The 288,358-nt window shown below is 38.4% G+C and overlaps 7 protein-coding genes across 10 annotated transcripts; 4 read left to right on the forward strand and 3 right to left on the reverse strand.

Annotated features, from left to right (window-relative positions):
* Positions 1–2,401: 2,401 nt before the first annotated feature.
* Positions 2,402–12,696, reverse strand: QDPR (quinoid dihydropteridine reductase). Its single transcript, XM_005148471.4, has 7 exons — positions 12,509–12,696; positions 12,310–12,402; positions 10,849–10,945; positions 9,102–9,242; positions 6,504–6,612; positions 5,101–5,184; positions 2,402–3,243 (listed from the first exon to the last, which is right to left on the reverse strand). The coding sequence occupies exons 1-7, from the start codon at positions 12,593–12,595 to the stop codon at positions 3,135–3,137; spliced, it is 720 nt and encodes a 239-aa protein (XP_005148528.1). The 5' UTR covers positions 12,596–12,696; the 3' UTR covers positions 2,402–3,134.
* Positions 12,697–13,087: 391 nt separating this feature from the next.
* Positions 13,088–17,294, forward strand: CLRN2 (clarin 2). The gene is made up of 3 exons (XM_005148470.3): positions 13,088–14,073; positions 15,729–15,908; positions 16,276–17,294. The coding sequence occupies exons 1-3, from the start codon at positions 13,821–13,823 to the stop codon at positions 16,539–16,541; spliced, it is 699 nt and encodes a 232-aa protein (XP_005148527.2). The 5' UTR covers positions 13,088–13,820; the 3' UTR covers positions 16,542–17,294.
* A 643-nt stretch (positions 17,295–17,937) lies between these two features.
* On the forward strand, positions 17,938–33,836 carry LAP3 (leucine aminopeptidase 3). The gene is made up of 13 exons (XM_034065049.1): positions 17,938–18,068; positions 18,633–18,748; positions 19,084–19,138; positions 20,076–20,181; positions 21,249–21,408; positions 25,428–25,589; positions 26,611–26,769; positions 27,517–27,641; positions 29,013–29,101; positions 30,426–30,528; positions 32,094–32,173; positions 33,012–33,124; positions 33,226–33,836. Exons 1-13 carry the CDS (start codon positions 17,976–17,978, stop codon positions 33,422–33,424), a joined length of 1,560 nt encoding a protein of 519 aa, XP_033920940.1. The 5' UTR covers positions 17,938–17,975; the 3' UTR covers positions 33,425–33,836.
* A 486-nt stretch (positions 33,837–34,322) lies between these two features.
* On the forward strand, positions 34,323–36,443 carry MED28 (mediator complex subunit 28). Its single transcript, XM_005148469.3, has 4 exons — positions 34,323–34,521; positions 34,603–34,669; positions 35,530–35,642; positions 36,101–36,443. Exons 1-4 carry the CDS (start codon positions 34,360–34,362, stop codon positions 36,296–36,298), a joined length of 540 nt encoding a protein of 179 aa, XP_005148526.1. The 5' UTR covers positions 34,323–34,359; the 3' UTR covers positions 36,299–36,443.
* A 1,774-nt stretch (positions 36,444–38,217) lies between these two features.
* Positions 38,218–81,654, reverse strand: FAM184B (family with sequence similarity 184 member B). The gene is made up of 12 exons (XM_013128919.3): positions 81,093–81,654; positions 64,371–65,132; positions 57,058–57,168; positions 49,287–49,499; positions 47,920–48,073; positions 46,605–46,717; positions 46,016–46,200; positions 43,015–43,161; positions 41,486–41,603; positions 41,201–41,305; positions 40,309–40,511; positions 38,218–38,892 (listed from the first exon to the last, which is right to left on the reverse strand). The coding sequence occupies exons 1-12, from the start codon at positions 81,225–81,227 to the stop codon at positions 38,802–38,804; spliced, it is 2,337 nt and encodes a 778-aa protein (XP_012984373.2). The 5' UTR covers positions 81,228–81,654; the 3' UTR covers positions 38,218–38,801.
* A 5,834-nt stretch (positions 81,655–87,488) lies between these two features.
* NCAPG (non-SMC condensin I complex subunit G) lies at positions 87,489–115,121 on the forward strand. The gene is made up of 21 exons (XM_005148468.3): positions 87,489–87,833; positions 88,402–88,611; positions 89,428–89,656; positions 91,056–91,201; positions 92,099–92,183; positions 94,512–94,704; positions 96,588–96,737; positions 99,015–99,155; positions 100,087–100,210; positions 101,552–101,638; positions 101,780–101,959; positions 102,410–102,520; positions 104,788–104,907; positions 106,432–106,668; positions 106,981–107,162; positions 109,579–109,753; positions 110,145–110,306; positions 111,131–111,302; positions 113,318–113,410; positions 113,858–113,936; positions 114,769–115,121. Exons 1-21 carry the CDS (start codon positions 87,726–87,728, stop codon positions 114,893–114,895), a joined length of 3,111 nt encoding a protein of 1,036 aa, XP_005148525.2. The 5' UTR covers positions 87,489–87,725; the 3' UTR covers positions 114,896–115,121.
* Positions 115,122–118,580: 3,459 nt separating this feature from the next.
* Positions 118,581–201,542, reverse strand: LCORL (ligand dependent nuclear receptor corepressor like). 4 transcript variants are annotated; one of them, XM_034064604.1, is made up of 7 exons: positions 201,393–201,540; positions 173,740–173,805; positions 166,420–166,499; positions 166,020–166,149; positions 158,481–158,735; positions 148,152–148,242; positions 118,581–120,037 (listed from the first exon to the last, which is right to left on the reverse strand). In XM_034064604.1, exons 1-7 carry the CDS (start codon positions 201,538–201,540, stop codon positions 119,854–119,856), a joined length of 954 nt encoding a protein of 317 aa, XP_033920495.1. In that variant the 3' UTR covers positions 118,581–119,853. The 4 variants fall into 4 exon arrangements, with proteins under 4 accessions (XP_033920495.1, XP_033920496.1, XP_033920494.1 ...); XM_034064603.1 differs by lacking the exon at positions 118,581–120,037 and adding an exon at positions 142,559–146,738 and having other exon boundaries at positions 201,393–201,542; XM_034064605.1 differs by lacking the exon at positions 148,152–148,242 and having other exon boundaries at positions 119,893–120,037.
* Between the last annotated feature and the right edge of the window lie 86,816 nt (positions 201,543–288,358).

The raw sequence follows: 288,358 nt of genomic DNA on the forward strand, positions 1-288,358 counted from the left end.
AATTGGCAGAAAACTAATTTTTCCATAAAATGCAACTTCAAAAAACCTAATTAAACCTATTGGTAAAACACATGAATTTCACTTCACAGTGAAATCTGAGAACATTTCAGACTCAGTCCTGCAATGTGTCAAAGGTTCTGCAAAGCAACAAGGTGGTACATCAGGCTTCACAGGATGGTGGCCTTGGGCCACCCAGCAGCTCAGGTTCATACCCTCTTACACCCTGAATGTCAAAATCAGCTTCTTGCCCAGTATTCATAGGTCTGTGGGCTTGTAATGGTACCAGTATCTACTGCACAAGTCTCTTTTATACTTACTTGAGCTTTATTAAAGCATACTTTTTTCTACATCTGTAGGAAAAAAATCATCCTTACAAAGTGGGCCTGTCCCAGCTGGCTTGTCTCGCCTCTTCTCATACCTGATGCCATGTATAACAGCCACCCCTGTTTGGGGTTAAGTATCCATGTGCTTATAGATGTGCCATTTGATTGCCTTATCTTCACAAAGGCACCTTGGCTCGGGTGTGGAATGTCCCTTCTCTAGGACAATGGGTAAACCTATGAAAGTCAAAACACCAACCACAGATGGTTTGGCTTGAGAACTGATTTGCATGACACAACTTGTTTATTTTTCCCCAAACCTCACTGATCTTTTTCTTTAGTTAAGAGCAGTATGCACCTTCAAAAGAAAGCTGTATAGAAAAGTGCCTCACTAAATTGGCTCTCTGCACGTGGATTTTCCAATATGGTACCAGTTGTACAGTCTTAAATAAAAACCTGATAAATTCAGTCACTCAACATGTGTAAAAATGAACAAATGTTGCATTCCTTACATTGAAGAATAAACTTATTGCTTCCACAGTATTACACTGATGTTGATGATGCCATATAAACAGCATATAAACTGTCCGTGCCCATGGCAAGGGGTTGGACTAGATGATCTTCAAATGTCCTTTTCCAACCAAATCATTCTGCGTATACCTTCACGACAGACCTGCAGTCTCCAGGTGTGTGTCTGTGTATAGTATGGACACCTCCCCTGTTTTCAAGGCCCTATCTCTGGTTGACAGAACCAGAGCTCTCAGGGAGAAAACCTAAAGCATCTAGGTCAGAACCACACATTTGCCTCAGGTTTTTCTATCAGGAACAAAAGGTGTTTCTAGTGAAAAAGAAGGAATCCATCTAGCTTCTGAAATGTATGGATCACATCTCATCTTTTCCTCACCCTCTCTCCTCTACCAAATTCTAAATCCAGTTTCCCCTTTTCCTCCTGTTATTAATAGCAACGTTAAGGCTTAGGTATGTCCACATAACCTATAAAAGATGCAAATCCCCTGTAGCCATTAGCAAATAAAATTCTCTGCTCATCTTAGTCCTATCTGCTGTGTTACTACCTACTGCCACAGCAAGCTCTGCAGAAGTACCCTTGAGCCATACAGCCTGCCAGGTCCTTGGCCCTGTGCTCATACCCAGCTGTATAAAACACATCTGGAATCCCAGCTGTGCTCCCTTCACTATTAAAAGAGTTTGATCTGCAGTTCAGGCAGCTTCTGAGACACATTTCAGTTCATGTTTGCAAGACAACATGACACAGTGACTTGAATGCAACTTGGAAATTCAGCTAGCTTGGAAAAGTGAAGCCTTTGAGTCAGGTAAGCTTGTAGGACAGTTCTTCCCTTTTCCAGGATAACCAAGTAACACCTTAGTGCTTCATTCCTTATCAGTGCCTTACAGCTTTTGTCTGTACTCTCAGCCTGCAGAAACCGCTGGTCAAATAGCACAGCTGCCAGTCTTCTGTTAGACTCCAAAGCAGCTTCATGAATTGACAGCTCTCAACTGGGTTCGACAGGACATAAAACTTACCCTTACCTTTGCAACCAGCAAAACAAAGTAAAGGGACAGCCATTCCACAAGAGGCAATCATGTAACCGTATGACCATGGTAAAACTGACAAGGACATATATCAGCTCTTCCTAGTGGAAAGAAGGGAAAGATTTCCTGCATCATGATGATAAATCCTTAAACCTGAAGTTAATATAAAAAAAAATAAAAGTGCATAGAGACTGTACATACAACTCTGCACATCCAGCTGTTTTCAAGATGTTCCAAAAAATCTGACAGTCCTGGTTTCATGAGAGTCTATGCTCAGACAATATTTTCACTGTGCAACCAAACTGTATTTCCACACAATGTAGCTGGATTAAAGGTAACATTTGCTCCTGCTGAAGGCCTGCCTCTGTGCATGGCTTGTAGCTCTTGTGCACTTCTACCACAGGAATGCGTTTTATGCAGCATGCTCAGAAGGAAGTGAAAAGTCCCCTGCCATAGCCAAACTGCAAGTCCAATTAAACTGGTTAAAATGTTACCCAGATATTTAGGTTACAGTGATGGATACAGTCCAGCACATAAAACAATATATATTTATTTAGCACAAAAAAAATCAATATTCAAATAGAAGTGTATATATGTTTTTCTAGTACTTTTTTACGGCACTTTGCTTCTTGGAAGAGTAAACCATCATAACTAACACAAAGACACACTAATCATTTGACAGAATGACTGACAGCAGCTTATGAGCTGTAAGGCAAATGAGAAACCTCCTTCTCAAGTGACTATTCTCTGCAGAGTTCCATTAACTTAAGTGAAACACTGACAAGAAAAATGTTACCAGACTAGGACATTATACCCGACTGCAATGTTTCCTGCTGTTGCAGCCAACACAATATGCAGGGGCAGGGATCTATCTCCTGACAAAGACACAGACTACTGGAAGTTTCACAGGAAGTTGCCAGAAACACTCACTGACTGAGAAAAAAACAATCCAACCATTATGTGTGTGATTACATGACATAATCAATCACAGTTCCCATTTCAGAGAAAACAGGTAAGTCAAAATACAATGCTCAGAATTAGGACACAAACAGACTTTCAAGCCTGCAACTTGCATTTAGAGACAAATACACGATACTTGTTGGTAAACAAATGCTGATAGCTCACACTGGCAGCACAGAAATATTACTTGAAATCTGGTTCCATTAATTACATAACTACTGGATATAGAAGACCCCCCAAATTAGTGGCACACAGACTTCCACAGCTTCTCTGCCGAAGTTCCACTGCCTTAAGAGGCTTACATCAAAGATGTGCTGCTGCAACTAGTTCAGTCTTCCCTCCTGTAGTCACCACCTGGATTAGGCTTCCTGAGTTTGGTCGATTCTTTCCTGTTATCCAGTCATAAAAGGTTCTGTTTCAAAATAAATGGATAAAACAGGGTTAGGAAGAGGAAAAAAAAAATAAAATCTGGTACACTGATGGAAGCATAAAGGTTTTACTTCTCCTCCTATTGCCCCCTCTGGTGATTTCCATGTACATTGTGAACTAGCAGTGCCATAACTGGATTCAGGCTGTCAGAACTGGCCACAGGCCCAGCAAAATCGATTAGGGCTTTACACAGCTCACACAGGATTTTCACAACATCTCAAAGGAAAAGGCCAGGAGCTTAAATGTCCAAGTAGCAAGCCACAGAGGCGAGTTATTTCCAAGTTCAAAACCAACTACTTAAAAGGGAAAGGAAACGCAACTTAAGTTGCCTTTATAGCATTTATGGCTATAACAGAGTTGCTAAACCTACTAGTCTCCCACAGGCCACTGTAACATTTAGATATTTAACTGGTCTCAAAAGAAGCACACAAAGCCTTAAGACGTCCAAAGTATTGCAAAGTAAGATGGACTTACTCAGGTAACACACCAGAACACTTCTTACCAAGATGTAACACAAACTTCTGCTCAAAATATAATACAGAAAGCACAGTGTATTTTTCAAGTCCATCAACCCTTCCAATGCTGCAGACACAGCAACAGCCATGCTGGAATGTCCTGCCATCTGACACAGTAGCACAACATTCAAGTGCCTGGTAGAGAAAGTTTTTCTGCCTCCTTCCCAAGATGCAGATGTTACCAACACTTAACATCACATGTTTTTCTTTTACAGCCAGCGAGATTTTCCATTTTAAAAGTTCAGGAATTAGAACTTAAGAAACAAACCAAAACAATCAACTCAGTTCTTCCATATGGAAAAAGACTTAACAATTAAAAAAAAAATTAAAAAATAGTAAAACCACCACATCTGGTTAAGCACAATAAACTAAAGATCTTTCTTTAAATGTTTTTAGGCCAACTCGATGGCGCCTTTTAAAGAGCCACATCAAACAGCTGCAGAGGGTGCACACAAAGCCACTTTCCACTCTTAACTTTAAAAAGTCACCAAAAAAAGGAAATCTAATGTCAGAACTAAACTACTCTCTGAACAATTAGCAATAGCTAAATGCAATTTCAGTGTCAGCTCTAAAAGACTTCAAAAAGTGTAAGAGTAAAGCCCTTTACAATGTACGAATGTAGATTTATGCTTGGTTTCCCTCGCCGTGTCCTTATTTTCTTCCTTTTGACGCTCACCCTCAGAAGGATCTCTGCTACTCCCAATCACAGCGCAGAACCCAGCACTTGTGCTGCACCCTCTCTAACCAAGAGGAGAGACACACAGTGAGCAGGGTAATCCCAGCCTGCTCTTACGCAAACTACAGTTGGAATCTCGGGATTTTGCAACAACATTCAGGACAAGTTTTTGTGGATGACGGGGAAAAAAGAAACAAACATATTGACTAAATTTTTCTAAACAAGACCAGGAATTTTGTCAGCTGAGAAGTGAACACACCACAGACTGGGCACAGTGTTTAACAGAAAAACAAGAATCCAAAAGTTTCCATGCCTATTTGTAGTCTACCTTTAAGCCAGACTATTGTCTCTTGTATCTGCTGTCTGTAATTTAATTTGTCTACAGGCTTTATGAGGTTCTGTGGCTTACAACTGCTTAAGGCAATCTTCCTTGTTGGAATAACTAGTGTAGAGATGCTGCAGCTGACATAGTTGGGCTGATTTTCTCCAGCTAAGAAGCCTATGCAATAAACCCAATGGGATTGAGAAACACACACAATGAGATGATGGAACTAAAAAGCCACCCAAAACCAAGAGAGAAAACACACAATAAAGATACAGCAGCAAAAGGGACAGTGAGGAATTGCTTAGTTACCAAACTGATACTCACTCAGCAATGAATTCTAAAGGTGTCCAGGAGCTGAAATCTGCGTCAGGCATTGATTTCCTGTTTGCTGGTGTATCTAAGGTAACTCTGTGATTAAAAAAGATAAGCCTTTTAATTATACACCATGTTTCTGATGAGTGCCACCTGCTTCTACTCAGCACTGTAGCATATGCTTGCCTTTTAGACCACGTGGTATGGATTTCCTCTGCATCCTGCACGTGCTGAGAACATATAGCCATCAGTTTCAACATATACCAAAGGCTCCAACCTACAAGCCCTCGCCTTCCTGGATTGCTGATGAAATCCAGCCCACTAGAGCAATCACTCAGTCCAGAGCTCCCTTCTAGTCTCTCTCCTGCAGACAGGAAGAGACAGCAACATGCTTGCTCAGGTGTACTACACAGCACAGGCACAGTACAGCCATGCTTTCACAGAGCCTCATGCTAGCTGCAAATGCCGAGGTTAAGTGCACAAGCATAGGAAGCTTTGACTTCGATGATATATATTTATGCTATATACAGTGATAAAGGAGTGAACTTTTCACAACTCCTTCCTTGAGATACTGTTGATAATCCAAGCTATCATTACTCTCTCAAAATTTCACTCAAAACCAGTTTTGCATGAGAAGTATCCAAATGCAGAACACCCAAGAGTCCAGTGACATTGGTATCTGTCTGTCCATATGGCTCTGTAGAAGGTGATGTTTGTGTATGAGGAAAAAGTGAGGAGAATTCAGATAATGTTCTAAATACCTATATAGAACTCTTAGTAGTTTTTGGTCCTGAATTAGATATGGACCTGGCAAGAAAAATACTCCTCCATTTTGGCAACAGAATTGCTGAGTTTAGACAGAGTGAAGACCTTCTAGGCAACTTTTCTAGCTTTCCTCATCAAAATGAAAGCTGTAACAGGAAAATACAAGCTAAACTTTTTCTTTTCACATATCCCCAAAATGATCTAATTTTGCTGATCAAGCTTAGTTATGCAGCACCTCATGAAGAAGCACCTTTAACCAAGTCAAAACTTGTCAAGTAATCCTTTTGCTTTACCATTTACCCTTTACTACTATCACATGGTTCAATCTACAACTGTGCTGAATAGTTCATTTCATTTTCAGAGTTCTGCCTATACTGGAAAAAAAGAATCAAAAAAACTCACGTTAATGCATGGCTATGGTTGAACTGGTTAAAGGCAAATCAAATTTCAGTCCTAACATCCACTACCATTTTGCAAAGGAAAGAAAAAAGAAAACCAAAACATCTTCTGTGTGACCTGCATGAAGCTGTGAATAGGTGTGAGAGGCTGTTTGTGCCCTGTGAACAGGACATCACAAGTACATCCATGTGATTCCAGGTTACAGCAGTAATCAAATAAAATGACGGAGAAGCAACTGTGCAATCACTTACGGTAAAATGGCAACAGCAGCAGACCCAGACGGCAGGCCACTATTGGGACCTGCTAAACTCTGACACAGCTGATGCACTGCTCCTTTGGCCATGCCATAGGCGATCATCCCTGACAATTAAAAACAGGCAAATTAAAGCACAATCAAAACAACTTTCATTGCCATTAGTAGTTTAATAAAAAAAAATAGCTTGTTTGATGAAGTTTAAGCCCACTTAGCACAGCCAGAACAGAATCAGATTTTTAAAACATATTAAAAGGGAAAAAAAATACATAAAAGGAAAAAAACCAAGAAGCTCATACTAGGCATCCTGGAAGCATCACAGAAATTAGCAGCTTACAGAGTTAAGTTAATGTATCCAAACAGATCCTGAAAGATGTGACCTACAGGGCTAACTAACCTCACAAACCTAATAAAGCAACTGTGAAAATGCTTGTAGACTTTACTAAAGGCAATCATCCATTCATTTTCATCTTATGTGGATTTTGACCCAAACAGATACAGCTCACTTCTCTCCAAAATTGTAATACACTTGGTCAGCATCCCAAATCTGACAAGCATTTTGAAAAAAGCTACAATGCCTCCCTACTCACCATAGGTAGGTGCGTAATCTGAGTGAACGAATTTCTTCCTGAACACTGCTGCTTTCTAGGCAGACAGTACTTAGCAGTGTAAAAGCATCAGGAACGAGAGCATAAGGCACACTGGTTGGGTAAAGATCTGGACAGTTAGAGTGCTACAGGTTTGAGATGTCTCACAGTATGTTCTGCCAAGCAGTCTAGACACAGATTAAGTATGTAAGAAAAATGCATTTCGTCTATATAACTGGATGCCTTTCTGCCCATTTATATAACTACACAACCCCTTTCCAGTGTTCCTGAGGAAGTATTTAGTATCAAATTTACAAAGGTAACTTTACATTGTAGAAGTTTCTCCACTATATCCAATTGGACATAAAGTAGCATGTCATTTTTATCAGGAGAATCATGGGCAGCAGAAGCAAGCTTGTATTATTCTCATGATAAAGATACTTGCAACTGTACGGTATTCCCCTCTTGTCCTGTCTAAACCAAACATTCTACGTCTTCTTTAACCTGTTCAGGCTTCTACATTCCTTAGCCACCACTGTCAGACTGCTTCTGTCACTGTGATTTTCAGTATTCTTCAGTTCACATTATGCAAGTCAACATTTTCACACAGCAAAAGAAAAACCATGCTAATAGCAAACAAGAAAAAGATTACTCCTTCCATAAGGGCTGTAGTGACAAGCCTAGTAAGTCCTATTTGCAAAAGTTGAGCAACATCTCTTTCCCAATTCTTTCTGATGTTAATGACTTGCATGTGTTTGCCGAAAGCACTGCTGTATTTTTCAGGAAAAAATACAGACTAACTGAAACCAGCTAGTTCAGAACATGAAAGCAAATCACTGTTTCCTGTGCTGTGGTCCCCACCTCCCCCAAAACCACCAAATAACAAACAGGAAAATGTGCTGGAGTTCAGAATTTTTCATTTGTATATGGTCAGCAGCAGTACACTGTAAATTATGCATCTGCTTATTCTCATAAAATAAGCCTTTTATCTTCTGACCATGCCAGAAGCAGCTCTAAGCATACAAAATCAACCACTAACTTGAAAATATAACATTTTCCCCAGTTTCAGACACAGCCTTCAGGGATGTTCATAAAGTTGATGTTTTAAAATGTTAGTATCTATGTCTCATGAAAATATAGTTAAAGTCACGCTAACAAAATATTGGGAAATACGAGTATTTGTCTCAAAACCTTTCCACTCCTTGTATGTGGGCTTGTGTCAGCGCTGCTTTGTTTTAATGTTAAATTGCTCCCAGATTTCTTCCTCTATGCAGACCAACCGGGTGAGGAGCGAGATGAAAAACCCAGTAAAATTTGTATTAAATAGCTAGCAGATGTCAAAGCTGAAGGTCAACAAGCTTATCTATGTCTAAAGCAAAGGCAGATGGGAATCAGAACATGAACAGGACAGAGTCAACAGAATTAGCTGAGTCATTGCCAACGGAAAATCAGGCAACTAAGGACTCTACCTTTCTGAACACAAACAGAACATTTTACTTTATTTGAGACACTAGAACAGGTTGCCCAGAAAGCTCTGGATGTCCTATCCCTGGCAGTGTTCAAGGCCAGGTTGGATGGAGCTTCGAGCAAACTAGTATAGTGGAAGGTGTCCCTGCCCATGGCAGGGGGATTGGAACTATATGAGATTTAAGGTCCCTTCCAACACCAACCATTCTGTGATTCTATGGTTATCCTTACAGCTTGCTGTGTGCTTCTATTCTTCTGAAAATTATTTTCCAAAATTTTTTATTGTATCCTGTATGAGCCAAGTACATTTCACCATGGTCAAGGACGTTACTTAAATACAGATTCTGTTTGCAGTCTAGTGTCAAGAGATTCTGTACTGTTACCTGTAAAAGTACACTTCAGTATTTTAGCAGCAATTTTCCACTTGTACTATATGTCAAGAAACTGGAGAGTGAAATTGCTGTTTCATAAACAAGAATGCTAACACTAACAGACAACTGTAACTGCTGATGTCCCAGCAGTTACCATGCATTGCATTTTACCTGGGGTTCCAGACAAAGCAGCTTGAGCTCCTGTCAAAGTCAAGAGGCCACCTTCTTTCAGATGTTTTGTGGCTAGGTGGCTGGAAATAGTCGATGTCCAAACACTCTGCTTCCACATCAGATCACAGTTTTTGTATAAAGCTGATTAGGAAGAGAATTAGTAAAATCAACTGAAAGTTAGAAGACTTCTAACTCTAATTTCCTTACTGTCGGAATACAACAGGAAACATGCTTTTTACTATTTTCTACTTCCACGTTGGCTAAAATACCAATTTATGTCTTTTGTATCTCCCTTCTCTTTAGGCTCCAAGTCCCAACTCTACAATATATATTCTAGGCAGTTACCTGCTTTCTCACCAACACAAATAAAAAGCAAACTCACACAGAACAGTTCCATTAGCTCCCCATTAATGGTTCAGATTTCCAAGTTCTTGAAACTCTTATAAGGTTGCTTCAATCTGTGTCAAGGATCTTGAAACTCTCACATTAGCCTCACCTCACCTTATAGCAGCAAGATCTGACTCTTTTCATAACTTCCTCACTGGCTGCAAAAGAACCATGCTCCATCAGTATGCAGACACAAGACTCCAAGAGACAAAGGAGTCCAACAAGAAAGTATTTCTCATTGTCAGATTACTTCATAAACCAAGAAACAACCTGTCTACCTGACATTAGGACACTGGCATGGAATACCGAAGACACACGCATCTGCACTGTACCAAATGAGTGTTCCAGTGCACCTATGTACTGGAGTAAGTGTGCTGCAACCCCCGGTAAGGCAGCCTACAAGTGAGGTATAACAGTAACTTCAAATGAAAGCAAAATATGAACTCTCAGCAATGTTTTTCTTTACTATCAGTATCTACATGGGAAAAAAGAAAAACAATAATGCCAAAGATTCTGGTATTTCAGAATGACCATTTCCGTAACACAATATGGAACAAGTCTAAATAACTGTGGTATAAGCCAACCACCTATCCCAAGATAACCAACTACTCTATCACACCATCACTATAAATCATGGTTAAGATAAAGTAGCTTATTTAAGCTAACAATCTAACATAATTCAGCTGTAGCATAAGCACATATGCCTTTCCATCTTGCCACACTTCAAAGAGAAATCTTTGCCTTTAATGTCCAAACTGGAATGAGGGAAGAACAGAATACATTTTATCAGATTTCCTCCAGACAGAAAACAAGACTATTTTTTAGCTTGTATTTCTACACTAGGAGGTAAAGTATAAAATTTCATTCTGAATATTCCATGTCTATAGGCTTTTTTCTGTAGCATGATCTCAGGCCATTAGGCAGCCCCTTCCAACACTGTATTGCACATTAACAGCCCAGAGAACTACAGGAGGCAACTGCGCTTATATGCGTATAGCAATGAACTGAGAAACAACAGTGATGTTTCTGCCAAGCCATTTTTTATGTAACTTGCCTGATACAGGTAAACTCAGCAGAAGTTAGCTCATAGCAAATAACATTGAACTCCTTCATAAAGTGCATTGAGATTTTTCAGTGCAAACTGGCACGTCAGGAAGTATTATTGAGAATACCAAGTGCCATGCAAATTTTGCCACAGAAGTTCAGCATTATGACTGAGCCATTCTGTACTTCTATGCTCATGTCCTCTTCCGGACTCGGGAACAAAGACCATCTGAAATATCCCTATTATCATGATTTTGAAGGATTCCTCTCAGATTTCATTCATGTGTTTACTGACACACATGTACCAAAGGCTTACACTTAGCTTTGGCGCTGCCTCCAGCCCATCCTCCTGCTACACACAAGATTGCATCCACCTTTTCTTCACCAAGCAGTTTTCCAACCTCTGTCGTCACCTACAGTACACAGAACAAAGACACATTGGAAATGCTGGATGACTAAGGCACAGAAGTATATATCAAGACTGACCCACTTTTTAGCCAAGTAACACAACACACAGCAATTGAAATAACTGCATAAAATTAACATTTATGATCTATATGAATTCAAAGTAATTGTGTTGAAAGACAACTACAGACGAAAGTCAGCCCAAAGAAGGTCAGATTGCACAGTACATGATGATACTGGAAATAACTGATTTTAGCTGGACTGAAAGATCTGACCCTGACCTGTATCATTAACAGTTTTTATTTGTGACTTACTTTTTGACAGGTTCTTCTCTGGGTATGGTGCTGCCTAACATGGAAAATGAAACTCCAGGTCTGACCAGTACTACAGGTGTCACTTTTGATGACAGAAGCAATAAAAAGGCTAATCTTCAGTTGTTCATTTCTTCCACTATCTAGACTACAACCATCAATTCAAGTCTGGCCCCTAAATTTGTATTTGTAGACTTTTAAATATGCAGTATACTTTTTCACTTTCAAACAGAAGACTTTACAGTGGGCAATAAATGTGTTGTCTACCAATCTTCTCTGCCAAAGTGAAAAGCACACAACCTATCTCTCAACAAAGACAAGTATCTGCTGGTTTTCACAACAGTTGAGCATTGAAAAATACATTACAAACTCTTCATTACTCTTCAGGAGCCTTAAGAAATAGTAGATAGAAAGAAAACACTGGCTAACAATTCAATTTATCAAGAAGAAAAATAGAGTCAAAAGTTACAAATTAAAAACTAAATCCCATCTCTTGAGAATGAAGCAGAACAGTTTTTAGGCTAGCTTGGATTCTCCTATATTCACCTTTGCGGAAACCAGAGTATTCTCTACCTATCCCATCGGGGTTTTGAGTTTGCATGCTTTGAGTATATCTCTTACCTACAAACTATGTATTTAAGATTTAGGACATGCGAGAGAAGTGTTGTTGCATTTTAAGGTGTCCAAATTCATCTTTATTATACCCACCTGATTCAGCCTGTGACTTTTCAAGTCACCAAGAAAAAAGTAATGCAAAACTGCATTACGTGCTGAGCCTCCAAAATCCCACATCAAGCTCTTTCTGCATATTCATGCACACAATTAAATTACAAATAATGAAGAAGGAAGCAGTGACAAGGAGATGTGACGATCTTCGGGTTGAGGGTGCCGCCACCGGTATGCTCCTTAGCCCACAGCGGCTGCTTCTTGCCCGAATCCGGACCCATCCCTACAGCCGCCTCCCTCCCTGCTGCAGCACTGGCAAGAGCGCACGGATGAGAGCACGAAGGAGCGGCTGGGGGACCCCCTCCACCGCCTCAGGCCGCCCCGCGCTTACCCACCTGCTCAGCATGCTCGGGGAAGGAGTCGCTCACCCTCACCACCACGCTGGCGCTGGCGTCCTCGTTCTCCGCCAGGTCGATGCTGGCCACCCACTGCAGTGAGAGCAGCGCGTTAGAGCCCGGCCGCCGAACCGCCTCACGCTGCCCCTCCGTAGGGAGAGCTTCCCACCTCACCATCTCCCGTCCTGCCGGCGCTTACCCAGTCCCTGGACTTGAGGTACCGCACGCACTGGGACCCCAGCGCGCCTCTGCCGCCGTACACCAGCACCCTGCCCGCCACAGCCATGCTCGCTGCTACCCCAGCCCGCCCCACTCCAGCTCCAACACTACTCGGCTGCACAGCACTCCCCCTGGGTAGCCGGCCGGTCCCGCCTGCGCATGCGGGCTGCCTCCGCGGGGGGCGGGTGCAAGACGGCAATGCCCAACTCTGGTAGCAGTGGCGGGGCCTGTCGGGGAGGAGTGTCTTTCTTCTGCTGCGGTTCCGGGGCAGTGCCGGAGCCGGGGGCAGGAAAACTCGCGTTGCCTTGGCCGAGCCCCAGCCTGCTCTGGCACTCGGGGCTCGCGTGGGGCAGTGGAGAGAGTTTTACTTTAGGAAATCCCGGTGTTGAGGGGTAGGCATCTACCCGTAGGCATCCACTCTCACTGGTCCCCAGCCAAGGCGGCTGTCCCTCCTGGCCTGAGTTCCAGCGACAGGCTGTGTTACCGCCAGGATTAATTGATAATTAATTAATTAATTAGCGGTTACAGAGGTCCCTGTAGGGCTGGAGTAGCTGTAATCGTAGAAGTGCAGGCAATTACAGGCGGGTTTGTTCAGCACCCGTGGGTCCCGCCTGTAGCTTGGATTACCCCGTTTATCTCAGTCCCTCGGGCGGCAGGAACCGCATGTGTTCGGGGGGTCTGTATGTGCAGCACGACGCGAAGCACAGATGATGTGTCTCCCTCCGCCGGCAGGCCGAGAGAGGGGAGGGTTCCGCGCCGAGCCGAGCCGCACCGCCGCGGCGGCACTGACATGTACAGCCGGGCGGGAGCGAGCAAGGGGCTGCCTGCAGCTGAGGAGAGCGGGGAACCCGGCTACCAAATCGCCTGGTTTAATCCTTGGCCCCCTGCACACAGCTATTTACCCACGTTTAACAATCTAAAAAACCGGATTCTGCTCCTCATTTTCTTCCCATGAGGTTACAGTAAAGAACTTGATGTCATCTGAGCAGGACAATTAAACCGCTGATGAAACTTTAGCCAGGCAATAGATATAGGATTACTTTCCGCAGAAGCAAGCATCACCACTCTACAGTATGATGAAGCTGTTCCTTGCAACCATTTCAGGATGTTATCGCAGTGAAATATGTTGTTCATTTGATTTTTAACTGTACTGGTTAATTTCTGGAGCTTAAGCTACAATGAGATGTATTCTGAAGCACCTGCTCTTCATTTGTGAATTTTGGAGCATGATAAAGAACGGAGACGTGCCTGCTGCAGAGAGGCCTTGGTGATGATTCCTTGAAAACACTAGGATGCCTGGCTGCTTTAAAAAGACTTTATTTGCCTTGGCTTCTCTAGTAAGTTTTGTGTCTTTTATCCTGATTGTTGTTGCAATGGGGACCCCAAAGTGGATGACTGGGAAGATCCTTTGCAAAACAGCAGCTGATTTGGTCAATGCCACAGATCCAGAGCTGGTCAAGTTCATTGGAGAAATTTACTATGGACTCTTCCAGGGCGGCAAAATTCGGCAGTGTGGGTTGGGTGGGCGGCGCTCCCAGTTCACAAGTAAGTACAGGTTTAGCTTAATCTTTGGTTTGATGTTAAGTTCAACTTTAAAAACATTTTTTGTTTAAAGACCTCATAGAATGCAAATTACTATTATTAAATTTGTATTTGTGGCTGACTTGAGGTTTTTATGGTTTGGGATCTGAGTGCAAATGTAAAATACCTATCATTTTGGGCTTTTTTCTACCAGTTGTGTTCTGTTATATCCTGAAATCAAGACATGGAGGTGGGGAAGGGAAATCCCTAAAGCTAGATTGAGGGTTTCCTGTTGGTCTTGGGAGTGAAAGTCATTTGGACATGACCCTGTAAATCATACCTTCCCCTTGAATAACTCTTTCCTATGCCAAGTGTTGCTCTGCTATCTCTCTATGCCTCTGTCCTCTGTTGAACTCCTTCCCCTTTTTATTCATTTAAGAAGTAGAGATTTATTTAACTGGCCAGATTTCAGCATTTCTCTAGCTCTCCTAGTGCAGCTGCCTGCCACAGCAGACACTCCTAACGTTATTAATGTGTTGAGGACATTTTTACCTTTTTTCCTCATAACCTTGGAGATAAAAAATGCTGAACTCTTGAATACATTTGTAAGAATTTCTACATTTTTTTAACTCAAAAGATTTCCTTGAGGTCTCAAAAGCACTCAGTGATCTGTACTTTGAGTGATTACCAGTTTTTGCACATCATGTGCTGTAGTGAAAATGTTATTTTGCATTAACGATTTTCAGTGTGCGGATCCACTGTGACTTAAACTGATACAAGTTGAAGCTGCTGCAGCCTCATCCTCTCTGTAGCCCACAGGAATGCTGTCCTCCCCAGTCCTTTGCAATGGCTCTGGAAGTTGTTGCAGTGAAGTTGGTCAGGAAGTTAAGCTGGCCAAAATATGAATTTACCAAAAAAGCCATCAGTTTCCCATATGATCATGGCTGACTACACAAATGCACAGCACCTGTCTAAAAACTCAAAGGCAGGCAAGACTGTGGGACTTGAGAGGAATGAAGAGAATCAGAGCAACCTTAACTTGCAACAGCATGACCAGTTGTTAAGCTGAGATGAATGTGAACTAGTCACTTTTACAATAACCAAGTGTTGCTCAAGCTCTGACTGCAGCTGCAACTTCATGACATGGGGAGAGCAGTCACACTCAATTACTCTGTCTAGTGACTTTGAATGGCAGGCAGACCAGCCATCAGGTCAAACCTCTTCCAGCTCTGCTATGCTCCTCTTTGAGGCATTCAGAAATACCATATCACCTTATCCTGTCAGAGAGAATGAGGAAAAAGTAACCAGTCTCCTTTAATCTCTGTACAGCTTTCTGGACTCTTTAATAAACTTTCTAATTCATTAATTACTAATTAATTCTATAGCAGAGATAAAGACATTAACACAAGTAGATAAATTAAGCAGGACTTAAGCCTGAGTCCTTATTCACAGCACCTTTGTAAAGGATATTCCTGTAGTTGAATATCCCTAGTTTGTGCAATGTAGTGACAAATAAAGCATCATGAACTAAGGTGTGTGTAATTACCTGAATTGATCACCTCTGTAAAAGATAGTCTTGTTTCAATATAATTTAAGTCTGCAGCACCAGCACAGTGTGATGTTTACTGTTGTCAAGAAAAAACACACACTGACTAGATGACATTTTCTTTCCTTGACAGTTTTCCCACACATGGTGAAAAAGCTGAATACAGGCCTGCACGTGATTATTATAATGTTCCTCTGTGTGGCCATTTCCTTTTCTCTGGTCAGTTTTGGATTCTGCATTCTTAACGCAATAAAAGTTCCTTACCGAGCTATTAAAGGTCCAGCAGGAGTTTGCCTTTGGAACTTCATTGCAGGTAACAGCATTTACCAGTAGCTTTTATCAGTCACATTTATACACAATGTTAAATGTCCCTTCTCTTGCCTTACTGAATATTTCCTTGACTTAAATACTTGTGAATAAAATTAAGGTGGCAGTGAATTTGCATCTATCAGCTTTTTACCGGAGCTGTGAATGAAAGTCTTTAGGCTCTGTCTGTACCATTGAAGGAAGGATTTTATTACCAACACTGGTACAAGGTTTGGCCATACAATAAAAACTAAGCATTTTGAAGGTGTTTAAGCCATGCCTAAACCCATCCCTAATCTGTATCACACCCACTGTTGTATTCAATAAGTTTTCTGAAGCCCAACCATAATCCGCCTTGTTTCATTTCATTGCAGGTGGATTTCTAGTACTTGCAGTCACCAGCTTTATGGCTGCTGTGAAACTTCATCACCTCACAGAAAGAATCGCCAGTTTTCGGGAAAATGTCTTTCAATTTGTCGTCTTAGAAGAAAGGTTTGAAGACTCTTTTTGGCTTTGTGTGGCAAGTGCCACAGCACATGGTGTGAATTTGTTGCTAATAGCCATTAGTGGGATTCAGTTCCCTAAAATTAAGACTAAAACAGAAGAAGCAAATGTTACACCAGAAGATATCATGTACTAATAAATCTACACAAAACTACTTTGGTCAAGTGAACTGTCACAACACAAAACAGCTTCTTGGCTCTTCAGCTTTTGATCTGGATGATTTTTATATAAACATGCGTAAATATGATATTGTGTTGTACCAGCAATTAACATGTGTGGGAAGGTGGGAATAACAAATGCAGTTATCATTATTCTCCAAACTGACCGAGACATGTAGTAAATACACACTGCTTACAGGTTTCTGAAAATTTGCATTTTGAGACATTTTAGAAAACTCAAGTGAAATACAATTCAATTGAAACCAAGTGTCTTCTTTGTTTAGAAAGAAAATATGTGTATCACAAATCTTTGATACTCAGTTTATTTCAAAACAGGAAGAATGGACATCTACCAGTTAATTTCACAGAACTACCTGAAAAACATTGTGAGGGCTGTGTGAGGTGAGTTTGGTGATGTTAAAGCACATTGAAAAAGAACACTTCATCGTCTCTAAACCTAAAATGAAGGAGAAGCCCAGGCTAAGTATGTGTGAAATGTTTCAACTTAAATTATCAAACCCCACAAAGTAAAGACGTGAGAAAAGTAAGGTTCATGGGATGCTCGTGGACTATGAAACAGAAATAGAATGTATTAGCAGCAAGATGAAAGTTTCATTGCAGCTTCTGGGAGTAAACAGAATCAAAGTAACTGCTTTTAGATAACCAGGAAAATTATAATCTGACAGATCAATTGTCTTTGGAACCCTTTCAGTTCTTATGTCTATGTGAAATCAAGTAAAAGTGATGTATGGTGAAACAATATTAAAATTAATTAAAATGGCTAAATGGGGAGAAGAGTTACTTATAGAGTACCATAATTTTGACAGGCATTCAACCAGTCTTGACTCACAAGTAATGAGTATTTCAGAGAAAATAATATGCCATTAAGCATGTCAATTTTAGAATAAGGCAGAAGAAGTGATTCCTAATTTATACCACTCCCCTAACTTCACTGTTTTTCTGACTCTGCTGGTGCTTTCAGTCAGTCTTTACCCTGCGCTATGACACCGGGAAGATGGTGTGATACCAGATGGGCAGCAAACCAACCCAGTCTGTGAAGGTGCGTTAGTTGGTACCAGCACAGTACACGTACATTTTAATCTTCAGTACGCATACCGGGACAGTTAGTGTCTGTGACAAGCGCACATGAGACGATGTACACACACTCCCCTGGAGCACACCGCAAGAGGGCAAACATCCCCTGTGGGACCGATCTCCATCCCTCTGCTGCACACACGTAAACCCCGAAACACCACTCGTGTCCCCCCAGACACCGACCCTGGACGGGTCCCCGCGCCCCGGCTCCGTCCCGCCCTCCCCTCACTGGCCCCGCCCCGCGCGGTGCCGGCTGATGAAGCGATGTGCGCGCCGGGCCGGGCGGTGTGCGGCAGTTCCGCACGTCGCCGCCTGCCATGCTGCTGCCGGCAGTGCGGAGCGCGGCCCGCCGCCTCGGCAGGGATCTGCCGCTGCCCTGCAGGGGCTGCAGCCGCGGTGCGGCCGGGAAGGTGAGGGGGCACCGGGACCCCCCGTGCTCGGGGTGACCCAAGGTGGGAGCGGGCAGCCGTGGCGCGGGTGACCCTTCCTTCCTTCCTCCCTGCTGCTCTGTTCCGCAGCTGTAGCTGAGCCTGCCGGGCTCCCACCGCTTCCCGGCTCCAGCCCCGGGCTTTAGCTCGGAAACCTGCGGTGCTGGGGTGGACGCCTTGCCCTGGGGGGCTGGCCCGCAGGAGCGGACCTGCTGTGCGCTCCGGTTGGGTGAACCTGGCTGGACAGCTATGACTGGGGGAGCTGCACTTTTGTACTTGAAATCACTGTTTGAAGCAGGTTCTGTTCTCTACGTGGTAGGCAAAATGATTGTATCTTTAGTTATACTGTGTCTGTTTTCTTTTTCACACTTGGAAGTAGTGGTCGTGGTGTCCTGGTTTACCAGAGTTGCTCTTTGCATCATGTTAGGCAGATACAAAAACCGAGCTGAGTATATGCAGTACCTATGATGCAAACAGTGTGCTTGCTGCCATTTAGATGGGTCGCAAAATTTCATGTTGTTTACATCCCTGTGTATCCTTTCTTAGGGTCTTGTTCTGGGAATCTACTCAAGTGAAAAGGATGGAGGTGCTGCCCAGTTCACTAGTGCAGGAGATGCTTTTGATAGACTTGTGTCTGGAAGGCTGAGAGAACTTGTGTCTACGTAAGTGTGTGATCAGCTGCTGAAATGGATTAACATACCTACAAACACCAATAGGAGCAGTCTTTTTTATAGTTATTAAGTGTTTTACCCATAGCACTTCCCAGGCTGGTATTTGCTTCTACCAGGCCAAGCAATTTGGAAGGGAACTCCTGTGGAAAAGATGAGCACTAAGGAAATGTGCAAAGTGTTCACAGGAACTGCCTTTTTCTGTGGATCAGCACCAAGCCAAGTGTCCCAGAACAGTGTTGAGGAGCACTGCGGGCTGTGGGGTGAATGTAGTATTGTAGTAACTGTATAAAGGACTTCTTTATTGAAAGAATCTTTTTGTGTCCTAGATGTGGACCACCTTTGAAGAAAGGAAAAACACGCATATACCATGGTTTGCATCAGGTACAAACTTTGGGTTTTTGTGTGTATATTGAGTAATGTGTGAGGTTTGCCCTTGCATCTTACTTTAAGCCATTCCCTGCTGTGCTTGTATAAATGCTCTGCTGTTCTTCTTCCTCACAGAATAGGAGCTTTCAACATTTTCATGGCCTTTTGTGCATTCCTGTGCCCCCTGCACTGTGCTGCAGGTTGAGAAGATGTAAACAAGTCTGCTCCAAAGGTGGTGTGCTCTGAATATTTGCTTACTGAATGAGCTGAATAAAGCACAACAGTTCTGGAACAGACTTCTGCTGTGTCTCCTGTGTGCAGGAGAAGCAAGTGTGCATACTGGAATGCACAAAGACCTTCCAGACATGACAGTTCTAACACAAGGTAGTCCCGTCAAACTGTCTGCTGTTTATAAGGCAAGCATTTAGTCTGCTGTGTTGCATTGCTTTCCTGAGTTCTGGAGCTATGTACCTCTGTGCAGCTTTGGTTTGTAACCTGGCAAATCATGCCAGCTCAGCTCCTGAGTTGAGGTGATAGGCTTAGCCTTGGAGGTGATTTTATTTCCCTGAGCAGAGTGGTAGTATATCAAAAAAGGTTACACTTCTCTAGCTCAGTTCTGGGCTGTGTTGCTTCTGGAAAGCTGGATCTGCTTTCAAATGACTCTTGGACTTGCCCTTAGAAGTATCAGGCTTGCTGTGTTGAACATAAAGCCCTATCTGCTGCAATACACAGAATTGTTAACTGAACAGAAAAACTGGTTGCATGCCTATCGCAAATGATGATAAGTGCAACACAGTGGCACAATGCTGGCACCCTTAATGAGGAAATGTATGTAACAAAGTACTGAAGATGTTTAGTGCTTGGTTTGATCTGGCAAGGAAGGTCTTTTTAACAACTGCTGTGGCTGTACCAATGAGGGAAGTTAATCCATTTGTGTGTTGGCTTCATATAGGACTTTCCAAGTGTGGTTGTAGTTGGCTTGGGCAAGAAGAATGCTGGAATAAATGACCAAGAAAACTGGAATGAAGGCAAAGAAAACATTCGTGCAGCTGTTGCAGGTTAGCTCTTACATTTTCTTAAGCATTGTGTCTGTAAAACTATTGCAGTGGTGCAGCAAGTTCCATTTTTGAAGAATGAGTCTAGGTATGACTTGGTTTTGAAATGCAAAACCTGTTCTGTGGTTTGTTAAATACATTTACTTGTCACTGATACTCATGTAAATTTTTCCTTAGTGAGAAAGGAGTTACAGGGGATGTGAATCCATCTGCAGTCAGGTAACTGCAGTTACTGAAATCAAATAACTTTCCTGAACAGTGTGAAAAGGCACTTGTTTAATCAGTACTGTTGTGAAGCCCAAGAGCACCACCAATTCACTTTATGCTCACACTGTTCTTCAGTATGCGTATATAATTACTTTTGTTACACAATTTGTAACAGATATTTGTACTATAAACTGGTGTCTTTCAGAGCATCAGTAGGATGATTCAGTATGTTACCTATTATAGGCAGAGGAGGCCTCTATCTTAATCAAGGATGGCTGCTGTATCTAAGTGTGTATAAACCAAGAATAAAAAGAGTTCTTGTCACAGAGTTTATAATCTGTGGCAGGAGGTCAGTCACGTGAGTGACAGCTGTATACCCACAGTGCTAGCCCATTTCATCTTAACAACTACCAAAACATTGTGAAGTTATTTGGGTACAAAATAGAATTTATGGAACATAATATTTTTTTGTTTGCTTACAAAAGTGTATGTAAAGTATTTTGGAAGAAAAGAGCAAAAAGACTAAATTAGAACAAATTTCTGATACCTGCAGATAATCATAATCCACAGGACTAGAAGAAGATAGAGTTTTCTTTGCTATCAAGTGAGCTTAAAGGAATGGGAACAACTGTGGGGTCTCATTTTTCTTGTGAATTATCTTAATCATTACAAACTGTCAAGTGATATTTTAGTTGAATTTTTAATCATTCTACTGCATGATCTTTGTCATTGATTTACCCATCAACTTGGATATCTTGGGTTAAAATTATTTTTCCCTTGAAATGTCATATTGATTACCACAGAGACCTGTTTTGCTGTTCTGTGCAATACTCAGCCCACTAATTCCATACTGTATTTTTCAGTTGGCTGTAGACAGATCCAAGATCTGGAGATCACTTGTGTTGAAGTAGACCCCTGTGGAGATGCTCAAGCGGCTGCAGAAGGTGCTGTCCTTGGATTGCATGAATATAATGAGCTGAAGCAAAAAAAGAAGCCTGTAGTTACTCCTCAGCTTCATGGAAGGTGATGACAAAAGGAAAGCTGTTTTTATTTATTTATAAAACTGTGTGCATGTTTATGCATGAGAAAAACACAAACCTGGAAGAATAGGGCTAGCAGCAAGAACCCTCTTCACTCTTCCCATTCATTTGAAGTTCCTAAAGTGTTTTACATGTCAGTTATATTTATAGTGCTTGCTCCATATGTTTTATTAGTATTCCATGTTCTGAGGATAAGGATAAATAAATGCTGCTTCATAGAAAAGAAGGTCCAGGGTAAAAGTAAAAGATCACTTGAAGCACAGTTGGGATATTGAAGGACTTCTGCTGGTATTGTGTGCCAAATAGCAGAGGTACTTCAAACTCCGCAAATGAAGAAATCCTTGTGAGAATCAGGAAATGCTGACTGACACCAGACTGTGCCAAGATGGATGTGTCTTATGTAGTTCATCTGTTGTATTTTGATTCACAGAGTATAATGCAAGAAGAGATTGTGTGCTTCTGGCTTTTGAACTGACATCACTGTTATCTGAGAGCAGAAAATAATGTCAGAGCTTTTGGTTCCAAAACAATTATCAGGGTGGACTTTGGACCTTCCCTATAGGATAATCTTTCATGTAGAGGAGGAGTATTTCTCATATGTACTTCATACAGTAACAAGTCACAGAATCATAGAACAGTTAGGGTTGGAAAAGACATTAAGATCATCTAGTTCCAACCCCCCTGCCATGGGCAGGGACACCTCACACTAAACCATGTCATCCAAGGCTTCATCCAATCTGGCCTTGAACACTGCTAGGAATGGAGCATTCACAACTTCCCTAGGCAACCTATTCTAGTTCCTCACCACCCTTACAGTAAAGAATTTCTTCCTTATATCCAATCTAAACTTCCCCTGTTTAAGTTTTAACCCGTTACCCCTTTTCCTGTCACTACAGTCCCTAATGAAGAGTCCCTCCCTAGAATCCTTGTAGGCCCCCTTCAGATACTGGGAGGCTGCTATGAGGTCTCCACGCAGCCTTCTCCAGGCTGAACAGCTCCAACTTTCTCAGGCTGTCTTCATATGGGAGGTGCTCCAGTCCCCTGATCATCCTCGTTGCCCTCCTCTGGACTTGTTCTAACAGTTCCATGTCCTTTTTATGTTGACACCAGAACTGCACACAATACTCCAAGTGAGGTCTCACGAGAGCAGAGAAGAGGGGCAGGATCACGTCCTTCGACCTGCTGGTCACACTCCTTTTGATGCAGCCCAGGATACGGTTGGCTCTCTGGGCTGCAAGTGCACCCTGGAGCTGGCTCATGTTCATTTTCTCATTGACTAACACCCTCAAGTCCTTCTCTGCAGGGCTGCTCCAAATCTCTTTGCTGCCCAACCAAGTCCTTTCTCATGAAGAAGTTGGTGAAATAAAATACACTCTCAATTTAAGCATGTCTTGGTAAGCTACCTGCAACCCTTCCTGTTTGTAACACAGCAGATAGTTTGGGAGACAGTCTATAGCAAATATTTCCTGAAAGCATAGGTGGGCCTATGACGACTTATGACCCTGGAAATAATTTTTGTATCTGATAATTTAGGTTGGAAAGGACCTGTGGAGGTCATCTAGTCCAGCTGCAGCTTGGATTAGGGATAACCTGGAGGCTACATACAACTTTAAAGCTTGATCAGGCCTTTGTTTAGTCGAGTTTTGAGTGTCTCCTGAGATGGAAATTCCAGAGCCTCACTGGCCCATCTGTTCTAGTGTTTAACCATATTCATGGTGAATTTTGGTTTTTTGTATCCCCTGCTGCAGTTTCCCGTGTTGAATCTTGAGACTATTGTCTGTTACCCCCTTATTGTCCAGTTCTGAGATGTGTCTGTCTTCATCTTCTCTATAAACCCTATTTAAGGGTAAAGACTGCAATTACATCTTTCCTAAATTTTTCTTCTCTAGGTGATACAACACCAATTCTGTTAGCTTCTCATGTGCCACGTGCTCCAGCTCCCTACCCTTCTTAGTCTTTGGCCTTTTTCCAGTTTATCAGTATTGGTTTTGTGTTCAGGAACTCAAAAGTCGACATAGCTCGGTGCAGCCTCACAAATGCCAAGGAGGTAGATAATTATTGCCCTTAATGTGCTGGCTAAACTCTAATCCAGCACAGTACATGGTTGGCCTTTGTCACCAGAGTAATGCACTGCTTACTCCTGTTCAATTTGTCCACCAGGATCCCCAGGTTCTTTTCTGCAGCGTTGCTTTCTGCTTTAGTCATAGTCAGTGTCTAGCCTGACTTGCACAGAGTTGTTCTGTCCCAGATGCAGGACTTTACACCAGTCTTTGTTAAACTTCACGGTGTTCCCCCGATGCATTCCTCCAGCTTGGCAAGGCCCCTGTGAATGCTGGCCCTACCCTCTCTATTGCAGCTGCTCCCTGCAGTGCCATGCTGTCCATGAATTTCCAAGGGTAGTTTTCATTGTCCGAGTTGTTGATGAAGGTATCAGTATCAGCTCCTGGGGACCACTACATGACTGACTGCCAGCTAGACCATTCAACTGTTGTCTCTTCTGAGCCCAACAGTTCTTCCAGTGTCTCACTCATTTTATCGTCTATCCCTCCAGTTCATGTTTTTCTCAATTTGTCTTCAAGGATTCTGTGTGAAAACCTTGTTAAAGCCAAGATAAAAGACATCTACTGTGGTTCTTTGTGCCAACCCTCTCACCATAGGTCAGGCAGGTTGGTCAGGCATGATTTACCCAAAACAAATTTATGACTGTTCCCAGTGACCATCTTGTCCTTCATGTACCTGTAAATGGCCTCCAAGGTTACTTTCTCCATATACATTTAGGGGATTAGTCTAGGATTACTGCCTTGTAGTTTCCTATGTCCTTCTTGCCATTCTTAAAGATTGGGATTTGTCCTTCTCGAATCATTGGGGACCACATTTGGTCACCGTGACATTTCAAACTGAAAGACCAGCCTTGCAATGATGCCAGCATGCTTCCTCAGCACTCTTGGGTACATGTTGCCTGATACCAAGGACTTCTGCATGTCCAGCTTCCTTAAGCTGTCCTAAGTATATCTTCCTCTGCCATGGGTAGTACCTTTCTTCTCCAGGCTCTGCTACAAAGCATGAAGAGCTGGGGAATCTGGAAGCAGACCTTAATAATTAAGGCAGGCATTGAAAACTTCAGTTGTCTCAGTTTTCATGAGATTGCCTGCCCCATTTAGCAAGGGAACAGCATTATTCTTGATCTCCTTTTGCTGATGATTTACCTCTTGAGGTCCTCTTATTGCCTTTCCCACTTTGAAAGATTTGGTCTCTTGATTCCATCCCTCCATATCCAGGCAATGTTTCTGTATTCATTCTGGATTTCTTCTTCACTGTGTTGTTCTTTTGAGAGGTGGAATCCAGTTTAATGTTTTGTGTTGTGATATCTTTTAAAACAAGTAAGTCAGTTCCATCTCAGTAAAATGAGAAGTTTTGTACTGGCAGTGTTGTAAAGTAACCAGAGGGACATCTCCATTTCCTGTACAGGCAGCTCTTTGAATATTTGTTCTGCCATTTGTTAGGGAGATACCTTGAGTGCACTGTGAAAGGAGATCCAAATTCCACTCATATCACATAATCATATCTCAGTAAAGTGTAAAACAGACTTGGAGGCTTTATGTGGTAAATAAAAATGTTCAGGGCAGTTGCAATTAGTGTGATTACAAATTTTGGAATGGGTATTAAACCTTGTGCTTAAGGATTTAAGCCAGTCTCTGACTAGTAAGGATTTGAAGAAGACATGTTAGAAGATATGTTAGACAGATAATTTTACATCTGCCTGCTGTAGGATTCTTCTGGCTTTCTGTGAAGCATTTGACACAAACTAGCATCAGAGATGAGTTCTACACTAGACATCCATTGGAATTCATACTAAATTCCTTGTACTAAGATTACTGTGACATTCTTAATTGCTCCAATTTAATGTTGCCATATTTTCATACAGGAGAGAACAGATGGATACTGACAACATTTTACTTTTGCAAATGTTTCCGATCCTGATTGTTGTATGTTTTTGTTTAGTGCTGAAAGTGAAGCCTGGCAAAAAGGTGTTCTCTATGCTGAGGGTCAGAACCTCGCTCGGTACCTTATGGAGGCTCCAGCTAATTACATCACTCCAATCAAATTTGCTGAACATATTGAACAGAAGCTCAAAAGTTTCAGCAATGTGAAGGTCCATATAAGGTAAATTCCAAAAAATTATTCTTTTGTAGGGTAAGATACTTTCCAGGTTATTCAGGTCTGTAGTGGGCTCTCATTTCCTCTTTGCACATCAAATGACAAAAGCAGAAGCGTGTAGCGAAGAGGTATGAGGGGCACCCCGACTGTAAGTTACTCTCAATTTTAGAAGGTGAGCTTCTAGTCTGCAGAGGAGGCAGGATACTGTGACACAGTGAAATAATTCATTGTCAATTGATCATGCAGCCAGTTACTGCTTAGTTAACACAAGTGCTGCAAAAGGGAGCTTAATGAAGACTTAGTGACTAGAGGGCAAATACTAGGTACCTTTATTCTAGTACCTTTTTGTTTTGTCCCAGATAGATTTTATACAGCCCTCTCTGGGTTATTTTTTTTTATATTTGGATGTGTTAATGAAACATTCTGTATTTTTTGTTGTTACTGTTGTTTGAGGGGGTTTTAGCTTTTAAAAATGTTGAGATGGAGCTGTGGAAGCCCTTGCAATTGAATTTGCACAGCTAACACTTCCTACTTCTGAATTACTAGTTACTGCTCTTCAGTGGAAATAGGCTAACTGGTTGTGCAAGTGTTGGAGGCTGTTCTGTTGAAAAGCAAAAGACTGAGGGAAGTCAGCTTTGCTATCAAGACAGTTAGCTATGGACAGAAAGCTAAACTGTAGCCTGCTGCAGTACTGTTCCTTCATATTCCCTCAGAGACCACAGCCTCACAGGCAAGTGGTAGTTTGATGCTTTCTGACACAGAAAGTGCAGAGGAGCTGTTGTTTGTTTTGTTGGTTGGTTGGGTTTTTAGACAAGGCAAAACAAAGTTGTCAAACAGAAACTCTGAGGAAGTATTTTTCTGTTTCACAAAACAATAATGGTTGATTTACACAACAGTTTCCCAAGCAACTAAACTGAAATTAATAGAAACAAACCGTCAAGGACTGTGATCTTTTAAAAACAAACAAACAGAATCACCTGGGTTAAGCTGTCCAATTACAAAAAAATAATACGTATTTCTGTTCCAGACCAGAGTCTTGGATAGTGACACAGCAGATGGGAGCATTCCTGAGTGTTGCTAAGGGCTCTGCTGAGCCTCCCATCTTTCTGGAGATTCACTATTCAGGTGGTGCTAATGCAAGTGACCCCCCGCTGGTGTTTGTAGGAAAAGGAGTTACATTTGACAGGTACGTGTGCTAATATTCTAGTGACTAAAGGGGGGGGAAATGCCTTCCTGCTGTTCATGTTGTATGGGTAGATGCTCAGCACATCTTCCAATGCCATTCCAGTGAACTTGCCTTATATAGTAGATTGTGCAGCTTTGCCTGGAATAAGACAAGCTTGAGTGGTTGGACAAAGTAGGAATTGATATATCCTCATGTTGTAAGGGGAAAATGGAAATTTGGGGGAAAGAAGACAAAGAATGTCCTACTTTTTCTTTTTTTTTTGGCCTGAGCAGACCTCTGGATGAAGAATGTGTATGTTTAGAGTTGCAGTCTGTCACGGGACACCTAGCTCATGCTTAGGGAAAGAGAAAATAGCTCATGCATTGCAGCAGTTCCTTATAACTGCTTTTAATGTCACGTACTTACTGAAGAATTTGTCAGTCTGTCCCCCTTCCATATGTTGATTTTACCAGGTGTACTATTTTGTTCTGGTTTTGTGCTCTTTGGTTATTCTGAAGACAACTGAGTCAGTCCACTGCAGATTTTTATGGTGTCCTAACTATAAGAAAACAAGTCAGGGACATATGTCATCAGAAAGGAGCCCTGGGACTGCCTTGCTTTCAGTATGCTTGCTAGGGGGTGGCAGGTTGAGAACAGAAGTCTAGCATTTACTGATGCTTGCCACTGAAACATACTGATGGGCAGAATATTCTCAACGTATGCAACATGAAACTCCTCCATGCTGATGGTACTGTCTGTGTGTTGCAGTGGTGGCATTTCCCTGAAGCCGTCATCGGGTATGGATGCAATGAGAGCAGATATGGGAGGGGCAGCGACTGTCTGCTCAGCCATTGTGACAGCAGCAGCTTTAAATCTCCCTCTTAACATAATTGGTAAGTGTGTGTGTGTGTGTGAGAAGCCAGAAATCTGAATTTTACAAGATTTTGTTTAGACACTAATGTTCTAGTTCAGCACTTGTCATGATCTGACAGAAAGGTCCTGGCCTCTTGCAGACTGACTGCTCTCATTCCCAGTTCATCCTCTCTTCTCTTTTTGCTTGCTTTGCACACAATCACTGGCTTTGCTTGAATAAAATACTGCAACATCAAATTAAAATTGCGAAAGCATGATTTTTACATCTTAGGAGACATGATTGTCAATAAACTTACTTGCAATGAATTTTTCATAAGTCCTGATCCTTCATTCCAAGAGGGAGTGTGGAGATCTGTAAAAGCAATTAGAAGTGAAAAGGTGTTCTCTGAGCTACCTCCATCAGCAGCTCAACAGCAACAGGGATCAGGTTTTGTTTCATTGGGTGAATAGCTCAGCAGAAATCTAAACCAACCAACCCAAACCAGTACTTTTAAGGACGAGCAGTGCTTACTTTTTCTGCAGAAATGTTGCACAGCTAAAATTAAATGAGCTGATTCAGGAACCGTGGTAAAACAAGCTGGGGACGACACATAATCCATTCTTGGATAAGTTTTATGTTTGACAACCTTGATTTACAGGGCACTAGTAATTTAGTCACTTTTATTCTTCAGCCAGTAGAGGGCAGCAAAACCCACCCTCACGCCATTCCTCACCTAAAGAATGCCCTGGGGAGGGAGAGCAGGTGGAGCAAAAGTCTACACAATTCCACTGAAAAGTGATTGCCTGCAGTTCGCTTATATCTTGTGCCAGGAACAGGTTTTTCGTGAGAATGGTGGAGTGCCTTTCATCCCATTACCCCATTCGTAACTGGGGCTTTGAGGCTGACCCTCTCTTTTGCTCATTTCTGTTTGCTTTTCTTATGGCTATAGTCCTATGGTGAGACCTTGGACCCCCCTTGACGTTATACAGTGTGTAATTACAATGAGCAGAGCTTGAACGGCTGAGTATTAGTTTGAGAAGTTTTTCATTTGAGGAAGAAATCTCTTTACATGTGACTAATGATACATATATGGAAAATGTAAGATAATATTTGTTGCTCCTCTGATCTCACTAGTCCAGGTATAAAGTAGAAGTAAATCCTAGTGGCAAAACAGTGTAGGTGGGAGAACATGGTGGTGCAGCATGTAGAGGAATTCCCTGATTGAAAACTGGACCATGTGTCTTTTAGTAACCTGGAAAATTTGGATTTTTGACCAGGAATTTAAGATGAGAATAGTACTGTTTCCTTAAGGAGGTGTTGGGAGGGGGGGGGGAGGGGGGGGGTCTTAAGTGTTTTTCTACATCTTTTCTGAGAAAGAAATTAGTAATTCACTTTTCTTTTTCTCTCTGAGGTTTGGCACCCCTCTGTGAAAATATGCCCAGTGGCAAGGCAAACAAGCCTGGGGATGTAGTTAGAGCGAAGAATGGGAAAACCATACAGGTATGTATGTGAAACTTGGGATTTAAATACTTCTAGAGAATTGGTTTAACCAATCAAGTTATAACTGCAGTCAGAGGACATATTTGAAAAGACCCTTTAGGAAGATAAGCAGCACAAATATACTGTTCTTAAAAATGTAAGCAGCATGTTATCAATTAGAAATTGTTGTCTTAGGATTCTTTCGAATCTAAATATAGATTGAAGAGATGAGACAAATTTTGTAAGTTGCTAGGAAAAGCTGAAAAGTGCAGTCATTTGCTGCACGTGCTAGAAAATCTTGTTTTAGCACAAGAGGTTGTTACAGTGCTCATAAATACAGGTTTTCTGTCCATGTGAAGAACATTAATTGCTTCCAGTGATGCTTCAGGACACTTCTATCTGCAGTAAGACATTAGAGTATTAGTTCCCTGGTCACGTAACCAAGGCCTTACAGTGCCAAGCGCCTTGGGACAATCAGAACTCTGAGTCATATGGACTGTTGGTTGCCAAATCAGTACCCAAAAATACATATTTTATATTTAATCCAAGACATTCCGTACTCATTTAATAGATTAAATGGTACTGCAAGTCACTGTGCGATGGATAACTGGTTTTATGCAGAAGTAGGTGGCTTAATCAGTATTTCTGTCTGTCTGAATTTCTGTGAATCTGCATCTTTGACTTGTTGAACCTTCCAGTTTCCTGAGGTTCTTTTTCCAGAACTGAGTTCAGTCACCCCCTGATCTGAAGGAAAAGACTGAGTACATAGTCCCCACCAAGAAGAAATTTGCAGAAAAGTGCTAGTACCTCAGAGCATACCATGCAATTAATCTTGCAGAATTCAGCATCAGCCTTCCCTGAAAGGGGAAAGGAGCAAGGGGGCTATTGATTTTTATTTTTAAGAGGCGAAAGTTTCAAGCTCCAAAGCAGGAAAGCAGGATAACAAGGATCTGTTTCCAGGCATTCACGTGTGCTGCTCTGTGGTAGACGGTCCTCCTCAGCTGTGATTTCCATGGGCCAGATCTGTGTGTGTGCTCTGAAACAGCTCCTGGGCTACACTGGGGCACATCTCTAGGCTCTTCAGGGGCACAGAGACCTGTGCAAAGGAGGCTGTAGTGCTGAAAGATCACCTGGCCTCAGCTACAGATACACTTTTAAACATAACTTTGTATTGATACTGTCTTTTTCCTTTTTATTCTCTTTTTTTGAGTAGATTTTGGCTGACCTGCCATTTGTGACAGTGCCTTTATAACATGACAGCTATTTAAGATGCCATGTAAGAAATAAGTCAATAAAAGGGATGTTTTCAATAGTTAATCTGTTTTTACTAATTTTGCACCTGAAGGTAGATAACACAGATGCAGAAGGAAGACTGCTGCTAGCTGATGCTCTCTGTTATGCCCACAGTTTTAATGCAAGGGCTATTGTGAATGCTGCAACACTAACAGGTAAGCAATCTCTCTCCCCTGTTCATTTTGAAAATCAGTTCTTTGTTACTCTTATTAATTGGGCTGTGGATTAGTTATAGTGTGTAGATAAAGTAAACCTGAATTCAAAAGCAACTGAGATGATTTTACATGTTTTGGGACAAGTAGCACAGCTTATGCTCTAACAAGTTGTACAGTGTCTCTAGGACTGGGGAGGGTATTGGCATGTAGCGACACAGATGGACTTGGGCTGGCCCAGCTGAGCTGGAATTAAGCAGAAAAATCTATGCAAACTTGGATGTTTCTGCACAATGTTTCCCAGTGCTTCCATTTCTGAGTTAAGCCTTCCCAGCTCCTGGGACCATGTGATGCAGAGATACTGGTGTGGTATCCATATGGCACTGGCCATACTGGAGCCAAAAAAGCTTCTTTGTGAAGGGCTTCCTGAGTGCTTGAGCTCTGACCTAGCCTGCACCAGCTCTTCCATCATGTGAGCTAGCTCAGGTCTCCATGTCATTATCATGCTCCCAAGAATTCATTTTACTGAAGCATCTCTTATTTTATGTGTCATTTGCATACTTTCAGGCATAATAACATGTTCTTTAATTCTTTCATCTCTACAGCTGTATATGAATGAGGTTATAATTCGAATTTGAAACCAGCATTGTGTATGCATCTCATGAACTACTCATGAGCAACTGTAGCTGAAATGAGAGCAAACATAGAAGAGTAGTTCAGACAGGAGTCTACTGTGTTGCTTAATGAATATACTAAGCAAAATCATTATCTTTCTATATATTCTCTCCTAGTGCTTTAAATGATGTTCCATCCATTTTATCAGTTCAAATTCTGTGGAAAATTTGACTACACAGAAGTGAAGATGATTTTAAGATCATCTGCTTATATAAAAGTATTATCATATAAAAGGCATGACAGAAGTTTACTCCCACTATATATATATGTGTTTGGAATCCTTGGGCACCAAGCACAGGGGAGAAGAGCTCCTGTAGAAATTTCTCTGATATACCATCTTGTTAAACTACATTTTTTCTTCTTTTTTATTTTAATCTCACTGAGGATTGAGTGTTGGCATTACAGAAACAGTTCTGTGGCATCAAATAAATATGTATGTAATCCCTGTGGTTTAGGCATGGGTTAGTATCTATGCAAGTGAAATTCACAAAAGAGAAAGTATCAGCTTGAAAAATTTAGAGGTCTCTTAATTGCAAAATGTTCACTCCCTTGTATTTTCACAATAAACAATAAAATTGGGATTTTTTTGGGGGGACACTTCTGTTTCTGAGTGCCTTTTTATTGGAATATTGCTAAGAAACATCTAGCTGAAAATAGAAAATTGTAGTTTAATGAGATACAAAAGATAAGTTTTTATGAATTCTTGTTAATACATTTGTATAATCTAATAGGACAACACTTAAACTTTTAGAAATGCAGGTGTACTAAAATCTTTAGTTCTTGCAGAGTTCAGAATTAAAACTGCGAAGTTCTGTGAGGAGTCAGGATGCAGAGGAATAGCTCAGGTCCACTTTCTGCCTTTGTTGTATAACCACAAAAGTGTGTTTCTGTAGGTGCCATGGATGTTGCACTGGGGTCTGCTGCAACTGGAGTGTTCACAAACTCATCTTGGCTTTGGAATCACCTTTATGAGGTAGGCCGGCTGCACTGTTAAATCATAGTAGTAATTCAGTAATAGCTGTTACTGAGAAGTTAGTGCATTACTGAAAGTCTTATTTTATGCATATCTAAAAGGTATATTGTTACATTTTGAAATCTGGTAGGAATGGTGTTAGTACTGTACCAAAATTGAAAATAATTAATTTTTACTCTGAATTACTAGATGTTTTTTGAGGTTTCATATCATACAACAAACAGCATGCACATCATCTGGAAGATCTGCATGTTCTGACAACTTACTGCATATGCAAAAGCTCTGGCTTAACGAAAGGAATTGATGGAAGTGGTAAATGCTCCATCCCTGGCAGTTGAACAGGGCCTTGGGTGACATGGTCTAGTGTGAGGTGTCCCTGCCCATGGCAGGGGGGTTGGAACTAGATGATCTTAAGGTCCTCTCCAACCCTAACTATTCTATGATTTGTTCATGTTAAAAAGAGAACTGATCTTGCTTAACGATACTGAGACCAAAATTCAGAGGGGCCTCATGAGTGACAGAAATGTGATGGCTAAAGGAAGCCTCTGAAGGGCAGATTTGGCAGGGGAGGAATGGAAAAAAACCCAACCGCAAACCCCAGTCTTTAGATTTTGCCTTTTGACTAACACTAAAGTACCTAAAAAGTAGGATGCACCACTTTTGAAATACAGTTTCATTTTGCAGTATTTTCCCAAAAATCTAATACTATATTCAGCTAAAGATTTTTTAGACTAATCAAAACTAAACAAAAATAAGCACACGTGATACTGGGGCTAATCAGTGCGGTTCAAAAAAATGAAAGAAAAATTTGCCTGAGCTCTCAGTGTTTCTGTTTCAGGCCAGCGTCGTGACGGGAGACAGAGTTTGGAGAATGCCTCTTTTTCAGCACTACACAAAACAAGTAACAGACTCTCCTCTTGCAGATCTGAGTAACATTGGCAAGTACAGCAGGTGAGTTGTATCAGTATCCTTCATGTGCCCCTTCAGTGAAGGCCTTTCATGTTTGTGCTGTTGGTGTTGCTTTAGAAACACGGTTTCGTTGCTTCCCACAGAGCTGGAGGAGCGTGTACAGCTGCTGCATTCCTGAAGGAATTCGTGACTGCCTCCCACTGGGCTCATCTAGACATAGCTGGTGTGATGTCAAATAAAGATGAGGTGCCCTACCTTCGAAAAGGCATGGCAGGACGGCCTACCAGAACACTGGTGGAATTTGCAGCTCGACTGTGCCAAGAGAGTCACAATTCCACATAAAATACTTATTCTAAATCATCCACTCTGCCTTAAGAAAAATATCTGGAAAAGTCTTAGAATACTTTCATTATGGCAACAAACTACAAATGCATTTTATAAACCATTACTTGAGTAAGAGTATCTCACCTTTGAGATTTTGTCATCTCCTATTCTGCAGCTTAAAATATAGTTTGAACTATTGAGATATTTAATATCAAAACACAATGATGGAAAGCATCTGCCCTCCTATTTTATATGAGACATGCATAATTACTGCAAACAATAAATCTTTTACTTGGGTGTGTGTTTTGATTGAGAGGATTAATGATGGTGATCATAGCTGTGCCTTGGTCTGGGGTGAAACACAGGTACTGTGGATGGTAACTCTGCAAAGTGGTTTATAAAAATGTTGTAGCATTTTAACCTACTAAAACTGCTGTCGGTGTGTGTTGGGGTAGAAATGATGGGCTGTTGAAATTAGTGTGGCTAGCTTGGCTTCAGGGTTAAAGTATGTAATGAGTCTTAAGCAAGTGCCAACACAAGTGTATATTGTAACTGTTCTACAAAAGCTAATGCGTGCAGGTTAGTGTTTGGTGTTCATCTTGTATGATTTCTGTCATTCTGCTGCTTCACTTCTAATGGTGTGAGCCTGGGAGGCTGCAAGCAGGGATAGCATTCCCGGAATCAGTTCAAACATCGAGCACTTAGCAATAACCATGTGAGGTGATGTGTTATGGAGAATTTGGTGGTATTTGTTGTGAAACGCCGGTATGCAGTAGGTGCTGAAGGGATGCTGACCGGGCTGGGGTCTGGGAGGCGCGGCCGGCAGAGCTGGGGAAGCCGTGTCCAGCTGCGCTTTCCCCGCTCCGCGCTGAGGTACTGGCTCTCGACGCTGAGGCGGGGCGGGATCTGTCCGTGGCTGCCGCCCGTTTGCGCAGGCGCGGAGGCGCCGAGCCATGGCGGGCTCGCTGAGCGGCATGTTCAGTAACCAGCCTCAGGGGCCGCCGCCGCCGCCGGGACCTCCCGGTGGGCCCGGCCCGGCCGGCCTCATCCCGCCGCCGACGGGGCCGCGCAATCCCAACAATACGCTGGTGGACGAGTTGGAAGCATCCTTCGAGGTGTGTGGGCCGCGCCGGGCTGGGGTTGGTCGCGGGTGGGCGCTGCTCTCCTACTTACTTCCGCGTTTCCGCCCTCCGCAGGCCTGTTTCGCCTCACTGGTGAGCCAGGACTATGTGAACGGCACGGACCAGGAGGAAATCCGCACCGGTGAGGCCCTGGGGCTGTGCGTGTCCAGCGGCCGGGCCGGGCTTAGCCCTCGGAGGCTTTCGGGCGGTGCCGAGGTGCTGCGCTTGGCTGCTCGGAAGCCTTGGATACGCCACAGTTTGGTTAAGCGGGGCTGAAATATCGAGGGGCACGGCAGCTTTTCAGGTGCATTTGTCCTTTGCCGGGAGTGTGTGTGTGCCTTGTCGTTTGAGGCCGAAAGAGGTTTAAAAACTCAGTTGTTAATTTTTTTGAACGGTGACTGACATAATTTTGGGTTGCTCGCACCTTGAATCAGGTGTTCAGTTCTGGGCCCCTCACGGCAAGACAGACATTGAGGTGCTGGAGCAGGGCCAGGGAAGGATAACAAAGCCGGTGAAGGGCCTGGAGCACAAGTGTGATGAGAAGCGGCTGAAGGACCGGGGGCTTTTCTGGAGACAAGGAGCTTTAGGGGCGACCTTTCTCTTTCTACACAACTACCTGAAAGGAGTGAAGTGGATGTTGGTCTCTTCTCTTAAGTAACAAGTCATAGAACAAGAAGAAATGGCCTCAAGCTGGGCCATATTTGAGATCCTTCTGTTGAGCCTGAAATGGTTTCTTTATTCAACCAAGTTTCACAAATTATTTTATCACTCTTTGTTATTGTCAGAAGTGTACTAAAACATGGAAAAAGTTGCTGTCTTTTTTGAGAAAAGTTCTGAATGCTTGCAGAGCAGTGTTTTATACAGACTTTAATGCACATCCTGGGTTTAGAAATATGTCATTTTAGTAAGTCTTCAGATTTTCTTTCTAGAAAATACTATGAAAAGTGATTTTAATAGTTCTTTTTCTTTTTGGAATCTGCTCTTTCTGTTCCTTTATTTTAGGTGTTGATCAGTGCATCCAGAAATTTCTGGATGTTGCAAGACAAACTGAATGCTTTTTCCTACAAAAAAGACTGCAGCTATCAGTCCAGAAACCGGAGCAAGTCATTAAAGAGGTATGTTTAAATGGATTACCTGTGTTGTGCTAGATCAGGTAAGCTGTCCACCAGTACAGGGAATCACCTTGTTCACTTGAATTTTGGGTTTGTCAGTGTGATGCTGTATCTTAAGTTGGTAGAACTAGACCATTAACATGGCTCTCACCATGAACCTGGAGAAGCTAGATGCCTGCTGCAGTGTGGGGTGTTGCAACACGGATGACAGTTTCATGGGAAGAAACAAACCAGTTAGTTAAATTTTGCTGGGAGTAAAGATCTCTGAAACATGTGACCAAGAGGAGCAGAACTAATGCATGAACAGCACTTTCCCTCTGTTTCATTAGACACTTCTCATTGTTAGAATCCCTGTAAGGTCAGCTTGAAAACTCAAGCTAAAAAAATTACATGTTCTTTATGTGAGCTGGTTTTTCTTCTGAAGACCATCTATTTACTAAGATGCATTTTTTCATTCCTAGGATGTTTCAGAATTAAGAAATGAATTGCAGAGGAAAGAAGCGTTAATTCAGAAGCATTTGGGTAAACTGCGACACTGGCAGCAGGTCCTGGAAGATATTAGTGTACAGCACAAAAAACCTGCAGAAATACCTCAAGGTCCATTAGCTTACCTAGAACAAGCATCTGCCAACATTCCTGCTCCAATGAAGCAAACATGATCTTACATATCTGTGTATTTTCAACAGTGCAAAGCAGAGTTGGTATTCTTACTTTGTATGCTTTTTGTGTAATGGAATTTGTACTAAAAATATAAAAAGTTAAGACAGTTAAGTGAAATAAATTACCTTTTTTTAATTTCCAAAAGCATATGCATTGGTTTTCTGTTTCAAAGGAAAATAGGCAGAGTTGCTATTCAGGATGCTTTCTGGTGGAAGTGTGTTTTTCAGAATGCATCCTGTTCCTTCTGGGGGGGTGGCCCCTAACTGCATCTTTGCTGGTGTGCTGAAAAGACTTGCCCAGATTACTGTTTGCTTCAGCTGGAAGATTTTAATATTTTGTGATGCAGTGATTATCTGTAAGTACCACTGTAGAAGCACCCTTAGGATTGTCTGTATCTAGGTCAGATCATTAGTACCTTTTGAAGTGGATTGTTCATCTCTGCTGGACTTTCGCTAAAGTCATGAAGGGGCCTTGGGATATACAAGTTTGGTTCTTACAGTATGAAATGGAACTGCAAAATGCACCCTGGGGGAGTATGTAATGCAGGCCCAATGTTACTGGTGTTCTGTCTTGTCAGGCTGGTGTAGAGATGGTCCAAAATACCTACCCCCAAAATAAAGGTCACTCATTGTGGTTGTTGGGTCATCAGGGCAGTCCAGTCTACAGAATTCGCTGTTACTATGATGTACTATTTAATAATCTAAATGTAGCCCAAACCACATTTTTGGAGATAGAAATAGCAAAAGAGTTCTGACTCTATTACTAGGCAACGAGCTTCTTTCCTCCACATAGCCAGAAAAGCCATTTCTAAGGTCACTTATTTTGCTGGGGATGGGTAACTACTGTAATGCTGGAAATTCGAGTTAGTAATTGTGCACTGAGCTTTCCAGTGTGCTTTAAAAGTATTTGGGGCAGAGTGAATGAAAATTCTAACCAAAAAACTTAGCTCTGTGTATTTCTGATCCTCAGAAACACTCAGGTACTCCTGGGTGTTACTGTATACCTGTCTATCCCCTTCTTGATGACATGTATAAAAAGTGTCTTTTTTGGAAAATCTGAATCCAAAGTCTCCTTCCAAACTAAGCAGTTCATCTTGGAAAAAATCCTAGACATTGGGGTGAAAGTATTGGTCTGTAGAAGCATTCTTCCCTTGTGGCACCTTTTTGCCACCACTGAGGTGCAGTGGCTGTTTTGTAGTAAGTGCTTACATCTGGCTGTTTGCTATAATAAGGTTAGGCTGGAGGTGTCCCTCTTTGCACATGTGAAATTTCTTACACATAGAATGATTTGGGTTGAAAAGGACCTTAAGATCATCTAGTTCCAACCCCCTGCCATGGGAGGGACACCTCACACTAGACTGTGTCACCCAAGGCTTTGTCCAGCCTGGCCTTGAACACTGCCAGGGATGGAGCATTTACGACTTCTTTGGGCAGCCTGTTCCAGTGCCTCACCACCCTCACAGTAAAGAACTTCTTCCTTATATCCAATCTAAACTTCCCCTGTTTTAGTTTAAACCCATTTCCTGCTGTCTTATCACTACATAGCTGGGCCCTGCCAGCTGAAATGAAATGGGGATTCAAATTATACAGTTAAGGATGAACAGTCCTATTGCAAACATTAGGCTGCTGGGAGCACGGTTCTCTGACAGAGGGTTTATATCTTAATTTCTTCTTCCCTCCCAGTAATGAGTTAGCTGGATGACCTGATGAATGTACTCATTCACTTGCTCTGCATTTACATGGACATAAGAACAGCATTGAGCTAAAATATACAAGTACACAGTGCCCATAAATCTGGAACTCTTGAGTGTTTCAATCGCACATTTCAGCATAACATAGCACTCTTGCAAAGCAGAAATTGATGATTTACAAGCAAGTTTTAATGTTTATACTTACATATTATCCTAATTTGTCAGGCTGATACAAGTATTGAAGTGCAACAGGAACATTACTTCGCAATACTGATTATACAAAAGAGCATATTAAAGTAAAATAATATATTATAGCCTGCTATAAACATGCTATTCTCAGAGGCATACCACATGCTGTACAGCTTAAAGTAAGTGTAACAAAAACCTATTAAGAACTTGGAAAATGACATTATTATATAAAATTATTTTAAACAGGTGATGAAGCAAATGTATAAATCTACAGAAATCACTTAGAGAAGTAAGATCTTTTTTCAGCTGGAGTGATACTGACAGAATGTATCAGAGACAAAAACTGCATATTGAATCTAATAGTGGAGTGGTAGTCTCCTGATTAAAAAGTCTCCATGTAACAGTATCCACAATTTTCCTATTGCTTTTTTTTCACAATGGTTGTTACAAAACCACACTTTTCTAAAATCCATGCCTGTAACTCCGTAGCAGTTAGCTGTACGAGTGCAATTGTTCCTAATTATTTGGAAATTACTTTTCTGTTTTTCCTAAACCATGTATTGGATCATCATTCCTTAAAAGAAAATAGGAGCAGCTTTTCTAGTAATTCTGAGAAGTATACTTTAAAAGGAAAAATATTTAGTAAACCATTCTTGATGCTGAGGGTCTTGGTTTTGGTCATCTTTGGTTTGTGGTAGTTCACTGCCATGTGCCCTGTGCAAACAAATAAGTATTAGCATCACTTACTTACAGTCTTACCAATATCTAATATTTTTTTCTTGGAAAAACTCAGGATGCTATGAATGGATCTGTGCTCACATAAACTGGATGAGGCTACAATTTCTAGTGGGATCTCTGCTAGCTGAGTAACTGGGCTAACATCACTGGTAGTAACACAAAGGAAAGCGTGCAGCAGAGCTGAACAGCTATGGAGAAATGTTTGAACATAATTCTTGATAGCTCAAAAAAATAAAAAAAGGATACTTTAAAAATAGGAAGTCTTGAAATTCAGAAGCTGGCAGCTGCAATTCATTCTTGGAAATACGAAATACAACTTCTGCATTAAAAATATTAGGCAGTTTTATTTGTAACTGAAAGATTGAATATTAGTTGGCCTTGATAATCCTATTCCATAGTCCCTCAGTTTTCAGCATTCAGGATTCTTTTTTAACATTTATATTAATTTTGCTTAGCTTGTAGTAACAAATATGACTTCACTTATGATGGATTCATTAAGAATAAGGAAATAACCTCCCTGTATATTTCCCTTTAAAATACAAATCTGATTTGCCTTGGCAGTCATCTGGCATGACACAGAATGCTTTTATCATTAAGATGCAGGAATTGCCAGACTGGATCCAAGCCCATGTCCTGGGTTATTATCTTTGGCAGCAGTCAGTACCATCTGCCTTCAAGGAAAGGACTCTAGCACACAATTTACAGGATATCTCTGCTGAGAGGTGGGAAAGCTGGCTTGTCCTGAAGTGTAGCTGTGGGGTTTCCTGTAGTGTTAACCACATATATTTTTAACTATTTATTGAAGAGATACTTCAGTTATGTTTATAAAACACTGAACATTGTTTAAATAATATCTCATAAATTTGAAAAATTCAAGCTTTTCAGAGAAAACCCATCAAAATAAGAACCTTTTATTTAGTATCTGCTAATACATTTTTAAATCTCTAAACCCTTTGCCAAATTATTAGCCTAGATTCATTCAAATATCTCCTAAAGTAAAAATATGCCATCTACATCTGTCAAGTGCAAAGCAAGGAAACAAAAGTAAGAAGGAAAACACATCCTTAACAGAACCACTGATAATGTGCCTAAAATTTTAAACAGCCATGTTCACTATTAGCTACGTTCTTGGTTAAATACATGCAGCTCCTCTCTTTTTCTGTACTAGAAGCCGCAGCAAGCATAAGCTTTGCTGGGCAGTGATTATAACCTATGTCTGCATTGATGTTCTGGGTCTGTCTGCAGAGAATTGAACGCATGGAGTTCACTGCATGATGGGAACTGTAAATCGCTGTTATTTCCAAAGGTCTAATGTGTTTGAATTGCCTCTAAGATTCTGAATACATGATATTCATTTGTCATCTTACAAGTCACTGCAAAATGGACAAATACCTTGTGGCAGCACTGCTCTCTGAGGACTGTGCTGATGGGAAGCCCACCCTGAGGCAGCCAGGACTCCGGTCTAAGCTTGTAGATTTTGTTATTTGAGGAGCACTTCTTTTTGATCTCAAGTCACAGCTCAAAAAGCTCTTTGCGTAGGAAGCTAAATTCGGCACACTGACAACACGACTGGGCGCCTCGATTGTTTTCTTCTTCTGTTTTGTATTGTGACAGAAAGCTTCATTACACACACATATCTTTTTACACTTTATACTATAAAACCTCCCCAATACCTCATTCCCAGATTCCTTGAGAGGAGCACCCAAATATGAATATCCCCGTCTTTTTCTGAAGGCATTTAAAATAAATTCTCAGGGCATGCTGTGAGGGTCCACAGATTAAGTAGTCTAATGAAAACTTGGGTACTTGATGATTTAGATAGCTTTGCAGAGCTCAGTTACGTGCTTTCCACCAACTTGACCTACCTTCTTTTCATGACTACTTATAGACAGTATCATACAGAAGGACTGGAATGACAAAGGGCAAATCCTGGGCAGCCAAAACACAATTATTAATTTTCCTTGATGCATGCAATATCCAAAATAGTAACTCCCAAAGCTGCAAGCAGTTCCCAAAGCTCCAAGCAATGGCTGTGCTTATCCCAGCAGAAGGCTGATGGCCTTGGAGTTCTAGTGTTTTATATTTGCTTAAACACTTTGTGCATATATACTCCTAGTGAATTTATGTTATACTCAGAACCTGACTGTAGGCTGGCTTACTGGAATTATACTGAATAACAGTACTATAAAAAATTAATAGGACCTTTATTATCCTGATTACCTGTAGGATTTGTGTAACAATAAAACATCATGATTTGCAATTTTAATTGCATTGCACATCTTACCTTCATGGAGGGAGTTGAGCATCCTGTATTAGGGTTGAAAGAAAATGATCGATTCCTGTAAGATTCATTGTTGGCTAAATGTGAATGCTGACATTTTCTTCCTTCCTGAGAGGAGAGAAAGTTATATGTATGGAAACCTCCATTTGTTGGAAGTTGATATGGAAACATGTATTTGTCACAGTATTACAGAACAGAAAGTATGAGTCTGAAGCAATGTGTGAAACACTGAACAGAGCCTTCGAACAGATTGCAAAATATGTATGTACATATAAAAGGAATTCTTACTGCCAACTGCTTGATAACCTCTTCCTTCTCACTTAGTTTGTCTTGCAGACAGCTTATAAGGTGTACATCTTCTGATCTGAACTCCCACTTTCTTGACTTTTCTTCTAATTCTTTAAGTCTGTACCAAAGAAAATGCAGGCCAGAAAAAACTTCCTCAGACCAGGCTCAAGAGACACCTGGGCTCTACTCTGATCTAAATTTCAAGCCTAAAACAGAGGGACATAATTAGGCCTTTCTGATAAAACAGCATTGTAAAAAATGGGTACCTGTACATGGATTATATTTAAGTATAGAATGTTGTGGACCTCCAAAATAAACTGCCACCAGAATTAACCCACAACACCTGTGAGGGTTTGAAGTCCAGCCCCTGGTTTAAGATACTAACAAGCTTGCACTTCCCATTGCTGGTCTAGTTTCTTAAAGAAACAAATCTGTGCAGCAGTATCTATGCATGTCTGTATTCATCTGTCCTCTTTTCTGACCCAGTAACTTTAGAATCCACAGGCTAATTCCAACCATGTTTGATAAAGGCTTCATAAATACTCAATTCCTATAACTTCACTAAAAGAGAGGTTTAGGTATATATGCTGCATTAATGAACTCTCTTAAGCCAAAACCTGTAGTGAGTTCAGCTCTATAAATGCCTTCATCAGAGGAAAAGAATCAAGCTAGATCTTACACCTTCTTAGACATAGTGTAGAAACACATTTGATAGACCCATGGCAAAATAAGTAACTATTTCTTCAGCCAAGTTCATGAAATCCACCTGCTGTACCACAGTGTATTACAGAATACAGACAACCATTTAGTGGTTGGCTTTTTTTTGAAGATGAACATTTTTGAGATGTCTGATACTCCTAGTGTCTTAACACTCTTTAGTTAGTGTATCTCAGAGTTCAGATAAAAAGATAAATTACATCTAAATGTTTTGCAACCTGCTTAAATACATAGGTCTCTCTTCTGGACTTATGCCATACAGTTGTGATAAAAGGACAAAGATAGATATATAATTAATATATGTATTATGATAACAGGGATTATTTCTGAGTGGCCTCTCTTGTACAGTCTGAAGCACCACGGGACTATTTAACTTCACAGGGGGTTGCAAAATGCATTTATTTGCATGAGCTTTTGGGGGCTGTCCTGAGAAATTTGCAGGGGAATAAGAATAACCAAGAGCTTAACTACAAGGATGCTGCTCTGATGACCAAAATTAAGTACAAAGTTATGGACCAAAGCCTCTGGTATCATCTATGACAAGGATGATTTTATACTTGCAAGATGCTAAGTGGAGACTTTAATTTAGCACTGTAAAACTTTATGTATATTGCTTTACATTAAACAATATCCAGAGTTTATCACAATATATTTGGGTCTTTTTGTGCTTGCAAAGGAAATACCTATACACTTCTATTTCAGTGCTTATAATATTCTACCTATGAGTAATAACAAAAAAATACATTCTGAGTATAATAATTTCAAACAGAACTCTTTATCAGTATGAGCCAGAGTTTATTTAAATGACTTACTCAGTTTCTAAGGAGAAAATCTTTGCTTGGAGATGTGCCTGAGCGCTGCTGAAATCAGATAGTATGTTTTCAATTTCCTTCCGGTGATCTTGTTTCAGTATGTCCAGTTCTTTTTTATGCTTGATATTGAGGTCTTCTATGAGTAGCCTTTTATTGGTATTAAAATATGTCTGAATTCTCACATTTCAATACTAATTTATTATCACTGATCAAAGCATGCAGTTTTGAGGTCTTTTATTGACTACAGGGTAGTTAGCTGGGTGCAGCTCTGGGCTTCAGTTTACTGATTTGACCTTGACACTTCCGTTGCAATCTGAAGCAGAACCACACTAGCACTGAGGAAGAGGAAAGTTATTTGGAGAAGTATTTGACCTTCAACCTTCAGGAAATTGAGGGTCTATTCTATACAATGATGCTATTGATATTCTCTCTATGGTTTATTTGTACACCAGTCTTAATGGTCAAACATGACAGTGAAGTACCATAGGAACTCACTTGTATTAAAAAAATTATTTTGAAACCTGTGTGATTTTAACCTGAATCTCGGATGCTGTGTTTCATCACATTGTGGCACCAGAAACATATAATACTGCCTTACCACCATCATAAAAATATATATATTTAAAGTGAAGGTAAGAAATGTTCTAATGATATATTTTGAAAGATACTGCTTATTTAACTAACACCCTCAGCTGAAAATTAAAAAATGCCTCGCATTTTTTTAAACCTGGCTATAACATTGCTTTCTCCTACTGACCCTAAAATCAGTATCAAAGGGTTATTTTTAACTTGATGTCTTTTGTTTGCTAATGGTCTGTTAAACCTTGGAGAAACTTTTTCATTGTCTCAATGAAAAGCCCATGTTCTGTTACTTACTGATTAAAACAGAGATGTCAAACTCAGCAGGTTAACTACTATATTTTTCAGAAAAGATATTCAGTTTACCATTTTATTTTTTCATGTATTTCTAAGCCCCTTTCATGCTTCAGGAAAGGCCAAAAGGCCCATGAAAGGTTTCTGCTTTTGAAATTAGGGCACAGCCATCAAAGTGATTGATTTAGCACTTGGCACAAAATAAGAAGCGGAAGAGTAAGAATAAATGGGAGCAGAATCCTTGAAATACATCTTCAGGAGCAGAATAAAAGCTCTGCTTCAGAATAGCCATTTTGGGACTTGTCCTTTTTTCCCATAAAAAAAAAAAAAAACACTTTGTCTGCTCACATACTAATACTTGTAAAAGGTTTCTGTACTGGAGGTGAAAGTCACACAATTCAAGAGAATAGAAATGGGAAGGACTACTTCATCAGATTACTGGTTTCACTTACTCAGGAACTGTAGGAATAGTAATTTTAAATAACTGGTTCTAAAAATTTGGCACATGCAAATAACAAGCCACTCTCAGTTTTCAGATCAGAAACAATTAGCATGAGACAAGGTCACTATTGGTTAAAGTAACAGTAAAAAGGCTGTAATATACATGCACTCACCAATTTAACTATTCCCCTACAAAAATTATTGGTCCTGCAAAAGCAAAACAAGAGCTGCAAGTTAAGACTACAGGTCTTCCATGGGTTAATTTTAGCCTGCATCAGATGCCTAGGCCCATTCCAGCTCTTGGGTTCTGCCTCCTGTTATTTGAAGGATTTCAACTTATATAATTTCCATTAATGCTTTCTTCTCAAATGCTTACTGTAGTAGAGCTACACCATTTATCCCCTGTTAAGATTATCCTCCAGCCCAGCAGCTTTAGCATTTGAGGGCTTTTAGACCTCATCGCTGACATGTGAATAATTCTTCTCTTCATGAACAGAAGCTCTAAATTCCTTTAAGGTAGCTGGAGGGCACTGATGAAACTCTGGTTTGCAATCCTTTCTGTTGATCTTGCTTCAAAAGCTTGAAATGAAAGTCACTTTCAAGTAACTCTCAAAAGAGTGCAAAGGAAAAAAAAAATCTTTCTCATGTCTTTCTCATTCTTTAAATATCTGCTGACTGGTAGACAGCAATGGAATTACTCTGACCACTCTGACAGTCTGCCAAGAGACACTCAATCCCTTGAGTGCTTTTCTTTCGACTATATAGGACATCGTTTTAAAGATTCCTTTAAGGGTATACTCTTCAGAAATACTTCTACATATACAGCTTGAGTAGTTAGTGGCATACATTCTACACCACTGCAGAAATGAATGAAAAGGTAGCCATTTACCAGATCCTTTAATCTCTGTGCAAAGAGAGCGTGTTAAGTATGATAATAAAGAAATTCCAAAGGATCCAGCAGCCATACAAATGCACTGGACAGTGAACCCAGTCTTGTCCCCCATGTAAAAGGTAAGTCCTGCACTTTTTAAGTAGGGAAGACTGCTATTACTGCACTATGCAACACATGCTCTGAGCCTGTGGCTACATTAGGAGGAGGCATTCCACTTTCTACAAGACAGCAAAGACTACAGGTCAGCTTCCCCTCCCTGTGCCCTGACACCATATAACAGCTTCAGGCTTTCACAAGTCCAGGGGTACTGTCAGAGTCCGTTACCTCTGCTCCCTTACTCCCCCAAAGCTAAGTCTTACAGACTAGAGATGGCATTCTCAAGTGTTCCTTCTAGAGTTAACTACCCATTGGTTTCAGCTACAGAGAGTACATATAAAAAGTTGATCTTGATTTTCAGAGACTGACATTTTTTTTTAGTAGCTCTTGGGTGAATTTGGGATTTGTTTACATCTTCCAGTGCCTTTCAATGACTGATGTTACACAGATTTTCCCAGGTCACACTTGCGGGCTACACTGGATATATTTCTCTGTGATACATAGTGAACAGTTAGTTCCAATGCTTTTGTTATGGCTGGAGAGAAGTGTGAAATTAATTACTGCTTTTACAAAATTCCTAACCTTTTTAGTTAGCACTTTAGAAAGGATTCTGACACTCATCACATTTAGAACACCTCTGACACTGGCATCATTATTTAATCTCTAGATAGCATCGTGAAGTGTGAGTTTAAGGCAAACCTTCTGTGCTGTTTCTCACTATCCTGGAGCTGTGCAGCTTCTTTCTTCTGGGACTTCAACTCAGCACTGAGTAGCTCCATTGTGTCCTTCAGAAGTAAATTCTCTTTCTTGAGTTCAGAAATTTCACTCTGATATTTTTCCAGTTCTTCATGGAGAGATCTGACCTGGCTCTGGCTACTTCCTTCCTAAGAAAAAGGCCAAATTTTGTTATTCACAGCCTCTTATTATTTAATGTGACAATCTCATTGGAATTGTGTGCACTGAATTTTTGTGAACCGAGTTTTCAATTCTATGTACAAGACAAAATATGCGATCAAAACTTCTTAAACATATCTTACTAAATATAAAATTTTACTGTAACATAATATGTAACATTTACTTGTGTTGTAGATTCTGATATTTAAATTGGAAAAAAAGCCTGGCCATAGGGAAAAGCTGGTAAACAATTCTGAAGTGGGACATAAGGGAAGGAAAATAATTCAATTTCTGTAAAAGACTCTGTACAATTTGTTATCTCTGAAGAGAGAAATTTGATACTACTGCTTTCACAAAACACAACATGGCAATGAAGTAGGAACTGAATTCTTGCCTGTTGCTTCTTCAATGTCCTCACACTCCTCAGTTCCATTTGGAGTTCTTCTATTTGTTTCCTGAGGTTAGTGCACAATGTCTGCTGCTCAGAGAGTTCCATCCTTAGAGATCCTAGTAACAATCAGACAACAATCATTCAGGCAGTCAGAGGCCAGCTGGATGGGGAAGGTAGATACAGACAATGTAGATGGAAACATTAATACATTACATTTTGCTTTATTCCTCAACTCCTTCACCATTAAGTATGATGGCCCTCCTATTACTAGAGAGGTCACTCAGATAAGCTATAGTAAGATGATACGGAGCTACCACAGCAATGATTCAACATCAGAATCAGGTGATTCTGTGATAGTTGTTTTACAGACTACATCATTATAACTGGCTTCTTCTGACCCAGAATTTTACTGGAGCACCCTTGAGCTTCTCTGTTAAGTCCACTGGTGCTTTAGAGAAGGCCATAAGGCAGCTGAGGAGAGCTCTGGTTGTGTTAAAGAAGTATAATACTTATGTAAGCAGATCTGTCATATACTACAACCTTTGTGTATATCCACTACAAGTTTTGGAATGGATCAAATACAAGTTCTCTCTCTCTATTGTCTCCTTACAATTTTCCTTGAAGAACAGAATTTATCTATTGAACATATAAACTTCAGAGAGCAATACATCTTTCTAGCAAATATGAATTACTGGCAACAAAGCTCCAAATAATAAGATAAACAGTTTTTAAAAATTAAATTAAAGAAATTTAAAATTTAATTTAAAATAAATTTTAAAAATTAAAGTACTTTCAAATTATTCTGTCTTTAATTTAAACCCCCTTTTATACATAAGCTTTAATAAACTGAGCTAAAACCTGGAGATATTATAGGTACTTCTAGTGCAGTGTTCTGATTAGTTCTGAACAGTTTAGGGAACTTTCTATGCTGACTGAACAATATGTACAAAGCAACTAATGTCCATTGCTGAATTCAACAGAACAGATTTGTACCATGTATAATAAATCCTCACATCATAGAAAAAAGAGTAAAATCATACCCTCTAACTGCAGTATTCCAATTTAATATACTTGATAGTGCATACTTGAAATGTAGTACACCAGACTACTCTCCCAGCAACATCCTGCTGCTGAAAGTTGAGAGCCAGGTTAACAAAGACTATTAAGTTTGTATTGCTGAAATTGCAGGGTATGAAAAAGGAGAATCACAAACACCTGAGTTTCCAGAAGATGGGAAATAAAATGAATGGGAGAAAAGTCAGTGCCTCTCAGCATATAATCAAACAGTAAGAGCTGCGCATGACATGAGACATTATACCTAGCAACACAGTTTGCTGCTTCTGTATCTGCTCGAGTTCATCATGTAATTCTTTCTTTGCCTTCTCTTCCAAGGTTTGTATTTCCAGCCTATGAGACTGATGTTGGCTCTTGAAAGTCTCATTAAATTCCTTTTTCAAACGTTCTTCCGCCTCCTGTAAGCAAAAGCATCCCCAAAAACAAAATATTTGGAGCCTATTTATCATCTTGTTTTACTTGTATTGCCAGGATGAATCTGATCTTTCATTGTAAAACTTTTATTTTTATCACCACTTTATATGATCATTCTTCAACACAAGCATAAAAATGTGCTGAAGTTTAAAAATCACACTTAATAGTTACAAGAGAAATTATCCACATACTATCTATCTATTAGTTGTTTATCCTTGCACTATTTGACATTAGAAAGTTGTTTGATTATCCAACATATAAAGCCTTCTAGATTTGACCTGTATGTCATACTTATCACAGAGTGTCAGGCTAAGGCTTCTATCCTTCCTTGTATCATTCTTGCCTAGAACTTACTCTGCTGTTAGAAATGCTGCTGATACACTGTAAATGATGGAACAGTTGCTTGGTAGTGGCTCTGAAAGCAAACTCCTATCCTCAGTTTCATTTTTAACAACTCACTGCCTTCAGCTTGGTTTTGTTAAGTTGGGATTTCATCCTGAATATATAAAGAAGATATAAATTCTACTTAAGGTGGTTTTACTACATGCTTTATACAGAGGTTTTTCCTAAGGTGTGCAGTATCAGCAGGGACATCTTAACTCTATGTTACAATCACACTAACATTTTTAAAGTTGCCTTTTTTTCCCCTCAAACTGCAACATTGTTTAGAATCTTAATATATTGCATTAACATTTTGTCACTGAAATAAATCCAACAGAACCTTTAAAAGTGTTGGTTATCCACTTACAGAATTATTTCTTGAAGGCAGGTAAGTCAAGACACATCATTATACGTATCTATTATACTTTTAAAGGATTTATGTATAAATTATAATGGATGAAAAACAATAAAACTGAGTCCTGTTAATAATACAGCTAGAAGTTCCCTCGTATTTCTGAAGCAAGAGCACAGCTACAGGAGTTTGTATTAACTGCAGCCTAACTAGAGAGATTAGGCTATATTATTTTATGAAATTCTTTCATTCACACTGTGATCTAAGTTCAAATGTTAAAATTAAAAAAACAAACCACCTGAAGAGAATAAGGTTTCAAAATCACAGAATTATTCACTGTGTGCAACAACTGCAACACGTTAGTAAGATAGCTGGAGATAACTTGAGTTTTCACAATTGGCTGTAAATAATATGCTTTAGCCCAGAAACAAGATTTTGTTTACACTAGTATGTCACAAACTGACCTTGAGTTCCTGATTTTTGCTTTTCTCCAACATGTTTAAGACTTTCTGATGTGATGCCTCCAATTGCAGTTTAACATTCTGGTTTTCTTTAATGACGTTTTGAAGGTCCTGCAAAAGCTTCTCTTTTTCCTTGTTGGACTGTAGACTATGCTTTTTCAGTGACTCCTTGAAATTACTTGCTTGCTGATCTAATATCTGCTTCAGCTGAGCCACCTTCCAGGAAAAGACAGGATCAATGGATGCATTCACAATGGAGAGAAATGATGTAAATTTGAGTGCATTTTATGTACCCTGTGTTTATAAAATGTGTTGCTATGTGCTCATATGTGTTGCTCTATGAAAAAACAGCAAGATGCTTGTTTCACGCAAAGAGAACTGTCAGTGAAGACTGACATCCCTCTTGCGTGTACTGCCTCTTGCTCATCAAATATTTTTCCTAAATTATTTCTTTTCAGATCATCTCCGTCTCATCTGTATAATCCATAGTTCAACTTGCACAGTACTTATGGCATAAAACAGGAAGCAGGCCTACGGCTGTGCTTATTGTCACACTGGAGATGCAACACTGCAGAATCCATTTATACAAAGCAGTAGATTAGAACCAATGGAAACGAGCTCTGCACATTGTGCTTCAGACTTGGTTTATTTTCTCCCCTCTTAGCTTAATTACTAAATACAGTAGACATGTCTATAACGGCTGACACAAAAATAAAAAACAATACCTGTTTATAAAAATACCTTTGTTTTGGTGGGGAAGGAAGGAGAAGTCTGTTCTCTTTTCTGTTTGGTAGACTTTCTCAACTTCCAGCAAAAAAAAATGCATTTGCCCTTCTTCTTAAATTTGCCATTCCAAAGACCATAGCTGCAAAACTGAACAACTGCCTTCTGCACAAAAGGAGCATTCATACCGTAAGGCCAATGAGTGTTTTAGCTGCAGTATTGGACTTCCAAGTCACATTTTTTGTTCTGCCATGCCTCCTGCAAAATTTTTATGTCTCTTGCCTCTTGCCTTTTCTTTTGGGGAACATGTGAAAGAGGATGGTCTGTTTCCCACTTTTTATACACTTATACATTTCAGCCTTAGAGGAACTATGAAAGGAAGAAGTTTGTATCCTTAATTTCATGTGACTTTAAGTGATTCAAATGATGTTACACATATCTGCAAATTGAATACGATACAGATTACAGCCCGTGACTACATCCTATTCTTACCTCTACACTAATACACGTTCTTTTTCTGTTCAGTGTTGCCTTAATACTTTTTCCATGCATGCTGTACAAACACTGTTAGCTGAGGAAGCACTGTAGCTTTAGCTATCTAAATACTTGCTTGTAACTTCAGCTGCACACATTGCTTTTTGATGCAGTACCACAAAAGCTGAAGATTTACTAAGTAGGTTGTCTATAATCTTTCACATTTTGTTTTCATAGCACCATATTTTGTGTGATGTAAAAGGAAAGGAGGCATGATGTGCAAAGCCCTTACTTCTCATTAATTTCATTGCCACAGCTAGCATTGCACTGTCAAAGGGAGATACTAATGAGCTATACCAGATCTCTCCAAATCCTAGGAATCCTTTTGGATAGCGGCTAAATGTAGTCCAGCTAGCTCTTCCTCACACTGGTTAAGCATGCCGACTCCTCTCCTCCAAAGGATGCATCTTTTCCTTCTCCTGAGGCCCTTCTCAATTTCCATATGGATCACAGCCTTTATTCAAGTACTCTCTAAGCCTCTACTATTCTCATAGGTTCCTAGCACAGAACTGTGCTCCGTAGGCTCCAAATGCTGCAATCCACAGAGCTTGTGTCAGTTCCCAGAGTTCCAACTACTTTCAGACAAAGGACATTGTTTACTTCTGCTTTATAACCATAACCTTCAACTACATTGTACCTCGACTTGTCTTCACTTCTAGTCCCAATTGCTGCTTTTGCCATTTCTTGGCATCTGCTCCCTTCTCTCTAGAATTCATACAAGCCTTTATGCCCCAGTAATAAATCTTGATATTAAAGAAGAAAAATTAATATGAACCTTTTCTTGGGGACACATCTAAGAAGTAATTATTTCTACTTGATCAATTTATCTTATTTTAATTGTTTTTTTTCCACAGAGAAACTAAATAAGGGCCTGAAAACATTGTAAAAATTTGTTCTATATCTTAGTTGTCCATAATTTTGGGTAAAAAGTCTGTGTTTACAGAATATCGGATGAAGATGGTTTGTTTCTGTGTAAGCACTGTTCATGTGAAACACAAATGTTCATGAACTTCATGCGCTGGGGAGATTACTCAAAACCTGTTACTTGAACACACACAGGTATAATGAGAACTACATAACTCCTTTCTAAATCTGTTTTCTGTACTTCTGTAAGCAGCTAGCAATAAAGCTACAAGAGAGCTACTTTTCCATTATTAAGTAGGTTTATGGCTACAGAATTGCTGTTCCTATACATGAGTCAGTATACTGTGTTCTTTCCTTTTAAATAGTTTGTCCTTCAAATCCACAAGTTGGGTTCCTTTTCTCCAGTCACTTGCTGGTGGTCATCATTGATCTTGTACTTCAGTTTCCCTCTGATCCCCTTCCACCAGTTTGCTCACACAGGGCCGTACTACTATTATAACTAACAAGAATTTCCTTTACCAAATAGGCTAGTGTGCTGTGCTTGAGCTTCAAAGTTTCTCAGTTTTATCACTGATGGTTCACATCTGAGATCTACAGCAGTATTTGTAATTTAGACATGACAGAAATCTGCAAACAGAGATGAAACTTGATAAAAAACTCTTCATTAAAGCTACCACCTTGTGCAATTGACTTCCTCCTGTTCAGTAGCCAAACTGAGCAATTGATCAAACTTCTAGTCAAATAATCCAAAGGAAACAGTTTTGAATATACACATCAAAATAAAATAAAAAAAGTAAATATTTCCTCCAGACTGAATTCAACGTTTTAAAAACTTAAATTACTTTATCATTTGCAAGGAGACAAATGGCTTTATTCACAGCACACAGGGGAAGAAGAGATGGCAGCAGTGGTTCTGCTTTGAGTGTGACAGCGAGAAAGGAAGCATGGAGGCCCAGACAACCCAAGAGAACAAGAGTATGTGTGTGTGCATAGGAAGGTAACCAGGACATTTATTCAAGTGATGAAAGCCTAGGTTGTCCAATGATAACTTAATATATAAGTGAAGAAGTGGCAACATATGACACACTGTAGTTCACCCTGTTTTATCCTATAGCCCAGTGATAAGGGGACTCTAAATGGTGAGAAATCTGACAAAAGGAAAAAACAAACAAGCCAAGCCCAGGTCTCCCACACATCCCGGGAACATTAGGTTGGTAGATAAGAAGAAAACAAACATTCCTTCACCTAGTGTTTTGTGAACCAAGTTTTTTACTGGGCCAGAAAATGAAAGATTAGTTTTACCACATCTTAAGCAATTCCAAACCAACATGGTACATTCGAATTTCACTGATGTTATCCAATCAATTTGAGCTAGCAAATTTGAAAAAGGACCTAGCTTTAGCTGCCCCAAACTATATTAACTAATCCTCCAGTCATTTCTTGGCTTCTTCCATTGTGTCATCCAATTAAATGCAAAGAAAACTGTCTGACAAAACTAGTGAAGAATAATTGCTAAATATTATTCTTGATGAAAAAAATATTTGTCTTTAATTTCTCTATGTGATAGGATCTATCTGCAGCCTGGATACACTCCAAAACCAGGCAGATGCCAGAGCCACTTGCCAATGATATCTTTGTTTCCAGAGCTGCTGCAATTTATATTCTTTCCTGAAAAATAGTTGTAAATCATACGATCTAACCAAGGGGGCATTTTGCCTTCTGGATACAGGTAAAAACATTTACTTTGTCTTAACACCTATCAAACTCAGACCAACATTTTGATATATAAAGAAAGTTTTCAAGTACTGCAGTTCCTTATAAAACTAGCTTTTGATGTGGAACACTTAATGCTGTACAGTCCCATGTATCAGCTGATGTAATATACATTAGCATTACTATACCCAAGCATGCATTTTTTTTCTGGGCTTCTTGCAAGTAAGCCAATGAATAAAAAAGATGTGCCAGAAGAGCTGGCTGTTTATTTTCTAACAGAAAAAAAAAATGGAAACAGGGAAAATATCACTTGGATTATTTCTTTTGTGAGTTAAATATTCATCTAGGCAGGAAAGATGAAAAGAGGTCTGTATAAACTTCAGCTGCGGTCATAACATTGTTAATTTTCAAGACTCTCTTCATAGACAATTATTGTTTCAAAACACTACTAACATGAAACGTAAGATCATACTAAATAGAAATAGGCTAAGCAGTAAATTGGTAGCAACAGAGAACATAATTTATTAAGAAATGAGATGGAAAGTATTTCTAAATACATTTTTTTCAGTGATTGAGGGGAAAAAAACCCTACACAAATATATCAAGCATAGAAACACTCTCATGGACTTTGCCACTTCTAACTTATTAGAGTTTAAGAAACAAACATTTCCATCCCATCAGGTTTCTTCCCTTCTTTCAACTAAAAGGGCTTTCAAATCCACAGTGCAAATCCTTTTCTGGAATGCTTTACAGTGCCCAGGCATTTTATTTTGTTTCATTACTTCAGATTAGATAGCTCTATCCTGAATTTATTTAAACTGGTAAAGCAACAATTAAGCCAATGAATATTATAAATGAATACTATACTAACTCACAGCAGTCCAGAAGCTATTTGCCTCCTTTTACTATCAACAAACCAGCAACACTGTGTACTGTTATAATGTCCTCCTGCTGCAAAGAAAAACCTTTTGAAAAAACTGTAGCTCTAATACTATTACTCATTCACTTTTATCCACCAGAGCTGCATAAAAACGTCTTAAAGATGCAGCTAATGCTTATTCACAGTATAAACTTAAGGCAACAGTATTTTCCTAGTTTCTGCTGAGTTCTTTTAAAATTTCAGGGTTATGTTTGTACTTGCCCTTTCTTACAACAGCTGGTTTGCCTCCCACTGTCTTTCAAGTAAAGAAAAAATGAACAACTATTGCTAAAAGATGACAGATAAGTTTTAAACTATTTCAAAAGTCTTCCAAGATTCATTCTTTTCCAACCATACTTACGGTCCTTCTATTGGGAAGGATATCTCAATTCTCAAAGTAGTAACTTCTCAGACATTACTAGCCCATGGGTGAAAATACTAGGCAAGTATAAGGCTGTGCATGCCATCCCAGTTGGTTCCCCCATTTTGACTTCTGCTTTGATTATTTTAATTCACTGTGCTTGCAAGCACAGTTTTTCAGTGCCTTGCTAGAGGATGAATTTACGTAAAACACTTAAACTGCCTTTTGATGTGTTAAAGAAGAGGCACCACAATTGAGAATTTGTTGTGTCCAAATAAGGCACTCAGATGCTGCAAGTTTTTACTCTTACTAGGATGCTATTGCACCAAAAGGGTAATGTGGTATGAGAAGTAACAACAAAATAATCAAATTATATTTTACTGTTGTCTTTAGGCTTATTTCACAGTTACTCCAGTTAAGTTCAAAGTTAACTGTCTCCCTAAACTTATGGCAAATCCTGACCAGAGGGACAGTAGGCACACCTCTACTGCTGCTATTTGGTGGTACCTCCAGTATTCACCAAGGTTCTGGACATTGCTGTGCTAGCCTTGTTCAAAGATGTATCACGAGAAGATGATGCCTGTGATTCCAATTTATGTGCTTTCTAATTCCAGAATAGCCCTTTTAGCACATTGAAGAGATCCTGTACTGTAAAAGCAAGGAACTGAATGACTCTAGTGAATTAGAAGTCGACCCACACAGTACCTCATATACTCTTCCTTCCAAAGGACCAAATAGGTATGAATCTGATTTCTTTATTCAGAAAAATCTCATTAATACAGAAATATTGCCACTTTGATGTGCATCTCCAGACAGATGAAATTATCATGATTCTGTCTACTCTGCATAATGCTCTAACTACGTCAGCCCAACCAAATATGTGCCTTATGCAGCCAAGGAAGCTATTTTTAGACCTGAAATTGTATCCAGGTTAGAACTGGATTAGTAACAGCACATTGCCTAACCTTTGAGGCAGAAGCTCTGGGCTGAGCCATCGCAAAGGTTCCCAGCTGGAAGCATGCCCTCAGTGAAACATAATGTTGTACAGTAAATGGTGGTTCCTTGGCTGTGAATATTTATAAACTTAAAGAAGTAAAATATTATAAGTAGAAATTACCCCCCTTCCCTGGCAATACTGCCAAGTCATTGGTTCAGAAAGTAGCTTCTAGAGTACCAAGAAAAATGAAAATTTTCTCTTCAGAGGAAGCATTTCCTCCTTTTTGGGAGCAGTTAGACCTTAAGATACACCAAAACATTTCTTAGTATATCTGTTAAACTTACTATGCCGTTGTGAACATAACATGGCATGATATATACTTTTTGTATTATTTATTTGTATTTATAGGGACAGTAATTTCCCACTACTCCTTAAATTTTCCATGACTATGTGAGAGGACTAAGAGTTAGGAAACACAGGTTTCTTTCGTATTTTTCTATCCTGAATGTATGACTTCAAGAAAAATAACGGGATGACTCACTGCCTTACTTTTTCCCTCTGCAAAATGTGAAGAATAATTGCTTCATGTCATCAGTGTTTTGATTTCTTTGATACCTTTGAGTGGAATACACCACCTGCATGCATAGGAATTATCCTGTACTTCACATTTTAAATCAGATGTCATTTGCCAAAAAGAACTGAACAACAGAGAGGGGGAACACCTGAGAGGGATAAAATGTGTATTCCCAGTTGTCAGAAAGTTTAACGGTGCACAGTTTACCTGAGGAAATTACTGCCTTGTAGAGGGTCTGCTTTTGTTTTGGCAGAAAATTATTTATCCAACCTGTTATGGCTTTTCAAATAATGTAATTTTCTGGTACAAATATTTTGGTAGATGTTATAATCTGGAAAATTTGCAACATTTGGCCTGCAAGTGACTATATATTGTGGCTGTAGCAGGTGGATTATCTAATACTAAAACATCTCAGGTATTTATTTCCAGGTTAATCCATGTCCGCAGATTTGCATTATGACTGAAGGTGTAACCAGAGTCAGGAACACTACATAAGATATGACATTCTCAAAGCTACTTGGGAGTCACAGTGTTTTTTCCATTTCATTCTTGATCTTGAGAACACAGAGGGAGGCATACCTAACTCCTAATATATATAATATATATCATACATAATATCTAATATCTAATGTATAATATGCTTACTGCACGTTCCAGCCTGCTTCAGTTACCACCCTTACCATCAAGCAGGCAGAACAGAAACAATGATCTATTCAGCCCTGTTTCTGTTCAATTCTCTTGCTTGAGGGAGCAAGCAAGCAGGACCTTTCACATACGTACGCACACAAAAACCCCCAAACCAAGAGAGAGTCAACAAGGGCCTATAAGAAAGATTCTAATCTCACGTAGCCCTGTACAGAGATGAACAGTCAGAGTCACCATCCAAACCTGGTACAGCCAAACTCCTCACCAAAAACCTTAATACATCTCCAAAGAGTGACATATGAAATTTATCAAAATAAGTAGGCTTGTTGAAATCTTCATAGGTGTTCAGGAGTAGTAATTCCTGTTATTTCTATCCAGAGTCTCTGCATATTTTCTTGAATGACAGTCACAACTAATATGATTGAAATCTAACAAAAAATATCTCAGATGAGAGGACAAATGAAGAGTCTTTTTATTACTGGGTTACATTTATGTCCAGTTTACCTCAAGTGAAGAGTTTTGAAGTTTCCCATCTAGGGCTTCTTTTTCTTTCTCTAGTTGGTTTAGTTCACACTCAGATTTTCTTTTAAGTTCCTCTAGCTGTGCCTGCAGCTCCTAAAGTAAAAAAAAAAAAAAATGAAAAAGGAAAAAGCATGCAATAGCTGGGACAGAACATGATAAAGCAGTTTACACAGTAATACGTGTTAACTGTTCGTGTAATTATACATGCTAATTTTTTAACATCCCTCATGTATTATTCAGTCAAAGAAGTATTAATAGTTTAGTCTGATTTCTGGTTCTTTCTAGTACTAGTGTTAGCCAATACAGCTCATATAATCCTAATCTTCTACTGGAAGCTTCCCTGAGGCAGAAAATTGTCCAGCATGAACAGCCAGACTGTTCTGCCTTGAGTGATGTTAGTGTTCAGAAAGAATTTAGTACTCAAGAACCACACACAAGACCTGAAAATATAAATATACATTGACATGAAATATATGAATAGATGACTAATGGGCAACTAGTGGAAAAGCATTATCTTACAGTGGAGCATTAATGGGTATCTTAGTGGAGCATTTCCTTACAGTATTAATGGGTAACTTAGTGGAGCATTATCTTACAGCAGCTGTAAAGAAAATCCCAGTGAGGAAGTAAAAATAAAATTAAATAAAAAAATAGAAGACAACATAATCACCTCATTTCTAGAAAGAGTTTTTGGAATATCAGTGATACATATGCAAAACAGTGACAAAGAAAGACCCTGTAGAAAGTGTCTGTAGAAAATGTGAGTAATTGTTTATTGCAGAAAGACTGAATGTGCAACTTGAAGAAATGTCCTGAAGTGATATATACTACAAGCATGTAAGTGTGCTTGCTCTCCCTATTTGTGCCAATTTGCTGACTCAAACCATATTTTACCATAGATTCAGACACCACAAATGGAGGGAACATGGAAAAAAATAGCAATTAAACACCTCCCTTATCCTCTACAGTCCCTTCTCACAGCCTTACTCCTGCCCCACCTCCATTTTTACAGAAAAATTACTTAAGAATACAAGATAACAGAAAACGTACCTAAAACCTAAGAAAGTGAGAATTGTTGACAGGATGGCATTATATTAGGAAACAGAAGCACAGGCAATACTGACGTATTCCTTGCAACTCATAATTAAATAAAGGAGAACATACTAGCATTTCACAGTTAAAACCCAGAGAACAGGTAGCAAAAAGATTAACAGAGACACATTACTATTACAAAGAAAAAATACAGTTTTGCCTGTATGAAAAGAAGACGATGTAATATTATCCTCAAATAGTAAGTTCTCTGATTAAAATCTGGAGATCCGGTGTTTGCAGCATTCTCACTGCAACTTTGTCAATTGACTGACTTCTCTGTATCTAAGCTTTTCTATTTGGAAAATAGATATAATAATTCTCAGACAGTTGTTACAAGCCTTAATTCCATCAGAGCATATAAACAGCATTATTAATGATAAATACTGTAATTCTAACTTTTACTAACTCAAGTAAAACTTAGAATTTGTATGTGTTTCTTAATTTTTAATATGAATCTCTAAGAAGAGATGGTTATAAGCAATAAGTGCCTACTAATATGCCTTTTTTTACTAAAGCATTTGATATTTAAATTTGATTTGACTCACATGGAAACCTACAGCTGGCATAATTTTAAATATACCTGTATAAAATGATTCACATAAGTGAATGCTCTATATAAGAGTCAAAGTCCTTTTCATAAACCTTACACTTGACAGTGTAAATGTGTACCCCGAAGCACTGTATTTTCACATACTGATGAAACATGAGCACTTTCACTAGCAGATAATTTACTTACACAGGTTTTAGAAATGAGATTACATAAATGTATACACTCCAGAAGGTTCATAGGCAGAAATTAATTCTCCAGAATGTTCATAGGCAGAAATTAATTCTTCTGACAAGCACTTAATTCCTAGTCTCGAAAATCTAGAAGGTACTACAATGCTCAACATTTAGTGATATGAGCTGCATGCTTTTTGTGGCTTCCCAACTTGTCAGCAAGCGATTGGATTACTTTCAAATAAATGTGAATCTCGGAAAGCAGCATTAAAAGTGGGAAAAATCGGTACAAGTACATTCTTGGCACCAACAAGGGTCTAAAGAACACTTGACTAGTAGTCTGATTGTCCAATTCTACAAATATGTCCAATTCTACAATATCTTCTTTCTAGAAGATATCTGACAAACACACAAGTAAATGATGAGACAGAAATTTAATTCCTCCATAGTTTATGCCCACATTTGGTAAACCACTTGGGCACGCACCGAGTTGTAAGCTTCAATAAGCATTCAAGCATGTGCTGAAAACTAACAACATATTTTAAGGTTTTCCTCCATTTGAATAGATTTCAGCTCACATTTAGGTTCCTACTGTACAGTATCATTACAGAAGGTAAATTTCCTGAAGCCAAAGAATTCAGCCACAGACAGCAGTTTTCATGAAAGTTAAACCCTTTGAAGAATCTCTTAAGCCAGTCACTGCTAATGCATACTGACAACAAAACTTACAGCTCAGCCACTTATAATTCATTGAGAAAAGGAATTGCTCAGGTAACGTGTCTGAGTCCACAAGAACATGAACCTTCCTTCTGATTCAAGTTAAATGAGGACATACAGATGTGGGTATTTGTAACTCCTTATCATTTCACTGGTAACACCTGTACTGTGAATCATTTACCAACACTTGGCAGAATTAGATCCTCTGCCACAGTGCAAAGTTTTGATTAATCAATGTAGCTGAGTATTTCACAGCAGCAATCCATGGAAATTCAAGTCAGAAATTGGAATACACCTACAGTAAGGTTTTCTTTAGGAAGGACCTTATATTAGTCACTCTAAAGGTCACATGCAAAGCATGCAAGGGTATATGTTGCTAAGAAGGCAGTTCATCACACCAAGGATAAATTCACCTTCCTGCCTGTGGAGTTTTTAATGGAAATACACCAGTTTGACTTTCTTTTTCCTCCTTCTCCCTCCCCCCACCCCAGTAAGACTGTAGCAAGAAAATCCTTTCATTTTATGTTAATTCAAAGTGCCTCCAGTGAGGATAATTCAAATGATGTCACTGTGACCAATAAGATTAAAAGCAGATGAATTAGAGCATCTATAAATAGAAGAACATCCCTACTTTCTGCATTTTTTTCTTTCAGCTTCCATGAAGTTTTAGACTGGCTTTATTTCCTTTGCATGCTTCATTACAAGATCCTCTAGCCCTTTTGACAGAAATTCCTTCAGACAAATCTTTTCCTTATGGGACTGAAGCTTGCCTTTACAAGGCAACTTCTCTGTGCCTTTTATTTATGTCCTCTTTTTAAATGGCTACAGTTTCCATAGTCTATAAAACACACTAACTGTATAACATGACAAAACCAGGATAAAATTCTGTGGTCACACTAGTCTATTTTGTAGTGAATATGCTATTTAGGTATAGTCCACTGAAAAATGCTGGCTTTATTTTAGTTAGCAATGTAGAACTGTAGTGATTCAGGCCTGTATGCCTCTTCTGCAGACTAGGAATGGGGTTTATTTTTGCTGCTCTGGTTTGAGTTGGGTGTGTAACTCACTTCCAACCATGCAGGCTTCCTCAAGGACAGCCTCAGTTCGGTGAAAAAGTACAAAGGGCAATTTGCTTTTTCTTATGTCTCTGATGTCAGGTCCAATTTTCCAGAATGTTAACAGTATTATAGGAGAACTAAAAAATGCAGAAAAGATTTGCGGTTGGGCAATTGTTTAAGGGGAGGCATTATACAGAGGGAACTCTCAGGACACATACATTCCTCATTGTATTGAGTTTATTCCTGCATTATTTCTGCACAGCTTGTCAGAATAACTGTTTTCTATAGTTAAAGAAACCAAATCAGCATTCCAACTTGACCTCAACAGGGAAATACTGTTGGTTACAGAAGCTGTTGAACACTCTGCCCTAGTCTAGCTCAAGGATGTCACTAGTTTCTTCACTATCACTGCAGCAACTTATTTAGTTCAGGTTATAAACACAAGCCAGTGTTCCACTGGTTGAGATCAGAGATCTGGGAATGTTACAGGACTGAATGCTGTAGAATAACCTAAAAGTCATTACAGAAAGACGACACTGATTTCAGTGCTTTTGGCATGCCATGCCTTTGAATAGTTGAGAGCAAACCACCTGTTTAAGCTCTTGCACATCTTCAGAGCAGCTCCCGTTCTGGCCTCTGTACAAGTCATTTGCTATTATTTGATGTTTCAGTTCATCTACTTTATTAACAGCTTTGCTTTGGGATTTCAACATTGTTTCCATATCTCCTGTGGTATAAAAATTTACATTTCAAATAGCACAAATAGCTTGCAGACTTTCCAATGTGAGTGACTACTGACAAATACTTCAGAATGACATTAACAACAATCTTACCCGCTTTTTGCAGGATTTCCTTCTCTTGAAGTGGATCTCTTTCTCTGACTACACTTACATCTTCCTCCAGTTGTTCCACTCTACCTTCTGATTCCAGAATTTCTTGTTGTGTTCCCTTAAGCTACACTTCCAAATCCTAAAATATCCATGGCGTTACTTCTATTTTTATTAAATATGTTTCTTTTTTTGTCTTCTGAACTAAATGGTCATTTTCTCTCTCAATGTAGTTCCACAATATAAATAATTCACCTACAGAGCTGGTTCAAATGCATTTTTTGTCTTCCATACCCTTAAACTGTCTCTGCTGCCAGAATGTTTGTAATGTGAAGCCATTCTCTCAGAGGTAGTAGGCATCATTGTAAAGTGAACACTCGTCAAGAATTACGTCAGACATCTTCCAAGTGATTATCCTAAACTTGGAACAGTATATACTTCTATTAATTTCATGACAACTCATGCCAAAAGTTAATGAATATTAGTTGTTAGAGTTTTTTTTCCAGTTGCTGAAGCATAACAAAGATGCCTAAAAGCAGAAATATCAGATCCTACAGACTTGGCTGGGAATTGTTTGTCCATAAATACAGGCAAAAAATTGAACCATATTCAATGTTTTATTTCTGCAAGTTCTAGTCTCAGTTTCTACATGCCCAATATAATAATGCAATACCCACTCAGACAAAATTGCCATTTGTTCCTATATGAACATTGAGTAAAACCTTATGCATTAAAACAAACTTGTGTTTAGCACTCTTTATAGTTGAAAATTTAAACTAATTTCTTTTACCTGTGGCATATGCCAAAATTCTTCCAAAACTAGACAGAACAGATCAGACTTAATGACTTGTCATCCTTTGTATTCTCTCTTCCACAGCAATAATAATAACAAAATGCACTAATGTGATGCCTTTCATCTAAAGGCCTCAAACCTCTTGGCATACACTGAGAAGAAAACAGAAAATTCAATTTGCTTAAACATGAATCCTTTTGTCTTTTAAGCTTATAATAGCTTTCCTTGCTAGTCTTTACCAATGATCAGAGGTATTAGTGATTAAGGAAATTTTCCTGTTTTCCAGTCTGCCGTTTGTTCACAGTAGTGTGAAAAATCTATTAATCTGTTTAATGGTGGCATCAGAAACAGCCAATTCAGAAAGGAGAAACTTCACTTTATACATTCAAGGCAATATGCTCTGGTAGTATGTAAATCAGACTCATTCAGAAAACTTAGGGGATCTGAAATGTGCAAGTTGAGCATATGTCCCTCAGAAAGTATTTCAGTTTTATTCAGCTGACACTGAAGATAGAAATTAAATAGCTAATGACACCACCTTCTTATTTTCAGTTCCTATCATGTTTTACATTATTTATTCCTGAAAGACTGCATTTTTTATATGGTAAATAGGAAGAATAAATCATGTGCATAAATTTCCATGTCTCCATTTCTGCTGAATGTTACTTCAAGTACCCCCAAGAAATGAGGATTTTACTTTTCCTCTTTCCATCTGTCTCTTCTAACTTCTACAGAGCCCAGACACTTTTCCTGGTTGAAACAGATATGACTTCCCTGACTCAATTTAGAGCAAACTGGTTTATCTGCATCTCTGCCATTCATTATAACCTTTGCACTTTCCTGCAGAAATTAAAGGTTGTTCTGCTGCAGATCTACACATTAAGAGAATAGAGTCTAAATAATATTGAGGAAGGTGTATTCAATTCACCCTCTGATCTTGTGAAACAAAAAGCTAGTGACTGAACTGAAGGCTGAACTTCCTCAAAGAATATCGCCAAAGAAGAGGCACAAAACTCTGCACCATCAGCAAAATTATACCAACAGACAAGATGTGTGGGCAGATGGTGAAATGAATCAGAGTTGTCTTGGAAGAACCAGCTGACTGGGGTGACCACACTTCATACAAGGTTCCGGAGTTCTCTGACTCTGAAGGAAATAAATCTTTCCAATCAAGAAAGAGTTATTCTGAAATACTCCAAGTCTAGACCTTCAAGGTATTTTCTCATCTAATATGCAAGATTGCTGTCACAGGGCTAGGGACAGGTCTGCTAAGTGGGTTTATATGATGGGGAGGACCAATAGTATTAGAAGGAAGTGGAACTGTTGAGCACAGAGCATGGCTGGGTGCTTCAGCTTCAGTGCAGTTCATCAGTGTCTCTCCCACACCCTGATCTTATGTACCAAGTGCAGCTGGTTGGCAGATTGCCCATGAAGTGCCAGCAGTGCAATTAAGCAGGAAGGAGCTGCAGAGCTGTGCTGCAAATGTCTGAGATATACATCAGTGAGGGTAGACTGGTGAAGTGCAAGATTAGAACTAATGGTGAAAGTCCCATGGCTCTGTGCATAGAACTCCGCAGGTTAAAGGACACTTCACTAAACATCACCTGGAACAAGCCACTATTGCAAGAGTCATAAAATACAACACACTTGATTCCTAACCTGCCAGCTCAGGTTTCTTATCCAGCCTTGTTCATATCCACGTACTAAGCTGTTGGCAGCCACAAGGGAAAAGAATGTAGTCTGTAAATACTCACTGCTAGCATGAGTGCTTGCTTGGTGCTCTCTTCACATTTCTGAGCAGGAAAGGTAAAGCTCTGTTCAGCCAACACATGAATTTGTATTTTAACTTACTCCTCCTTCAAGGAACACAAAGTCTAGTGTTCAAAGAGTTCTAATAAGTTACTAATAATTCCAACTATTTTTTTAAATCTCTCAGCACTATCTTCCTCCCAAGCCTCTAAAATTGCTTTAGTGCTACAATGCATTTGACTCAACATGTTTAAAAGACCTCCTCCTCCCCCAGATTTTTAAAAACTGATAATTTGCACTTTTATAGAAAGAGATAAAGATCATAGTCTTATATCCTACCTGTATTCTCTCCTTCAGCTTCTGGGAATGCCTCTTCCTCTCATTTATCTTCTGGTTTTTCTCCTCTAGATCTGCCGCCAGCTTCTTTACCTGCTGTAGTAAAAAACCTTTCTCAGCCTCTGAGCTCTTCCTTTGCTCCATTTCTCTTTGTTGGCAATTCTTTGTTTCTATCATAGATTGTTGCATGGCCTTTTTCAAAGTCTCTTTTTCTTTCCCACGAGAGGCTTGCAGATTGCTTGTTTTCTGAGTATATTCTTCACCTTCTCTCTGGTTCTCACTCTTCAGATTTTTTGTCTCATTTATTAAAGGTTGTCCTTCCACACTGTATTTTTCATCTAAAATCACTTTTTCATCTATATTTTCTCTTCTGGATGCTTTGCATTCATTTACCAGCCTGTCAGATTCCTGATATAAATGAAGAAGTTTGTTTTCAAAGTCTGCATTTGTACCTACTGTGTCCACAGAAAGGACTGTCTGCGCTTGTTTAATTTCTGTTCTTGGCTCCCTCTCTTCCACCTGCATCTTGCACAGCATTAACTCTGCCAAGGCTTCTTCCTTTAGTCTCTTGTGCTGTTCTACTTCAGTTTCAAGGGCCTGAATATGTTTTCTTAGCAACTGCTCTTCTTCAACTTTGCTTTTACACTGGAGAATTGTTTCCCTTGTCTCAGCAAGAATGTGCTGAATTTCTTCTTCATGAGCCTCTCTCAGAGCCTGTATAGTAGCTTCATGTTCATCATTCTTAGCGTTCAGGGCATATATCACCTATTGAGAATGAGAAAAATAATAGGAAATTAAAGTATCTGGTAAATGGAAGCCATTAATTCAGTCACTATATTTATCGAGTTGTCAAATTCCAAGTTGTTAAACTGCTCCAGTTTAGTGTTTTACTGTTGTTTCTTTGTGTTGTTTGTTTCTTTTCACTAGGAACAGACTGGACAATTATAAACTGCAAAATCTTCTGAGAAATGTTCAGACAACGTGTTGGGATATTTTCCCCTCACTTTCAGTAACGGCTATATATCTCAGAAATCAAGTTTTAGAGGACTTAAGTGAGCTTCTGATGACAATAAGCATTGTTTCAAACAATTGATTTAAACCCTTTGATGCTTAATATTCGTCTTGAAAATGCAAAATAATTCTCACTACTATAACACAAATTATTAGCCCAAGCAGGCTTCATCTGTTACCCATGACACACACCAAAGTCTCCTCACAGAAGATGTTGTACAAACATGCTATTGCTTTGGAAAGAAAAAGCTATTAAAAGCCCAAAGCCTGAAGAGTTCAGGGATAAACCTGGTACATGTGCATGTTAAGCTTAAAAGACAATTTCATATTATTAATATGAAACAAAACATAGTCTGTTTATTTTAAAACATAGTATGTTTATTTATAAACATATTAATATGATGCCGCAGCCAGGTGGAGGGGAGAAAACACCGATACGATGTAGGTTCACAAAATGCTCCGTTTATTGATTACAAGGCTGCTCTTAATATACTGTCTTACACGCGATCACACATTACTTGATTGGCTGCTTCACTTTGCCCACGAGGGATACACGCTCCCCTTTACCCCTCCTGATTGGTTTCACACCTTCGCTTCAGCTTAGCGTTACATCATGCTTCTGCAATTACTGGCATCCTGTTATTGCATTCCTGTTTTGCTGATCTTGACACTTCTTCTTCTTTTAACCTGGGGTCATAGGTTCACTTTCTCACAGCTTGCTGTAGGCCTGTTCAAGCGCCCATGCTCGACCCCCAGCAATATGAAGCAAAACATAGTAACTCCTTTGAAAAAAACACAGCTTGTCTTTCCAGGCCCCATTAGTACACAGGAGCTAATCCAGTTCCTACTGAACATAGTTAGACTCATAGAATCATAGAATATTTATGGTTGGAAAGGACCTTAAGGTCATCTACTTCCAACCCCCCTGCCATGGGCAGGGACACCTCACACTAAACCATGTCACCCAAGGCTCTGTCCAATCTGGCCTTGAACACTGTCAGGGATGGAGCATTCACAACTTCCCTGGTCAACCCATTCCAGTGCCTCACCATCCTCACAGTAAAGAACTTCTTCTTTATATCTAACCTAAACTTCCCCTGTTTAAGTTTGAACCCTTTACCCCTTTTCTTACGACTACAGTCCCTAATGAAGAGTCCCTCCCCAGCATCCTTATAGGCCCAAACAAAATAGTTATCTAACTCAATAAGAAAAACACATTATGTATTAACATGTGTGGAGGCTGGCTGGTTGTTTGGGGTTGTTTTAGAGAGAACTTTTTGCTTAGAAAACTAGGTTTGGAATTTGTATACAAGTTATGGCAGATATTTTGTCTGGCCTGAGCCCACAGAGGTTAATCAAAAGATTATGATGATGGTGTTTGAGAAAATAATAATCTTAAGTACATAAATAAATCCAGAAAGAAGACACAACTAATTCCTTGATTATACTAGAATTCTGGCACTGTCATCTTTAATCCTTCCTCAAGGACAGCCTCCACTGAGAGACCAATAGCCATCTTGATGATAGGAAGTGACACAAGTCTGCAGTCTGTGTTGGATAAACCCTGAGGATATCTCTAGAGTTATTAAATTTGCTCAGTTACGTCTAACCATTTTTTTTTGTACTACCTGTATATGAATTTCAGTTGCATTTCAGTCATCCATAAATGACAGAAAACACAGAATACATCTTGTGCATAGTCAACTTCCTCCCTGGCAGTAATGAATTAAGTACAGACGCTTTAAAAAGTCTCAAATGCGAAACATGCTCTGCATACAGTTCTGGGTAAGTATGTTACAAAAGAGAATAAAAGCACCATATTCCAGAAGAAAAGCAGACAAGAAGTCATTGACTTAATTTAGATACATATGTTTTTGGGCTTTACATTCCATGCTGTTAATTCTTCTCTGAGGGAGAAGGTGGGCTGATGCCAACCCTATAAAGTTTAACCATGCCAAGTAAAAGGTCCTGCACCTGGGTTGGAGCAATCCCAGGCACAGCTACAGGTTGGGCAAAAAGGAAATTCATGGTAGTCCTGCGGAGAAGGACTTGGGGGTGTTGGTCGATGAGAAAATGAACATGAGCCAGCTTCAGTAAGTGCTCGCAGCTCACAAAGCCAACCGTATTCTGGGCTGCATCAAAAGGAACGTGACCAGCAGGTCGAAGGAGGTGATCCTGCCCCTCTTCTCTGCTCTGTTCTTGTGAGACCTCACTTGGAGTATTGTGTGCAGTTCTGGTGTCCTCAGCATAAAAAGGACATGGAACTGTTAGAACAAGTCCAGAGGAGGGCCACAAGGATGATCAGGGAACTGGAGCAACTCCCATACGAAGATAGGCTGAGAAAGCTGGGGCTGTTCAGCCTGGAGAAAAGGCTGCATGGAGACCTCATAGCAGCCTTCCAGTATTTGAAGGGGGCCTACAGTGATGCTGGGGAACGACTCTTCATTAGAGGCTGTAGTGATAGGACAACGGGTAAAGGGTTAAAACTTAAACAGGGGAAGTTTAGATTGGATATAAGGAAGTACTCTACTGTGGGGTTGGTGAGGCACTGGAATGGGCTGCCCAGGGAAGTTGTGAATGCTCCATTCCTGGCAGTGTTCAAGGCCAGGTTGGACAGAGCCTTGGGTGACATGGTTTAGTGTGAGATGTCCCTGCCCATGACAGGGGGGTTGGAACTAGAGGATCTTAAGGTCCTTTCCAACCCTAATTATTCTATGGTTCTATGATTTTTAACTACTTTTCCTCTAAAATTGAAATAGTTGCATTTGAAAAATCATGGCAGTCAGGTGAAGTTCCTGATGATTGGAAAAAGGGAAATATAACCCCCATTTTCAAGAAGGGAAAAATGGATGACCCGGGGAATTACAGACCAGTCAGTCTCACCTCTGTGCCTGGCAAAATCTGGGAGCAGATTCTCTTGGAAGGCATGCTAGAGCACATGAAAAACAACAAGGTGCTTGGTGACAGTCAGCATGGCTATACTAGGGAAAAATCCTGCCTGACTAATTTGGTGGCCTTCTGTGACGGGCCTACAAAAGTGATGGACAAGGGTGGAGCAGTTGACGCCATCTACCTGGACTTGTGCAAAGCGTTTGACACTGTCCCACATGACATCCTTGTCTCTAAACTGGAGAGGCATCAATTTGATAGGTGGACCACTCAGTGGATAAAGAACTGGCTGGATGGTCGCACTCAAAGAGTTGTGGTCAACGGTTCAATGTCCAGCTGGAGACCAGTAACTAGTGGTGTCCCTCAGGGATCGGTGTTGCGACCGGTCTTGTTTAATATCTTTGTCGCTGACATGGACAATGGAATTGTGTGTGCCCTCAGCAAGTTTGCTGATGACACCAAGCTATGTGGTTCTGTTGATACGCTAGAGGGAAGGAATGCCATTCAGAGGGACCTTGGCACACTTGTGAGGTGGGCTGATGCCAACCTCATGAAGTTTAACCATGACAAGTGCAAGGTCCTACACCTGGGTCAGAGCAATCCCAGGCACAGCTACAGGTTGGGCAAAAAGGAAATTCATGGTAGTCCTGCGGAGAAGGACTTGGGGGTGTTAGTCAATGAGAAAAAGAACATGAGCCAGCAGTGTGCACTCACAGCCCAGAAAGCCAACCGTATCCTGGGCTGCATCAAAAGGAACGTGACCAGTAGGTTGAAGGAGGTGATCCTGCCCCTCTTCTCTGCTCTCGTGAGACCTCACTTGGAGTATTGTGTGCAGTTCTGGTATCCTCGACATAAAAAGGACATGGAACTGTTAGAACAAGTCCAGAGGAGGGCCACAAGGATGATCAGGGAACTGGAGCACCTTCCATATGAAGATAGGCTGAGAAAGTTGGGGCTGTTCAGCCTGGAGAAGGGAAGGCTGCGTGGAGACCTCATAGCAGCCTTCCAGTATCTGAAGGGGACCTACAGGAATGCTGGGGAGGGACTCTTCATTAGGGACTGTAGTGATAGGACAAGAGGTAACGGGTTGAAACTTAAACAGCAGAGGTTTAGACTGGATATAAGGAAGACATTCTTTACTGTGAGTGTGGTGAGGTACTGGAATGGGTTGCCCAAGGAGGTAGTGAATGCTCCATCCCTGGCAGTGTTCAAGACCAGGTTGGATGAAGCCTTGTGTGATATGGTTTAGTGTGAGGTGTCCTTGCCCATGGCAGGGGGGCTGGAACTAGATGATCTTGAGGTCCTTTCCAATCCTAACTATTCTATGATTCTATGATTCTACACTGAGCAGATTTCTTCTCTCCACTAAAATAATTCTATGATCCTTACTTAACTATTTGGGACACAGACACAAAAACTACAAGATTAACTTTGCCCACAGATTTAATATGATGAATAATTAGTGTGGGCATCTTCAGTGAATTAGGTCAGACACTGATGATCACATTTCTGTGTTTCATTCTACCGGCAAAACAGAGATGAATATCTGCCCCTTGTGACTCAAACTTCCACTCTTGATTATCAATTTATCTAATAAATCAGCACTGCCTGTCTCATATTATGTTGTGTTCAGGCTCACAGTGGCATTAGGATACCTCTGAAGTCTGACTTTGTCATAGAGATTCCTCAAATTCCACTAAGCATTAGACCATCATCAACTTCAGTGAGTTATCTAAAACAGTGGAAGAAACTGGTCTCCCTGCTCTATTATTCCTACAGTTCTGTTTAATAGTGGCTGGAACCCCAATGAAGAATTTTAACTTGAAAATGCGTGCTTTTAAATTTAATCTTCAAGCTTGAGTGCTGAAAGTAATTCCTCAGTATTTTAGCCTTTTTAAGAGATTTGGTTTTTGGAGGGCTGCTGCTCTGTACTTTATGAAATTTAAGTCCCTCATATACGCTTTTCACTCCCTACAAAATATAGCTACTCTATTCCTATTTCAGATACATCATTTAAGAAACTGGAATTATGTGAGATGAACCTGTAACTGAAAGGACAAATATTGGAAAATTATTTCAGTATCTGTAACTTGTGAGTGTAAACACTGCTGGTCAATGTAGTGTAAAGCTCTTAACAGTCATGTTGATAAACAGCTTTTAAAAAGCAGGTCTAAAATTGATCAGTTTGACAATAAAGACAGAATTGGTTTCAAATAAAAAGAGCACTACATTACTCTGTGTTACTATCATAACAACTATGGCTACCACATAACTAGATATAAACACTTTAAAATATTATGCTTATTCATAGAGGAATCACTGTAAACCGACAAACACACATATGTAGACAATCAGAAAGGCCAAATTGTTTGATATCAGAGTCCTTTCTGTTCACCTTTTGCAGTGTGTGTCTTGGTAAAATTCTTGTATAACTCCTTAAGATCTCAAATATCCCCATAAATCTCAGGCTTTTATAGTCTTGGATGAATTCAACTCCATCTTCTGCAGCTGTTCCAGATAGATAGCGTGCAGGAAATAGATTTGTATCTATGCCCTCTGTCTGTCCATTTTTAGGTCACTGTAGTCCAGATGAATTTTTAGTACAGAAGCAAAGTCAACAGTGTCAATAGAAGGAATAAAAAGACCTTATTTACATTTAATTTGCTACTAATTTAGCTGTCTGGCTTTTGTTACATACCTAAAACATATAGAAGAACTTGATAGATTTATATCCCAGAAATTTGATCTGTATTATGCTACAAAATAAAATATGAACTAATGCATCTCATTAGCCTGAATAGTCTAATTACAGTGGGGATAGAATTCATTTGCCAAACTAACATTCATAGAATCATAAAATCATAGAATATTTATGGTTGGAAAGGACCTTAAGATCATCTAGTTCCAACCCCCCTGCTATGGGCAGGGACACCTCACACCAAACCATGTCACCCAAGGCTCTGTCCAATCTGGCCTTGAACACTGTCAGGGATGGAGCATTCACAGCTTCCCTGGTCAACTCATTCCAGTGCCTCACCACCCTTACAGTGAAGAGCTTCCTCCTTATATCCAATCTAAACGTCCCCTGTTTAAGTTTTAACCCGTTACCCCTTGTCCTACCACTACAGTCCCTAATGAAGAGTCCTTCCCCAGCATCCTTATAGGCCCCCTTCAGATACTGGAAGACTGCTATGAGGTCTAATGACTCAACGATTCAATTTTGTGAAAATGTTTCATTACATCCCAGATTTTTAAAGGAAGATCTTTAAGGAGTCTAAAATTGCAGACATTTTCACTGCTTTCAAAGGGCTGGGTTTTGGGGGCTTTTTTTGTGTTTTGTTTTGTTTTGGTTTGTCATTTTTGTTTGTTTGGGGTTTTTTTTGCTTGTGGGTTGGGTTTTTTTATGATTCTAGATATTAATCTGAAGGTTTCCCCTTCCAAAATATCTTTAAAAATCTTGTTACAGATTATGATAAGTTGTCCACTTGTTCAATAAATGAAGTAAACAAACAAATTCATCAAGGAAGTTTTTAGTTAATTACTGATTTTTAAAAGTATTTCCTTACTTTAAATACAGTAGAATTTGGAAATCTTGCCAATATTGAATTGTTGATTTAATTACAGCCTTGGGTGAAATACATTTTCCCAGTCGAATATATCTTTTCTTGGAGACAAATATTATAAATTACTTAAAAACACAGTGTTTATTGCAGGTTGTGCCTTTGATGCAGATAAGCAGAGATAAAATAAACCCTGTGTCTTCCTAATCCAGACTAAAGCATTATAGAGACTGGATCAAATTTTGCAGTCCTGTAGCTCACAGGTGGGATTCACATAGAGGAATTTTTAAAATGTAAAAATATTCCTTTACATGTTCTACATTCTTTGCTAATTAAGAAGCTTTCAGAACCCTCAGGCATCCATGAATTAATAATACCAGTTTCTTCTACTGCAGGCACCAAGATATAAGTTCTTTGCTGCTGTAAGCAAATTCAACACTGGGAATACATGCAAAACTTTCTCAGAGCCTTTGCTGCTCCTGTGTTAAGAAAAGGGCTGTTGCTTTTTAATTCCCAGTTTATTATGTGTATACGTTGGGAAAACAAAAGCACAGTATTCTAGGGGCTGTGGAGATTTCAGCTGCCTTGTGGTTTTGTTATCCTAATAAGATACAGTTCATACTCCCATTTTGTTATGACTAAAGATATTCTCGACTCAGAGAGTCAGTTTTCAGAACAGAGATCATGATGAAGCTTCTAGAGCACTGTACCAGCAGCTATCCTACTTCCTATAGCCATTACAATTTTGAAAAATAAAGTATCAAAAGTCATAATCAACTGCAGGAGTTGCAGAAGAGCTTCACAAACAGTGGTAAAAAGACACATAAAGTTCAATCTAGATAAATGTAATATAATGTACTTAAAAGGAGAAAATTAAATCTTCCATACACACTGACAGAGTATGAAATTGCTCAGGAAAAATCTTGGAGCATGTCTCTGAGCAACCTGATCTACTTGAAGATGTCCCTGCCCATTGCAGTGGGGTTGGGCTAGATGACTTAAAGGTTCCTTCCAGCCCAAACAATCTGATGATTCTATGATGAGAACCTAGTCCAGCTATCAATGCTTAAGACAATTTTTAATTATGCTTTGATTTTAAAATTTTAAGCTTTCAAATGTAAAGCTTTTAGCCCCGCAAGTCTGATGGCACTGACGATGTTTATATGATGAACAATGACTGCTCTGGATGGCCAAGAGGTACTTGTTACTATTCCAACTTGACTATACTGCCTCACCACACCCTGCCTGTATTCACTCCTCTGGGGGCACAAGCCTGCAGGAAGCTGTTCTGTTCTAGAGTTTGCATTCCTCACCTTGAAAATCAGGGGACAGACTGTACCCACTGCACCCAGAATGCAGTGGTGGTGATGCACTGTAGTTGCATTGCAATGCCCTGTAGTTTTAAGACAATTTATTATGTTTATGAAATACTAAGGCATATAGCATCTTAGTAAAAATCATTTAAAGATTGTAAAAACATTTAAAAGTACCACCTATAGTTCTTAACAGCCCCATTACCAAATTCTTGTACTTCTCTCCTCCTGAATGTAAAAAGCAAAATATTCAACTGTAATCTCATATTTACATCTAAAGGTAGCTCTCATATAACTGGCTAAATGTTACTGCAGAGTCACAACCAAATGCTGTAGCTTCCAAAGACAGCTAAAACAGAAGACTTCTCTGATAGGGACCTGTTTTAAGTTAAAACTGTATTTAAGTGCCTAAAGGCTAAGTCAAAGTTCTGAATGACAACTACATAATAAAGGTACAATCTTATTTCAGATGAATTTTATTGAGGTCCTTAACTTCAGAAAAAAATCCCCATTTGGAAACAGTCAGTTTGTAGTTTGCTTCTGAATTAAAGGCAGTATTTCCTCAGCAATAGGGTTATGTGTGCTCTGCTGCCCCTGAGCCCTTTGGAAGACATATTAATATACATGAAATAAAATGCCAAGTTTGAACCAGCACTGTGGAGCTTGAGCTCCTGTGTCCTACTGGGAGGCAGGATAAATTAACCCAGTCTTGGTACTGGACTAACTATATCACACTCTTCCTGATGGCTGTAAGCACAGGCAATAAAACTCACATGCCTATATGTTCCTACTAAAGTCACAAGCAGTCTTCAGCTGCACACAGAGGCAGGTAGTTATGTACAGGCAGGAGAAACAGGTGAATTGTTGCAGTGAGACTGTTGATGTGCTTAAGATCTGACTGCAGAGGTGGCAACAGAGGTAGGTTTACCTCAGTGTAACAGCTGTTTTAGTAAAACAGATACTCTTTCACTTAATGAAGATGTCACTTTGGGGAAAAAACATGATTCTTTATGGAAAGAAATATTTTATATACCATACACAATGCTGAAGGGCTGAAAAGCCTAAATACACAGCTTTAGAATATTTGAGACTGTCTTAAGCTGAGTTGGCATAGACCTCTAACTGCAGTGTAATTTTCTTAGTTGTAAAATACTGGCATCTACATCCTAGTTCAAGAAAATGTTAGGAGAGAGTTACAGTTACAGTGTTACTGAAAAGGGTACTTGTACATATGTCAAAGTTTAAACCCAGCCAGCAAGTATCACATAGCCACTTCCTCACTCCCTGCACACCACTCCCCAGTGGGATAAAGAAGAGAAAAAAATTGTAAAAACCCATGGGTTGAGATAAGAACAGCTTAATAATTTAACTAAATTAAGATATAATAAGAATACAGTAATACATCACCCATGCAGAAAATATCATAGAACCATACAATAGTTAGGGTTGGAAAGGACCTTAAGACCATCTAGTTCCAGCCCCCCTGCCATGGGCAAGGACACCTCACACTAAACCATATCACACAAGGCTTCATCCAACCTGGTCTTGAACACTGCCAGGGATGGAGCATTCACTACCTCCTTGGGCAACCCATTCCAGTACCTCACCACACTCACAGTAAAGAATGTCTTCCTTATATCCAGTCTAAACCTCTGCTGTTTAAGTTTCAACCCGTTACCTCTTGTCCTATCACTACAGTCCCTAATGAAGAGTCCCTCCCCAGCATTCCTGTAGGTCCCCTTCAGATACTGGAAGGCTGCTATGAGGTCTCCACGCAGCCTTCTCTTCTCCAGGCTGAACAGCCCCAACTTTCTCAGCCTTTCTTCGTATGGGAGGTGCTCCAGTCCCCTGATCATCCTCGTGGCCCTCCTCTGGACTTGTTCTAACAGTTCCATGTCCTTTTTATGTTGAGGACACCAGAACTGCACACAATACTCCAAATGAGGTCTTGTGAGAGCAGAGTAGAGGGGCAGGATCACTTCCTTCGACCTGCTGGTCACGCTTCTTTTGATGCAGCCCAGGATACGGTTGGCTTTCTGGGCTGCAAGCGCACACTGCTGGCTCATGTTCATTTTCTCATCGACCAACACCCCCAAGTCCTTCCCCATAGGGCTGCACTGAATTTCCTTTTTGCCCAACCTGCAGCTGTGCCTGGGATTGCTCTGACCCAGGTGTAGGATCTTGCACTTGGCATGGTTAAACTTTATGAGGGTGGCATCAGCCCACCTCATAGTCTTGCACTTTTGTGAAATTAGTGAAACACTGGATATTGTATTACCTATTGCCTGTAATGTGCATATTAACAAAATGCACAACATTTTGTATATAAACATTTACTAGAGTTCCTTGAAAAAGTGACTTGAATTTAGTATGCAGTTTCTGTTATAAAGTAGCTTTGAGTTGTTCATTACTAGGGCTGCCAGATTTTCTTCAAACTTTGTATAGTCAGTGATAAATCTATATGATAAGAAGGTAATTCCAATACATAGATGTCATTCTTGTACCTTGAATTAATTTAAATGACAATTTCTAGCTATCCAAACAATAAGATTTTAGGTTCCTTCCTAATAGAAGTAGTGTCTTTAATGCTGTTTTTGACTAGCTGATCAACACATATGAGATTGCACATTATTTTATGACCCAGGAGTTCCCTTTTAATGCTGTAAAGAAAAGGTAGTGATGAAAACTCCAGAAATCACAGTTTGTGCATTTTTGTCAGCTGGTAGGCAAAAACAATGCTAGCTTTGAAATCCTGATAGAAAATTGTACATAAAAATTATGAAAACAAATACATCACAAAGTAAAATACATGGGGATATTGACAGCTGACTTTGTTGGTCTTGTTAGTACATAATTTAAGCAACTTTATAAAAACCTTCCCTCTGCTTAGATGGAAACCAAATTTTGTATTTCTTGCCAAAGGAGAAGTACTGCTGCTCCAAAAGCATGATCCTAGTTTTTTATGCTGTTCCATTTTGCTTCATTTCTGTAGGATATTAAATAACTCTCCAGAGAACTGAGATCAAAAAACCTCAAGCACATGGGAGATCTCTGGTAGCATAATAACTAACTGCAAATCAGCTGAGCCACTGTAAGCATTGGTTACTGAGTACTGTTAACACACCACAGAAAATAAGGTCAATAAACTTAGCTTAAGCTATGTGAAAAAGGCAACATATTTCAACTAGGAGCATGAGTAGAAAACAAGAGTGCTCTGTCACAGTTGCTCAGCTGTTAGGTGCTTCCAGAATAAGCCATTAGTATTTGATCATATTTCATTCCTAAACCTGTCAGACACCTTTTTCTTAATGGCAAATTAAACAGGAAAGGTTAACAGATCTAGTTAATATACAGCCATGCTACAAGACACTGGAGTGGTGTAAACAGCCTATAGCCACATACACATACCAGGCTGTTTGTTGATTCTTCTGTAAATTTTCACCCACAGAGTGAAGTTAATGGAACTAAATATGAGCACACACTTGTTCACAAGTCTGACATCCTTCCTTAAATAACTAATGACAGTGAGGTTTGCTTATCTGGCTGATTTTCCACAGAAGCTTATTAAATAATGCTCATATTTGCTACCTTGCTGACTGAGCTGAGGGGCAATAAACCTTCTGGTGACTGTGGTGATAAGCAGACGGAGTGTGTGACATTTTCAACTCCACATAGAGTCCACATAGAGTCATTAAGGAACATCTGCCCAAACTTGTTCTCCTACAGTATTTTTTCCCCTGAAGGAAACAGAAAGTTCGTAATTACGTTTTACCAGCAATTAACTTTTCCTTACATTAGCACTCTTTTCCTCTGTCTCACAGTATCCAGCATACATACACAAAACTCTTGCAAGACTGCTTGACTTTTTAACAATCTCCTTGACCAGAAATACTGCAAATTAAAATGTGCTTCTTATAACAAAAGTCCAAGATTCCCGATATAGAGTCAGATGAACCCCTAGGAAAATGAGTTTGAGGGTAGCTATCTCCTCTTGTTAAAAATATCCTGTTTCGTGGATTAGGTAGCATTCTGATCACCAGGCAATGCCGCCATCCTAGTTATTGACATTAGGTTTGGTTTGAGCCTCACTGGCAGAGGTTTGAATAGAAACCTGAATAGCATGAATATCTGCAGCATACTTAGTTCTTGTCAGCCCTGCCTGAACTGCCCTTTCAATGAAAGCTGATCCGTTCTACTCAACACTCTTCTTCAAGAGTTCATTAGCATTTCATCCTATCTCAAACAAAAAGGACAATCCTGAGAATCCATAAGCACATGGAATTCCTGCAACAGCCAACAGATGATAGAAATCCATACCTTGAGGCAGCAGGAAATGACACTTCTTATAAAAAGTCACCATTCATTTTAATTGCAATTAAAATTAAATTCACATTTAATTGCTAAACAGATCAGAAATACACAGAACTGGCAGGCACGAAACAGCATGCCAAGGGTCCCATGTCTGATGGAGAAGTCTAAACTTAATTACATTTACAAAGTCATGCATTCTACTATAATTGTAGGAATACACTAACTTCAAGCCTCTATGAATTTGAATGCATTAGTGCACTACTGTTGCAGCAAGGTACCTATTTATTAACTGTATTTTATGTGTGAGTGACAACTACAGATGGACATTCCCATTCACAAGCAGAATATTTCTGGTTTAATTTCTGTAAGTTCATAAATCAAACCATAGCTCATCTGGAAACAGCTGTAGTGTTATCAAATTTTAAGGTCAAAATTCAGAAGGCCTAGACAGCTCTCATTCAAACTCACCAGAGCTTCTAAATCCTTTTACCTGCCTCCACAGAAACAAAAAAAAATATCAGTTTGCACTTTTTAATATACCTTTTTTAATATATATAATACATATATATTTAAAAAAAAACCTGATTGTCCCACATATTCATTTAGCACTATAAGTTGTGGCTTTCAAAGCAAAAGCTAAACTTTACAAGTAATAATAAAACCCTACCACATTTTCATTAGCAGATTTCAAATGTGGGTAGACAAATACCTAATGGCAAACAAGTATCAGTGGCCACTTCTGCCTTGAAATGCAGAAGCTGCCTTACTTCTGGGGAGCCTGACTGAGCTTACAAATATGCTCATTGGTTTTTCTCACTGTGATAGCTTAACAGGGAAAACCAATGTATGTTCTACATATCAACAGTGGGAAAAGTCAATCTTTGTGAGAAGGGCCAGGCATCTAAAAATACTGATAAATTGCCTACAAAAAAAAAGCAGGTTGCTGGCCAAAGCAAACAAAACATTTCTAAAGGGTTGTAGTTTTGCTGCTACAGCCAAAAGGGTGCAGAATAGAAACATGCATGACTGAAGGTAGGAAAACTTACTACATTCTACTTCTCCAAAAGCAAAAATAGCAGGACAGTAGAATGGGAGCAGTTTTCCGTATTTCTGTGTCTTGATCAGCTATGACGATTCCCGTACCAACCTGTCTTACAATGTAATCAACATTTCATGCAATGATGGAAACTCCATCACCTCACCCAGTTTGGTTCTGCTGTTGATGCCTTTTGCACACCCCACCTTCGTTTTTGAAAGTAGGAGAGGCCACTGCTGACTAACTAAAGAAACAGAATGTAAGTGAAGCTCTGTATCCTACACCTCATTTAAACATTGTGTATTCGTTTCTCCAGGTACAAAGTAGAGTGGATGAGCAATTAGAGAATTATCACACCATCAATGAATTCTGCCATCACTGGGCAGGAAGTTGCAGCTGTATAATGACAGCATACTGCATACTATGCTGGAACAGAATTCAGGCAATTTAAAGTCAGGAGGGATTTTATTATAATTATCCTGACTGTAACACAGCCAAGAAAACTGTGGTTTGAATAGGAGATCTCAAAGTTTCTCATCCAAAAATGATCAGAGCAAATTTATGCCATGTTTAGCAAATTTGGTCTCAGATTTCACTTCTCAGATGTTTGCTGTTAGTAAGCACTCAGAAACAGGAAGGGAAAGCATATGATTAAAAATCCAATTCTGCCATAAGTTCTCTATAAATGTAGTGTTACTGCAGAGAAAATTGGTTCTTAAAAGCCACATTCCAAAACAAAATTATTCGCTTTTCAGAAGCACTTTTTTGAGCTTCAGGTATAAATCATCTTTATTTCAGAGGACTGAAAAGTGTTTAGAAGGGAAATTCTATTAAATGTAATCACCTTACCCACATTTTAACAGTAGAAATTTAGCAAAAGCATCTGAAAAAAACCCACTGCAATAATTTGGCCATGATCCCCCTCCCCCTTTCGCTGCTAAAATAGCAGAATTTACTTCCCTTACCAAAGGCAAGCTTTATAGAGTTTTCAGAAAGAACTGAGATATATTTTCCTCAAAATTTAGTTGAGATTAAAGAGACTTTAAAAAGAATCACTTTATAGCAAAAGACACTGAAGTCCGTACAGAACATTCGTTTAGTTTGAGAGCTGAAAATCTTGAACAAGTGTTTCTTTGCTCAGATCCCATCAATGTGCTCCAAGTCTGCTGTTGAGAAATAGATCACCCAGAAAGAGGGAGCTGGTAACTCAATTCTTGTTATTTACTATGAAGTATAAGGTATCAATTAATAAAGTGCCATAAAAGTGTAATATAAATTTTTACAGACTTCATTGCTCAAACATATCCTTATTCAAAATCATTAAAAATTTGATGTTTATGCAGATAATTTTCTTTCAATTACTATAGAATGATAGCACACTGTCAAGAGTCATTTGTGTATTTGTGGACAGAAAGAAAGCATCAGATTATGTACAAATACTGTTATACAAATATACAATCAAAGCACTGGTAAAATGATTGGTATAGTACAGTAAGCACAATACAGAATCCTAGAATGGTCTAGATTGGAAAAGACCTTAAAGATCATCTAGTTCCAACGCCCTCCCCCTGCCATGGGCAGGGACATCTCACTAAATCAGGTTGCTAGCAAGTAATGTGTAAATATAGGTAGCACTTGTGTATGTATTCATACACATGATATATGTTATCACATACAGTTATCATTAGATGAGAATAACGGTTCTGGAACTAGTTCTAGTACTAGTTCCAGTCTAAGTTGAATGTCTTAATGACTTCCTATTGACATGTATTTTTAGTGAGTGTTTTTTTATTGTCAGCATGTTTTAATTGCTAAAATGTCTTTATCAATTGCTATGAGACTACAAAATATGCAAAAACTGGATTAGTGAACAAGGATTGGAAATAGGTTTTTCTCACTTAAAGACACAGCATAAAGATTGATTAAAAGATAACTGCCACCTCGTACAGATATTCTCTTACTTCTTAACATTGTGTGGAAAATGTTCTAAACATTTAGTAGTGTAATTCAGTATTGACTAAAAGTTTAAGTACAATAGACTGTGTAATTAATCCTGTCTCTTCTCCAACTCATCTTTTAGGAATGTCATGTAAAATATCCCTACTTATGCCCATCAGGAACAATTAGTTGCAAAACAACAAGTATATTGTACTGTGGTAGCACAGTTCAGCTGAAGCTTTGCAACAATATTACTCGAGAACCTATAAAACTCAAATGAATACCCGTCTTCATAATTCAGGGGGGAAAAAAGAGGATACCGTCAACCCCTCCAAGCATCACACAGGCAAATCCTATGCCCTCTTAGAGCTCGAGGCCCTCTCGCTCTCGTTGCATGCTAATTAGAGCAGTTGAGTGCGATTCTCCAACCGTCAGCCACAAAGGCAACCCGCTGAGGCTAGTCGGTGGCACCGGCGGTGGGGGGAAGAGTGTTTGACAGGAAGTTTGTGTACACCGATGTTTTCGGCAACAGCCTAGTAAAAATAGACAGGTTTCTCTTCCCTCCTCTCAGACGGGGGCCATCAGAAAAGGCAGCTCCGAGTCAGCTCTGCTGTCCCCAGCCAGGTTAGCCTCATCTCTCCGGGAAGCCTACAACAGCGAGGCTTACCTTGGTGAGCTGAGCGATCTTCTTGCACATTTTCATGTGCATTTCCTGACTGCATTCCTCCGCCGAGCTGCTGCAAGCGGCTTTAGATACATTGCAAGTCCCGGGCTGATGAGTCTTGTTTATGCCAGAGGCCATCAGGCTTGAACTTAATCAAGTCTGCCCGTGTACGCTTCAGTGGTGCGATCCCGTTCCTCCTGCTGCCTGGCCCGGCGCGCTGCTAACCCCCCAGTGCTGGAGGAACTTCAGCTCCATACAGGGCGAGCTCCAGCCGCTGCCGCTCTCCCTTCTGTGCAGATGTCCCAGTCCTTCAGCAAAACACCCAGGCGAGGAGGTAGAGAACAGCATGTGCAAACATCCTCATTGGGATTATTTCCCCCCTCCTCTTCTCTTCAAATGGTTGAGCTTCTGCCAGGAGCAGATGCCAGCGGCTGGATGCTACAAATTCCCCACAGAAGTCACAGAGCCAGCCCTACAGGCAGCAACACAGACGTTGCTGGGGATTTATTATAGAGATCATCTGAAAATGAAATTATGTTGCCTTCTTAGGTTGCCAGAGGATTTCAGAGGTCATCAGAGAAGACGGTGTTGGCATCTTTCAAAAGCTCTGTTACTTCAGCAATCCTCTCCGAGTCCGGACTGACCAATAAAGTAATGAAAATCTTGTTCAATTTTTGCTTCCGTGCTGAAAGCGGAAGATTCCACTTTGCTAGTGGTGGGTTTGAACAAACATTTTTTCAGGCTTATCAGAACTGGGAAGGAGGATTATCCGGTATCAGCTAAGGAAGGGCAGGACAAAAGGAAAAAGGAAAAATCCTTAGTGAAAACGGGAAATCCGGATGAAGGTAAAAAGAGATAAAGCACTCTTAAGGATAAAGCACTCTTAACAATAAAGCACTCAAAGAGGGAAAAGTTCAAGGCAGAAGTATGCCTGCAGGCAGTGGAGAGAAGGAGAAGATAAGGTCTCCGGACAGAGAAACCAAACTCTTTAATTGCTGAAAGAAAAAGAGGGACTTCAAATATCCAGAGGCAGAAAGAGTATGAGAAACTCTTCAAGAGTGAAGGAAAAATTAAGGCTGACTGAGAAACACAGTGTAGAAGAAGGGAAAAGCAAGGAAGGAAAAATGGTCACAGTTGCTTAGAGATGCTATGCAGGGAAGAGATGTTTAGCCCAGGTAGAACATTAATAAGAAAAGGTAAGGAACAGAGCCTTGCACACGAGGAATGACTGAGTATAGTTTCTTCCTTCATTGTCACTAGTGACAGGACGCTGCTGCCTGTGACTGAAACATTTTCTGTGACTAAGACTTAAGGACATTAACATTGTTAATTGTCTGGTATCTGATAAGACACGTACTCACACTCAAGTTTAACTCAGTCTATATAGTTATACTGTCTTCTCTACATGGTCATCAATTAAAAAAAGTGTAGGAACCTAATTATATGTTGATATATGTCATATATTGATATATAATTATATGTTTCATAAAACTGACAAGCTTATTAGGACAATAAAGAGAACAGAGAAGGCTGAAGCAATTTCCTAGCATCTTGTTTTCTCAGAAAAAAACCCAAACCTGAGTGAAAATAGAAAGTAAATTAAGAAAAAAAATAAAGATGTTCTAGAAGTAATTGCAATTACTGCTTTACTAGATGGATAGTAACATATAAGTATTTTCTCCTTTACAGCAGAGGACACACTGGTCCTGAATGCATGGCTAGACACAGACGACACACATAAGCAATGACAGAGCAGAGAAGAACAGATGTCAAGTAAACTGGGAGATGAAAACAGCATTGAAATATTTTCAAACAGACTGTTCATGTAATTGGGGGAAGAGGGTTAGAAGGAAAAACTCGAGGCTTTGGTACAAGGTGGTGTTTTTAGTAGAACATAATTTGACACTGATAAAATATTCTGGGTCAGACAAGACTTGTCTGTCAGTCAACACTTCAAACACTGGAAAAAGCTTCAGTTGGATCTCCTACAACCAGAAAGGCAAGTTCATAGGTGATTAAGTTCATTAGTTCCACTACTCAAGAAAACCACTTAGTTTCAGTAACAGAAGTTCAGAGATGACAGCAGAGCTTTTCAATAAGAATTTGACTTTTTCTTTTTTTTTCTTCTTCTAATTGAACTAGGGGTCAACTGTAGGTAGGATTACAAGGCCAGGATGTCCACTTAACTTTCCACTGAAAACTACTGAATTGAGTGGGATTTTTTTTTTTTATACATGAGGCAAAGTTAAAACTGATCCCCCAGGTTACACTCTACTGCTGTTTTGCAGCCCAATTTGCATTTGAAAATAGAAGAACAGTACAGGTAGACATTAACAGCCATATTATATTTCAAATGTCAAAGCCGTATCAGTCAAATGGCTTTAAAACTTCTCAAGTTAGTGACTCAACAAAGGAGGATGCATCCCTAAGTGAGATTCTAACTTAATTCATAAACCACTATTCACATTATTGATCTACACTTAAATTCAGTCTGGTGCTGTCAAGGTCCAACTGGATAAAACCCAGTGTTGCAAATATTCTGTTTGTGATGCTCAGAGTGAAATTAAGATGCAAAAGACATCAGTACTGCAATCAGTCAATTTATTATAAAAAGATAATTATTATTAAAAAAATGATAGGACAGATTGGAAAAAAGGACAGAAATTAAGCAAGAATTTGGAGTGCAGAGAGAGATAGTCACTACTGTGGATCCAGTGACATCCCAAGGGTCCGTAGTTGTCATCTTTGGTGGTTGTCTCCCAGAGTCTGTAGTCATCATTGAAGGTAGGTGGCCACAACGGCTATTACCTTTTTCCCTTTTATAATATATTAGGGGGAAGAACCTCTGTTCTTCATGTCACATACTGCACATGCCTGGTGGATCACATGCATCCACTTTTGCTGGTCTTGCATCCATGTCTTCAACCACGCATGTCTGTCAGCAGTCCTTGAGATAATGGACAGCAATTCCTCACACCAAACCTTGAGATAATGGACAGTGGAGTTCCATCTCAGCTCCTCACAGCCATCTCCGAGATAGTAGACCTCAGCTTCTTATATCAATCTTTGAGACAATGGCCAGTGGAGTCTAATTTCAGTTCAGTCTCTCCCAGGTCCCACAGTAGGTTTTTGACCCCAACCAGCATACAGAATTGAAGGACTGGAACCAACCAGATGCATCAGTTACAAAAGCCCTTGAAAAATTAAATAGTATAAAAACAACTTCCCTTATTTACCTGGGGGTTTTATCCAGTGACCTTCATCTAAAATTACCACAAAGTAACTGTCATGCAGCAAATTTGGCTTACCTTGTGGCACTGCGTGTTTATTCACACACAGGACTGACAAAGGAAAGAGAAAGCATCTGGAATAGTGGGTGAGAAGTAGAGACAACCAGAAGTAGACCATAGCAGATAAGGTCAGTATTTCAAAGGACAACAAAACAAGTCAAAACAAGCTTAAATTATTGGAGGATACTTTGCTCTGGAGCCTTAAGCACCATCCAAGGTTTTGAGTTTCATCATTCCTTTTTCAGATAGGACCTCAAAACCCACTATCCACAACCTCCAAGCCTGTACTGCAGGTGAGGCTCTTGCCCTCCCAGTTGATCACTGTATCCATCCCTCAGGAAGCAGGTAGCCCTTACTGAGTCAAGTTAGCTCAGAAAAGGACTGAAGACCCAAGGCTGAGATGAAATAGGCCTCCTGGGCAAGAAGCATGGCTGGAAGCCCCAGCTGAATCTGGTCAGAGGCCATTAAGGCTTATTAGTGCAGTCAAGGTCGTGAAACATAATGTGTAAAACCTAGGGCTTCTATCAGTTTAACAAGTATCTGGTATCACGGGTACACTCCACATGGTGCAAAGCCTCAATGGCCAACATTTGTGATCCTACTTCAGCATGTGATATACCTACACATGAAATATCTATTGTGATATTGCGAATCTGGTCCCCTGTACATTATTTACCCTTAAAGACAGTATACCTAACTGGGTTAAGATTTCAGTATGTCATAACAGGAGCCCAACTTCTGTTTCTACCATGAAGTACAAAGCCTAACAGAAATATTTAAAAAAGACCTCAAGAAACAAATCTCACATCCTGGTTAAAATCCATCATAAGGGACTGCAAGGTATTCATCAAGGAAAACCTGCATCAGTGGATCTGGGATCCGGGTAGGCACAGCTGGTCTGCTAAACATATGTGAATCAAACCTAATTAAATTTGCATTATTGTTTTCACTTAAACAAAAGTCCTGGTGTTTTAAAATCACAATGATCACTAAGTTTTACTTACTCTACTCTCCCTGTTTCCATCCTCCTCTCCACAGACAGACTCCTATGGTGAAAAAAGATTCATGGAGTTAATTGCCCAGTAAAAATATCTTATTTCCCGAGAAAATATAACCTTACAAAAACCTCAACTCATTAAGGATTTGCTGTTGATTATGCTTTTGTAGAGTGACTATTTCTTCAACATGAAATAAAATCTTTTAGAAAAATGTTAACATATAATGTTCTATGTTACTGTTGCATTTGTGAATGTAGAATCCACCTCCCACTCTCTAAAAGCACATGGGGATTGGACCGGACCCGTATGTTTTAAAGGTTAATGCAAAAGACTCAAATTTAAAAAGCAGGTATGTTTTAAACATACACAAATGCATGGTAGCACATTATGTCATGAAAAAATAACTCTGCCACATGTATAATTGTAAAAATTCTATCTATAAAATAGAATGATTTTTTTTTTCTCCTGCTGCTGCCCTCCATTCTTCACACAGCTTGTATACCTCATAATCCTTGACACAACCACAAAGGGAAAATCATTCTACTATTTCGTTCATAAAATCTGCTTCTTAAAGAAAACCCTGGGAAAATCCAGATCTGGAACAAGACTGACCCCTAGCGCTTTTCTCTTTTACTTGTTAGATTTTTTTTTTTTTTTTTTTTTTTTTTTCTTAGCCAAAAACGACACTTCTTCAGGACGGGTCCCGCCTATCTGACGTACTGTCGTTTGATAGTGTGTTATCTGTCCTTATAAATAACTGTAATCACTTGAGGTAATGTAATTGTTTGTAGCGGCTTGGCTTCGCGAGCGAAGGGCTATAACCACGCTTATTTCAAGCACGATGACCAAGGGCGAGTGGGGTATGCAAATCTGGTTTGAAAAGGATGCTTTAGGCAATCAGGAAGTGTCCGACCAGGACTGTCATCTTCTGAGTATCTCGAGCTACCCATGCGCTGGTTTGTCCACATGCAAGGTTGGATCTACAACCCTGTAGTTAATATATGCTCAGGATATTTCCCCTCAGCTAATCATCTTCTTCCTTGCTTCTCATTAAATATCAGTCCCTGACTCACACTAGCTTTTGTTACCTGTAACAATCTCTGGAGTTTAAGTTTACTTATCTTTTCTGCTTTTAATGAGATATAGAGTTTACTACTATTCTCAAGTTTAAGGATTTCTGAGAAAACATTAGGTTCACAACAAATGCTTGAAAAATTGGGGAAAATTTCCACTAGTAAAATATTCAGTCTGGAAGGAGCACAAACACACATTCCCAAAAGTCGGTTATCTATAATAGCTATCTTTTCCCTTATAGCTGATACAAACCACAAGGTTTCAACAAGAAGTACTCTGCAAGTTGGATTCAGCTTAGGTAGCTTGGTTCCCACTCAGGGAACTAAGTAACCAGTTACTTAACTGGTTATGTAGTGAACTTAACCCCCGTTGTTTCTTAAATCTTTAAAGCAGCCAAAAGTGAACTTGAAAATAGGCAAACACATCTCACTCTAGAAAGCATAACTGAGCATTTTTTTTGTCTCGCTGGATGACCGTTCTCCAAAAAGCCCTTTATTACTTTTAGACACAGGCTGAACTTCCTTCGTACACTACCCCAATTACTTGAGTGTAAAGTTCCCGTTTACAAAATATAACTACACTTATTTTTCCAGAAGATCCCTTCCGGAGAGGACCTGGGGAGAGTGGCTAATGGCAGCACGATAGTTTATGAGCCTTGTTCAGCTATTTTGCACTGACATACGTTCTGGAAATCCTATTACCAGATGCTTCTCCACAACCGCAGCGTCGTTGACACCGAACCTGCTTTAAAACAGCCGCCGGTCGGGCTGGGAGCGCGCTCGGAGAGGCGGAGGCAAAATCACCTCAGCGCAGCACCGCCCCACCCTCTCCCCCCTCACTCCCCGCCCTCCCCACGGGAACATGGCGGCGCAACATTTCCCGCGCGCTCCCCGACTAACGGCCGCTGGTCGTCACCCAGGCCCTGCCCCGCCTCCAGCGCTCAGGCACGAGCACGCGCTTCTCCCCTCGTCCCCGCCCGTAGGATCCTCTCGCGAGAGCTGGAGCGGTACTCGCGCCCAGTTTGAAGGTGGTGGTGCGGGCGCCTCGGCCGTTGCTGGTGCGCGCGGGACGGGCTCCGGTGGCGGCCCTGCGGCTGGAGAGTGAAGAGAGGGGCGGCCTCGCCTGGCCTGCCAGTTGGGCGGGAGCCTTGGTTAGCCGTTAGGAACGGCCTCTGCCGTGCGAGAGCAACAGCTTTCCGCCTCCCCGGGCAGCTCCGCGCTGAGGGATCCCGGATTAGTGGAGTCGTTCCGTGACCGTCCCCCTTCTCTACAGCCATGAGAGCAAAAAAGAAGCTGCAGATCAAAGAAGCCTTTCAGCTAGCCCAGAAGCCTCACCAGAACCGCGCGAAGCTTGTGCTGGCTTTGAAGAGTACCTATGACCAGGTACGCCTGATCTCGGGGCCGGGTCCCGTTGCTCTGAGGGCAGAGCGAGGGCGCTCGGCAGCGACCCTGCCTTTGCCTCAGAGGGCAGGGGGCCTCTTCGGCCCTGGTACCCCTAAAACAAGTGTTAGACTCCTCTGACTTAAAAGGAAAAAACAAAAACAACTCCCGAACAGCAGAACCTTAACGAGCCACGCTCTAAACTGTTGTACACAGTTACCTCCTGCGAGCATGTGTAAGAACAGCTCACGGCAGGTATTGATGTTGCTGGAAGGTGGTTGAATACCTGAGAAGTAGGGGTGGCACAGGTTAATAATGGATGAGGGTGTTGATTGCCGTTCTGAAACCTGTCAGCAGGTAAATGTACACTCTAGAGTGAAGCCCAGCGGACAGGACATAGGCTCGCTGTAGCTAAGTATTCAGTGAAGAGTACACAACAGTGGGTGTGCTCTAATGGCTTTAAGCATTTAAATGGAAGCTGTCATTTTTTCTGAGGTACTGTTTTTGAAAGATGAACTGAGTAGTTATCTTTTGCTGTGGCTTAGTTTTTTATTTTCTATTTTTTTTTCAGTTGGGTGATAAGGAAGACTTTCATGAAAAATTCATTCACTTGCTGAAGTATGCTATGATAATCTACAGACGGGAACCTGCAGTGGAACAAGTGATCGATTTTGTGGCTAGATTTGTTACTTCATTTTGTCAAATGGAGATAGAGGATGGTAGTGAGGCCGGAGAAGAGGATAATTTGCTTCTGAATTATGCGTTTAACTTTCTGCTTGAGGTACAGTAACCCATTATTAAATATTTAACACAAATAGAAAGCTCATTCGGCAAGGAAAACTTGTTGGTGCTGTATCTGCACACTGCAACTTAAAAGTGAAAGCAAGGCAAAGCTAGTGCTTTACAAGTAATAACACACCTCCAAGCACACACACATCCTGCAACAACTGGATTTGAAAAGTTAGGCCTGTGAGAAAATCTGAACTGTTCTTTTATTTGTCGGTTGTGTCATAATAGGCTCTACTATAGGTGCACTTACAAGTGTGAATTGTGGAACTGTTTTGGAAATGAATTAATACTGTTTCTTTAAGTAAAAGTATTGTATGACTTTTCATACAAGTATGGTTGGCATATGTATTATTTGTTTCTGCTTACTGCAAGTTTATATAGAAAGATCAACAGTTCAAATAACATGAAAACACAAGTATAATTAAATATTCTTAAATTATTTATCAGGCCAAAATCACTAGCCATTGTTGCTATTGTTTTTTTTTTGTCCTAAGATTTTATGGAGACTGGTAAGTTAGCTAATGTAGTCTGTACTGGGTGACATACATGTTTCTTTGTGAAGATGTTGCTAATTATGTAAAGTGTCCCTGATCTAGGTGATGGGCCATAGTTGTTTTCCAGTTCTGACTTTTTAATCTTATTAAAAATTAACTTAAATGGGAAAAGCTTTAGAAATAGAGTTGCATGTTTTATGTGCTGTATACAATGTCAGCTACTTACATGTGCATGTCAGTAGCCTTAAGTTAAAAATGAGAAAATTGTGATTACAAGAGTACTCTTCTTCTTTTTTTTTTTCCCTTTCCCTAAGTCTCACGATGCAAACAGTCATGCAGTTCGGTTTCGAACATGTCAGCTTGTTAATAAGATTTTGGGAAACATGCCAGAGAATGCCCAAATTGATGATGAGTTATTTGATAAAATTAATGAAGCTATGCTGGTTAGACTTAAAGATAAATTTTCAAATGTGAGAATTCAAGCTGTTTTGGCTCTGTCAAGACTTCAAGATCCTAAGGATGAAAACTGTCCTGTTGTTAATAGTAAGTAGTATTGTTTATTTTCCTCTTTTTAAACAGTCTTGTGGATTTTTTCATTAGTTTGAAACATTTTAAAATATTTCTTTAAGCATTGAGTAAACAAATCTTAGAGGTTGTTCTTCTAATAATTCATAAACTGTGGAGTTCTCTGCTAGAGGAGATTGTAGATACAAGAGTTATGTTTGTTCAAGGGGAAAGACAGAACTGCTTGAAGGGCAGATCCATTGGGGATTAAATGACAGACAAATGATATTGTGTTCAGTCTATTCTGTGAACTGAATATAGCTGAAGGATGAGAGTAATGACGTGTTCTGAATTGGGGTGAAGATATGACATGCTTGCCTAGTTCTTACCCTCTAAGCACTCTCTTGTAGTGTTAATTGCTTGAATTTGCACAGAAACACTTAGAGGGGTAGAGATGACAATGGAAAAAACAGTTTTGTCTTGCATTATGCCTTTCTGCCCCAGGAGAGGCAAGCTGGTTACTGACATTGCTGAACTATGATTTTTGCATGTCCCCCCCTCCCACACAGTCTCATTCATGGATCACTTTAAGAGATCAGCAACTCTGGAACCAAGGGTTCCTGGTGCTGGTTTTATGCCTTTTTAGGTTTCTTTGTATATGGTGTGATTCTTAACTTAGCCTCTACTTCCATTGTCTCAATTAGATGTAGGTTTGTACCAGCACAGTTGTTAATGTAAATTGTGCCTGATTGAACTTTACATACTGTCTTTTGCAGAGTTAATTGTTTATTGTTGTTAAGGTACCTTCTTTGAAATTATATTTTCTAAGAGTTTGCTTGTAAGTTACTTGTATAGGAGCATGTAAATTTCATAGTTAATCATAATCTCACAAAGCAAGGTGAATTCAAGTATTCTCTGATTAATTTTTTGGTTTTGCTTTTAATTTTGAAGAAGGGTAAAGAATATAGCAAAGAGCATTACGTGAGATTTGCTGTTTGAATTTTGGTAGGCTTAATGGAGATTGCAGGTTTCCATTTATAGGAAAATTTGAGAATCGGTCTCAAAGGTAACAAGGATGTATAGTCAGTGAATAAAGGTGTTAAAAGCAGTCAATATTTGGAAGGTTTGTGGTGTTTTTTTTTTCCCCACTTAATGACAAAATTGTAATTCATAAGCAGGATCTAGAGCAGCAGATTTTGGAGTTATTAACTGTAGATCCTACTTATGATTGCAAATATTATTTTTGTAGTTGAGTTTCTTTTGATATCATTGCACAGGCATGTAATTGCCATAAATCTTAGGACTGTGACCCTAAAATGTTCCCTGAATTTGTATGAGCTGTGCAGGGGAGGGGTTTAATAATGGCTGTGGGTTTTTTAGGGTTTTTCTGTAATGTTTCAAACTAATAAGAATGTTATTATGACTCTTTTACTTTCAGTTTATAGCACATTGCTTGAAAATGATTCAAATTCAGAAGTGAGGCGTGCAGTGCTCTCCTGTATTGCTCCTTCAGCAAGGACTTTGCCAAAAATTGTAAGCCGCACAATGGATGTAAAGGAACCTGTCAGGAAGCTGGCATATGAGGTAAATTGAATCACTTGACATTCATTTCAAAGACTGACCTAGGAAAAGGTCTTTAAATTTTTTATTATCTTTCACTGGTTAAACACTAAGAGCTGCTAAATTATTTTTGCTTACCAGAATTTTGAGGGGAGTGATTTCTTGTGGGTTTTTTTTTCTTTTTTGTCCCCACAAGTTCTCAAGTTAAAACCTCTGAACCCAACTACAGAACTTGCTTGATAGAAATTACTGTTACGAAATTACTTGACTCTTCAGGATCAGACAACAGATCATCTTATATATAATTTATACCTTTGCTGTTTTCTAGCTATACATTTTGTGATGTTTGTGAAACAAATTATCTTCTGTTATTTCATAATCAGTAATTAAGTAAAGTTGGGATCACAGCAAAACTAGTGTAAAAAATTGCATATTTTTGGTATTCCAATTTTGAGAAGCATCAATCTTTACATCTAGAGGTAAGGTCAAGAAGGTATGCTGCCACATATATTTCTAGTGCAGACATCTTAGGCAAGCTCTTCTAACAAATTATTCTACCTTTTCACACAGAACCATTTTCTGCTCTTTATTTTAAGTTCTATTTTTCAACTGAATCTCTGTGTTACTGGGTTTTAAATACATACTTCAGGCATTTCATTGCTCTTGGAGGTTTAAAGGGAGATAATAGTTTTCACATTCAGTTAGTGCTGTCCAGCTTCTGAGCTGATTGTTAAATTTATTCTTGATTTTATTGTTTTCTTCCATGCACAAGAATCCACCCATTAATGTATTGTAGTGCTGATGCTATCAGTGTTACAGGCTTTTATTGACTTTCCGTGCATGGATAAAATCTAGTTAACGAATTCAGTTGTTATAATTTGTAAAATGCATTTTAATTATTTTTTTTTAATTACTATTAAGGTTTTGGCAGAAAAAGTTCATATGAGAGCTTTGTCAATAGCACAGAGAGTAAAATTGTTGCAACAAGGACTTAATGACAGATCTGGTAAGAGATTGTGTTTTTCAACATTTTAATACAGATATTTGAGAGGATACTTTCTGATGTTTTGGGGATAATTTGTGTGGAAGCTGTGGTAGCACTAATGAAGAGCTCAGAGGGAGTCATGAGGTACAAGGAAATGTTTAAGCACAAGATATTCTGCTTGCTACTTTGGTTTTCTAGTTCCCTTGTAGTGTATAAACCACAAAAGGATTTCACTTTCAAAAAACTTAAAAGCCACTGAGCTTTAAAGTAGGACCAAATGCTATTAAAATTAAAAAGCAACAATGTAATTAAACACAGTAGTAGAAACATGTTATTTCAGTGTATTTTGAAACATTTAATTACAGATATTTTTGTAACTAATACATACATTAAAGTATTGAAATGTGAGCATTAATATCAGTTTGATAATTGTTTGAAAATGTTTCCTGTGTGCTTTCAGAGAGTAATCTTCTAAGCTGGTTATTTTTTCATTTGACTAGCTTGAATGTTTTCTTACTGGCTTTTTGACTGACCTTCATTCATTTCATCATGCAGCAGCTTTATTCTTTTTGATGTCTTCTGTGCTGTATCACTTTATATAAAAAGCCATTCAGAATGTACCTATAATTGTGTGTGTTGTTGCCGAAAGATCGAAAGGTCACATGCATCCAAGTGAGACAGTTTTAGTCTCTCTCATAGAGCATGGCTTTTATTTGCAACTATAGCAATTACATACATGAATTTCCCAATAAAAGCTGCCTATTTTACTAAGTGCTACTGTGTTATCCACATACATTGTTTGGAAAGTCTGTTCTAAGGCCTGTTGAATTTTACTCTGAGAATGATGCTTATGGGATGCTTATGAACTGTGAGAAATAGGACCTATGTGGATATACACTTTGAGAACAAAAGTACTGTTTTCACTGGTAACTGCGGCTCTTAAAGGTGTGTCACGTATGCATATATTTTGACTGGTCTACCTTTCTTTTTGGCTGCTGAGGACTTGCTCTTTTTCTTGACATGTAGAATCACAAGGGAAAGTATCTGCCAGAGTATATAGTCTCACTGATTTTGATATCACATGCTCTTTGTTGGGCAAAAAGTTTGTTCCAGATGGGCTGCATTTGTATATAAGTCCACTAGTATTCCCTCATTTTGATCTGTTTTGCAAATTCTGTAGTCTTGAGCATGTTTATCAGAATTGCTTATCTGAGTAACTCCCAAGCTAACAAGGGAGGAATCTGCTCATTCAAGATTGCTAGGTTGAAATTTTTGTTTCTTCATATTGGCTTCAGAACAAGGGTTTATAATTAAACAAGACCTAGAAGACATAATCCAGATTCTGCTTTCTTCTGCTTTTCAGGGTGCATTCAGCTGTCAGTTTTCCACTGTTGCTTTCTTTCATTCTGCTACATTCTAGTAGTTTATGCTTCTCCATTTCTTGGAGAAGTTTCTCATTCTTAGGACCTTAGTTTAACTCTTTTAAGGCCTTTCCACAGATCTTTTTGAATTCCTGACTACATTTAAGTGCTGGTATTATCACCATAAGTTACATGTAAGAGGAAAGATGAAGGTTGTCAGTGTGGGTGTGTAGACTCAGTTTCCCTTGCATTGGATATTGTTTTCTAAAAAGTCCTAAAAACATACATGTATCACTCTGTAGTTACTACGTTTTTACTTCCTCCAGACTATCAGCCTTTCTACTTCCGTGGTTAAATCTGTGTGTATGTATTTATGATGTATGTAGTTTAGATGTTCCCATAAATATTTTCCTTGATTAACTAGTACTCTGCTGATCCAAAAACTATTTGCTCATTGCGGCAATGAGGAAGAGTGGCTCTTTATGTAAATTTCAGAATCCAGTGGAATAACTAAATTAACACAAGAATTCTGTGTAACAGTTCAGGCTGAAGGTCTGTACAGTAGTATCCTGCCTCTGAAAATGGCCAGTTCTAAATGCCTGAAATGTATACAATCATGCTTCCCCAGATATTTCCTTCATCTGCAAGAGTTCATGGTCTGTAGATATTTTGGGTTGAGGTGCCATCTTCTTTCTTTGTCAAGGGGTCTTTTTTGTTTGGGTTGGGCTTTTTTTTTTTTTTTTTTTTTAACTTTTGGGGGTAGGGAACTATGTTGCCTCAAAAATGTAGTAGTGCCCTATAGGTGGCTTTTGTTTAATTGTTTTTGGGGGTGTTGTTTTGTTTTTTTCTTCTTTCTTAAGTTGATGTTAAGTTCAATAGTATAATAAATTCTTTCTATTAAGCCTTCCACAGAAAAAGTGTTTATGAAAGTATGTTGGAAATTTCGTATTGTTTTGTCCTTTAACATTTTAAATTCCTGTATTATTAGATGCTGTTAAGGAGGTAGTAAAGAAGAAGCTGCTTCAAGCCTGGTTGCAAATGAGTGAGGGGGATGTTTTGGAATTCCTTCATCGATTGGATGTGGAAAGCTGCCCAGAAGTGGCCACCCCCATACTAAATGCTTTGTTTTCATTATCTCCACTTACTAACTTTGTTCATAACTGTAAAAACCTTGACAGCAGGTATGCAGATCAGTTTTCATTTCTAGAAGCTGAATGTTTTGTACAAGTATATTAAAGATTATATCTAAATGGAGAGCAGGGTAACTATTACCTTGATAAAAGACTAGTGTAAGCCATGATGTCCCCTCGATGTTTGTGTTCTTTTTTTTTTGTTTTGTTTGTTTGTTTGTTTTTTTTTTTTATAATCTGTGTTAAGCAGCTGAAAATGACTGTGCCAGATAAGCAAGGGGAAAAGTTGGTATCTTAGAGGCTTTTTGGCCACTGTTAATGTTTTATAGAATTTGACCAAGTGAATCTCTAAGATATGAAAAAGATGATGTGAATATGAAGGTTTGTAAAACTGAAGGGGATAAGAAAAGAAAGGATAAGAAAAGAAGGAATTAGAGGTTGTAGGAAATTGCTCAAGAAGGCAAAAAGGTGTGAGAAGAAATTACTGGAGTTAATTGAAGCAACCAGAGTGGAATGATTATTATTAGTGGTAGGTGTCTAATCTCAGGTGATAAACTTAAAGGACAAATGTCACTGATTGGAAGAATGATAACAAAATCTCATTCTGTATTTTGGGGGAAAAATGTGTAATGTTATCATATGAAGTGTTTTGCATTCTAGTGGGAGCTTATGCCAAATGTTTTGAAATCAGTTGATGCTACACACATTATACTCCAAAGTTATTGCTGTGGACCTGACTGGCTTCAAAAAGCATCAGTAATGTCTTAGAGCCTCTGGCAATGTGCCGAAATCTTAAGAGGTCGAGAGGAAAAATTTATCTACTTATGGACTTGTCAGTCTGACTTTGATCCTGCACAAAATGGGGGCTTCATTCTGAAAGACTAGGCTGAGATTAGTAGTAGATCTGTTAGACTAATGACACTGAGAAATGAGTGAAATAATTCAGCTTGTAATGAGGTTATTTGATTTATGGAGAATATTAGACTTGTTCTTGTATGATGTTTCTGACTAGAGCTTGATTGATGTGCTATCAGTATGAGAAATCAGATTTCAAATGCCTAAGTATTTATGTTTGTTAAACTTACTTTTAAGACATGTCAGATTAATGGGAACACATCAAATGGTCAATTTTCATCTATGTGTTATTGATTTATTTATTTTTATTTTTTTTCCTTCTGATGGACCTGAAAGAAAACCAAAATGGTTGACAGTTTGCAAGTAAAATGGGATTCAAGGGAGTGAAAGTACCACTGACAGTCTGTCTTTTTTGGTTAGAGGTGGAATTAATAAACAACTTACCATTGTGGTCCTGAAACAAAGATTGTATGCTTGCTTGGCATGGAAAAGACTGATTATAAAAAGGAGTGGGGGTCATGTGGCTGGTAAACAGAGGATGAGCACACAGAAATACTGAGAAGCAATTCTATTACTTTTTGCTTTTGACATGCTATGTTTGCTACTGGAATGATAATATTATAATATTATTATTGCTACTTGAGATATGGGAAGATCTTGTATTAATAATGGAACAAAAATCCATAAGCAGAAGCTGAAAAATAATTTAATGTAGTTATTGCGTTTCTGGAGATTAAGAGTTCAGTTTTCCAGACTTGTACAGTGATAAGTGTTGCAGAGTTAAGGTACTCGAGTGGTTGCAGTAAGGGTCTGAAGAACTGAGCAGAATCTTTCTACAAAGTGGCATGAACAGCCTTGATTTACAATATTGAGAAGTGCAATGTAGTGAGAGGCTTGGGGACCTCCATGTCCTTGCTCAAGACAGAGAAAGCTATTTTTGTCAGTCTCTAAGTATTTCTATGGGGAATACCTTTGATAGGATTTCATTTTAATTTTGGGAAATAATCTATTTCTCTGCATGTGTTGTCTTTGATCCTTTTATTTATCTCTCTGCATTTTATTTTTTTACATTCGTTTAGAAAACTGATTCCACTGGAAGACTTAACAGCTGAGAATGTAGTATATTGGAGATGTCTTTGTGAATATTTAAAATCAAAAGGTGAAGAAGGTGAAGTTTTACTAGAACAGATGTTGCCAGAACCAGCTATATATGCAGATTATTTATTAAGGTACACTGCATTTACAAATAAATCTCTTGCCACTAAAATAATTATTTTTTTAAAGTAGAGAATTTTATGCAACTATTCACATTTTCCAAAGCCAAAGTTGGGCTTGAACAGTGATTTCTTTTTTGGTGGGTTGTTTTTTTTGTTGGGTTTTATGGTTTTTTTTTGTTTTGTTTTTTTTTTAGACTTTAAAAAGAGATTTTTTGAAAGGATTTACTTCTATTAAAGAAAAACAGTAAAGTGCAAATTTATAACATGAAAACAGTTTTTGGAATGTCTTTTTTCATGATGGACTGATAGATCAATAGTATCTAATCCTTTGCCATTTAAGATAACACAATATTTGCTCTCTAACAGGCAGCTATCCTTTGTCTGTTATATAATTTGATGTGTGTTTGCAAAGAGCTTGCAGGAAGAGGTTTTTAGAGCTTGCAGAAACTGATACTTTTTCATTGTTGCAGTTTGTGAAGGTAAAGTAAAACTTAGCTGCTGTCCTGAAGAGAAGTGCTTCTGAAACCGGAAGTTCCTTCACTTCTGTCTCCTGCTTGTGCTTCCCAAATCCTTATGTTTAAAGGCTGTTAAATGAGCTAATTACAGACCAATTACAGAACAATCTGGGGGGGATGTCTTGTTAAGTCAAACTTTTCATAAAAGTGAAAGTAATTTATTTTTCTTTTTTGTCTCTGTGGGATTTTTTAGTCTTAACCTTTAATCTGAACAGAATTTATATTTGTGAGCATGGAGACTGCTGAGAAATCTTAACTGAGGTATTGTACTTGCAAAATGTAGAGTGATGCTTCCTGAAACATTTGTAAATCAGACCTGCTAAAAAACGCATTGTTTTGATACATATTTAAATTTAAAATATGCATATTCTTTTCTTACTTCAGTGGCTGTAATATATATACCCGTAGTATTTCTAGTAATCGTTGCTACTTTTCAACATAGAAGTATGTTTCATAAAAGTTTAATAGCTGAAGCATCTGTGCTTCCCTGATTTTGAAATGTTGGATTCATTCCGGCATGTGCAAATTTATTCATTCATAATTAATTTAAAATTACCTAAAACTTTTGTTCTCAAAAACAAAACAAAAGGTTTTATTTTTTTCTATCCAGTCTTATTCAAAATACTTTCAGTTATCTTCCCCTTCATCAATAGGCTGAGCTAAGATGAATTAGGTTTGCTATTACTTGTTTGTAGTGTCAACTATTAAACTCTTCATGGTGCCAGCAGCTGTTTTGGGTAAGATTTGCAATTGTACCATTGAAGTCTTTATTTGTACTGTGAGACTATTGCTTAGGAGGAGCAAGAAGCTGCAGGCCATCGATACAAAAGAAAAGGTGCAGGATTAAGAGCTTCATGTAGATATTTCACTGTTATCTGGTGCAGTTAACACTCTGTTAAAGAAGCAGAAACAGCTGCCTACTTTGTAATTTCAGCTGTCCTGAAATAGCAGCTACATGCAAAGTTTTGTCCTCATTTTGAAGAAATTTTAAAAATCTCTTCAAAATTTAATGAGCTGTTGCTGAAAAATATCTGCAAAGCTGTGGGAGAAGGAAACATCTTTTTCATAGCTTGTACAGTACCAGTACAGCTTGTATCTAGTATGTTTAACTCAAAGTTTTCTGGAAAATATGAATGCTCTCATTGCTGGATAAAAGTTTAACAAAGGAGAAATGGTTTTAGAAAAGCAACAAAATGGAACCAAGTGATTATACTTCTCATGCTATGTGTCTGAGTATCTGACAACAGATTGTTCTGTACTGGCATACTTCATCATACAAAACATTTAAAATTCACTGCACACTTGGATGATTTTCTTGTATTTATTCTTATAGGCACTATCATCTTCCTGAGCATGTAGAAGAGCACATAGTACCTACATATGCAGAAAAATACTAGCTGTATATATTAAAAAAGTACATATATACAGTTAGTCCTAAGACACTGCCTTTATGCAGGGATATAGAACTTGAAATCATGTGCAAGCATAACTTGTCATTTTCTTAGCATTTTGCATTTTCTAACAAATGTCTTTTTCAAATTAAGTGCAGTATTTTAAAACAACATTATTTGTGATAAGTTTCTGGAACTATTAATCTATGAAAAAGAGAACACAAACATTGATTTTTAAGGTTTGTAACTAAGATAACCACTTGTTTATACAGGACAAGAAAGTGGTGTCTGGTTTTTGTTGTTTGTTTGTTTGCTTGCTTATTTTTCCTTTTAACTTTCCAACAATGATTCAGAATGTAATTATATCTTCTATTTGGATGCAGTTACCTTCAAAATATGCCAGTTCTTACTGAAGAACAAAGAGAAGACTTTGCTTGTTTTGAAAACCTGATGACAAAAGAATTTATAGGCCAGCAACTGATTCTTATCATAGGCTGCATGGATACCACAGAAGAGGGAGGAAGGTAAACTTAAGATCTGTATTATTAGGATTACGGCACCCATGCCTGTGGAGATGTATAGAGTTTGTTGGAAAAATAACCTGATCAGACAGACAAAATCTAGTTCCTATGCTGGCTAAAAATAAAAGGCAGTTTCTGTAATGGAATTGTTCCCAAAAGTGTGCCAAATGTTGTCTGCTTACTTACTAGTTTTTAATGCAGATACAACATTGCTTGGGGAGAACAAATTGTTGTTTTTGTAATCTTGAAGTTACAGGACTGTTCATTTGTAATATTTGTAATATAGAGATCAATGGATTACTTCTCAGCAGATGACTTGCAGTAAGTACCCTGCATTTTTCTTATGTTTTTAAGCCCAGTCTACTAAGGCCCAAAAGGTTACAGATGTTTTAGATGAGAAGCTGAATTGGACTGTGCTGAGTCATTCCTATAATTTGAACAGCCTTTTGATGTGAAGTAATAAGAGAGAATAACTTTGGAAGTTCATACCATCACAGGCACTCTATAAAAAATGGCAGTTATAATAGGACAAACACAACAATGATTTCGAACTCTCAGTGGAGTACATTGTATGTGTGCCAGACTGGCAGGAGAGTTGAACTTGTAATCTTCTTTTTTTTAGTTTCCAGCTAGATAATTTCTATAAAAACATTCCACAATATTGATAGTCGGACTCTTTTCTGCTGGTATGACCTTTCATTGGACAGTAGTGACACCTGATTGAAAAATTCAGCATTTTCTAATCAAGAGAAATCAGGTAAAATCAGGAAAAAAACAAACATTACTAAGTTAGAAAATATATTCAGCAGTAGATATAGCTATAGAGAAGCTTCTTTTGTAAGATATTTCATCACAGCAACTCAAAGTGGGTAAAAATCTTCTTACCTTTTCAGTTTTCTTGAATAAAACAATTTTTGTTTACTCTTTCATGCAGAAAGCATCTGTTGGTTACTTTACAAAAGATCCTCATTCTACCTGTGATTTCAGTAGCCCTTGTATCTCCACTTACGGAAAAATTACTCAGTTTTGTTAATGATGATGACAGAAGGATTCAAATTGTAAGTAATTTTAAAGGCTTACTATTTTCTAGGCTTTGCCTCCCTTGTATATCAGACAACCTTTATGAATGAAGTCTTGTAACAGAAATATCAGGAGTTAAAATACTTTTAGTTTGGAAAAACATTTAGGTGATGGTGTTACTATATCTCCTCCCTCCCCCCCTTTTTTTCATAGTTACATTTAGTGTTTGTCTAAAGATCTTTATCATTAGATATTTGGCTGGTTTTGTAAATGTAATCCTCAAATTAATAAAGTATTTAACAGCCTTTTCAGAATCCTGGATTATATTAGATCCAAGCAGTTTTGACTAAACATTTGAAGTGAGGGTAATGTACTTTTCCAGATTTCAAATTTCTCTTCCCTCCTTTTAACGGAGATAGATATTAAAACCTGTATAAGAAAAATATTTTAGTAAAAGTGAGATCTTTCTATACAGCCTAATTATTTAAACTTGACTTCTGAAAAATAGACCCTCAGTTTTGCCCAAATATTTTAAATGAAAACTGGACTGAAGGACAGAGATCACTTGGAAAACCTTAATTTAGTGGGAGAATCAAGGGTATGGGTTTGTCACATGACTGCAATGGCAGAACTGTAGTAATCAGAGCATTATAGTACAATAGTAATAGTAAATGTGCACATTTCTATTATTCTAGTGAAATACCCTGGTTCAATATGTTCCATCAGTTTGGTACAGCTTGAGAGGAAGTTACATTGAGGTGTTCTGATACAAGATAAATTAAGACTATTCTGTTTCAGTCAGTTTTCCTCATGTTTCATCTCATTTTTCATTTATTTAATGAGTCTGACTTTAAAGAAAACCCCATACCAACTGCAAAGCTTTCAGCCTAGTTCAGCTTCTAGTTCTATGCATGTATTTGGCTTGAATTTAAATTGCTTGTGAAGCCTCTTACACTACATGGGATGGTTTATAGACCTTTAAATGATAGTGTTCTTAGTTGTGTTTTGATTGACGTAGTAATAGGTGAAAAACATTATGCTTGTTACCAGTAATTCTTTTTAAAGCATGTGTTCAGATCTAGAGGAGATGGGTGCCTGTGAACTGTTGGCATAGAAACTGCTTAACTTATTCATGGATATACAGTTTTCTGTTTTCTTGCTTACCTTAGCTAAATTGTGGAAAACCCTGCACTTTCATGGTTAGACTATGTATTGTCAAATTGAGTATTTACTTGCAGTGAATTGGCTGTTAAGGGAAACTGCACAGATGTTTAATACTTTTTCAGAAGGATGGTATTTTAAATTTGGAGAAGTTAAAAGCTTAGTATCTGACATCTGAGATTAAATTAATGGCACTAATATACTGTTTGTAACAATAGATAGCAGAAATTATATCAGAAGTTTGTGAGCCGACTGTTGTAGCTGAGCTGCCTGATGCTGCTGAAATAAGAAAGCGGGAGCTCAAGGTAAGCAGATTGTAGCTAATGAGAAAATATATTTTTTAAACCATAATCCATCTAGTAAGACTTTTATGTAGTAGTGTATTATTGGCTAATACCACAAAGATTATAGTATTACATTACTTTTCTTTTTACTTTGTATTTCAGTTGGCTGAAATAAAAGTGAAACTTTTTGAGGCAAAAGCAGCTTTGGAAGAATGCATTACTCTGCAGGATTTCAATAAAGCATCAGTGTTAAAAGAGACAATAATCGAGTTGGAACACATTAAAAAGGATCTGATAAAAGAAGTAGAGCAACCCGAAATTAAAGAAATGCATATGGAGAAGGTCTCTTCCCTTCCTGTATTACAAAGTGCTGGTTATGTTTTGATGTTTATTCCTTGTTTTAAAAGCAAGTGTAGTTTTGCCTTGTATCATTTAAATTTTTTAATTTAAAAATGAGCACATATGGTATTAGTATTTTCTTCCTGCATGTATCAGAAGCTGATGGTATGCTTTAGCAAAAAAAATGAATTGCTCTTTTGTCCTTGAGCAACTAAAGGATTCCTAAATGGTCTGTTTTTTATTGCTTTTAACTAACTGAAAACATGAGCTTGAATCTCTTTTCATCATAGCTTATAGAAAGATTTGTATTAATATTCTTGTACAAAAAATGTGTAGTGGACAAGGAAATGCTTGTTTGTGTAGGGAAAAATTATGATTAGTGTCCCTATTCTCCTTATCACAGTCACCATTTTTATTAACAATGTGTTTTTCTTTCCCCTGGCTCATGAAAAGGATGATCCTGAAACACTGTTGAAGTGCTTGACGATGTGTTACGAGCTTCTTAAGATCATGTCCTTTTCCAAAGGAATTGGTCCAACCATTAATGAAATCATCAAATCTCTGGTATGTAGGAATAAATACTGTTTATGTTATAATAAAACTGGGTAGATCATAGCTGAACCCTAGGTGCTGGCAGGATGGCTTGTGACTTTCATAATCACTTTGCTGTATGTATAGTGCTCTGGTGCTTTTAAGCCTGCCCAGAACCTAGTGTCTCATAGGTGTTCTCTTGAGCTCCTATGCTAGATCTGGCTCTGGCAGAGGGACACTAAAATAAATCAAGATTATGGTAAGTATTTAACTAATGTATGACAGTGTTTGACAGTGCTGAGTTACACTGTGCTAAGTGTGTGCTAAGCCATCTCCTTACCATAGTTGCTGGTATTTTAGTTATTTGGATTTTTTTTTTTTTTATCAGCTGAAGTTATGAGATCTCGAATAGAGAACTTTTATGATTTTATTTTCTTGTTTTTCACCTAGTCAAAAGCTTTTCATCTAGGAGACTGGAACTCATATAGACCTTTTTTTCATCTCTTCCATGTACAAGGAAAGATGTTTGGGTGAATTTCCCCCCAGCCTCCTCTGTTACTTAGCACCTTTGAAGAGCAAAATTAATTCTGTATTGAAAAGTCAGGCAGTGGCATTATAAGCCTCTTGCAGTCAACAAGATATATTTCCTAATTTTCATGGTGAAGAGAATGGATTTTAAGAACACTTCTGAGTATCAGAGACTTTTAACTGTACTGAGTATGCAAACAAAATGGAGAAAAGTAATATGCCATTGTATGAATGGTGCACCCCCATCTGAGTACTCCGCAATTCCTATGCCATATATCTAGAATTGGAAGTGGTCAAGAGAAGGGCAGCAAGGAAAAATATGGACTGACTTCTGTATGAAGAATGACTAAATAAGTTACCTATTTGTAACCTGGAGAAAGCGCAGGCAGGGTCTGAGAGATGGTAGAAGTAATAAGACGTGTTATTGGAGAAAGTGAATTAGGATTTGCTGATTTCCCCCCCATAAAGCTAGCAACTAGCCAGCTCAAAACAAATGAAATGAGTTGATTCTTCACATAGTATGTAATCTGTAGAATTTAAGAGAAATAAATATTATAGAATGATTAGGTAGCTAGGAATGATCTCCCAGCTCTGGTATCCCTCAACTGCAAATCACTGGGACCTTGACAAGAATTCTTGGGATATCTACTTAGTCTGTTTATGTAATGCTTTATAGGAATTTGGGTTTGATCTTTTTTGCTGAGACAGTGGGCCAGCTGACCTGACTCAGTGTGGGCAATCTTAGAATTCAAACCGCAAATAAAATTGCAAATGCCAATCTGGATTACCTTAAATGAAATGTAACCATACTTGATCTATTTCAGATGTATAGAAGTATTCTTAGAAATCCTAACTAGTGTTGATGACACAGAAACTCCAGAAACCTATTATTTTTTTATTAGGTCTGTTCTTAATTTTCACATTTGCTGTTTATTCCACTTTTTTTCTCTCCAAGATTGTACTTTCTTATTGTTTGTGCTAGATTTTCACATATTACATTGGGGATTTGGGATAGCTTATTTCTTGCTGTTTAAACTTGAAATCTTTAGTAAATGAAAAAATATAAAGTGATGCCATTGTAGCATTCACCCTATATTTAGCATGGCTTTTCTTTCGCGTGTATTTTTACTGTTGTCTTCTCAAAGCTATTCCGTATACATGTGTCCTGGGTTCAGCAGCAGCAGTCATTTTTCTTCTTAGTAGCTGGTACAGTGCTGTGTTTTTAACTTTAGTCTGAGAACAGCACTGGTAACACCAAAGTTCTTAGTTGTTACTAGGTAATGTTTACTACGATCAAGGACTTTTTAGTCTCATGCTCTGCCTGTGAGGAGGGGCACAGGAAACTGGGAGGAAGCAGAGACACCAGACCCAAATTAGCCAAAAGGATGTTCCATACCACAGCACATTGTGCCCAGTATATAAACTGGGGGGAGTTACCCGGAAGGCCCAGATCGTTGCTCGGGTTGGGCTGGGTATCGGTCTGTGGGTGGTGAGCAATTGTGTTCTCTCCCCTAGTTATTTTTGTTATCATTATTATTATTGGTGGCAACAGTAGTGGTTTTGTGTTGTACCTTAGTTACTGGACTGCCATCATTTTATTGCTGATTTCAAACACCAAACTTAATCTGCTTCTAGTTATAGCTAGATAAACACGAGTGGTTACCACTTTCCCATCCTGTATGAAATGGAATTTTATTTTCAGGGTAAGCACATCTTAGTAGTCAGTTTTTTAATTTATGGATTTTAACTATAAAGTCTGTTATTGTTTCCAGATACTTCCTGGCATAACTAATGTCCATCCAGCTGTGAGAAATATGGCAGTTCTGTGTTTGGGGTGCTGTGCCCTTCAGAATAAAGAGTTTGCTCGACAACAGTTTGCCTTGCTGTTACAGGTAAAACATTTGATGGGAAGTGGAACAATGGTCTGTGCAACTTAGTAAATAAAACTAGTCTTGTACCTATAATGAACTTTCTGCATAGTTATGTTATTTGAGAATCAGTATTATTGATTTCCTAAAGATCAGTGTCTGGAGAGTGTGGTTTCATGTTAGATTTTCCTGATGTCTAACACTGTTCAACCTAGCATTGTCTCTTGGTTGGTAGCATGCAGTTCCTTTGAAAGGTCACTTCTTATCTTAAAAGTTTGTAGGATTCCTTTGTAAGGATCACTTTCTCTTCTGGATCTGGGTGAAGTCATTCATATATTTGTTATTACAACAAGAATACTACAGCTTGTCTTTTCTGTAAGCCTTCCTGCATTGGGAAACCAGACTAGAAATGTGACTGTGTTTGTTTTCACATTTCTGTTGATACTTACCTGTAATATTGGGTGTCAGATTTTAATTTCTGGATTATTAATCTCATATATATCAAGAAACAGTTGTTAATTAGAAGAAAAAGCAATATTACAAAGCAGCAAAAGAGAGCATGGCCAAATGTCTATGGATATGGAACATTCTGAATACCGTAATAACTCCATCTCACCACCTCTGTGGTATATGTTCTGATGCTGAGCTGATTATACTAGAGGCAACACTACTGCTAACTTTTCAGACCCTGGCTTTAACAGAAGTGTAGGTGGCCATCATGCTTTGAGTGTATTGCATTCTCAAGAGAACTGACAGCAGACATTGATACGATACGTTCAGCTGAGACAAGATCATAAAACTGTCAGTAACCATAGTAGGAGAATTTTGGTTTTCTAAAAATTTTGCATACACTATTGTTCTTAATTTCCCTTTGAGTATGTCTCATCAAAAATCACTTTGGGGAGGATTTCAGTTGTTTTAGCAACTTAAGACTTAAGAGATTAATATTTGTAGGTATTAAACCCCACACTTTTTGCAGGCTGCCATCAACATCAGGGTGTTGGGCTAAACAGATCAAGGATCTCAAGGCTAACCCATGATGTATGGTTTTATTTGAACGTTAATTTGAACTATAATACATGTAGTAACCTATGCAACTTTGACTTTTATTACTATTTTGCTCCCTGCCGTCTTTTACGTTGTGTTTATTTTCTTAAGTTGTACAGTATTTCAGAGCAGTGATTGTCTTGCATATTTTTTTTTCTGTGGTGCCTATCTCTATGGAGCTTCTTTAGGCAAATAGACATTCTGTTTGTCCAGTGTCTGTTTAGAAGCTGAACAATAATTCATTCACTCTGTGAGTGAATTTCAATTGATTTTATGCAATGGAAATTGCATAGATGACTTGATGATAAATTATTTCCCAGCCTGTGTTATAAATTCAGGTTTAAGCTTGTATCATACCTTCTTAAAGTTTGAAATTTGTCCCAGGTACTATAAAAAAAGTTCCCAAATCAAACAACCTTTTTAAAGCAAAAACTCTTGTTGTGCTCAATGTTAACGTCATTGGTCCACTCTTAGGTGATGTACTTTCCTTATTAAACCTAGGTTTTACAAGTAGATGATCTAAAGGTAAAGCTCAGTGCTTTAAAGGCAATCTTTGACCAACTAATGCTGTTTGGGATGGAGCCATTTAAAGCCAGAAGAGGCGATGACTCTCAAAGTGGAGATGGACACACTAGAAATGAAAATTGTGAGGAAGAAAGTGAAAAAATAGAGGAAGATGAAGAGACTACTGTGGTTCACAACCTCCTGCAGCTTCTTTCTGGTTTCTTAGACAGTGAGGTAAGAAATATTATAAAATTTACCTTAATTTTGTTTTAAAATGTCTTTTTTGGAAAGCTTACCATCCTACTAAATTGCATGTGAATATTACATGATGTGTAATTGAAATTAATAGAATAGTTGTAGAAAATGACCACAACTTTGTCACTGATACAGACTAATGTTACTCTTGAGCTGGCTTTGAATTCTGTGCAGATGAGAATATGTGAATGTAGAGAATTGATTGGCATAATAGGATGTGGACTGTTACAGTAAAGTATTAGTGTAATGGGCTGTGGTTTATGTGGTGTGTGTGATCGGCTCTTTCTTCAGTTTCCAGAACTTAGGACAGATGCTGCAGAAGGCATAGCCAAACTGATGTTCTCTGGGAGGCTGATCAGTGCCAAGCTCCTTTCTCGTCTTATTTTGTTGTGGTATAATCCTGTGACCGAAGAGGATACTCGGCTTAGACACTGTCTAGGAGTTTTCTTCCCTTTATTTGCTTATGCAAATAGGTATGGCCTTTTTAAATCATTGTGTGAAAATACACATTGGTCTAGGAGCTTAAGGAACCTTTTTCCATCTTGCACGAGTAGAAATTGCGCAAATGTAAAGTAGACCTAAAGGTCTAGTTCAGACTCCTGTGCATGTTACTTTTGAGTACATCATCTCAACCTGTGCCTCCTCAGGAGACTTCATTAATTCCCTCTTACCCCTGTGAACTTCCACATTTTTTTATTTTTATTTTTATTCTTTCCTAAGCCCATAATTCAAATTGTTCAAGACACTGAATAAAAGATTAATTGAAAACATGTGCTTTATTTATGCTGTTGAGCACTACAGGTAGACTTTGAAGTGCCACAAAAAAGTAGCTAGCAGGAGGAATTCTTCAAAACAAAAGAATCAGTGCTCAGCAATATCAAAGCCGGGTGGTTTGGGGTTTGGTTTGGTTTTGCTCTTTTTCTTTAACAACAGAATACTCCAATCTAAATTCATGGCAAATTCAAAATCTACTATTTACTTTGGTAGTGGACAAAGAAAGTAGCTTATGTAAGCTGATAGAAGCTTAAATAGTAATTCTCATCTCCTTCCACTTGCTCAAAGAAATAAAATGTTTAACTTACTTTTCAATTGTTGCTAGTAGTTTTAGCCAGTCTGAACTAGATGAGCTTTTATCTGCTTTTTTATGGTTAAGATTTAATTTAGGCTTAATTATATATATGACCTTATATATTTTTCCAAACCAAATTGAATTAAATTTTTTGTGCCCATAAATTGCCACAGTAAGAGGAGTAGTTCAAAGAGGAGAGGGGAAAGATCCCCAAACAAATATATTTTTGCTGTTGTCTGAGAAAAACTAATTTCGTGTATTTTCAGCTTCACTGATATTGAGTAATGAATTTAAGGTTTTAACACTGATGATCTTTTGCCTGTAAATGTCTTCTGACCCTGTGAATTTTTAAGAAAAAAAACCTCACTTTAAGCAAAACTTGGTAAATCAGTGAAGAAAAATATCCTAAATCTTAGTCTGGCTCACTGGGTTGGAATCTGTGTGTAGTTAGGAAATGCCATTAGTTTTCTGTCTGCAAAACCTGATCTCTGTTCTGGGTCACAAATGCTTCATATTAAGATGAATCATGAAGTGTCTTTGCTTACCAATACTGTATTTTTAGAAGAGAATTATTAACGACTGTGTGTAATTCAGAACTGTCTGCAAAACTGCTATTGAGCTCAAGTAATGAATGAGATTTGGCTGAGCTTCATACCTTATTTTGGTCCTGATCTCTTCCTTGAATTCCATTTGTTTTCTGGGTGCTGCTCTGTTGACCTCCCATCTAGTCACATCTGTAATCAAGAGGTTTAGTCTTTGAAATTATGTATTTGAACTCTGGGAGGAAAAAAATGTTGCAGCTGATTTCGATAAATACTCTGTCATGTCAATTGGGTGCCACACTGATAACAGGGACAGGATCCTGTGACCAATGAATAATTCTCATTCATGGAATGTTTTCTAAACAGTTAGGAACTCTCTCGTGGCCTGAGCGGACAAAGTTCTAGATTTTATTCATAATTTGCAGGTAATCTGAAGGATGGTTCAGTTATACTTGAACTACTTCAACCTTAAAGCTGCTGAAAGGGAGCATTCTTGCATACATTCTTTCTTGCCCCAGCTTTAGTGCTCAAAAGGTCTTTTGGTCACCTCCTTTGGCTCAAGAATCCAGCAGCAAACAATCTGGTTTTTTTTTTGAAATTATTTACTTTCTTTTCTCTTGTAGTTATTTGGATTCAAATAGGAGGTTAACAAGTATCAGAAATAAAAAAGGCTTCACTTCCCCAACTTCTGCCTTGTACTTTTTGATGTCTTAACTTTTGTTTTGATCTCGCTTGCGGAAACTATATACAACTCGCTGCAGAACCAAGTGCAACATGATTTTTAGGCTTGCCTGGCAGGAGTTCTTAACTCTTCTGAGAAAAGAAAGCACAAATACTTCTTCCAAAAATCTTGTTAACCACTGTATTTTTTTGCCAGGCTTCCTTGATTTCTTACACAATGAAAAGTATCCCCAAAGAGAAATCCTACCAGGAAGGAGGAATGAGCAGAGGACAGATTAATCTAAATAAAAGATTTAGAAAAATGTGTTTCTGTTCTTTAAGAGACAATATGTGTGTATATATCAGGTTTTCAGTAGTAAGGATGAACTTTCAAACTGTTGAGAGGCAGAAAGTGTTACTTAAAACTTACTTGAAATACCATGTGCTAAATTGGTTTTGTGAAGCAGTTCTGATCTCGATCCTGCTGGCTGTCTACCAAGCTTGGCTGCTCCCACATTGCTTTGACTGATCTATTGTAATAGGTCTGTGAACTTTCAGCGTAGAAGAGAAAACTTAAGGGTGAATTAAGATTTAATTTTGTCTTATATATTGAAACAGGTCTAACCAGGAATGCTTTGAAGAAGCTTATCTTCCAACTCTGCAAACACTGTTAAATGCTCCTGCAACTTCACCTTTGGCTGAAATAGATGTCAGTAATGTTTCTGAACTGTTAGTGGACCTGACCAGACCAAGTGAACTGCAACATCAGTCTAAAACGTCTCAGGATGATCAGGTACAGTGTGTTAAACTGGAGGAAAACAGTATTTGTGGCTAGAGATTAAGAACTGATCCCCTTCACTTCCTGCTAGCTGTCTGGGCCTGAGAATTCTAGCGTTAACAACTGGATTAAATGAGTGATAGTTCAGGTAACAAAATCTTTTAGCTTGACCTTAGACCAATGCTCATCCTTGATTTCCTTTCCCTCTTACAATTAAAAGAGGCTCGTAGAAACTTGCACCACAGCTAACTGTCTATATTGGGAAAAGTAGAAAAATCAGTTGGTGTATTCTGTAAGATTCTGTTGGTCTATTCTGTAATATCAGCTGCTTATATCTGAATGTTCACATTGCTGTCTTTTGTAAACCCCAGCAAAATGTTTGATACTTAATTTCTTTCCTTTACAGGGCTTAACAGTGCATGATAGTTTAGCAGTGAAAATTTGCAATGAAATCTTGAGGGACCCAATGGCACCAGATGTTCGTATTTATGTAAAAGCTTTAAATTCGCTGGAACTCAGTGGTTCTTCCACAGAGAATCTTCTGGTTTTGATCAATGAGATTCTAGAGGTAGTACATAAATGACATGATTCTTTTTTAATCACTAACCATCCAATATTCTGTCATGCTTGAAAATGAAGAGCCTTTTACTTACTATGACAATCTGACTAGAATTTCTCTTTAACCTTTTGAAAATTATTCTTTGATGTGTTGTTTCCAGAAATCTGAGCTCATGTCACTGTGTAATTTACAGATTTCAGCTACCATAGATAGTAAAATTAGCATGAAACATGAAACTTGATGTATTTCAATACAGTAAGTTCTTCTGCTTAGTGTAGTTAATTTTTTTTACATTAAAATAAAAATTAACGTGGAGTTTCCCAACTTGGTGGCTTATCTTTACTTAATTATTATCAGTTGAAATGCTACACCTAAAGTTATACTGTAACTGTAAGATCATCAGGCAACCTGAAAAGGGTGCTTGATTTAAGATGGGAAGGGATTACAAGAGCAATGTGACAGGTTTTATATTGATGCTTTTTAATATGGGGTAAAACACAGCAAAATCTGTGATTGTGACAGAAGAAAATTATATTTAGAAATGCTGGAAAGAATGCTGATGCACTATGGGTGTATCACCCAGGGGCAGCTGCGCTCCAGGACTCGGCTGGAAAGGTTCAGTTGCTTTAATACTGTTTTTTTGGCATTTCAGTGCCTGGTGGTGATGGAGAAAGTGTTTCTCCTTTGAACTTATCATGTCACACCTTGTATCCTCTGTGCAGTAAATTGAACTAACCCTATTAGTTAAACTTACAAATGGGGGGAAACTTTAATGAGTAAAAGAAATAGCTGTGAAATGAAGTAACATTTAATATTAAATGTCACTTCTCCAGGAAGTGAAAGATAAACTGTGTCAAAAAGCTATTGAGAAATTCAAGATGAACTTGACCAAAAATCCTAATGTGGGCAAAGAGCACACTGAAATGACTGAGGAAACAGACCTCTCTGAAAGGACACAGGAAGCGGAGACCACGTTATCTGAAAATGCTATTCAAAATGAAGAAGGTAATTTAGGAGAGGTGTAGTTCAGTAGTAGGTGTACAATGGAGTAGCTTGCTTAGATGCTATGAAAATAACTGCTAGTTTTCCTGCCATTGAATTAACCTACTTTGTGGAAAAATGGGAAAAGGTACTACCTAGTAAATATGTATACAGTTTAAAATGCTGTTTGTACTGAACTATTTTCTGATTTTTATCACTTTTTGATCAGATTCTGTTTTCTTATTCTCCATATTAGTATAACTAGTGCTGTATTTTGAGTCTTAAGCTTGGCCATACAGCTCTTCCTTTTTAACAAAGACTATTAAAATGGGCTTTAGTTTTTTAGCTGTTTGACATGCTTGCGTGCCTGTTAAATGCCAGTGATGACTAACTCATCTTTAGAAAGTGACTTGTTAACTTGGAAGAAGCAGGTACTTTGTGGCATTTTTATGCTTTGGAGTTACCATGCCTGTGCTACTTACATGCTGTATTGTAGCAGTATATGGCTGATATCTTCACTGTTAACACTGGCCCGTCTTTGCTACAAGCTTATAGGTTGGAGCCACTTTTTTTTTTTATTTCTTTATTTTTATTGCTACATAAGAGCTGGAAGTGGAAACAGCTGGAAGAGTTTCCACTGCCTGCACAGCTTATGCAACTGCACGTGCCTTAGTGCGCACTGTGCTGATGGCACAAGAAGTTAACTTGTTTAGGATTGCTTGGAGTAGTAAAGCAAAGATGCTGAAATGCAACTGTTTTAGGCAGACCACATTTTTGTTTAACATTTATTTGATTTGTTTTTGTTTTCTAGTGGAGTGTTTCAGGGCTGTAATCTGTTGTTTCTGCAAATGCCAAATAACTCTTTATATCTTCTATGTTTATGTCTTCAAATACTTATTGGATGGGAAGTTGCAAGTATGTTTTTGAGATAATAGTTGTACTGTTTTCTGTTACCACCTGATAATACTTTTTGGTAAGAATTTCTTACAAAACAGGATTTTTGGTCATTTCTTAAAAGTAGGCTGTAGGAGAAAGAGTTGTTTTCTCTGCCACCCTTCCTCAAATACATTTGGGATTGTTAAAGATAAAGTAGCATCTACTACTTCAAATTTGTTAAATGACAGCTCTGAGCAAAAAGGGCAACAGACACTATTTTTGTCCTTTGATTGCTGCAAAGGAGATTTAGAATCTGATGTTAGAAGAAAAGCTTTTTGTCAATATGAGGCCACACCACTTTTTGATACAACCCAGGATACTATTGGCCTCCTTGGTCAAGTGGCTACACTGCTGGCTCATGATCATTCAGGCTATGGGCATTCAGCTGACACAGTTGATCCCTCACAATTCCAGGCTTTTCAAATGGAAAGTCAGTGTTCTCACACCTGTGGTCCTCCAACTCAGGGAAATGGGCAGTCAGTTCCAGGTGTCTCAGATTATTAAAGATAGGGGCAAAAAAGCATTGAATGCCACTGCTTTTTCTTCATCTCTATTAGTCAGGTGCCCATCTTCAACAAGAATCAGTCCCATGTTTTCTTTAAGCCTCAACTTGCTATTGATATACTTACAAAAGCCCTTCTTGGTATCTGACAAAATACTGGCCGGTTTCAGCTCTAGTTGAGCTTTGGTCTCTTCTATCTTATCCCTGCACATATGAACCACAGCTCTGTAATCTTACTGTAAAGTGTCTGACCTTTCTTCCAGAGGTCATACAGTTTCTTTTTCCTTTTACTCCATGAGCAGTTCCCTGTTCAGCCAAGCTGGTCTTTGCCCTGCTTGCTTGACTTCTGACATGATGGAAGGGGCTAAACAGTTGTCAGGGATGGTTTACATGTGATTGACCTGTGCTGGGACAGGGTTATAGCTGAGTGACACTTGAAGCTTCTTTCTAGCTGCCTTATTGAATTTCTGTAGGTTTAAAGGAAAAATAGGGTTAAAATTGGGTGGCTTTTTTATATACCAGCCAATATTTAAAGTACTGGTACTTAAGATATATTAAAAATTGATTGTCTGACTTCTGCATGTGCTATTTTGTTTAACAGAAAATAACAAAGATGCTCTTCATACTCCAGTTACTGATGTTCAAAGTAAAGCAACTGCGAAACAGAAATCCACAAGAAACAAAACTGGGAAAGGTTTGCAGAGCTTTTTCTGGTTACAATACTCCATTGTTTTTTAAAAAGATAAACTTCCTACTAACTTTTTGTGAATGTATATACAAAAATCCCATTCAGTCTTCATACAGCATTGTATTTTTTTAAGTTTTATTAGTTAAAAGATGAAAGTAGCTTTCTTCGTGGAAGTTTTTGTGCTGTCAGTCTCTCCTGACAGCACAGATTCTAAAAAAAGTCTGACTATAGGATTCCAGGGTGATTTGGCCACAGTCATGTACAGGTGTGTTGGAGAAATGTGGTGCTTTGAGGGGGTTCTGTTGACAGCTTAATTTTGTCACCACATTCTGTTTCTGGTGAGCGCATAGTTACATGTGTCAGTGAAATATCAAACACTGAAGAAACATACAGAACTAGCTGAGGAAAAGAAATAGTATCACAATATGAAAAGAGGCTTTTGCTTATGCTTAGGACAACGAAAAACAGCATCAGAAGTGAGGACCATGAGCAGAAGGAAAACTGGTACAACTGCAAAATGCGGCAGTGAAAGGTAAATTCTTTTCTTTCCACCCTCAACCCTCCCGTGTCTGTCTTAGCAAGAACATCTAATTCAAATGTTTTTCTTTCCCCAAACCTGCGTCCTTAATGCCCTCTATTCCTCTTACACAGATAAACATTTAAGAAAATAAAAAAGTTTCCTTTGAACTGGTACTTTTGAAACAGCAGCAGGTTTGACAGCTTCACATTTTATTATCATTGCTAAGAGCCTGGAGTTCTTTTTTTCTCTTTTAACATAGCTGTTGTGTGCAGCAGTAACGCATTCCAGCTGGCAAAAGTCAGGTGTTGTCTTGCATTATTGCTCTTCTTCCAGTCACTTTTTCTGCTCATTTTTAGTAACTGTTCTGCGGAGGAATCAAATTTTTCATTTAAATTCTCTCTCTCCCCCCCTGCTCCCTTTTTGTTTCTTGTTTTTCAAGATGTAGTCAATAAGCTTCTAGGAATGACTGATGGGTAAATATACGCAGTGCATTGTGATCTTGTAGGATATAGGCATTAAAACAACATCATCTTTGTAATTTTCAGCTGTGCTCACTGTTTCGCAAGGAAGTAGCCACTGGACTTTAGGGTGACCAGGGCCAATCATTCCCATTTGCCTGCTCCTGTGTCTACTTTGATACCATTGGATCTTTTGCGAGTTTTGCTTATTTTCCAGCTGCTGACACATGGTTACTGATACTGCTGATTCTTCTCAGAAAATAAATAGCTTATAATTAGTACAAAGTACTTTTGCTCTCTAAGACATTGCTTCAAGTTTGTAAATATAAATCCTTTTGTGTCTGCTTAGACTTTTTGGCCTTACTTTAAAATGTTTTACCTTTCAGTGGTGATGAAATTCCAGAATCTGTCCCAGTGTCCAGTTCAAGGCCTTCAAGACGAGCGAAAACAGTGGCACTTGAAAAAACAAGAATGAATCTTTCAAGACTTCTGAGTAGGGAAGCAGATCAGTGAAGACAAAAGGAGATAAAATGGCCTTTGCTAATGCTGGTAGTTGGCGTCAGTCTTAAAACATAAGATTTGTTTTGTTGTTAGCCATATTTGACTCTTTTTATACTATGACCTTTTATAATTCTAGAACTTTCTATGAACTTTTACATTCTTTTTATATAGATGCATTTGATGATTTTTCCCAATATGAAGTCCATAATTCACATAATAAAACCATATTAAAATATTACTGGAACTTGGATTTATTTGTTTTTTTTTTTACTTTATAGAGAAAAATACTCTTTCTCTGTAAATAAAAATTGCTGCTGCTGGTAAGTAGTCAGTAGTTAAAGCTGTTTTGATATTTAACGTTATTCAGAGAGAATGCCTGACCTGGATTAGTTGCTTGTGATGGCAGCAACTTTGAATGTACCAACCTTTAACTGAACCTACTTTCTTCAAATTTCAGCCTGCGCACCCATGGACCAGGTTTTATTGCTCATGTTCATGTAAAACAGAATTGATCTGAACTGTGAGTTCTGCTTCCTGCAGGTATGTGTCCCCTGTCTTGAAAAAATGGCAAAATGGTGAATCTGGGTTACTGATTTCACAAAGCTAAGCCTGGAAGTCTGCTACTGCTCTTGACCTTGTTATATAAAATCAGTCCTGTGCTTATAGGAAAGCATAAAAATATTTGTGGTATAAAGTAAGATCCGGGAATACTTAAATACAGAAGGGGCAAAAAATGAAATACTTTCTGAGGCCGGTGTACTGTCTTTTGAAGTGGCAACTGGGATTTCTTTGTAGCTTTCAAGTTCACAACCCTTTTTCTAATGACTTAGCTAGGAATGAGTTTCACAGAGACAATAGGGGATTTAGTTTAAACTGCTCATAGTAGTCACTGGTGGCTGTGCAGGTTCACTCTGGAAATGCTAGTCTTTTAGTTTGGAAACAGTCAATCCTGTTTGTTACAATATCAATAATTTTCAAGGTAGCTGGTAAAAACAGGGCAACTGCTTGACACATGCATCTCTGCTGCTGGTGCCCAATGAGACTTCCTAAGGAACTTGCATATAAAATATCTAAATACATTGTAAAGGGACTTTGGTAACTCTCAAGAATAGCTTAGGGACACAAGTGAAAAGTAGCATTCCCAAAGTGCATTGCACCAACTAAGGCTATTTTCAAGCTTGCACGTAGAAAACAGACAGGATTGTGTTGCTTTCCTCCAATTCAGTTTTTGTTGGAAACCTGTTAAACCACAAAATGCCATTGCACACTTTTCTGCTGATATTTGCTATTCAGAAGCTTATGTAACTGTGGTGAATTATTTTTATTCATCACTTTAAACAGAATTTTGAAGTCCTGAGCTCCCTCTTTTGATACTCCTTTTCTTCAAGCCTCCACTTGTGTTACAGGGGGAGTTTGTGTTTCTGCAGCCGCATCAGATCAGACAGCCTCTGTCCCCTTGAATACTGCCTGAACCCAGTTTAGCAGAGTGAAGTATGGATTTTATTTTGCATCAGTTGATTATCAGAGCTTACCCTGTGCTTTAAAGTTTAGTTTATTTTTAATTTTGTATGGTTTTAAATAATTTCAATTACAAGTTTTTTTTCACCCTTACTCTCATGAGTGGTTTCCTCTTCTGCCACTGGACCAGCAGCAGTTGTTGAAAGTGTATCACTCTTAGTTTTGGCTAAAATGAGTTCCTAGGGAAAGCAGGAGCAATGAAAACTTTGTAGTCTTCTCTGGGAATGCCTTCCAGTTTTGTCACCTTGCTGTTCTGTTGTGTCTTGCCCCACATGCAGTCACTGTATTTGGCATCTCTTAGGAATGCTGTAATGAAAAATATGAAGTTTCACATTGAAGTCACCTCTCAATCTCTGTATGTCTCTGCTGTGAGTATCGCTTCACTGGAGTGTATTGACAGAAGACAGACATTGACCCTGGCAAACTGGAGAGAGTTCAGTGGAGGCCCCTGTGCTGCTCCTGGGGCCCTGTGAGCCCTGTGGGGAGAGGTTATGGGAGCTGGGCTTGTTCAGCTGGTCCTGCACAACGTGCTCTGACGCCACAGCTGGCCTGCCCTTGTGCAGGCTGTATAACCGTTGGCCTCAGTCTTTCTATGCCTGAATTACCCTGTGATCCTTTTTCAGACTAAAAAGTTGGCCAGCAACTGGCATGTAATTTCCAGCCCTTCTGGGCTCTTCCTCTGCCCAGCAGAGGGTTTTCTGTGCAATAGAAAATTCATAGAATCATAGAATAGTTAGGGTTGGAAAGGACCTTAAGGTCATCAAGTTCCAACCCCCCTGCCATGGGCAGGGACACCTCACACTAAACCATATCACCCAAGGCTTTGTCCAACCCAGCCTTGAACACTGCCAGGGATGGAGCATTCACAACTACCCTGGGTAACCCACTCCAGTGCCTCACCACCCTTGCAGTAAAGAACTTCTTCCTTATATCCCATGTATACTTCCCCTGTTTAAGTTTTACCCTGTTGTTACCCCTTGTCCTAGCACTGCAGTCCCTGTAGTGGCAATTTAGGTGTGTTCTGTCAAAATTACTTAACTTTTGTGGAAGAATGTCTGTGTAACTGCAGAGTAGGATCCTTGGATGTGTGTTGTATTTTTCAAAGCTGATCATCAGCAATAATCAATGTTTAAAGGTATGCAGCTGACTTTCTCAAAAGTTGCTTATAGTAGTAGTAGGGTACACCCAAAGGTGATGGGAAGCCAAGTCTGGGTATATCTTACAAGCTGCAGTGAAAAAGTCTTGACTTAGTTAAAAAGAATAATGCATACTAAAATTTTTTGCTGGTTTTTAGTGACTTTAATTCTATGGGATGAAAGTACCCTAACTTCCTGGCTGCTTAGTTGAGGAATAAAAGCTTAATCCCCAGAATATTCTGAATGAGTTAAAACTAGCCAGTTTGTTGCTCTGAAGCAATTACTGTGCATCCTCTCTCCTTCTTCTGGCTAAACACAATAGGGTGTTCAACATGAGCCACACTAGACCTAGGTTTGATACCATATTAAATGATAAACCAGCAGTGGTCCTTTGTTGTCAAAATGATCCCATGGTTATTTCTACATTAGTTTTTGTTTCTTAAAACCAGTTTTGTGATTGCTTTTGCTTGCTTGTCTGTCCAGATTACAGATGAAAAGACTTTCTGTTGGTAATGGTCTCCTTTAGCTGATAACTATCTCAAGAAGGGCAAGTGCTGCACCAAACACACCTTTTTCTAGTTTTCTTATTTGTCTGACTCAAAGCAGTGGTTACTGAGTTAGGGTTATGCCTGGATCTGTCTCCTGAAACCTTTTGGATTCATCACCCAACTGAAACTCAGTATGACACACAGGAAGGGATCACAATTGTTAAGCTAACAAAATCAGGCAGCTGCTTGGGTGTGAGACATGTCTGTAATTAACAGAAAAGGTTCCAGTATTTACTTGGTCTTTTTTTCCCTGAAAAAACCCTTGTGACATATCCTGCTTCAGGCACACAAACAAGAGACTGGCTGGACTGCTCAGCACAGCTTGTGAGACCATTTATTTATCCCTCTTAAGGGTCCCCCTGGTCCTCAGGTGGGGCTCACTGAAGTCAACTCCAGTGCCTCTCCCCCAGTAAGTTCAATTTTTTTTGGCTTTCTTGCCTCAGAGAATCCAAATACATTAAATAGCTGAGATACATAAAGACCCTTTAGACAATGTGGTGTGATGATGCATGTTTATTCTTTAACCAAGTTCTGCACTGACACTTCAGTGACTCAGTGTCCTTTTGGGATCTTGTGAGACTCACCAGAATTCACAACAACCTTTTTATTTCAGTTACTGGAGAGCACCTGCAAACCAACAAACTTCTGTAAAGACGAACTGCATCTTCACTTTAAGAAAGATGATTATTTTAAGTGAAATCCTTAAAACCTTTTGTTGTATAAAACACAGTGTCTTCCAAGGAAATTGCCTTCTGGAAAATTAGTTCTTGGCAAGGACAGGAGAGACCACTTATTAAGAAGCTGAATTAAGAATCCTCTACTCTAGCTATTGAACGTATGACTCCAGAAAAGAGAAATATATCATATGGTTTTATTCTAACACTTTTATAGCTCTATTAATAATGTTTTGATGAAGTACATGAACCTTGCCAAAGCTGATCTAAGCACAGAATGTCTACAATGTAGTTGGCTACAACCATTCACTACTTCTTTGAGTAGAGTTCAAAATGTTGATGTTTACATTGAATTTCCAAAGTACACAGAAAAAATGAAATAGGAAAAGCATTTACATCAATTTTAATTGGTGGCAGGCATAAATTCATAGAAACAAAGGGAGGAGAAAGACCATTTAGCAGAAACCTCAGAAAGTGCAGATACAGATTTGTTGAATTACAATCGTTCAAGAGCTTCTGCAGGCTCAGCCCATTCTTTTAGACATTATGCTCATGACACACTGTCACACAGACGTTCTCAAGATGGATGATGAAGATGAAAGCATACTGCAGAAACAACCTGGGTGTTTGGCACATTTCACTCTGTTGGTGAAGGAGATCTCCTCACGTAATTTACCTTTTCACTGCTTTGCTTCGAGGTAGTCGGTCTCCACCTGTTACAGATTCGGTTTGAGTTGTTATTACCATAAATCTTTACATGGTGACCTATGCCACAAGTTACATAATATATTAACTTTCGTGCACAAAAATAAACTTGGGAAATAATAATTAAAGAACATAGAAAAATCACAATACTATTAACGGGGAACATCTGATTCTGATATAAATTTGTACTGCAAGAATTTTATGATGGTCAGATGTGAAACTTTATATTTAGAAAAAAGAAAAAGAACATCAAAATGAATAATGCTAGTAGTAATAGAAAGCCAAATCACACAAGATCATTTCAAGATCAATGTAATGAATGCTTATTATTCAGCAGAAAAAAAACCCAGGAACAATGTATAAAATAATAGTGCAAGAACAGCTGTGATCTATTTGTTCTCATCAGTTTTGAGATTTTGGTTAAAAACTTTACAGCTGGAGAGAGATGCTGCTGAAAAACTCAGATTCCACTCAGTGGGCTGATTAAGGCACGTCTTTATGGACTTCAAATGTTCAGTTTCTGTGTTCATGTCTATTGAATTCTGCGGCTCCGAGACTTTCACTTGTAGTGTGCTGTGAGAAAAGAAGTGGGGGTGGGAGAGGGGGGAAAAATGAGACAAAGTTTAGTACATTTTCTTCTTCCCCTGCAAACAAGCAAACTGGTAAGAGGCAAGATAAGGTGGTGGCAGCCTGTGTATTCTGTGGGTTTTTTCTGCTGTTCTACTGCACTAGGGTTCAGAAACACCAAGAGGGAACCTGACTGTGCTGTGCTCTCCATGTTGTCAAAGTAGATGGGGCTTGTTTCTATTGAAATGGCATAGTCCTGGTGGTTGGCAGAGCCTGTCCCAGGCTCACAGTCCTGCTGGTGGTGTTCCCCTGCATGGGAATGGACTGGCCCTTAAGCTGTGTCCAGCTGACTACTGTAAAACCATAGAGCAGGAACTAGGCAAGAACTTGAGGCTGGGTGATTTTGCTGACACTGTTAATAGTACAGCCATGAAAGAGTTTCTATATTGACAGCGTTTATTTTATTTGAAATCTAAGAAACGGAAGAAGAGAAAGCAACCCAGCCCTTTGTGGGAATCACTGAACAGATGATGCTGCGTGGACCGCATCACACTCTCATTGTGCACATAGAATCACAGAATAGCATCATAGAATGGTTTGGGTTGGAAGGGACCTTAACAGTCACCTAGTTCATACCCCCTGCCATAAATAGGAACACCTTCCACTCCACTGGGTTGCTCACAGCCCTATCCAACTTGGCCTTGAACACTTCCAGGGATGGGGCATCTACCACCTATCTGGGCAACCTGATTCAGTGTTTCACCATCCTCACCATAAGTTTTTTTCCTTAACATATAAAGCACTGTCATTGTCTTTTCTCCATCCCTGCTATTTTTCTCTTTCCCTGCCTCCTTCCTGCAGTGATCTGTGTCCTATTGTGCAATTCATTGTTTCTCACAAATCTTTTCAAAGATTTCAAGAAGTGGATGAATGATACAAAGTTGGAAGTATTTCTACTTACTGAGATTCTAAAAATCAAGTTGTATGTGTTGTAATTAAGGGCAGAAAGTAATGATTGTGCTATAACCTGTCTGCACAGTTTCTCCTCTCAAAGGCATGTTTAAGCAGCAAGAATCTCTCAGTGGCTCTTGTAGCATTTCAGGAAACCAGGTCTATCACAGGATGTTTAGGTGCAAAGTATCAAGGACTGAATCTGCTGAAGTATTAGTAGTGTGCCCATGGGTCTAGCTGGGACATTCAGTAATCATAAGACTATAACCTAAAATACCTAGCTTGTGTTACTTGAATACTATGCATTGACTTTGATTATACTTTTTCCAATGTCATGGCGAGTAGGAAAGACAGCCTGTGTAACAGGTAAAGTCATTGTTACATTTCACAGAGCATCTGAAATGCAGTTTCCATTCTTTCACATTTTAATGCAAGCTCTCTGGACGATCATGCACCTTTCTGACAGGGTGGTGAAATGGGCATTTCTAAATTACTGCCTCCATGCCCAGCATTTCCTAGTGTGCTTACTCTTCTGCCTCTCTCACCATGTTTTTGCTTTGTGCTGTTTTCCTTCATTCTTTCTGGTCTGCAAATGCTCTTGTTGCTCTGACCTGTCCCTTCCCATAGGAGACACAGAGTGCAAGTGTAGGTGACAAGGAAAACTTTAGTCAGCAAGGTTACTTTTTTGAATTTACAGCTTCTTCAGACTTGAACCGTTGCCTTCACCACTGTGCAGAAAGTCAAAGCTTTTTCTTATGGCCTTGGGATTAAGTGTGTGCTTGAGATGGTGCTAATGCTGACTGCTGCAGTCCTGCAGCCTGCCTCGCCCCTACTGATTATGTGCTTTCCAGGCATGGCCAGGTAGCAAAACTTACACTCTGAACAGAAACAATCTACAGTTAAATGAAGGCTGAAATGTTGTTACGTTTGGGGATTTGTTTGTTGCTGGTGTTTTGCGGGTTGGTTTTTGTTTGTTTTGGGTTTGTTCAGGGTGTTTTTGGTGGTGGCTGTTATTTCAAAGAACAGAAATGCCTCAGGAATCAAGAAACTACAAACTCTGCATTAGTACCTACCTATAACATGCTTTAAAGAACAGCATTTCTACTGTCTTTAAAGTAGTAGATACATAAACCTTGTTTAACAGCAGGCAAGTGGTGGAAAGAAAAAGCTAAAGGCTCGGGCTTCTCAAATGATTTGGCATGTTACTTCCATACACAAACCAGGAACTGTACTGTTGGTGTGGCCCATTTTCCAAACAGCACTGCTAGCTGTAACTGTATACGAAGGCTTGGTGGAATTGTGACCATAATTCCTTCCCCTTTGCTTGGACTGCAAACACAGAGTGCCGTGATACCCCTAAGCAGCACTTTGCGTAGTTGGTTCTCTCAGGGATTGTCCTACTCTTTATATTTTAGGTTTTGTACAGGCTTGCGTACCAGGTGTAAAAGGCATGACTGAGTCTGCAGAAGCAGAACTGATATGCTGGTAGTTGTGCAGTCATTTACCTCTCACACAAGAGCTCTAGGAAACTCAGGAGTCTGGCATTTTAAGAGCACGCATAAAAACAAGAACAGAGAAATGTTAAATTAATGTTTTCATCAGTTCCCCAGTATAGGTAACAGCAACTTAAAAAGCTCAAGTATTTTAAGAAAATTTATTTTTATCACAATAAAAGCGGAAAACAATAGGTCTGAGATCTGCATTAATATAGTTGTTAACCAAGAAGAACCTAGTCTTTCATCTCGCTTTTCACTCTTTTACCTGTAGTGATTTATTTCCTAGCTGTTGACGTAACAAGGCATGAAAATGGTGTATTTATATTTTTTTTTAAAAAAAGCTGAAAATATAATTTAAGCATAGCATTAAATAGAAGCAGCTGAATTTCTCCAGCCAGATCCATCAGCAGATTCTACTCTAAATTTTATTCCACTCTGCTTACAAAAGCTGCACACTGCAGCCCCCCTGTCAGGAAGACCTGCAGGTTACAGAAGCCAAGGAGCCTGCTCCAGCAGAGCCTGGAATGAGGCTGTGATACACCTCTGCTCTACAGCCTTCTGGAGTTCTCTGCTACCAACACTTGCACCAGTAAGAGGATGGAGGTCCCTTTATCTCCCCCAACAACAGGCAATTACTGATTTATATAACAGTCTCTAAAAAGGTTAGATTTTGCCATTCTGAAGCCATCTGTTTACTATTCCAGCAATTATCATCTGCTTCGGTTTTATTCAGTTGGGATTGACTCTGTTCATCAGCTTCTGTGCATGTGATTGGTGGATTCCAGCTACTGATGCTCCTGTAACACGGAACATGAATTCCAGCCACGGAATATTCAATAGTTCTGCTTTCATTAGTGAATTTTAAGACAGGTCAACTGTGCTAACAGTCTAGTGAAAAGGAAGAAAAGAGTCTTTATTTTTTCAGATTATTTGTATGATAAACTAGTGACATTCCTTGAAAACTCATGCTTTTCTTCAACTACTCTTAAAGTGCTGGCAACATATGTAAAAGATTTCCTATTTCGGAGTGTACAATAACTGATCTTGATAATTATTGTCTCTTCTTATAAAGTATATAAAAATGGAAATAAGACTATACCTTTTTGATCTGAAACAACTGCAAATTAAAAACCATGTATCTCAGAGAGCTCAGGTGTGTGATCCTGCAGTCTGTTGCATGCTCTATATGATTGCTCTGTGAGTATATTTGAATGAGTGATGCGGTGGGAGGCACCAGGTACCACACTGAGAATGTGGACACATGGAGGTTGTGTACAGTGACAGGACACTCTGCTCTTGCCTTTCTTTGGATGCTGCTGAACATAAAACCTATGTGCCTAGAAAACTGTCACAGATGACTCCAGGGTTTATTTTTCATGTGTTGCTACTCAGTTCCCAAGTCACCACTACCCAGTCATCTCTGCATTTACTATCCTCCAATAGTATTGGAGACAAAGGCAATTACCTATTTGTTATTCTAATAAATCACAGCAGGCAAATTCAAATCATGCCAATGGACTCTGAAGTCCCATCTAGTCTTCCCTGGCTGAGCACACAACCCTGTGTGTAAGTCTCCAGGCCTGCTACAACCGAAAAGGATCATCTCTCTCCACAAAAATTTCCTCCTATCATTAAAGCAAAAGGAATTCAAGAGATGGGTCTTTGAATTCGACCTTCTACTAAAGCAATCAGCAAGGGGCCTTCCCAGTCTTCCAAGAGCTGAAGAAAACCCTGTTCTTTTCCATACTTCCAGATACACTGTTCAAACAGAAGTATTTGGTAAATTTTGTGTTTCTTTCTTTAGTTTAACCCAAATCACTGTCATGATAACAGAAGTGCTGACTAATTAATAGGAGGATGTGACAGCAATACTGTATAAGGTGATGGCTGCCAAGCATACACACACATACAAGTATTCTTTAAGCTTATTTTCCATGCAGTTTGGCACTGCATTTTTCAGGAAAACCAGGAATTTGACACCCATTGTATGAAAACAACAAAGTTGAGAAAAACCTGGCTAGCTAGTTAATCTCTGCCTACCATGTGTCAAGGCCACGCAGAAGAAACAGGAATAGGGATAAATGTGTCTTATCTGTTAGGCAACTCCTCAGCATTTCCCATTAAAGAGATTACCATCGAATGTTGTATTTGTAGGCTGTAAAATGACTATGGAACTGTCACTGCAGGGTTAATGTTTCTCTAAATCTTTTGCAACACTTACTTCATAAACTCTTTTCCTTCCCACCTAGCTGAGGGTTAGGACAAACTGGTTTTTACCTTCCTGTCTGACAAAGATTCTGCAGACTGCCACCAGTGAGGTGCAAACTGGTAGCTTGGAAAGCTTAAGATCATCAGTGAGATAACACTGATCTAAGGCTTTTACAGAAAGGTTTAAAAAAATGCTGAGTAGGAACAGTAAAACTTCAGAAGCATAAAAAGATTTGTCTCTGTACAAAGCACTTAAACATTTCCCAAAAAAGAAACAGTGGAACAGATCAGGTTAAACCCCACAGCACCCTTTCCAACAGAGGCTGACTCAATAATGCAAGGACCACTGAAATGAATGTAAACCAAGCACACACAGATTTATTATCTCTAAAATTTAACTTGTCTTTCCCACAACGCTCAAATGCAACAACAAAAAATCTACAAAGAAATCTACAAAGAAATTTTTTACTGTCATTTCTGTTTATCAAATGGATTCTTGCAATAAGAAGTAGGGTTTTTTTTTCAGCTGAGTGGATGGAATCTGATTTGGGAATTCAAGAGAGAGAAAGAAATGCCCTGGAAATAGATGACGTGCTCAAGTAGATCAAAGCAAGCTGGGGAGATAAGCAATATGCATGAGGCTTTTAAAAATTAGACCTAAGAGCTGGGTTTAACACAGCTGGACTACTGAGACAAACAGAACAGTACACAAGGAGAACCAAGACATGGGGGGAACTGAATGTAGACAAAAAGACAAAGTAAGAAGTCAGAACCAGCCGTAGTCCCAGACTGAAATGATGGTGAAAAAGTTGCTTTTGGTCTTCAGCACTAAGTCAGAAATGTTTTCCTGGTTTGAGGGAGAAAAAAAAAGTGTGGGAAGAAGAAAGGAAATAGATAAGAAATACATATGAAATATATGAGAAAGATAACTGAAAGAGGCTAGTAGGAATTTGCTGGGCACTTGTGGCACATCAGTGAAAGAAATCTATGAAAGGAAGTCTGACAGACTTCTCACTCTTACTATAAATCTCTCACCAGGTCTAAGAGATAGTATAGAGCCGCAGAAGTACACAATGAAAAAGATGCAGCACAAAACAAAACAGGGAATGAAACCGGGCTGTACACATTCTCCCATGCTCCTGAGAGCATGCTTTGACACTCACAAACATGCTGCCTGGAAAAAAGCTGATGCATGATCTGAAAATCAATCAAAGGAGAGCAAAGGGTGAAGAGAGGATGCAGATGAACATGGAACAACTGAAGGGTATTAGTCTGGATGGTCTGAACAGTGTTTCAGACCTGGTTCCAAATAAAATCAAGGAATAAAAGCTATGGTGTGAAATAAATAGCAGTTCAGCAGGACCACGGCACAGTACCAATGCAGATTCGATAGTTCTTTCACTAAGATGTAGTGTTGTGGTTTTAAGCCCAGTCAGCAACCCAGACCCACGCAGCCGCTCACTCACTCCCTTTCCCCTCTTTTCCTCCCCCGGCTCCCAGAGGGATGAGAATCAAAAGAATGTAACTCCCATGGGTTGAGATAAGAACAGTCCAGTAACTAAGGTATAACACAAACCACTGCTGCTATCACCAATAATAATAATGATAAGGGAATCCTTATCATTGTTAGGGTTAGGGTTCCCTAACAAGGGAAGAGAATACAACTGCTCATCACCTGCTGACATACCTAGCCTGACCTGAGCAGTGATCTAGCCCTTCTGGGTAACTGCCTCCAATTTATATACTGGGCATGATGTGCTGTGGTATGGAATACCTCTTTGGCTAGTTTGGGTCAAGTGTCCTGTCTTTGTTTCCTCCCGGTTTCCCATCCTCCCTGGCAGAGCATGAGATGCACAAAGTCCTTGGTCAGACTAAACATTTCTGAGCAGTAACTAAAAACACTGGTGTTATCAGCGCTATTCCCAGGCTGAAAGTCAAAAACACAGCACCGCACCAGCTACTAAGAAGGAGAAAAATGACTGCTACTGCTGAGCCCAGGACACACAAGCAGCTATAGTGGGTCACAGATGAAGCACAAGCACATGTGTGTTGGTGTAAAAATAAAAGTATCACGACATACATGAAGCAGTGGGATTGACAACACTAGCAGACAATCAATGCCAATGGTGTGGCATGATGGGAGCTGAACTGTTATGAGTGGTCAGGCATCCTGCTTGGGCTCCTTCATCAGCCTCCCTGAAAAAGCGTGCACACTTTCCATGCTCCTGTGAGAGAGGAAAGAAGGCAGAAAGCTGCAGGGAGAACACAGTCAGTCTGACTTACTAAAGCGAGTAATATAGAAAATACCATTGACAAAAATCACACATGGAGAAAAAAAATTACAAGTGAGCATTTAGATGAGAAAAGTTAGTCAGCCGAAAGCTGGCAATCCAATAAGGAGCGAAAAGAAATAACGGAGGAGATATGCAAACTGAAGTAATTCAAGATGGTACCTTATGAATTGTAAGGAGAAGGAGAGAAATGTGTCTCAAGAACAGCATTATTTTATCAAGGTACACTGCAACCACTCAAAACAGTGTTTTGAGTCATAACCTGGTTAGGAACCTGATAAAAATGCATGGAGCACATTTGAGTTATTGCCCAGTTATAAAAAGTTCAATATTTTATTTGATCAGTAGTGAAATAATATCTGTTTTCTTTTCTAGATTTTTATACGGCACCATTAAAAAAACTCCTTACAAGCATCAAAGTAATTAAAAAATTCCAATTAACATCTCAATTGGGACCTCAGTCAAGGTTATATTTGCTTCAAAGAAGTGGTTTTCTCTTCAAATGGTGCATTAGAAATGTTCTCAGTACATATCCCTGTACATACATATATATAGTTACAGGTGTATAAATCATATATTTCTATATACTTGTATTTGTTAAAAGAATAAAAAATATCAAACCCAACAACAACAAATTTTGGTTTCCAAATCTTTTCTTCTCATTTATTTTAAAATATCTAATAGCATACTTTAAATCACTAGGAAGTAAACTTTTTTAATGAGGTTTCCATAAATTTTCTTTACCAGATTACACACCCAAGAAGACCATCGTGTTTTATATCACATTGAAGTACAAAGCATGACACCATCTCAAAGACCATGAAGGGCAGAACTGTCAAGCTGTGATGTTGCAGTGGCATTTGAATGCAGAATGTTGCTCTTAAAATCTTGGGCGTCCCATATAGAACAATTTCCATTCAGTTACATCATCGAATTAATTGTTGATTGTTGCAAAAATACCTGGCTAAATTAGAACCTGAAGGCTGTCAACAGCTTTTAGAAAGAGTGTGTTGGGAAACCCTCAAGACTCAAGGCCATTTGAAAGTGTATAGAGTCTTTCTTTTTTCATATTGACAATAGGAAACACCTTATGATAAGAAAATGCTGTTCTTAGAATATGGCAAAAATCTTCTTTGAATCAAATTAATATCCAGTTACAACATGAATATAAGGAAGAAAGAACATAAAAATGAAAAATAACATCTACTAAACGTTTACTTACATTTGAATCACAGTTTCAGATAAGTTACTAAGTTTCAGCACCACTCTGTAACACCCTGTGAATAGATGTTTAGACTTTCTCCTAAAATACTTTGGAATAATACAAACATTTCTATTGTTTAAACAGTATCTTTAAGGCAAAAATGTGTAATTACAGCAAACCATTAGGACACTGCTAGGAAAAGGATAAACAGTGAATAAGTAGTGACAGGACAAGGGGCAATGGGTGTAACAGGCATAGGAGGTTCCACTTTAACATCAGGAAGAACTTCTTTAGGAGTGACAGAGCACTGGAACAGGTTGCCCAGGGGGGCTGTGGAGTCTCCTACGTTGGAGATATTCAAGGCCCACCTGGACAAGTTCCTGTGTGATGTACTCTAGGTTACCCTGCTCTTGCAGGGGGGTTGGACTAGATGATCTTTCGAGGTCCCTTTCAACCCTTGGGATTCTGTGGTTCTGTGATTATATTAGGCTTGAAAAATCTGAAGAAGTCATCAAATGACATCTGAAGAATCATCAAATGACTTACTACAACTTCCATTTGCTGGAGTGAAAGAAGAATTAGGGAAAGAAACTCTACCCAAAAATACATTCAAACAACAGCCCAGTCATCTCACACCATTTTAAACCTTACTCTCGTTTCTGGAACCAGAACCTGCACTTCTTGAATGTAACTTACTCAGTTGTTTTGAATGTAACTTTGGGCTTGTTCAGCCTGGAGAAGTCTCAGGGGTGACTTTGTAACAGTCTTCCAGTACCTAAAGGGCCTACAAGAAAGCTAGGGAGAAGGTTTTTACAAGGGCATGTAGTGACAGGGGGGAATGGCTTTAAGCTGACAGAGATTCAGCTGAGACATTTGGAATAAATACTTTACTATGAGGGTGGTGAGGCACTGGAACAGGTTGTCCCGAGAAGCTGTGGCTACACCATCACTGGCAGTGTTCAAGGCCAGGCTGGATGGGGCTTTGAGCAACCTGGTCTAGTGTGAGGTGTCCCTGCTCATGACAGGATGGTTGGAACTAGATGATCATTAAGGTCCCTTCTAACCCAAACCATTCTGTGATTCTATGAACTAACTGGAGATTCTAGTGTAACAAATTTTAGCTTTACAAAAATTTGGTGAAAGAAAAACACCACTAGCTTTAGCATGTAAACAACAGAGGAATGCAAACTCAGGCACAGTACACATGCCTCTATAAATTAAAGCATCTTTCTTGAACAGGAATATTTTCACAGAGTTCTACACCAAAATGTGGAATTGTTTCAGTATAATGAACTGCTTTGTGATGGTCAGACTGCATCAACACTTCATTTACAAAATTACAAATTCAATTGATCTCTATGCTTTTCTAACACCAACTGAAGCTCTGCTTTAAGCTGTAAATTCCTAACAGAAAAAAAGGATTTGAAAAAGGATATGTACTTTTCATATTTTCAGAAGTGCTAGGCAGGCCTGGCAAACCTGGTTTCACTTCTAGAGAACAGCTTAAGCAGAAAGATAGAAGCCTGTCTGTATTTATGCAGTTATTACCAGTTCTTTCTTCAAAGCTGAATAAATTAACCATTTCCTCAGGACTGAGGACAAACAGGAAAGCATGAGTATGGGTTTCTCAGTTTTTTTTGGAAATAAAAAGATAATAAAACAATACCGAATGATGAAAAAAATAAACCATTTATGTTTAAAACTGGATATATAAATCCCCACAAAGGCATACTGGAACATGACACTAAACTAGTGAAATTACCTTGCAGGTAAAGGAAATAAAAGACTTCAGAGTAGAGTTCTGTGACTCAAACAAGCAGAAGTATAAATCTTTAGCTCAGAACCCTCAAAAGAACCAGAGGAACAGCATACTCTAAGGCAAGATGCAAATGATGACAGTTTAAACCCCAAAAGCACCCAAGCTTTATACACCTCACACGAGATCACATGATGGGAGAACAAGACAAAGGAAAGAAAGACTACATAATTGGATTAGGCAAATGAAATTCCAGAGTGTAAAACAAGATTGAGTATTAGGCTGTAGTATTAGAGCTGCTGATGTTGCATTAAGGGGAATGAGGCAGAGACCATTAAGTTCATTTAATGAGTCAGGATTTATTGTGTATGTGTGGCCAACTGTGTATCAAGTCTACCTTATTTGCTTTTATACTTCTGCATTAAAAACAGCTCACTTACTGAGTAGAGTCATTAATTTCAATATTGGTCCTGCATCTTCTATTAATTTTCTACCTTTGTTTTATTGCTGTGAAAAAGTAACTTCTCATCTGGCAATTATAGTTATGAACATTTCTATCTGCTTACTCTGCATCACAGGTGAAACTTACTCTGATGAAAAGCCTTCGTGAAAAGAGGTAAGACACAGCTATTGAAAAGGATTTCTCAAAAATCAACAGATTTAAGACTGTTACACTAAGTCTCTTTTGCATTTTATGTAATCTAATATTTTAAATTTCTTCCCTACTAGCAGTATAAAATGTGCTACTTTGAGAAAGAGAAAGCCCAAGAGACTTGCTAAAAACCAGTTGTTTTTGTTACTAGATCGAAGACTGATGTCTTCCACAGTAATAGGAAAATGATTCACATTGTAGCCTTATCCCTACTGGTATGCACTACGACAAGACAGATAAGCAACAACAGGGGAATATTAATGCCATACTAATATAGATGTGTAAAGAGTTCACAACATTTTCCCTCCCAGTTTTAAGAAAATTTCTGGTAATGAAAGTAAAGTTAAGAAAAGTTTTGTCTGTTGTCAGATTAATATAGAAGCAGTTTTAAGTGCGCAATCGAGAATAATCAGACTCATGAAGATACCAAGTTTTCATAGTTAGATTCCTAACTCTTGTAGTCATCTTTGAAATGATTACAAGGATCAGCAAATTCCCATTGTAAGCACTGCACTAACTTGATCTCATTAGAGACAGCATTTAAAGCCAGCATTCAAATATAATGAAAAATCAGAATTCAACATTTATATTCTCCACCGACAAATACAATAGATTTTCTTCTAAAACTCTATAGACTACTGGAGAAAACCCAAATTATAATGGAGAAAATTATTTTAGATTAAGAAAATATCATAGGTTCAAGTGATTAGAATTGATTTTAGAAGCTTTTCTATTGATTTTAGAAGCTTTTCTATGTGAATTCCCACTCTGACACAAAGGGTATGTAAACAGGTGTGTGATGTCATCACAGCCTACAGTTCTGCCTGCTACTATAGTAGGTCCACAGCCTCCTCTGCAACTGTGATAAATCCACACCCTCAGAAGTTTTTTTTACTCAGTACATTGTGAGTTCCTAAAATGAAGTCTTTTATAGTGTCCTATTTTACTGCTGGATAATAATTTCTCTTGTTTCAGGTTGGTTCTCTTGAAGCCTTTTGGCCAAGTCCAAAGCAAAGGAATGTGTTCTCCAGTGTTACAATGAAACACAGTGAACCACTCTTATGGAAAGAAAACATGAATGCTTTCCTAAAACCAGGCTTACATAATTTTCTTTGCCAACACAGAGGGTAATAATGTTTCAGTGTAGAAATTAAAATTGTCAGAATACAGACTTACAGCAAAAGGGAACCACCCCTCTACACATCAAATGCATTGTTGAAACAGTTCAAAAGTCATATGGACCAATGTATCTACCAGCCACCTTATCTTGAACAAAAAAGGCATTATGAAAAAGTGATTGACTCCCTTCTGTTGTTACAATGAGTACATGGCTAATTCTTGTTGCTTGATACTACCTTGAACTGTGAAAACTCAAATGCTTTATTCCCACTTGCACATTCTAGTATAAACTGAGTATACATAAAAATTTGGTAACAGTGTTCTGCCTACCTGGCACAATGCTTTGCAATAAAACAGCATCACAACACCTTTTTCTTTCAAGCATATTCGGTAAGACACCAAGATCAGTTAAAACTTGAAGAAAAACTTTAAATATTGACCATAAATGTGTAATAAGAACATTTCAGGTATGACAACAGAACAATGATACAATTCATGGTACCACATCAACAAAAACATAGTCTAAATAACATATAAATGAATAATGATGTTTTCTTGTGCATTAAACTTCCAAAATGCAGGAATCATGTCTGAAAACAGTTGCATGCACAGCTAGAAATCATGTTCGTTCCTTTTAGCCAGCAGCTATATTTGAGACTAAAAATGTTTATATGATTTCCTTGGCTAGTGCAGACAGTACACAATGTTGACCCAACGTGCCAAAACAAAGACACCCTTTTCTATGTCAGACAATCCCCCAGTACTGCAATAGTACCCCTGAAAAAGATTTGGGGTGCAAGTGTGGAGAGAATTCCAGAATCATAATTGTCTTTTAACATTTCATTTACCAGTGAACTTTCTAAAGACGACAACTGATATGAGAAACTATGAATAAAAGTGAAAATAACAAAAATAGTAAATGAAATAATGTAAAATATCAAAATAGTTATCAGATTTCCCAAAGATCCAAAACTAAAGGAGGAAAGTTATCAGGTAAATAAAATTGAGTCCAAATTAAAACTAACATGAGACCATATCACAGTAATAGGTCTTGTATTGCCATAGCAAGAAAAAGTTTAAATATTTGAATGGAGAATTTTCTTTACTACAGTCAAAATTATGAAATAAAACTATGAGAGAGCTCTTTCTTCATTTGCAAAACAGAAACACAGAGAGATGTTACCCTTTCCTTTTTTAGGCCTGGCTCTTACAGCAGTCTTGTGTCAAAGTTTGACCTTCCTAAAACCAAGGTTTGGATGTTGAGTTTAGCTGCAAACCAGTGAACTAAAATACAAAATCATAATCTAAAGATAAAAAATGCTGTATTTTGGAAAAGCAGGGTTATGCTGAATGAGCTTAATACAAAAAATTTTATATATCAAACGTAGCATAAAAGAAATGAAGTATACAAGAACCACAATGTTGTTTATACTGCAACTTAAATTAACTTTTCAGTTTATTATCAGAGAGTTTTCTAGAAAATATAACACAAAGGTGGACATAAGGTTTTCCTCTGGTATTTTGAATAGTTTTTCTATTTCTTTGGGCAATATCATCAGACTCGCTAGGACAATATTGTTTCTGTAAATGAATACTTCAGCACTAACTTAATTCCTATTGTAGATTTTTTTTTCACTTGGGGAGTATTTCACACCTTAGTTATTTCATTGAACTGAGTTGAGACTTCTGTTTAAAGAGATCTCTTCACCCAATAGAAGAAATAATTTCATAAGTGTACTCTCTTTGTAAGTAACATAACAGCCTAAGATCACACTTGTACTGCAATGTATTGTAAATATCTAGCTTCAAAAATGGATTTAATTTCACACTAGCCTGAAGAGTTTCCAAGCCAATGCATTTAGCATAGTAACTGTGTATCATACTTGTCTAGCATAATTTTGCATTTTAAGTTTTTCTGCTAGGATTCAATGTGCAAACATTTTATAGTCATCAGATTTCACCTGTCAATGAATGGATACTAAAACAGATCTCTGAATGAATACTTCTCAGAAGTACATAGTACAATTTTTTTTAATGTATAATTATAAAATCACTACTGATTTACATCAGAATACATTCAATAATGACTTTTTTTAAACAATCAATGTTAATACACTGAATTTCTGCTTCATTTTCATGATTTACCCTTCCTTGCAATATGAGAAATCACACAGTGGAATGAAATTCAGTTCCTTTTGAATCCAGTAACCAGTTGTGACTGAGTTCAGACATGTCAGAACTTGATTTGTTGTATGAACTACTTTAAGTTAGCTCTTTTCTCTTTTCCTTCTATCTTGGTGCGTTATAGTTGTAATGTAATGTAACACACCTACTGTAGCTGAACGGTTCATGTAAAATATTACATACATTCTAAAATTCCTCTTTTCTGCATAACTCTGATGCTATGCAATTGTTAATTTCATGTCTCTGAAATTAAAATGTGGATCATGCAATTAAAAAAACACAACCAACCCCGAACTGCTCAGTTGTTTGACTTCTCTAATTCCTTAAGACTACAATTTTAAGATGAAGGCGGGAACAGGAACTTACCTACTTGGTACTTTGAGTAATAAGTTGCCATTTGTCCACTACTGCATGATTGTCTCTTATGCCTTTTTCTTATATTTGTATCAGTGGTCTCCCATTGTGGACTTTTCCTTTTATTTATTCTGATAAGAACTTCAGAACTACTAGCAGGATTATCATCATGGTTTACACCACTAAATTTTGAGCTGTGAAACTGGTCATCCAGCCTTTCAGTCACTTTAGAAGAATCAGATCCTTCAGATGTTTCCATTTCATTTTCATGTTTCTTTAATGCGTTTTGTTTAGTAGAATGGGACCTCAAAAGAGGATGTCTTTTTTCTTCCATATAGGCCTGAGTGCTTTTACTTTCAACAGCTTCAGGAGAACAAATGACATTATTTAACTTAAATGAATTGTGCTGCTCAATATTGTTGATTTTTTCCAGAAATATCCTACAATCTTTAAAGGTTTTGGCTTTCCAAGTATTTTGAAACAATTTATCTTGGCTTTGTTCTTTTCTAACATTTTGTTGGCAACAAACAGTTCCATTTGTCTCTGCATGTGACTTAAGTATATTTGCTAAACCAGGATGTGGGTTATACTCAGAAGATCCCATCATCTGTTGAACAAATGCATCTCTGGCTTCATTTTCTGTTGGTAAGAGGCTACTCTGAGATTCTACCAAAGTCTGAGTGTGCTGGATTTCTACGGTACTTTTTTCCTTGAGCTTGGGCATTTCATCATCGGTTTCCCCGCTTGTACTTTTAAACAACTGGCTTTGGCAAAAGAACTGCAATTTTTTCTTTTTTGATTTCCAGCCTCCAGGAGCCTGGTTATAGAGTTTTTTCATCTGTCCCCACCTATCACGCCGTAGCTTCTTAAACTCATTTCTTTTTAATCTGGCTAATGTGAAATTACTTTTCCTGCTTAAGACTGGAGATCTCACCATGTTATGGAGTATCTGTAATTTCCCTGTTGGTTTGGAAGGCGAGGATAGTGCAAACTTTTTAAAGTGCTTTCTGAAAGGGCAAGTATTAAGATCAGATTGTTTAGCTTCCATCTTTATCTCTCTAGTACTAACTACTTCTAAAGGATTGCGAGCATTTGCCTTTCTCACTAGAGAGAGAGACTGTGTTTCGGTAGTTTGCATAAACCAGGTGCAGAGTTCATTCATGTTACACTTTTTCTGAAAAAGCATTTTTATAGGTGATGTTTCAAGTTCCACAAGGCAGGAGTCTAAAGGGTTTGACATTTCAGTATCACAGTCTTGTCCAATGGGATCCCTTTTTTCACATGCACATTTATCAAACTCATTTCCCCCCACTCGCAACCAGGTATTAGTTATCTGCTCAAATCTATTGTTTAGCTCTTCCAACAAAGTGTCACTTGAAGTGGAAGTAGGCCACCACCTGAGAGAAGGATTAGATGAAAAAATGGGATCCGATGATACTTCATTAATGGGCCCGAACTCACCATCCTTAAGATCCATTTTTACATTTCCTGAATTGCTCAGTTCTGAGGTATCCTTGGATGCTGTGCTCTGATTTGATTGCCTATGTTTTTCCGTTCGATCTTTTGCTTTTTTCAAATGGAGTTTGTAAGATTTATGTAGTAAGGCACTTCTACACGTAAATGCACTAGAAGATGCTAATGAATGTAAAAAATGCAGCGAGGGTTTCCTGTCTCTAGCAGAATGTCTCGATGGAATTTCATGTTTTCTTGACACTGTTGTAATAACACTGTTTGATTCATCCTCTCTAGAATCTTTCTGCATGCTCTTTACTTGACACATGTTACTGCACAGTTGATTTTTCCTCTCCTGCGGTACAGTTTTTTCTAACACACTCTGCTGTTGCAAAGGAGGCAAACAGTTGCTAATACTCACTTTTCTTTCCTGAGGTGAAACTCTATTAACAGTCACTGATATGCCGGAGATTTTTACTTTTGCTGGCCTGCCAGGTTTACGAATGGTGGTTAGCGGTTTCTTAATGGGCCTTACAATATTGCTGCACGGATGTGGTGATGCTAGGTTACTCTTGATAGGTCTGACATAGTCATAACCAGAGACCTCATTTTCAGTAGAAGAATTTTGTAAGGCTTTTACGATTTCAGTAAAAGCATTTTCAGTTTCCACGTTGTGCCTCGCTTTGCTGTGGTCATTAGCAAAATTAGAATCAATATGCTGTGTGGGCAGAATACTAACTACATTTAGATTACTTTCAGAAACATGTCTCTTAGTTCTTCTTGACCTTCCAAAAACAACCGTCACAGTAATATTTTTGTTGCTGTTAACTTCTTCCATTACTCCTGCATTCATGTTGATGCTTCTACCATCACTACTAAGTTTAGGTCTAGGTTCTGTGCTTTCAGTCATGTCTACTTTTGGTTTAGGAGGCCGTCCAATAGGTCTCTTGACCTGCTTAACAACTTGAGGACCTATTTTCTTTGGTCTACCAGGTTTTCTTTTTAAAACCAATTCACTGCCACTGCTTGATTTCTCCACAACATCATTTTGCTTTGAGTCATTTAAGTTAGTTTGACCAATTGGACAAGAGCTTGTAACTGCTGACTCCTCCTTGGTCTTATTTTCACTGTAATCACAATCCTTGACACAGATTGCATGAGAAAGATCTCCTGTGACCTGTTTGTCTAACAAAGTGTTTGAGTGCCCCTGAAACAAACAAATATCTGTGCTTCCTTTAGAAGATGCAGCTGCAGATGTCAAAGTATACTTGACTCCTTCACTACTATTAACCTCCGAGACAAACATAAGCTTAATAGGACTGGAATAGTTTAAGGGAGATGAGATCTCCCCAGCTTCAGAAGTTGTATTTAAATCCCCATTGTTGGAAGCTGAACTGGATGAATTAAAGGTCAGAGATTTCAAAAGGCTGTCATTTATTTCTTGATGTATAACCATTTCTTGTTTGTTTGTTGTCACGCACACTGTTTTGATTTTACTGCTGCTTGGCACATGTGAATGTGGAAGGAAGCTTTGTCCTTTGCATCTCATTTCACTCACAGTGAAAGGCAAGTCTCTTCTAGCACCTAGGTTCATAACCTGTTCATATGCATTAAGTTTTTGACTTATTCTGTAACTATCCAACAATGAGTTATTAGTCTTTCTGGCTAAGCTTATTGTATCTTCTAAACGCTCTACAACAACTTGCAGATTTGTGTCTCTCACAATTTTGCTTATATTTATGTCGCTGCATCTTTCAGCTTGAGCACCTTTATTTAGTTTCATTTTTTCCAAACTTTCGAAAGAATTTTTTGCATTGGATGACTTTCTAAACAGAATATTGTTCGTTACATATACGGAGTACCATCCTGGAGGCACAATGTTACGCTTAGTTCTGCCCAAGATCCCATTACTCTCATCCTGTAGAGAAATTTGACCAGTTTCATTTAAGGTTGCAAAATCTCCTTGCGTTTTTGTGAGTTTCGCCTCTCTGGCTGCAATAGCGCTGTTTTCTGAAAGAACTAGAAAGCCAGAGCTCGTGTGAAAATTAGTAAGAGGTAGTTTGAAAGACTCTGTTTGGTGTAGTGGAAAGCACCCTGGTTTGGTTTGGCAATTCATGCATGGGTTATTTTCAAGATGCTGCAAAGCCAGGTCCTCTTCTATCACAGTAAAACTGTGTCTTTTATTTGGATATATTTTATCAATTTTTTTGGTGGATTTCTTTGCAGTTCTCTCAGAAATTGCTTTTTTTCTTACAAGGGTTTCATCAAGGCTTGCAATCTCCCTCTTGATTTGCAAAGACTGTCTTCGAATGAATGGTGAATCAGGAGAATTATACATTGAAAATAAAGTTTCCTGACGCTTGCGAAATCTTGTTTGGATGATTTTATTTTCCATTTGTTTATCATGTTGGCGAAGTAACTCCATAAAGCTGTAATCACTTGCCTTAGCATTATGCAAAAGAGAGGTTATGAACTCTCCTAATTTGACATCATTTTCTGGTGTCCTGTCACTGCTAGAAAGTTTTACAAGATTTGCTGCTATATCTGTAGTGTCTATTGATTTTAGCTTTTCATTAATACGGTCAATTAAATCTTCAAAAATGGCAGAATGTTCACCTTTGTCAGCCTTCCCAGGATTTATATAACTGTTACTTTCTTGGTCTGTTGATAGCAACGTAGTCTCTTTCCATTTGCATGTTTTACTTTCATATTCAAATTCTCCATTGCTTCCTTCAGCTGGCAAGAGGGATGGAGGCTGGTTGATGGAGATTTCAAACTTGTTGTTGTCTAAAGTTGGGAAATCTATAACCGATCCTTCCAATGATTCAAAATCTTTACTCTGTACAGGTGATAATGGAGGCGGTGATGGGCTGCGAGATCTATTGGAATTTTTAATGCTGTTCAGAAGATCACAGTCCTTGGTTGAATATGTACATGCTGCTGCTTTTCCAGAATGCCGGTGGTAATTTTGCAACTGTTCAGCACAATACTTATGAGAATTACATGCTTTGTTCACCATTGTCTTAATACATCCAATTGCTACAGCTTGGCATGACAGAGAATGGAAATCTTTAATACAGACAGACAGAGGTGGTAAACAAGTGTTTGGTCTTTGAGTTTGTAAACAGCACCTTTTTGTCAGCATATGTCCATTGCAATTACAAAATGAAACGTGAACATCTTCTTCAGTAAGGGAACTGGGAGTTTCAGAGTGGACCAAATGTGTTTGCTTGCAACTGCAAGCTATAGGAAAACTTTCATCTTGTATTAGAAATTTTAACATAGCCAAAGTCTGTTGCCAGTGATATGAACAAAAAGACTCCAAAACTTTGTTTAATGTTGATTTTCCTTTTTCAAAATTAGTTGTTTCCTCTGAATTTGCATCAGCTGTTGAGCTTGAACTGAAAATGAAAACAAATCAAAACAAAATATAAATTACAGTAAAACACTGTATCTAATGTTTGTTATAATGGTAACTCAAACCTAAAAATGTGAAGTTTGCAAAATAGTTCTGTTCTATTTGCAGTATTTGATCTTACTTGCAAGTGTCACTAGCAACGATGTTCATCTTTTCTACTGCAATGATAGTCCTACCATAAGAAAAATCATCAGGAAAAAATTAAGGGAAAAAATAGTTTGAAATGTAGCTTCCGATATCTAAATGTAATGAGAATAAACTTAACTTTCTGATTTTCTAGCTATCTTAATCATCAGTGAAGTAAAACCTCACCAGGAACCAAGGGAGCTTAGTATTACTCCCAGGCCACAAAAATGAGGCACAGAGGGGGTAAATGACTCGCCTAAGGTCACAACTCATGGTTGTGGCACAGGCAAGAATGGATCCCTCTCTCCCAAATCCCACCCTAAGATATTCACATAGCAGAGTGTATTAAATGCTCTTCAGGATACTCTTAAAGATCCTTTTAAAGACATCTTCTATTTATATATTTGTTTTTTCAAGAATGCTTACTGAGCTAACAGAAAATTGTAAAGAATAGCCATTTGCTACTGTTATTCTTTGCATACAAAAGTTTCCCTTCTAGTTTTTAAATAAACTGCAGTGGTGCATCACAGGCTCTTCATTGGAATATACTACACACACTTGGATTCCTTCATTAAACAGAGATAATCGCCAGTGGAAAAATTAACTACTGTGGTAAAAGTTAATATCCTTTAAATCTCAAATACAGGGTAGGCCCATATCTAAGTAAGACTTCTGAGCAATTGTTCTCAAAGGTATTAATTCAAAATAAAATCACTCATAAAATACTACTTTAACTATTTAATGAATTACTTATAAATTAAAACTAATGTCACTACTTACCTAAGAAAACATTTATATTGAAATGCTGAAAATTTTCCATGGCAAAAAATAATACATATATTTTTTCAATTAAATACAAAATCCTTATTGCTGAATAGCAACTATCAATGGATAGTTAACACCTAACTCAAATGTTTTACTGAAACCAACTGCATAAGTAGAAAATATTATAAGAATTCTGTTTTAGAAAAGTATGTATTATTTAAACATATCACCAAACTCTGAACATGACATTAACATTTTGCCTTGCTATTATCTTGTGTAATTTTTTGTATTGAAGCCTGTCCTTTGGAAAAAAAAATCATTTTGATTTCGTCTACAACTGTATTATCAAGGAAGAAACATCTAGAATTTCTATAAAGTTACCTATTCATTAATTAGCTCATACCCAATGTTATTGGCATCAGTAATAACTTTAGCTTAAGGTTTTTTACTGGAAGTTACATACAGAAATTTGTACTTTTATTGTCTCATGTGGATTTTAAAGTTTAGAGCATAAAACAAGTTAACTATGCTTAATAATTCATGTTTTTTCCGTCTCCTATAACAGTATGAAATGATATTCATCAAGCATTTATATGATACTAACTCATAAAAGCATCAGCTAATCGTGAAGGCCCTAGTTGAAATTGCAATTATGTTTAAACTTAAAGTAATTGAAGAATTAAAAAGAAAAAACCCTCTTTACACTTTCAGTCCAAAGTAAAACCAACATTATTCAAGAGCATGTCACTGTCAGGATTTAACTGGTTTTGAGACACTGCTTCACCGAGAAAATCTGAGTGTTACTCCATCCAACAACCTCAGGAGTCATGAGGTGTTGAAATGTATTGCTACACTTGTGAAATCAAAGCTTATTTTAGTAATACAATTATGGATAAAAACTAATTCCCTTCCCACCATCATGACTTTAGTTAAATAATGTTTTGAAAGGCCAGATAGAACAAAAAAAAATCCCAATCCCCCCAAAAAACATCGCACTAGAACTTCAATATTTTGTTTGTAAATCTCAGTAAATTTGTTAGGTACTAATTTGGAAAAAATATGGCTATTGTACAATCTTTTCAGACTCCAGGCAGCTATCTGTCTCTCTAGACTCACAAGGTACGTACAATGGAGTTTCACTGGAGAGCTTTAATAGGACCTGTTTTCATAACTGCTATTTAAAGTATTCTCACTGGTGGCAGAAACTTCCAGAGCACTAAAGCTTTCTCAAAGTCAGTAACCAAGAACTGTTCTGAATTTGCTATATGGAGATCAACCTGTTGTATAAAGTAATATCCTGGTTATCACACACATACTGGATATTCTTCCAATACGATTTCTTTTCAACTTATCATAGCCTAACATCTACAATTTGCTTTCCCTTAACGTGTGTTAGTTTCTAAAGCTGACAACTTCAGCTATTCTTCTGCAACAGCACCCCACTCCACATGATCTTCCAAGTTTGTGAACACACCAACTCCTTACTCTGTTATCATTTTGGAGAACAGCTTACTATGCAAACAAATTAAAGCAATAAAGCAACTCATTTCTTTAAAGTGTCTCTCTGTAGAGCTGTCAATATTCCTAAACAATTTTTAGGAGCTTTTCAATAAAATTATGGAATTATATTTCAGTTTCCTGTAATTGCTACCTATAGTGCTTTTGTGTTACACAGTAATTTAGGCTATCCTCAAGATAAAAGGCTTAAACAATTCCCTAGAAGGCACAGCTATCACTTTCCCAATTGCATTATTTCCTTCACAGAACAGTCTTATATTTTCTACAAATCACACATGAGTAGGAAACTGAGGGAGTAAGAGGGTCAATATGCATTGCTCACCCCAGTGCCTTTTGTGCAGAATATCTCCAAGGACAAGTTAAGCATGGAACGATGTTATCGCCTTGCTGGAGGACAGGGATGGTTAATACCATGGAATGAGGATTGATTGGAGTAAAGGCAGAGATAACATAAGGTTAAGTATTAGCCTTTCAGTGCACTGTTTTATGTATAAGAATGTAATCATTTGCCTCCTCCACAAATTCAAAAAACTATCAGGGAAGAGATCCATCAGAGGACTCCCAAAAGATGTCCTTCCCTACTGTTCTATCCTTTGTCGTCTCAGCCACAGACAAGACAAATCAATCTAGAAACTTCTTTACAGACTAGGAACAGAACATACTTCTAAGTACTAATACAAACAGCACAGAACTATTATAGAACAATTAATTAGTCCTATAGAAATGCTTGTTTTCTGACTTTCCTAAGTAAATAAATCCCTCAAAAAACTATGTTATTTGTAATACATAATATTTTTAGATGCAAACTAAAGAAGTAGCTGTTGTAAATGACAAGAAATTTAGATGACTAATTCTACGAGTAATGCATCAGTTCTGAGAAATCATCTGTTTTTAAAGCTACTATTTCTGGTATATAAAATACCCATAGTAAATTAGCCATTACGTGCTTAATTTATACAGTTCTTGATCTTATGCTACTGCTAATGAACTTGTGCCTCAGGAGTAAGTCGAAGGAGTCATTGTACAGGTTTTTGTTTCTTTCTTTTTTTTTACTGAATGAGCAAATCAATCACACATCAGTGTTGTAAATTTATGTGCAAAAGCATTGAAGTGCTTTACTACAAATTACAACGTAGAAACACGTTAACTAAACAATTAAATTCATACAATCAGATTTAGGAATATAACAACACAAATAAGAAACAGAATTACAGTACATTTACAACACAAGACAAATACATGGAATTCATTAGAAAATATTGTAATAAATAATTCATGAATTATAGTGCAATTGATTTATGCATAAATATAACTAATTGCCTAAAAATCAGTTGTTAACAAAAATCAGTCAAAAATCAAGGCAGCACAGTTTTACTAAATTACTGCGACAATGGAAATACTGCAATTAAAAAACAAATACAAGTATTTGTACTGTAAACAACTAAAAAAATCAGTCTCACTAAAGTTAATATACAATTTAATATAAAATTGTCATTAGCTACCAGAAATGGTTTAAACAGCTTTACTGAGCAGTAGTTCTAAAAACAGAGGCACTGTTTTTTAATATAAAATACTTGAGAAACATTCAAATAAGTAGAAAGCACGTAGGGCTTGCTTTCGCCTTCATTTAAAATTCTGTTGAAACAGGAATTTTCAGAAATTGTCAATTAATAAGTAGCGACTGGTAACTGAATTTATAAAACAGTTCAAAATGTGTACTTTAAATGACATTTACGGAATACATAGGGGTTGGGATAGGAGAATCTAAATATTTCCCTGCCTTTCCTTAGTTGTGTAGTCAAAGGTTAACCTAATAATTAGAAACAAATAATTCTGTTCCTTTAAACACTTACAGGTTGAGTATCATCTATAAACTATCAAAAAATATTTTAATATACTATTTCTGACCAAAAAATAAATACAAGTACTAAAATGTTGAAAATTAATTATAATATTACATACAAAACTACTGAGTCCTGTTAAGTCAATAGTAAAATGATCCCTGATTTTATGAATCCTGTTAAGTTTTTGGTCAGGTCATCTTTTAAATGATATAAAAAGAGTACTCTAACTTGCCTTCAATATAAACTTTTGATTCAAGTTTATAACATTGTCTGAGGAGTACAAAACATCAGTATGGTACAAATTCAGGCAAAGTGTTGAAGCCCCAAATTTTTGCAAGTAAAACTGTATAAAGACAGATCTTGAAACTTTTAAGGTTTTTTAACCTCATTCTTCTGTGGGGATATATTCACAAATTAATCCTTCTGACCCTCACAAAATATGGCTTAATTCTTCTAAAATGAAAGATGACCCTGACATCTGCTGTTTCATGACCTCTTTGTTAAAAGGTACAGTTCTGCTTAAAAAAAGGATTCATTCTGTAATATGCAAGTAAACTTCAATCACTGAAGAAGATTCAGTGTAGATCTGAGAGACCAAAGAACTGAGACACTGGTGGTGCAGTTTCAATGGAGTACTTTGTTTTAAAATGGAAGTTATCACTTTTTTAGTAGCATTAATATGGGCTAGATTTTGCCAGCAATATTGCAGTATGCTCTTTACTTTTTTAATGGCAAGTTTATCTGTAAGTCAAATTACCTCATGTGGCCCATATGTATCTAATGTCCTATTTCATTTATATAATCATCAACCTATAAAAACGTGAATTTGTTGGGGGGAAAAAATGTCTGCTTGTGTACTAAAATGTATAAAAGTTGGAGAAAAGTTTTTTCTATGCCAACTGATACATAAAAAAAAAAAATCACATTTTGAGAGGGAAAAGGGCACTGATGTTCACTATTGAATGTATGAAGCAAGCCCCCATTCTTCATATGTAGACATATACTTTGTGATAGTACACAAAAAAAATAAGTATGATATAAAGTCTAACGTGAATACTTTGAAATTCATATAAAAACTGCAATATGAAGGTAATTGGTCTCCCTTAAATTCTATTAAAAGTTACGTATTTAAAGTGAACTGCCTAACTTCTAACTACCAAATTTATAAAGAATTTATATTATTGAAAGTTCAAAACAGCTTCCCCGCTTAATATCTGTACTTCTATCAAGACCCTGAACTGCAAATTTGGTTATTAGCAAAATGATAATGTAACTTGGTATTCATTTGAAAAACTGAAAATGTTTTGAAATGTCACAGCAGCAAATACATTACAGTTACAGTGAGGTTTTTCAAAAGGAGTGTGACACAATCCTTAATAAATTTTAAGTAGTCATAACATCAACTAACCAGCACGTTTCAACAAAAAAACCCAAACAAACCCAAACCATTCTCAAGCTCATTCTGTGCACATTATGAACATGCTCTAAGTTGCATTCCAACTTTCTTCTTAAACCTTACAAGTTACCTTATTTGTCAAACTAAAAAGGAAAATTATGTTAAAGTTTAAATTATTTTATGCTCTCAGTATTCCATCTTATTTCATATTTAATAATTCTATAACTACAGTAATTTCTCAGATTTCGTAAGTGTACACTTTGTAAACACCAATTTCTTTCTAAACCAACAACAAAATTTTCTTAAACTGATAAAAAAATGCAGTTTATGCCTGCTAAACACACATTTTTAGTAATGAAATATTTTTCTTACTTGTATTGGATATTTAAGCAACAATGAACTTTTTTTTCTTTCACAGAATGTACTATATCCTACTAATATTTCACAAATCCACCTCCTTGTAAGGAACTAGCTTTTTAAAAAAATCCCTTGACTTGTATAATCTGAGTTACTTACAATTTATTGCAAGTATTCTGTGAAGTATAAAAGTCTGCTAACCCTCGGTTGTGTACTTCCATAATAAGATGGATTATTGAATGGGTAGAGTGGTTTTTCACCAATTAAAAATTATGCTTCACATGACAAATACTTGTTTTCCCAAAACATCTTTATGCTATTGACTACTAAATAAAACCTGAATCTTTTCACCTATTTATACAAGGATTATATTAAATACACACTATCAGAATTAAGTGAGCAACTCTATAATTCTGTCCACAGTGAAAACCCTGAATAAAATTATTTTTCAAAAGGCATGTGTGTGGTTTTTGAACTGTATAGTTTCACGTCTTCTGTCAGAGTGAGTATATGTATTTCTCACATGGTGTGTGTATATACAGACATACATACACACACACAAAACAATTTGCTAACAATTATTCTACACAGGCTTGCTACTATTCTTGCAGCTGCCAGTCCCTGAATCTGTCATATTAAATAAGCCAGTATCTGGTAATCGGAGTTTCTTCTTCGGCGGAGTCTTCAGTGTTCCAGATCTTTCTTTTACTTTATATTCTAAAGTGCTGTGAGGTACCCCATAAATTCCTTGTGCTTTGGAAACACTCATTTTCCCACTCATTACCATTGCAATTGCTTCTTCCATTATTTCATGATCATACTGCCGATAACGGCCACGTTTTTTTCGTGGTTGCTTATTATCTTTACGATCCAAACTATCTTCTGTATTTTCTGAGGTTCCATCTACTGTCCCATTCTTAGCATTAAGACACAAAGGAGAGAGGTCCCCATGCAGAAAGTAGGAGTCAACACTTGAGTGAGTTACAGGTCCAGAACATTCAATTTTGTTCTGTCTGGGGAGTATATTTTTCAATTTTTGAAGAGCTGATCCTTCTAAGACTGAGGAGGTTTTAGAAACGTGGTACATAACATCCAGAAGACCAGCAGTATCAGACTGTGGTTTGGACACAGAACTTATTCTTAGCTGAGGAATTTTTAATTGTACAGTAGGACTTGAAGTTTCGTACTGTAGATTTTCACTTTTTTCTTTAAATTGAGTGACCATTCTCTGTAGAGTTAACTGGTGGAGGTAACTGGAAGCTGTTGGGAATTTTAATTCTGAGGTTTCAAGTAGACTGAGTTTACTTTTTTCTGTGCGCTCTGCTTGAGCTCTTGCCCACAAGGCTACTTTTTGTAGGACTGCACAAGTTTCTTTACTGTCTTTAAATGAATAGCTATCACTGAAATCTCGAGTTTTGTTTTTAAAAGGTGCAGGCTTTCCTGCTGGTAAGGCTTCTAAGTGGAGAAGTAAAGTTTTTTGAGGTATGCCATAAAGTATGCCTGCTTTATTTATGTCCAGTGCTCCAGACTGAATGTCTTTCAAAGCTTTTGAGAGCAAACCATCTGCAAACTCAGCACTTCTTTCCACATAGTCCTCTCTGTGTCTGTGTAGTCTCCTGGATGGATGGAATGAAACGATGGTAAACTGATGTATGAGAGACTCTCACACAGCTATGGAAGGGAAGGGTCCACTCCTTTATTATACTCCTTGCTTCGGTAACATCACTGCTTCTGATACTTTAAAGCCTTTGAGATGTGGTAGTTAAATGATTATCCTAGCAAAATGTTACAGTTCTGGTAGGACAGTGTGTCAAAAATCATACGGTGGCTTCTACAGCAGCCCTTCCAAGAACTTTATATCCTAGCTCAGCATTTGATAATATTCTCATGTGCTTGCTATATCCCCTTGTTCACATGCTTGCAGAGCAACACTGTTATAATTTTAATTATACAATTAACGTTTCATTAAATACCCAAATCCTGAAGGAGTTTTTGTTAGTAGAAACGTGACGTTACCGCTAAACAAGTAATAAAAGAGTCAACCCCCTCATAGAAAATTTGCAGCAATAAGTACATAACTACACACGAACACCCCAGACTTACACAAAACTACTTTTCTTTCTACAACAATAAGATAAAGTGCTGTAGCTAACAAGTCCATTTTGGCAAGATAAAACACAGTATTAAAGACTTCTAGCCACTATTTACAGCTCTCTAATTACAAAGCCATTTTTGTTTTAAAACTTCTTCATGTCAACAAATTAATAAAATGCAATTTTACACCATTCAAGAAATACTGCTACTGTAGTTGTATTTGTAGTAAGTTATTGGTAAGACATACAGGTGACAAAAAAGGGTCCTGCTATGGCTAGTGGATGGGAAGATGCCAAGATTGTAACAAAATCCAACAAACCAATGCATTTCACTAATTTTGTGGTAGCTTTCAGCAGATGCAATGCGTGTTTTTTTTGTTGAATAAAGAAATTTAACCATTTGCCACCACACACCATAGTCAGAACCATGATGTAAGTATGACGATTAAGAGCTCTCTCTCGCGCGCTTGCTTGCTCTCTCTCTCTCTTATTAAGGAATATTAGAGATAGTCATTTAATTTGTTCATGTTAGTTGAAGAATATTTAAATCTAAATATTAACATGCTTATTTTTTGTCCAAAATTGAAGTTTCCTAAGTAAACTCTGAAAGAATGTATTTACACCTCCTACTAGCCTATTACTTTAAATGTGTTATGTAATAAATTTTCAGGTAATTTTTAGTAACATGAACTAAAGTTTGGTGATTGTTCTGATAACTTTTCTTTAAACAGAAAAAAAAAGGAAAAAGACAAATGAAACATATGATATATACATAGACACACACTTATGAGTGACAAAAATTCTTTTGAAAGCAAAATAGGAACCACGTGTGTGTCAGTATATACAAATATGTTATGAACACAAAACCTGACTTCAGAGGAGAGAAACCTGGATTGTCTTTTACATAAGCTGAAAGGATTCCTAAGCACTGCTTACCCAGACACTGAGTTTTCAGAACACAACGGGTCGTATTTTGGTTCTTCCAACCTTGAGCTTTTCTTTGTAGAGAGATCTAGCACTCCATCCCCTGCAAAGAATGAGTAGTGGTGATAGCAGTTGTTTAATGGTGATCTCAGAAATGTTGTTAGCAAATGTTTAGACCTATGGCCCATTTTTTAAGCAGTTACTTCATCTTGTGAAGTTACTGACATCCCTTTAACAACGTCAGCTGTCAGCAAATGGTTTTAGATGTGATTTGTAACAAAGCTTTTTAAAATTAAAGTACAAATATCCTATTCAGAAAGAATAAAATTTAAAAGAAGAATCTATCTTAAACAGAAACACATGACTGTTTGCCTAAAAATCACACGTGTGTATATACTGCATTGTTTACTTTCAAGGCAAACAAAGCAATGCACTTATTCATATTTACATACTATAAACAACCAAACATGATACTGAAGTTAAAAATGAAATAACTAAATTATAGGCTTACAGGATAATTCAGGCTTACAGGGATCTTGGCAGGTCTCTAGACCAACCCCCTGCTCAGAGCAGGGTCAGCTGTGAGTCCCTACCAGATTACTGGATGAGACAGCAGTATCCCAGTAACTGGGAAGAGAGCTTCAGCCCAATACAGAGCTTTGGGCATGAGATCTATGTCATTAAATGTTCTAACAATTTGTTTATACATACTCCCCCTGCCACCCCCATATATATGTAATAATGAAACTAGAGAAATGGTAAGACCTAAACTGGGTGGCAGTCCACTCTGTTAAGTTCACTGGCAAATGTTGAAGTCAAGATTTATAGTTGACTGTTGAAGTCTATGAAGTACTGAAATAGAAAACCATTTTTTTTAATCAATATTCAAGAACATTGAAACTTAAAGCAGCTAATTATCACTTGTATTACTCCTAGTTTGTTTTTGTCTTAAAGAAAAAAAGCACATTTAAATGAGAGACAAATCCCTTAAATATATTTAACTTCAAACTTTTCTTCCTTGGTTTTCTGTTTCAAACTTGGCTGTTTTGTATGCCTGACCTCTGCAAATCTGATTTTGTGTTTCAACATGTACCTCAACATTCAGCTCTACAAGAAGCCTTATCCCACCCATTTTTACATTAGTGTCATTTTCACGTTACTGCATGTTATTTCTAAAACATCATCAACTGTATCTATTTTCCCACAGCCTCAGATCCAGACATGAAGCATTGACGGAATAGTCCAAATACCAACATGCAAAGTCGGAAAAATTGTTAGGGTAACTGTCTTTTGTACCAATGCTGCACAGAAATAGTTTTGTGTAGTAATCAAATCCATCTCTTTAATTTTGATTGCTTTTCCTAATTTTTGACTGTTTTCTCCCAACTAATTTGTATTATTTGAAAGGTGAAGAGAGGAAAAGTATCATTACTCAGTCTGAGTGAAAAAATATTTATAAATATGCCCCTTGTCAAAAATGCTCCTTTACTCCTGAACACATTCCTTTCCAAGTCTTCCTTAACCCTAAGAAAGCTAAAGGAAGGACCAGTTAATCACCCTTTCTGATATTCCAGAAGAAAAAAACAATTAAAAGCACTACAGAAGTATTTTTCAAGGCCTATCTAGCATATCCAGCTGTAAAGTACCACAAATACCTAAGCTCACAATATCCTCAAGTCTGCATAACAGACAGATTTAATCCGTTGTGTTGTGTCAGTCACACAAAGTACACCTCCCTTTCTTAAGTGCTTGTGTGTGCTCCCTTTCATGTTTCTCCATCTTCAGTTGATATTCATAGGCACTATGATAAAATAAGTTTAAAAGAGATCACTAAAGAAAAAGTGACTTTAAAGTTCACAACTCATCAAGAGCTGTATTCAAACTTAAAAAAAAAGCTAAAATGAAGCTAACTAGATTCTTGTAGAAAAAGAAAAGCCCAAACCCCAGAAAATCAAACACCACCCAACAAAGAAAACCCAAAGACTCTTGCAAGACTCCATAACAAAATCCAATGAAAACCATTTTAATTTCCAGTCTTTCAGAACTGACTTTGCCAAGGTAAGTCCACCAATAAGTTGAAAAACTACTAAAAAGAAGACAGTACTGAAAATACAGGCCCCTAAAACAAAAATTAGATACATTTTGTGCCCCTAAAGGGTAAGAAGAACTGAAGAATCATTTCTTGTTCAAGACAGTTTGTTCCTCCAACACAGCACATGTAAGCATTAAGAATATGACACCTCCCTAAAGACAATTCTTTATGGGAATCTGATCCTCAGCAGGAGTGAAAGAGAACCATGCCCGAAATTTGATACACATACAAAATAGCAGATAAAGTCACCACACGCCAGGATTCTATTTGGTGATTTCACTCAAATTACACTCCCCCCAAAATTACAAGAAACCCAAACCATGCCCCTCTCCCCCACCTCCCAAACAAGCAACATAAACCCCCTCAAACTGATGCAGAAAGGGGTGATAAGACAAATAGACTCAATAAAAATACACAGTAGTTCTTGGGTTGGTACATCTTCTTGCTTTTTAGTAGTATCAATTATTATTATGGAACAAAGGAGCACCTACAACTGGTAGGAAAGGTCCAGCATTTGTTATAAAACATAATGAAACGCTACCTAATGAAGTGAATATGTGCGTGTGTATATATATATAGAACACACAAACAATAGAGATGTTCACTTTTCATTAGGTACAAGACCAAAAGGTTTGCAAAGAGGTATCCTATGGGTTGACAATGAACCTTGAAAACTTGTTAACTTGCAAGGTAGGAACAAGTTGGGTTTTTTTAACCAAGCCAGAAGTTTCTATTTCTAATCACTCAAAATGGGCATTTAGAATTCTGGAAGAATTCTGGCAGAAACTGAGTTAGCCCAGGGGGAAAAAAAAACAAACAAACAATAAAACAACCAAACCACTCTAAGACAATTTTAATAAAAGACATGGAATTACATCTACTCTTTAGCTGAAGCCATGACTACCAAGACAACAGTCTTCATAAACAATACTATGTAGCTCTGGATAATATAGAAAAAATGGTAATTTTTCATGTCTGCTGCTCATGATCTTCTAATAAAGTTATTTCTGTGCAAATTAAATGATTCTGATCTTCAAAGAAATGGCTCAATCTCTAGTCTTTGCTTCTCAGCACCAGATCATCAGGTCCAGCAATACCAAAAAATAACTATGTATGATTAAAGATCATCTTCAAAATAACCATGAGGTGGAAGAATAACTAACAGACACTGTATGGGTCACTCTTGAATTCCCGTATTTGGTATTTCTAACAAACTTCTTTCTCCTACTTTTCAGGAAACCTCTCACTAGCTATTATGAACCTCTTTTCTAAGTCAGACAACCTTCTCTACTCAGTCTTCAGTCTCCATGCATGGGAAAATACAACTCCTAGTGTGGGAGAGCACATCAGCCTGGCCACCACCTTCAGCTTGCTCCTCTTCTGCTCTTCCAGTAGCTCTCTAGTAATCATTGAATTAAGGATCTGAGACATACATCCCTGTCTACTCCAGCTTTAGTTTCTGGCCTTAGTTCAGTTAGCTGGGAAGTTGTCTAAGGTCTTTTTTGAACCCAGTGACAGTGTCCACCTCCACAACCTCCTGTCACAGCAGTTTCTGATATTCACACATTGCTGTGCAAAAGCTGCCCCTTATATGCTTTTCCCTTCAAAGAAGTTTCAGCAAGCCCTGCCCAGTTCTAATATTGCGCAGTTCAGTAAGTAACTCTCCCTTTACCTTATCCATCACACTGTGGTAAACCTCAATCAGGTTTTTCATAGCAACAAAATTACATTGTCTTGTCTTCAGTACCTTTCCTGATGATGCCTTGCCTTCTGCTGTTTATTTTCTGTGCTGCTGCATATGGAGACAATGTTTTCAGAGAACTGTCAGTAAGAATGACAATTCTTAGCTACTGCTCTGAATAGCCCCTTTTTGATGACCTCACATGCTGTTCTGTGGAATGAAAAACTGCTAAATGAAAATTACATGGCTATGCACTGGTACCCATGGCAGAGTCTTGTCAGTGACTGCAAAGAGACGCCAGAGGCTGCCCTGTGCTGGGCATAGACAGTTCTAGCCAATTCCAACAGACCCACTGCTGGACACAGCTGAGCTTAGCAGCCATTTGGACAGAACCTCTGGAAGATCATATTTAAGAAAGGGTAAAAAGTGCTGGGTGAAGACAGAAAAAGGGAACAAAAGAACAATAAAACAGCAGAGGGAAGCCCAGTGGCAGAGGAAAATGGCAGAGAAGAAACTGTTCGGTACAGACTGTAGACACCCCACAGCCATTCCCTTGCACCACAGGGGTGGTGGTAGTCACAAGGGTGTCTGGAGTGAAGCTGAGCCTGCAGAAGGGGAAGGAAAGATGGTGTCTGTTTCCATCTACCTGAAATAATTATTTTAATGGACAATAATTTAATTTTCCAAAAGCAGAGTTGGTTTTGCCCATGATGGCAAGCGGTAAGCAATGACAATAGCCTTAACTCATGAGCTCTCCTCCCTGGTCTTTCCATTTTCTCCTCTTTGTGCCATTGAGAGAGAAGTGAACAAGACAGTGTCAGACAAGGAGTGTGGCTGTTAGCCACCAAGGGAGCTAAGAAATAAATAAACACTTACTGCCCTACAAAACCATACATTTTTAGGGTTACCTTGTCATACAGAAGCATTAAACAAACCGTTTCTTGAAAATATTTACAGCTCATACAATTTGTCTTTGGAAACATAGCATGTGTACATTTAAAAAGCACAGTGTTTTCCCCAATACAGATGGTAAGAACAATATATGAAGAAAATAAAAGGCTATTTTTAGTAATGTTTGGGATTCTTTCAATAGCCCTGAACACAGCAAACAAGAGGCCATACATGCTGTGAGCCCAGTTGCCGTACTAACTTCAACATGGATTTTCACAATATGAAACTACTTTTCAAAAAATTAAGAACTGTTTCCAAATTCTGGTCCATTATTCAGAAATCATTATTTTGCTGCAAATTTTGGTGAAATCAAATGAGCATTGTTAAACTGGATAATAAAATGCTATTTTAAATCATTTAAACAGGATTTTGGCATGGATTATCCTTATTTTTCCTACTTATTCAGTAATAGCCAACAGTGACAAAGCTACAGCCTAGCTGTAAATAGTTCACAGTGTGAAGTGTCACACATTGCTGGCTACATGCTGATGTCTTCCAATCTATGATGGATTAATGAAACATGGAAATCTATGCAAATTCTCTTCATTTTTCTGCTTTGCTTACAAACTACCATTGTTCCTAGAAGATACAGCAATAAGAATAAGATAAACTATTAGATAACTTGTTTGTATCTCTTTATATTTCTGCCTCTTGTAAGTCACTTTGCTTAGAAGCCTGAGAGTGATCAACTCTCCTGTGTCTATCAAGGGAAAGAGAACTCTGCACCAAAGTCATCTGCTCCTGGAACACTCCCCAAAGAGGTCAGCATCATTACTGCACAAGAAAATAATAAGCTACTGCAAGATATTCCAAGACTGTTCTTCATTCAATGTTTTATTCTATGAGGATGCTGCCTTTTCATTGTCTTAGTTTTAAGGACAAATAATATTGCAAAAACACACAATACCACCCTATTTTTGCTAGATGCAGTGTATACAAAACACTTTTTCACTATAAAGAGCATTCTTTTCAAAGCCTGGACAGTCTTAAGAGTTACATGGATTAGGAAAAAAGAGCAAGATATAGGTATCTGAAACAGTTGCTCATAACTGACTGACCATGAAGAAATTGCCTAATTACTTAGCAGCAAAGGTGCACACGAATCAAAGTACCCTGCTAAGTTACTATATTTCCACATGTACAAGAAAGCAAAACATAATCTGGGACTCTGCCATCAGTCAGGCACCAGCCAGACATACTTGGATGCCAGTGCTTAAATACTGAGTACTGAATGATTCAGTACGAGCAGTGCAATGGGTTGACTCTGGTCAGCAGCCAGACCCCCATGCAGTCCCTTTCTCACTCCCTCTCAACAGGGTGGGCAGAGAGAAATAAGATGCAAAACGTCATCAAGATAAACACAGGGAGATCACTTACCAATTACCATCACAGGCAAAACAGACTTGGGGAAAACTGATTTACTGCATATACAAGTAGATTTGGATAACAAGAAAGACAAAAGTCAAAGCACCTCTCCACCTTTTCCCAGGCTCAACTGCACTCCCACCCCCTTTACCATTCTCCCCCATCCCCAGGCAGCACAGGCAGGATTGCAATCTACAGGTCCTTCTGTCTCATGCTTTTCCTCTACTCCACTGTGAGTTCTTCAGAGACTGCAGCTCCTTCAGGAAATACCCAGCTGTTAAAATGTGAGGTCTTCCACCATCTGTAGCATGAATACCTGCTCCAGAGTGATGTCTTCCATGAGCTGCAGCAGAAGACCTGCTCCATCATGGTCCTCTCTATATGCTTCAGGGAAATAGCTGCTCTGGTGCCTAAGAGCACCTTCTTCCCCTCCTTCTCTGACCTTGCTCCCCCTGCTGTTTCTCACTCCTCTGCCTTCTGGCATTTTTGTTCTTTCTTGAATAAGTTCTCAGAGGCATCAGAAACCTCTTGGATGGAGCTCCACTTTGGCCTGCTGCATGTCTGTTGCAGGGCTGACCTCTTCCACAGATAAAATCCCTGCAGCCTTCCCCAGCTACCAAAACCTGGCCTAAACCTAACCCTAACCCTAAACCCAATGCAGAGGGATATTAGGTTTTAAAGTCTCAGAGATGACTAATAGATACTGGAGGAAAGCAAGAAGGTTTCTTAAATGAAGATAAGGTTATTCAGACATCTTCAGTGGCAGAATCTTTTTTCAGTATTGAGCTAGCATTTAGCCTGGGTGTACTCAGTGTAAAATACAACCCTAAAAATGCTTCTAGTGATCTGGAAAATAAAACTAACTCCTTCCTCTTGACTTAAGTCCAAGAACCATTGCCACAGTAAAGGAACAAGAGTGCTTTATTATTTAGATCATTAATCTTAAAGATGACTACTATAAATACAAAGCATCTGCTTAAACAGAAAATGAATTTAAGTCATTATCTGCTTCACAAGACTTGAATTGAGACAGACTTCACCTTTGATGATCCATCAGAGAAATGTATAAATTTGAACTTCCTACTTTGTACTGCCACTTCATTTGGAAATTGTAACAGGTGTTACAAATAGCAAATAATAAGAGTTGTATGACAACTGAAAGACATTACTTAGAAGAGAACCATGGTATAATTTCTGAGTCTTCAAACTGGAGTATACTATGTTATGCAAAGAATAATGTACTTTTAAAAATGATCCAATTGAAAAACTTATGATTCCCTACCATAAGCATGTAATGTGTCAATATATCCAAGCTTTCTTCAGGAAAAGAACAGAGGTGAAGAGTAGGCAAAATAACAATACACAGTCCCTGACAATAGCTCATTGAAAAAAACTCTTCCTGAATCATTACACCTAGAATACAATGCAAATAAAAAGAGCAGACTGACTTTTTCCATCTTGATCTTATTTGTTTGTGTTGCTACCACTACAGTGGAAAGCTAAGATAGCTCAAAACTGCTATGTTATGTTGATGGGAAATGCTAAGTAAACTACAACTTTTGCTGGTAGAGAAGATGGCTTAAAGCCTTTCTCCAGCTGCAGCTTTGTTTCAATACTTCCCATTTCAGTAGCTCCAAACTACTGAGCAAGACTAGCACCTTTAACATCTGCAAAGCATTCCAGCAAATATGGCAACGGAAGTTCTGAGAATCTACAGGATCTTACACAGCATACGAGTTTCACAGACTAAACTATGTATGCTGAGCAAATATTTTAGCCTCAGATCTTTTGCTGAAGATGCAGAATTCTGAACTTGCTGTTTAGCCTTGTCATGAGAAAAATGCAAATCATATAAAAAAAAGATTTAAATACCTCAATCTCTCTATAAGTTATTCTTGAACAGATCAATAGATTTTCAAATAGCTGAGGGTAGCAGCAGAACTCTCTTCCCATTCCTGCCCTCTTTATCCTCTGCCTTCCCCTTCATTCCTCAAAGATTTATTTGGGCTCAGCAAGGACAAAAAACTTTCTCTGGGAACTCTGCTCCCTCGTGGACACTTTAAACTAGTTATTCTTTATAAGCAGCTGCTGAAGTAAGCAACAGGCTACAGTGCTGATACTAGGGAAGTACTTTCAAAAGAAACATGCCTCAACCCAGCAAACTATAAATCTCTAACATCTGTTAATTCATCCATAGCAGAGGTATGTCAAAGCACTGCAGATACTTCCTCAGGATTCAATCTGTACAAGGTATTCGCTAAACAGAGGCATGAACTTGCTTCTGCTAACCACGCAGAACAAAAGCAGGAATTTCACATTTTCTCAGTGAATGACAAAGAAAAAGAATGCTTAAACTTTAATCTAGACTAGGTATGTTTAGCAAGGTAAATCCATGTCAGACTACTGCCCCCTCCAAGCATGTGTCATCTTATTGAAGACTGCATCATTGAGCACAAACATATGAAATCTGCTTTCATCCTGATCAATATCTGTTTTTCTCAGAAACTAAAATCTGCAGTTCTACCTTCTTTTAATTTCTTTGGTACGATACATCACCTAGATACACTTTTTCCTTTGGCATGCAGTATTATTGGATTAACATGGACTCCTGTATCTGCAAAAGACAAAAGCTGCTTTTGCCACTGCTTTCAGTTGCACATGAAGTCACAACCCTTCCTGAATATGGCTGCTAATCCAAATCAAGTCCAAAGTTCACAACATTCAGATAAGATATTGTTATTATTTTTGACAGCAATACTCCCTGAGGCAAAGAAATTACTTCCTTTTTGTAAAGGACAGCAAGACAAACTTTGTTTTTCTTTTAGCTTAACTCTGAATTCAGAAAGTTGCACCAATCTATGATTAAAGGATGAAGTATAGAAATTTCCTCCTAAACAGATCTCCTATTTGCATCATTCTAACCACTGTGTATTTAAAGAATCCATGTGTACAAGGGCTGACACAGACACAGTGAGCTTTGTTCTCTGAAATTCCAGTATCCTGGAATTTGTCAGAGCAACCCCAGGCACAGCTACAGGTTGGGCAGTGAAGAGATTCAGAGCAGCCCTGCAGAGAAGGACTTGGGGGTACTGGTCCATCAGAAAATGAACATGAGCCAGCTTCAGTAAGTGCTCGCAGCTCACAAAGCCAAACGTATCCCGGGCTGTATCAAAAGGAGCGTGACCAGCAGGTCAAAGGAGGTGATCCTGCCCCTCTACTCTGCCCTTGTGAGACCCCACTTGGAGTATTGTGTGCAGTTCTGGTGTCCTCAACATAAAAAGAACATGGAACTGTTGGAACAAGTCCAGAGGAGGGCCACGAGGATGATCAGGGGACTGGCGCACCTTCCGTATGAAGACAGGATGAGAAAGTTGGGGCTGTTCAGCCTGGAGAAGAGAAGGCTGAGTGGAGACCTCATAGCAGCCTTCCAGTATCTGAAGGGGGCCTACAGCGATGCTGGGGAGGGACTCTTCATTAGGGACTGTAGTGATAGGACGAGGGGTAACGGGTTGAAACTTAAACAGCAGAGGTTTAGATTGGATATAAGGAAGAAATTCTTTACTGTTAGGGTGGTGAGGTACTGGAATGGGTTGCCCAGGGAGGTAGTGAATGCTCCATCCCTGGCAGTGTTCAAGACCAGGTTGGATGAAGCCTTGAGTGATATGGTTTAGTGTGAGGTGTCCTTGCCCATGGCAGGCGGGTTGGAACGATATGATCTTAAGGTCCTTTCCAACCCTAACTATTTTATGATTCTATCCTCCTCTCTTTTCTCAGGAAGCTTCTTAAGAACTATTTACTTCTTCAACAAAATTCTGAACCATTGTTACCTGTGACAGCCACAGGTGAGCTGACTTTAGATTCAGTATGTAAAAGAAATTCCAATACCACTTATTTAATGCAGGCACTCAGAAATGAGAATATTTTTTTGTTCACACACAGTATGAAAAATGTTTCTTGAAAGAACATGGGGTATTGGCTGGTGGAGTTTTTTTGGTGGTTTCCCTGTGGCCAGTTCTCTTACAATATTTTTTCATGGTGCTTAAAGTAAAATATATTGGTTTTCTTTAAGTGTTAGGTTGATGCAATGACAATTTTCTTTCAACCTTATTTTAATCACATAGGATAATTCTTTTTCCTATATACCCATTACTACTTTGGAAAAATGAAATAAAGATATCTGACACAGACTTTTTAAAAAATGAATAAGACTTAAAAAGGCAATAAATATAAATAAGCAGATATAAATGTTTACCTTGCTGAGTATTCTGTTCTTGAGTTCGATTCACAGTGAGGTCTAGAGGGCTATCCTGTTCTTCCTGAAGGGAGTTTTCCGTTTGGTTCATTTGGATACTTTTACATATCAGACTTGGTTCAAACGATGAACCATTTCTGTTCTCTTGAATTTTGCTACTTTTTGAAATGTACTCAATCGCAAACTGACGGATCATTTTTTTCATTAATTCCTGAGCAACTAGGGGAATGTTAGGATCACAGTTCTGAGGAAGATCTAGGAATAAAAAACAACAACACAGGCAACAGATATATTAAAAAAAACCGAATTTCATTACTTTTCTTTAAATAAATACTTTCCATAAGCCAAAGAAATGTGTATAATAAGTACATGTGTAACAAACACATTAAATCAGATGTATACAAGTTTTTCTTATGAGCATTTCTAACTTGAGGTCACTTTGAAGAACACGTTTAGCACACACATCAGTAATTTTTACCTCATTCCTCTGTTATAGCATGCAAGTAAAACTATGTGGGTAGATCTACAATGCAAATATGAGAGTCAGAATCTTTATTTATTGCTGGCAAGCAAGTTGAATTTTCACTTGCAGACTGCACATGTTCACTTTTGAAAATAATTCCGTATACAAGCAGTAGAAGTTGAATAAAGCTATGAATTAATACATAATGAAGTCACTTTCAAAGAACAACTATAACAAAAATAATTCAATTGCAGTACTATTTATTAGTCCCTTTCATAATAGAACGGTTGCACTTTTGAGGAGCTGATCTTAAAGAGACAAAATTTGTTTCACCTACGTATTAGATTACAATCCCCATTGTAGAATCAGGATTGCAATGTCAAAACTGATACAATGCTACTTGAAATGTCCCATACAAATTGCTGCAATACAAGCAATTGAATTTTACAATAAAGTTGTAGATTTTTATTGTAAAATCTCACAGGATTTTCAGGTATTTTTCAAAGTTCTACCAATAAAAACATCTGGCCGAAAAGCTTTATTTCCTATTCTAAACTGCAGTTACCTAATTTTTCATTTGTGTGTCTAAGACTAACATGGAGAGAAGTGTTTAAGGAAATCCGAAAAGGATCAAGCATAAGACACCTATGAAGTTATTTTAATGTTATCTGTCAGCTAGAAATAAGTTAAACATCTTTTTATTAATATTATTTTATTAAAATAATTAATTTAAATTAAAATAATTAAGTAAAATATTATTTTATTAACAAGCATAGCTGAAACTAAATGTGTTAATCACTGAAAAGGATCTGAACATAAATATAAGCGCCAGAAAGATCAGCAAAATAAAGCATAAATAACTATGTATAAGTAGCAATACTTAGCATAAGTAACAATGTAATTAAGAAACTCATTTAAGCAAGCTGTGTTATTCATCAGTGTAAAATTGCATTGATGACTGCAATACTTTATTTCACAAAACAAGCATAATTGTCTATACTCAAAAGATATATGTTATTCTTTAAACTGGTAGTAGTAGTACTCGTTTCACTACCCCATTTTTCCTTCTCTTTCAACTCTACACAAACATGAACCAAAAATAGCCTTTTTGATGTTTTAACCACTGCCCATCCTTGAGTTCATAGGTAATGAATGAAACAGATTTCACTAAGAGACAGAGATTTAAAGATTTAAGTTATGTATGATTATGATACAAAGTAATCAGCATTTAGGTCAGCCTGGATTGCCTTAAAGAAACACCAAAGGACATGGTGGCAGTTACTAGGATACTTAACATACTCTGAAACAGGTAAGACGGGACAAATTGAGTTTTGTTTCAGGGAAGTAGAGAAACCGAAAGGACTGGATAAGAGATGCTTGCATGCCAAATGTAAATTTCCCAATAGGTAGTTTGGAGTAGAACACAGCATATTTGCTCAAGCATTTTATGCCAATCCATCTACTAGCAAGAATGACCACTGAGACAGATCAAAGAATGTTGCTCTGGGCTTTATCCAGTTCAGTCCTGAATGCTTCCATTGATAGAAACTGCACAACCTTGCTGGGTAGCCTGTTCCACTTTCTTACCTGCCCTCACTTTTCCTCACACAAAAAGGAGCCTCTTGTTTCAATTTGTTATCTTTCACTGTCCCTTTGTACACTATTGTAAAGACTTTGACCCTGTCTTCTCAAGTAACCTCCTCAGGGGTACTGGAAAGCTGATCTTGATTTATTCCTATTAATGATGTTTTGCTTCCTAATAGAGAATGAAGCTGGAGATACATAATTTCTATTATGAGGAATAGGTAATTTAGAGTATTCTGAAGTTGGAAATAATTTCTCACAGCTCTCCAAATGATATAACCAGAAATGAGATGTTAGATACTCAAAGAAGAAAAAGTTACGTAGTTTCATAAGCCATTTTCTTTTTACACACTGTGTATTTTTGACAGAAAATAGAATTTTAAGGGTAAATGCAACTTTTACATAATAGCTTATCAATATAAGAGTCCTGAATGACCAGACTAGGGTACACATACTTCAAGTGTATTATATAAGTCTAATTACTTGCATTCAAAGGCTGTAAGTCTGTTTTATTATACAAGTATACAATGAAAGCATGTAGAGATCTGTGATTTTAAATTCATGGTAGGAAAGTTTCACTACACGTGGGAAATTTGTAATTAGTCACCTAAATTTTTTAAACACAACTTACTGTGTTTGGGGGTAAGTATTAGGTCTCTGAGCTTAGTATCACTAGCAAATATTTCTTAATTATTATCAGCAGATGGCACCAGATATATTTTAAATGACCCAGAAAGTTTTTCTGCTAAGATGCCTTATTAGAAGTCATGAATATAGCAACTTACAAAACTTTAAATTTACATGCCTATATCTGTTTAAGCTTCTTTTTTCACATAGTTGATTTAAAACATGAGGCATGTGTATTTACTCCATGGATGATGTACATACATACATGCAACCTCAAACCCAGCAGAACAGTCTTTAAGGTTCAGGAATAAAACGTAGCTCTGATGTTCCTCTATTTTCTCTCAGATCACTACAGATCCCCTGATATTATTAAGATAAGAGCAGGCTAAGTAACACATTTGTACGGTATAATCTGATATTCTGTTTGTGACTGTCCAATTACAGACAGATTGCAACAGAAGGCAGTAAAAAAGACAATGTGTATTACTAATTGCAATGATTTATTTTAATTCAAAGCTCACACTTAGGATTGAAACTTCCTCAGTTTATGTGGTTTTAAGATTAAAATCCATATCCTTAACTACTTTCTACATTAATGCAATGTGTGATCATTAGACTGCAATGCACAATGTAGCAACTGATTTAAGTGATAGTTCAGACTTACACACGTATTTTAGCAGGACAATGGGCAAGGAGTTAAAAGCTCCCAAAACAGTTCTCCACAATAGTACTCTATTTCTTGAAAATCAGTATTTGTTTTTTTCATTAGAAAGTAAAAATAGTGACTTAATTTCTCTTCTGATACAATACCAAAAACCACTGGAAATGAACAGCAAATTGCCCTCATAGCTTAAAATCATGCTCTGAGTAGCAGAACTAAAAACACCTGGTTACTCATCAGCATGTTTCCTGTATTCACTCCAGTTCCAGCCTTCTCACAAAAAGACCATGTTTTCTGGAACAACCCCGCCTCAACAGACACCAACCAAGCTGTCCCAGCAATATTCTCAGCTCTACTTGTAAACTTGTTCAGTTCACAGCCAGATCACCAGCAAGTTAAAAACAGAATAAAGCAATTTAGTCTGAGCCATGTATCATACAGTTAGCTTGACTGGTCAACAACAGAAGGAATTCTAGTTCACTCTAGTCTTCTGTTCAACATTCAACATTTTCCCTTCCTCTTCTCAGATGGTCATGTTCATTACTCTACATTAATTCATAGCTCTAAGGTTTTTCTTAAACCCAGTGGAAAATGACCAAGAAATTCAGAAGTCAGTAAAGACAGCAACACTGGCAGGCAGGCAGTTAACACACAAAAAAGTATGTTTTACTTCCTTAAGAGAGCAGCTGAAAGCCTGCTAAACATTCTTTCCTGATGAACTTGATGAAAAGGGACAGCAGAGTGTCATACATATTGACTGCACAATGAGTTCCTACAGAAAACCTTTCAGATTCTGAAAGGATTTCTTAAAATTAACTAAAAAGGAACTGCAGTTATTGGATTAAGTAATGAATACATCTCAAAACTACACCTCAGAAAGAAACACTTTTTTGTAGCTTGAGATTATGTGTGCAAGATTACATTTTCATAGGTTTACCAAGTTAGACATTTGCTGTCCAAGAAGCATCACCAGCAAGTAATATCTTTGTGTATCTGAGATATAACTAAGCAATAAACAGGAGAACTCGAAGTTAAACACAGGTATGCACTATGGTGTAAGAAAGCCCTAGTTATGAATAGAAATATTTTAGAATACAGATACCTAAAAACAAACTTCAAAAAGTTTGGAGGGTAATTATTTTGGTATGGAAATACGGCACTGAACATACTCAACAGAGTTGCTCAGAGAATCTAGAAAGATATGTCATCCTGACCATTTTCTCCCTCCAGTTTTGTGCCTCAATTCCTTAATTTCTGCAAAAGCTTTTCAGGTTTCCATCTTCTCCTGGTAGGTCATGTCCTGAAGACAGAACCTGATTTACTGTCAATGTATTTAAATGACCTTTTCTTTTTCTTCCCCTCTGCTCCCTTGATTTTTGTTTTAAAAGGTCACATTAATATTGCATAGAAAAGAGCTTCCAAGAACATACAGTGTGAATATGTACAGAATCAGGAAAATTAGCTATCCATGATCAACATGTCTGATCTAGCTCTTAACAACTTCAGTTCTGCCATGTAATGATGATCACATATGCAACACTAATAGTCACAGGCAAAAAAAGACTAATAAGTATTTTTTAAAGCACATCATGTTTTTTCCTTGTAATTGTTTCTTTGACAAAGAAAAATGGATGGAATTTAATTTTAAGTGGAAAAGTATCACAGTCTACTCTGCTTTCAACACTGAATGGGTAAAGAGAAATGTCGTACTTAGGAAAAAAGTACCTGGGTTTCAGATATATTGTTCAATGGAAACAATCAAAGTTTAATAAAAAAAAATACTTTGGCTTTAACTGAGGTGTCTGCTGAGGGCAGGACTTTCCTAAAGACCCCAATCTACAAAACTAGTCTTTTATACATAGCTAAGATAGGTTCCTAATAGGAAGACTGTTACTTAGTTTATCATCTTGGCAGTAATTCTATCATCCTCTTAAAAGGAATGAGGACTCATCTTTGTCTAAGATTCTACAGACAACTCCTCATCTTATGAATGCCTGAAGATTGCACACTGTGGACAATGACATAACTTGGTTGCATGTTTTGAGATCTTCTGAACTAATTTCCTCATGCTGAAAAACACAACACTCACCTAAAAGCAAGCCTGAAAATTACAAAACCCAGCCCCCACACTAACTTGTTCTAAAATAAAGGAATAATGAGACCAATAAAAGCAACTCTCAGATTTGCTCAGTCTTAGAAGTTGTTCACAGGGGGCCCAAATGAAATCTGTGCTACCTACAGTAGTAAGAGACAGTATGTGATTTTAAGGAGTTAGCAATCAAAACACAGAAACAAGTGTTGCTTCCATTTTAAACACAGCCAGACAAGAATTCTACTTTCTCTAGGGGGAGAGAAGGAATGGGGGGCATGTGTGTGTATGTGTATCTGTTTTAGTACCAGTTATAAAAATTGTTCCTTATCTAAATAATTACTTAAAATTTTTTGACAGTTTTCCCCCAAGTTGATCTAAAAAAACTTACAAAAACTCAGAAAGCAGGCTTGGCATTTTCCTAATAAAACTCTTCATCTTCCTCCTATAAGGCCAAGACAATTACTTAAATACCTCATAAATTGTTTTCACATACCCTTTGTAGATACAGGGTTTTTCTTCCTTTTCAGTTCCAATCATTTGAACAACTTAAGAGACTGGAATCTGAACTGAAACAATATTTTTAGAAAACTCTGCAGAAAGTACCTTTTACATAAGAATATACAAGTGCTTCAGAGAATCACAAAAACAATTGGAAAAAACTTTGGTTTTGTTATTCAGTAGACAAAACCTTTTTAACCTAGCGTTACTGATCTGGCAGATCAAAAAACCTAAGGGGGACGCTAAAAGCCAAATGCTCTTTGTGAAAAACTTCACAGAAGTCACTCACTCCAGTAAGGTCATGCAAAGTTCCACTTCTCCCATGATAAAAGTTCCTCTCAAGGAGTATCAAAAGACAGCATCTCCAGCAGAAGCATGAAGCAGGAAAATAGCCCAAGAACAGATATGAGAAAGTAGAAATTTTAAGGAATTAAAATACTTGCCTAGGGAGATGGCATGCAACTGAGTCTGTGATGAAAATACAGCAAGAATTTCACAAGAAACGAGGTGGCAACTTCACTGGATATTTTATTTCAAATGGAAAATACTTTGAAAGAAAGCCAAGGAACAAAGACAGGCTCAAAATGCCGTTACACTCCATTTAAAGCCCAAAGCAAAATGTATGCCGAACAGACAGATGCCCTGTACAGAAAAATAATCGACACACCCCAGGTTCAAGGGCATAGTAATCTCTTCCTGCTACAGCAAGGTAAAAGAGAAAATTAGCTTTGGGCTGTTCTCCCACGTATGTGAAGGAAAAGAACATGCTCACTCTAATTCTTTGCTGGGGCAAGGAAAAGACTGTCACCATATTCATACTCAGCTATTTTGACATCCAAGTATATCTACTAAACCTAAGAAAAACCTGTGGAAGTTGTAGTTACTGAGTAGAGCTGTATTCACAGAAATTTAAGTAAGAAAATTAGTATTTCTGCTGCTGGTAACACTGACTAGGCTAAGTAACTTATATGAACTAAGCTGACTTGTCAGTCATTCATGTACTGCTGTAATTTGCTGAGTGCCAAAGAACAAGAGCTACTAAATTAGTTCTAATTCTTTGACTATGTATTTTAACAAGAAGTTTTAACCTCTAACTTGGATATATCTGAAGTATCAGGTTTTGTGTGAGAAGATCTCAAACACCATTTTCTAATCTGTAATACACATTCTCTCATCTAAAGACAGTCTTCCTGCTGAAAACTAGAAGTCAAAGTTTAGGAACAGGAAATGTTTAAATGTTTAAAATTCCAGACATTGGCACCTGAACTTGGCACAAAAATAATGTAGCAGGTCATGGTAAAAAGAAAAAAAACAAAACAAACAAACAAAAAAAACAAACAAAAACCCAAAAACCAAAACCCAAACCAAACAATACAATATGAAAAACAGGGATTCAAGAATATAACACACAATGTGACAGGACTAACAGAAACACCCAATAGGAAGAGCAGTGCTTCATTCAGTGACTCAAGCAGAGAAAAAGATTAAGGAAAACAAAAGGAATAAAGAAGAGAAACGACATTCAGTAGATAAATTAAAACTACTTAAAGTAAACCCTGAATAATTCGATTATTCTAGATTTGTATAATTTAATATAAAAGACATGCTTATTACCTTTCTTTCGAAAGAGTGCATTTAGATAGTTTTCTGCTTGGCATTCAATTTTATCAGTGTTGGACTGGCCCTGAGATGACAGTTCCTCTGTAGGTGTTGACTGTGAAGAACCGATAACTGATGCACGATCCTAGAAGACATACAAAGATTATAACATCTTTCAGAAGTTTTTCTACTGGTAGTATGATATACAATTAAATTATGGAGCTAAAATTGAGTAGAAGAATCACTAAAAAAGTATTTACTATAAAACCAAACCACCTCACTCCCTCTCATAGCCAAACTATCTTGAGTCAAAATGCAGTATTAACTTATTTGCAAAATTCAATTCTCTGATTCCTACTTTCATACAAAAACTTAAGTGTTGGGGAGTCATGTTTGATATCATGTTCATACTTACACTGACTGTTTCTTTGTGTAAATTACAAAAGGAACATTTCTCATCCATAGACCAGTCAGTTAGCTCTTCTGGCTCACAGTCTTAAAAGAAGAAAAAAAAAGCTAGATGTTTTAAACAAGCAAAAATGGATTGAGAACAAAATACACACCCTCCAATTCTCTTAAATTCCATCATAATCTAATATATATTTATTGCTACAATGTAGTCAGTAGTATTCAGTTTTTTCTTGTCTAGCTCCCCCTCCCTTTCAAAGATGGGGCACCTTTTCTAGGAAGAAAGGTAAACTCAGACATTTCAATTAATTACCTATCACAGTTACTTGAGGCAACTGGATACTGTAAATAAATCTCTGAATTCCAGTCAACATTCATTTTAACACCGTGTGAAGTGTTAAACAAGTGTACAAACTTGTAGTAAACTAAGCTAGGAATTAAGATACGGACTCCTCACCATTTCAGGTACATGTGTTCTACTTAAAATATTTTAACTGACTTGATATCACCACTGTAGGTAAAACAAACCCTTATACTCACTTGTAGCACTTGATTTATTTAGAAAACGTTAAAGTAACTTTGTGCATTTTATCAGAAGGTGTACTTTAATCTTGAGGGAATGTAGAACTTAAGAAGAATGCATATACCAAGTCCAGTCTTCTCCTATTGAATGTTTCCTTAAACAAGTTAAGCCCCATTTCAAAAGTTAAGAGTTTTCCACCTCATATACTGTTTTCTTCCCAAGCTACCAACTGCTTTAAAGCTTGTCCCAGACCAACTATGCTAATAATCAAAATTAACCTTCTAATTTCTTGTTTAAATTTACTCCTGGCAAGTTATTCCAGTTTGCTTTTGTGACAACATTGTTCTTATAAACAATAACTGTTTACATATTTAGCACCTTGATGTATTTGTAGAGAATAACATTACATGCCATTTACACCTCATTTTGCTAGGCTAATGTAGTGCACCCAGTTTTCTCTCATGAGATTCGACCCTCTGCCCTCCATCCGCAACCGCCTTTTCTGCACCATTCTCACTTGAACACCCATTTCCTAAATACAGGTGACCAAGATGTCAAGATGATGCCTTTCTTTTACATTTACACCAGACTTCCTTAAACTGTAGACAATACTCTTCCCACAGTATCCTAAGTTGTGCATGAGTTTACCACAGCTGCAGCATTTTGGCAGGTGAATCACCCTGATTAACTACACCACCAAGGTCCTGTCCATCCTACCCATTTCCAGCTCATACACTTACAACTTAACACCTCCCCGACCTTAATTACCAAATATGTTTCTTACTTTTGTCTCTACCAGTAAATTACAATCACAGTTCTACCAGGGAGGTTCTTGGGATTATCTGCTTTCAGTAACACACTGTGCTAGGTCGACCTTTGCTGGCTACCAATCCCCACACAGTCTCTCTCTGAACAGGGCAGGGGGAGAAAATAAGATTGAAAACATGGGGATCCAGATAAAGACAGGGAGACCACTTACCAGTTACTGCCACAGGCAAGCCAAACTCAACTTGGGGAAAATTAATTGCATTTATTGCCAATAAAAATAGATATGCATTATAAGAAAGACCAAAACTAAAATGTTACCACTCTTCCCAGGCTTCAATTTCACTCCTTCATTCCTGATTCTTCTACCTTCTTCCCCACCCCAACCAGTGCAAGGAGGAAAAGAAACAGAAGCTGTCCTCAGTATATAACAGTTCCTGTCTACTTCTCCTCCTCACATTTTTACCCTGTATTGGGCGTGGGGTCCTTCCCACAGGCCTTCATGACCTGCACCAGTGTGGGTCTTTCCCACAGCTACAGCTCTTCATGAACTGCTCTAGTGTGTCTTTTCCACAGGGCACAGTCCTTCAGGAAGGGATCACTCCAAAGGCCCACAGTTCCTGACAGAAAATGGGCACGGTCTTCTCTCTACAGGCTGCAATTTCTGACAGGAGCACGCTTTGGCATGGGCTCTCCACGGGCTGTAGCCTCCTTTGCTGCGTGTCCACCTGCTTCAGTGTAGAGTCTTTCATGAGTTGCAGTGTGGCTATCTGTTCTGATACAGTCCTCAAGCTGCAGGTTCTACCTGCTTCACCATAGTCCTCTCCATGGGCTGTAGGGGTCTCCCTGCTCTGATGCCCCCAGCACCTCCCTACCCTCTTCTCTGACCTCACTGTCTGCAGGGTTTTCTCCCCCACCCCAACAACTGCTGAGCCTTTACTCTCTCTTAAATGCATTATCATACAGAGACCATCAGAAATGAGTCTGCAAAAATGAACTTCTTGAGTGTGAACATAACCCAAATAACTGTATTATTATTTAAATCTAGTTTACTCAGCTCTAAAATACTGAGAACAGAATTTTGTATTAACAATATCTCATATGCTTCCAGGGATGCAAACCAGCGATTTTGACAGGTTGGACAGCTGATGGCCAGAAACAGACATGAGATTTTTCTTAACCAGGCAGTAACAAAATGAGTTATTGCTGCTGAATTAATCTAACTGTCTCGGCCTATTAGACTTACTCCTTTAAGATGCCTACAGATGAAAAAAACCCACACTATTTCTTTCCTAAACAAGTTCGTGTTTTTGCAGGTTCACTTGCAACCTCAATAAATCTGCGTAACTCCAAGACATGCTTTATATTTTAAGAGAAATTCTTCTGCCATGGAATCCTGAATTTCCACTGTTAAAAGTGTAACTAGAGAGCAATCCTTGTGTATTGCCAAAAAAGCAAACCTTGAGAAACATCAGCCCTAAGTAATACTAAATTTTAGAGAAGTATAAACTATGTACAACATTCCACATTTAAGTATGATGGTGAGCTAAGCAAAACTGCCATCAAACAGCAGATATATACCAGGTATACCAAATGCCACACATCCAACAGTCTCATGTCACCACTGCAAGAAACATACTAAAACCAGTGTCAGTTTTTTAACTTCAGACAACCACAATTCCAGGAAGAATAAAAAGGTGAACTCTCACAGAAACTACTACTTTTTTAAAATTTCTTAAGCCATTCAAATCTTTATTTCCCCAAACCATTTTCTGTTCCTCAAGGAGTCATGCCAAATTAAACAAATTAATACAGATATCAGTACTGAACAGATTAAATTTACCTCTTAAAATGTGAAATAATTGCCTAGCAAATACAAATGAGATACCTTAAAAAAATTTAACCCTTACTTTTCACCATCTTCTGCATCATTATAATAATGTCCCAATAAATTTTCCAGCTACTTGTCACAATTCTGACCAAATGATTCCCTTTCTTTTTATATGGCACTACTGCTTCCTGATAGGTATATAAGAATATCTGAGATATTTATCATGTTTCTTAACATTCGTAATGAAAACTTGAATATTATAGATTCATGTTTATAATACAATTTTTCATTCCATTATGTCTTATATGAATAGATATTCCAGAACAACTTAATGAAAAAACAAAACACACCCTCAAATAAACCTTTCATCCTGTATAAAGGTTTTTTTCCTGGCAGAAAAAGAATGATGAGAGCTGCTTTTCTTTCACAAGACACTTTTTCCCCTGTCCATAACAGAATATCCCACAAAAGAAAACACACAGAAACCAGATGATTAGAGGGAAAGCCTTCTAACAGTTCAGTGAAGTACCTATAAGTAAAATGTCAAGAATAACAATTTATATGTGAATCTACTTAGCTGAAAATGGGCATAAGCAAAGGATTAGAAAGCCTTAAGGGCTCAATGCCACAAGAAGCCTCAAGCCTGTTCAGAATATGACCAGAAGCTGCAGTACCAAAGCAGTCTATGGAAAAAGAAATAAGGTGCTGAGTAACAGAGCTGACAAGAACCAACTAGGCAAGCCCAAGGTAAAACCTAGGTACACTTGTAAGAATTTATGTGTAACAAAACCAAAACTTTGTAACCTTCAGGTAACTGCTGTACAGTGGCTATTTCAGTCTGGTTTCTCAGCAAGATTGTATCTGACATTTACAAGGTTATTTTCTTTGGAAAACAAAAAACATAATAAAACTGAACAAAAGTCCATGGGACCTGATGAAATGGATCTGCAGATCCTGAAGGAGCTGGCGAATGAAGTTGCTAAGCCACTGTCCATCATATTTGAAAAAACATGGCAGTCAGGTGAGGTTCCCAATGACTGGGAAAAGGGAAATATAACCCCCATTTTCAAGAAGTCCCCTGATCATCCTCATGGCCCTCCTCTGGACTTGTTCCAACAGTTCCATGGCCTTTTTATGTTGAGGACACCAGAACTGCACACAATACTCCAAGTGAGGTCTTGTGAGAGCAGAGTAGAGGGGCAGGATCACCTCCTTTGACCTGCTGGTCATGCTTCTTTTGATGCAGCCCAGGATACAGTCGGCTTTCTGGGCTGTGAGTGCACACTGAAGCTGGCTCATGTTCATTTTCTCATGGACCAACACCCCCAAGTCCTTCTCCACAGGGCTGCTCTGAATCTCTTCTCTGCCCAACCTGTAGCTGTGCCTGGGATTGCTCTGACCCAGGTGTAAGACCTCACAATTGGCATGGTTAAACTTCATCAGGCTGGCATCAGCCCACCTCACAAGTGTGTCAAGGTCCCTCTGAATGGCATTCCTTCCCTCCAGTGTTATCAACCGAGCCACACAGCTTGGTGTCATCGGCAAACTTGCTGAGGGCACACTCAATTCCATTGTCCATGTCACCAACAAAGATGTTGAACAATACCAGTCCCAACACCAGTCCCTGAGGGACAGCATTCGCTACTGGTCTCCAGCTGGACATTGAGCCGTTGACCACACCTCTTTGTATGCACCCATCCAGCCAGTTCTTTATCCACCAAGTGGTCCATCTATCACATTGACGTATCCCCAATTTAGAGACAAGGATGTTGTGTGGGACAGTGTAAAACACTTTTCACAAGTCCAGGTAGATGACGTCAACTGCTCCACCCCGTTCATCATTTCCGTAGCCCCATCATAGAAGGCCACCAAATTAGTCAGGCAGGATTTTCCCCTAGTATAGCCATGCTGGCTGTCACCAAGCACCTTGTTGTTTTTCATGTGCCCTATCATGCCTTCCAGGAGAATCTGCTCCAACATTTTGCCAAGCACAGAGGTGAGACTGACTGCTCTGTAGTTCCCTGGGTCATCAATTTTCCCCTTCTTGAAAATGGGGGCTATATTTCCCTTTTTCCAGTCATTGGGAACTTCCCCTTACTGCCATGATTTTTCAAATATGATGGCCAGTGGCTTAGCAACTTCATTCACCAGCTCTTTCAGGACCTGCAGATGGATTTCATCAAGTCCCACAGACTTACGCACATTCAGGTTCTTAAGACTGTCTTGAACCAGATCCTCTCCTACAGCGGTCCTAAGGTCTTCATTCTCACAGTCCCTGCATCTGCCTTCCAAGATGCGGGTGGTGTGGTCAGAGCATTTGCCAGTGAAGACTGCAGCAAAGAAGAAATTCAGAACCTCAACCTTCTCCAAATCCAGGGTAGCCAGTTCTCCTGATAGCTTCTGGAGAGAGTCCATGTCATCCCCAGTCTGACTTTTATTCACAATGTACCTATGGAATCCCTTCTTGTTATCTTTCACACCCCTTGCTAGATTTAATAGTAAGTGGGCCTTAGCTTTCCTAACCTGGTCCCTAGCTTCCTGAACAACATCCCTGTAGGTATGGCAAGGACAGGCCACCTGTCCTTGCTTCCACCTTTTATAAGCCATTTTTTTCCCCTCTAAGTTTCCTCAGCAGCTCCTTATCCATCCAAGGAAGTCTCCCAGCCCTCCTGCTACACTTTCTTCTAGTCAGGACAAAACACTCCTGAGCTTGTAAGCAGTAGCATATAACTTACAAGAAATCTTCAACAGCATTAGGTAAATAAGCTAAAACTTTTCCCATAAGACTGCTCAAATATATGCATACCGGAACTCTAGAGGAGCAATGTACACCTAATTGTGTGCTATCAGGCTCCCTCAACTATAACACTCGTATTCTGTCCATTAGCTCAGTACTTTCTGACTCCTCACACAAAAGGAAAAAAAAAGTCCTGAGTTTTCTTTCAAAAATGTAAATCCTTTGATGCCAAGTTATACTAAAGCTTTAGTCACTAATCAGCCCAATACATAGCAACCCACTGAAAAAAAAATACTGTACACTGTTATAACAATGCCCTGTTCCCTTTTCAAAGCAGTAACATGCTTGTTTATCACAGCAGATGGAAATAAGCTTTAACCCATTTTACACATTTCTTAAATAATTTTAAATCTGACTAGCAACATGCTTATAAACCTAAGTGGCAACAAATATTCTCAATACATCAGTAAAGTAGTATTCCATGCTCTCACCCTTTTCCTTTAAAATATTGTATTATGTGTATGATAGAGGCCAAAGAACATTGCAAAGAACAATGAAGAGGACAAAACCACAACCAAGTTGAAGTAGTCATTCCAAACCTATGTAAGCAAACATAAACAGAATATGCCCACTGTGCCTCATGTACTAGCAGTATTCTATGATTCTATATAGGTTATGTGATCTACAAATTACACTATCAGATAATAAATTCTAAAGAAATTAAATGGAACATTTTGAAGGTTCGATAACCAAACATTATTTAAAGTCATGAAAGTGAACTTGACAGAACACTTCCTTCAACACTTCAAAGATATTTTGTGCTGGATTTTCCTCCTTTGCTTTTGTTAAAGATGGATAAATCATTTTATATTTAACTAAGGGCTCAGGTGTTACTGACAGCTATTCCAGCAAAACCAGCCTAGGTCTTACAAGGATAATGGAAAAATATCTACACTTTTACATATCTATATACATATAGATATAAATATATATACACACACACTTACATATAGATATACTAAAAGAAATTGCTTATTTTTATATAGATATTAAAAATATATCTATAAAAAGCTTACACTTTCTTGTTCGCTACAAGAAACCCAAGCTAGTATTCACTACCTTCTGTTTCCCAATTAATGTCAACAGGCAGCTGAGCAGCTTGTCTTCCCTTTCTAAAAGCTGTCCAAAGAAACAAAGTAGGAGATACAAAAAGTAGAAAGTAGATCTTTCCCATGAGAGCTTCTCAGGAAAGCTTAGCTAATCCAAAATTTCCCTGGATAGGAACAAAACCCAGGTACCATTTCACCTAGTGCTTTGCCTATGCACAGCAGTAAGAAGAACATGAGGAAATAACCATTAGAAAGAAAAACAGTTGAAGATTTTCTTCTTACAATTAAATACATATATTAAACTACCTTTAACTAAAAGAAAACATAAATGAAGGCCATTGCGCTAGAGCTGACTCATTTACCTTCAAATAAACTGAGGTCTCTTCGTAGCCTTGGTCCATAAAGCCCTTCTAAAATACTTTCAAAACCTGAAAACAAAAGAAACATTTAAAACCGTAAATCAAAAGTTTCTTAAAGAACACAAATCCAAGAACACTGGCAGCAAATATCTCAATTTCTGAGAGCAACTCCAAAAATCGTTACATTTATCACACAAGTATTTACTCCTTCCACTATAGTACTATTCAACAGAATTAGAAGATAAAAATAAGACAAGGCAATTGCCATCTGCACACAATCAGCCTATTAAGCCATGCCCCAACAACCTCCTTAGACTTAAAATAACTACCACAGAATCTTAAAGATGGGAGGATTAGCCTCATAGCTCTACAGAAGTGAAGTAGTCTCTATCTGGAACTGAGAATTAGAATCATGGGGGAGGGGAGGGAGGAAGAAACCTTAAAAATCAGAGACTTCTCATTCATGATCACTCGAAATTACCTAATCTGAGAGGGCTAGTATTTCTACAGATGTAAAAAAAGAAAGCTTATTTTGCTTCTGCTACTGTAACAGTTCACTCTAGTCTTCCGTATCTGTACAAAAACCTTTTAAAATTGAGGATTAGACAAATCCAATTATTTTCCAGATTTACCAGCTAGTCTGTTTTGGTATTTGGTAAAATCACATACTGCAACTAGGGGGAAGAGACAGACCAAATCAAATGATTAAAAAAAACCCAAACCAACAAAAACCAAAACCAAACCAAAACAACAAACAAATAAAAAACCCAAATACCCTGAAGATACACAACAACTGATACATGAAATGTGATAAGAATTTACATCATCATCATCATCATCAAAAGAAGTTTTGTTCGATATAGGAACAGTTTCCAAGTGCCCACTCTTTTCTCCTTCCAAATAATAAGCTTATTTTCAACTAAGAGGATAAATCAAAGCAGCATTTGAAGGTTCTCATTCTTCATTCTCGACCTATTTACATTAAAGATGCAATTATAAAATAGTCTTAGAAAGTACTGTAAAATAGCTACATCACATAATATGTTCAGGAAACAACTACCATCAACAAAGAACATTTAAAATCGTAAAATCTGCTCATTAGCTGTAAAGCCCTCTAAGACAACACAACATACAGCTCTCACAAAAAAAATTACATTTACTTTTTGGTTTAGATTGCTTGTATACTAGTTTAAGGAAGGAAGGATAAATACGTACCACACCTTAAGCAGCACGTTAAATAATATATTAAAATCCTAGCATAGACAAGAGAAGCTACCTTAACACATAGGTGCTGTTGAGCTTGACAGGTCACATTTGCTTAAATTTACCTTTCAGTTTTGTATTATTTTATCATTTTAATGCTCTAAAGGTTATTTATTTCAATTTTCCTGTTCTCTTTGTAATATAGTCCTGTGCGAGATCACACATTGACAAAATCAAGTCTCACAAACATATATATACATACACTTTTTAAACACAGCCTACAAAAAGCAAAATTACAAGGCCCAAACATACAATAAAAATTACCTTAAAGCATTATCCACTGACTCTTAGATTCAGTGTAATAAATTCACATCTATTAGCATTGCACAAATTCCCCGTTCTTCTGGATTCAAAGGGTTATGGAAATAAAAACAACCAAGAGAGATGAAGAAGTAGACATGAAGAAGTCTCAAGTTAAGACAGCAATTCCCCAAACACAACAGTCTGGAAACAGAAAACACGCTATGTGTATTATTATGATCATTAATGTCATAAACTACAAACCACTTTAGCTTGGCAGCTAACTAATACTTAGGTTCTTGCAAGTTACTGTCACTGGGTAAAGACATGAATGAGCGAAGTATCTCTTGGAGACAGCTGTACTTATTCCAAAAGAACAAACACTAACTCCCATTTCTTACTAGCTTTTAAATCAAACAGGAAGCTTGTTTACCACTCCAGTCAGAACCCAAAACCTCCCTGTTTCTCAGACACCTACCTTTTCCCCTGCTCCAAGTGTGGTGGGTGTCACCTGTTTCTGCCTTTACTTTTGTACTTACACGTATCTGCTTGTCCTACTGCCTGCTCCTGCCTATGCAAAAACATGAGCACAATAAAACTAGCTCTATGAAACACAGGTTTGCTAAGGAAGAATGCAATTTCCAAACAGGCTTCCATACAGCTTGTATTAGGGACAGCAATTAAAACCCACAGTGTGCTCTTTCCTGAGCAAAGGACACACAGCCTCACATCTCTGCTAGTTCACCAATCTTAGTTCCATCCCACTGATCCAAAGTGATGCCTCTTTTACAAGTCCTCACAGAGCTTTGCCATAGAGCCACAATTTTGACATACCCGATGTGATAATTTTTTTCCCCTCAGGTTTGGATATTAGATCCTTTCTTTCAAAATAAAGTTTACTTGTATCGCCTAACAACAGAATCTTTTTCCAGCACTTATTCTAAAATTTTCCCAGAAAAGATGTGTACTGCTTCCACTTTGTGCAGTTTTCTACAAAGTCGCTGCTCTGCTTTTCAGTAGCATTAATAAAATTTTGATTTAGCCAAAAAATTATGATATATCTTAGTTTCTAGTACAGCTACAGATGAACATGCACTAGCACAGTTTCATAAAATATAACCACCTAAATGCAGGCATTTCAATAAACCTCTGTTTTATATCATAAGATAGTATGCAAAAGCAAATGGTAGTAGTAGTAGTTCTGGAACTCTTGAGAACTTGAAAAGCCTACAGATACTGGTCAGAAATATGTTTTGTTTATATCGCTTGTGATTAAATAAATATTCTGCTTTAATTTTAAACAATTTTTTTGTCTTTTTTGTGGCCAATTAGAACTTGATTTCAAACTACCTTTCAAAACTACAGCTACTTCAGCCCTGACACTTTTAGCACCAAACTGAAAAGAAACACCATTGGCTCTATTAACTTGTAATACCTCAATATATCAGACTCTCATTTCCTCTAATAAATTTCTTCTGTTACTTGCCTTACTTCTTGTGTCTTCACATAAAAAGAATATTGGCTTTCTCCATGACACGAAACCCACTAACACTCTTCATATGCAGAAATTTATGATACAGCTCTTAACCCAAGCAAACCCACAGTTTGCTTTCCTGAACAGTGTTGTGAACAGTTCTTTCCTCTACATTAACTATCCCCATGCTCCACAACTGTCCTTCACCAAACCTACTGCTTTCCTCAATCAGGGCTAGGATGAGGACTCCCAGGACCAGGAAGGCTGGGAGTTGTGACCTAAAGCCACAGGAAGGGAGCTCTCTCTATCGGTAGCTGTTCAGGTGCTGAAGAGGCAAGAAGCCCAGGAAAGAGTTCCATCAGGTTTGGCATCTAAGCCTGATCAGAGCTAATGTCACTAAAAAGAAGCGATAAGAGACAGCAATTGCAGACTCCCAGGGGGGTGAAAACTTCTGCTCGGCAGCTGGGCTGTCTTTAAAGCTCTGCTGCTTGCCTACAATCCAAATCTGGAATGTTGCTGAGAAACTCTTACGGTTCATTTGACCATTGCAATTTGTCTGTCTCACTGCCACCTCATATGATACTGCCAAAGGAGATCTGCAGCAGATCAAAGCTAACTACAGGAGTCCAGGGACAATGATGAATGACACCAGAACCACGTGTTGATCCAGAGGAAAGGCTTTGACAGGAGCAAGCACTTTCCATGGATCAACATCTGACCACATGGCTGCAGGCAGGACCCCAGCTCTTACAACATCAATATCCTCTAAGAAACAGAGTGCTTGAGAGAGACAGGATTCATTTGATAATGCATTGTTGCCAACAGGCTTGCCTCTTAAGAAGGGCTTCAAACTATGTTTGCCAGAGAAGTAGAGACTAACATCTAGAAAGTAGAATGGCAGAGAGGGTAAATGCACAGGGCAAAGACCTTACAGTTCCATTGAAAAGGTGGCATAAGCAGAAACACATCTTAAGCAGCTGTACATGAATACATTCAGCACAGGAAGCAAGCACAAGGGATTATAAACCAGAGTGCACAACAATCTTACTGGAAGTATGTGGTATGGTGAGACAGTTCAGGCAACAGGAGAACTACAGTGAATGGATACTGGCTTATAAGTGAGAAAGTCAAGGACAATGCTTATACTTTGCAAAGAGCTTGAACAAATGGAACTTTAGTGTGGAACACACCACTTGACAATTAAAAATCCATGGGTCAGGATTCAACCAGGGAACATCATGGTGAACATCTGTTACAGACTGCCCAGTCAAGAGATGAAGCCTTCACAAAACAACAAAAAATAATACACAGTCAAAGTGTTGACTCACATGAAAAATATCAGTCCCCCTGACATCTGCTGGAAATGCAACATGGCAGCACAGAAGCAACCCTAGAGATTTTGACAGTGAACAGAGGACAAACTTGATTGAGGCAGACAAGCTGAACAGGGAAGGCACTCTGCTAGACCTGCTACTCATGACTAAGGGAGAGGGATCATGGTGTAAACAGTTAACAGTGGTCTTGGCCACAGCTACCATGAGATGGAATTTAAGAGCCGAAGGGAAGTGGCCCTGGGCTTAGAAGCTACTGATTTAAACTCCTCCATCAGAAGGGGGAAAGTGGAATGGAGCTAGTAGGGCTGCTGCACTGTCTTAAGATAGCCTTAAGAGAAGTCATTAATGGGCCAAAGGTCTAAGGCAAGGGTTTTGGTGAGGTACCCTACTAACTCTTTATAAAGTCAAAGAAATTGGAAAAGGCAATTATCACTACTGAGCAATTCAGAAACCATTAGTTTGTGAGTTATTTTCAGTATGTTGTCTAAGTGTCTCTACAGGTTTACTCAGATTTAAGAGTATTAAACCAGGATTATTAAATCCAATATAAGTCCTTAGAATAACTTCACAACTTTTAAATAGTCTTCTTCAAGCGCTCACAGAACTTCATGATTTAAGTTTTACATAACTATTTTATCACTGTAAACTACTCAGTGTCTGTCACATTTTCAAAGCCCATCTACATTAGAAAGAGTACCTCACCACATATGAGCAGTAGATGCTGTAAAATTCTTTGTTATGAAAGAAACAGAATAGTGATTAAATAGACACGTTCAATGGAAGCTTCCCAGATTATGCACCCTATACAGATGGAGCTATTCAAGGAACACACAAGGACTCTTCCTCCCTCCATGACCAAAACCAGACATTTTTCATCTGCTCTTTGGCAGGAGTGTGGCTATGTATTATGAAGGCCTCTCCCACCCAGAAACTGGTCAACAGCTAAGCTGTACTTCTCACTATGGAAGCTATCTATATCCTAGCCAAGAAGAAATCACAAGGTGCAGACTTAGAATTTTTTAATGCAGGTTGGCCTAGGTTAACTTTGGACATAGTAACTGAACAATTTTACATAGAAATTGAGGTCAAACAGTGTTAGTTATACGTTGACCATTGTTTTTCCAAAAGCTGTATTTCCATAATGTTTGTAAGAAGGAAAAGTTATCTTAGCCTCACAGTTCTCAAATCGCTCCTCTCCACCTTCCCTCTCCATCCTCTAGGTGATCACAACTGGGACTGCAAGCACATTTTCAAGAAATCTGTTTGAATAACTTGACTGTGTGTTAGAAGAAGAGCCAAGAAAAAATAAATGTCATATAATAGATGGAAGCTGACACTTGAGTACTGAAGACAGGAGAAGTAGCTACTATACAGTTATGAAAGAAAACAGTAGTATATGTGCAGGTTATATTTAAAAAAATTTTATAGGTTTGGTACTCTCTACATCATACTAATTTCTTGATTCCCCTAGTCTTGTTTATGGCCTATTAGCTTCAGTATTTGTATTGTCTTTTTCATAGAAAGGCTGTTTCACAAAAGCAGGTATATTTCTATTTACCTTTGCCTCTTTGTTCCTTTTTCTTTGCTCTTTTACTCAGTGCTAGAACACAGTAATACTAAATCTCAAGGAGGGGCCTCACAAGACTTAGGCAAACCAGAATAATTACAACTGATGCAGAGCCATATTGAGACACTTGCTTAGTCACTTGTAACAGGATAACTGGGAACCCATGTAACCAGCTACCACGCTGCAGCCACCGAGTTTAAAAAAGAAAATAAATAAAATGGTGATGGTGACCTTACAAAAACCCCTATAATTCAAAGAAGACCTCACAGTAAGGCACCTAAACCCTTTACTTACACTTGCACTCACCTCCCCTGACCTGCTGCAGCTTTTTCCAGTTTAGGAAAATATGAGCAGATGAACTGATAAAAAGCTTTCAGTGAAAATATTTCCAAATTATTTTTTATTTTATATTATTCCAAGCCATAGAGATTGGTTTATTCATATCACTAGATGCATACCAGAAATGGTGTATAATTGTTTCCTACATAGATAGGCAAAACTCACATGGAAGAGGGAGATGGTTTACAATACTGTCCATCTGATTCAAATTTACTGCTTTATTTTTCATCTTAATGCTGGAAGATTACCCATTAGAAGAGATCATACTGGCTTATGTTAAGGAATTCAGAAAACACTCTGTGAGTGCAAATTAAGTTCTGCTTTTTCTCTTCTCCAGCATATCCCCAGTTAAGCATAGGGTAAGAGTCTGCTGCACACTGCTTTGAAGCATGGGGCATACATGCATATTTTTACTACAATGAAATAAGACTTCTAGCTTAAAACACTACAGCCTCTAGAGGTACTGCAGGAAAAAAAGATATGTGCTTTACAGACCCTCAAGATCCCTGTTTACCCAACCCACCTAACAAAGTCAGCATAATCAAGTTGGATCTGCACAACTTCTGTGGGCCTAAAAAATTAACTACACAGGAATTTATGACACCCCACTTTGTGGTTTACTGTACCAAGAGCCATGTCTGAATTATGACAGTTCAAGTTGTTTTACTGAAGTCCAAAACACTTGTTATTTAATTTCTACGGAAAATCAGCTTCCACCCCCCAAGCCCCCCAGTTTGAGAAAAATGGACTGTTAAGTAATATGCATGGAAGGTTCATGCCTCCTCCTTGTTTTTTGAGTTTAGTCAATATTTTGAGCAGAGTAAATGGAATGAAAAGTAGAAAAAAAAATATTGCTCATTCTAAGCAGTGTGGAAGTTAGCCTATTAATGCTGCTTTTCAAATCAGAACTAACATGAAAGTAGGTTGACAATTGTTGATTTCAGTTCTTAGAGGACTGTAAAATTGAACAAATGGTCTTTAAAATGTAATTAGGAAAATCCAAAGAATAGGATTATATTTAATAAGATTGGGCACAGTATCACCAGACACAGCATTAAAATGAAGCTTCCTTCTTTTATTTTGTTCTGTCATAAGGGTTAGAGTTCCTTTGACCACAGGAACACTGTTATCAAATTTTCATATAAATTGTGTTCCCATTCTGAAGTCAGACAACCCATACATTGAGATGGTATTTCTTAATCTATGAGGACTATTACATAAATGAGTCTAAGAAACTAAAAATCACACTGGAAAAAAATTATGGACCATTAACGACCAAAAGACAGATCCTGCACACACCAGTTTATTGCCATAACCAATAGGCTAATAGCCTCCTTTGCCCCATACCCTTTTATTTAAGTAGCAGTAACTTTGTGGCAAGTTACAACCCACATACACACATTTCTGAGCTAAAGCTCACTGACATTACACAAGAAATGAAAATTTCCCTTCGTATGTGAACACATACAAGCAATGAAAACCATTAAGCTTGGTTCTCCCACACAACAGCAACAACATAAAAGATTCTTTTTTTCCCCTCCCCTTGGCATTTTGCCCCCTTTCACTCAACTAAAGAGTGATCCCTTACTGAAAACTATATGTAAATCAAGAAAGTATTTTATATAAATGACAAACTTCAGTTCTGCCTTTCGCCATTTTATACAGTTCCATGACTGCATTATTCAGTTTGGTTCAGTACAGCATTTTAAGGAAATTTTGCGGTTAGCATTACTAAGTCAGCTACCTTGGATTTAAACTATCTTACCACAGACAGAAATCAGCTTCATTATTTTTGTCAAACATTAGGACCACTTTTTTGTTGTTGTTTTTGTTTAAACAAATAAGCCAGGGGGAGAGAGTACCAAGTCTTTCAGTTTCTCTGAAAAAATAACTTGTGGTTCTCTTCAAGCTCCTTCTCAACTGTGCTTCAGTGTTTACTTGAAAGTAATACAGGTGAAAGAGCAGTATTTTGTTCTGGGTTACTTAAAAAGGCAAAGAAGTCATCTGCCTTTCTTACAAGTTATCCCTTTCATAACTGCATCAGACATCCCTTGCATAACAGAAACAAAAAAAAATTATATATCTTTATTCAATTATTATCCTTTTCCTGTTTGCAGTGCAGTTACAGAACATCGAGTCAGTAAAACTCATTAGTTAATAAAATGTGGGCCAGATTCTCAGTTAAAAACCAGTCCATTTTCCTTGCAGAACAATTCTTGAGACATAATTTAGGACAAATGTTGCATAGGGCTGACATAGGGAGGGGGCTTGTCTAGCTTGAATCCACTTTATGCTTATAACACACACACACAAAATGTACTTTTTTAATAGGAAGTTCTAAACCTTTACGTTCATACACTCATTTTCTTTACCATATTGATTCAGAACCCTGAGCAAACAGGAACCAGCATACCAGAGATTCCAATGTGAAAGGGAGGAAATCCTTTATTTAGACTCCAACACAAATTTTGAACCATAGCTAAAAAAGATACTTGTCTTCCTCTGCAAATCTTGAGTCCAGGAATTAATGCAGTTGAGGACACTGCTGCTGCCACAGAGAAAAGACAGGGTGACCAAAAACCAAAATGAGACTACAGAACAACTTCACTTCTAAGGGGCTACTTTTCGTTTAGGGTAAAAATCCTTGCCTTCAACTCTCTATACTGTGCTTTCTTAAGAAGATGTGGACAGTGATGAAATACTGTTTCCAAAAAGAATATATACATCAAAAGAACTGTCTATAACATAAAGCAGTTACAAGCATCAAGCAGAATACAAGAGGGAGTAATATTCCAGCACTAGGAAGGCCAACATTGGCCATACCTCTGAGGAAAAACAAAAAGAGGAAATGTCCTCCCTCCCCCCTAATTGTTCAACTATTTTAAAGAAAGGGGTGGCAGCCAACAGAGAAAAAATATTAAAAGACTGAGGTTAGCAGTAATACTAAGTTCGGGTCCACTTTTCAGGTACTTATAAATCACATCAAAAATAATAAGGTTCCACAGAAGTTTGGAGCACAGAGATGCTTCCATGCCAGTACAAACATGCCCTTGCAAGCCTGTAAATAGGAAAGGCCACATGACACCTTTTACTGTAGCTTCCAGAGGCTGTCAAAATTAAAGTTAGATTTAATTTCTGATACAGTAGCAAGATATTGAGATTTGTGTGTTATTTATAATTTAAAAGGCATAAGGAAAACACTTCAGAAGTGACTGCACTGCTCTGTGGATAACGGGACATAAAATTGCTTCTAAGTGACAGCCACTAGAACTTAATTTTTGTTATCTTTAAAAATTATTTCTTTGAACAGTGATGTAATCCCAGCTGTCACACACATGTATTTAGATATAGAATTAGTGTGAATATCAGTGTTCTTCACACACTGAAAATTATCCTACTGCGTATCTTTTCTCTAGACACTACATCAAAGTTATCTAGACGCCAACTACTACTCAGAACAGTACTGGAGATAATTTGGACCAGTTTAGAGTTTGTATCCTTACAGAACAAAATTCAGAGGGAACAAGCAACTGTAAAAGAAGATTACACCTAGCTTGGAAAAATGCTTGTGACTTCCTCATTGGTATAAATTTAACCATTTTAAAACATGAAAACAATATAACATAGAAACAACTATCACTTTCAGAAGACTATGTGCCTGAGGCAGGTTCTTGTTTCTTAACCACATTTTAAGATGTGCAAGTAGTCTGAAAAGTCCATCTATTTTATCTAAAACACTGAGGACTGACACACGAAAGCTTAATTTCTACACAAAGGCCTAGTCAGATGTTCACTAAATCATCGCGGAAAGGCGAAGTTCACAGTGAATCTGTGACAATTAACAGGCCACAACACTCTTTTACACAGTATCACACATCTAACCAGCCTCTCAAGAAAGTTTAGAAGTCAACTAATGAATAAATACGTCTGGCACACTTCCTGGATTATCAGAATCAGAGAACATGAAGCTTTTTGCTAAGAAGGAAAGCTAGTTGAAAGCTCTTAAGAGAAAAATACAGTTATCAAAAAACACAAGTTCATTGAACCAAAAAAAAAATTTAATTAAAAACATTCCTAGCCTGATGGGCTTTTAAAAAACTGAGGCTTAGGATACCATACTACACCATGGGTCTACTGCAAGCTAATGGACTTGCGAGCCTTCAAGGGCATTCCGTGAAACTGATGCCTGACAATATGTTTAAAATGTAAGGGAAATTCCTAAAAGATTCAAGAGTTTCATGAGAATTTTCCAGAGGTTTCTTTTCAAGTGTCATTTCTGCGTCAAAACCACCAGTCTATTCCCCACAAACTGCAGACTGTTTTGAAATGAACAGGAGAAGTCATTCTTGTCTCCCAGAAAATCCAACTTCTCATATTCAGAAACAATTTATTGGTCTTCATTATTAAAAAACAAAACAAAACCAAACCAACATTTAAATTTGACTGAAATCCTGCAATTACTCTGCACCACAGTGGTTCCCCGAAATCTATTGAGACATCTGCTGAAGCTACAGCATGAAAGGCATTTTGTATCTAGATGCCAAATTATAACACAGTAAGTGAACTATCAAGCCTATACATCTCAGTACTGCATTCTTCAAAGTATGTATTTCCAAACATCTTAAATGCTGAAAGCAGTTTATTAAAATACATTTTTAATAATCCCAGCCATACCACAACTTTACCAAGAAATTAGCGCAACGTTCCTTTAAACTAGTAGCTAAAGTAAGCTTGCTATAAGCTTACTTTGGTGCATTTTATAATGCCTATGCCACATATTTTCACCTCTAACTTTATTTTTATGAGTAACTTCACAAAATAAACTAACAAAAACACTTCTCCCCCCACCCCCCAAGAAAACACAACGAAATGAGCCAGCCATTATTTCTGTATCCTGCCAAAATTTGGCTTGGGAAATTAGACAAAACTTAAGAGCTGGCAACACGTCAATTAGGTCAACAAGAATTGGACACTCTTATCTATGTAAAAACTTAACTGGAAATTAAAAAAAAAGTTAACCAAGCCTCCTTTCTCTAAAAGGATTTTCTGGAATCCACGGTTAAAATTGCAAGTGCCTCAGATACTCCAGTTAGATTGGAAGAACCCTAAATTCAGCTAAACCATGATTTCAAATGAGTTCTTAAACATAGAATCATAGAATGGTTTGGGTTGGGAGGGACCTTAAGATCATCTAGTTCCAACCTCCCTTCCACGGGCATGCTCCATTCATAAAAGATGACATTGTTCAAAAGCATGTAACCTATCTCAACTTACATGCCATGGACAACCAACCTGTAACCTAGATCTTCACAGCATCCTTCTGTTGAGCTTGCATGGTGTACCAAAAAAATACACACAAGTTTGATTTAACATTTGATTAAGTGGGCTGAATTCCTTCATTTCCTGCTGGAGATTCAAAAGCAGAAATACAGAAATGGAGACTTTAAATACAGATTTTAGCTTCACATTAGATACTCTTATTGGATAAAATATGTCAGATATAAAAGAACAGAAAAATGTTAATTTATTGGTTTTGCTTTTGGCATTTCACACAATTCAAAGATTAAGCTGCTGTGCTTGGGTGGCATTTTTAAAATCAATTACACACATCTGTACAACTTTTGATAAACTTCCTCCCAATCATTAAAAAGCAGAAGACAAAGCATGAAATGGTAAGATTCAAAGTGTGAGACTCAGGATCTCATCTGCTGTGGAACAGAACCCATGATACTCAAATGAAACCATACACCAGCTCTGAGAATTTATTGGGCAATAATCAATTTTGTAACAATTCCATAATTAATTTCTGATTACATTCTCTAAAACTCACATTACTAACAAATGTCCAACCTGACCTGGGAAACAGTGGGTGCAACACCACAAAGGAAAATCAGGTAAGTTTTTCAAGTGCCTAGGGTCAAGATTCTGAATACTTTAAATAATGTGGAGAACACACAAGAGGCCTTACACAAGGCAGATGCATTTAAATAGTAGGCTATCCTGTCTTAGAAACACTCTGTTCCTTCTGTATTCCAGCACTGGCTCCTCCTTAGCAGAAGAAAACATTATTTCCAGACAGACATTCACTGTTAGTTCAAAATTTGTTAGTCTGCTTTAAAAATAATGAGAAGATATACCACTTTGTTTATGCTGTGCAAAAAAAGGAATAGATTTATGTCCCCATTTTGCTCCTTAAAACAAAAACTCAACACAAATTCTGTATTAAGTTTAAGCAGCTAAAAAAACAAACAAACAAAAAAGGCATTTGAATCAGAAACTTTAAGCAAAACAGCTCCTAGTTGTTCTTCTCCCTCCTCCCTTTTCAGAAGGGCTGCGGATTTAAAATAAATAGGCAGAATCTGTACCAGATTTCACCATTCCATTCACAATTTAGTGAGTTTCTTTGATCCAAGACAGCCATATCTTATTGCTCCCCAGAAGACTCAAAGCAAAGCAAAACAGGAAACTTTAGTACTTTTGAGTTATTTGTAAGTAGGGTACTTTTCCCTACTGAATGAAACAATTAAGAAAGACAACAGCAACCACTTAGGGAAGCCAACTGCCAAATGAACAGCAAGGTCAAGAATACAGAAATAGGATTTCCTAAAAGAAAGGTGTGATTACAGTCTGCATTTCCAGCAAGAGGGAAACACCTGCAGGAACCAGATAAATCTCTGTTCCAGATTTCTGGAAAACTTTATATGAAGTTACTTATCTGGTACCAAGCTTCTTAATCAGTCTCATAGATCAAGGTCACTCATATCCCACACAAAGAGTGAAACAGCCTTTATTACTAACCTGAAAGGTTGAGAATGAAGGAGGAGAAAATACCAGAGCACAACCAATACAAAATGCGCAACTGACAAAGCTGTCAAGTATCCAGTTGGTAACTGTTCTGCACGCCACATAATCAGGTCAGTTGGTTGTTAAAGGACAGGTAGAGAAGTGCATCACCACACAGAACATAGAACAGTTAACAGCTCTTAAAATACACCAATCACTACCAAGTGGCTACTCTTGCAGACAACAACAGACAAGGCAGCTCAGACTCTGAGTTTTTGATGCTTTTGTGTTGTGATGATTCTGAGTTTTGAATGAGGGAACCAGATGACCAGAAGCTGTGCAATTCGTTGTTCCTACCTAGGAAATTAATAAGGCCTCGAGAAAACAAGCACTCGCTTTACTGTCTTTAACATACTCTGTTAATATCAGTTTCTTCAAATTTATTTGATTCCTCAGAAGAGATTTTGAAAAGATGCCAAAATATCCTCAGGCAATGACAATGACAGAAATGACTTCAAGTCACACCAAGTACGAGTCCTCAAAATGCTACATGTGACAACCAGAAGTAAGGGCTTCAGCATAAGCCAGCAAAAACCATTCATGGACCATTGTACGAGTATTCTTTAAAATCACCAGTCAAGAGATGTATTCAGCAAGTAAGGCCACAGATTTAAGTAACCTGAATCATCACACTAAAGCAAGTTTCCTCAGGACACACTATGAGTTTCTCTCACAGCTTTTTTTCCTGCAGTGTCACTGCAGAAAGCACTGACTAGTTAACAAGAATTTTCAGTTCACTCCCTAGAGGTCTGTGGGACAAAGAATGCTTGCCAGAAATTATGACAATAATTCAGACATGACTGATTTTCAGACAAATGCTTCCTCAAAAAAAAATTGTATTTGTAGGATTCACTAAACAGTTTCTTTCTGATACGGATTCTCCATTGAAACAGTCATGTTTTGTCAAGACCACCTAGCTTTAAGAAAACATCTACACAGAGCATTTCTTATTAAAACCCATTTCCTTTGGGCAGAACACATTTGTTCAGCAGTCAGTAGACTTAGACAAGGGTGCAGACAGGAAATAGAACTACTTTCCAATATATCCTAGACAGTCAGATGGCCTTGCTGAAGGAATTCTCTCCAAGAAGGACTAGCATTTGGTATTCCAACACAGAAGGTCAGTATCAAGGAGGCAGGGAGAGTTGCTGCTTTTTAAAAAGCATCAAGGGATTAAAATTAAATACAGTAAGGTACCTTAGGAAAAAGGGAAAGCCTACAATCCAAGCACCACCTCACATTTCTCAGCTACACATTATACCACTGAGAGTACCTGATGACATGGATAAGGAGTGCACACATTTGTACACTGGTACAGCAGACTTACCAACCACCTAAGTCATACACATCAGTTAAAGGTTAGTACAGATATATGAACTGGCATCTCAAGACAAAACTTTGTCAAGTCTGGGTAGAATTTGCACAGTGCAAGTGTAACAGGCAGGGAACTCATAAAAAAAAGGAGGAGGACAACATGCAATGCTGAATGAGATGTTCCAGCCTGGAGAATCTTAGAATCAACTAGGCTGGAATAGACCTTTAAGATCATCAAGTCCAACCATCACTCCAGGACTGTCAAATCCACCACTATGCCATGTCATTAAGGGCCTCATCTACACAGGTTTTGAACACTTTCAGAGATGGTGACTCCACCACTTCCCTGGGCAGCCTGTTCAGTGCCTGATTACCCTTAGTGAAGAAATTTTTCCTAATATCCAATCTAAACCTGCCCTGGCACAGCTTGAGGCTGTTACTTCTTGTCCTATCACTTGTTACTTGGGAGAAGAGACCAACTCCCACCTCACTACAACCTCCTTTCAGGTAGTTTTAGAGAGCAAGAGGTAGTTGTAAACAAGGGGTATCAGACCATTTCCTCAGGAGTCTTACCCGGATTTTGCCTGATTTTACCAACAATCAAGCACACAAGTATACCTGAAGTTATGACTACATCAACACATAATGATGTAGGCTTCAAACATAAACACATAACATTTCATTTCACATTCGATTATATGACACATAGGAATCTATGCATGGAAAGAAGTAAAGAAACCACTATGTGCTGCACAGTTGAAATTACTTTGACAAAAGGATCTCAGTTCCTGATGGAACACAGGATGGCTATAAGCCATTAATTGAACAATTCCTCAGATTTAGGCATCAACAGAGAAAGGTGTGTCTCCCCAGTCAGTAGATCTTTAACACAAAGCCTGCTGAAGCTTTTGGCAAGACTCTCTAAACATCATCAGATCTCTGACCTCAAAAGCCAAACACCACAATAAAGTGGAACACACAACAGGTGGCAGAATTTCAAAGTAAATAGTTAATATAGTAAACATGAGTTTGTAAACCAGTATTTCCCCAACAGCCATTGTCTAGTATCACTTACAAGCTTGGTTTTAGTCAGCTAAATACTACCTGTGAGTTCTGTACAGCTTGATCTATATCCTCAGGCCAAGCAGATAACCCTTCTTTCCCTCATTCACTTTTCTCTCCTCTCCCCATTCAACTCAATTCCAGCTTCACCTGCAAGCTGCCAGCTTGTTGCCAGGATAGCCCACTACATATACAAAGGTCTCTAGGGCCATTCCTCTGCCAAGGTAGTTCAAGTTGATGCCAGGGAAAGTGTCCTCTCCTGCTCTTCAGAGAAGCTAGCTGACTCAGTCATAGTATGATCAGTTTGTCTAAGGAGTATATAAAACATGCTTCTCGTAATAACAGCCTCTTGTTGACAGGAACAAAAAAGAAAGTAACAGCAACACAAGAATTGAACTGACCTCAAGGGTGATACACTTGGACAAGTATTTAGAATGAAGAAATCAGCAAGTGATTACCTCAACACTAGAGGACAGGAAAGGTGAAAAACTTAACATCAATCAACAAAGAACTATCAGCAACTGTGTATGCCTATTTTCCACCAGCCTGTGTACCCCTACCAGACAGACACCTGCTTAGAATATATACCAGCAAAGGCATACATAGAATCATGATATCATTTAGGCTGGAAAAGAACTTCATAGATCAAGTCCAACTGTAATTCTAACACTGTGAAGTCCATCACTAACACATGTCCTTAAGCACCATGTCTATACTCTTATATACCTCCTTGCAGCCTTGTCCAACACTTGATTACATTTTTCACTGAAAGGGTTATCTAAAATCTCCCCTAGAGCAACTTGAGACCATTTCATAAAACAGCAAGTGTTCATAATTGGGCAAATAAAATCCAAGTAACAGGATTATCAAATGCATAAAGAATTACAATGTATTACTGAAGACACAATACAACTTCTGTGAAGTCATACTTCAAACATAATTATCTCAAGATGTCAGTAGGCATATAGATATGGGACACTAAGACTAAATCAAGATTTCTGAAAGACATCTATTGACATCCATGCCCAAAAACTTTAAAAACTTCCCAAGCCACAGAGGTAAAGTCTGGGCACAGATAAGTAACCAGTTGAAAGACAGAAGTAAATGGTTAGTTTTCACAGCAGAATGCCACAAATGAGTGTTACTCTTCCACCCAAAAGAGGTGATCTGAAAAAGTGACAATGCACTGCCCAGTAAAGCCTAGTATTAGCAGCAAAGAAAAGCAAGAGAACATCAAGGAAACTTCAAAATATTGAGGTATTGAGGTAGTAAAATTGAAGACTATTACCAAAACCAAGTACATATAAATAGTGGAGAAAGTAAAATGTCGTATTATGCACACAGTAATAGACTCCAAACTGATTTATCACTTTATAGTTTTATCTGGGGTTCAAATATACAGTACTGTGAAAACATCAGTTCCATAAGGAACATGTCAAATGATTTGACTTTTTAAAGGAAGAGCTTCTGCATTGCTTCCTAGTTTGTCATCACATAAATTCACACCGATGTTATCCTGAACATACATAGCTCTAGTTTCCCCATCTCCAGAAGAGACAACTAAGATAATACAAGAAAGGAGGGGAAAATGATCAGGTTTAATGAACAGCTTTTCTGCAAGGAACAGGTAAGAACTCTTCAGTTTGAGGGATGGAAGAGATGGCCATGGGAAGATAGGTCTTTTCAACACCTTGGCTTTTCAAAGTTACTGTTTCATACAGTGTTTCTACTTCCTGTTTTACAACAAACAGAAGAGTCATGTAACAGTATAACCAGGGACAGCAGTTACCTACTGAAGTTTCATGTGGCTTTGAGAGCACATACCCATACAAAATTAACAATAACTGATGACCGAATAATCTAGTGTTATCACTTATAAAACCCAAAATACCTGTTTTTTTCCCCCAAGGATCAAGACAAGCACCATGGAAGGCTGAAAGAGATTTCAGAAATATTGTTAGGTATTTTTTCCCTAGCAATCCACAAGTGGCTGCAGACAATAGATCTTAGGCTACACAGACTTACTCTGATCCAGTAGAGCTGTTCTTATCTGACAATGAAGAGACAGATTATTATGATACTCATTCAACACGGTCCAGACTATGCCTCGTTTGAACTACTGTTTAGCATGACTCTGTAGAACCCATTCAAATGGTATGGGGGGAAATGAAAATACTCAAACAGATGAAAGGAACAGAGAGCTTATTATAGCCTCTCACTGCAACTGGAATTGTACCACAATGCAGACAGTAAATTTTGGACAATATCCACTATTAGCAGTTTGCACTAACTGGTAGATTTGTAGCTACATTTTTGACACTTGTCTGCAAATTAGTTGCTTAAAATTCAAATCCACTACAATGACTTTTGAGTCATTAGTGCTCATTATTTGCTCAGTTTTTACTATGATATTTGAATAGGAAGAAATACGGAAAGGAAAAAATACAAAGGAAAAACTTAAGGAAAACCGCTAAGTAACAGCACTGCCACAATGTATAAAAACTGGGGATAAATTGAGGTTAGAAGTGTCCTAACTTCTAGTGAGAATGATTTAAGGAGCCATTTAAAAAAAAGAAAAAACCAAAACAAACAAAAAAACCCAAAAAAATCAAGTCCTTTCAAACAACTACTGCTTAGCATGCAAAAGTATGATAGCAAGGTAGTAGTATTCTTGACTTGATTGACAAAGACTGACATTTCCTAAATGAGGTGATAAGAAGAAACATATACCCCTTTTCTTCAAGCACCATGACATGTGGTATCTGGCAGCAGTATATAAAGAAACAAACAGATGGGATTAGACACATGGAGGAAGAAATTGCCTAGTCTCCCAAACCAAAGAACAAAAAGTGTAATTTGCCTTGGTGATCAGGCTTGTGGTGTGATGCAAGTCACCTGAAGACACTCTATATATGTGTGAAGACACATACGAAAATCGAAAGCTGAGATAAAACAATTTGTGGAGACACAAAGTTACAATGGTTTTAATGTCACTCGCAGTAAGAAAAAGGAAAGGTTTGGAAGCAAAGACAAATGGGTGGTTTTAAGAAGTCAAAGACAGAAAATGACCAATTATGAAAGCTGAAGGATGAAAAGACAGGATGGTCCAGGAAAAATAAGAAAATGGAAGGAGCCTGAACCAGATAAATCCAGTCATTGCATTATTCAGCTGGTAGCACAACAAACTTTTGAGACAGTCTGGCATGCTTAGCACTAAAGCCATTGCACAGGGCAGTCTAAGGCCACAGTGGATTCTAAGAAGATCCTTTTTTTCTTCCCCTTTATCAGATGGCTAACACCAGAATGACCTACATCTGTACAGGTCACAAAGCAGGTGCCATTTGATAATCCTCCCCCATATTTAGATTGGGAGGTTTAATACCTACACTTAGGTAAAGTCAGAGCTTCACATTTAACTGGGCCTTGCAGTGGCACACTCTGTTCTGTGAGCCAAACAGACACCGGCAATCACAAGCTGGAGTCCTTTAAAGCAGTCTTCTATAATCTACATCATACACAACAGCAATATTAGTTCACTGTCAAAAGATGCACAGCAGTTTTGCACCACTAGTATTTAACTTGGCATTACAAAAAGACTTTAGTGCTTTTAGGATGAAAAGAAATCTTTTAAATGTGATGCACAAAGGTTTTTGACAGTAGTTGTAAAAAGCAGCAGCATATTAAACCCTAGTTTAATTACACTGCCCTCCAACTTATTAGTGGCTCAGCAGACTAGAAATGCACTAAAGCTAGTTTATAAAGCAGTGGAATTGACTGTGAGAACTACTACTCATCTGTAAGTTTTTTAACTAGCCTTTAATTAAGATGATTTGAAGAATGATAGGAATAAAGTATGATATTTATAATGTGAAAACTGAGCATTTTTAAAAGCAGTAGTACCATTCTAGAATAAAACATATTGCAAAACAACAAATTTTTCCACAACAGCTCTTTAAACAAGAGTTATCAATCCCCAGATGCCACAAAAGCTAGGATGTCTCGTAACTGGAAAGCAAGATTCTATAAAGTTATACAGAAACAGAAAGCTGAGGAACATAGGGAGGTCAGAAATTCAGTGACTTTTACCCAACTCTCACTGCTACAATGCAACACATGCTGATATGGAGATGGAAGCCCAGAAGGATGTTGAGAAACAAACACCATTAGAAGCTGCAGCTGAGAGTCCAGAAAAATTCTGTCAACGATAATATAGTAATCTAGAAAGGGGTTAATCCAGCTTTCAAGATACTACACATGAACTCTGTGCCAGAAGTGGAAACAAAAGAAAGATGAGAATCTGATACAGGGGTCTTCTGTCTTGCAGTGTCACATGCTGCTCACCATACCTCATAAAAGGGAATTCAACCCCATTTCTGCAGATTCAGAGTCCCCTAACTCTTTGTAATACCTCTGCCACTCCCTCCTTACAGGCTCAAATAAATGAGTCGTTACCATCCACCTTCCCTTCCCTACTCTTTCTTTGCTTTTTCTTGGCTTCTCTTTGCCTTTAATGGATGAAGGGATAAAGCAGTAGACTTGGCAGAAGGGGGGAATACATATAACAGAATAACTTCACACCCTCAAATAAGGTTTATTTTTTTTTATGTATGGTAAATAAATTTATAATGCCATCCTGTTTTTAGCAAGTTTAATACTAGACATGTGAATCACACAAATTCAGTTTTGTTTCAATCTCTATCAGTGTTCCAACCTATCTTATCAAAGTTCCCTCCAAGCACATGGAACAGAGGAAGGTTCAAGAATACCATAAAAGACAGTAGTCCTAACTGGGATAAAGAATTTTAAGTTAGTGAAGTATAAAGCTCTGACTGACCTCTACACTTTACATAAAAACACTGAACTGTAAGGGTTAGAATAACAACCTTGTTTGAAACCCTGATACGCTATAGTCATATTCAAGAAGAAGAGACTCATTGTAACTATCTATTCAAAGCACCCATATAATACAGCCAAAAATAAAAAAAAACGGTGAGGGTGGATAAGGAGAAGAGGTACTGTTTTTTTTTTTCCCCATTTTAGCTGCAGGCAGTACAAGCCTTGGCTACTTGCCAGCAGCTGGAATACAGCTCCTGAACAGCATACACTGATTTGATAAATTGATCAGTATGACACATTCCTGTTATTTTCCTTACACAACTACCAGTACTTATTACCATAGCACAACAGTTCAGGAGGCTCAACAGAAAACTAACCCGGAGAATAACAGAAGAGCAGTTCACTGTCACATCAGAGAAGTTTCCCTACAAAAGGAGAACACATGGAAGGACATTATTGTTAGTGGTACTGTCTTCTTGCTCTTGTCACCAATTTCATTTATTAGGATGTTGCTCATCTAACTTAGTTTCAAGTTCACTTCAAACCCCCAAACACTGTTGCCAAAATAGGCCGTTACTAAAAATCAGCAGCTTTGTTTTCTCCAGTATAGATATTTATACTTGACTAGGGAGAAAAAAAGCAGGTATGTAGTAAACCTGATTAGGAAACTGATCCAAATTAAACTAGATCTGACCTTTTCTTTCTTGTTGTTCCTCCTGCCACGTTTCCCCTCCTGTTTTCTAGGTTAGTGTAAAGCTAGATTAGTTTTACAGACTAGCTTGCTGAATTGTTTAATAAATGAATGCTCATAGCAGTTGACATAAATCATGTATATACAGTGAGTCCAGAAAGAAAAACAAAATTGTGTAATGCATCAACAAAAAGAAAACCCTGAAAGTTACCAACTTCAAGCATTAGTACAGTTACTGAATGCCAATTCAAGGGAAGAACAGACTGAGCTGCCGTGACAGTATCTGTACTCTGGGGTTTTGGTTTACACAAGTTCCAGTTTAGGAAACTCTTAGAGCCTACAATGTAGAAAGACTATCAGAGTTTGAATTTCTCAGCTCGATATCAGCTACATAAAAAGTAAACAGCTACCATATAAGAACATACAATAAGAAAGTTCAAGCAATGCCTAAAAACATTGACAAAGATTACAGTAGTTCCTGGAACACTTAAAAATTGAACTGCTTCCACATACCAGTATCTACACATAAGGAGCACCAAAAACATAAATCACGGGTTTTATCAACACTACTGAAGATATGTATACCTACTTGCATGACCTGAATCACATTTCTGTTCTGAGTGGAAAGAATTCAAAGCATTGCTTGCATCCTGCACAGTCCATGTGTACCAGGTAGTTTTGTCTTTCAAAAACTGTGCTCCATACAACCTTACAATTGGAGGTTCACAAGAGATAAGGGAATTGATACTGCATCTACCACTAGATATGTGGAACTTCCCCCCTCTGCCTTTTAAACTAAGCCTCTGGCGTTTTTACTCTTTTTATACTGTTTTCACAAATAAAAATTTCTCTCAGAGTCAAATGTAAGATATCCCTTTAAAAACACATAATGACAGCAGTAGGCAATTATTTCTTTCTGAAAGAAAAGCTGATGAGTTGAAATGGATTGTTAGAGGACACAGAAAAGAAGCTGATTTAACACTACCTATTTGAAACAAAGATAGTCCAACACAAGCAAAACAAACCCTATGTGTTTTCCCTTATTTCAATCTAAAGACAGTTAATACAATAACTACAACCACAGCAACTTCCAATGACACACTGACCATTTTTTCCTCTTCTGTTAACCTATTTACTTCAGGGGAAATGGGGATGATACATTTAGGGCTGTGCTCCACTTCTGGCATTGACATTGACACAGGCAGCTAAACCAATCTAATGGCTTATTTCTGCTACTACCCATCCTACTTCTGTCACACAGTCCCACTCCATCCTTGTGCTAGCACCAGCAGCCATTAGGTCTGGGGTTTGCTTTTTTATATTGTTTTGTTTTTCTTAAGTTCCTAATTCCTCTCAACAGAGTTGCCAGCTAGCCAGTTACAGCAGATCAGACAGGGTCCAAGCAGTGCTGATGCAAGCGTGTGAGCAGCAGAAGCAGAGAGTCAGGATTGTGATTTCTCCATTCTGGTAATAGTTCCTTGAGACTTGAGCATGCAAAATGGCACTTCAGTGTATTCTTAGATTGCGGTTCCATAACAAGTGTTCAACACTTATGGTGACTTGCAAACCTGCCTCTGTAATACTAGTTTGAGGTATTCCCTTACACGATGTCATCTTTCCCCATTGCATCAAAACTGCCCGTGAACCTGTGCTGTGATTCTGGTCTAGATTTAATTCATGCTCTTCTCCAACCATTGCAGTAGCACTGAGATTAGTTCCTCAATCTGTTTTACACTGGAATCATGCCATGAGTTGCACATCACAGCTCAAAGGATGACAGATCCACAGAAACACCTTATACCAGTATTACTGCCTATCATATCAGATGATAGAAGCTTGTCTGCTGTTTAAAGGAAGCTACAGTGCCAAGAAAGCCAAAGGGTGTTAAAGCAGGTATCATTTTGAAATCATTCTTGTATACAGACTGTTGGTGGCTTGACAGGTAATAGAGCATAAAGCCACCAAAACAATCACTAACAGATAGACAAAAACATTATAGATATTACATAGTAAAGTAACCAGTTCTGCCACTACTATTGTGGCAGCTATAGAGAATCACCTACAGCTGCAGTAGTATTACAAAAAAAGTGGCACTAACCTGAGGCAAAGTACTTACAGCCACAGTGAAAGTGAGAACACTTCTGTGTATTGTGGGGATAAAGATACAAAATACTTAATGCAAGAGTGTTGCAAGTGAGGGGATAATACTAAATGCAGTAACTACAAATCTTTCATTTGCAGGCAGAATTCCTCCCCCTGAAAAGTGCGCTTGAGGCAGCTTGTTCAAAAACAGTAAGCTGGAGCAGAAGTTCAAATAGTTTAAAAAAAATAACTTAAAGTCTACATCCATCAAAACAGAATTAGATGCACCAATGTATCCTAGTTCAGAGGCAAAAAAAGTCTGAAAAAATATAAGGGGAGTAAAAGAGTACCATATGCTAGATTTCACAAGCATATAAAAATGAATTTTCACTTCGATCAAGTTTCAGTTTTCATAAGAAAGCAATATCAAGGCTATTTCCCTTCAAATGTGTGTTCTTGAGCTGCAGGAGAGGAAGAGTAAAACTTCTACCCTTTCCCACCCCTCAGGCAGCAATATATACATATAGATATTTTCTTTTAAAGTAGTCGTGATAATATTTAAACCTTCATTTTTCACAATGCAAGATTATTCAGATGCTTTTATATTTTCACAATACAATGCAAGACCCTAGCAAGAAGATTTCAACATCCATGACAGGAGTTACCTGGTAATTCCCATTAAAAAGCCTCAAGTTACTGCTACAAACTTTACATATAGGATACTGTGACAAGGAAGTAGGAAGCACCACATCAGGGTTTTTTTTGCACCCCAGCAATTACTAGGTCCCTCCTCTGTGCCTATTCAATAAAGTTATTGGGATTCAATGTACTTGCCAAGACACTACCTGTAAAGTTCAAATGAAATCAGTCAGTGGGATCAATAACTGCTTGGGAAAACTGCATAAATCCTGTTTCTTAATGCTGACCGCAGTATGAAGCTAGACTTTTATAGTCCCATACCAAAGCCTCTAGACTCAATTCACATTATAAAATTTTAATCAAAAAGTATCAAAAAGCAATTTTTAACCATTCTGATATTCACCTATATAAAATACCTTGCAGCTTAAACCAACATGGAACTCAGTTGCTGGCTAATTTAGGTACTTAACTCTGAACTTTCTCTCACTACTCCAGAAACACAGAACATAGAATTAGGGTACACTGTTTCTTAGTTATGTAACAAAGACTGTGCCTAAGACAAAACATACCAGTGAGCACTGCTATAAACAATATTTGTTATCACATACTGTGCATGATTTAAGAACATCAACAGAATCAAGACCTTCAGGTGCCTGCCAAGATCATCACATTCTGAACCCTGATCAAGTCATGCATGAGTTAGGTACATCCATAAGCACAAGTCTAGGCATCTTAGGAACATTAGTGCTTAACACAAACCTACACAAAGACTACCATCTGATCAGCCATTTTGTACTGAACATCTACCTAGAATTTCAGTGAATATACTCAATTAATTTATAATGTGAAGTCTTTTGTACCTTCAAGTATGTCCTGAATAAAAAATATAATAAAATAATTCTCAGTAATGTCAATGAAATCTTATCACTGTTTTCCTTCTCTAACTCTTTAAATGCAAAAACATTTTGGCCCAAGACTTTAAATTATATTCCACAGGTCACAAATTAAAATAATAGGCTGGCAAAACAAAGGCTTTTGATTCTAAAGCCCATGCAAATACCTAAGTGTGTAACTGGGTTCTGACAAACCAAGAATTCAGCAATGGAGCACTTCAAGCAGAGGTCCCTAACCATCAGTGACCACCAGCACTCAATACACTGCAGACAACTGAGCATTATTTCTGTCTCATTGTTGCAGATATGAGCAATCTGTTGAGTATGACTCTCAAATTCTACAATCACCATCTTGGAAGTAGTATCTCTGACTTGGTTTAGCACTTCTACAAAGTAAGTGAATGAGGAATCCTGTACAGGGTAAAAGGATTTTAAAGTGCTCAAGTGATTATACTACAGAAAGGTAAATATCAAACTTTGTATCAATGAATGATATAAGACATCAAAGTAATGCTGCTCATCCAAAAGGTTTAGCAGAAACAGTATGACATGTTCAACAAGTCTGTACTTTCCTGCTTTGCTTTCTGAACAGTGTTTGACAATTGATAGTCCACAGAATTGCATCAGCTGCCATTTTTTTTATTTTCTTTTCTAATTAAATAAAACCTCTAAGAGTAGAATGATCTAAGTTTTCTGTTGGTGGTGGTGTTTCGTTTGTTTTAGGATTGACAATAAGCTAGCTCAAGAACTGAGGGGCTACTATTTTACCACCTCATTTGCTACAAATGTATGATTCTTGAGAAGGGTGGAAAAAGAAAAAGTGAGTTATGACAAATCCATCCTATTCACCACTTCTCTCCCCACCATGTTGCCATTTCAGTCATCAACCTGACAACTTTTCAGACCTTCCAGTTAATACTAACTTTGTTACTCCTCAAATCCTTAGGAGTACTTTGCTTAGTGAGAACAATGAACCATTTCTACTTTGGAAGTTAATTTGAGATAATGTAGGAAGTTATATTACAGAAGCCAATGCTACAGAATTTCAAAGGAGTAAAGAAAAACCCCCTCAGCCCAAGCCTGTTAAGTGTACTCTACGTCCATTATCCTGACTGCTCACTTTCTTGCCACTTTATTTACACTTTCTCTCAGATAAGGCTGCTCAACAGGCCTGCCAAGTTAGCAGTTCTTAACTGAGATAGCTCTTGACTAACTATTAAACCATAACCAACATCCTTCCTCCTGAGCACTTGCTAATCATTTCAGGGCTCCTGTCTATTAACTGAGTTTTGCATTTTGAGCATACAAAAGAATCATATACTACATAGCTTTTATTATGAGGAGAAAACTGGGTCTGAAGCAATACCACAATGACATCAGTGTAAAAAGTAATTATGTTATGGTTTTACACTTTGCAATTCTGAGTGAAAGAGCAATCAAAAAACAACTGTGAAGAAGTTCTCAAAACACAACAGACCTGCCCAGCAGAGGATCCAACCTGTGGTGACAGTTTGTCTTATGGAGCTTTCATTACACTTCTTCACAGTCCCTGTCAGCACTGGTTGCGCTGTACAGCTGTGGTCCCCAAACACATATGGCAACACACTATCACCACCTGAAAGTCCCTTCAGTCATCAACTGATAAACAGACTTCTAGGATTTTAGCTTGAAATTAAAACTGAAACACGATTAGGTAACAGGTAACCAAAGGAACAGCCACTTAAGTATTTTGAGAGATACCCCTCCATCAGATTTAAATTTACCACATCATCTATGCCAATAAACCAGCTGTCTCTACATATTATAACTAAACTACTTTCTTTCCACAAGAAGCATTATATAATGTATTAGGGTACAGAAGTACACGAACACTGCTTTCCTAAGAAATATAATTTGAAGGCTTAAAAAGGCAGTGCAAACATACACAGGTATCATAATACATACACAGGTGTGGTAACAGGTGTTTAAAAGTGTTATTGGGACAACTCAGCAAGGACGAAAAGCATGCGTGCATGATAATAGATAAAACACAAAAGGCTAATCGCCTGCAATTGTAAGTATGCCTACTTGTTAAACGTTTAGTTTTTCCCCTGCTCTCGCCTCAACGCAGAAACACTGGAATGAGTTGCTGCGTACTCTCCCGGTTACATCTAGACGCATTTCTTCGCTCGGAGCGGATGAGCACCGACACTCGCACGCTACTTAAAGACCAGGGATCAGTTTGATCCGTATCCCCAGGAAGGGCAGTGCGTGTTGGAAGCACACGGACAAGAAGCTCCTGCCATAGGCGCCCTGCTCCCCCCTCCCCAGCACACAGGCACCACCTCCCGGAGCCCCCGGCCGCAGGCGGCACGCGCGCCGGCAGCCGTTACCCCCGGCCGGGGCGGCCGCCAGGGCCCGCGCTCCCCCGACCCCGCCCCGCCGCGTCACGTGACCTCGGGGGGAACCTCGCGGCACGAGAGCCACCGGGGCAGCCCCGGGGGCGGGGGGGAGCGCGAGGGGAGAACGGCCGTCACCATGACAACTTCCAGGGGGAGGGAAAACTTCAAATCCCAACCGTCAGTGCAGGAGCGGCTCTCTCTTAAAGGCGCACATACATACACATATACACACACACGGGCGGGCTCCCTTCCCCCCTCTGCCCCCCAGGCACTGGCGGTGGATGAGAAAAGGAGGGGGCAGCCACCGGCACTCACCGCGCGAACGACGGGAAGCAGAGACAAAAGGACCCGAACCGAGAAAGGGTCTCGGTCGGCAGCGAAGGGAGGGACCGAGCGTCCCCAGCCGAAGCCGTAACAACCCACCTCAGCTGCCTGGAGGCGGCTTAGGATCATCGCTCTCCCCACAGACCCCGTCTCCGCTTCCACCCTCCAAGAAAGCCTCGGGAGCCGCTCATCCATCTCTGCTTTCCCCCTCCGCCCACCCAGCAGACCCGGGCACCAAGCGCCTCGCCCGTTTCCCCCCTTCCCCACCTGAGACCCGTTCCCTGCCTCCCCGCTCCCCTCAGAGATCTCGCTACCCCCTCCTCTCGGTGCCCCCACGGCGCCCGTGGTACCCCGCGGTTACCCCCGTCTCTTACCCACACAGTGCATGAGCCGGTGCCGCCAGGAGTCGAGTTCTCGGCGGACTCCCCTGCGCTCCGCCGTGCAGCGGGGGCTCCGGCACTGGGAGGCGGCGGCAGGAGGAGCGGGAGCCGCGGCGGCCATTCTGTCTGTTCCCTTTTCCATCTGCCTCTGACCTCACGCCCGCTCATTTACATACGAGCGCGCGCTCCCCTGGCTCGTCTCCCTCCCCCCCTCCCCCCTTCACTACCCCCCTTGCCTCGTCGGGCGCGTGCCCGCGTCCCCCCTCCTCCTCTCCTCTCCACACACACCCCCCCCTTCCCTCCCCCCCCACCCGCTCAGCATCCGGGGCGGGGAGCGCGCGCCGCCTGGCGGGGTGATTGACACGTGTCGCCGCTCCCCGAGGAGCGCCTGCCCTCCCTGCCCCCTCGGCAGCAGCCTTCCCTGAGGCCGCGGGACGGGTGGGTGTGCGGACCGAACTCGGGTACCCCCCTCACCCCGTTTCCCATCGTTTCCCGGCCTACAACTCCCGCGGGGCAGCGCGGCCTCCGCGCCAGCCCAGACAGCGCCGGCCGCAGCGGTGCACGCCGGGAGGTGTAGTGCGAGGGCGGGGGAACGGCACCCACCGCCGACACTCCTCCAACGGCTCCGCGCTGCCTGAGCCCCCACTCGGCAGCGCGGCCCCAGAGCTGTCTCCACACCTCGGCTGGAGGCAGCTCTGAGCTAAAAAGGACTCAAACAGCGGCGCAGGTCTCGCTTCATCGCACGGTCTGCGGTGGAGCTGCCTGAGAGGGGCTCCCTCATGGCCCCCCGCGGTCTCTTCCACCTCCCTCCACGCACCTGCCCCCGGGCCGCTGCCCGCCATGGTACCGTTCAGCGGCCCTGCTCCACCGCCGGCACGGACGCGGCTGGCTCCGGAGGGAAGGCGCGGTGCTGTACGTTCCTCACTAACTCACCAAATTCAACCTGCATGGAGATTTTCAAAGTTCTCTTAACTACTGCTCAGCCCATCAGGCTGTTTGTAATGGGTTTGCCCTCAGCCTGCTTTCGATGTAGAACTAGGCAGGGCGGTGAGCTGGTGACCGGCATCACACAAAACACAGCGTTATCCCCCTCATTTAGTACGGAAACTACTATTAGTTATTACTATTTAGTAAGTCAATTTAGTTCAGTTTCTGGGAGCACGCCTGAGAAAGCTCACTCTCAACCCAGGGATGCCTTCAGAACGGAAGCCAGATTAAAGATAACTGCCAGAAAGTTAACACGCAAACGACAGGGTGGATTACTCGGAGCATTTGACAACCGCCTGGACAGTGTTTTGCTGCTGTGCACACAGTCACCCTCAAGCTGTACCTCCAAACTCCGGCACACGACATACATCCCCAGCACCAGTCTGATGTGATAAGTGCTACCCGTGCCTTGCAAGAGAGCAATTAGCAGTCTTGAATTCCCTAGACAGAAAAATCATGATCTTGCTGTTTTCTCAAATCCTGGTGTATTTTGAGTGCCTCCTCCTCCCCCATGCTCCCCTTCTCACAACAGTCTTTGTATGCAGCGTTACTTCAGCAAGAAATGGCATTTTCTGTGCCTATTTGCAGGTTGTGATAGAAAACAGCGATTAATAAGGCCATAGAAAAGAAAAGACAAGACACTCTTGCTTCTCCCCTCCCTCCCCCATAAGGGTTGAAGGAGCAATGCTGGAAAGAATCATGTCACCCCTATCTGTACACGGGTTTTTTCTTGTGCTAGAGGATGAGCAGTTAAAAACAGCAATACTGCATCAAAGCTGCAGAGGGGCTTCAACTTTGAACAAAGAACGGGAAGCAGTTCCCTACTCATTCATCTCTCCAAGAATCTGTGTAGACTGTCGGTGCAACCAGAAGCATGGCTATTTGGGAATGGAGACCTTAACACCTTTCAGAGGAGCGTTTCAGGAGCATGGCAGGACTGGAATGCAAGTGAAAGGCAGCCTAACGCTTCCTCTAGCTTTTCAGCATGGCAGTCAGCAGTAAATAGCAAGCAGCAGCTACATCCTCCATCATCTCAGATCTGTTACAAGTACGTTGCCTCTTATTTACACTGGACTCCTAAACAGCAACAAAAATCATCAGCCTTGCCCTAGAGAAATAACAAAAACCAAGGCAACTCTGGGAAGGCATTGTCAAAATGCCACACAAACTAAAAAGTAACCTTATTTGGGTAGAAAGCAATTTCAAAGTGATAAAATCCTCCAGTTGTTTTGTGTGTGTGTGTGTGTTTTTGGCTTGCTTTTTGTTTGTTTGGGTTTGGTTTTGTTTGTTACTGCTTCCCCCCCCCCCCATAAGATGGACTTAAAACCAATGATAACACCAAAATCCATCCTGTATTTGCTTCTCCTGCAAACATTCCATGGTGGAACCATGAGCTTCTAATAGATGGGTTTTTTTTTGCATGTGAAGAACATATTCAAGGACTGCTTGTAGAGCACAGCACTGAACATAAGTTCTGCATCCACTGGAATGAACAAAACTTTGATAACAAATGGCAGGTCACATATTTTTTGGTAAAGAAATTTAATAAAAATAAATTTTCTTGCTTCTATAAGGCAGCTAATTGAGCTTAATGAATTCAACACACAGGAATTTTAAACACTATTCATTTAATTGAATCCCTGAGGTTATCTGACATGAATCAGTTTTGTAGGGACACAAATGACCTGCATCTGAAGAGTCTTATTTCAAGGTGTCTATTATTATTAAATGAAGAGCAGAGAAGAAACTGTATTGCCCTCACATTTGGTTAATTTAACATACTTGTTGTAGTTTCAAGGTTCCTCCTGTTTGAGAGAATTCTCCGTGCATGAAAGAAAAATGTAACAAACCTGGCTAACAAAGTCAGGTAGATTTCAGGGAGCAGGAGGAGGAAAGGGGAAAGAAAGAAAATTTCAAACTGAATTTTTATAGTTGCTTAGATTTTTAACTCCTAGGCCTTCTTAAAAGACTGCTTAGACATCAGATATGATGTGGAGAAGAGATTTTGAACCACTCCCTCCATTTGAGATGTTTTATTCTCCCTAAATTAAAACTGAACCAGGTAACCAAGGATCCTGCTTCATCAAGCCACCAGAGGTGTTATCTTTACATTAGCTGTACTATTTTTTCTTCTCTATGAAAATGACTGTCCAGCCAAGAGGTCACTTCTTACATTTGTGTTTGATTTTATAGAAGCAATTCCAGTTTTCCAAGCAACTGTTGGATCAAAACTCCAAAGCAAGATGATTGAGGGCAGAAGCTGGAGCAGTGAGGGATAATTTTGATTCAGTTAATTTTAGCTGCCTATCCTGGCCAATTTTTAAGGGATCAGAGAATCACATAGAAATGGCTGTGGAGGCAAAGCCCAATACAATTTTGTTTGAAGATACAGGAATTAATACTGCTGTTCTTTCTCTGTGTTTCACCTCATATTAATTTGGGGGTAAAGAGAAATTAAAATAGTCACAGATGCTTATGGTGTGATAGCACAACCCCATCAAAATCTGACATTCTGAATTAATTTTTTTGAACACACATTGGGGAGGTTTAACTTTCCTGTTGAAACATTGCAGAATTGTTCATCACCAAGCCCTCTTTATAATTAATCCCCAAAGGTGAAATTTGCTCCTATACAGACAGCTTTGCGTGGCTCTTTGTCACATAAGTACTGCTTTGCAGAAACTGGGGGGAAGGATGAACTGTAATTAAAACAGTTTAACTTGAACAGTCAAACGCCTGTAGTAAGCTGTTTGCAGATGCTGTCTTGGAGTGAACACTTCCTGAAGCTCCCTCTCTCATATGAATGCAATTTGTAAACCTGGAAACTATCAGTGTCTTGGTAAAACTGAAAGAGTTAACTGATGAATTGTATGATAGCTTTATGAATGAATATTTCAGGGAACCATTCATACTTACAAGATGTACAACAGCTGAAAATAGAAGGGTACAATCAAATGACACTAGAGGAGGTTTCACTATAAACAGTATCATGATCATTTAAGTACAGTACCTAGTCAAACTGAATAAGTGCTTAGTAATCAGTATGAATATTAGATTGCCAATATATGAGTACTTAAACCTATTTACAATATCAATTTCTTAACAATTTGGCACATTATAAAGAATTCAGAGATGCTCATAAAATGTAACACTATCTTTTGCAGTGTCAGATTAGGAAAAAAAAATATCAACTTAAGCGATCCATTATATAGGCCATTTTTCCTTTTTTTTTTTTTTAATTATCATTTTTCCCTCACTGATCATTGAGGACTTAATCTTAAAAAATGCCAGGGGACTTAGCACAGAGCTTCCATAGAAGCAGCTTTGAGGAGCAAACCCCCAGTTCTGTTCAGCAATCTGCATATGCTTTTATTCATGCTTTGAAGGCAGAATCCCTGTGGTCACTCCTAAAGGCACATTCATACAAAGTATGTAAGTTGCTCTAGAGGTGCCTGTACAAAGCAGAGGTGAGATTCAGGAGGCAGAAAAGTACACCTATTCAAAGAAATAGGATTTTTCAGGCACAATCTCATCCTTAGATTCAGGCTGTGATTAGTGTATGGCCAGCACAGATACTAGTTTTGTGAAACTATAGGAAGATGCAAAAAAAGCTCCATCTCGTCAGCTAGAATACTATGAATTTCAGAGATTTAAACTGATACACTGTGCTGTAAAATGCTGTGGCTGAGCAGGTGGACAACCCCCAAACAAGGTAGGGAACAATATTTTTTGCTGCAGCCAGGTCTGAAGCATTACTGCTCCACCTACTATTTCACCTACTGCCAGCCAATACTTCTACTATTCCAAGGCTGATATACAGCCTATACTTTTTTTGCAGAGGAGGAAGGTAACCTCCAGCAGAAGCAGCTGGATCAGCAGCTGTAGAGGAGTACGACAAGAATGCTGTGAGAGAGGGAACATCCTACTATCTACCACTACCCTGCATATGGTGGCAAGCAGCAGCACCCAGGTGAGAAAATTATGCCTAATCTAACAGTTTCGACTTTGAATTTCCATAATAACCTCAATTAGTGTGAAGTTACACAAAGATATCTTTAAAATCCAGAAATATTTCTTTAAAAAAGGCAAAGTTCCTTCACAGTTGGTTGCTGACATCTGGGTTAAGGGCCCTGTGAACCTTAAAGTTTACGCCCAAAACATTCACTTGAATCATCATCAGTTCTAGCAGGAAAAATGAAAACTCAGACTCAAACAAGAACACCTGGAAAAGTTTCCATTTAACAAACAAGTGAATTATCTAACAGGGCAGAAAAGTCATACAACTTCAGATCTACTCATTGGCTTTTGGATCACCAGGAAGATGTGAGATTTGAAAGCATTCCATGCTCCTGTAGCTTTAGACCTCTTATCTCCCTGTGCTCCTATAAAATTCAGAATAGCTTAGAAATGGAGATATGTGGAGAGGCTATAATTTAATACCAAATATCTTACAGATGACACATATATGGAATCTCAGGGTATAATATTTGATGTTCAGTAACAGTGTATTTCAGCAAATATAAAAAGTACTGCTATCTCCTAATTACAGGGTCTGATTTTGTGAATCTCAACAGCATTAGGCCATATCACCACCTTCAACATATATACACAGGTTAATAGAAAGCTAGCTAAGCTGTACAATACGTTTTTTTTTAGATCAGACCTGCTCCTTATTCTCTAAAGAAGTTATTATTTCCTATAGAAAAGTACCAGAAATTCATTAAGTGAAACTTTCTTCAGGTAGAAAGGCAACACTAAGGCAATCAAGTCACTATATTTGTGCCCTGCTGTTGACCTAATTCAAAGTACATGGAACATGTATAGGAAGAGAAAAAATGGGAGAGTGCTTGTGTCCTAGTGCTCTTAAAGCTGTGAGGATGTAAATAGGCAAAACAAAGTTTTCATCTGAGTGGATGTTTTCTTATCAGACCATCTAATTAATTTAACAAAAGACAGCCAAGCTTTCAAGAACACCGTATTCTTCATGTCCTGTCTACTTAAATCAGCTAGTATAGTTAAATAGACAGTCACTTCCATGTATCAAGCTGGACTTGTTTATAGCAAGCAAGCATTATAGTAAAACTCTGCAGCAAATATTTATGAAATAGATGCATTCAGTTTTACATGGGTAACTATAACATGAATAGAGCTCTCAGTTTATAACATTTTAGAATACACAGTGAAATTTTTCACAGGTTATTTTCAGATCTTTGTTTATCACTACTTCAGAGGCTGAGGTTCTGGTGATACTGAGGCCAAAGGTCCATGGCTCATCCCACACATGCTCTGCTATGCACAAAAGCACACATTTTTGAAGTCTGTATTACATTTAGACAAACCTCTAGAGCTAGAAAAATAATAATCACCACATGACTTCTACAGTGAGCTGTGTGGATCAGAGTGGAATCCAAAATGTTACTTTACAGAATCACTCTTCAAAGCAGAGCTGCATTGCGGTGGACAGTAAGGTAGAATAAAATAGGGCTCTAAGCAATACAGGCTTGTAAGGAGAAATCAAATTCTAATATGCAAACTATATGAAAGACTTTGTAGTATAAAAATCCAATTAGAATACTTTGCAACTAGAAATAAGTAATTTTTTGTTAGGTACTAGTTTAAAACATTTTTTAATCTTTGTGTCCTGATGAGGATGATATATCCTATGTTTCAGTACTAGCCTGGCAGAAAAAGGTGTGCAAGTGAAAGGAGCCAGCTTGAAATGCCAAAAAATAACAAATTAGTCTTCTATAGATTAGACTGCTGTTTTAACATGTCATTATTTGACTATTAAAATTAAATTTAGAGAGAAGGTAAAAACCAATATATACTCCTAAGTGATGTCTCCATAGCACTATCAATCAAATATGGCTGTTTTTTCCTTCCATTTAAACTGTTATCCTATGTTCCACACAGCTGAGTAATGTCACTCACTCTCTCTAAAGTTTCCCAAGTGGCCAAGTAATTTAAGTATGCCATCACCAGAGCAACTCTGCAGCTGAAAATATACTGCTATTAAACCCAGAGAGAATAGATCACTAATTGCAGCTTAATATTAGAGATAGACATGAAATACTGAGCCAGCCATCAGAGCATGTGCTGGTAATCCAAACTTACGCTATTATTGAAAAGACAAAGAATTGTTTACTGTCTTCATGAATGACTTGTACAATTATGCTAGCTAAGAACTCACTAAAGCTGCATTATACAATGGCTGCTGGTTCTGCTGCTGACCGCAGGTTAATTATTATTTAAACTAAGGAGGAAGTTTTTCCCCCAAAACCTACCCTTGCCTGTGTGTAAGGTCACACTGGGCAAGTTTTCCTGTATGCCACTGGTGCCAACAAAGCATGTGACAAGGTATAGTACACGTGAAGCATTAGAGGATGTGGTTCCTTTCTGCTAGAAGGATTACAGTCTAAATAGAACAACACTCAGTTCACAAGTTGGCTGCCCTAAAAAGAGCTGTTGCCCTAAAAGCAGAGTGTAGGTCTCTAGCATCTCCCCAGGACTGGTTGAGTGTGTTTGATTCTGGATGGAGAAAGGTGTATCTCTGCAACAGGCTTTGAGGTTTTTGTTTTTACTGCAGAAATTAATGTTTCATAATCCTTTGTACATTTTCCAGCTGTAGTTTCCAGCATAGGCTGCAATTTTATAACCAACCTAAGCAGCATCCACCATGGGAGATGGTAGGAAATGAGACTGAATGGCTCATTGGTCACTTGGGTAAAGCAGTTTATTTCCTGTAACTTCACTTGCAGAGTTACTACCTCTTGTTTCACTTAGAACAACTATTTTTATTACATCTATAAGCTTAATCTTATCAGTTTTATGTGTAGCCTTTTAGCTGATTTGTCAGTAATTCAGGTTATGCTATCTTCTGAATCTCCCACTCAACTCCCTTCTTCTTCCTTTCCTACCAATACCATCTCTTCCATTTTCAAGCTAAACATCCTCAACTAAAAAAAAAAAACTTCAAAAAAACAATAGTAGAAAAAGAAAGGAGGAGCTTTGTGTATGAAATTTCATCGCCCTCAGCAAAATAAACAGTAACACGATTTCTCAGACCCAAAATAATTTGCAAATAATTTCATTATAGTTATTCTTGAAATGCAGCTATTTCTCAAGTGAGATCAGTGCTGGGGTGTTTAGTTTGCTATAGCCTTATACTGCTTTGCATAACTGCTTTCTTCAAATGTTTGGGCTTTTGTCTGTTAGTTCTCAATAGGTATCTTTTCATGTGGTTTCAATCAATCTCTGTAGTGCTGAAAAAGGACCGAAGATAACACTTCTATTTTGCAAAAGCAGTTAATTCAATGTAGCCAAGATATTTTCTTATTGTCCCTTTTTTCATCCTTTGATTTTAAAATCAAACACATTGAATATTTTCCCCCCCATGTTATTTCTCATGTAGCTTTTTGAAAACTTGATCTGATTATTTTCTTACATTGTCTATTTTCACATGAATTTTTAAAGACTATTTTTGTATTAAGTGAATTCAAATTAACAGAACAATTATAGATTCACATCAAGTATCCCTTTTTGGGACTACATGAAGTAATCCCCTCAGCTAATAAAAAAAAATGAAATCACAGTAGGCTGAATATGACAGCCTGAACAGCTCCTCATTGGATTCCTGCTGGGAAAAGCAGCCAGCAGAGTAGATCTACTGCAGATCATCATAAGAAAAAGCATAACATTGTTGTTGTCCTTTCACATAAATTTTATCATCCCTGGAAGGGTCTTTTGCATTCCAAAGATTAATGGCAAACAGAATTAATCTTTTCCTTCTCTTTCTTAAGCAAGTTGACTTCCTCTAAAAACCAAAATGTTTGTTTCTTCCCTTTCTTCCTCTTGCTTATAAATATAAGTGTTCATATTTCTACTGTTTGCCTTGAAGGATATTTTCACAGCTAGTTATCTGTATTTCCTGGCAACACCTCCCCACAGTGCAGAGCAGTATGGCTAAGAAACTGTTGTGGATCTAAAAGTGCTATAACCAGTCCAGAGCAATGCTGGGATTCTGCTCCTTCAAGTTTGGCCCCAGTGATTCAGACACATTCCTCCTCCATTCAGTTTCTCTATTGTACAACTTTCCATTGTGCAGTTTTTCTTGCCTTTCTGCTTATGGTTGACTCAAAGTATGTTTTCAACCTTTTCTGCACTATTATGTATGCAATTTCTTCCACACAGAAGCCAAAAAGTCCTCGCTGATTCTACAGTGTTGGGCTTAAAGAAATAACAGAATTTGTAATACAAGTGTGAGATCTGGCAGTGCTTTGTTCCTTAATGTAGGGGCTCTATCTTAACTGTAGTGGTCTACTATTAAACATAAAAATAACCATAGACTTGAGTGCTACACAAATATTGTTACAAGCCAAGGCTGTACCACCACTTCATCAGATTTGGTTAAGATTCATACCGAGTACTTTAGGTACCCTTGTAACAAGCCTTCCACATTTAGATCATTTCTCATATTCTCAGGCTTTTGGGCATTCTCACAACCAGCTTTTTTCAATGTTTATCAACCAGGTGTTGCTGCCATAAAATAGATTCCAGTGTCATTCAATTAGCCACTCAGACCAGAGAGTCAAAGGAGGTGCTAGGAATGTCTTAAACCAGCAGCAGCGGTTGCTGATCATTAAAGTGGGTTCTAATCTTTTATCATTATATCTACAGAACTATGAAACAAAGAAAAGATTTAACTACAAACTCATTGTAGAAAACACATAAGCTTTTAAAATCCAACACAGTTTTGATCTTGACTTTGATCTGTTTATAAATTTTATTTTGAAGATAGCAAATCTCTAGGGATGCTGTCTCCAGTCTTCAGATTTGAAAAAGCTAAGAGATCATACACTTCCACTGATAATTCAGCTATTTCAAACTGGAATTCTTTTAGAACTTAAATGATTACTCAGGTCTTGGTGATTTATTTTTAGTGTTTATTTTAGCAACTTGTTCTATAGTTCTTGCATAGCCACTTTGATTTCAGACAACTCTTCTGCCAAGTTCCCTCCTCCAAGAAATAAAGCGTTTGGCATAAGGATCTCCCTAGCTTCTCCCACCTCCAGCACTGATGCAAAGAACTCATTAAGCTCCTCAGCAGTGGCCTTTTCCCCTATGAATGCTCCTTTTATACATGGAATGCTACTTCTAAAATAAATCTTAGTTCCATTTCCACATTGACCTTGTACAACTGTTTTTCATGATTATTAGCAACAGATTATTGGAAAGAACATCTTTTCACTGCTAGGATCAATATTTCTTATCAGTGAAAATATTGTATTTTAAAACATTTTGCATTTCCTTTGTGGAAAAGGAAATGATAGGAAGAGCATACGAGCTAGAATATAAAGTCTCAGTGACAGAATTTTCACTGTGGTGTCAGGGATATTAGGACTTTTAGTGGAGATGCTTTTCTGTTTGGTGTAGCCTTACTAGGTGTGGTCTGCAAAACAGGAGCTTGGTCTGCTACTGAGAAATTCCTGCGTAGGTCTGCATAGAACTGTAGGTTGCTAGACAAGAGCTTGTGCATATATGAAAAGTGATCTTCCCAAAAGTACTACCTCCTGAGCTAAAAGAGAACTTGGCATGTCAGGTGAAAACCAGTCAAGGCCAACACACCTTGCTATGATGCACAAGTATCTTTATGTGTTACGTGCTTCGTAAGCATACTAATTTACCATCACAAAATCCCTTCTGCCCAGTATCTAGTGCTTATCAGATTTCCCTTACCATGACTATCATGTTTTCATCTTGGTTTTCACCATTCTCCCCACAAAGAGTCCCTGGCTAGATACATCAGAGCTTCCACAAGGTTTGCACACTCCAGCACTGGAAAAGTCACGCAAATAGTAACTAAAACTCCTCTCCCCTTATTTTCATACCTGAGCAATCTGTTGATTAAGTGTCAGGGAAGCTGACAAAAAGCTGTTATCCCCCAAAATTTGAGCTAATTCTGTGCCCAGTGAGGGGATAACAGTAACAAGTTTGCTACCTCTGTGCAATTACAAAACATTTCTCAAATTTAACCAAACATGCCAATCTTGCTGTTTCTTGTCTCTGCAGAGCTAAAAGCAGTCTCAGCATTCTGTTTTTCCTGTGACAGGCACACTCCTGTTATTCTCAGCTGCTCAAAGCAGTTGGTTAAAACAGCCATACTTTCTCCTGTTAAAAGATACCTAACAACACTGTGCTTAATGTTTAAACAGCTCCATGTGTACCCAATTATGAAAGCAATTAATTTAGTCAAAGACTAGATTAACTGCCATCTGTGGCCTGATTGTTTGTTAAATTTGAGTACTTCTGATCAAAATTGTCATAAACAAAGTCTTACATAGCATGTGACAAATCAGCATTGCCCAAGGACATCTTGATATGAAGAGAGTTCAACATTAAGTGTTAAATATTATTATACCACTTCTAATACCAATTTCTACAACATATATTAACTGTGATGCATTTTACTTGTTTCACAGAAGTGAAACCCTGGAGTTTGCTAATAAAGTAATGCTGCTGTTAGTAATGTAACAAATGATATAAGAACCAAGTCTAGGGCAAGATTATAAACATATACACAGTGGAGGAACAAAAAGCTGAGGGGAAGGTATGAAACATAACCATGCTTGAGAAACAAATGAAGCAAAAGGTTGAATTAAGATCAGCCCTATGGATGTACAACTAGTCACCAAATAGGTAATGTGACTATTTAGCTAATTTATAAAAAGTGGACTGTATGTAAAAAGAAAGAGCATGTGAGCCAGCAAACAAGCGAGCCTTGCCTTAAGCCCTTGGTGGTGTAATGGCTATCAGGCTCTTCTCTGTACTCAGAGATGCCTATTGTAACTTCCTAGCAAGAAGAAAAACGTGCATTGTGTCTCCCGTGATCTGGGTGTATACCATAGACTTATTTCGGAAAGAAAACATGATCAAATGGCAGAGTGGCTCTTTCCCCTCTGATCCCTATGCCCCAGCCTTTGTTAAAAGTGCATGAAAGCACCAGTTCAAGAACATCATCATTCTCAGGCTAAAACCACTCAATAATCATGATCAACATTTGTGAGATCTTTTGGAGATTCCTCAAAATTGTACTTTTTAGACAAGTAAGCAATGACAACTTTCTTTTAAGAAATAAGCTTCACCATGAAATATACAAATTTTTATTTTTGAGTCATGTTTATTAAGTTGATGAAAGGATCTATTTAAAGATATAAACTTAAGTGACACTGGTGATTTTAGACAGAGGAAAACAGTCACCCTTTTGGTCATCTGGAAAGACACTTTCTCTTAGTTACAAAGGTATTCATGAAAGCAACAACATACCTTAGACTAAAGAAATGCATTTAAAACAAGTCTTCCAGAGTCAATATGCTTCCTTATAATACCAATTCACAACATTAAAACCAAACAAACTAAACAAACAAACATTAAATGTGAAGAAAAAGCTCAACTCCATGCAGAATCTGGATGACCTGCAGCAGATTTTTCTCTCTCAGAAGCAAAGACATACACACACACACAGAAACCAGTAGCAACCCCTCGTCATATAAGCGAAGCTCAGCATAAAAATGAAAGTCAGAAAAAAGTATTAAAACATGTTAAACATTTTTCCCTCCTTCACATTGCTTCTTATAAATACAAGATCAGAGAGGCAAGTAAGTATTATCTTACCCAATTCAGCAGAAGTATGTAAAATAAGGGTCATTATGACAAGTTCTTTTCTGTTGTATATTAGGAAAAAAAAATTTGCTTCTTTGTATAAAGTGACAGACAAAAGTAGCTAGAGGTTGTAAGGAAGTCCTCTTGGTACAAGCTATACAAACCTCCAAAGTGCAGTTTCCCGAGGTTTCATTTTAGTGAGCTTTCATTTCATTTTGATATTGTTTGCTTGAGAAATGATGACTTAGAAATCATCTTTCCTCAAAATATTAAGTGATCTGGTAGTCATCTTGCTTCTCTGCCTGAGAAGGATCCTGAAGTTTATAGAGAAGTTGCTTGAGAGTCTGCTAACTTGCCTCTAGCATGACCAATTTTCCTACCTCCAGCATGTACTGTCAGCTCTGTGGGCAGTGTCAGCAGATCTTTTTTTCAAAAAACAAACAAAAAAAAAACCCCAACCAAAACCAAAAATCCCCCCAGAATAAAAAGATTTAATGTGCCACCTTCAAAATAATCTGAATAAAGAAAAAATATTCAAATACTCACCCAGTACAAACACCGAATAATGCAAAACACAAGCTAATCACTCCCCAGATGAGAGCTATAAGTCAACATCCCTTCTTTTTCCCCTCCAGAAGAGATACACTTCAGATTGGAAAACAGGAGACAAAAGTTATTTTTACCTAGCCTGGTCACCCAAGCTTAAAGTTAAAACCATTCCTATTGCAATAGTCAATTGGAGTTTTTGCTCAGTTTAGTTTATGCTATGTCTTATTACCAAATCTGTGACTGAGCACAGAGACAACTACCTACCTGTACTGCTCTGGCTGTTGCACTCTAAGTCAGGTGAAGCCCATCGGGGAGAGGGAAGTAGTTCCTCTGGGAGCAATTAACCTTGTTCACCTGGGAGAAAGTTTAGGTGTGAAAGAATAGGATTAGCACAATAAGTGCTTTCTTTTCTATACATGAGGAAAAAAAATCTTGTCTATTTCGGTGAGTGACAATGAGAACATAGTGAACTGGAAACAAAATTATAAAAGAGTAAGGGTTAAGTTAAAGGAGTGTGAACGCTCAAAGAGTTTAATCTTAGACGGAATAGAAGGAAGTCAGTTTTCTTCAAGAGATTATGCAGAGTATATTTAGTTTGGGAAAATTGAATAAGAAAAATGTACTTTGAGGAAGGTCATAGCCTTTAGGGGCTCAGCAGGTAGGGGACAGGTTTGTTCTCAAGCCATTTCTTAAACGTATGTCTCAGTATTTCTGAATTTGCTCTAGTTACAGCAGTATGTTCTACTTCATTATTATTTGTCTAATGGAACATCTTTTAGGGTTTATAACTCTATATCACCTTTGGATGGCTTTATATTTTAAAAAAGATAAAAATGAGCTGATGTTAAGCTTATGGCTGAATTTGGGCTCTTTTTAAAATAAGTTTAGGCCTTGATCCTGCAAGACAATTTATGTGGACAAGTGTTTGCTCATGTAACAATCTTCCAAAAATTCCATCTGAGTTTACCTGCAAATAAATGAATGTATATATATATATCTCACTAAAAATAAAGGTATTTGTGTTCTTGTTTCATTACTCAGATCTGTGTCTGCAAAATAATCTTTCATTATCCTGTAGCCACTTGTTACTTTTCAGAGGTGAATTTTCAGTAAAGCTTGGCTTAAAATATGCTAGACTGAGGGTATATATAATATCTCTTTGCTCTGAAGAAAAGAGTAACACCAAATCTGAAATATAATCTCTGTAGGGATGATTTTCCTATCTCTGAAATTAAATGAGTATTTAACAATGTAAACCGCACTTTCAGAGGGTGAAGATCAAACTTTGGACTAACAAATGGCCTTCCTGATGTTACAACTGCCTGGCTTGATTCTGGCATGACCAGAATAAACTGCATTTACTGAGACCCGTGAGTCTTTCAGAATAGCTAATAATATTGTTTCTACTTGTAATGAATTATGTTGGAGAATGTTTAGTAAACACAAAGGTGTGGAAAGATTTTGGAATTAATTCAGTGAACATAAAAATTCTGTGCTGAATGATCAATTTCAAGAATAAATACTCCATTGTTTACAGTGATCAATAGGATTATACTGACTCTAGCTCATGGTTTGTTATTTGTTTGGATTTTTAAATTTGATTTAATCATATCAACTTGATGTAGTTCTCATTCTTTAAAAATTAACATTTTAATTAAACTGTTCTGAATTTCTTTCTTTGTAAATATTTACTCAGAAAGCTGCTTCACCAGTGTGGGAGACAGGAAACAGCTCTCTGCCATATCCACTGAACGGTTATGGATGGAATTACTACAAACCTAACAACCGTATTTATTTAACAATAGAAATAAGAAATGGTACAGATTGTTATAATATGAGGAAAAACATAAAGCAAAGGGGAAAGGAAGAAATGTTTTTATATAAATAGTCTATTGCTTAGAAACATATCAATCTCAATGACAACAATCAAACAGACTTCTAAATAAAGGTCAAACTGGTATGGCAGCATTAAGAAAGCTAACAAAACTAGCATGAATAGAATTTACTTGGCTTCATTCCCCTTTCTTTAATCTGAACATTTTCCTTCTCATCTTCTGTATAGAATTATAAAATGGAGTCTATATAAAGATACACTTATCGGTTATACCAGTGTATGGCTATAATTCAGGAAAGCACTTAAGTAGGTGATTAACTTCAAGCATCCACTTACCCACTTTCCTAATTACGAACTTAAGTGCATACCAAAAGTTCTTTCCTGGATTGGTTTTATGCTATGCCTGTTGACTGCAACAGAGTTATCTGAGCTAGTTTGAAAGCAGCTTGCTCATTGGCTGGGAACAGCCTATACCCACAGCTGTCTGGCACTTGGGCCAGTTTTACTGACTTGCTTCCAGTGCTCAAGCTGCCTTGGTAAAGCCTGCTAAGTTATGCAGCTTGCATTATACGTTTCCTTCTGTTAGCCTGCTCTAGTTTCTGCAGAGCAGTTGCCTCTCTTGATTTTCCCAAGATCCTGCTATTTCTTTTGTAGGGGAATTGCTAATAGACCTCAAAATCAGAGGAATTGGATAGTAGGTCAAGTAAAGAGTTTATGATCATGAATACTAAAGTATGATCCAAAAAGACCTTGCTCCGTAGCCATTTCATTCTAGCTGCACTTGACTTTCTTTGCCTTTTCAGGTCTAAATGTGGCAACATTTTTGGTTTTGTTCATGTTCAAGGCTGCTTGGAGCTTGCCTGTGTTCTGCCTCAGTCTGACAGAGATCTGGGAACTGTTTCTCTACAAAATCCTCTAAGCAGCTTGATCTGGGAGGCATTCTCAGAGCATATTTGATACTACAGGATTAGGTGCCATACAAAATGCAGTCATAATGTCTTTTCCAAACTAATACTAGGCATCACTTTCTGTAATGGCAGCTATAACTACATGCAGACTGTCACAGAGTATTCTTGTCTTTAGCAGAAACATCTTAAGGTTTGTTTTTTTGCTTTTTTTTGTAGGTAATCCTGAAAAAAAACCCCAAACTCAACCTCAAAAAAACCCCCCAAAACACCTCGTAAAACTCTTGGAAGTCTTTCTAAAGGCCTGCTTCTGGCACTTAACAGTTGTTTGCTTTGTTGTTTGGCTTTTAGTATTACACTACAATGTAGTACAGTGTTGGCTGATTATATTTCATATTAAAAAGCTCTGTCCCCATAGATTTTGTGCCTGAAAATGACCTATGAATAAGATGTTCTGCGTAATCTTTTCCCAATTCCATTTGTTCTTCACCATCTTTATGCTTTGGCAATATTTACAAGTAGAAGGGAAAGCAAATTTAGGGCAATGTATTGCTATACTCATTGTAAGTGGGTGCTTAAGTCTACATTGTGTTTAGCTGCATGAAGCATGAATGGGGATGCATTTAGCACAGATATTTTGGATGCCTGGCTAAACACCAGCTAAAATGAAATAGTAGGACTTTAGAGTTCAACAGTCAGTAGGCCTGAGGACACTTGCACTGATCTTACTTAAAGAATTTATTTAGAACTGGGATAAAATAACAGCAGTGCTGATCTCCTCCTGGCTGTAAATGGAGGCAGAGTTTATGTGAGCTTAATTTTAACCATGTTATTTGTAGTCTCTTATTTCTTGATTCCATATTTTTCCTGCTCTGCAAGAGTTTCACTGAAGTTAACAGGATATTTGCTCAAATATCCTGTTAGTGGATACTGTGGCTGTTAAACCCACATCTGCTGTTTGAAATTGTAATGAACTCATTCAAAGTGTTTTAAAGACGTATAAAAAGTGGAGACGTGATTCCAACAAAAAAGACTCTCAGCTGCATAAAAGTTTGACATGAGGATGGAGTGTCGGCATTAAATATCAGCTGTGTTATTGAAGATTTTGATAATATAATTGGGATTGTTTCAGTGCATTTTACTGTAGTAAATATGCTAGGGCATGCTCATGTTGATATGAATCATCAGTGTACCATCAGAAAGATATAAAGTAAATAAGTAGTCATATAAGTAAAGCTATAACTCATAGAAGAGACATAAAGTAATATTCCTGCTGCAAATTTGTCCCCTAGTCATAACTCCATTATCTCTCTCTCCAGGTTCTCACTAAAATTATGATGGACATTAATTTTGCACACACTGTGCTCAGTAATACTGTCATCTTCTTCACTTGTATCAGATAATTGTTTTGATTTAGATTTTTGATGTGTTGTGCCTAAGACGTAGAATGAACTTCACTTTTTATATTCTCTCTATCAAACTAATGCCAACATACTACAGGTCTGTTTATTGTTGCTTCCTCATTTCTAGTTTCAGTTCTGGTAGCTAGCAGCTACTGTCTATCCACACAAGGTATGCAGTCTTACCACTCATCTTGCATGGACCGTGTCTTGGTCACTCAATAGCCCAATATATTTTTTGTTTAGTTGTCCACAGTTACATTTAAAATTGTTCAATATTACTTCATTGTTGCAGGCTTGCATTTATTTCTAAATTTTATTACAGGAAAATTCAGACAATCTTTTGGAATTGAACTCATTAATGTTATAGACTAACTAAATTCGCAGTTAAGATTAAAAAGATCATTATTATGCCTTAAATGTGAGAATATGAATTAAGGATTTTGATTGAGTTTTGGGGGTATCAGTGCTAGGTATAAATGAAACATTAAGCATATAATAAAACATTGCCTCAATCTTTAAAAGTATATTTAATAAACAGGCACAATTCCTATCTCAGAGCATTACTCTTACATGGGGAAGTTAAATGGCAGGTTATCTCTGTCTGTTTCTTTAGTTTGACGATAGTGCAATTTAATATAGTGGTGTGCACAAGCCAGCATATGAGTCTTTAGGGACCAGGTATTAACTGGAGATTGCCGGTGTGCAATATCATCCTCCATTGCTCTCCTGAATTCTCTCTATCCCTGACAAGACCTACATGTTTCTGTAGTGGTTGTGATGGAAGTGGCTGGACTGGAAGACTGAATGGAGCTGACCTTAATGACTCTGTGGTTTCCCAAACCTCTCACGTGCTCTCCTAGCACATATCAGCAAATTCTGCCCCATTTACAAAACGGAGCTGAAAAGACCAAGACTGGGAAATGGCTGTCTATTGTGTAAATTTATCTTATTCTTAGGTATTCTTGTACCTTGTTAGGAGCTAATTCACAAAATTTTATTTGACATGTGTCACTCTCATTGTTTAATCCATTAAATAATTAATGTTTGCAGAAAGGAAGTCTAATCTGGAAGACAAAGCATTTTATGTTGTCATAAACTATTTTCATGGTGGATAAAATGATTTTAAAAGATGTACAGTATTTCACAACCATTGTGAAAGAAGAGTAATTTATTTATTTAAAATATGTATAGCATATTTTACTGTGAGAATTCATTAAAAATTAAAAGCTGTGGATTGGATTTCATGGGTAGCATTCTTTGATAGCTACTAAAAAAAAGAAAATACAAATTAATACAATATTTTGAATGCCATAGTCATTATATTCTAATGACATTTCACTATTTTAAAGATTAAACTGGACCTGAGATATAAGTTGTTAAATACTTTATCTGCGTTTTTGGTGTCAAAAATAATTTTAATACTAAAGGACAACTGTAGACTCCTAATGACTTGAATACAGTTTGACTGTTTTCATGAAGTGCTCTGTGGGATGTCAGAATATTTAATTCAGGATGTTAAAAACATCCCAAAATGTCACAATAATTATATCACAGCAGGCAATTAAAACACTGGAAAATGCCAACTGACTAAGTGTGTTCTCTGTTATTTAGGAAACTAATGAGTGAGTGACACATAAAGCAGAAAACACAAATTATAACCACAGAATCCAATATACATTATAATTGCTTTTAATGTAAAATGTGTATTAAAATAAAGCAACCTGTCTTAACAAAAGCAAAGAAATACTTATTTAAAGCTGTAATTTGAGCCTTAGGCTGTATAATTTCCCACATTTAAGAAACTGGTTTTATGTTTCCCCTTCATTATTTAGTTAATTAGTTATATATTTGTATTACGACACTGTAATATGGGCTTACTCATGAAACCCTTACGAAGTAGAGAGGCTCAATTCACTGCACTGTAATAGTCTCTGCCAAATTCTCCACGTGTCCTTAAATTAGTCTAAGGGCAGCTAGGGAAGATCTGTGTGCTTGCAGGGTGGAAAATACAACTCCCTTCCCAGCAGGTCAGAGGCACTGTAAAATCTGTATTGACTCAGGGAAGTTACAGTGCAAGTAAGGATGCTGACTCCGATACAGAGAACAACACAGGCTTGGAGGAGTTCTTGCAGAATTCGTGCATTTGAATGGAAATGGGTTAATCAAAGTGGCAATGCTATAAGAGAAAGAGGGTTTTGATTTAATTTATATAGGGATTTAATCCATAATTATTAAACTGATATCCTAGTCTAGCAGACAGTACAAAAATCAAATTGTCCTATTCAGCTTAGGGGGAAAAAGTATTCTAAGAAGCATGACTGTTAAAAAGAAAAAGGAGGGGCTTAATAATGATAACAGTAGGCAATTATTCTCATTAGTTAATGAGGCAGGAATAAGTATTACTACTGCAACTAAACAGCTTAAATAACAGAAAAATGTATGAAGTGCCAGGCAGAGAAAGAAACTGTGAGAGGTAGCTGAGGAATCACTGTTGCTGATCCTATTCAAAGCTACAGTTGGCAGCAGTCTGCTCCATTTTAAGGTTTTCTTGTGGCAATCATTACCTGGAGAGCCAACAACAGTTTAACTGTCATGAATCATCAATGCTACTGAAAGGCACAGCCTTAGTTGTTTATTATTGCCCTGTTCCTTGAGCAGACATGAACATTCATGGAGTTGTAAGGTGGACTGGATCTGGTATTAATCTGGTTAGAAACAAACGCCCCAGCACTTATCTGGTTAGAAATTAAACCCCCAAATGTAATTTTCATGGACATGAGCTCTCTGACAAGTGCATCACATGTCTTCTTGAGTGCTAGTGCTAGCACAAGAGAGGGAACAGGAATTGGAAAGGGGGGAAGGAGACAACCTCAACCCCTTCAGTAGCAGTGTGGATCTATACTGAATTAAACTAATTGGGGAATTGTGACATAAAGCGTCATGTTGCACACCCGATTGCAACAGTTCAGACACAATGAATTATCACTGCCTTGACCTGACCAATGGAAATGTCTGTACGTAGCACTCTTTTAAATTGCTACCCTTTTACAGTTCCTTGACATGAAATAATCCCTGGATTTCTGTAACAGAGCTGCATGCACTGAATGCCTCACAACTGTCTCAGGAAAAAGAGTAATGGTTAATCTGTTTTTTGTATCCCTTGTTGCTTGTGCTTAAAAACTTAAGCTTGGCTGCTTTTTACATGTCCAGATTTTTGGCTCTGGTTGAGAATGATCAAAATTTGTAGCTGAGTTTCCTTTTTGTATCTGGCATCATATGGTGGTCAATCATCACTGACCCCCTACAATGCTTGCATTGTGTGTTGTTTTAAGGTGTGCTGTTTTGCTTCTGGCTCTATATTCAAGTCATTCCTTGGACAAGTTGTTGCCAGCTGATATCTGTCTATGTACAGCCTTCAGACACCACTTGCTCCTTGTAGACCATCAAAAGCAAGATTTTTGGGCCAACTGGTTACATGTCCTACTACTGCCAAAAAAACAAACCTTACTCTTCTGTCTAGTTTTAGATCAGAGGAGATCAAAATCTTGTCTTTCCTCATTTAGTTGCTGTTAGGTAAGCTTACATGTCACACCTACCTGAGGGCTAATTGCTATTCTCATTGAAGTCTGAACCAGTGCCCTGAAAGAGACCCCAGTACCCTGGGGGTCTAAAGGCTAAGTATTTGAGGCATAAAAAATTATGTTCTTCCTTGTCTTCACATACAGACTAAATGAACTGTTTTCAGTGTGTCAGCTCAAATAAAACTGAGGATCCTAATTCTGTCACCTTTATATGTACAGGTCCAATTTTTTAATTATAAACACCTTCAGGAGTGTTCTTTTTGAATTACTGAAATGGTCTAGCAGTAGTCTGGCTTCTGGTGATAGTTATCTTAAAGTAAGGATGTGGGATATATTTATCTGAGATACATAGAAAATGCTTAGCAATATTTATACGTATATGTATCAACAAATTTTAATTTAGCAGTCGAGCCAAAGTAGGGTGAGATAGATAATAAGACTACTGGCTAATTCCATCCCTGTAAAACCTTTTGTTCCATAAAAGTAAATATATTTCCCCTTCCACTAGTTGCCATGAAGTAGAAAACATTTTTATGCTACATATTAAGAAAGAGTGGATAATTAATAAAACCCAAACATCTCCAAACCCTAGTGGTTAGGAATTCTTGTGGTTAGCATGGACCTTACTTAGCTCTGTATTTCAGTCCCTTGTTTGGTTTATTGCATTAAGGAGAGCACTAAAACAGAGAGAGATATACTCCATGGGATATGTTAAAACAGCAGACAAGATGCACTTGCACAAGCAATGTCTTCAACTTCATTACCTGTTCATATTATTATAGATCTAATGTAAAAACCACTGAAGACTGTAATTCTGAAAGGTACATCAGTCACTTCTTTTGTCCTTCAGGACTTATTTTATGTCTGTGCCCGTGTTGGGAGTGACGATGGGTGAAAGTTATCTAAGGAAACAATGAAAGCAGAAATTCTACTTGTTAATCTGGTTTTCCTGTGTTTCCCTATATTAATCCAGAAATGTTTCACTTTGTTGCACACACTGAAGCAGAACCGGTTCTTTTAACCCTGACATCTGTCTTTCTGAAGTCTTCCCCCTGCCCTTCCCCCTGCGACAGACTTTCAGTCTCCTTTGCAATGATGCCAGCTATTCCTTTTAAACAGGTTTTTTTTTCTTTACTATGAAAGAATTAATCTTGCAGAGCACGTGCAAAGAAGAGGGTTAAAGAAACCAATTTAACAAGCAGAAATTACTGAACTGTGATTTTCTTGAAAAAGAAAATCTGGTCAGACAAAGATTATATTCATTATTATGAGGCTCTTTTCAGTACCAGAGGCATTAGAAAAGGTATTTATAGCTGACCTTTGAAGAATCATAATTTCTTTCAGTAAGAACCACAAAATTTTGTAGTAAATGTTTTATTATATTCTTTCAGTTAAAAATGACACATTTCTTGTAAAAGAAGTTCGAAACCAATTTTTAGAAGACCAATGAAGCAATATCACCTAATGTGAACAATTTCTGTTACTTAAAAAGGTGAAGGAACTCTGAGGATATTTTTAGTCCGTATAAGGTAGAAGATTAAATATTATAAATAAACTTCTAACATGCACTTCTGAGTTTGAACTTTGTACTTTTGCAACACACCAGAAATTTCTTCCTGTTGTCCTGAGAGATTTTTTTTTCTTGTTTTACAAAAGCGTGGCTTTAAAGGTTTAAAAAAAGTATGGAACCAGAAAACTAGAAAATAATTAGTTTCTGAATGACAAGAAAAAATTATAGCCTTTTTGCTTCAGGAAGCACTGTAAAAGACTTTTTTTTTTCAAAGGTGAGCTTTCTTTCCTTTATATTTGTTCAGATTTTTTCCTAGTTAAACCTGCTTTTCTAAACCTACTTTGAGTACAGCATCATGCTGCAAGCTACGTTTCTGCAGCTGTGCATGAATGACTGTACTCACAGTTACTAAAGGCCTTTTAGCATCAGTATGGCTGCTCGATATAGATTAAATCTTAGCCATTAGGCTATAATAAAATATGTTATCAATATCCCACATACTTTTATCTCTCAGGTAGCTGTATAGTTCAGGTGGGTATATAAAGCAAAAACCAACCAACCAAAACCAAAAACCTGCACATATTAAATTATATTTACTAGATGCCTTAGGAAGTTTCACTACCTACATGACTGGTACTTCATTATCTTTTTGGGTGTATTAATCTCATATGGTATAAAGAAATAATATTAAGATCAAATTATGACATTCCTAAAAGATTTTATAATAATATGCTCCCTTCCTGTTAATTATATTTAATATAAGTTCCCCAAATTACTTCCAGCTAGTTTTACTTTATTTTCTGGAAATATAGAAAAAAAAATCTACTACAAAGAAAATTTATGGCAGTGTTATATGATACAATGAATTGAAAGAAATACCTTTTATTGGCAATCTCGAAACTGAAAGTCGCAGTGAAATTAACACCCCCCCCTTTTCCTGTTCTCAGTGTGGCCAGAATACTGCAGAACAAAACATCAACATTTCAAAATTATAGATTAAAAATTGTTCATCGAGTTCTGGCATCTTCTGAAGACTTTTTTTTCCCCAAATGTGTGATTATTGAATTACGAAACCTAGTGTGTTTAATCTAAGCGAAGGTCTTGCAGTCCATACAGTCTTAACCATGGAGCTGAACAACCTCTGTATTTCTACTTTCTCTTTTGTCACCTGGAGTTGGCTGCAAATTCATTATCATAGTATCTTCCAATTAAAACAGTCTTTCATTGAATCAATCATTTTTGTTCAACAGCATTATTGAAAATTAGGAACTTAATAGGTTTGGGGGATAATTTCTTTGTTTGTTTGTTTTGCTTAGGGATTGTAAAAGGAATACAGCAAATGAGAGACCGGCATTTGCGGAATATTTGTCATTTCCAATATTGACAGCTTTCTGAAAAGTAAATTGGCTGGCAAGAACAAACAAAAATTAATTTCTGCTGAACTATAAAGAACAGTACAGGTGCTGTTATTTCATTGTGGTGGGGAGCACACAGCTCCACTAGAAATCTCAGCATGAGAAGGTAGATTTTGGGACAGTTGGTTGAAACATGTTCTGTAGCTTTCTATGGTCATAACTGCAACACACAAAATCTAGTTAGCTCTTTTAAGGCTGAAAACTCAACTGATTCCTTAAAGAAGGATTGCAGAGGTGTATACACTACGTGGGACTGGGAAGATAACTCTATATTCTCTGTCAGAGACTTGACAATCGTACAAGTTTTATATCTGTCTTATTCCCAGTATAATTTTCAATGAGCAATAAACTGTTAATCTCAAAAAGGCAGTTAAACCCTACTAGCAATATGGCTTGTGTTTATTAGAAGCAAACATGTAAATACATGGTAGCTGCCTTTAGGAAACATAGACATGGATCACTGCAGTTCACTCAGTGGCTTGTTTTACCCTTGGGCCAGGATCAGAGGAGGCAGAACCTCAGAGTGAAGCCACTGTAATTAGATGTCACATAGAACCCTCCTAATCCTTTGAAGTTTAACTTCTGGATCCCTTTCGTGAAGTTTGTACCTGAGAGTTTATTAATATTTAATTAGGAGTGTGCAAATAATGACTACTTCATTTTGGGGGCTACCCTGAAAATTTTACAGGGGAAAAAGAAAAAGGTGTCTGAACAGTAAAACTAGTGGAGATGCTTTCAGTTGGTCATTGTTGTAAATCTCTCTTTTCCTCAACTCACAGAGCATCCTGATGTGCTAAAGCTTCTGTCCTCTGCTACTCATTTTTTTTCCAGCTTCTAAATTGCTTCCATGTTTGGGTGGGCATGCAGCACCTCATGCAGACTCTGTCTTAGTCCATGTATATACTGTCTGGGTTACAGGAAACTGCTGGAGTTATGCTGCCTTGCTTTAAATAGGGATATGAATTTTGGTCTATCTTCTCCAAACACCTGTCAATTATCAGACATCTTTGTAGAAATCTGTATTTTCATGTAATCAATTTTAAAGTGGTCAATGGGATGAAAAACTATTTGAAGATATGGAGTACAAATGCCAATTGACAGTGCTGTTACACAAATGCATTCATTAGGAAATCAGAATAAAATTGATATGGGAGGCCTCAGGATAGAAACTGGGACATATGAAAAGTTTCTTAAGGGGGAAAATAGCAAAATCATCTTAGCTTGAAAAGCATTCTTTTATGTTGTTCAGGTCAGGTAAAATAGCTGAACTGAACTGATATGTATGATTTCTGGATTATTTCACATCTTATAAATTACTTCTGTTTTAAGACAAATACATAGTTCTGCAAAAAATATTTAACAGTAATTCTTGTAGAAAATGTCTGATGTAATAATTTTCCCCCTATTTCTGATGTTTCATTTTTCAACAGATCTATTTATTTGATTGCCTTGTTTAACTTTTTTGTAGAACTTAGATTTGGTACTCTAATTGGTATAATTATTGTTTCAGACACTACATTATCCATGCATAGATCATTTACTTGGACAATTTTGGTGATTTATGAGACATGCTGTATCTGTGACAGTAATGTCCTTTGACTTCATCCTAATAAGAATAATTGTCTGCTTATTTAGGGAGTAGGTCTCTGAAATCTTCTAACCTCTTGTTTGCTATGATTTGCCTTGATCTGGCCTCTTAACCCAACCTGCCTCTTCTGTTCTTCCACTGCTCATCTGTCTGTTGGCAGAGACAGAGAGATATGAAAGGCAAGAAGATCGAATTATCCATGACCATGGAAAGTAGGTCAGAAAGCAGTGATAGATTTTTAGTGTTTTTCAGTCTGAAAGCTATTCAACTGAAAAACCTGTATGTATTAGGTTTTGGGCTAATTCATATTTTAATAAAAAATCAACTCCCTAATTTAATTACAGATTTTTTCACATTTTATCTCTCACTCAGTTCCTAAAAAATCATCACTGCAGCTGTACATAAACAACAAGGAGAAATACCTATATCTGTGATTTCCCCTCCTGTGCACTGATGACGTTATTCCTGGGAGACTTGTGAGTTCATTACCTGTTAAACCAAATCCCTTTCTGTCTTTTCTCTTTAAGTGATTTTAAATATTAAAAAGTCATAATCTCTCTGTTCATGAAATCCGGTTACAACTGATGATGATACAAATTTGAAAAGCACTCTTTTAATGTTGAAAGGTGAAGATATTAATCTAGCCTTGAGAGGTTTCAAGAACCCTTTTCTTCCTTAATGTCTTCTTGTGAAATGAAAGACTTCAGCCAGCTTTGGTAGCCCTATTCTTATGCATGATCTTTTAGGAGGAAATTAGCAGGGTTGCTTAGGAAAACAGCACAAATAAATAACTCTCACAGTTGGAAAATCAATAGCATAGAGTGAACAATCATTAAAAAAAGAAGAAATCTAGTGTCAAGTTAACTGGAAGAAGAAAAGACAGTTTAATCCATAACTTCTGTTTGTTTAAAAGGAGTATCAGTGTCCCAGACTTTTCAGGAAATCTACTTAGAAGTGGGTATCCAGAGCATTAATTAAGCACTGAAATAAATTTCACTATTTTCAGTGCTGGAAGAACTAGCTCTGATTTTCTGTGCTGAACACCCACTTCAGGCTTGATTTGTTTTCCCCTGTCACAAGCGATATTTCCTTGGCACTGCAAACTGTAAACCTGGTAAATTGCTGCCATTAAGTGACTGTGCTCTTTGTGTGACCGAGGCAGCCAGTGTCTAAGTTGCTCCAGTCCTGTGCCCCATCCCAACTCTATGTGACACGTACCACGCCAGGCTCAGTGGTGGGAGTGTTGTCTGCTAGAATTCAGAGAAAAAACATCACTTGCTACACTCAGGGTAAATAAACAATCACTGATCTGCCCTGGTTCAAAGGGAGAATGCACACAAGGCAATTTCTGCCTCTTTCAAGCAGCCTTTTGACACAGTGAACGCTCTTGAGATATCCAAAAATGACAGAGCAGCGAAAAAATGGAATGGCTCCTGGGTTGTTCCTGGCAGGTTTGTGCTCCATTCCTGAGCCTGTGTCCTCGTTACCCAGGGAACAAGGCACAAGACATCTCTGCTGGGCACCCACTTAGGCTGTTGGGCTGCTAGCACAATTGAGGGTGGTGTCCTTAGTAGGGATTGAAAAGTCCCTGAATTCATTTATTTATTTTTAATCTAGAAAAGAGATTTAAAGTGCATCTGCTTTTAGAGAATTAATGTTTAAAGTATATTTTGGTGTGCAGTTAGATAAGACTGGAGGCAGGATGGATGTAGTTTAGGTTGAGTCAATCACTGAGAGTGCTCACAAGCACACTGAAGCTTTCCTGACTTATGCGAAAAATATTTAAATGCTATGTCAAGAATACAAGTAGCAATGAAGGAGTAACTGCAGTCTCATTCTCATGTTGCTGCGGTATATATAGAAAAATTCCGTTCGCAAACTTATAGGAAGCTTCGAGAACAAGCATACTGAGTTTGTCTGGTAGTGAGGGTTTTGTTGGAGAGGCTCTGAGAGGCTGAATGCCCTTTGCTTGTGGCACTTGCTCTGGTGCCATTATTAATATTTACAGAAGGCGGCACCTACAACTTTCAGACTTTATAGGAGGCAAAGTCTTTGTCTCAAATTTATGAGCCACCTCAGAGGAATTCACCAGTGCATGATCTAACAGTATAACTAAGAAATACAGTTTAACCATTTTCCCAGCTTTGTTAACTTGTTCAAGTAGCACTTTTGTCTTTTCAGGCTGTGAAGATTTAGTGATTTATCAATATAATGAACAACAGAATACATATACTAGAATTGACAGTGGATCAGACCCATAGCCAGACTTTTCCAATAGCCAGGAGTATAGATCGAAGAAGACAGTACCAAAAACTCCAATATCCAGCTACAGTAAAAGATTTCCCATACATTAAATTCCATCCTAAATTCTAACGCACAGTGATTGGTTTAAACCATGAGTTTAAGTTTTTTACTAGGTCTTTCAGTTAAAAGTTTTAGAGTATTTTTAATTAATATATATTAGAAACTCTATCTCCAATTATCTAATCCTTTCTTCAGTAATGTTAAATTGAACCTGCTGTTTAATAAGCTCCACAGAAAGGTCTGAATTTATTCTGTCAGTTTCATTTTCTGTCATTGTGCTGATCAAGAAACCCCTTTTTATTTGTGACATTTATTTCCTCATGGGGGGTGGGGGATAAGCACTTAGCCTATAAATCTGAAATGCTCTGTGAAAGAGAGAAACCATGATTCATTATTTCAGAGAAAGACACATTGTGTGAAAATTAGAAATCCTTTTACCTGCTGTGACCCAAGAAATCCCTAGCAAAATCTGTAGTACAGTCTGGCTGTTTATGTGCTGCCTTGCTAGATCATCCTGTGCTCTCTGCCGAGAAATGCAAAACTTCAAAATGGATTAACAAGATTATCTCTAAAAATGCATGTTTTGCTTATATGATTGGTGACTCTCTAACTAGGAGGTTTATCTAGGAGGTTTATTGCAAACGCTTTCAAAGTTCTGGGAGAGACTGCAATCCCAGTAGCCCAATGCAATAATCTGCAAGTTTGCAGTTATCCTCCTTTACAGGACAGTATGTCCAGAACAAGTATGACCTAGCAGTGTGTATATCCAGACGTGACCTAAAATACTTTAAAATTTTTTTCTGACTCCTAATGAAGGGATAGGATAAGAAGGAATTTACGTATATTTATTATATATGCATGGTATTTAAAAGGAACTGTTGAAAGCCTCACACAGATACAGAATAGTGAATAAGCCAGGGGAATGACAAGCGGGCTTAAACTCTGAAAATGTAATAAAATATGTTTTTTCGAAATATAACATGAAAACTTGTGTGTGTGTGGATGGGAGAGGGTGGGGAAGGAGAGAAATAAATGTTTTATTAGCACTTCTAAGAATGAGTTGTGTAACTTCTTTGTAAGGAACATACTTTTCTCAGAATCATGGCTATAAAACCTTTTATCGTTATGTGTCCTGTACCTATTTGATGGTCTTTTCATGTCACTGTTTTTAATTGCATAAAATAGAAAAAGGCGAATACAAGATAGGGTGATGTAACTGTTCTACAAGTTACACAATTTAATAGTTACACACCAGTTACACAAGCTCTGGATTAACAGTCTTATATAATTCATTGCTGGAGCCTGACTGGACTCTCAAGAAAAGTCAATCTCAAATTACCCTATAACATATCTTTGCAGCACAGCAACTAACAAGTTGTCAGCTTAGTTGAAGAGCAAAGAAAACTCAAACCAACTTTGGCTGGTACTATTCAAAGGAATTTGAAAGGACAAGGAATTCTCAACATGTCTTGTTACAGGAGCTGGTCTTCAGAAAGTGAATTTGGGGCTTCCTGAAAATCAAAAGCACTCAATATATTTCAAATCGGGCTCCTGAAGATAAAGTGCACTCAGTCAGCTTTTGAACTTGACATTGCTATTTCTGTTCTGAGTTTGGTCTCAGTTTTCTAAGCTTTTTGCATTTCTTCTGTTTGCTCTGCCCATTGCCTTTTAGAGAAGACAAAAAAGTTGTGGATTCCACAGGGTGTCATGGCTGCTATTTTCCAGCTGTGAATTCCAAATAGCTGAAGAAAATGAATACTTAGATTTTTGAATTATCAAACAACCTTTTGACTTCGAATTGCTGTATTTTTCAGGTGTTGCTTGTCAGTTTATAGACAATATATATTAAAAGCCACATGGCCATACTGGTTTTCCAAGTCCTCTTCGCTGCTCTGAACATGTTGTTTGGGAAAACCCTGTACTCCAGAAGAATGTGAGGACACTCTTTAAAATAAGCATGAAAAATATATAAAGCATGTAAGTTTATAAAAGCTTTTCTGGTTCAGGGTCTACAGAGTAAAGAGATAATTCTCCAAGAGGTCATCAAGTATTAAAGGTGTTGTAAAAAGTTACTAGAGACAACTGGAGGCCAAATTATGAAGTACTTATTATGGGATGTACTAATGACAACTTTTATTCAACCCTTTTTTTCTACGAATAAAAAACCAGCCAGGCTTTTCCACCTGGGCTCAACTTTCTAGGAAAAAAAAGAACTAATGTTGAGGAAGGTGTGAGAGGTGATGCAGGCTAGATCTGAATAGGTGTGATTATGCAGCATCTGGATGAGGTGAGAACTTCAGTGAAAATGCTTCACCTAGTAAATAGTTGGGCTGATTCAGGATGACTATAAGTGATCCAGATGATTGAACTAGGGATTCAACCCTTTAACGAGTTTATAACTTGGGGGAAAGGTATGATGAAAGGGCTTGTCCTTTTCCTTCAAGGAGCAGTAAGTTTAGGTGCCCTTAAATGTTGTGTTGTTGGGGTTTGGCATATTTAATTCTCTTGAGATGCTGTCTTCTGTTGTTGCCATTCTGTGGGACTCATTGTAGGCTTGTGCTTCTGAACTTATTACAGTAAATTCAGTTTCCAGTTTTGCTGGAAAAAGGTACTGCTTTATGTGCAGTGTGGTGTTTACTTATGGACTTTGTGCCTGACCTAAAGGAATTCTCATGTACAAGCAAGTATGAACAAGAATCTTGCCCCAAATGCTGGGAGACAAGACTTCCCTTAGCCTGTTTCCAGAACATTCTGTTTTGCTTGTGGAAGTGTGTAATAACAAGGCCATAATTTTAGTTCTACATGAGAAGATGTAATCTGTAAGGATTTAATATGTGGAGGCTATGAGTTTAAGCAATGACTTATGTATTTTCATAATGTGCTGATTAATACAAACTAACATTTTCTGTGAGTAGTAGCTGTACCTTATTCTTCTCAAGAACCTTTCACAGGTGTACAGGATGAATATACCACATAAAATTTAGGTAAGTGCCATCTGATGCCTGAATATACCTCAAGTAACTACAAGTAGAAATTAAGCATCTACATAAAGCAGTAAACCCCTTTTGAACATAAAAATGAGTGCCATTAGCAGCTGGAATTTGCATAGACCTTTTAAATCTAAAACCACTTTTGCTGCGCTTAGAAACTGGCAACATATGGTGGCAGAGCACAGAATCAGGCTATATTTAGTGTTGTTTGACAGGTATAAAAACAAATGTTTAGATGAAAGAGGATAGGTTTTTGATGGTACCATATCCTGAAATGAGTATTTTTCCAGAAGTGAAATGCTTGAAGATTTGCCTTTTGGTTAGTGAATATTTTTCTTCCTTAGAAGCAGAGAAATTCTGTGGTGATACAGAGCTCAGTTTTTGCTTACAGGGCTTAACTATGTTCTTATTAAAGGTAGTTCAAAACTACCAAAAGCATTTCCAAAAGAATTAGATGGCACAGATAATGGAAGAAAGTAACTTGAAAAATTGTAACTTTTAAAAAAATATGTGGTAACACAGCTTAAATGTCTAATTCTGTAGGTAAATGCTGTGGAAAAATCCATCACATAAAAAAGAAGGAGGAGTAAGCATGGAATCATTTCAGTGCTTTACCTGGGGCAAGCCTTCCTCATAGCAGATTTGAGTGGAGTGTGCTGGCGCCATGTGGATGTGGGCTTGGTGGGTTTAATCAGTATGCAGTTGCTTATTTTAGTGCTGGATCAAGGCACTATTGAGAATTCAGACTGCAGTTTTATTTAGTAAGGGAGATGAAAAGACATTCAGGTGTATGACATTGACAGGAAGGTAGGTAGTTCCAAGCACTCTATAGCTGCAGATAAATGGACCACAATTTGGTTTCTAAATTCACAAGGTGCACCCAAGTCATGTATTCAAGAACGTGCTTGTAACTATTGCAGCCTGAAATCATTATTTCTATTACGTGAAAGCTGGAAGTCCCATTTCATGGCATCGGTTTGAGAACTAAGGCTTTAAAACTCCATTCATACTGAAAGTTTGTGACTTGTGGCAAAGTGGCAACGAAGTTGTCAGCAATGAAGCTCCTGTGCAAGCAGTGTACTGCTATTTTCACTATATATTTGTATTCTAGCAGTGTGGTGCAGTCATGAATGTGGTGTTTGTTTTTTGTGATATTCTCAGGTAGTCTTGAATAGGGTTCTTCAACTGAATGGGAAAGCTCAGCTGCTCTGAAAAGTAATATCTCTTAATTTCCATGGGAACTAGTAGCAATTATCTGTTTGCAGGTTTGGGCACTATATTGAGAAAACTAGAACCCAAACCCATGCAATATAGTGCATTAAGATGTTATTAAGATGTAAGAAATGCCTTGTGTTTGGTAATGGGTGGAAAAGAAGGTCTGGATATGCCCATAGCTGTTTACCCTTACCTGCCAGGTGCTACAGGGCTCATGGGTTCTTTCAGAAGCTACTACTTACTGCCTCAGGATCTACCTCAAATCCCAGCCCCTACAGGGACCACAAAGACTAACTGAAATGGCTCCAAACAGACCTGGTTCACCTTTTGGGTTTCTTTATCAAGGCTGCAGAGAAACTGAAAAGCATTGAGAGTGCTTTAGTGCTTAATTGTCACCAGCACCATAGCATCAGTTGTCCAGCAACTTCACTCAGACTTACACTTCTCCTTCAGGGACGTCTGTCAGTTCTTTAGGCAAAATCTTAGAGGTTATAATTTTCATCATGTGCCTTTTTAATTGGTTAATTAATTTATTAATATGCAAAACATGTACACAAAAACTAGTCATTAGTAGCACCACATGTTCAGTACAAGCTATATATATTTGGAAACTATTTCTGGTGTTTTCAAGACGGCATGTTAATCTCCCCACAGTATCGCAAGTAGACACGTTCTTCAATGGACTACGGGCATCTTTCCTGCCAGTTTCTACTTCAGATCCACAGCTATGATAAGTAGACTTTGTATTTTTCCTATTTTCATGTCCTTGTGTTAATAACCTTTGCCCAGTTTCATGTGAGTGCTCATCTGGTCAATTAGAATATTTTTACTCTTGGGATGTAAACTAGCTGAGATAGGGACCTGTCGTTACGTATGTGTACAGCGCTTTGCACAGTTCTCAATCTGGAGCCACCAGAGCTCTACTCCTGAAGGGTTTCAAAGCATCTGAATCTGGCAGCAGAATTTAACACTTCCAGTTTGGATCCAGTTGGCATTATCAATCTGTTTCAGTATGTGCCCTAGTGCTGTTTTAGGGATCTGTAATAATCAACAAATTTCTATCATTAATGAGCTGATACTATGGCATTTAATTTCAAAATAGCAGCATGAGCTCACAATTTAAACAGAAATCACTTAGAAATAAAAATGCTGTTCCTGATTCCTTTTCTAGACTATGCCCATTTATTGTGATTTGCATTAAAAATAATACCTGCTAGTGTCATGTATTCACTGTGTGCAATTAAAAGTTCAGAGTGATATAATGTCACCAGAAATAAACAATAAAAAAAGTAAAAAGTCCAATTTTGCACAAAAAAGGACTAAGTCCTGCCACAAAGAACCTCATTGTTGTGAATTGGTCATTTCTTTATTTGCACATTACAGTGAAAATCAGGGTCCTAATAGTAACTGATTATTGTTGTATGTACTATAATTAAATTATAGACAGCTTCCGTTGTCTGTTTGTCTCTCACTGCATGTGGGAATGGAGTTGTATTTAATAATTCAATTTTTGCAAAATGCACGCCCTGATCCCTTTTTCCCCCCATTATGACAAAAAAGAGCTCAGGTCATAAAATGATCTGTAGTTAAAAAATTAAAAAAAGTCATAGTGACAAAAAGTCAAAGATGAGCCACATGAATGAATAAGAATGGCTATAATAAGATATTGGAATTAGAGTTATTTATGACATACAAATGGCAGGAAAAAGGAGAGGAAAACAGAGCAAACACCACAGCAGTGAATTACAGCATTTAATGACAGTCTTGATTACTGCTGTTGTTTAAGCCCAGCCAGCAATCCAGAAACCACCCGTTCCTCACTCCCCCTCTCTTCCTCCCCTGCTCCCGGAGGAATGGGGAGGAGAATAGAAAGATTGTAACTCCCACAGGTTGAGATAAGAACAGTCCAGTAACTAAGGTGTAACACAAATCACTACTGCTACCACCAATAATAATAATGATAAGGGAAATAACAAGGGAAGAGAATACAGCCCCTCATCATTCACTGACCGATACCCAGCCCAACCAGAGCAATGATTTCCCCTTCTGGGTAACTGTCCTTTCTCTGCTTCCTCCTGGCTTCCCCTCCTCCCTGGCAGAGCATGAAACTCAGAAAGTCCTTGATCAGAGTAAACATTACTGAGAAACAACTAAAAACATCAGTGTTATCAGCACTGTTCCCAGACTGAAAGTCAAAACCACAGCACTGCGGCATCTGCTAAGGAGAAAAAATGACTGCTACTGCTGAAACCAGGACAATTACTAAAGCATCTTAAAACCTGATGGTATTTAGGATATTGGGATGAGCTCTGCAGTGGCCCCAAAAGACAATGTTTTAAAGGAAAGTACCTTAACTGGTCCAACCCCAGTATGATGAAGAGGGGTTAGCTTTCAGGTACATATCTTTACTTTCCACACAGACTTTCAAAACCATCCTGTGTTTTGAAGTGTTATTTCCTATACCAGCTGAACTGCTTCCAGCAGTTTGTCAGCTTATTCCAGGAAAAAAATTATCTGCCTCTTCAAAGGACTATGTATTTGTCAGAAAACCAAGTGTTACTACTAACTTCCAATGTCCAATTGGATTCCATTTGGATCATCTTGTATCACAAGAACATAAACAAAAATTGCATAACTATTCAGGAGTATTTAATTATTACTTCCAAAGGTAAAACAAGATGCTTTTATTACCAAGAGTCTTGCACGATATATTGTTATTGTGTTTAATCAAATACTGAATCAAACACTGCACTGGGTTTACTTGGTGAGGCCCTGGCAGCAGGGATGGTGGTGGGACAGCCTCAGTGCAAGCAGCCGGGGCTGCCCCATGATGGACACGGTCGGTTCCAACCGGCTCCAGCCGACCCACCACAGGGCACAGCTGAGCCCCTCAGCCACGTGCTGGAACACTGGGCAGGCTGAGGGCGAAGGAGGGTGAGGAACAGCCCTGCAAACACAGCCTGGAGAGTGAGGAGGGGCAGAGCTGCTGCTGGTGTTGGAACAGATGTTTCCCTGCAGCCCATGGCGGACCCTATGCCAGAGTAGGTGGATATTCCCTGGAGGAGCTGTGGCCTGTAGAAAGCTCATGTTGGAGCAGGGCGAAAGTGTGAGGAGGAACGAGTGGCAGAGAGGAGCTGTTGCAGACTGAGCACAACCCCCATTCCCATCCCCACCCCACACAGCTCAGGGCTGGGGGAAGGTAAGAGGAGGCGGGAGTGAAGTCAGGCCTGTGAAGAGGGAGGGGAAGGTGGTGTGTTCATTTTTGTCTTTGTTTCTTACTACCTAAATCTGTTGTAATTGGTACTAAATGAAACTGATATTTCCCAAGTCAAGCCTCTTTTGCTCATGATGATAACTGGAAAGCAATCTCCCTGTTTTTATTTCAGCCCATGAGCATTTTTATGTATTATTTTCTGCCTGTATCCTGTTGGAGAGGGAATGACATAGTGGCTGGATGGGAGTTTGGTCCTTGGCCAAGGATAACCCACTACAAACACAATAATTTTCCTTAAGACAAGTGCACTGTAATTCAATTTTCCAGAGTCCAAATGTACATATTATTCCTCATTTTCTGAATTTTTGTATTTTTGTCTTTATTAAGAGAAAGCCATCATAAAGTACTCTGTTACTGTATTTTATTTTCCTTCTATAGTAGATGCTCAGAAAGAGCTAAGCAAACATGCTTTCATCTTCAAGTGATTCAGTTCTTGAAAGAGTTTTCATCCTAGTTCTATTTTTTTTTCTTGTTTGCTACACTGCAAAGTTCAATTTCTATGTGTAAACAGGTTATTTCATCTGCTTTTCTAATCTATCATTTTGTTAGTATTGTTAATTAAAGAGTCAAACTGGGAACAAAAGAAAAGGGGGGGGGGAAGAAGAGAGGCAAAACCAAGTCCTGAGTATAGCAAACACCTGCAAGAGGCCACAGCTAATTCCTGAAGAGCATTTAGCCGTTACCCACTGCTCTTTGTACACCCTTACGGTCATTTGAAGAAGATGCCTTTCTTGCTTCTTAATTGCTGAAAGCTCTTTAAAAGGGTTTCACTTTCACCTTTTTCATTATTATAACCACTACTAAATGTGATTACTTAAAATAAATACATGACTCCTCAGCAACACTTGTGAGTAGGAGCATAGCCTGATCTGCTGCCCTGTGAAGGCAGCCTCCATTGCCTCCAGCAGGCTGTGGAGAGGCACATTGTGCATGGCTCCCTAAAGCCCTGCTTGGCTGCTTTCCCAGATTGCCCTCCATTCAGATCTGAGTTCTGAATGGTTTTCAATTAATGTAACAAGGCTAATTAACTGTATAAGAGTAGGGATTTTCTTAGTGTTACTGACAATGTATCTATTCAGTGGTACCTTGAAAATTCAGTGCTTCTTATTCCAAAAGAAAAGTACACAAAGTCAGCAGGTTACTAGGAGTGAAAATAAGGAACACAAATTTCTTTCTTTGCCTCTGAACCTGAACAAATTACAAAGCTGCTAGAAACAAGTTGTTTAATCAAAATGAGACACCTTTCTGACTGGGTCTCTGATGACTTTACCAAACAACCTTTGCTAAAATTGGTATCATGTGGCATTGCTGGTTTGATTTCATAGTTGAAGAAAGTTGCTGTACTGGTACCTAGCACCGAAGAATAAGAACTGCTAAATATAACCACCAGGTACAAAAAAAAGACTATGCCCTGGGCTGTTTCTCATGGTAATGTAATATTTTTGTGATAATTTTCAATGCCAGGCAGTGCTAATGAGAAATTGCCTGTATCATCTTGTTTAAACTCTGGTCTGGGTTAGCACCCAGAATGATGAGAGGTGATTTAAACCTCTTATTCAAGATGCTTACCTTGAGGTTGTCACCAAGTGTGTCAGTTAATATAACTTTTTTTTTGGGGGGGGGGGGAGCTTCACTTGCTGCAAGAAGGTGGAGTGTGACCTAGATTATATGAGCTATTGAACACCATCAAATGGTAACAAGTTCTGATAAACACAACATCTTGACACTTGAATCATGTACCTGAAACTGAAAGTATAGCCATTGATTTTGCCAACCCTCTGAGACATTTGATTGCACGTTTTATGGAAATGCGTTTTAAGAAAGATGTTTGGAGTATAACCTTAGCTGAATAAGAAAGGCATTTTAGTAGCATACTCTATTGAATACTTTGTATGTGATTCTGTGGCTGTGATTAAGGCAATATATAGCAGTGTAAAAAGTATGCTATCCAATTCATGATTTCTTACTGTCATATTTATGCATGTTTATGGGTTAGAAAAAATGATTTTTATTATGAGAGCTAGTTGTTAATCAGTGAACAGAAACTCAGTAATTATTTTTTTATCTATTAAAGAATTCTCACTATTTTATTCATATGAAACCTGAAAGTCAGTAGTAAAGGAATGAGAATATGAAAGAAAACAATAATACTTATTTGTTTCATCTTACTGAACGGTGAACATCAGGATCTGGAAGGAACTCACTTTAAGAAGAAAATGTATTAATATGCAACAGTATGAATATTTCTAAAAATATTAGTGTTAGCTGTGGCACTAACATGTTACATTAGTATTTTATGTTAAAAAGCATTCTAATTAATATATGAGTATTTTCAGTCTGCAAACCAAGAATGATACCCATAGTATAAATAACCTCTGTAGTATAGACTATTTAAGTGTGAGGAGGAAAATACTCCCAGGAATCTGGACATATATAAACTACAATCCTGCTATAGGGGTTTGTTGTTTTATGGGTTCTTTTGGTTTTGGTTTTTTTTTTCAGTTGAGCTGAATCTTGAATTTTGTAGTCAGCAACTAAGGCGCAAACTGTAGTAATGATCTTTTCAATTATTTGTTATTCTGCAGTCTCATCTTTACAGTTTTCTACTTTTCAAAGCTGTCATTAGAAGTCACTAGGGAGTGAATCACTTCTGCCTCTTGGAGGAAAGATAGTTCTTTGACTGTAATACAAGCCAGGGCTATTCAAGATCCAATCTAAAGTTTATTCAATTTAACAGAAAGATTGCCACTGATTTTACTGAGGTTTGAGTCAGATTTTTAAGTAGTGCACTGTGATTTTTAGTGTCATTTATCTGAAGGAATAGGTGCTGACTGTTTTTTCATATGGACAATAGGTACTTACTTTCATCTCAGCAAAACAAGTACAAAACATTACTATTTTGATTCTCCTGAAGTATATATTCTACAGGATTCAAGGCAATGGCACAACTAAAAAAAGTAGGATGAGAGAATAGTTTAAGAACAGCAAACTGGCCAACGGAGACAAGTATTGAAGTGCAGAGCTCCTGCTGCTAGTTAACAGAAACCCAATCAATAAATCACCTCTGAAATGTAGCAGATAGCTCATTAGGAGTTACCTACTGAAACTGCTTCCCTGATTAAAGATGTATATGTAATGTATTGCATATGGAATAAGGCCATTACTGATGCTCCGTTCATTCAGTTTATTTTCACACTGCTTCTGAGGAGAAGCTCACAGAAAAAACGAAATCATTCATGGCTGACCTATGTAATTATTTTTTATTTTCTTTTTATAAAATCAGACAGAGATCAACAAATGTATTTTGTCTGTCATAAGTTATAAAACATTGGCACAAGAGACAAAAATGAGGACAGCGGTATCAGCAGCTTTGCCATTACTGCCTTCAGAAACACAGCAAGCCATCAGCAGCATAGAGAAATGACAGTTTAGTGACAAGAATGAGAAATACGAACAAAAAAATGATAAATGTTTTTGTTGTTGTCTTTCAAACAGCATTTAATCTTTCACATTACTCTTAAGTTATCTATACACTTGTTTTCCATCTTTCTGTAATTTATATGTGACAAGTACTGTACCTTTTGTTATTTAAAAATGAAACTCTTGCAAGTGTAACTTCTAATTCTGCTAACTTTCCCAAATTTCCACAATTAAAAATCCTATAATCATGAAAATTCTTGTAAGGACATTAGACCTTTCCAATACCAATGCCATAGCTTCTGTTTTATTATTATTTTTTGATATGGAAATGTCCTCAAAAGCCTTTACACTTTAAACTCTCAAATACGATAAATTAACTTAGAGAAGCATTACATTTCTGAAACAATACGTGCCTCCTTACATGAATTGTAGACTTCTAGTTCTCTCAATAACATGCATTTAGGTAGTTTCCTAATCATTGAAATCATTGAAATCATTCACTGAATCCCGGAGTCACAGAACAGCAGAAACTGGAAGGCACTCTGACTCAAGAGCAGGTTTCCCAGCACTGTGTCCAGCTGGGTTTTGAGTATCTCTAAGGATGAAAACTCTGCAACCTCTCTGGGCGACCTGTTCCAGTCTTCAACCACCCTCACAGATTTTTTCTTATGTTCATTTTTTATGCTGTTTACCTAGGACCTGCTTCAGTTGAGTGTCTGCATAGCTTCCAGGCAGAAAAGGACTCTTCAAGAGCAAGAGCAAAAGAGCAAATCTACCGAAAATTATCTTTCTAGGGCAGGACAGATGCACAGCAGTAAGGGTCAGTGAAGTTCTGAGTTACCAGCTGGGCTTAAACCACGGGAGCTATTAATAAAAATAGTCTTCTTTAAACATAAAAAATAATTCTGAATTTCAATTCTGAAGTATTTAAGGTGCATATCCATTACTTAAGATTAAAAAAAAAAAAAAGACCAGGCTATTAACTCACAAAACACATTATTTTGGTGTATTTAGTGCCAATTGGGTGAAGAGAGGAAGAAGTACTGGGTCTAGTATTATGACAGCATTTCCATTATAGTTACACAAAGCTACTAGAAAGCACATTAATTCTTACTGGCCTTGTTTTCTTTGCTAATACTACACCTCAAGTGGGTAACTACTTTCTTTGTAACTACCATGCAACAAACCTCTAGAAAGGAAGCATCCTTGAAAGTCAGAGTTGATAACTCCAAATTCCATCCCAAATATATTAAGTGTGCTTTTCTTCTGGTCAGCTTCCAGGTTTGCCTTGGAGACCATAAATGGTTCTGACTTGAGAACAAGGTTGTCTTTTCATCCCATCATGATTTAAATTATACCCAGGCATAATTATTTCAGTTGATCTTCAGTGTTTTAACTTTGGTTTTGTTTTATTGATTGAGGAGAACATTTGGAGTTTTTTTCACTCCAAGTTTGGGAGGTTTGTATTCCATTTTAGACCCCCTTACACCCTTTTCTACTGACACAAACACATGCATGCTCTCAAAGGGGTTACTAAGGAAACCAGAAACTATGGTAACCTAGAGTAGAAGCACTCTTATTTGTCCAAGGAGATGGAAAGGAAAATTCAGGCAATGCACACTACAGTCACACTGAAGGTCCTGATCTTTGCTTTTCCCTTCAGCTGCAGCAGACCTGCTGTTTCTCATATTCTGCTTCCAGCAAAGCTATCAAACCAGAATTCTGACTTAGATAAAAGGAGGTGAACATAAATGAGGGTAAATGGATTTGGGCAGTATACTACACCAAACTGGTAAATATATTTGATTTTTCTTTTTAGCATTAGGTAAAAAATACCTGTAACTTCAATTCTTGTAGCATTAACATAGCAGCTTGGTCAGCGATGCACCATGTTTCCTTCCTTTGTTCTGAGGTCTAAGGTGTTGTGTTAGCAATACTCTTTGCAGAACCTCTTGTCAAGCTGTCACTCTGCACATGCTTATACTTACTTCTAGTTCTGCTCTCATAAATAGTCTCACTGAATAAAAGCTATCAAGAGCTAGTAAATGCTCTATCTTTGCTAAGTAGTGGTGCTTCATTAGAAGTGAAGGGAGCTCAGAAGCTCATCAAATTAGTCTGTAAATATTTCATTTGTGCCTTATAGTAACAATCCTTTTACCACTGAGCGCAGCAACAAAACAGTCTCTGATTGCAGGCACCCAACAAAATTTGGAATGGATGATGAAAAAAATGTACGTCATAATAAAGGAAGAGTTTAATCTTGACCATGTCCATTCCTTTAAAGCTCCTCCAGGCTGTTTATGCTGCAGGATAAGCTCATTAATTTAGAAAAGGGGAAAAACAAGTTGCTTATAGCTGAATCCATTTGTATATCTTTACTAATGGCCTGATTCGGCAACGATATTGAACAGCACCAATGCAAATAGATTTACTGAAATTAGTGAGATTATTCCCATGAGCTCATTAGAATCAGGGTTACAGGACTGGAGCCTGTGCTAGCAGAAAGTGTAAGCTGTGTCAGAAAAAAACTGCCTATAGTGTTTAACATACTGTTTAATGTATTGGTGCAACAAATTGCTAGCATCAAGTATTTTTCTAAGTGAAGCAGCTAAGTGAAGAAAAGAATGTTTCTTTATTATTTAAGCAAGAATAACAAGAGGATGTGTAAAAGTTCATGCTCTTTATGCATGGCTTCTGGAAAATTGGAAATTAGGAGAAGAATGTACATGTACCATTCGTTACTGAATTAGGAAAGAGCATGAAACAGACTAGTTATATTATTGATTTATTTTTATTGCTGAGTAGACATCATCAATAGCAAACTGATTAGCATCACAGACAAAATGGTTGTTGCTGAAAAATAAACATACTGAGCAGAACTGTGGCATTTTGTGCAGGTAAGCTGGAGCATATCTACTTCAGGGGTAGCCAGGATTTTGTTGCTATGAGAGAGGGAGGAAGCTGATCTGTGCTGAATAGTACGCAGAGCTTTTTAGTCACACAAGCAAAACCACAAGAGCTAGGAAAAAAAAAAAGTCTGATACAACCAGATTAAAGGAGTTAATTAAATGGGAAGTCACATTATAAAATGGCACAAAGTCCTTTTTGCTATCTGTGTGAATTATGACCTGAGGCTGGCAGTACATATTTTGTTGGATTAGCAAATATTTACAAAGTGAACTACAGTTCAGGGGACATGAAATGTTTGAATTAAGTATTAAAAACATACCTGAAATTTTACTCCTATCATTTGCTAATTAATATTTTAATGGGACACACAGTTTAGGTGAATGTTATTCTTACTTTGACAAATAGTTTGACTTCGGGTAAAAAAGCTAATGTATGTATTGGCCAGAACAAATGATTTTATGCTAGGTCCATTTGTACTGCATTTGATATGCTAATATGGAGCATTTGAATCAACAGTGTCACTCCTGTTTGCATTTGCAGGTTAAAACTCTTGTTTATGCTACTGTGGGGCACAGATTACAAAGGAGGTGTTGTTCACTTTTGGTGCTGGAAGCACTGCAGAAACCCCACAAACTCCTCTTCCCTGGGGAGCCCACGGTTCTTGATGGGAGCAACATTAAAGACACAGAGCAGAAAGTAGATACAACAAATTAAAAGCAGGAAATTTCTCTCCTGCAAATCCAGATGTACTAAAGAAGGATGAAAGTCTCACTTGAGAGCTCCAGAGAGGAAGGAAAACTCCTTTGCTACTCGGCAGATCAGTAAAGGGAGAGATGTGAGGAGTGGAAGAACGAAAGGAAATAGTTAATGTGTCCTTACTCTACCTGCTCACAGCCTGCAGACAGAGCTGTAGAAAAGTGGCTAATAGTCTGCTTGATGACTTGTCAGGCTTGAATTACATGTCTTCTTCCCTGTAAGTGGAAGGGAAAAAACAAGATACAGGTAAAGAAAATAATGGGTTTCCTGATATCTTCTTTTCTTATCAAGCCTCTCCATTGTTACACTGTGTGTGTCCTACAGCAGCATGATAGGATGTGAAAGTCCTGCTTAGGCTTCATTACCCATTATGACCAATGTTAACCATACCATCTGGTTCCGTCTTACTCAGTGTTTATGGTATTGAGCTCTTTTTCTGTCACAGGTGATAGCTGCATTTTCTTAGGGTGAATTGTTAAAAGTAGCTTATCTGGAAAAAAAAAAAAAAGGAGAGCATAAGTTACTGCTGGAGGCTTGCTTTGGTTGCCTTGTGACTAACCCAGTACTTCAAACTTTCAGGCGCAGTGAAGAACAGTTAATTATAGGGACATGTTATATCCTTGAAAAGAAATGCAATACTGTCGTTTGCTGTAATCCAGCCTATTAATATGGCACCACCACATGTTCATAACAAATTTAGCTCTACAAGAAGATATAAGTCTATGCCAAAACCCAAAATAATTGTTTCCTTGTTTTGGCTGTATCAGTCTATTTCAATTCCATGACCTTTGATGTCTGTTTTATCTAAACCAGGCTTATTCCCCAACTCATTGTCAGAATTTAGGTAGCCCATTGCAGTTTTTCAGTGCATAGATTTAATCTTTTAAATTTATCCATTTGATTTTCAGTATGAAAGTCTGGACAAAAAAATGGGAGAGGGAGGAAAATAAAAACTGCTGTTGAGGATGTGTACACCTTTTTAATTTCTAGCAAATAGAAATCCAGCCTCTTTCCTGGTGAATAACAGGAAGATTTAAGAGCCCAAACAGTTTATTACTGTTAAATGGGCTTTTTCTGTCTATTGGTATTCATGTGTCTAGACACATTTTTCATTTTAGATTCCGTATTACTTCTGTCTACAACTACAGAAGATAAGTCTACCAGCCAGTCAAGTGTGGATGACTCCATTTGGTTTTCACCTATGTTTAGGCAGATGAATCTTTCTCAATCTGTCTACTATACAGAAAAAAACTTATCTGTTGAATTAGTTTTTCCATTGAATATCTGCTGTTAGTGATGCATTGGTCCCTTAAATTAATTATGTGGAACACCCATTCTGCCTCTGAGCCCATGGCTCCATCACAGCTGGCTCTGTATTTCTATTTTGATTCTGTGTTCAAGTTCTTGTCTGTTCGTTTAGATAGGGAATATCAAGTCAGATTTTTCAGCAGATTTCTTGCTAAAGAATACCATTTAATCACCTTCTGTATGTCGAAGGTTGTTACGTTGCATACTGATCTCCCCTAGAATCCAAAGATTTCAGTTAGCGAAAATCATTCCAAATGTCAGGAGACTTAAACAGCAGCATATTCATTGTCCTGGATGATATGTTGCAAGCAGCCGCAGAAGTTTTCTCTTTCCAGATCTAGTGATAGAGAGATGATCATGTGAGCTGAGTACTTCATTTAGACATGACAAGGAAGTGGACTGTACAGCAGCAAAGCAAGCAGATTGACCAGTCCTGTGTCCCTTTTCTGGCATTCACCAATAGAGTAAGTCTTAAAAAAAAAGCTCTCCCACTGAATGCATCTCTCTCTTGTGTGTTGCAGAAGGAAGGAAAGGAAGTCTTCCTAATATGATTGAAGGCTTGACTGAATCCCTGAAGCATCAGTTTTGATAAATAAAATACTATGTGAATGCCAGACCAGGATTACTGTTCTCCAGTTATTTTTAACATTGGCAGGTTGGGATTTACCAGGGCTGAGTAACCTCAGGCTCTCATTTGGATCATTCTCCCTCCCAGTTGCTCCTGTCACATATCCATGCACTATGCTTTGGCTTTTTTCCAGCTCCTGGGACATTGGTTTTGTAGAGGGATATGCCTGCTTCTGCTGCCTTGCTAGGGAGAGCCCCTGATGCACATGAGAAACTGGAGCATAGCATCCCAACAGAGGCATCTGTACCATTCCCATGGTACCTGCAGTCTGTATCTGCAACCCCCTGCTTACACATTGCTGGCAACGTGAGCCACTGTACAACCAGGCATGAGAGCTCTTCTGTGCTTCATGGGGTGATGGCTGGCCTGGGTCTCTGATTCACCCTCAAGCTTGCCTATGTCTGACACTGGAACTACACCAAGGGTCTCCCAGTTCTTCAGAACAGCCCTAGACTGTTCAAGTGAGCTCCCTAGCTGGTTACTGTGTGGATCTTGGATATAAGATGCTCAAATTTGAAATAATTAATTTTAACAAATGCTCCTTCACATCTTTCTTTGTCAACAGATGGTAAACTTTTATTGCATCCTTAACATCATATGGGTTGTAACATCTCCTTCTGCTTCACTACAAATACAGGATAGAAATAAATAGTAGATAGCTCTGTCAAATATATATCACTACTTGTGACTTTAATAACTGCATCTAGCAAAAAACATAGTAATGGACTTTGCTTTGTTTTTTTTGGTGTTTTGGCTATAGCCAGTTCTGGATTTTGCTGGAGTGAGGTGACTAAGAAGCTCTAGGCTAGTGGGAAAAACCTGGATGCTATGAATATTGTGAATCTGGCTGAAAAGCAAAATATTTTTATAGTTACTTAGAACTTACTTTGGGCTCAGTAAAACTTATTTATCTCCTGGCTTTTCCAGGTACATGCTGGCTTTATGCATTGGGTGTCTTTTGACCGTATCACCAGGTAACTTGGGTGCCAGGCTTAAGCCTGCTCACATTCTGCCATTCATACACTTTTGTGCCCATCTAAGAAGCCCTCCTGTAACTGGGTGCTTAGAAATGCAATCCTGAGGCACTGAGATAGCTCTCCAGGAGCAAAATTACAGATGCTGTGTTTGCAGCCTCAGCCTTTGTATCACATGAAAAGTTGAATTGTTACTGCACCTCACTTGGAGTATTGTGTGCAGTTCTGGTGTCCTCAACATAAAAAGGACATGGAACTGTTGGAACAAGTCCAGAGGAGGGCCACGAGGATGATCAGGGGACTGGAGCACCTCCCATATGAAGACAGGCTGAGAAAGTTGGGGCTGTTCAGCCTGGAGAAGAGAAGGCTGCATGGAGACCTCATAGCAGCCTTCCAGTATCTGAAGAGGGGCTATAGGATTGCTGGAGAGGGACTCTTCATTAGGGACTGTAGTGATAGGACAAGGGGTAACGGGTTGAAACTTACACAAGGAAAGTTTAGATTGGATATAGGAGGAAGTTCTTTACTGTGGTGAGGTACTGGAATGGGTTTCCCAGGGAGGCTGTGAATGTTCCATCCATGGCGGTATTCAAGGCCAGGTTGGGCAGAGCCTTGGATGACATAGTTTAGTGTGAGGTGTTCCTGCCCATGGTGGGGGGGTTGAAACTAGATGGTCTTAAGGTCCTTTCCAACCCTAACTATTCTATGATTCTATGATTCTAAGAGGTGTTTTGAGATTAATATCTGTCTATTTTGTTGTTTCTGAGGCTGAGCCAGTGGGCTGCATTAGATCCAGCAAGTTTTTCATCCATAGCAATAATAATTCACAATCTGGGTGGATGTCAGTTGACTGCGTGTTTAAATAAGTAGTTCCATGGACACTGGAACTGATGAAGTCTAATTTGATAGGATTTTGCATCTCACAGTTAACTGACATTTCAACTATATTATATGAAGCTGCAGCGTGATCTCACCCTTCTTTGACATCAAATAGCATAAGTAGAATTTGTGTAATGTGATATATAGAAATTTACATTTTTAAGTGTCTCAGTACAAAGCCTTTTTTTCAGTCACCTGCAGCCTTTATTATGCTTATGAGGATCTGTAAGCAGAAGCTGATGAAATGGCCAGGAAATACGACAACAAACCAAACTGTTCTTATTACCCTGATAACACTAGTATTTGGAATGGGAATGATTAGAAGAGTTTTCAGAGAGAAGAAAGAACACCATAATTAAGCTTAGGTTTTGTTTACCTAATGCCCTGGGGTGAGAGAGAAGACATGCCATTCATTTATAAATCTAAATAATTAATTGAAATAAAATGTGACTCTGCAAGAGCAGAGAAGCATTAGAATCAGATCATACAGTTTAATTGTATGTTGTATTTGCCAAAGACATGCTGTTTCACTGGGATCAAATTAATAGCTGAAATCAGGCAGGTGAAAACAAGTACATGTGGGCCCTTCATCATATTTTAGCATCATTTGAGAGCTCTGAAGGGTTTGAATGGCCTTTGGGTACCCTTGGGACCTGCCTGCTGATTGTGATGGGGATCAGCATGTTGGCACACACACAGAGTGTGTTCTACCCACGACCATTTTGTTTGATCTCAAAGGTTAAGCGGAGTTAGGTTTGGGTCTTGTCTAGGGTTAGACAAGGATATAGGAGCACCAGGAGACTGTCTCCAAGGCTGGGCAGCCATGAGTGGCAGGGCATGGGCGAGTGTCTGGTCCACCGGACCCCTCCAGTGCTTTGGAAGCATCGGAGATGGAAAGCTGCTGCATGGAGTCCCCAGTAGCAAGCTGTAGAACTGCTGAAGGGGACGGTGGATGATTTTGAGCCTGGTGGGCCCAGATATTTCAGGCCATCAGAGCAGAGATGCAACGCAGAGATTGACTCATGATCGAGGGGTGGACTTAAGAGTGATGGTATATTGAAAATGTGGGATCTGAGCACAACATGAATGGTATGGAATAAGGGGTGGATAATGTCCTGGATTCAGCAGTAGCAGTCATTTTTTCTCCTTCTTGGTAGCTGGTGCAGTGCTGTGTTTTGACTTTCGGGCTGAGAACGGTTGCTGATAGCAAGTATGTTTTGAGTTACTGCTCAAATGTTTGGTTTGTCCAAGGACTTTGTGAGTCTCATGCTCTGCCAAGGAAGGAGGGGAGGCCAGAAGGAAGCAGAGACAGGACACCCGATCCAAGCTGGCCAAGGAGGTATTCCATACCATAGCACATCATGCCCAGGATGTAACTGAGAGTTACCTGGAAGGGCTGGGCTCTGGGGGATGGAGGAGGTATAGGTGGGTGCTCGGTCGGGCAGGGTGGGGTGAGTTATGGGTTGGTGGCTGGTGAGGTGTTGTATTCTCTTCACTTGTTATTTCCTTTATCATTATTGGTAATAGCAGTAGTGATTTGTGTTATACCTTAGTTATTAAACTGTCCTTATCTCAACCCCTGAGAGCTACATTCTTTGGATTCTCATCCCCAGCTCTCTGGGAGTTGGGGGAGCAAGGGGGGGAGTGAGTGAACGAGCTGTGCGGTTTGGGTTTTAAACCACGACACATGTGACCATCATTTTTATCAGAAAGCAAAACATGGTGGAAGACTAAAAACTCTGCACCCACCTACAACTGAGGAACAAGTTTTTACCTCAGTATAAGCTCTCAGAAAGATTTCTCAAAAACAGAAACCAGAAATAAAAGTGTAATGAACATTCATATATTCTATTTTTGTGCAAGACCTGTTCATAGGGTATCTGATTCTCCTTATACCTGTTTTACATCAACACATACCTGTTTTGGTGAAGCAACACCAAATTTTTTCCCTTGCTTTCCTCTGCCTAAGAGTTGCTCTTCTGTGCAAGATTTGTAACTTAATGACAACCATTGGGTAGATGCAAGCTATGAGAAAGCTTCACTATACTGAAAATGTATCTAAAAATATGGAACCACTGCCTCCACCCCTCAGGGTTTAAGGAAGGGACATTGTCCAACTAAAAATGTACTCACCCCTTTTCTAAGTACAGATATTTTTCCCTTAAATTTCCCTGCAATACTCCATAAAAGTAAGTCCTTCCTCCTTTAGAAAAATGGAATAATTAAAGTTGAGGTCAAAACCTGACAAAGGCCATGCTTTTGAGAACGATGTGGAACAACACGTAGGATGATGTGGGATTTCCAGTCCATTATGAGTTCATTTTCTCTTAGGAAACAACATATGATATTTACAGACCCTTGTCAGGTTTGAGAGTTTTGAGGTGAAAAGCTTAATAAAGATAGCTTACCATTTTTAATCTAATATTCTAAAAAGTAAACATTGAAAACCATATTATGAACTAGAAAAAAAAACCTGTCGGTTACTTATCAGTGCCTCAAGGAAAAACATATCACTTCTACATTTGGTTCCTTTGATACTCTGGAGGGAAGGAATGCCATCCAGAGGGACCTTGACACACTTGTGAGGTGGGATGATGCCAAATTCATGAAGTTTAACCATGCCAATTGTGAGATCCTACACCTGGGTCGGAGCAATCCCAGGCACAGCTACAGGTTGGGCAGAGAAGAAATTCAGAGCAGCCCTGCAGAGAAGGACTTGGGGGTGTTGGTCGGTGAGAAACTGAACATGAGCCAGCAGTGTGCACTCACAGCCCAGAAAGCCAACCGTATCATGGGCTGCATCAAAAATTGGAGCTGTTCAGCCTGGAGAAGGGTGTGTGGAGACCTCATAGTGGCCTTCCAGTATCTGAAGAGGGGCTATAGGATTGCTGGAGGGGGACTCTTCATTAGGGACTGTAGTGATAGGACGAGGGGTAACGGGTTGAAACTTACACAAGGGAAGTTTAGATTGGATATAGGAGGAAGTTCTTTACTGTGGTGAGGTACTGGAATGGGTTTCCCAGGGAGGCTGTGAATGTTCCATCCATGGCGGTGTTCAAGGCCAGGTTGGGCAGAGCCTTGGGTGACATAGTTTAGTGTGAGGTGTCCCTGTCCATGGCAGGGGGATTGGAACTAGGTGATCTTAAGGTCCTTTCCAACCCTAACTATTCTATGATTCTTCTATGATTCTACACATAGCTTATTTTATACCCTTTAGTCTGGTGCCTGATTTCAGTCATCTGTGTCTGAAAACTGTGATATAGTAGCACAGCTTTCTTTTAAGAAAGTAGCACAGATACTTTTAAAGGTGTCTACTGAGTTCTGCATGCAACCTCTTCCCTCCATTCTCCATTTGAATTACTATTTAAATTCAAAAAGGCATATCTTAGGGTATCTCTAGCATAGTATTGAGAACTCCCTGTAAGAGCTGAAAAATACAGCCAGAAAGAATCTATTAGAGAGCATTTAATAAAAATAGAAAACATCTGACTGTAAAGTGTGGAGAGGAAAAGATATAATGGCTTTTAAAAGCAAGTATAGGGGAATTTATGGAGCAAGAACCTTCAAAAGCAATAATTTTATAATACATAAATTCACTGTGAAGCAACAATATTTTGAACCTTATTATAATGGATACATTTGACTGAACTTGAAGTTTAATAAATTTGGCTCCTTTAGAAAGAGTTATTAGAAAGTAGATGTTCTGATTAAATCTTGGAAGTTATGACTCCATATCAGGAAGAGGACTAATTTTCTTAAAAGCCTACCCTAATTCAGTGACGCAGTGAAGATAAGAGAAATAGAAAAGTGGTCTATGAGATGGAAGAAAAGCCAAAGAGAGAGAAGTAAGTAATCTTCAACTTGGAGCATTGATAATTTGTAATAAAGTAGGAATTGCAAAAAGTCCTGGCTGCCAGTAAAAGGGGTAATAGAATTTTGGCTTTTTTTTTCAATTGCTTTGGGAACAAAGATGATCCTACTGGTGGGACAGGCCATTATGAAACTGGACATGGCTAAAGTGAAGATAATTACTCAGGAAATGCTCAAGAACTTCCTATTTGGAAAGATTGATGCAGAGGAGTTATAAGAGCAAGGAAGAACTTTCTGCACAGCTCACTGAAGTAGAGCAGATACCACTGCTGATGTCAACAGCTGGAGCCTAGAGCTTGAAAAGAGCTGAATAAGCTGGCCAGTCTGCTGGTATTAATTTCAATGCAGATTTGAATATCGGGGAAGTTCCAGACAGTTGAAAACCAACCCAGTAATTCAAAAGGGCAAAGGAGATAGTTATGTAAATATATTCTGGTTATCCTGAAAGCAAAACCAACTGAAATAATGTGCTATCTGATAAAAACACTGAAGAATAGGATTAGAATTTATTGTCATTAATGTGACTTTAAGAAAATAGATAGAATCATAGGATCACTGAATGGTTTGGGTTGGAAGGGACCTTCAGGATCAAGCTCCCCTTCAAGTTCTAGCTCCCCTGCCATGGGCTGGGACACCTTCCACTACACCAGATTGCTCAAAACCCCATCTAACCTGGCCTTGAACACTTCCAGGGATGGGATATCCACAAGTTCTCTGGGCATCCTGTTCCACTCCCTCACTACCCTCACAGAGAAGGATTTTTTCCTAATATCTGTATCTGTCCTCTGTCAGCTTAAAGCCACTCTCCCTTGTCCTGTCACTACATGCCATTGTAAGAAGTCCCTCTCCAGCTTTCTTGCAGGCCCTTTAGGTACTGGCAGGCCAGTAAAGATCTTCCCTGAGCCTTCTCTTCTCCAGCTTGAACAAGCCCAACTATCTTAGCTTCTCTTCATAGCAGAGGTGTAAAGACTGTGTAAAGATTTTTATAATAAGTACAGTGAATAATTTGGGAAAAAACAGATTTATAGCACAGCAAAGAAGTACTGGATAAATGGACTAAGTTTTAGATACATGATATATTCTAAGTGCTTACCAGTGGTGAGTCATCATCAACTGGTGGATTTTCTAGTGAAGCACTACCCAGAATGGTATTAGGTTCAATGTTTTTTCAACATTTCAAGAATGATATGAGGAAGCAAATATGAAATCGATGATGATAAAATGTGTGGTGGAGTTGTAAATAACGCTAGAGGTTTGGCGGTCATTTAAAGAAACCGGGATTGCTTAGCTGGACATATGCAAGGAATACTCCTATTCAGGAGTATTTTATGTAAAAGTTCATCAGTGAACTAAGACTTTAGGCAAGACTTTAGGAGACTTCAGCCTGGAAAGTAGTGTATGTATGTGGTAGTTTCAGTCCTACGTGCATCTTTTGCTTGTGAGAGTTTTCCCTAACACAGCCTACATTTCTGTATGTTTAGCTCAGCAATTTTGGTCCTTTTCATAGATGATCAGATCTTTTGGCCATGCTATTCTTCCACTTATCACTCATGAAAATATTTATTGTGAGGATTTTAGTATCTTTATGTGTATTCACACATTTGTCTTGAATTTGCAGCATGTTGGCTATGGAATGTAATGAGAATAGCAGTGCAGGAGTCATCTGAAAGATAAATTGAACATACGTAGTTGTACACGGTATTTTTGGAAGGTTGGCTACCAGCATAAAAGCAATGTATTTCTTGCATGAAAAAAGAAAATCTTAGTCTTCCTTCAGTAGAGATACTAATTCATTTAATAATATACTAATAGATAATTTCCTCTGAAGTACTGCTGCAAATGCTTTGCCAGTTCATTTGCTCTCATATTAAGTTCACATTGTTTTATAACCTGGACAGTATTTTTATAATCCTGAGTGTTATCAACATAAGTTTTAAAACATGAGGTTCTTTTGAAACTAAACTGCTTTTTGCCCCATACTACCAATGCACTACTTTGACACCAACACATCTTTTGCAGCAAGGCTTTTAGTATTATCATCTGCTTCTGCGGTTCTGTGCCTTGTGTCTATTAAGTGATCTTTGAGCTAAGGATCTTTCTTCTTTTTGCCTTTACTGTTTTGCATCTTCTTTCAAATATTTGCCCTTAATTTCATTTGTATTATTTGACCAAGTGGCTTTAGTGCTGCTTTTGAAGACTAATTTGAAGTATGTTTGCTTCTCTGCTTCCAGGATCATTTCTTGTAGTATTTTGTGGTCTCCATAACATGAGAATATCATCTGGCTTGCAAAAACCTTATTTTGATTTGGGTGACTGCTTGGCAAATTCTATTTACTGTTTCAGGATAAAACTCATTCCAGAGATTTTATATCCCAGATACCAATAATGTTGTTTGTTTAGTTTTTTTAACTTTAGCAGAAGCTCAGTCTCCCACAATTGCAATATTAGATTTTCATTTTTATCTCAAAGAAATAATTACCTCATTCTTCGAACTGTTACATAAAACATATAAATTGTGTTTTATTTTTAATGTGACAATGCAGAGCTTCTCACATTTCAAAATCACGACTTCATAGTTATCCTCCTCTGCCTGAATTAACTGAAATCTGTTAAAAACAAGTACATCAGAATAATTGCTTATCAAATTAGAGCTGCTCCCGATTCTTCCTTTTAGCTGGTGACTGTTTAATACTAGAAGAAGTTTTAAGAAAAACACAATTCTAGTTTAAGACATTCTCTGAAAGGAATTGATATTATTGGCTTTGAATTACTGAAGTAACTGTGGCTTTTACATTTATAAGAATCATATATGTGCAAGTGCAGGCAAATTTAAAAAAAATGAGGACAGTTAAAATTTTGAAATATGAATGACTTGATTTTTTCAAAATGTTGAATTTTTGTAGCAAATTACAAGGACAAGTTCTTTATCAAGTTACTGTTAGCAGTGTTTGTGTGGGTTTATAATAAACACAGATTCTCAATTTTAAATGAAAAGCAATCTGTGTGCTTGAAGGCTGCTTGTTTTTTTCCAGCTCTATCAGAAATTATAATAACAGATATATCTTTTCATCATTTTAATTGACTCCAACCTTCGTATTGACTTCCTATAACATTTGCAGGTTTGGAGTTACTTTGACCGATACTAGCCATAAGGAATTGTGCAGGTCATGGGAGATGGATGCTACAGGGCAGGGTAGTATAGTATTGGGTGCCTGACGATTTCCTTTTGTGCAGCAGGTGATGATTGGCTGCAGAAGGTATGATTGGTGAAGGTATGAAGGGATCCTGCACATGGGCCTAAGACCCTGACAATAACTATGAAAGAAAAGGAGAGACACATTAGGGTGGCTCTTAGCTTCTGTAACTTTTAAGATGACTGAAAAATAAAACATTGCTCTGCTGCAGATTGTATAAAGGCACTACTATATTAATTGCACAGAGTCTCTGGAGGTTCAGTGCAGACAAACTTGCGGGTTCCACCTTGAAATACTGCCAGATTCGGCTTCAAGTTCACATTAATTGAAATATTGCTTAAGGCTCATGCGGAATTACAGTCTGTATGTCAGACTATTTAATTAGTGGTCTTATTGCTTATTGCATCATAAAAGCTGTGGAGAAAATTCAAAGACTTTACATTGAGGACGTTGCCTGATAAATATAAAAAAACGGTAGCTGCAGAACTCTCTATATGAAGGATATTACCTCATGCTTCTATATGATCTTGGGTTGGAAAAGTTAGAAAGCATTCATTTACTCTCTGTCAGTTATGAAAGAAATGGTTTCTGACAACTTCAGATTTATATGAATGAGATAAGGAAGCTTTTCAGATCCAAACACTAAGTCTTGGGCTGTGATATGATTGAAAGCATGTGCCTGCAACCCCTCTACTCACATGGATCTCAGACAATGAGGAAAATCATTGCTCAGAGAATTATTCAGAGCTGCTCCTTTGCGTCCAAACTAATCAGAATTTGTTGACTACAGGTAGAGAAGCTGGAACTAAATAATTTTAGATATATATATGTGTTAAGAAGTGGTTTAAATATGCTGAACATGACTTTGCTTATGAAGGTTATAAATACAATGGAAAAATCTAAAAAGAATCCCACGGAATTGTATATAAATACCAAAGACCAGCACAAAACTGGCTCTTAACGAATGGTAAAGCTGACGACTTCTTTGGGTCTGAAAAACAATACTTAATGACTAATTTTATTAAAAACTGCATTTGTGGTAAAAATGAGTAGGCAAAGATGTGAAAAGATATGGCATTTCTCTAAAAGACAAGTAGGAGGAGAATGAGAAAATCTTATATAAAGCTTAGTGAAGAAGCTGAGAGAATATCTTCAGCAATGTTTCCTGAGGTTAAGGAGTTTGTTCAACGCTTTTATATTCCTTAAACCCCCCCCCCCCCCCCCCCCCCCCGGAACTAATTTTACACATGACACTGAACGGTTGGTTGTTGGTTTTCTTTATTATTATGTAGTCATGTCTGTAGAAATATTTGCCTTTGTGTACACTTGACTAGGAATGGGACTGTTTCAGGATTCTTTGGAAATTTGGTCCATAAACTCTTTAAGGCTTTGTGTGAAGATACTGAATCCAGCACTTTTGAAGGTTTTTGCTTATGATTTAAAAAAAAATAAATAAATATATGTGTTATATTAGATATTTTTTCAGTTACATTTTATGGACCATTTAATACCAGATTTTTGACTATCTATAAAATGTGATGTATTTTTCCACCAGAAATCATTCACAAGTGGACATTTCTGGAGCTGTAAAGTTATTTCTGTCATTTCACTTAGAAAGGGTGGATTGCTTTATTCTCAAGGGTTGCATAAATTTATGCAGAGGCCTTTCCCCTTTAAAAGCATTTCAGTTTTTATGACATATGCTTACACTTATTTTTCCCTTAGATATTTTATGTTATAATTGAGCTGAACATGAAACAGTTACAAATTCCACATTTCTGTCAAAAGTAATTCTCTTGAGGATGACATGAATTATTTGCAAATATACTTTATAGGTAGCACACAATTCCCATCTTTAAGGAAGCCAATAATACAGCTTATACTAGAAACTTAACATGGTGATACAAATCTTTGAGGACACACCAAACAAAACATCCTGCATGCCACTGATAGCATTTGCTGTAACCATGTATGCACATCTTACACTAGTTTTGATCATCACTTGAACAGGTTTCCTACATTTGCAAACTGAGTGTGGAGAATGAATTCCACACAAATTTGGGTTAAAGGCTCAAAAATTATAAAGCTTCTCTTGCAGAGCCTTTTATCTTGAATGCAGAGGAAGCTTTCTTTGTATACAGCTAGCACGTATTTTTAAATCTGATGGTTGGAAGAGATTATATGTATGCAGGGAGAACTGCTGCATCACCAAAGGATTCACTGGAATATCAGCAGATTTTTTCTTATGCATGCTATACAAAAACCTTACCAGGCTATATTTTACTTCACATCAGACTATTAATTCCCATCTGTACTTAGGGAAGACATTTAACAAAATTAAATGCTTCTCAAATTATGAAATAAATTCTTAAAATACATTTTGACCAGTAGTTTTCTACTTTGCCAAGAATTAGGTGGGACAGCAACAGATGTAGCTAGTAAATATAGCTCACATATTGACATGTTACATTTATTTTATATACGTATTATTTAAAATTGTGATGATATTGTTGTTTATTGGTGTTTGTTTTTGTTATTGCCAGAAAACAGAAAATCTGAATACATAATTTAGCAGAGTTCAGAGTATAGGAAAGGTATAGTATAGTAGGTCTTGAACTCCAAGGCTGAGATTCACTTGTTTAAGTAGGTGACTTTTTTCTTCTTCCATTAAACCACTACATTAGTGATTGGCTTGGCGTGATTACCAAAAGATTCATAGATCTGTACTTAAAAGAGTGCTACAGGCTTTTATCGTGCTACTGAAGTACTCTCACTAGTCTATGCAGCTCTCACTAAAACAAATTTAAACCATAGTTTATATTCATACGCAAAGTAAAGCTTTCTTTGAAGACTGTGATTATTACCATGTTTGAGGTTAAGCACGTATTTATATAAATTGTTGGGGAAGGGATAGTCTGTTCAGCATTTTGGAGAATCAAATCCAAATGTCCTGGATCAACTGCTACTGATTTTATTTCCATTGCTATGAGATCTGTCCCTATGGGGTGGAGGAAAAAAAAAGGAGCAGCTGTAATAGTTGTAATGAAGACCTTCTTCATTGATGAGTGCTTTACTCCTAAAACTGAGCTAACTGAAAATTGAAAATTGAGCTAAATACACAAAAATGTTGTGTGAGGAGTCATCTCTTGCACAAAAATAGGAGATGTGAGAAGATACAGATAAAACATGGAAAGGGAAGTGCACAGGAATATAAGGCTGGAAATTGTCACCCGCGTCATCAGATCTAATTCTCTGTGATTCTCATAGAATAGTTAGGGTTGGAAAGGACCTTAAGATCATCTAGTTCCAACCCCCCCACCATGGGCAGGAACACCTCACACTAAACCATGTCACCCAAGGCTCTGTCCAATCTGGCTTTGAACACAGCCACGGATGGAACATTCACAGCTTCCCTTGGCAACCCATTCCAGTACCTCACCACCCTTACAGTAAAGAATTTTTTCATTATATCCAATCTAAACCTCTGCTGTTTAAGTTTCAACCCGTTACCCCTCATCCTATCACTACAGTCCCTAATGAAGAGTCCCTCCCCAGCAACTCTGTAGGCCCCCTTCAAATACTGGAAGGCTGCTATGAGGTCGCCACGCAGCCTTCTCTTCTCCAGGCTGAACAGCCCCAACTTTCTCAGCCTATCTTCATACGGGAGGGGCTCCAGTCCCCTGATCATCCTCGTGGCCCTCCTCTGGACTTGTTCTAACAGTACCATGTCCTTTTTATGTTGAGGACACCAGAACTGCACACAATACTCCAGGTGACGTCTCATGAGAGCAGAGTAGAGGGGCAGGATCACCTCCTTCAACCTGCTGGTCACGTACCTTTTGATGCAGCCTAGGATATGGTTGGCTTTGTTGGCTGTCAGTGCAAACTGCTGCCTCATGTTCATTTTCTCACTGACCAACATCCCCAAGTCCTTCTCTGCAGGGCTGCTCTGAAGTTCTTCTCTGCCTAACCTGTATCTGTGCCTGGGATTGCTCCCACCCAGGCGTAGGACCTCGCAATTGGCATGGTTAAACTCCATGAGTTTGGCATCAGCCCACCTCACAAGCGTGTCAAGGTCCCTCTGATTCCTTCCAATGTATCAACTGAAGCACACAGCTTGGTGTCGTCGGCAAACTTGCTGAGGGCGCACTCAATCCCACTGTCCACGTCACCAACAAAGATGTTGAACAAGACCGGTCCCAACCCCAATCCCTGAGGGACACCACTCGTTACTTGTCTCCAACTGGACACTGAGCCACTGACCACAACTCTTTCCATGTGGCCATCCAGCCAGTTCTTTATCCACCGAGTGGTCCACCTATCAAATTGATGTCCCTCCAATTTAGAGACAAGGATGTTGTGTGGGAAACTGTCGAGTGCTTTGCACGAGCCCAGGTAGATGACATCAATGGCTCTACCCCTGTTCATCAATTCTGTAGCCCCATCGTAGGCCACCAAACTGGTCAAGCAGGATTTCCCCTTAGTGAAGCCATGCTGGCTGTCACCAGGCACCTTGTTTTTCATGTGCCTTAGCATGCCTTCCAGGAGAATCTGCTCCCAGACTTTGCCAGGCACAGAGGTGAGACTGACTGCTCTGTAATTCCCTGGGTCATCCCTTCTTGAAACTGGGGGTTATTTTACTCTTTTTCCAGTCATTGGGAACTTCACCTGACTGCCATGATTTTTCAAATATGATTGAATATGACTTAGCAACTTCATTCGCCAGCTCCTTCAGGACCTGCAGATGGATTTCATCAGGTCCCATGGACTTGTGTATGTTCTAGTTCTTAGGATGGTATTGAACCAGATCCTCTTCTATAGTTTGCCTAGGGTCTTCATTCTCACAGTCCCTGCGTCTGCCTTCCATGACTTGGGTGGTGTGGTCAGAACCTTTGCCAATGAATCCTCAACAATCATACCAAGTCTGAAGGATCCACAGTATCATCTGGGCTGCTCACTATGTATACATTTCAAAGGCCATAAACCACTTCTGCATCCTATTAGAAGTACAGGCTCAGTAGTAAAAGATGAAAGTCTTAGCTAATGTCCATATGAACAAAAATTCCAGTGGCTTTTGACTCTCTGAATACAAGAACACTCTTTCTCAGTCCCACTTCTAGTGGTCTTTTTAGAGTAATAATTACTGTAAATGGGATATGTATTATCTTGAATTCACATCACAAAGTGAATCCAAGACAACTTCCAGTTTTACATGCACATTGATGGAAGTGGAAAATACTTGAATACAGAACTGTTACAGTATCTACCTGCAGATGAGACTCTGCTTTAATTTGTAAAATAGAGAAGTTACACGTTGGTTAGAACATAGCATCAGTAAAAAAACATCACCTTTTTCTGTAAGAAAAAGGGCTGATTTCCATATGAGTCAGTGAAAATCAAACCAAATAAAGATGTTAAATTGTCTGTGTACTATCAGCCATGCCAGTTTATCCTATATGCAAGGTGTACATTGTAGGTGTATCATATAGGTCTTACTGTCAGTTTATTCTGATTTCTCTTGTTGAAGTGCTGCTCTGGTCTTTAACTCTTGGGTGTTCTTTTCACACAGGGCAGCCAGGCAACCACATACCAAATACAGTACTATTCTAAGACCATGTGTCCATGTGTCCTTGTGAGCCTTTTCAAATCATTTAGCTTAACCCAACATGCCACAGAGCTCTCTGTTAGAAAAGAACTTGCAGGAGAGTGAGCTGATGCTGGGAACTGTCATGTGGAATTTGTGGGATCAAGGTAACTCTTGGGCATGGATCTTGGACAAATTGCTTAGACTTGTTACAGTGTCCACCCCCGACCTGCAGGTCCTCATAGTCTACACAATCTTTAATTCCCTTTAAAAGACGGGGGAGATGTGTATTTAAACAATGATTGCACTTTTGTGGATCTAGCTACTAATAATTTATAAATTTTAGACACTTAATTCCCTTTGAAATCAACTAGATTGTGAACCTCCTGTTAGAGGCCTTCTTAAATGTCCATCTGCAGTTCTATCTGTCAATCTGTCATTTAGCATCTTGTAATTCAGTTTCTTATTCTTAGCCATCTTCATTAGCATGTTCACAGGAGAAATATGTTAAGCATCACAAGGCTAGGGACCACTGAAATAATCACGTGGATAGTGGTTGATTATACCTCTAAGCCATGTGATCCTGCATTCACTTCAGCTAGCTTCATCCTTTCAGAAAGCACTAGCAGATCAATTGTTTCCAGAGCTGTGAAGCAGCAAGGTTAGGCCTTTTGCTCAGCATCTGTGTGAAAAAATAGTTATTGTAACCTTCACTTTCTGAAGAATACTCAAAGCTCAAAACCAGTGTTCTTTATAATTGCTTTTGTAAAAGCAGCCTTAAACAAAGAAACTAGAGAGCTTCGTATGGTGAAGGGAGAACAATGAGTGTCAGGGAAAGCTGGACTGTTAAGAACACTGCAGTACAATGGAGCTTCACAGAGCATTTTGGTAGTCCTTCACCAGGCCAAGGTGATACAGCTATAAGTGTTTTTCCTAAGGTATGAATTTTTATTTAGGATAGGAAGGACTTGTTTGCTTGTTTATTTCCTGTGAATTTCTGGAGCCTGAAATGTGTCCTGTTCAAGAAAGGAATACAATATCAGAATCTCAGGAATTCTTCACAATGAAAAATGCAAATAGGCAGCTCAAGTAATTTTAAATGCTTTATTTAATAGCTTAAAATATTTCTCCTCTATTTGAATGTGGTTTTTGAGCCTTTTGTTTTATTACATTTGAAACTTATTTTTAGTTCAGGGAAAGTAATTTTAAGATTTTAAAGCCCCAGGATGAAGTGTTTTGATATTTTCTGAGCTTTTTATATGTAATTTCCCAGATTTTTCAAGGTCAGTACTTTCCTGGTTCTAATGAAGAGGTATTTTCTGATTCAATATATATAACTGAAATATTCACACTGCTGTTTTTAAAGGCTCTTTTTACAGTAAGGACAAAGCTATTACTATTTGATAGCTGTGTTACGTGTGTTCTAGTATGTATAATTAGTGCAGAATATTTTCATTAATGAATATCTTTTGTTTCTAGGAAAGATTATTTTTTTAAATCATGTTTCCAGTAAGATTTAGTATAGATTGGCTGTATCCTGTGCAGACCACTAATGCGACCCCTGGCTGTGGCAACCTTACTCCATGTAGGGTATCCAGTATAGAATATGAGAAGTATATATAAATGTCCTTAAAAGTATTTAGGCTGTGGTCTGATTAATGTGTTTGGGACTCATTGCTCCAGATACTTACTGTATTCTTTTATCTTTAGGGAGGGACCACAGCTTAGTTTCAGAAAGACCAAGGGTAAATTATTCAGATATTTAGGTGTTTTAGGCATTGCAGCAGCTAAATGGTTCCACTGCTGTTCTGGTACCCTGAAGCAGTTCTGCTGTGACTCACAGGGATACTAATGAAGTTATCTGGGTGCACTTCTAATGTTCAACTGTTCTTGCAAGTCATAGCAGGTTCCTGCCCTGCAAGACCTCCAGCCTCTGTCTGCTGCGAGGACAGTGCCCAGCAGCTGGGACAAGAGTGTGAACCAGCACACACAGCACAGTGGCTTTGGGTTTACAGCCCTGTCTCCCAGAACAGATTTTGGCTCAGACTCCCCAGGATGAAGTATTAGGGCAAAAGATGAAGACAGAGCAAATGCTAAAGGCCATGAGGACTTGCAGAGCACTAAACTTTAGACCCAGGAGCCTCGTGGCATATTCAGCTGTGCCAGCGGGAATATTGGTCAGAGAAGATGGGAGAATTTACAATGAAATAGAACAGGAGCAGTATAGTAGCCTTATTTAATTTATTTATTTATTTATTTTTTAATTCCCAGTTAATACAGAGTGTTAATGTAGCAAAGTGAAAGAACTGATTTTAAGTGAAATTAGCACAAGTTCACATCTCACAGAGCTGTGATGGTATCATGCTGCACCTAAAAGTTCTGCAGAAAAGATGAGAAAAAACTTAATTTTTGAAACCCAGTGAGTCATCTTATGGAGGAATTCCCGTTTGAGTAAAAGAAATGTAGCTGGAGGGAGTGCAAATATTATTCTTCTTAAATGTAATCTTAGTAGTCAAGGGTAGCTGACAGGGCTTGGTGTGATTTTTCAGGTAGTGTAAAGGATGAGTTCTGGTAGTAATTTTACCATACACTCAAACTGAAGCTGTATTCTCCATGAGTTTAAGTACAGCTAGCTGACATGATGCTGAACATGACTTGTCCTTTGCTATATCAGCTGCAAAATCAATGTTATGTTTGCAACTGTTGAAAATAGAATAGGATGAAAATGTCCTGTGTAAGCAGGACTGTTGAGCTACTGTGTAAATATAGAGCTTTTATTACTGTTTTATTGTACTTTCACACATAAAGGAAAATATTGTTACAGTGGCCAACATTTAGCTCACGTTTCTAAAGTAACTTTTAAAAATTATCATAGATATTAACAACTATGTTTTTGGCTTTACTGCTGTATGAAGGAATATATCATAAAATGACCATAAGATTGAATGCCTTGGTGAGTTTCTTCAGCAGTATTTTATCAGAATGTTTTCCTGTCCCTCCCGTAAGACTTATGCAACAAACAAGTTCATAGAGCTGTGTCTTTCATATTCACACTTTACCAACCTCTACACTAAAAAGTAGCTTCTCCCTTTGTGAATACTTGTCATGGTTTGAGCATGTTTTGAGGGTGTTTTTTGTTCAAGGTTTTTTTTTTTTCCAGCCAGGTGGGAGGGGAGTCCGGGAGGAAGGAGAGACAGGACACCTGACCCAGGCTAGTCAATGAGGTATTCCATACCATAGCACGTGATGCCCAGGATGCATACTGGGAAGGAGAAAGCTGGAGGAGAGAGCTCTGGAGGAAAATGGAGGAGGGAGCACATGGTGCTCGGCCAGGCAGGGTGGAGTGAGTTATGGGTCGGTGGCTGGTGGGGTGTTGTATTCTTTTCACTTGCTGTTTGCTGTATCATTATTATTTGTAGTAGTAAATGGCAGTAGGGGTTTTGTGTTATGCCTTAGCTATTAAACCGTTCTTATCTCAATCCGTGGGGGCTACATTCTTTGGATTCTCCTTCCTAACTCTCAGGGAGTTGGGGGACTTGGTTTAAACCACGACAATACTTAATAAACACTATGCTGCAGCCAAATTGTATTTTGTGAAGAATTCATTTGGTACAGAAAATATTTTAGAGGACATTTATGGAAAGAGTATTAAGGAACTAACCATGAAATTAATTTATGTTTATGTATTGTGGTTGGTTTTCTTTTCTCTAAACTTTACTGAAATGGTTTAGCAAATATTTATGTAAATTCTGAAGTATGATACAGTATTTTACATTTGTTCCAGTACACTGAGCAACAGAATTTCAGTAATAGCAGTAACTCCTCCAAATCAAACCAAACAACAATCATTTTAATTTTTATCTAAAAGAAAATGCCATAAAAAACACGCAAATGAATATGCAGATTTGGATTTTAAAATTACTTTGTAGGGTTTAGACCTCCAATCTCTACTGACTTCAGAAAACTCCATCAGAAAGCTATTGCTTTGCAAAATCAGTGTCAACATTTCAGCCCACTAGAATCTGTTCAAAGCCAAAGGAAACACAGCATTACCACCAGAATCTTCTGATTAGCTGGATCACGATTCTTTCCCTCTCCCTTTTGTCGCTCTCTTCAAGCTCCAGCTGTCTTTACTTTTCTTCCTCGTCTCCTGCTGCCAAAGGAGAGAAGTAGATATCTGCTTGTTCCATTTAAATGTGAAGACCCTCATTCTGCTCTATCACATCTCAGCAGCTTTTCTGTCTTCTTTCTGCTCCCAGTCTCAAAACAAAACAAATACACTGGTCTAACTTTTCTAGAACTGCTTTCAGTACTGAAAGAACTGTACCTAATGCTTTTTTGCCTCTTAGCCCAAGATTTCCCCCCATTTTTGGCCCCTGATTGGTCCTTCAGTTCTGTATTTGTAGTCCTTGTTCTTAGTCCCCTTTGAATAAATACTAATGGCTGGTTATAATTGCTTATGCTTCAAAAGCAGAATAGCAGTAGGTAAGCAGTAGGTTTACTGACACAGTCCTATTGGTCATGCTTAAGCTGGTCCATAGAGAAGTGACATTTTAACATTTTCTATGACTTTCTCCTCTTCAAGTAGCTATTCAGGTTTCCTCCATAAAGTTATTTCGTTTAGGGAGCTGTCAGGCTCTTTTACATGTGTTGGGGTTAGCTATGCCTCTGCAGATACCCTGACTTGACAGGCACTCTTCTACAGTTCCCTAACAGCAGGGGAGAAACATCTATCAGAGGTCGTATGTGCTGGACTTCCTCCTTGGAAAAGGGAGCAGAGATGAATGACCCCTGTAGAGCCTTCCAGACTGTAAAAACAAAGAAATGAGCTACTGTAACACTTGGTCTTTTGATGTTAAAGCAATCGCTCTGTGACAGGACTTCAGTGCCTCATTCCTCTTCCTGGGGCCAACCTCCTCTGTAGTACTCACATCAGACGCTGATGCCCTAGGCTCTGTTTGATCCCTCTCACTACTTCCTTTGGCATTTGCCAAATCACCCACACTGTTCGTACTGGAAGTTTTACCCAGCCACTTTGAAGCCCTTAGGCACAGTTTGCTCTCCCCAGATGCGCTGTGATGATCCTCTTTTTTTGCATCAGCATAGCTGTTCTATGTCTCCCCAGAGAGATGAGGGAGAAAAAGGAAAGGCTTTTTCCTCAAAGAACCCCAAACGTAGTCTTCAGGCAGTGACTCAAGTTAGAATAGGCAGCCAGCTTTCTGAGTCTAAACTGTATCACATTTTTAAACAGAACAGCAGATAAAACTAACAAACATTAGGAGGTTTCCTTCAGAAGGAAGGCATCTGCAGCTTAACGAGGCTGTCTGCCAACCTTAACATGCAAACCTTGTTGTAAAGAGAAAGGACCAAGGGTTGCTACTTTTCTACCTTGAGGATGTTATACTTGTTCAAAACAAGTCCTAAGAGCTGATTTTAACACTTGCTTTTTTACAGGAGTCTCTACTCTGGGTAATTTCAAATGCTCTGGAAAGCTCTTTCTCTGCTCTTAAGGCCTTTGTGTGTGAACACAGCGAAGCTTGTGTGTCTTCATTCCTCTGCATCACACCAGGACCTTTGAGGCTCTGTTGCTCTTCTCTTACATTCAGGGATATGACTGAATTCTTCCCAGCTTCATCTAGATAATTCATAAGGCTTTTAGGATTTCTCTTGTCTCTTTGGGGTCATCTGCCAAAATGAGTGTATCTAATGAATCTTCGCTAAGTGAGAAGTTCAGCTTGGCCAAACTCAAGGGAGACAGTGATGGCTTCCCCTGAAAACTATGGTGCTTCTTAAAAACTGCATTTAGCTCTAGCATCCCTTCATCAGCACCAAGACAACTCCAAGAAAGGCAAGATTGGAATTCAGAAGTGTTCCTCTTGATGAGACTGGTCTGATTACTTTTTTTGGGTGAATATATGCTGTGAGATGAGTGTGGTAGGGAAGGATATAACATTAAGATGAGAAGCACTGGATGTAATCATGGCTCTTGGTCAGAGGAACATCTGTTTTTACAACAGCAAGCTGTGAATGGGATAGAGGCATCAGTCAGGTGGAGATTTCCTTGTACATAGTATTTTTCTTGACCCAAACATACACTGAAGGCCTGTAATCTGGTACTGTGTACGTGTGTGTATGTCTGTTGACATGTTTACAACTCCCAAGTGTGAGCACAACAAAATCAGTATTCCTGTTTTTTTCTTCAGCCTAGTATAGTTGGCAGAAGTGATGACAAACTTCACTTCACTTATTGGACCAGAGGGGAAGGAGAGGTAGAGCAGCTTTCTCCTAGTGTGTGCCATGGATCTTGACGTTCAGGACTAGTTTGACTATCTGAGGAAGTTGTTTTGGGATCAAGAAGAAGAAGGAGGACAAGGAGCAAGAGCAGTGTATGACTAGTCTGATTCCTTCATTTAGCTCATATCCACTGCTGTTCCCAGTTTTTGTCTCCACAGATGTCATTGGTCATGGGAACTGGATCAGACCATGACTTTAAGGCTCTGCAAAGCAGTACTTAGCTCTGCTGGCTTTAAACCTAGAAATAAATCAAAACTATTTAATTAATCTTACTATATATTTCATAAGTACTCCAGGTTTGAAGTGTCTTGGACCTCAATTATTAACCATATACCTTAATCATAACCTGTATCCTTCTTAAGGACTGCCCTAAAATTTCTGTTTCATATCTCCAGTTCACATGTGTATTTTTAGAATGGGAGGATAGGAATAATTTTAAGTTTGGTTGAATAAATCTAATTGTGTATATTTTAAAATAACTTTATAGGTTACTTTGACTTCCATTTTGCCACCCTTTTTAAATATTTGTCTCAAAGGAACATTGTAGCATTGTCTTTATCTTTCTTTTTTCTGACTCGTGCTGGTGATTGACAGATACAGCCTTAGAAGCAGCATAGCAGTTTTTTAGACTGGGATCGCTGTCAGTGTATGCTACTATATTGAGCTTTTCACCTCAGCTAGAACATGAATAACTTGTGCTTTCAGGAATTAAACATCATATTCACAGTTTCTTTGATTCTTTTCTTATTGGTTTTCTTTGAACAAAAGGAACTGTTGTAGTGGCCCCAGCTCAGATAGAGACCAGAGAACATTTTTTTTTTCCCCTTTGGATTACTTTTTGACAGTCTTTCTGGTTTTGTCATATTGTTCAATATATCATTTTCCTCACACAGGAGAAAACAGTTATTATGTTTTACTTGCCAATGGTGCAGAAAATGACACAAATATTTTGCCTACTAAGCATCTTAAAGTTCTTCCTGAGCATTAGGCATCTATAAAAATTGGGTATTACTTTTGATTAGGACCAAGATTATTTTCTTTTAAGATGCACCTATTTTGCATGCAAGTAATTTAGAACAGTGTCATTAATAAAATATGTAAGAGATACTATTGATCAGACACATGCATTAAGTATTCTAATGTCACTATGAACATAAGCTTGTTACAGAGACCTCTTGTTGGCAAGCTCATTTAGAAAAAGTCATTATTATAAATTGCTTCAACTAGTCAGATCATATAAAATCTACTTGTACTGTAATATTCCAGATGCTTGATTACTGTTCTTCGGTGTAGTGAGTTGCCAGTTTCTCCCTCCTGAGAATGTGTGACAGATTGTAATACAATCTGTTGACGTTCTTGATTGTAACTAAAGTATATCATTGTCACCCATGCTAAAAAGCTGGGACATATAGTGTAAATATATAATTTTGTGAAATGTATGCTCATGTTTTGTGTTCCAGCAATTTCAAATGGTACACGACAATATACTCGATCTGGTGAAGAGGAGAATCAGGGCCAGAAGAAAACAGCAGATAATTAAAGCAGTAAAATGTAGTGGATACACTAATTCTCTGAACAATATGGTTTAAATTGTCTTTAGTGTGTGTGCAGGCATTTGGGGAAAGGGAGAGTCAAAAACTAGAGGAAATTATATTTGTGTGGTCCTACCCTGCATTTTCTTCTATAAAAGGTCCGGGCACAACAGCCGTACCAACACAACGTTGCAGATGGCTTGAAAGTGAATGGCAGAAAGGAAGGAAGTTCACATGCTTGTGCCACAGCACCTCACTGAGCTGTCACAGAGGGGCAAAGGCATGGCATGGTGTGTGCTCTGGTCCACGAAGGGAGGAAGAGACTTTTGCAAGGTGATGAGATTCTTATGCTGTGGGATTAAAAAAAGAATTCATGTTGGATTAAAAGAGTGATAAATACCACAGCCAAGTCAATGACCTGCAATTAGTTAGGAAATGGGGATTGTTTATTTCCTCCCTTCCCCTGTGGAGGAAGATCAGGGATAGAAAGGCTTTATTTGTTGCCTTGCCATCATAATTTCTTTCTGTATATTTCCCTCTCAGCTTCCTTTCCCATCATAGTGTTTCTTCATTCAAGTTCTTTAAGGTTGGAACTCAGGGAAGCGTTAAGCACATTCCCACTAAGAAAATGATGTAGCTACCTAAAATGTAGCTGACCTGGTCTGGTCCTCTCACTCTCTCACAATTACACATGTAGTTTCTTCTCTGAGCACCTTGGTCATGAGACTAGAGACCTAGACTTGCCACCAGCTTTGGGTACTGCCACTGTGTCATACTCTCATAGCTCTTATAACCCACAGTGGGGTTCACATGTAGCTTGACCTAACAGTGACTGTCTACAAAAGCAGTGGTCCTGCTCCCCCATCTATGTTTGGCATCTCCCACTTGATTGAAAGTTGCAGTTGTGCAGAAGAACACCACCGTGCAGAATCACAGCTTATTTTTGTTTGTCCCTCACTTGTGGCTGTGCAGACTTGGGGTCAGACTCAGACAGCTTTAGAAACCTGTCCCTGGAGGTGGAGCAGGTGTTTTGGGAGTGGGGCTGCCCACTCCAGGAGTGCCAGTTCAGATACGCTCCATAGAGCTGTAACACAACATTGTGCCATCAGATTTCCCGGTGGAGACAGTGATCCTTCCTTCCTGCACATAGTGCTTTTGTGTTCATGAATGCAATATGCCCCACAGTCATGAGATACTAACATTTGGATATACTGTGTTACAACAACAAAGAAGAAGAACCTGTGTTTTCCCCATTTCAAATACATAAATAGGGCTGTATGACAGGAACTCTCCCGTGGTCTGTCTAGGCAACACATAATCCTGAGTATGAGTCTTGAAGTAAGAAAGAAAGGAATAAAGTAAGACATAGCGGTTTTAAGCCTTTTTCCTTTTAAACCTGATTTCCCCTCCTCTGCTTCAGCTGTTTTCCAAGGCTTCAGATTTTTTTATTTTTTTCCACTTCCCCTGTTAATTTTGTAATACATGGATTAGCAGACAAAGAGAAAAACTGAGGTGGTAGCTTTATTGCTAGTCTTCTACTAAATGTCTTGGAAAGATACAGCTATCATAGAATCATAGAATAGTTAGGGGTTGGAAAGGACCTTAAAACCAATAACAGAAACTGTCTCTTGGAATTTAGGTATAAGATCAGGCTCTGCCACAGTGAAAGGCACAAGACACAGCTGCTCTACTGAAATTGTAAGTAGTGCATGCACATTTGTAAACACACTTCATGGAATACACAGGAAACAGCATGTAGTTATCTTAGGCTATAATTTGGTCTGAGGTGGAAAATAATGATGTTAATTCACAGCTCTATCAATTACACTGAATGTGTTATTTTTTAAACATGTCACATTGAAAACAGCTATTGTTCTTAATTGTATTTGATTTCAGTAGAGAAGGTCTGTAATTTCCATGGTGTAAGAGGTACTGTGAGTACACACTGGAACAAAAAGCTTATTTACAAAAGGTGTGTATATCTGAAAGGAATTACTAGATTCTGCCCACATCTTTGAAAGAAGCTCATAAAGTCAAATAGGTGGTTCTGCTTCCCTGGCAGCTTGTGAAGCCATTCAGTGGGAACCAGATCAACTTCCAGTTAAGCATGTTGCTCAGGTCCTGTTCTGTCTTTGCTTGTGCTGAATAATACCTCCCACTGGGAAGTCAATCATTTCCATGCTGTCAAACCAGTAATTGCAAAGGTGGCAAAATTGGTAGGTTACTGTATGGGCAAATATTATTTACATGATATTTTAAGTTTTAGGAGAACTAGGAGTGGTTTTATTCTTAGAAAGTTGAATATAGTTTCCTGAATATTCTAGAAAAGTATATAGTTCCATTAGTTAATTTAAATACTGCATAAAACTCAGTAAGTGGCTGCTTATTTACTATGAACCAATTCAAACATGTAATATTTGGGTTTTCTTCTTTCTGAACATGACTAGTCTTAGCAGTGGACTAGGTTACTGTACAAAGGGAAAGAATTAGCTATATATGAAGATTTGAAAAATACATGTATTTACTTGCTTTTTCTGGTAGCAGATGGTGCTGAAAGAAGATCGTCTCAAAGGGGTCATTACAAGATAATATGGAGATCAAACAAACAAATTTATGTCTTAAGATAAGTCACGTTCAGTAACATAGACTTTTGTTTTAAGGTGATGCATTGCTGGTAGTTTAAATATTAACAAAAAATTTTCTGTGGTGCCCAATACTTATGCATGCAAGTAGGCCTGTTGATGACAAAAATTTCCAGACTAATGCCCTTTGTCTCTTTGTTATTTTTATAACAGCTATTTCCTTAAAATTCCTCACGAGATCAGCTAGCAATAGTTATTAAACTGAACATGATGAAAAGAGCACTGAGGCACAATCAGCCATTTTCTGCAGTGATATCTGCAAGACATTATCTCTAAAACCCCAATAAAATAGTGTCATAAATGTTGTCTTGGATTATTTTCAAAACTTAGTCTGTTCTGACACCAAGCTTCACAGACCCATCTGGCTTCTAAGTATGCATTTCTGTTCAGACTGTGGTGTGGTTGGTGGCCCTGGCTTTTTTTTCGGGGAACAGCCCCTCCTTTGGCTATGTCTGCTCATGGGGTTTACCTGTAAAAGAGCCCCCACAACTATGAGCATATTTATGTATAAATATATGATAATCTCAGCATGAAAAAAATTAAAGCGATGGGGAAAACTTTCAGGAATTCACCTAACTGAACTGTGCTGACCCAGGCTGACCCATTTCATGGTTTCTCTCCCTGCAGGTTGCTAGCTTGTGATGGAGAGATTTCTGTAACAGTGTGGGCTGGGTCGTGGAGATAGCTGCTTAGAAGTGTCATGAAACCTAATTACTACAGTGAAAGGGAAAAATCCCACAATGATGCTAAACTGCAATATGGAATAAAGAAAGTCAGCAGTCACCCTTTATGTGGTCATGGAATATGACTTAGAAATTGGAAAGATTGCTATTGCTACTCTTCTGTGAAATATTCATTTAAAACCATTGCACAGAAATATTTGGGCTTTGTTTTTATTTTTTATTATTTTCAGGGAAGAAAACAAAATTAGTAGTGATAGACTTTGTATATGTATTTACTAATTTTTGTGAAGAATGTTCTATAAACATAAGACATATTTTCTGGTGGATTAGGATATGTCACATTCTGTTCTACACCAGAACCATTGTTTGTCCTCCAACAAATGGGTGGTTCTCTTTAAAGGATAAGAAATGAGAAGCATGGCAGTAGGTCAGTGGGTAATATATATCTGCTCTCACTAGTTTAAATTATATTTCCTCTTTACACTCTGGCTCAGCAGTATCTGGAGACTGTTGTTCCCTGGGCTAATGCAGTCTTTCCACACGGAAAGCTCTTGAACTGTTCCTTATCTACACTCCAGTTGCTGGCACCAGTGTTTCATCTGCTTGGTGCAAAAATGCACAGAAAGCAAATACATATCACTCCAGTGCTGAGGTATCCTTCTTCTAGAATCTTTAGCTCAGCTTATTTTCATTAAGCTAGGTTTTTCCTTTCAGCAATATACATGACCTCTTGTCCTTCACCCTAGAGAGAGAGTGAAAAATGAAGAAAGGGAAAGGGTCTATGAGGCTTCAAAAACAAAAATACTTGGAGCTGTACAGCCTTTCAAACAGAGACAGTGAAATTTACCTTGTGTAATCTAAACACATACACAATTATTACATCCTTATTTTTGTGCATTGCTACACAGATGCATATGTGCACATTCACTCCACTTGTGACATGGTAGTTATTAACAATGGTGTTGTCAAAAATAAATAAAAAAAGACCTAGTGCTGTTTGTTGCTAAAACCTTTTTTCTGCTATTAGCATCAATACAAGTCCATGCTGCACATTAGCTAAAATAATTAGTTCAATTTATCATGTCCTTTTTTGCTCTAGAGCTTTTAAGTGGTATTTATGGATGTTCATTTAAAAATGCACATCTGCATAGCATTGATTATTTTTTTAGAGCAGCAAAGGCTTGTTTGCTCTTATTAACTGGCATGATTTGAGACTCAACATTATGAAAATCAGATTAACATCAATCTACTAAAATTTATTACCCTTTAACCTCCAGCATGACATTTTGAAATCTGGGATATCTCTTAGATCTCACTCAAGTAAACTCAGAGATTATTTTATGAATGTTAAAAGTAAAATTATTTTCAATTGAGACTTCCTATTAAAAACCAGATTTGCAGTAATTTAAATTAACATTCCCTGCAAACCCCCACAAATCTCTGCACATCAGAGATGATTAAAAAGAAATTTAAAAAATAAGAAGGTGATGAACTGCCACAACAGCTTAGCCATGCGCATACTATTCAATTACCGGATTACCAATAGAAGAGAGAACTGTAAATCATAATGGTGAAAAATTTCAGTGACATGCCGCTAGCCATGCATTGTATCAGTCAGAACAAAAGAGAATGTAAGAAGGTACCAGAAGTAAAGCCTTTAATTCACTGATCGTGTGTTAAAAAAAATAATTATTGTAATATTTAATTATAAGCTTTTATATGAATAATTTAATAAGAGAAATCAAGAGCTTATAGGAAGACAACCTTAATACAGTAATAGGTCTGGGTTTTCATGTGCCTCTTTTATTTCAGATTATAGTTAATTATAGATATGAATACTTCTAAGTACCTTCACATGTAGTGTTTAATTATCAATATTTGTAATTTATCATCTTTGCATAGTCGCTCTGTATTGGTATTAAAATATCTTGTTTTTAATTAAAATTAATACAAAATTTGGCATATGTAAAACTCCTAGCATTATACAGAGATAATTATTTATATAAAAAGTGAAGTCTTTTATTACCCTGGGAGATAAAAAGGCCTTTAACAGTGGGAATGTTATCAGCAGCTACTGACCAACCATCTTCTCCTCAATAATTAAAGCAAGTAAATGTACTCAAATTTAGCTTTTTAACCTCTGCAGTTATGTAGACTCTGTTCTGACTGTAGACAGTAGTGAAAGATACTGGCATTATGCCAGGGACATTTCTCTCAGCCTTAAATAAATACCATAGAATTGTAATCAACATATTGTGTGCGGATCCTGCTGAGCTGTATTTCTTTTCATAATGAGTGTTCTTAAGCATTTGAAATAGAAATCAAACTCATAAATTCTTTTTGTACGGGATTAAAAAAACATGAAGTACCCCAGTATTTGATCTTGAAAGTTTGCTATTGTAAACAACTGTGGCCAAACCCAAATTTTGATACAAAGTTATTAATTCTTTCATTCTGCTCAATCTTTATGGGGTTTGAGTAACTAATGGGTCCAATTCCCTGAACTATTTCCCTGCCAGTTTGGTTTACCAGACTTTTCCTTATATTAGGAGGCTATAATTTGCAGCAACAGTCCTTGGGGACTTTATGACGAGGATTCAGTCTTCACTTATGCCTGGGTGGGGTTTGTATTTACAATTGCTCTGGTGTTGTGTTGTAGGCTGCAGGAAGGTTTGCAGGATTAAGATGATTGTGGTGAGTATATGTTTTTATTTCCAAACAAATCCTGCTTGTATTATTTTTGAAAGGTTACTGAATATATATAACAACTTCCAATGAGACTAACTGACCATCTGGCTTAAAAGATTCATCGCCAGGAGATTCATAGCATCCCTATTTCAGTATTACACCCTGTTCCTTATTATTGTTGCAGCTACCAAAAATACAGCCCATTTGAGGCTTAATTCCTCAAACACAGCTCACTATGTGAATGCTCCACCCCTGACAGTGTTCAAGACCAGGTTGGATGAAGCCTTGGGTGATATGGTTTAGTGTGAGGTGTCCCTGCCCATGGCAGGGGGGTTGGAACTAGATGATCTTGAGGTCCTTTCCAATCCTAACTATTCTATGATTCTATGATTTTATGAGTGGTGTTAAAGGAACTCAGCAAGCACATAGTCCAGATTTTTAAAGAAATGTGTTGGTCTCAAGATACTGAAAAGATTCATGCTTACTAGCAGAGATGGCAATTGTATGTGTAAGTGCTTTGAAAAAGATCTTCAAAGCCAGTATCTGTGTTGCAAACCACCTAAATACATCTCAAGTAAGTAAATAAGTTATCATACCCTTATGAGCTACTATAAACTCTTGAAAATCAAAGGCAAAGAAGCATTGAGTTTAGTATTTGAGCAGACTGTGAATTAGGGCAGCCTGTGCAAATCCAAGGGGTATACAGCTGAGATACTCAACAGGAAAGATTAGAACATGGTGGCTGTATTCATATCTGAGTACCTCTCCGCCACTTCAGCTCATGGCTCACTGTTCTCCCCAGGGCAGACAGCTTGTCACCTCAATTTAGGAGATAGCGAGGTGTCAGTAAGGTTTGGCTCAGTGAGACTTGTCCTTGTCGATTCACTACGGGCTTTGGGAACTCTGTGTTTAAATGCTCATTAAGAAGATTTTACACATTACCTTTTTCTCCACTTCAGATCTATTACAAAATTACAGTGATATTCATGATATAGTTTACTAAGTTAACTATCACTTGTGAAGCTCACTCTTCTCCTGCCCACCATTTCTTCTGCAGCTATTTAGACATGCCAGTTTTCTTCATTGGCTGCAGCCATTCTAAGGTCCTAATTTACTAACATTTAAAATGCTTTGTCATCTCAGATGTCTCACTGGAATTCTTTTAGTCAGCTGGGTACTGTTAGAATTCTGTTAGAACTGGTCAAAAGCTTGCTTTGGCATGTCATGTTTACTAGGTGATAATAGTGATGGTTGGTGGTTGAGAATAAGGGCTGCTGAAATTGGCAGAAAGAATCCAATCCCTCTCAGAAAATTAATAATCAGGAAATGGTCTTCACTAATGGTCTTACCAAAAATGAATCACGAATTTGTTAGAAGTGGAGTCAACATGCATTATCTGCTGAATGCAGGCCAAGACTGCTGTTTGACATTTACCTGAGTAATAGAGGGAAAAGGATCTAGCTAGGAAAGTAAATTATTATGCTAAGAGCGGGAGGATTCCTACCCATCTAAGCCATCTAAAAGTTCTTCCCTAAACAAATACATTAGAAATTGGCAGAAAAAAAACACTTAAGTAGGAATTTCAATTGCAGCAAGCTAAGAGAAGAAATGTAATATTTATTCTTCTTGCACCTGCACATTTTCTTCTCTTTGGGTGACACTGTGCTATAGTTGTTATCTGTAATAACAAGGCACTTACTATGCAGTGGTGGTAAGGGAAGCTCCCTTCCCAGAAAGGCTGTGATGTAAATGTGGCAGTCCAGGTGTGAGTCTGGGCCTTCTCCGCTGACTGACATGGTGGCAAGCAGCACCAGCCATATGGCACAGCTGGGGATGGCCCCATGGAGGAAACACACCTTCCTCCTCCTTCTCCCACTCTCGGATGTACACTGTCTCATGTGCACAAGGACCTGCACAAGAGCTATATTCTTGGAGGAAAAAGTCTTTGTGGGTGTGATGGAAGAATTACTTGGAATTAATTTTGCTTGCAGGTGACCTGTTGGTTCAGTATGAGCTTAGCAAAAAAAATAAAGCAGGGGGAAAGGAGGCAAGAGCCACAGAATGACTTACTTCTAAGACTGAAATTCTTTTCCTATTTAAATATAGATTTATTTTTATTAAGCTGAAGATAACTGACTTTTGGAACACTTAATAAAGACATCATCTTTCTCCATTACCCAAAATTTCAAAATCAGGATGTGAAGTCTTTCTGAAAGACATTCTAGCTAAACCATAAATTATACAACCAAACATTGAATCTGTGATCAGATTCAGAAGATCATCACAAAAGCCCTGTGTGGGGCCCACAAAAACTACAGGTCTGTTATTTATGCAGTGTCACAGAGGAACAGTTGTGCACTGTGAATACCAAGACTGGGTGATATCCTCAGTGCTAACTTACAGATCCTGATAGGATCACTTATGTTTTATGTAAATACACTTTCAAATAAATGACTAAAACCACTCTCAGAGGGCAAGAGCTATAAATTAAGCATAATCACATAGGCAATGTACACAAGCACTTTTTCATAGTAATGCATCTTGCCTATCCTAAAAGTACCTGTTTATGACAATACACTGATTTAATTTACTGAAATAGGGCATTTATCAAAAAACGCAGAAATGTGTTTGTCTTCCCTGGTGAAAGTAAAGTGTTTTGAATGATACACAGTATCACATTTTGTAGACCTTGGAGATATAAAGGAGAAGCAGCTTTGTTTATGGGCACAAAAGCTGACGTTCCTCTAGCAACTTCGCTCACTTTTGAGAATTTCTGCTAAACCATGTTTCAGCAATCTGAATATTATTTTGTTTTGTAAGTAATTTGTTGGAATTATGAGGACTGTCTGAAGACCAAAACACTATTCAATGTGAAAAGAAGGGTATGAACTGTACCTTGCTTTCTTCCAAAAAAACCATCCTGAATTCTGGATCCCTTGCCGTGGTCTACCCCTGACTTTGCTAGAGCTGTCGAATTTACACCAGGTAAAGATCTGGAATAGAGTCTCTTTATCTTTCCCCTTTGGTATAATCAAACACCTAAATTCTCTTGATTTACTTTGTCTTTCTATATAATTGAACTATGTTTTTCCCCCAGAGTTGTCATTACTTCATTTTTCCAAGAAGCACTTGGGGGCTGCTTTCTCTTTGCAGTTGATGTTTACATTCTTTGTGCTGATTTTACTGTCATTTTAATTGCTGTTGGAAACAAATTGTAGGCTATATGCAGGTTGGACAAGTCTCATCTCTATTTTAAAGTCTCATTTTTACTGCAGCATTTACAAACCCAGGTTACCTATTGCAGAGATGGTTTACAATAATTACATGTTTACTAGTTATACCATCATTTCATATACTAACATTTATTTCATCAATTCATGTGATGCAGTCTCACATGAATTAGTTTAACTGAGCTAATGCATACTTAGTGTTCCTTTCCACCCCCAAGTTTGCTACCTTAACCAGCTGGGAATTCTGCTTGTACTTCGTGTTCTAGAAAAATTAGAGATTGTCAGTGTTTGAACTATTTTTTCATATATTCTTCAGAAATCTGACTTGTTTCTAAGTTAGAATTTCAGAATCCCTTTTGCCTTTTTTTTAATACTTTAGGAGATATAAACAAAGGTATTTTTTAGTGTCTTTAAAACTCAGTTATTTAGTCTTACATATTCCTGCAGTGGTGGCCTCCTCTAAAATTGCTGCTTTTGTACAAATATCTCTGTACCTCTCTAGGTTGCATAGTTATCATAGCATTGCAGATATGACGTGTGTGGTCATCTGGTCCAAACCCATTCTTAAGGGGATTCTTTGCAGTTACATCAGTTTGCCTGAAGCCATATCCAGAGGATATTTAGATGTCTCCAAGGACAGAGTGCACCTCTGGACAACCTTCTCTGCGTACCACTTTGCTCATTGGGAAGTTTTTTTTTCCCCTCATAGAATTGTCCTTCTGTGACTTGTGTCTGTTGCTTCTCATACTTCCATTGTGCCTCTCTATGAAGAGTTTGGCTCTGTCTTCCCTATGATCACACATGAGATAGGAAGCAATAAGGTTCCCCCTCAGCCCGCTCTTCTCCAGGCTGAACAAACCCACCTTCAGCTTCTCAATGTACGCCATGTGTCCCAGCCCCTGCCCATCTTGGCAGCCCTCCGCATGGGCTGTTCATGTGTTATAATACTGCACAGCACATACTTAATGAATCCTCTCGGTACAATGAATTCTGGCAGCCTGGTGGAGACAACACAGGAAAATGGCATGAAAGATCAAATTATTTTCACTCCTCCCTTTTCAAGTGCAGATGACAGGCAGTATATGATCCAGGAAGGATCTCCCTGACTACACCTAATGGACACTGTCTTTTGGGGGATTCATATTTTGTGTGCTGACCAAGGATTTTGGCAAAAAGGTGCAAACCGGACATAATATTTTAGGAAGTATCTTACAGCTCTGTTTGATGAATTATTTATGTATTATATTTTCTTTCTAGTCTAGTAACTGTAGCACCTGTGAAAGTAATAAAACCAAAGTATATAAAAAGCCAGAATATCAGTATTAATGTTTCCTTGTGCATGCATATATCTATATATTTCATGAAAGGTTCTTTAGTTTTCATATATTTTCAAATGTTATACCTTCATATGACTGTGAGTATCATTAATTATGTAGAAGTTAAGATGACATTTTGTCTTCTCACATTCAGTTTGGGCACTTGTAGGTGCTACTTGTAGGAGCAGTGCTGCTTTTTAGGGCTCTATCACATCTGCTTTGAGTGGGAAAACCTCACAAGACCTAATAATTCCCATTTTGTCAACTTTTTCTTTAGAACTGTGCAACAAGAATACTATGTCAGTATCTCTGTAACTCTATGAATTTTGCTTTAGTCAAATTTGTGTTCAGAGGAGGATTGTGGAGGGTGTCCTGCTTACCTGATCATTTTGTGGCACTAGAAAATGAAAAGGACAGTCTGTCAATTCATATGCCACTAGAAACATCTTCCTCCTGCTTAACTTATGCTGCAAACTGCCCACCCTACTCCATACCAGTAGTTGTCATCATTGAAAAAATATGATTAGCACATGATTTTTTAAATGAAAAAAAATGCATCTGTATCCTAGATGTGTTTTTCTGTTTCCCTAGATCAAAAAGCCTGTCTGACCCCTGGCTTTTACTATATTCCTAGCAAATTCTTCATTTATTCCTGCTTGTTTAAAAATCTTTGTCACACATTTTTTCTACTACTATGTGGATTTTTTTCACACCATTCCTTTCTTTGTGTGTTTAAATACATATATGTGTGTACACACACGCAGACATCTATAGAGGGGTGTTAAAGAGCTCTACAGGAATAAAGGAAAAACTTGTCCTGATGACCTCGCCAGTGATGGGAAGGCCAGGAGAAAGCCAAGCCATTTCAGAAGCAAAACAAACGCGTAAGGTCAAATGCTTTACTACCTGGCACAACCAATCTCCAAATGCACTTTGTTTTTGTTTACTTTGACAAAGACTGTACTGGCCATTTTTGGTGGCAAATGGAGCTGGCAGCCTGAAACACGAAAGACTATTTAAAGGACATTTGTGAATTGTAAGACCAGTCCCTTAGGCCTAGGTGGCTGGGATTTGCTTATGTTAATCCCCCCAGGATTTCAAGTTTTAATTCTCCTCAGGAAATCTTTTCCAGGATGTTGAGAGTTAGATATAAATTCCCTGATAAACACAATGGTTAATGAATATTCTAATAAAATTCCCAGTACTAGTGACAAGCATAACTACCCATATAGCCTGCTTTTGGTGGCTGATGTTAAGTCCTAGCTTTCCCCCAAGACCCAAACTCAGACATACTGCAGTTTGTGGTTTTGTCATGTGTAAAATATGATACACTTCTGTAGGTGCAGAACACCTTCCTGAAGCAGAACATTTCAGTAGTAACATGGCTTTTCGGTTTGTTAAGGCATTCAAGAATATGCTAGTTCATTTTGTCTGTCAAGAAGGTTGCAAGTGGAAGAAGGCAAATGGCAGCAGTATGAATTAATTGTGTGTGCAAAGGAGATTTTTAAGGAAGGTAAATTTCACTGAAAACCTAAAATTTTGCCTGGTAAGCCTGTATACTTATTCTGTGGACCAAAACACATGGTTATTTGTACGTGAATTATAAACTGTTCCTTGGAAACCTGTGGTGCTATTTCATTCATTTTCAAATGAGCTTGGTACCACAACATGCTGGCTTATTTTCAGCTTTGTGAAAGTTTTTAGCTTTTAGCTTGTACCGCCTCTGTGCTCACACACAAAGCAGCTTGTTTCCCCTTAGCGTGAGAGAGTGAGAACTGGCTGTAAGGACTGATCTTATTCCCTTCTGTTTTCCTTCCTCTACCTCAAGTATCTGAACTGCTATCAACAATTAAGGGGAATTTGTAATTCCCTGGATAATGTAAACATTTGTAGTTAGTAATTACAGAGGCTTTTCACTCTCCTGGCCCTGAAGAAAATGAGCTGCTGGAAAATAATAAATACTCTTTCTAATGTTTTGTGGTATCCTTCCAATTGTCAGTTCCCTCTTTAACCTTTTTCTGATGTTTCCACCAATGATGAGCTACAAAATGTCAATAGCATTAGGCATTTATGAAGTAGATAAGCTCTCTTTGGATAAAAAAGCCTCAGCTTTTTGCCTTAATAAACAAAAGGGGCATAATTCTGAGACCTGGGAAACTGCAAGTTTTGAGAGAGGGAGAGCAATTCACTATTTCTGCCTTGGTGTCTTCAGGGGTCAACTGAGTATCATTTTAAGCCCTTATACATCTTATTAGACAAATTACCAGGCAGTGAAAACAGCTTCAGTGCCTAAAGTAGCAGCTCAGCAGGACAAAGGCACTGTGCTGAAGCCAGAGATAGGACCCACTGTTTTAGGCATTGTGTCAAAACACTGAATCCTAATTTATTCAGCAATTAATCCCTACCTTCTAGCAGAAACCAAACTGCTGCAGCTGAGCATGGCCACTAGTTATTAGGGGTCATGGTCTAGGTCTGAGATGATGGTCTAATGCACTGCCTCAGACTGTAGTGAGTGCCTCATCTGTTTCTCCACCAGACTTATGCTGTGGAAAAGCTGTGGGGTGCTCAGGGCAGGCCAGATTATCCCCATCACTAATCTCACATATGAATACCCATATCCACACTGGCAGAACTAACAAATTTGTCTGAAATCTCACTTCTAGGGCTACCGCTAGTTAGTCAGCAGGCTTAGGAAAGGGAATTCCCAAAAGTCTGCATGGTCCCATGTGCCACTTCTCTCAATTTGGAAGTCTAGAGACAAATCTGCACTTAACCCTAACTCTTGTGGGCCCTTTCCATAGAGATAAATATGCTGCAGAGGGCAGAGTGGAAACCTTTTAGCAGCTGATGAAAGATACAGCAATTGCCTTAAAATATTCCCTGAGGTGAGCATTTTCAGAGCTGCAACACATACCTGGTAGGACTTTAAGGTAAAAGTGGTGAAACCTCTCTTGCAGAGACTGTGTGACCACATGATTTCCCAGTGTGCATCAGTGAAAGACAAGAGTGGTCAAAACCAAACAGCCTGTGAAGAATCGCTAAACTCTCAACAATGGTACAACTACTGTTACTTTTCAGTGTATGCGTGTTGCACTCTTGAGAGTTTGCAGAGAGCTTAAAACTGTTGTTCTTTGACACTGACTCTTCTGAACCTCAAGATGTGTTATCTGAAAAATTGATCAATTGCTTTAGTTGCAATTTAGATTTATTAAGTGGCTTATCGCATTTGAATAATTGTGTAGTTTAGCTTTCAGACGGTTACTGTGGTTGAGGGGGGAATTCTGACTCATACCAGAGAAATAACCCTCTTGCAATATATATTCATTATATCATTTTTGCTTCAAATGAGCAGATATTTATTTCAGCAAAAAGGGAGGAAATAGGAAATTATGAACTGCTGCGTGTTATTTAAGGAGTTTAATGTGGAAAGAGTTAACCAGTCTTAGTAAATTGCAACCACTTTTTGGGGAGTTTCAGTCTTTAGTGCCACAAAGGTAGTTTTTTATTCAGTTATGACCATACTTTTGCTAAAGAGACATTCATATTGGGCACATTTCTAAGTCCTTGTTTTAATTACTACTCCACTTAATTTTGGGACATTAACTTTTAATGAGGTTGTTTCACGTTTCCTAGCCTTATTAGTGTGAAAAGAGGTTACCAGGGTATTACCCATCATCTGTGAGTACATCCACCCACAGGTTCCCTTACTCAGAACTTGATTTAATCTTTGGTACTTGATCTTAATAAACAGGTTTTACTACTCTTCTGGATTAATATAATTCATGTTGTTATCCCATAGTTGCCCATATATTATTCAGATGGGTCAAGCTTCTCTAGGCCTATTATGTGCATTTCAGTTTTAACAGTCCCATTAGTTCATAGCTTGCACTATAGCACATGCCATATCAGTGTTGTGTTTTCAGATGTTACCCAGATACCACACTGCAATATTGGCAGCTATTTAGTCATTAAATCCATAGGAGAGAATCTTGTGATGAAGATACAAAATCTTCTAAGAGAAGCTGCTCATATTAGCTAAATCTAAAATCTTAGTAAAGATTTAAGACAGGGGAGAAAAATATGACAACAGCCTTGTGGGACAAGGTAAAGCCAGGGAGAGAACAGACTTGACTTGGGTAAATTAATTTAATTATCACCAACCAAATCAGAGGAGGATGAGAAATAAATCCAAAATCTTAAAACACGTGTTCCTCATCCTTCCCCCTTTTCCCTTTTCCTATCCCCATCCCCATCCCTTCCTTCTTCCCAGGCTCAACTTCACTCCTGATTTCTCTACCTCCTTCCTATAAGTGGCAGGGCGATAGGAAATGGGGGACTGTGGTCAGTTCATCACACATTGTCTCTGTTGCTCCTTCCTCCTCACTCTCCTCCCTTGTGCCTATGTGAGTCCTTCCTATGGGCTGCAGTTCTTCATAAACTGCTCTAGCATAGTCCCTTTCATGGAGTGAAGTACTTCAGGAAGAAACTGCTCCAGCATGGGTCCCCCATGAGATCTCAAGTCCTGCCAGCAAACCTGCTCCAGCATGGGCTCCTTTCTCCGTGGATCCACAGTTCCTGTCAGGAGCCTGCTATGGGGCAGGATCTCAGAGTCTCCTTCAGGCGCATCCACCTGATCCAGTGTGAGGTCCCTCATGGGCTGCAGGTGGATCTCTGCTCCACCATGGATCGCTGTGGGCTGTAGCTCAATCTCTGCTCCACTGTGGATCTCTGTGGGCTGCAAGGGTATTTCTGCTCTAGCACTGGAGCGCCTCCTCCTCCACTGATTTTGGTGTCTGCAGAGTTGTTTCATAGTCTCACTCCTTTCTTCTAGCTGCTGTTGTCCAGCAGTTTTTTCCTCTTCTTAAATATATCCTTGATTAGGATGTTAGAAGGAATGTGCTAGAGCTCTTGGAGTACTAGGCTGGATTGTCCAGCAGGGTTGTATGAATCTTCATCATTTTAGAGCAGGCTGGACAAACTGGTCAGGTATGATATTTAGCTGATTTTGGCTGGGGCATAGGCACTTTCTAAATGTCTGAGGTTTCTTTCAACCATATTATTAGATGTTTCTATCATAAGTGATGTTGTAGCATTCCTTTCTTTGGGACTTCATACATGCAGGCAGAATTTGTTGTAAGATCCAAAATAACAAAGACAACAAAAGAATACTTGTGACTTCAGCGTCTTCTCTTGTTTATGTATTATTTTCAGGGCACAGCATATTCTGACAGTATCATTTTATTCCAGATAACATTTAAAACTAGAACTTACTTTATAGATATTAAATGCCTTACAATTAACCTTACTGGCTTTAGTGAAAATAAACCAGGAACATTTCTAAAAGAGAAATTAATATTAATAGAATATTAACTACAGAATCTGAGTTGGATCACAAGCACTGCTTGGCCTGCTAATGAATTTGACTGCCTTACAGTAGGTTCATTTTTTTTTCAAAGCTTTTCCATCTATGTGAATTCTTATGATAAGTTTTCACGATCATAATTATTGAATAACTTACATTTTGCTTAAGAAAATAATTTAAGTGTTATCAATATAACTATGATTAATTCAGGAATTCAAGTAATTACTTAAGGATGCCGGTATGTTAAATAAGGATTTGTCTTGGTTTGGACAATATATCAATTAAGGCTTAGCCCAAGTGCTACTTAGTAAAACTTACAGCACTGGTTTTAATGCTGCTATCAGATGCGTAAAGTAAAGGAACTAAGCTCACCTCTGCTTTAAGCTTTCATAAACCTGAATGACTCAGGAGTGGGGAGACAATGAATGTATGACCGTGCACTCCTTGGACTGAATATAAAGGTATCATCCTCTGCCATGACTGAGGGAAGGGATGGTGGTGGAAATGTAGACTGTCATCACAAGGTGATTTATTATTCAGCGAAGCATGAGACCTTCCTGGCCCTCAGAACTGCCGTTTAATTTGCACCTCATTGAGCCAGCAAGGATGAAACCTGCCAAAAATCGCTAAAACATGTTTGCATAAGAGGAAAGAACTAAAAAGTGCTTCCAATGCTTGAGTGACTGCCTAGAACTGCCAGTAATAAACACTGCTTGTCTATTGCCATGGCAATACAATGACGTGCCTGCCTCTGTGCTGTCATATTCCATGATGGTAGCTATAATGTCACAAACATACTTGCGCTTTGTAGGCAAAACAGAAAGAGGAAATGGAGTGAAACAAAAAGCACTACTGTTCGCATGCTTCACTGCTAAAGGGATGCGCAGAAAATATGCATGGTGTCTTAAATTTGGCTTAACTTTTTCAGGAGACTCTAAAATCATTCTTTATGCAGAAAAAAAAAACGGTTGATGGAAAAATGGAAATGTTAGTGAGGAATGAGACATCTCACTCGCTCTGCCACAAAAAGAAACTAAGCAAATACTCAGCTTCCACTTGGCTCCTCTGGCCTATTTGAAGTACTGATTACCTTGGAATTTCTCAAAAGCACAGGTGGTAGAGGTGGAAAGGACTTATGAGGTCACCTAAAGCATTACCTCACCAGCATGAAAAAGTTTTGTGTTGTCAAGAAATTTTTCCAGAGAAAGTCATGTTTACTGTTAGCTTTCCTGCTCAGCTTAGACCTATAGTTAATCTCTGAAAAGCTGTTTATTTCCTTGAAGTTGCTACAGGGGACACCATATCTGCAAAGCTAAAGTTTACTCTAGATACTTATTATAAAGACAATTTTCTACTTTCAGTAATTCTACTTGAATAAAACTTCATCCTTTAACAGGTAGGCTTTTGAGGAGAAATTTTATCTTTTCTGGAGAAACTATATATAAAGAAACATTTATAACTCATCATCACTTTAGCTTTTGTAGATACCACTTGAATTCACTGGTGTAAATTAGTGTGAATTCACTCAACCCAGTGGATCTATTAACACCCACCAGAGATCTGGTCCTTGGTCTTTGTCCTGAGTATAGGAAGATGTATACCCTTTTGTCCATCTCCACTGGAATATGCTGGAAACTGCCTGTTTGGTAAAAACATTAAATCAGTGGGTGTTTTTTTGTTGTTTTTGTGTTTGTTATTGGGGGGGGGGGGGGGGGGGGGAGGAGAGAGGGAGGCTTCCAGAGGCTTTCAAGTTGCTAGCGTAGCAGAAAATGCAATAGGAACATCACCTAAGGAGATGGTGTTTCTTCTGTTCTCATCCTTTGAGAATATCTCATTCCCAAATGTTTTTGTTTCTTGTGTGTAAAATGCAGATAATGGTAATCCTTTGTAAAGAGCTTTGAAATCTCTATTTGAAACATGCTGTTCATAGCAGTAGCCTGCAGGCTATTACTGCATTTAAATGGACTGCCACCCTGATTTAACAGAGAGAGGTGGTGTTAATCCTGAAGCCTCTTGGACTGTGGCATAAGGTTTCAGGCTTGGTTTCCTCACTCACTAGCCTTTCATGCATGTGCAAAACTCCTCTCTTTTGTCTATTGAGGTATAGTCTGAGACACTGAGTGCTGAGAGAGCCAGTGAGATTCTCAGTTTGGTGGTGCTATTAATAAATACTGTGATTGTTTTAAAAAGAATTGTATTGATTTGAAGAGGACAGCCAGAATAGGAGCTGGGCACAGCCAGAATTTGCTTTTTCAATGAATGTATTCAGTGAATGACATTACAAAAATGTTTTGTTTCCTCCTTACTAATAGCCTAAATATAAACTGATCATAAATTAAATACTAAATAATAATGTAAGTCTGATTTATCCTCAGTGACATCATACAGTTACGTTGTGCACTTGAAATTTGCCCACTTTTACTGTAATTGCCAAGAATATTGCATCTCTTGACTCTAAAAATAATTTTTTTGTTATCTCGATAATGTTTTTGAGAGAGGAAAGCCTAAGGGGGTCTTTAAGGCTGAGAAAGATGTTGATGTTATTCCATAAGACTTTCTAAGTAAACAGCAATAATTCTTTGCTCCATGAGTGTTTTCAATTATATTTTATTTTTTTTTTCAGTGGGAAAATTATTTCACCTGTCTCTAAGTTACACCCATCTGAGATTCCAGACTCTTTATGGTCCATTTGGATATCAGAAAAACTGGAGGAAGAATTAATGATTTCCTTGGGTGCTCCTTTTCCTTTGCCTCTGGTAGAAGGAGCTCCTACCATACTGGCTGCCTTTGAGTTGTCATTTCAGAGGGTATTGTGGATTGGAACAGAACCACATAGCCTTCCACAGGCTTCCTCTTTTTTTGTGGCTGGATATTATGGAGAAATTGCTATGAAAATTGCTGTTTGAAACTTTTCTGCTTTTGATATTCCTTCCTACAAAGTAGTGCTCTACAGCAGTGCTGCAGAAGGAGAAAAGAGGGTGCCCAGTAGGTTTAAAGTGCCTTCAGAAGTATAAATGAGAGCTTGAAATAGATTCTTCTTTTCCTCCCTACTCCCCATCTCTGTTATAATTGTGTTCCTTAAATGACTGGAAAATTGGTTACAGATGGAGAGGGCTCTCCCACGTACACTTCTGCAAGCAATATTAAGGCACACTCAAGGGAGATGGTGCTGCTCTTAGCTTTTCTATGTTCTCCCTGGGACCCAATGGTCCCCGCAAACCAAATGTCATAGCAGAAGGGTGGTGCAATAGCCTGAAGTTCTAGGGACCAGGGCTTGATTCTTACCCTGCAATTCTGAAAAAGTCCTAAAAACATACTCTGACCAAGCCATTCATAAGAAATTTATGCTAGCAGAGTACTTTGTGTCTGACGTCTAGAGCCATGATTGTTGAGAGTTCAACACTTTTGATTATATACTATAACTACAGGACTTAAAATCTTGTGGAAAACAAGACAAGATTTCTTGCTATAAATAGCTGTGTCACTTTGCATGTGCTGAGATCTATTAATAAAATGCAGCCTAGACTATTTCCTTTAACTTTGCTCTTATTTGTGTGAATGCCACTCACTTTGTTGGGTTTTTGTTTGTTTGTTTGTTTGTTCTGGCTTTGGTTGGTTGGTTTTTGGTTTTCACCCTTTCTTTTTTCTACCTCTCTCATTTATGTTTAGGAGAAGTACCAGTGCTACCTATTGAATTTCATACCACAGCACTTTTCACTGTGGGGAGGTGGTGGGGGAAGAAGTAATGTTGTTTAGTTTTAATACAAGAGTAATTTTTCTTGAAGATCCATTTTTGGATTTAAGCATATGGAATGTCAACATCTTTCATATTTCTATACAAAACTGTCAGGCAAAAGTTGTCAGAACAAAACAACAGATACTGGGACTGAGAAGTTTTTGTTCTGCCTCCTGATTTCATGGATTTATTTTCCATGAAATTGCATGGAAGGAAAAAACCCTTACATGCACAACAGTTTTAATTTTCATTATAGTGTACTCACTAGTAGTGCAGACTTTCAGCTGTAATGTAATCCTGACCTTTTCTCTGAAACCTGTGAAAGTCTGCAAAGTTTCCAAAGGCAAAATCTGTCTAAGGGTGCTGTCCATTTAAAGTAAAGGGATCAAAAAAAGAGAAAAGCATGGCTTTTCACTTTGGCAAATTAATTTGTCATTCTGATCTCATGCTCCCTTTTGTTAAATCAACCAGCCATTTATCGAGTCAGACATCCTTACTGTTCTAAATTGTGCCCCACGGAGACCTTATTCAGTTTAGCTTACACACTCAGTGGAGAGCCAGCAGTGTTTATTATGAGGTTTGAACAGCAGGAGAATCATTTACACTGTTTGGGAGATTCGGATGTAACCCTTTTACGTCTTGTAATGGAAATTGCCAGTCTTAAGCAACATGTTGAGACAGAAACAAAAGATCACTCTCTCTCTGAACCTGACAGTTTCGTAATGGAATGCACAGGACTAG

The sequence above is a fragment of the Melopsittacus undulatus genome, chromosome 7 (genome assembly GCF_012275295.1).
Source record: "Melopsittacus undulatus isolate bMelUnd1 chromosome 7, bMelUnd1.mat.Z, whole genome shotgun sequence".
Lineage (NCBI taxonomy): Eukaryota > Metazoa > Chordata > Aves > Psittaciformes > Psittaculidae > Melopsittacus > Melopsittacus undulatus.

Coding starts and splice junctions, on each gene's coding strand:
- CLRN2 (XM_005148470.3), top strand. CDS start 13,821: ATGCCTGGCTGCTTTAAAAAGACTTTATTTGCCTTGGCTTCTCTAGTA. Junction 14,074..15,728: donor GCGGCGCTCCCAGTTCACAA/GTAAGTACAGGT, acceptor TTTCCTTGACAG/TTTTCCCACACATGGTGAAA. Junction 15,909..16,275: donor CCTTTGGAACTTCATTGCAG/GTAACAGCATTT, acceptor ATTTCATTGCAG/GTGGATTTCTAGTACTTGCA.
- LAP3 (XM_034065049.1), top strand. CDS start 17,976: ATGCTGCTGCCGGCAGTGCGGAGCGCGGCCCGCCGCCTCGGCAGGGAT. Junction 18,069..18,632: donor GCCGCGGTGCGGCCGGGAAG/GTGAGGGGGCAC, acceptor ATCCTTTCTTAG/GGTCTTGTTCTGGGAATCTA. Junction 32,174..33,011: donor TTTGGAATCACCTTTATGAG/GTAGGCCGGCTG, acceptor TTTCTGTTTCAG/GCCAGCGTCGTGACGGGAGA.
- LCORL (XM_034064603.1), bottom strand. CDS start 201,540: ATGGAAAAGGGAACAGACAGAATGGCCGCCGCGGCTCCCGCTCCTCCT. Junction 158,736..166,019: donor TGCACTCTTTCGAAAGAAAG/GTAATAAGCATG, acceptor TTTTATTCCTAG/ATCTTCCTCAGAACTGTGAT. Junction 146,739..148,151: donor TCTGAAAACTCAGTGTCTGG/GTAAGCAGTGCT, acceptor CCATCCATCCAG/GAGACTACACAGACACAGAG.
- NCAPG (XM_005148468.3), top strand. CDS start 87,726: ATGAGAGCAAAAAAGAAGCTGCAGATCAAAGAAGCCTTTCAGCTAGCC. Junction 102,521..104,787: donor ATGAAATCATCAAATCTCTG/GTATGTAGGAAT, acceptor TATTGTTTCCAG/ATACTTCCTGGCATAACTAA. Junction 113,411..113,857: donor AAGAAACAAAACTGGGAAAG/GTTTGCAGAGCT, acceptor GCTTATGCTTAG/GACAACGAAAAACAGCATCA.
- FAM184B (XM_013128919.3), bottom strand. CDS start 81,227: ATGGCCTCTGGCATAAACAAGACTCATCAGCCCGGGACTTGCAATGTA. Junction 57,169..64,370: donor AGCTGAAGGAGAGAATACAG/GTAGGATATAAG, acceptor TTTTTACTTTAG/GAGCTGCAGGCACAGCTAGA. Junction 43,162..46,015: donor AGTGAGAAACAGCACAGAAG/GTTTGCCTTAAA, acceptor TACCAATAAAAG/GCTACTCATAGAAGACCTCA.
- QDPR (XM_005148471.4), bottom strand. CDS start 12,595: ATGGCTGTGGCGGGCAGGGTGCTGGTGTACGGCGGCAGAGGCGCGCTG. Junction 9,243..10,848: donor AGGCAGCGCCAAAGCTAAGT/GTAAGCCTTTGG, acceptor CTTCCTAATCAG/CTTTATACAAAAACTGTGAT. Junction 5,185..6,503: donor GCTGCTGTTGCCATTTTACC/GTAAGTGATTGC, acceptor TTTTAATCACAG/AGTTACCTTAGATACACCAG.
- MED28 (XM_005148469.3), top strand. CDS start 34,360: ATGGCGGGCTCGCTGAGCGGCATGTTCAGTAACCAGCCTCAGGGGCCG. Junction 34,522..34,602: donor AGTTGGAAGCATCCTTCGAG/GTGTGTGGGCCG, acceptor CGCCCTCCGCAG/GCCTGTTTCGCCTCACTGGT. Junction 35,643..36,100: donor CGGAGCAAGTCATTAAAGAG/GTATGTTTAAAT, acceptor TTTCATTCCTAG/GATGTTTCAGAATTAAGAAA.